At 45.1% G+C, this 288,358-nt stretch overlaps 1 long non-coding RNA gene across 1 annotated transcript; it reads left to right on the forward strand.

The window, feature by feature from the left end:
* The first annotated feature begins 12,961 nt into the window (after positions 1 to 12,961).
* LOC107969125 (uncharacterized) lies at positions 12,962 to 172,803 on the forward strand. Its single transcript, XR_001710727.3, has 4 exons — positions 12,962 to 13,815; positions 77,491 to 77,559; positions 129,260 to 129,333; positions 172,638 to 172,803. It is a non-coding gene; the product is annotated as an uncharacterized LOC107969125 (long non-coding RNA).
* The last annotated feature ends 115,555 nt before the right edge of the window (positions 172,804 to 288,358 follow it).

Here is a 288,358-nt window from a genome sequence, read left to right on the forward strand (position 1 = left end):
CTGTCCCTAGTAAAAATACAAAAATTAGCTGGCCGTGGTGGCGGGCGCCTGTAATCCCAGCTACTTGGGAGGCTGAGGCAGGAGAACCGCTTGAACCCGGGAGGCGGAGCTTGCAGTGAGCCGAGATCATGCCACTGCACTCTAGCCTGGGTGACAGAGTGAGACTCCATCTCCAAAAAGAAAAAAAAAAAAAAAAGAAGCCAAATTATGTCTCCAGAATTATTTTTTACCAAAGGAAGTAGGGCATTTCATCTCAGGATGATGTGTCTAGACCTGTAGTGAGGCTTATGGTGATGGGAGGGCAAGATAAGCTTTTCCTTTGAAGGTGAAACGGTGCCCCAAAGCGTTAGAGAAACGAATGACTAAATGTTTGGGCTTACAGGATAGCAGATGAAAAACCAGTTGCCTAACAGCTGAAACAGAACTGTGCCCCAAAGAGTAAGAAACCAGTGACTAACAGATATCCTTGAATTTGCAGGACTGCAGATAAGAAAAGAAACAACTTACAGCAATGCTGAAACTCCCTTCCCTTGCAGGATAACAGAACTGGCTGAAATCGGTGAAAACCAATACGGCTGACTGGAGTTTGCACAGAATGAGCTTGCTAACGTCACAGCCTCAAATTCCACTGCATGTTTCATACTTACTCCCCCTGAATGTGCACGTGCGATCCAGGAAGTAGTATGAAGAGATAACTGTGCATGCCAGAGGACTTTCCAGCCTCCCATTTCCTTCCACCAGTCACCCACCAATCCTAGAATCCATTCCCTAAACCTTTTCTAACAAAACTGCTGCCCTAAAACTAGCCCAGGGAGACAGATTTGAGCTGGACTCCTGTCTCCTTGTTGGTCCACTTGCAATAAAAAGGTTTTCTTTTCTCAAAAATCTGGTGTCATAGTATTGACTTCTAGTGCATCAGGCAGTGAGCCCCCTTTGCTTGGTAACAAAGGCACTGCCAATTAAATAGGGAAGTCAAGACGAATGAGACAAGTAAAGAACATACAAGCTCCAAAGTGATGATGAGAGATTGTGAATGGAGCTGGAAAAGCTGCTCAGGTGCCCTGTCCTGACTTCCAAATCCCCCTCCACCTGCTGTACCACCACCACCACCACCCTGATTTAGGCATCACTGCCTCTGACTTGAAATATCATGAATGGCTCTGACTGGTCTCTCTCCTTTCATCTGCCTCAAATCTGCCTCCAGAGATATCAAGCTGGTTTTTCTAAAATGCTAATCTGATTATACCACAGCATGCCTGGAAACTGTTTAAGGTTTATTGTGATGTTATCTGCAATCATGGAACATTGGAAACGATTGGGGAATGGTTAAATAAATGGTGGTACGTATCTGAAAATATTTCATAGCCATTACAAATAATGTTTTAAAAGAGTAATTAGAGACCTGGAAAAATACTTGTAATGTAATGAGAAACTGGATTCAAAACTATTTGGCATGATACAGGTTTAGTAAGTATGTCCAGAAGTATGTCCATGTATATAATTGCAAGATTGGAATTTTATATATATATGGAAAAAAGTAACAATGATTATTTCTAGTTGTAAGATACAGAGGATTTTTTATTTCTTCTAGGCTATAAACTTTATGAGGTCAGAGATTGTCTATCTTGCTTATTATTAATTTCTAATCCTTTACTAGGTATCCTGTACTGGTATTTAATCCTCTACTGGTATATAGTAGGCAAGCACTTGAAATGTTTTATGAGTGGAATTGAGTATGGATTTTTTTTTTTTGAGATGGAATCTTGCTCTGTTGCCCAGGCTGGAGTGCAGTGGCACGATCTTGGATCACTGCAACCTCCGCCTCCTGGGTTCAAGCAATTCTCTACCTCAGCCTCCTGAGTAGCTGGGATTACAGGCACCCACCACCACGCCTGGATAATTTTTTGTATTTTTAGTAGAGACAGAGTTTCACCTGTTGGCCAGGCTGGTCACGAACTCCTGACCTCGTGATCCACTCACCTCAGCCTCCCAAAGTCCTGGGATTACAGGTATGAGCCACTGCGCCCGACCGGAGTATGGATTTTATAATTTCCAAATTTTGTTCAAAAACATTGTCTTAGTTTGTGATTCCCTAGAAGCAGACACTGAGACAGGGTTTGGGTGCAAGCTGGTTATCCAAGAGGTGAGCTCAGATAGGGGACAGGGGAGGTGACACAGGGAAGGGAAGGGAGCCAAACTGTGTGTTACTCAGCAGGTTACCACATGGGCAGTGGCAGTTCATCCCACTGGGAAGCTCTAGAAGACTGCACAGAACATGTAAAATATCAGAGGGGCAAGGAAGCCGTGGTATTTATTCTCCAGTTCCCACCCGTGATGGCTGAGGGCAGCACCAGGGAGAGGTGAGCCCAGGTGCTTATAGCAGGACACAGTCATCAGAGACTGGAATGGCAAGAGCTGAGAAGATGTAGGTAGGAAGTTGACAGGCTCTGCTACAAGCATGATAATTTAGAAATAATAAGAAAAGACCTGGTGCGGTGGCTCATGCCTGTAATCCTAGCACTTTGGGAGGCCTCCTCACCTGAGGTCAGGAGTTTGAGACCAGCCTGGCCAACATGGCGAAACCCCGTCTCTACTAAAAATGCAAAAACCAGCTGGGCGTGGTGGTGCACGCCTGTAATCCCAGCTAGTTGGAGGCTGAGGCAGGAGAATTGCTTGAACCCAGGAGGTGGAGGTTGCAGTGAGCTGAGATCGTGCCACTGCACTCCAGCCTGGACATCAGAGCGAGACTCTGTCTCAAAAAAAAAAAAATTTAAAAAATATTAGCATGTAATTATTAATGGCCTTGGGGAAGTTCCTTAAGGTTCCTGAGCCTGTGACTTTATATTCAAAGTAGAGACAGTAATTCCTGCCTGGCCTTGCTCTTAGGATTTGAGGAGAGTCGTGTGTGTGTGTGTGAGTGTGTGTGTGTGTGTGTGTGTTTTGTGGACTGAATGTCTGTGACCTCCCAAAATCCATATGTTGAAGCTTAACCTCCAATGAACGTGATTGTATTTGTAGGAAGAAATGCCAGTGGTCTGTCTCCCCTGCCATCTGAGGACACAGTGAGAAGTCAGTCATCTGCAAGCCAGGAAAAGAGCCCTCACTAAATCCAAATCTGCTGACACCTTGATCTTGGACTTTCCAGCCTCCAGAACCGTGAGAAATAAATGTCTGTTGTTGCTTAAGCCTCCCTAGTCTGTGGTATTTTGCTATGGCAGTCTGAGATGACTAAGACAGCGTGTGTGTTTTAAAGCAAGAAAGCAATATAAATGTACCTCATATTTCCTGGGTCTTTTTCAGCAGAGTGTAAAAATTGGGTTCTTATTAAGCATCAGTTCCCACTCATGGAGCAGGGACTCCAGCAGCCCTGGGGTCAGCTCCTCCTAGTGAACTGCAAGTGCACAGAGGGTATCTTACAGGTGCTCTGCAGTGAGTCCTCTCAGAGACCCTGTGGAGCTAAATTTCTCTCCCTCCCACTCTCTCCTCATTGTGGTGATATCTCTGATCCTGTGGATTCAGAGGAGAAAGCAGTGATACAGATGTTTATGGTGTCTGGCTCCAGACCACCAGCATCTGGTGCTGAAACTGGTGAGCCTTGGTAGCAACAGAATGAAGGACAACACCTTCAGCACCAGCCTGTCCAAGGCTCCAGGGATAAGATGAGCCAATATTCCCGTGAATCTAGGGTGACCAACCATCCTAATTTCCCTGGGACTCTCCCAGTTTTAGCACTGAAAGTCTCTTGTCCCAGGAAACTCCCCAGTCCCATGCAAATAAGGACAATTGGTTACCCTACTGCTAGTGTAAGATGTGTGTGGCACCCCATTCAGTTCCAGGCTGGGCACCTCAAGGAAGACTCCACCAGAAAATGGGCATCAGGAGTGCTGAGCAAAGCATCAACTCCTTCCCTAGCATTTTGTCTGGCTTAAAGCACCAGGTCCTCCTTCCTGGAATGAATCCCTAGAACTGTCCTGAGAAGACCACTATGAGGATGGCATTGAAGAGTCCATCACTTAGGCTGAGCTGAACCATTGACATGATCAAAAGGCAGCTCTGTCGATCTCATCAGTGTCTTGACAAGGAGCATTGAGAGCCAAGAGCCCTGTTGGTAGCCTGTGCTCAGGGCTACAGGACTGGGGAAGGGAGTTCCCCGGTGGAAGCTATACAACCTACCCTTCTGACATTCCCTGGCATTGACTCCAAGGAGGGTCATGACATGCTTCAGGGATGCCATAGCTCTCAAGCAGTCTGAGCTTCTAACTCAAAGTGCCTTAAGCGGTCTCTTTACACAGTCAAAGGCTGGGAGGTCAGTGTCAAACTCCTCTTATGTCTGGAGTCAGAGGAAAGAAGCTACACCAAGAGATGAGAAACATATAGGAGAAGAGAGTCTGCTGCGGCATGAGAAGACAGGCAGGGAGGTACAGAAGATATGATGGGAGAGATAGACCGAGCCTGAGTCCCTCATCCCCCATCCTGTGCCCATGGGCACAGAAAAACTCCATCCCCCATCCTGGATGTAGACTCACCTCTCTCTGGCCACACACTGATCTCTAACCTTGACCAAACCCTGAGCTCTGACCTTTGACTCTTATCAAAGACTGAGACCCTGGCTACACACTGACTCTTGACCCCTGACCCCTAGGCAGCTACTGGGAGAGTCGTCTATGGACTTTGCAAATCTCTCTTTATGTAACAGCAGACACAGGCTCTGTGTTCATGCACGAGCTCGGCTGCTTTTCCCAGCGTCCATCAATGCCCCAATTACCTGCAAACTGCTAACACTCAAAGGAATTCTCTCTGTGTATTAATTGGGCTAAGCACACGTTAATCAGGTAACCCAGGCCCCCTCCATGCCTGCTGGTGTTATTTTCTCCGCAGAACCAGGTAATTTCATTGCTGGGCTTCGGTGAAAGTTGAAAAGCAGTGTCAGCTTCTTCTGCTCTTAATTAGCGCTGGGCTTTCTCCGGTAAGTCACTGGTCATTATCAATGAGCTTGTAATTTTATGTCCCAGAATTAGAGACTGATGATTAAAGAGAAAATCAAAAGGCTGTGTTGCAGGTCCAATCTCCAAAGACACAGGCATTCTTTCAATCTCCATAATTTATTCCACTGTGACCTTTTCTTATAGCTTCACCGAGACTTCCTGAATTGCAACAACTCCTTCTCTTTGGGAAGGGGAGGGCTGTTTCTTCTTGCCCATCAGCAATGTAGGTGGCAGTGGCCAGCCCTCTGGCTGGTGGAGAGTAAGCTGGTGGCTTGTATGGGTTCTGAGGTTTTTCTTCAAAGAGGAGGCACACAAGGGATCTGGGAGCTCTTTTGTCTCCCTCGCTCCCTTTTGGTTCTGAGCACGCCTAAAGCTTTATCTGATCTCACTTCTGGGGCTTTGTACTTAGGACAGGGATGGTTCATGGAACTCTATCAGAACCAAACCAGGAAGGCAGAGGCTCGAGTTCCACTGGGCTCCCGATGCTTGGTCAGGACCCTGAAACCCGTGCGCCTCTGTGGGGCATAACGGGTAGTTTTGCCTGCACCCACTCCCCTTTCTTCTGGCCACAGCACCTTACTTTGCCCCCTCTTCTCTCAGTACATTAGTTAGGGTGACATCTCCCCCCACTTTCAGGGATGGTCTTGAGGCTCAGCCCTCACTGATTCTTGTATGCTCCTTTCCTATGGCCACGAGCCACTCAGGAACAGGCAGGTACGTGATCCAAGGAGGCTCAATGAGATTCGGTTGTGTTGGAACTGTGGGAGAAGGGAAGCTCTCTTTGCTGCAGTTGCTAAGCCAGGAGGGGGTCTGCAGGGAGCTGCCAAAGTGTTCAGTTTGATGCTGATTTAAAGACCACACCGTGGGTGGCATTCGCGAAGGGGTATTGAATGGCTGCCATGCACTTGGTTTTGAGAGAATATGGGGACAGAAGATGCTTCAAATATTCTCGAGAGGGAAGGAAAGACAGAATTTATTGGTAAATCTCTAACAGATAAACCTCTAAATTGGTATACTGAATACATCATCCTTCCAGATGGAGGTTGCTGGCTTGTTCAAGCCTGAGATGGGGGTGCCCCCACCCACCTGACTCCCAGCCCCACTCTCCGGACTCCCTTCTAGTCACTAGAGTTCTGTGTTTTCTCTCTGCTCACATATATCCTCAGGAGGTGGCACAATGTGTCTCAGAGCAGGGGGTTGGAGTCAGGATTCCTGTTTCCATCTGTTTGGGTCACTAACTAAATGGCTCTGAATAAGCAACATATCCAATACAAGGTTCCATTTTCTATTTTATTTTATTTTATTATTTTATTTTTTTTGAGACAGAGTCTTCCTCTGTCACCCAGGCTGGAGTGCAATGGCACGATCTCTGCTCATTGCAGCCTCCGCTTGCCTGGTTCAAGCAATTCACCTGGCTCAACCTCCTGAGTAGCTGAGACTACAGGTGTGTGCCACCACACCCGGCTAATTTTTCATATTTTTAGTAGAGACAGGGTTTCACCATGTTGGCCAGGCTGGTCTTGATCTCTGGACCTCGTGCTCTGCCCACCTTGGCCCCCAAAGTGCTGGGATTACAGGCGTGAGCCACTGCGCTCCGCCCAAGTTTCCATTTTCTACACTGGCTCTGCTTCTCCCACAACCCCCCGCACCCTGCCAGACCCCCGGGCTGCACTCTGTCAAGTTGCCGTGAACTCAGACTAACCTGGAGTACACGGAGGAGCTTGGGGAGTCGCCCCTCTTCTGAGCATTGCATCACTTCTGGAAGGACATTTCCCTCTGGATACTGAGGTTAAGAACAGATTGAAATCAGGAAGGACCTACTTAGGGCCTCCTTGGTTTTTGACTTCTTCAATCGTAAGCAAATTGAGGCCAAGACTCCCAAGCTGGGCAAATAAGACCTTGGACATGACTTTCTGCTGGCCTTACCTCCACTGTTAGTAAGAAGGGCCCTCGCAAGCAGAGCATGTGAGTAGCTTCTGAACCCCGAGTTGCCCCTAGCCAGCATCATGATGCTGCAGAGGATGAAGCTCCAGCACTGACCACCATTAAGGTGGCAGCACTCCAAGTCTGGCACCCCTGAGCCTCAGTCCCTGCCTCTCTCTTGTCCCAAAGTCTGACCACATCTCAGCCGGGACTCCAGCCTTCATCCCACCTGCAGCTCAGCAACTGTGAAGGGTTGAGGATCAATGATGGGCCCAGCTAGGAGGGGTTTGAGAGCTTTCACCACCTGTTCTGGGATGCAATGTCAGGGAACTCTTTGCTGGTCCAGGTTTGACCTTGTGTGAGGACCTGCAGCCCCACCTCAGGAGCCAGAAATCTAACTCTCCTTCCTCTAAGACTCTGGGCTTCTTCTGTCTTTGTCTGATCTCAAAGTTTGTGCATCTTTTAGCTCCTCTGGGCACCTGGAAACTCCTTATCCCATGGTCCTAGACTATTTGTATTTTGATCTTCCAAGGTGTTCTCCTGCTAGGATAAGGCCCTGTTACCAGCACAGCGTGGGCATGTGGTAGATAGTAATGTGGATAGATGTGTGGAAATGACGTGGTAAAAGAATGGTTGAATGGCTGGAAGTGTCCATGAAATGATAAAGTAATGATGGGTGGATAATTGGTGGATGGATGATGGGTACATTGGTGGATTGATGGATAGATAGGGCTCACTTTAGCAATGATCAGCTTGCTTGCAGCCCCAGGACCCCCTCTGTCATGCTCCAGTGCCTTGCCCTGCTACCTCTGACCCCTAGCCAGTCTGTCCCAGGCCCCTGCCCACCTCCCCATCCTTTTTCCTGGTGCCCCCTGCAGCTGCCTGGTGTGTGGTGGCAGATCTACCTGGTTTCTGGTTCCTGCCACCCTCAGATTTGGCCTATGCCAGGAACCTCCAGTAGTTCCAGTCCTGATCAAAGCTGAGGATACACTTGGGTTAGGGCCAGTTTGTGGGAGGCTGGGAGTGGTGTCCTAAAATATCAGATGCGTCAGCCCAGGACCTACCCTGCATTCGCCTTTCGACTCTCCAGAGGGGCAGGCTCCTTGCTTCTAAAAACTTGCGTTGGTTTTTCTTTTATGAAAAAATAATCAAAGCCCTAATGTAGTTGGCAGAGTTTCTGAAAGTCAATAGGAAAGAAGCAAAGGAAAGGAGCAAGCTGAGGTGGAGATAATTCTCAATGCCTCTGACTGAGACAGATCTAATTAAAACAAATCTTTAAAGCACAGACCTGGAGGCCGGCCGCAGAGGGAGTGGAAATCTCTGAGATGGACACTTCTCCTGGAGTTAGCTGCTAATGTTGGGACACACACCCTGGCTGCTACTCCTCTTGGCTCTTCCCAGAGCAGCCTGGCTACTGAGGCAAAGGACTCAGGCTTCAGGTACCTGATCTCTTCTCCCCAGGAACCCGGAACCAGGGTTTTAGGGAGACACAATGAATAGCTTGCCAAGACCCCCCTAAGGCAGGGACCTTGCTTTCTTGAGGCTTCATGAAGGGCTTTTTTCTGGGTGCAAGCCTTCATTCCTATGGAATTGTCAGTGCACATTTGTCAAATGTGCCTGTAATTCACCCACCTCTGGGACTCTCCCTTTAAACGCTCCCATCTGGCATCAGCCTCCTGCTGGGTCTCACCGCCTCTACTGAACTGCTTCCAGTCCTTCCTGTTTGCAACCCTAGGAGATACTGATGCACATATCTGAGCTGACATCCCTCCTTTGGTTGGATGTTCGAAGAGCCCCTCATCACTAACAAGGCGAAAACAATGGCATTTAAAACCCTTGGCAATTTGGCTCTGCCCCATTTCCCACCTGTCTGCTAAACCTCAGCTGTGATTCCTTCACCATTTTTTTTTTTTTTTTTTTTGAGATAGAGTCTCACTCTGTCGCCAGGCTGGAGTGCAGTGCGCGATCTTGGCTCACTGCAATCTCTGACTCCCTGGTTCAAGTGATTTTCCTGCCTCAACCCCCCGAGTAGCTGGGATTACAGGCACGTGCCACCACGGCCAGCTAATTTTTGTATTTTCAGTAGAGACGGAGTTTCACCATGTTGGCCAGGATGGTCTTGATCTCCTGACCTCATGATCCACCCGCCTTGGCCTCCCAAAGTGCTGGGATTACAGGTGTGAGCCACTGAGCCTGGCCCCTTCACTTTTATTTTAATTTGATCTTATTATTTTTATTTAATGTTATTGGGATAAAAATCCCATAATGTGATATTAACTGTTGCCCATTTTGAAAGTGTACAATTCACTGACATCCAGCACATTTGTGATATTGTACAATCATCACCTCCATCCAGCCCCAGGACATTTCATCACCCCACAGGGATATCCCATATCCACTAGCAGGCATTCTCCATTCTTCTCCCACTCCCCAGGATGTGGCAACCACTAACACGCTTTCTGTCTCTATGGAATCACTTATTCTGAACATTTCATATAAATGAAAGCATACAATATGTGACCTATTGCATCTAGCTTCTTTCACTTAGCATGATGTTTCTGAGGCTCGTCCATATTGTAGCATGAATCAATACGTCCTTTTTGTGGCCAAATAATAGTCCATCAGGATCTAGAACCAGAAATACCATTTGACCCAGCAATCTCATTACTGGGTATATACCCAAAGGATTATAATTCATTCTACTATAAAGACACATGCACACGTATATATATTGCAGCACTGTTTACAATAGCAAAGACTTGGAACCAACCCAAATGCCCATCAATGATAGACTGGATAAGGAAATTGTGGCACATATACACCATGGAATACTATGCAGCCATAAAAAAGAATGAGTTCATGTCCTTTACAGGGACATGGATGCAGCTGGAAACCATCATTCTCAGCAAAGTAACACAGGAACAGGAAACCAAACACCGCATGTTCTCACTCATAAGTGGGAGTTGAACAATGAGAACACATGGACACAGGGAGGGGAACATCACACACCGGGGCCTGTCGGGGGTGGTGGGGAGCAAGGGGAGGGAGAGCATTAGGACAAATACCTAATGCATGCGGGGCTTAAATCCTAGATGACGGGTTGGTAGGTGCAGCAAACCACCTTGGCACATGTATACCTATGTAACAAACCTGCACGTTCTGCACATGTATCCCAGAACTTAAAGTAAAATAATAATAATATTCCATAGCACGGACACACCACATTTAGTTTATCCATTCATTCATCAACAGACACTTGTGTTGTTTCCACCTTTGCCATTGTGCATAGTGCTGGTAATAAACACTCATGGACAAGGACTTGAGTCTCTTATTTCAAATGCCTTGGGTATATACCAAGGAGTGGAACTGCTGGGGTCATATGGCAGCTCTGTATTGAAGCTTTAGAGGAAGCACCTGAACCCTGGTTTCTCGATGTCCTCTGGACACACTGTGCCCTTTTGCCCTCAGTGTCTCCACACATGCTGCTCCTCCTGCATTTTATGCTTGTCCTTCCTTCCCTACCCGACAAACTTCTATTCCTCTTCCCAGACTCTGCTGGAGTGTTAGCCCCTTTTTGAATCCTTCTCACCCTGTGTGCAAACTTAGTGCAGGTGCTCTAGGCTCTGCGGCGGCTCTGCTGCAGCTCTTGGAATAGATTGCAGCTGCCTGTCTGTGTGCTCTCCCCTCCAGGCTGAACTGGGCATTCTTTGAGCATGGAGACCCTGCCTGGATCATGTTTACCTCCTCAGTGCCAAGGCAGGTGCTTATGAGCTTATGAGATGCTTTTATGGGGACTGAGTAAATGGGGGGCCCATGTGTGTGGCATGGGACTGGGATCGCTGGGCTCTTCAACACAGAGTTTCTGGGAGCCTGTGGCTGTTGAGGACCCCAAGTGCCCCAGAATGGCCTCGCTTGGCTCCAGGGCAGTGCTCACATTTGTTCTCCTCCCTCTCAGTATGCGGTGGCCGGCTGTCGGCCCTGCGCAGGCATTGTCATGCTTCATTAAGATTGCTTTTGTTGCTGCGTGCTGAAGTTTTCACTGTTGCTAGGTTGTCTTTTGTTTCATATACATTTCCCCATTTTTTTTCCTTTGGCAAATAATCAGCACCCAATTAATTCTGAATTTCCCATTGTTTGCTCCAGCTGTCGAGCTCCTTGCACGAGCAAAGAATGATTGTTCAATGTTTTCCTTGTAACGAACTGTGAGAGTCGGCTGGGTCACTTCTGGTTTTGAGGAGAAGAGCGGGTGAGAGACAGAGGCACATGGAGAGCTTGAGAAACAGAGACAAAGAAAGAAAGAGAGGGACAGAGAGACACAGAGGGAGGAAAGAAAAGAAAAATAGAGATGGAGAGAAAGAGAGGGCTGGGCGAAGACACAGAAACAAGCATAAAGAGACAAGAATATTTGGAAATAGATACACACTCAGAAGTGGACAGTCCCACAGACGCACAGAGGGAAATGCACTTACAAAGACACATGGAGAGAGAGAGACAGAGATCCTTTAACACACACAGACCAACAGGGAAAACACAGTGGGATACACAGAGACACACAAAGAGATAAGGAGAGACACAGGACAGTGATAGAGGGGCCAAGGGAGACACAGAGAGGAAGAAACAGACCCCGGATGATTGAATGATGCCTGCGTGAGTCTGTGTAGCAGCAGACTCTGGTGTCAGCATAACAGTGATCAGATCGGACATTACTGAGTGCCCACCACATACCTGACGCTGTAACAGGATCCACTCACAATCTCTCTGGAATGCAGGCACTGGCATCCCTATTCTCCAGGTGAGGAAACTGAAGCTCAGAACTCAATAAACATACACACGGCCACACAGCTAGCAAAAGCCAAGAGGAAATTTGAAACAAGCGTCTCTGCCTCTAAAGCCCAAGTTCTTAACGCTCATACCCTGATGCTTCCCAGAAGACCTGCTCTTGGGTCTCAGTTCTGCTACTGAATAGCTAGCTGTGCAGCTGAGAGGTGACAGCGTGCTGGCAGTCCTCACAGCCCTCGCTCGCTCTCCGCGCCTCCTCTGCCTGGGCTCCCACTTTGGTGGCACTTGAGGAGCCCTTCATCCCGCCGCTGCACTGTGGGAGTTCCTTTCTGGGCTGGCCAAGGCCGGAGCCGGCTCCCTCAGCTTGTGGGGAGGTGTGGAGGGAGAGGCGCGGGCGGGAACTGGGGCTGCGCACGGTGCTTGCGGGCCAGCGCGAATTCCGGGTGGGCGTGGGCTCGGCGGACCCCGCACTCGGAGCGGCCGGCCCACGCCGCCAGCCCCCGGCAGTGAGGGGCTTAGCACCTGGGCCAGCAGCTGCCGTGCTCAATTTCTCGCCGGGCCTTAGCTGACTTCCCACGGGGCAGGGCTCGGGACCTGCAGCCTGCCGTGCCCGAGCTTCCCCCTCCCCCCGCCCGCCCCGACCTCCGTGGGCTCCTGCGCTGCCGGAGCCTCCCCGACGAGCACCGCCCCCTGCTCCAGGGCGCCCAGTCCCATCGACCGCCCCGGGGCTGAGGAGTGCGGGTGCACGACGCGGGACTGGCAGGCAGCTCCACGTGCGGCCCCGGTGTGGGATCCACTGGGTGAAGCCAGCTGGGCTCCTGAGTCTGGTGGGGACTTGGAGGACCTTTATGTCTAGCTAAGGGATGGTAAATACACCAATCGGCACTCTGTATCTAGCTCAAGGTTTGTAAACACACCAATCAGCACCCTGTGTCTAGCTCAGGGTTTGTGAATGCACCAATCCACACTCTGTATCTAGCTACTCTGGTGGGGACTTGGAGAACCTTTATGTCTAGCTAAGGGATGGTAAATACACCAATCGGCACTCTGTATCTAGCTCAAGGTTTGTAAACACACCAATCAGCACCCTGTGTCTAGCTCAGGGTTTGTGAATGCACCAATGGACACTCTGTATCTAGCTACTCTGGTGGGGACGTGGAGAACCTTTGAGTCTAGCTCAGGGATTGTAAACGCACCAATCAGCGCCCTGTCAAAACAGACCACTGGGCTCTCTGTAAAATGGACCAATCAGTAGGATGTGGGTGGGGCCAGATAAGAATAAAAGCAGGCTGCCCAAGCTAGCAGTAGCAACCCGTTGGGGTCCCTTTCCACTCTGTGGAAGGTTTGTTCTTTTGCTCTTTGCAATAAATCTTGCTGCTCACTGTTTGGGTCCACATTGCTTTTATGAGCTGTAACACTCGCCGTGAAGGTCTGCAGCTTCACTCCTGAAGCCAACAAGACCACCAACCCACCAGGAGGAACAAACAACTTCAGACGCGCTGCCTTAAGAGCTGTAACACTCACCGCGAAGGTATGCAGCTTCACTCCTGAAGCCAGCGAGACCACGAACCCATCAGGAGGAAGGAACAACTCCAGACGCGCCACCTTAAGAGCTGCAACACTCACCGCGAAGGTCTGCAGCTTCACTCCTGAGCCAGCGAGACCACGAACCCACCAAAAGGAAGAAACTCCGGACACATCTTAACATCAGAAGGAACAAACTCCGGACACGCCACCTTTAAGGCCACCTTTAAGAACTGTAACACTCACCGCGAAGGTCCACGGCTTCATTCTTTAAGTCAGTGAGACCGAGAACCCACCAATTCCGGACACACAGATACAGCCAAGCCTCTTTGCTTCTCTGGGCCAGCCTCTCTGGAGCTGAATCGTGGCTGGCTGGATTTGAGGAGCCTGCATGGGCGCACTCTCTCTCTCTGAATCCCAGCTAGGGCTCTCCTGGCTGTAATTACTAAGACTCAGCTGCTGGGAATTTCCACGCCTCCTACCTCTCTACAGGGCAGTCCCTCCATATTAGGAAACCCACTGGCGCGCTCCGCCATAATCTTCGCAAGACTTCCGTTGTTGCGTCAAGTTGCAGATTGCCTTTTAACAGAGAAAAAAGTGACAGGTTTGTTTCTGGGAAGGGGGGATGTGTTTGCGATCAGGGAGGACGGGACGGTTGTAGCTTGGGTTAAGATGCACAGACAAGCATCTTCGAACCCACATCAGGTGGGACACCCCGTTTGCTCCCAGGAGGGCTACTGCGGGGTAGGATTAAGTGCTTGTTAAAGAGGAGAGCTGTGGTCGGTGCGGTGGCTCACGCCTGTAACCCGGCACTTTGGGAGACTGAGGTTGGTGGATTATGAGGTCAGGAGATCGAGACCATCCTGGCCACCATGGTGAAACCCTGTCTCCACTAAGAATACAAAAATTAGTCGGGCGTGGTGGCGTGCGCCTGTAGTCCCAGCTACTCAGCTACTCAGGAGGCTGAGACAGGAGAATCACTTGAACCTGGGAAGCAGAGATTGCAGTGAGCCGAGATCGCACCACTGCACTCCAGCCTGGGTGACAAAGTGAGACTCCGCCTCAATAAAAAAAAAAAAAAAAAAAAAAAAAAAAATCCCATGAGGAAGGCCTTGGGGTGGGGTGTGTGCGTGGGGGGATTTGCTTCCATCATCCAGCTCATCCAGCACATAATGTTTGTTATATCACTATCTAATGTACAATATATCTTATTTATCTGATTTGTCTGTCTGTCTAGAATATAAACCCCATGAAGGCAGAGATTTTTGCCTGTTTTTTTTTCATATATAATATGCACTTAAATGTTTGTTGAATGAATGAATGCTAGTCTGTATCTATCATGAATTTCAGGCCGTCGATAGTACCCAAATTTTCTTCCCTCTGGCTGAGGTGGGTTGGGGGATTCCGGAGAAGCTGGAGAACTGTTGTGGTTTCTTTCAAGAATAACACCCCAGAAGCTGCAGCAAGGTTTTGAGCAGTAACATTCCATTTGTGTTTTAGAAAGATGTCTCTGCTGGCAGTGTGGGGCGGGGGCAGACCGGCTTGGGGATGCTGGAGGCTGCAGCTCTAAGTAGAGGATGGTGTTATCCAACACCCGGAGGCATCAGGACCTGCAAAAGTGCTGTCAAAACAGGAAAATGCTGTGAACTTTAACAAAATTGTCAAGTTCACCAACTTTTTTTTTTCTCTGTTAAAGATCTTGCTTGCTTGACTGGTTTTTCCAAATTCCCAGAGCTTCTCTGAAGTCAGTCAATATGGCATTATTGTCATTTGGGGAACAGTAAATCTTTGAAAAATGCCTTTTGCGTTCTGGATTTGTGGAAACCGTTTGAACCGTGGTGAGTCCTTCGAAACACAGTGTTTTGATTTTCTCAATAATTTCTTGAGGATCATTAGAAATGGGAATTCAAGAGTTAGAATGGATTTTTCCCATAGGCTGCATACATGTCACAAAGCATGATTTATTATGGCACTTCAATAAGAACTTATGGAACAGGCAAAGGTGTCCACTCAGCAGCCCTTAGGAAGCTCATTTTTGAGGCTTATGGGTCCACCGTTTTCCAGACGCCAGGAGGTGTGGGCAAGAGCCTGTCTCAGGGTAGGAAGATTGCTCTTGGTAACTCATGAGTCCTTCACACCTGGGGTTGAGCCACCTCCGCCCCCCAGCCTCCACCTCCGCCCCCCAGCCTCCACCTCCGCCCCCCAGCCTCCACCTCCGCCCCCCAGCCTCCACCCCCGCCCCCCAGCCTCCACCCCCGCCCCCCAGCCTCCACCCCCGCCCCCCAGCCTCCACCCCCGCCCCCCAGCCTCCACCCCCGCCCCCCAGCCTCCACCCCCGCCCCCCAGCCTCCACCCCCGCCCCCCAGCCTCCACCTCCCACTGCTGCATGGAGCCCTATCAGACCAGGTGACCCTCAAGCATCCTTCAAAGCCTGCAAGGTTTTGGGATTTGGAGTTCAAGTGCAAACTCATTTAGTTCATGCCTTACTAGTCAGTGCCCAGGGAGATAGGGAGTAGGTGGGGTTGGTCGTGCCAGGGTCTGGGATGGTACAGGCTGGTCTCGAGTAGGAGGGAGTAGAAAGAGAATAAACTTGTTTCCTCCTTTTTTTATCTCTTCCAAGGAAGGATTGAAAGGGTATGTCCAAGGGCATTATGGAAACTATGGCTTTGCCAGAAGGTGTTGATGAGAGAGACAGTCACGGGTGACTGAGGCCCTGGCTGTGGTCTTCACTGCCATCCCTAAGAATCTGTTTTGGTATTTTATGTGTGGCAGGAAAGAAATCCTATGTTCTCACCAGCCTCCTCACTAGACCCTGATGTCTAGTGTGGTTCTGCACACATGCCGCCAGTCCCTTCTCCGAGCTCCTGCCCATGCTGCGCCTTCTGCCTCAAATGTACTTCCTCGTGCACGTGGCTCGAATCTACTAGTATTTTAATATTCAGCATGGGAGAACCCCCTCTGTGCTTCCTAGGACTTGCCCCAGCAGAGTTAATGGCTCTGAGTGCCCTTTATACAGCCCATATCACATTGTAATGTTGCCTGTTTGCCCTCCCAAGAATGCCTGAGGGTGAAGAAAGGTCTCATACATTCTTGCAGCTCCGAAGGCCAGCACAGGGGCAGGCACATAGTAAATGGTGGTTGAATTTTACTAATCTGTCCGGGCTCAGAGTCCTGCAGACCTGAGTTTGAATCTTCTCTCCTGCCATTTGTCAGCTCTGTGACCTTGCGCGAATCAACTGGCAAGCTCATCAGCCTGTTTCCTCACCTCTGTACCTGACCAGGGGAAGGTTAAGTAGATGGAATGGGTTCTATAAACTGAAAAAACAAAACAAAAAAAAACACCCACACGTATAATACTTATTGAGCCACCTGTTATGTGCCAGAAACAGCTCTGAGCTCTTTACATGTATAAACTCTCTAAATTTTCACAACAACCCTACGAGCTAGGTACTGTTGTCATCTAATAATAATGTGAGGAAACTGAGGTGCAGGTGTTAAGTCACTGGCCTACGACCACAGAGCTAGAAAGTAGCATGATTGGGATTTGAACCTGGAGAAGGTAGCTCCAAAGTCCATGTGCCTAACCATAATCCCAGCTCCCCGAGGACATCGCTATTAATATTTATTGAGTACCTACTATGGGCTGAGCACTTTATTTCAACTCATCCTCACAGAAACCCAATCAGGTATTATTACTCTTACATGAGAGATGAGAAAATTGAGGCTCAGAGAGGTTAAGGAGCTTGTCCTAAGGTCACACCGGTAGTGACAGAGTTAAGATGCTAGCTGATGAGCCCTAAAGCCTGTGATTTTTTTTCTATTCCTTTCTCATTTCTTACTCCCTTAATTGTATTGCAGAAGAAACAGAAGACCAGGGAACAAAGGTGTTTTGCCTGGAGCCATGCAGTGGCTTCTTGGTGGAGCAGGAATTAAGACTCAGCCTTGGTTAACCACAGCTTTGCAACAACCACCTCCTGCCAAACCTTAGGACTCAGAACTATAGTAACATCTTATTTTCCTTGATTTGTGATTGGCTGGCTGTTCTGCTGCTGGTATTTCTGGGCTCACTGTGTTCCCTGGATGGTTGGGCGGGCTGGCCTCACTGTACATGTCTGGCTGTTGCCTGGGTTCCTCAGTTAACCTCCATGTGGCCCCTCAAGATCAGTTTTCTTACATAGTGGTCTCAGGGGAGAAAGAGGGAGAAAGCAGAAACAGCAGGACCCCTCAAGGTCTGGCCCAGAAGATCGTGGCATCACTTGGACTGAATTTTATTGGTCAGTGCAAGTCACAGGTGAGCTCAGATTTAAGGAGAGGGAAAATAGACTCTGCCTCCTGGAGGGAGGAGCTGCAAAGCCATCTTGTGGTAAATACATAGGAATGGTTGAGGCCATCCTGAAAATTCTTCCTAGAGGCCAGGCATGGTGGCTCACGCCTGTAATTCCAGCACTTTGGGAGGCAGAGGCGGGCAGATCACCTGAGGTCAGGAGTTTGAGACCAGCCCGGCCAACATGGTGAAACACCCCCTCTCCACTAAAAATACAAAAATTAGCCGGGCGCTGTGGTGCATGCCTGTAATCCCAGCTACTCGGGAGGTTGAGGCAGGAGAATTGCTTGAACTGGGGAGATGGAGGTTGCAGTGAGCCAAGATTGCGTCAGTGCACTCCAGCCTGGGTGACAGAGTGAGATTCTGTCAAAAAAAAAAAAAAAAAAAAAAAAATTCCTAGAGCTCCTGACTCCCAGCCTGGTGCTCTTTCCCCTCCCGTGTAGTTGGGACATTTTGCTCTTCTTCAGCCCATGCCTGGTATCGGTTTATTGTACTAAAAGACTCAGTTTAGCTTGGCCTAGACTTTTTTTCCTGAGTCAAGTAGTGCAGGGCTCAGGGAGGCCTCAGGCTCCTGCAACTTGCCTCTCCATTCCGAATCCCTTGGTGATGGCCACATTTGGCTTTGAGTGTCCTTGTGATTTGGGCCACCCCCTGATCTCTGCCCTCTCCACAGCTGGTCTGGGAGGGTACTGCTCATTCTAATGGCCTGGGTCAAGCCAGCTTCACCCCATGGGCTTCTGACCTCCTTTCTGGCCCTTGCTGTCCTGCCCTGCCAAAAGGGCACTTCATTAGTAAGTGAGATTTCCTGGAAAACCTCCAAGGGCCTGGAATGACTGAATATTTCAGGCTAAGTGGGAAAAACTACCTGAAAGCACAGAGGATGGGAATGAGTGTCCAGGGCAATTAAGAAAAAATGTGCAAATCTTGGTTCCCTTTTGCATTTCAGGCCAAGAGGGAACTCTGGCCTCAGAAGAATGGCCGGGAAAAAACATACACACCTTGAGCTGGGTTCAAATCAGCAAAACTTCAGCAACTGCTTACTTCTGGCCAACTCAGGTCACCTGCAGCCAGGTGCAAAGGTGTGTGCCAGAATCAGAGAGACTGTATTTCAGGAAAGATTTGTGCTACGTGAGGCGCTGCTGTTTTAGGGATGGAGGGTGATGACAGAAGATTTGTAACCCTTTAACTGTGATGCAAAACAGAATAGTGAAAGAAATCCCCCTTCTGGGTGTATATCCAAGAGGAGCAAAAGCAGGGGCTTGGACAGAGATTTGCACACCCATGTTCATAGTAGCGTTATTCACAAGAGCCAAAAGGTGGAAGCTTAAACATGATAAAGTTGCTAAATTATATATGTATGTTTTTACCTCAAATGCTTTAAAAAAAGGTGAAAACAATCCAAAGTGTCTATTAATGGGTAAACAAAAGGTGGTATTCAGGCTTCAAAAGAAGTGAGATCCTGACACATGCTACACCATGGATGAACCTTGAAGACATCATATGCTGAGTGAAATAAGCCAGATACCAAAAGACTATGATTCCACTCATACGTGGTTCCTAGAATGGCCAAAATCAGGGACAGAAAGTAGAATGGTGATGGCTGGGGTGGGGGAAGCGGGGCAAGGGCGAGTTGATTAATGGGTACAGAGTTTCAATTTTGCAAAATGAAGAGAGTTCTGGAGGTGGTGGTGATGGCTGCACAGTGTGAATGTGTGAATGCCACTGAGCCGTACACTTAAAAATGGTCAAGATGGTAAATTTGATGTTGTGTATATTTTACTGCCAAAAAAAAAAAAAATCCTTAGAAGTGCAATAGAAAAAAAATGTGGGAAGTGGCTGGTTACATTTCCAGGCCACATGCCATGTGCAGAGCGGGAGTGGGAAAGTTTCGGGGACATCAGGAGGGAGACCCTGGACAAAGGAGGGGAGTGCACAGAGCAGGTTCATTCTCCAAAGTCAAGGTCACACTCCTCTCCACAGACCCAACTGTGAGTCCTGAGATGCCCCAGACAATTAAATAAGGCTTGAATCAAAATGATATTTTACTTGGAAGAAAGAAAAAGCAAGAAGCACAGGTGTTTTCTTTCCACCCTTTGGATATATGGCATCTGACTGTGAACGGTATGTAACCACTTGTTAAGGGAAAAATAGGCATGTATGTTTACTAGTGAATCAAGCAAAATAAAAATCAACTGGCCACATTGGCCCTGACCTTTTACTTACCACCTTCTTCCCGTAGGAATTCTTGCTCTTGGAGTGTGTGCCGTCCGAGAGTCTCCACACTGAAATGTTCTTTAATCCAGGGCCTCTTTGACATTGTTCTGCACAGGTTCTACTATGGGAATGCAGGAGGTTCATCTTTAGGATCTGTTTGCCTTCATCAGCATGACTTATAACCCTCGTGCTTCCTCCACAGATGGCACGGCCACCTTTTGCTGTTTCTTAATCCAGAGCTTTCATTTAAAGATGATAAAAGAAAACATCTGCCGGGCACGGTGGCTCACACCTGTAATCTCAGCACTTTGGGAGGCCAAGGTGGGTGGATCACCTGAGGTCAGGAGTTCGAGGCCAGCCTGGCCAACATGGTGAAACCCCGGCTCTACTAAAAATACAAAAAATTAGCTGGGCGTGGTGGCAGGTGCCTGTAATCCCAGCTACTTGGGAGGCTGAGGCGGGGGAATTGCTTGAACCTGGGAGGCGGAGGTTATAGTGAGCCGAGTTCATGCCGTTGCACTCCAGCCTGGGTAACAAGGGTGAGACTCTGTCTCAAAAAAAAAAAAAAAAACCATCTTGGGCAGTAAAAGAGCTCATGAAGCACCATGACCAGCCCCCCAGAGAGGGGAACACTGCTATGGGAAACATTTTCTAGTGATGCTGCAAATAGCAGCGTGTGCCCTGTGACCGGCCTTCCTGTGGTGCTGTGAGTCTGTGCCAGCTCAGGCCTCCAACGTGGTGACAGGCAGTTGAAACCACCACTTTGTTTCCAAAAGCATGAAAGGATTATGCATAAACTGAGAGGTGGGTGGATAAGCAGAGACACAGAAACTCCAGAGTGTGAATGGTCTGGTTGGGGTTGAGGATGAACGTGGGGAGGTGAGGAGTAAAGAGGGACAGGGACCCACCTACTGTGTGCTGAAACCCCAGTAGGCACTTTGTAAAGTCTGTTCACCTCTCACCACAGTCTTGTGAGTTAGGAGTTATTGTCATAAAATAGTTGAGGAGGGGCAGTTGCAGTGGCTCATGCCTGTAATCCCAGCACTTTGGGAGGCCAAGGTGGGTGGATCACCTGAGGTCAGGAGTTCGAGAGCAGCCTGGCCAATATGGTGAAACCCAGTTTCTACTAAAAAAAAAAAAAAAAAAAAAAAGCCAGGCATGGTGGTGGGTGCCTGTAATCCCAGCCACTCTGGAGGCTGAGGTGGGAGAATTGCTTGAACCTGGGAGGCGGAGGTTGCAGTGAGCTGAGATTGCATCATGGCACTCCAGCCTGGGCGACAGAGTGAGACTGTGTCTGAACAAACACACAAAAAATAGTTGAGGAAAGTGAGGCCCAAAGTGTAAACAGCTAATTAGTTGGGGATGAGGATTTGAAATGTCTGGATGGCCCCATAGTCAACTGGTTCTCACTCCATCACATTGACACAGCTTCTGCTTTGAACTTTAACCTGTGAGCCACAGGCAACCACCAAAGGGTTCTAAATAGGGGAGTGATGGGTTCAGAACTCAATTTTAGCAAAAGCCCTCTGGCAGAAAGGTGGATGATGGATGGGAGGGAGTACTGGGGCTAGGGGGCAGAGACCGGTTCTGAGATTGTTATTGTAGACTCAGTAAAAGCATCGGAAGTAGGGCAGGAAATGGAGGTGGGGCGGGGAAGATGTGTTAACCATAATCGTATATTGTATAACTTGGTTTTTAAAAAACATACTGGGAGGTAAGAATTTTCCTTGCTGTTTTATAAATAAGGACACCAAAGTCATATGACCGGAAGGCTCCCAGCCCGGCTCTGAACTTGAGTGCCTATGACTCAAAGGCTCCTGTAATTTCCTCTAAGCCACCTCATGAGCGCTCCCGCGTGGGCGGTGTCAGATTGGATCCAGACGTGAGGAGAAAGGCAAGGTAGGGTGGCTTTAGAGATACAGAAGTAAGCCGCGGTGGTGGAGTTCTTACCTGGAGAAAGAGAAATCAGGAGGGTGTGGGTTTGGACGCAGCAGGGTATCCAGTGGAAACACTAAGCCAGCAGCTGGAAGTGGAAGTTAGAGGCCTGAAGTCTGGAGATCGCAGATGGGCTGTGGGTTTGAGAGTCCGAAGGGTAGACCTGCTGTCTGAAGGAATGGGAGTGAAGAGGAGAGAGGAGATGTGAGAGAGAGAAAGGAGAGACGGAGAGGAAAGAAGAAAGAGAAGAGAGATGCTGATAGGGCCTCAGGGATGCTAGTGCCCAGGGGGTGGTGAAAGGGAGGAGGGGAGAGAGATACAAAGGAGACTGAGGGTGGGGTGAGGCATAGGGAAGTCAAACCAGGGAAGAGTGTGAAGAGGGAGGTGACCGCCAGTCAAATGCTGCAGAGAGGGGAAGAGGATAAGGCAGAGTGGGTGCCTGGGAATTGAGCCTCGGTGGTTGGGGGTCAGGGGTGGGGTTGGAAAGCTAGTGAGGAAGGTGGACCACAGTACTGTGTAGATGCCTGGGCGGGGGCTGCCTGGGAACCTCCTCTGAGGGTCTTGCCTGGGGACTCAAACCAGGATTCTATAGACAACGTCTTCATGTGGCAAGTTATTTTTGCTGTGAACCCACATGGTCGCGCCTGGTAATTATAGGGTAAAAGGAATTAAGCAAGACATAATTTCTCCCCATCAAACCTGACTGTTTCACATCTCCACCTCGCACCGGCAGGCAGGCTTTCTCCCTTCACGGGTGCCACTTTGATTTCAGTCACGTTGGAAAGGAATTTGAAACATCTTCAAAGTGATTAAAGAGAGGAAGTGATTGCAAATGTGGGCTAAATGCAATAATCACATTAACTGTTTATGGCCATGGAGCTTTCAGGAGGGAAGGCCTTGTGGTAGCTGACAGTGGGGGTGGGGCTGGGGCTGGTGATAGTGGTGGCAGAGGTGGCGACGGCACTGCAGGTGCAGGTGGAGGATGGCTCAGGTGCAGATGCAGGTGCAGGTGGAGGATGGCTCAGGTGCAGGTGGAGGGTGGCTCAGGTGCAGGTGGAGGGTGGCTCAGGTGCAGTGCAGGTGCAGGCACAGATGCAAGTGGGGATGGATCTAATTGTAATATTAATTATTATTATTACAGCTACTGTTTTTTGAGCATTACTACTCCCTTAGTGCTGTCTCCTTTAACCTTCATTAGAGCCTCATGAAGTGGGCATGATGGTCCTCATAATAAGGGGAGCAAGGTCCAGAGAAGTTCAGTCATTTGTTGAAGACACACACCTAGGAAGGGGCAGGGTTTGGATATGGAGATAGTCCCATCCCAATTTAAAACCACTCAGCCTCAGCTTCACTGTGTGGGGTCCATGGTCCACGTCTGCTCCCTATGGCATCCCAAGGGGACTCTTTCATGTTCAGGGAATTTGACCTTTGAGTCTAGACCTGGGACTGAGTGGGTGAAACCCTGGCTGATTATTCACCAAAGACTCCAAGACATAAGGGTACTCCTGTGACTCCCTCCCTCCATGCAGGCAAGGTCTCGCTCTGTCGCCAGGCTGGAGTGCAGTGGTGCAATCTCGGCTCACTACAACCTCCACCTCCCGGGTTCAAGCAATCCTCCTGCCTCAGTCCCCCGAGTAGCTGGGATTACAGGCGTGCACCACCATGCCCAGCTAATTTTTGTATTTTTAGTAGAGATGGGGTTTCACCATGTTGACCAGGCTGGTCTTGAACTCCTGACCTCAGGTGATCTGCCTGCCTCAGCCTCCCAAAATGCTGAGATTACAGGTGTGAGCCACTGTGCCTGGCCTCAGATGCCTTTATAAAGCAACTTTAGTTTTGCCTCTTTAAACTCACTTTGTAGGACTTGTTTTCCCCTGATCCTAATGAGATCTCCAGAAGGCCCTGCACTTCTCTGACCACATTTAGATCATAAAATGTTCTCTGGTTGCCTCAGCCCCTTGGACAGTCTCAGTTCAGTAATTAGTATGTCTAATCTGGGGCAATACCCAAGGCTCCAAACTTCATTTAAAGCTTGCAATCAGGAAAGGGAGTTGGGGGAGATTTTTCTCTCTTTACTCCCTGCAATAGGTTCCTATTGAAGCTGCATCAAATTATCATGAACTTAGAGGCTTAAACAACACAGATTTACTGTCTTATAATTCTTGATTATTATCTTGTGGTTCAAAAGTCCAAAATGGGTTGTCAGGACAGTATTCCTGTGGAGGGTTCTAGGGGAGAATCTACTTCTTTGCCTTTTCCAGGTCTCAGTGGCTGCCTGCATTCCTTGGCTTGTGGTCCCGCATTGCTCTGACATCACTTCCAGTTTCATACCTCCTTTCCAGTGCATGCTTTCTTGACAACGAATCCCCTAATTTTGTATTATTTGCAAAATTGTGGATAGGCTGAGAATCTCCTAATTCCTTTTTCTTGACAGTTCTCTCCTCGATTTACCTCTTTCCTCTCATGTTTTACTATAAGCAGCATGAAGAAAACAGGCTGCACCTTCAACACTTTGCTTGGAAATCTCCTCAACTAAACATTCAAGTTCATCATGTATAAGTTTTGCTTTCCACATGACTGTAGGACACAGTTCAGCTAAGCTTTCTGCTTCTATGTAACAAAGGTCCACTTTCGTCCAGTTTCTGATAACACGCTCCTCATTTCCTTCTGAGCCCTCATTAGAAGCATCTTTAAACTTCTATTTCTGCCAATGGGCTGTTCACAATGATTTGGGTGTTTAGTAAAATGATACATGTTTTATTATTGTGCTCCTTATTTCCTTCTGGTCATTCATGGTGGAGGCTTTAACATCCATCTTCCTAGTGGCAGTATGTTCAAGACAATCTCTGCTTTCTCTATTGTGCCCCTCAATATTCTTTCATCCTCTGCCAACTGCCCAGTTCCAAAGCCATTTCAACATTTTTGTGTATTTGTTATAGCAGCACCTCACTTCTAGTTTCCAGAAATCTCTATCAGTCAGAGTTCAACCAGAGTAACAAGGCCAATGGGAGATAAATATTAAGAGATTTATTGCCTGAAGTTGGCTTATGTGATTGTAGGGGCTGCCTAGGCAAGCCTGAAACTTGTAGGGAAGGCTTCCAGGAAGGGCAGGATGGAACTTGCAGGCGCGAGCTGATTCTGCTATCTGCAGGTGGAATTTCTTCTTCTTTAGGGAAGTCTCAGTTCTGGTCTTAAGGCTTTCAGCTTATTGAATCAGGACCACTCGGATTATCTGGAATAACCTCCCTTCCTTAACATCAACTGATTATGGACTTTAATCACATCTACAAAATACCTTCACAGCAACACATGGATTCATGTTTGTTTGAATACGTGGGGATTGTAACCTAACCAAGTTGACACATAAAACTGACCATCACACTGCCATTCTCCTCTCCTCATCCCACTAGCTAATGAGGGATGAGTGAGGCTAGGAGGTGTGGACTAGGGTAAGGGAAGAAGAAAAGGGCAGGGATGGTTTTCATAACTGTGTGTATGGGGCGAGGGGAATCTGGCAATTATTTCCTCTGACATCAGCTGCTGTTTAGAGCCAAGCCTTTCTCTCATAGGTGCTGCTGAGAGTTTTTCAGACCCCTGGTACTATCAACCTCTGCTGGATAATGCTGCATAACAAACAGCTCCAGAACTCAGTGGCTTAAAACCAGCATTTATTCTCATGGTCATGGGTTTGCAGCTGTTTGGCTGATTCAGACTGTTTGGCTGGTGGGTCTGCTTCAAGCTATGGGTTCAGGTGGCTGTGGCTCCAGGTTGTGGGTTTGGTTCTTGGCCCCTCTGTGTTCCTTGTAGGGCTCAGGCCCAGGTTCATCTTCTCAAGATGGATCACTGGGACACCAGAGGGCTAGCCCAGCCACATGCAAGCATATTTGCAGCCCTGCCTTGCTCACCTTTTCGCTGCTTTCAGAATACCCCTTTGGCCATAGCAAGTCACCGGCCCAGCTCAAAGTAAAGGAGCAGGGCACCTGTGAGCAGTCACCTGTGCTCACCAGGAGTCCATAGCCAAACTGTGACTATTATAAAGGAGTGAATCATCGTGACTTATGATGACATATACTACCCTCATCCCTATTCTTGGGTCTCTTTTACTTGCCCACTCTCTGTGGGCAGTTTATGACATTCTCTGTTGACTTCTGATTCCTGGGGATGCTCTTCCTCACGCAGACTGTCTTCTGGGGTCCTGATGCCCCTCCAGGCAGCCCTCTGGGTAAATTTCTTTTAGGACCACTCTGAACCATCTCACCTCTGCTCTCTACAATGCTGCCACAGGCTACTTCAGCCAACCTTCTGTCCTTTAAAATGTTCAGACACAAGTCAGACACCCATCCACTCCATCCCCCAAGCTCCATGGGAATTTGCAGCAAAACCCCTTGAAGCCCCTTTCACTAGCAACCCTCAACCTCCCCCAAGAGATTCCTGGAGTCTCCATGCCTGGCCAGGTTCCATTTGTGCAAGAAGGATCAATTGCCAAATTTGAAGTAATTGGGATTTTTTTTCCCTCTAGTCACAGTCATTTTTCTCATTCCCAGTCAAGCATATCCCCTGTGCTGCCTGCTTTTTGCCGGACCCTGCATTTGTGTTTGGAGATGAGACATTTCCTGTCAGCCCCGTTGTGCTCCACTGAGCTGGGTGTTGTGTGAGCTGTTCATTAAGACTGCCTATTATCTCGGATTCCCTTCGGTTACTCAGAGCAATTTATTTTCTTCCTGAAGGAAAAGGACTTTGGCTCCCCCAGGCCTCAAACCCAGAGGCTTTGGACACATGGGCACCAAAAGTTTAGGGTGGAAAGTTCTGGCTGGTGGCTGGATGCACAGATGACACCCAGTCACACAGAGGATTACTTGGGACAATCACAGGGCAGATGTGAACACCGGTTACATCTGCAGGTACCAGCCAAATGAAATGAAGTGTAACTATACAGTGTTAGGCAAATTTAAAGGATTGCTATTTCTACTGGGCCAGATCGCTACTTCCTAGCATAGAAGAATAACCTCTGATGTCAAATTTAAATAGCCTGTTTTATGCTTCTGTGAATCTAAGTACGAAGCAAGAACATTTAGGCTGAGGAACCCAGTCCTGCCGGCCAGCCATCTGTGTTTCTTGACTGTTCCCCACCATCAGGCCCTCTCAGAGTGGTGGCCTGGCATGGTCCCGTTGGGTAACTGGTATCTTTTATCCATGACACGGGGAGAAGCTGGGCACTTCCTACAGGAAGGGAGGGAGCTCACTTGGCTTCCCACGCTGTTTCTGTGCTGGAAAGTTCCATGGTTCAGCAGTTCTGCTGGCCTCCATAGGGGACAGTCTACTGGTGGCCTCATCTTGCCCTAACCAGTCGACTCATCATTCAAGTCCCCAGGGAAAATCCTGGCTGAAGCCTCCTCAAGAAAGCAGGTGTTTCTTTCTTGGTGCTGACATGGTATGAGTTCCCCTATTTGCTGTGACACTTACCACATAGTGCTGTAGTGACTCGTGTGTTGATCTGTTTCTCCTTCCAAGCTGTGAGCAACCGCAGGCCTGGCTTTGATGTATCTCTGCATCCCCTGACACACAGCTGAAGCTCAGTAAACCCTGGCTGAAGAGCCGGAGACAAGAGGAGAGGAAAGGGAAACATTGTCTTTCTCCCTCAGCATCTAAGGGGCCTAACCTGGACTTCTAAGTGAGGCTGAAATGCAGCCTTGTCCAGGTTTCAGTGGAGTTGCCAGATGGCTGGGTGTTTGTCAGTGGCTTTGAGGTGATTAATTGGATGTTGTTCTTCTCTCCCTGTGGGTGCCTGAGCCTCAGCCATCTCATCACAGCTGCACTCACCTGGTGGTAAAGCCAAGGTCCAGAAGAAGCGAGCAGCAGCTGACTGCCTCAGGCAACCCAGGCTGCTGGGTGGAATAAACTGGAGAAAAAGAACGGTCAAGTTATCCGAATGATGAGCTGACTGTTTTCAAAAATTAATTGTTTCACCTCCCTCGAGAAGTTTATTTGGAGGGGCCACCTTCCTCCACTGGGGAGCTGGGTCTCGATGCATGAGAGGCAGGATCAAACACTACAGTGTGTTTTGGGGAAAAGTCAGAAAGTAGGAGTCTCTGTATTGCTTAGTTGTGTGACCTTGAGCAATTCTTTTCCCTTTCTGGGCCTCGGTTTCCCTCTCTGTAGAGTGGAGTGGTTAAGAGTACAGGCTCCTTAGATTCCATCTTGCTACTTTCTACTGGTGAGAACTTGGGAAAGTTACTTTTTCTGCAAAATGGGGCCACGATTAGAACTACTTCACTGGGTGATAGTGCATGTTAAATGAGTTAGTAGGTAGAAAGTGCTCAGGACAGTGCCTCCGATGTACTGATTGCAGTGTAAATGTTTACTGTTGCTATCATCATCATCACCATCATCATCATCATTCTCAGATTAGGTCATCAGTCCCTACCACTGTGGGTCTCTGGACTGGGGTGGTCTGTGAGGGGAGCTTTCACCAGCTAGTCAAAGTGAGACACGAATGTCCACGTCATGTACATGGAAGGTGGTCAACATTTCTTTTTGGGAAAAGTTGTTATTTTATTCTGAAACAATGTCCTTTCTATGCTTTAAGTGCTAAAATATCATTTTTAAATGAAATAATAATGATTATAATTTAAAAAATATCCTATCTGGCAAAACAAGAAGCTGGTGGTACCCACCTTGGGGGTTTGAGGCATCCCATGGTCCAATTTCCTCATTATTTATATGACGCTTCTTTGAGGGCAAGAGAGTTGGCCAAGGTCATGAGACAGTCTCAACCCACCAGATATCGGAGGAGTAGACCCTGGTCCTTGTTAGGTTTGTTTATGTATTTATTTGAGTCTTGGTCTGTCACCCCGGTTGGTGTGCAGTGGCATGATCATGGCTCACTGCAGCCTCCAACTCCTGAGCTCAAGGAATTTTCCCCCTTCAGCCTCTGGAGTAGCTGGGACTACAGGTGTGCACCACCATGTCCGGCTTATTACTATTATTATTACTATTATTGACTATTAGTTTATAGAGACAGGGTCTCATTATGTTGCCCAGGCTGGTCTCCAACTCCTGGGCTCAAATGATCCTCCCACCTCGGCCTCCCAAAGTGCTGAGATTACAAGTGTGAGCCACTGCACCTCGTCCCACTTGTTGGTTTAAAATGGCTGTTTCTGTGTCTGGTTTCCTTCCTCCAAAGGAAAGGAAGAAAGTGACTATGATATCCTAGTGAAATTCTCCTCAAATCAGTAGTATGATAGAAAATGTAACTAGGAGAAATTGTAGAAGTCAAGTTCAATTCCGTTGAAACTTCACTGAGCACCTACGAATGCCACGTTGCATGACAACCAACTCCTATTAATGCCATGTTGTATGACAACCAACTCCAGTCCTGCCACCACAGCCTCTCTCCAACATTTACTGTACACATAGGAAGCACCAGACATGGTGATAATGCCTCACGTGGATTATCTCACTCTCTTCTGAGGAGTATGAGGTATGTATGGTTGGCCCCATTTCACAGAGGAAGAAACTGAGACTTGGAATAGTGCAGGACCTTGCCCAGGGTTTCACAGTCAGAAGTGGGACCAAGAGAAGTCTGTGTTTGACACCAAGGTTGGGCTTTCAGCCCCCATATCATGCTGTCATTGTGGGCACCACGCATGGCTCTGGCTGTACCCAGAGTTGGTGACTAAGTGTGAGCTCACATGTGTGATTATGTGATTCGTGTCTCCTCAGCAGCTGCTCCAGGGAAAATAGAGTGAGAATGCCTTTTGCTCACCCCTTATCTTCAGCCCCTAGCATGGGGCCTGCCTGGCACAGATTAACTGATCACTGAACACTTGCTGATTGGATGAATGAGTGAATGAATGAATTTGTTGAGAATCACCCAGGAAAGAATTCTGCCCCCACCCTGCCTCCAAGATTCTCATTCAAGAACTTGGGAGGGAGCATATAAGTCTACCTTTTAGGCCAGGCACGGTGCCTCACACCTGTAATCCCAGCATGTTGGGAGGCCGAGGTGGGCGGATCACCTAAGGTCAGGAGTTCGAGACCAGCCTGACCAACATGGCGAAACTCTGTCTCTACTAAAAATACAAAAATTAGCCTGGTGTGGTGGTGGGTGCCTGCAATCCCAGCTACTCGGGAGGCTGAGGCAGGAGAATCGCTTGAACCTGGGAGGCAGAGGTTGCAGTGAGCCGAGATCATGCCACTGCACTCCAGCCTGGGTGACAGAGCAACACTCCCTCCATCTCAAAAACAACAAACAAAAAAACCCAAATCTACCTTTTAAGTTCTGCTCATGCCCCAGAAACTGCCCTCTAAGACACCTGGCTGTAGGGAAATGGGTTTTTCTAAAGATCAGGCAGGGAGACCTTGGTATTTTATTCTGCAGGCAATGGGGAATCACTAAAGAGGGATTTGAGGAGGGGATGGGAAGTCATCCAGAGCTGCGCTTTACAAAAATTGCCGAATGACTTTGCTTGTCCCCTTGCCTAGTGATGCCCCCTCCCTTTTTTTTTTTTTTTTTTCTGTCAAGACTGATTCTGAACAAGAGAGATTCAGGACAAACATCTCCGTGCTGCAGCTGTGGAGCAGTCGGTTCACTTTCAGCCTTTTGCTGCCTCTCTGACAGCAGGCGGCCCATTAGGGGCTCCCTGACCTTCCGCAATGGATTGTTAGCGCATTTAAGCCCTTTGTAGGAGGCTTTCCTCTGCCGTAATTGGACCTTCACTCTGTTGCGCTTCCTGACCACAGAGCTTGTTAGCTGTCAGGCAAGGCTGTGAATTTGCACAATGGCCAGCGAGGCTCATTTTTCATAGGCAACCCTGCCATGGGAGCACCCTACGGAAGGACGCCCATAATGCAGGAACATGCCATATTGTGGGGGAGGAGAGAAGAATTAGGGTTCAACTTGGGAATGGGGAGCATGACAAAATGAAATCTCCCCGCTGGGTTCCCATAGAACTCCGTTCAGTCAGGTGCATGTTTGCCGAGCGTCTGTGTTTAAGGCTATCGTGCTGGGTTTGCTGTCAACCCAGTTACTCCAAGGGAACAATGACAGCTTCTTCCAGTTCTCTGACTCCTTCCCAGGATTTCTTTTAGAAGGAGGTTCATTTGAGCAGTCTGTAAGCATGAGGGGAATCACTGGGCTGAATGGGAGCTAGTGACAGGGCCAGAAGTGGAACTCAGCTTGTTGCTGCCCAGCGGAGAAAACCTGTGCTGCTACAGTCCTGGCTCACTTGCAGAGGGGACATTGCGGAATCCTGCGTCTATCCTAGGCTCTTAGATCCTGAATTTTAGGAGAGGATCCTATGTGTTTTTCCCCCTGCTTCTTTGCCTGACATCACTGAAGTGACCCTAGGCTCTGCAGAGCTGCCTTGGACCAGGGACTTACGTAAAAACTGTATTTGAGGGAATGAGAGGAACCTTTGTGAAAAGAGAATAGAAAGGAAATACGGGGAAGACGGAGGGAAAACGGGAAGATTCTGCATCCTCAGGTTTGCCAGTGGCCTTGTAGACCTGAGCTATGAGAGATGAACAGAGATCGTGAAACCAGGACCATGAGTGGTGGGCGCTGGGTGGGCACCAGCTTCGGGGAGGGCGAGGCAGGGGCAGGAGAGTAGATGTTTATAACCAGACTTTGCTGGTGCTTGCTATTCTCTGTGTACCCCTGTCCTATACCCTCGAATCCTGTCTGCCCTTCCTGCCTCCCTGACCTGTGCGGTGCCCCAGGAGGACATCACCCAGGGTTTCCTTGCTGACTATCTGTTGGGTTTGGCCAGTGAGGCACTAATAGAAGATTGGAGAGGGGAGAGAGAGAGAGAGAGGATGAGGTGGGGCTTTCTCTGACCCTCCTTGCTCTGGGCCATGTTCTGGAAGTTGCTGGACCCATCCATGTCCTGTCTGGTGTCATCTTCAGTGGCTCTAGCTCTCACTTGGTTCCAGTCATATTTCTTCCCTCTTCTCCTTTAAGCCTATGGGTGGTGATGCCTCACCACTGTGGCTACACTTTGGGTGCCTCACAATTCCTGCCGCAACACTGAGAGGAGTTCCTTCATTTGAGTCTCTTCCTTTGCATCATCCCAGTTGGATTCTGTGTCCTCATGGGGTCTGATTGATGTAGGGCTTCTGTCTCCTGGGCCTCCTCATCTTGGGCATGGCTTTGTTCCCTAGATAGTGAGCTGAGTATGGCTTGCTCTAACTTTGAAGAAGTTCTTGGCACAATGAAGGGTAGGATAGAGGCTGTGAGGAGAAAGAGAGGCTTCTGGAGGAGGAGGTAAGAAAAGCCTTGGGGCCAGCCCTCAGGGCTAGGTCCAGTGGGCTATTCGGTCAGTGCACTTCTCAGGAGGAGTCTGTGTGGTACCCAGCTCTTGGGCTCTTGGCAGGCCTGGTGGTCATAATTGAAAGTCCTTTTGCTGGAGAGAGGCCAGATCAAAGCTACCTTATGGAGAAGACTCCGTTGGTATTTAAATGTCAGAATGACATTTCTGATAAGAAAATCAGAGGCCTGTTGAATAATGTTGACATGGGAAACATTTCCTTTGAGGTGAGAAGCACAATACAAGCAATTAAGGCTGAAGCTGAGAAATAGCAGGTATGTGAGGCCTGCGAAGTGAGATGCCTGTGGAAAGGTGTGGCTGGGACGACCACTGGAGAGCTGACTCTCCCGCCTGGATGAAAATTCTGGGGAGGGACTCAATGTGGAAGCCAAACAAATGAAAGATCCATACAGCTCTTGGGCGAGAAGGATGGAAGGTTTGTCACCCATGAGATGTGGCAGCATTTGCTTGGGGGGAGAAGAAGGAATCCAGGAATGGAAGAAAACTCCTTCTTTGTCTCTTCCCACCTGCCCTCATAATTAGTGTGGCCAGGTACTGGCACACATGCTCCAGTTTCAGCCACTGACTCTGGAGGTTCAGTTGGAAGATCTAGTCCAGAATCCGATGGATCTGATAAGCTTGGTCTTGACTTGGCCAACTTAGACTGGAGTTTCCAAAAGAAGGTGTTGCATCTTGAAGTACCTTTCTTCTGTCTCATGAACACAATATCAACCACATTCAAGAGTTAATCTTGTTGGTCTCCATGTGGATTCCAGTCTTAACTGTTAAAAAAATCTTCTGTGTTACCAAGTTTCCAAATATTTTCTCTTTAGCTATCTGAAATGATACAGAATAGACTGATTGGGACTGATGACAGCAAATTCAGATGACGGTTGCGTTATAGAATGAGCTCTATTTTAGCCAAGTTGATAGCAAAGCAAATTTTTGAAAAGCAAATCCTAGTTCTCCATTAACTTCTATTATTAAGTCAGAGATGTGTTTTCATGAGGATTTAATGACTTTCTTGTGTGAACACAAAGAACAATACAATAAATGTGTAACAATATAATAAATGTGGGGCACTGACAAATGCTCCACAGACTACCTCAGAATTCTCAGGGCCTGTGGACACTAACTTCTGAAGTCTTAGGTTGCACTTATGGCCTCTTTGCTGGGTTTTTTTTTTCCCATGAAAGAGCGCAAGACATACTCTGTCCACCACAGACATGGATCAGTCGTTTCCTGGGCTTCACCAGAATGTCTCTTCTGGTTTTCATTAGTGAAGCGTGTTCACCATTGAAGACCAGAAGGGGCATTTAGGGAAGGACAATGGCAGCACTCATTACCCTGATGAATCCCTGATTTCTGGACTGTGGGCCTCTTTTCTCACAGGGACCCTTGTCAATGCGCAGCTGAGAAAAGTCTTCACAGCACAGCTTACAACAAATCTATTAGAAGTGCAGAAATCTCCTAAAAGTGCTGTTATTAAGTCACATCACAGTCTTTTTCTCTCTAGTAATTCAACACATACTTTTTGAGTGACTATTATGTTCATATATTAGGTGCTAGGGATAAAATTGAGAACAATGAAGACATCTACTCTCAGGGAATTTATATTCAGGAGACAGAAAAAAATTGAATACATATATACAAGATAATGGCAGGTAATAAGTGCATTAAAGAAAAACAAAGTGCATTGAAGAAATGCAAGAATGACAGGAATTGTTACCATTTTAAATGCAGTGGTCAGAGAAGTCTCTTCTGAGGAGGTGACATTTGAGTAGGGACCACAAAGCAAGCCATGAGAATATATGAGAAGGTGTTTTTGGGCAGAGAAAACAGCAAGGCCAAAGGCCTGAGGCGGGAGACTCCTGGGTATACTTGGGTAGGAAGGCATTGTGGATGGAATGGAGTGAGCAAGCGGTAGAGTGGGAGACAATAAAGGCAGAGATGACATCTTTTTCCTTTTCTTTGCCATTTAACTAAATTCTGAACATTGGCATATATTCTTTTTCTTTCCCTGGAAACTCTTTGATTCTACACTGGCAGCTTCCAAAGATGTACTCACTTCTGGGCATGTATAGGGTCTCATAGAGCTGAATTGCAATACCACCTCTCACCAGCAGTTGCCACTAAGGCACCCAATTCCTACAGTTCTGTAATTCTATTTCAAATCTGCAACACATTGAGTGCATGCCAGGGGTCAGGTACTGCGCAGGCTGCTGGGTTACAACAATAAGTTAGATACAGTCTGGTAGGCATAAATTCAAGGCTTCAGTGAAACAACCCATGTGGAGACTGACTTCTGGCTTTGACGAAACAGAATAGGCTGATGCTCATTCTACTTTGGTTCTGTTGCTGGGGACAATGAAGGCTCTATCCCTCTGTCTTCCTCCCGCATCAGCCTGAACTTCAGGTCACCTCCTAACCCAAGACCTTTCTGAAACCTCAGCTACATGACATCATTTTCTGGTGTCGTCTGAAAGAAGGAGAGTCTCCAGTCTGGAAAAGCTCCCTTGGGATTTTTCTGACAGGTGGTGGAAAAGAACAATTCCAATTCCTCTCACCTTTAGATTGTACCCTCCAAACCCTGCAATAGGTCTCTGTCTTGCTGGATTTTCTCCACAACCCTGAGACTTGGGTATTATTATCTACATTTTACAGTTGAGAAAGCTAAAGGTCAAAAGGGCAAGGGGATGTTCCCAAGTTTTTCTTGGTTACTAAGCTACTGCCTCTCACCTTCAGACTTGCCTTTCCACACTCAGCTCTGCAACTTGCAGCTGAGAGTGGGAACAGCATTTTTACTTAGCCAGCGGGTTTCCTATTGGGTTTTGTCATTAGGGGGCACTAGAGAGATGCTGGAGGCAGGAGAAGGGAGAAGAGCTGTGGAGCTTCCTGTTTTGCTTGTTGCCCCTGTAAGTGGTCTGGCCTGAGATCCCAGTCTCTTGGGACCTTACAGTTTCTATGATGTGGTCACCTTTTGGTCCAGCTGCCCACACTTGCTAAACATCCCTTGGGCTGGTCCTCCAGGCCCTGGGATACCCTCCAAAGGATTAGGGGTGCCCTCTTCTCCCACAGCAGCTTGGAAAGTACCATAAATTCACTTCTTCTCTTAATTTGTGAAACCTGGACTTGTCTATGAAGAGTTCCTCAGAAACACCCTCTTCATTACAATGTTAAATTAAAATTTAGTAGACCAGGCACATAGCAGAATAAACTTTCAATTAAAATATACACACTGCGATGGTGAAGGGAGACTGGAGAGAACTTGCCGGCATCTTTGCCGTGAATGTGCTCGAGATTTAATTTTACTATGACATCTCCTTGGAATTACACAGCTAATTGATCACATTGTGTCTGTCTGTTATTTAAACTTTCAATAAAACTGAGATTAATGGAAGGTGTAATCCTCCCGGGCAGAACAAATATTCCCATTGCTCATGTCAGGTGCAGAAATGGAAATGCTCTGCTAACAGCTTTTTGCATTCAATCTGCGCACATGAAGTTAATCATGAAAAATGCAGTGATTCTTTAATGGCTTGAATGAAATTTTTTCTGCCTGCCCCATTTCTCACCGAAAATAGCTGCCCTTGTCAGAGACTCGAGTGAAGTGGCTGAGAGGCAGAGCCAGGTTCCAGGGGCTGGGGCTCAGGACGGGCTGGTGATATGGCTGGTGCCTATATCTGAGGACAGGGTCCACCACCCTTGAGAATCAGTGTGCCTGTCAGATGGCATAGAACCGGGAAGGAACGAAACCCAGCTACTACAGGGGCCAAGGGCACCCCCCATCAAATTGTAATTTTGGCAAGAGTTTCTGTGGTAAGCCATGGGGAAAAGGGCTTGTCTCTGAGACTCCTATGTGGGAAGTAACAGGTGCTGAATCTAGAAGCCACCAAAAAAGAGAAACCTCCTAGTTCTAGCTCAGGTGGGAGGCAGGGTAGTATAGCAGTTAAGAGCATCCCAGCTCTACTATTTATGAACCAGTGACCTTGGACAAGTTACTTAAATTTGCCTTGCTTGTTTCCCCTCCTGTAGATTAAAATGATGTCTTAAAGTGTTGTGATTTATGTTGCTGACATATGCAAAACACCCAGAATGGGGCCCAGCCCATGCCGTGCAAGCGTTGGCTATTATCATTACTATGCTCTCAGCTGAAGCTTTGTCTTCACCACCAGCATCTCCTGTTCAACAGTATTTAAGGACAGGCTTTGGAGTCAGTTCCTAGGGCCTTGATTACTAGATCTTCCCGGATTCCTATATCTCCAAGCTGCAGTTTTCTTTACTGTAACTTAGAGATGCTATTACTTGCCTCCTAGGGTTGTTGTAAAGATGAAATATGTGTGGAGTCCTCAGCATGCAGAAAACACTTAATAAGTAGCTATTACAATCCCGACCATTGTTTCCATCCAGGCCCTGCAGAACCGATCCAACTCCCAGTATGAGCATGGGAAAACCCTGCCTCAGGTTTAGTTGTGATTGATCTTCCAGTAGCTTCTATCCATTTGAGTTCCTTGAACTAGGTCTGGATAACTGGGCCACGCTGAAGTCAGTTCCCTCTAACCCATGACAGCCCTTCTGATTCTTGAAATTGGTCCTCCTATTTCCCCAAATCTTCCCTTTCGCAGGAGGAGCACTTGTAGCTCCAGTGAATGTCCTTCCAACACAGTGGATTCTGGTTGTTCATTTACCTGAGGCCACCCTTCTTTGATCAAGCCTGGTTAACCATATATGTCCCTTTGAGAGTGTGGGGGACTCAGTACCTCGGATGAGTCTGTAGCAGTGTAAAGGAGAGTGATGTGGCCACCACCCATATTCTGGACCCCATGCTTCTATTGATGTGGTCCAGATAGCATTTATTTCTTGGTAACCATATCACACTACTAATTCCATGAAATTAGAGTTCACTATTATTTTCTAAATTATTTTCTATGCCTGTTGATGCAGAATCATGTTCTTTGCATCCCGTGCCAACATAGCCACATTTCTGCACTCAAGGATAGGTCTTTACTTTGCTCTTCATAGACTTCCTTTTTTTTTTTTTTGAGACTGGGTCTTGCTCTGTCGCCCAAGCTGGAGTGCAGTGTTGCCATCTCAGCTCACTGCAACCTCTGTCTCCCGGGTTCAAGTGCATCAGCCTCCCAAATATCTGAGACTACAGGCGCCCACCACCATGCCCAGCTAATTTTTGTATTTTTAGTAGAGATGGAGTTTCACTATGTTGGCCAGGTTGGTCTTGAACTTCTGACTTCAGGTTATCCACCTGCCTTGGCCTCCCAAAGTGCTGAGATTATAGGCGTGAGCCACTGTGCCTGGCCAACTTCCTTACATTCTCACCTGGTGTTATTACTTGGGCTCTGGGTTCTGACGTCTGTCATGTGAACTTCATGTTTTTCAAATTTTCAACAAGCATGACATTAAACCTCTTTCTATACAGATGAGAAAAACAAGACCTAGATTTGAAGGCGGGGGCTTGCTTAGGGGTACACAGCAAGGTGGCCAGAGAATCAGGGTAGAAAATCCAGTTTTTCTGAATGTAAGTTCAGGAATCAGGGAAGTTCAGAGTCAGGTGGGGAGGGAGGAACTGTAGAGGGCACCCAAATAGCTCTCCCAAGTCCTCAAGCATGGGAGCACATCCTCTGCCATATTTCTTTTTCTTTTCTTTTCTTTTTTTTTGAGACAGAGTCTTGCTCTGTCACCCAGGCTGTCACCCAGTTATAGCTCACTGTAACCACAAACTGCTAGGCTCGAGTGATCCACCCACCTCAGCCTCCTGAGTAGCTGGGATTATAGGTGTGCATCACCATACCTGGCTAATTTTAAAATTTTGTGCTGAGACGGGGCCTCGCTATAATGCCCAGGCTGGTCTCGAATTCCTAGGCTCAAACAATCCTCCCGCCTTGGCCTCCCAAAGTGCTGGGATTACAGGTGTGAGCCACCATGCCTGACTGCTCTGCCATGTTTCTGACGGGAGGCTGGCTGTCCACTCCCTTTGGGAATGAGCCCAATGGGGGAGGGGAAGCGCATTGTCCCTTGTCCTGCACCTCCCCATGCCAAAAGAGAAGGTCTTTAATTGTTAAAATGTTATTCCTTAAATTGGGCTGAAATCAGCTTTGTATGAGCTCTGTGGGAAATTAGGGTGTTTCCAAAAGTTTCAGTGGTTCTGTTATTGTAAGCGATAGAGACCCACTTAAGCTAACTCAAGCACAGGGTTTTCCATGAGGGTTTAAGAGGGATCCCTGTTCCTTCCCACACTTGCTCCCACTCTCTCAGCGGGTCTGCTCTGTGCTTCTGTCCTGTTCTCTTTCTTGCAGACTTATTCCACCTTGTGCTCACTCCTGTCTCCTGTACCCCTCTATTCAGCCCCAGCACGATGGTTCCTTCCAGCTGCAGCCTCCACCACTGCGTGGCAACGTTCCTCTGGGTCTCTTAGTTCACATTCTTGCGATGAAATCTAATTAGCAAGTGTCTTAGCCCAGGTTCTCTAGAAAACAGAACTGGAGAAAAAGCTTACATTTTATTGGGAAGTGCAGTTTCAGGGAGGCAGGGGTGAGAGAAAGGGGGAGTGAGGCGGAAACAAGGGAGAGCAAATGCAGGAGTGTGTCGCTAAGCTGGCTGCAGCTGCCTAACAGCTGATTTCTCGGCATTGCAGGACATCTTCAGAGAGGCCACGTGAAACTGCAGCATCTCTGGTCTGTCCAGGCTAATGATTCTCAGTCAGGGGTGATTTTGCTCCCCAGGGAACACTGAACAACATCTAGAGACATTTTTTGATGGCCATGTCTAGGAGGATGACAATGGCATTTGGTGATACTGTGGGCAGAGGCCAGAGATGCTACTAAACATCCTCCAAGGCACAGCATCTCCTGCTCTGAACAAAGAATCATCTGGTTCACGATGTCAGCAGTGCTGAGACTGAGAAGCACTGATCTAGGCTGGACTCTTAGGGGAGGAAGGGTAAGAATTTATCTGTGGGCTCCCATATCCTTTTGGTTAGAATTTGCTTCAAGGGATGCTAATTCCTCACATTTCTGGGTTGTTTGTAATGTGAGCTTCAATTGGGTCCCCTGGTGTCTCTTGTCTCTGCAGCAACAAGGACGTCCTGAGGTGGGAGGCAAGAGGCTTGGAGCAGGCATGGGGTGAGGTGGCGATGAGGGTTTTGAGCAAGTCCCTCAGGCTGCTGCAGGGGTAGAGTCCACAGCAGCCTGACTGTGACTGTGACTTGACTGTAGGACCACAGGAATGGGACAAGCCACGGCTCCAGCCATTCCAGATAGAAATCAAATGTGCAGATCTGGGGTGGCTCACACACTGAACGCTATACAGCCTCATCTTTTTGAGCCAAGGCATGGTTTTCTGGCCCTCCTAGGGACTGTCTTGTATTGCGCCGGGTGCCCACCACAGGCCAGTCAGCCAGGGCTACATGTGGGCTGAGGTGGGGAGGGTTGTCGGGTAGAAAACATAGCTGCTTATTCAGCAGAAACTCTGAGTAGAAAAAATCGAATTAGAGTGAGAATGAGTGGGACTGGCAGTGATTAACATCTCAGACACACCGCACTTGGAAAATCTACCTGAAGTCCTTTGTGGAATGAGGTGGGTATGAGCAGTGGTGTGTTAGTAAATGTTAACAACTGGCTCTTTTGGAGGTAGGTCAGGAGATGCCTGGCTTTGTATGTTCATCACTTTTTGTGGTATAAATGCTCCTATTGTGGCCAATTTCAAGCTACCAATGGTTTAACCACCAGCTTGGAACTTTTCTGAAAATTCAACAATTGGCTCTTGAGAGCCAATATAAGCTGGCTGTATAGTAAGCCTGGTATAAGTAAATAAGTTAATTACAAATGAACAGCTTAGCATGATGGAAAAATAGTTGTGAAATATCGCAGACCTTTCTCTCCTCCAGCATGGCCTTCTCTCCAATTTTAAGCAGTCTGATCCTTCTGTACTCATTCCTTCAGAGAAGGGGTATGTCAGAAAGGAAAGGGTTGTGAATTCTTTTCCTGAATTTTATGTTCTAAAACAACAGTATTAGACAGAACAAAAAGCTCCTTTGAACAGTCAGACAAAAATATTTAAGACCGGGAGACTGAGAAGACTAACCACCATCTGGTCTCTGGAAGAGCAAAGATTCCAAACGCTAAGGGAAGAAAAGAACACAGGAGTGGAGGAGAAGCTGAGAGTATAGTTCCCTGTGTGTCCCGGGGGGAGCAATCTGGTCCCTACCTCCTGGGCAGAGCCCTGGGGAGGCAGCATGACCCAAGAGAAGTTTGTGGGATCTGGGAGCAGAGAGGACCTGTGCCTCACTCTCTGAGGGGGACCCCAGGGAAGCTTAGAGAAAGAAGTTATCGACAAGGTGGGACCATATGGTCTATCTGTAAAAATCCTGCTCCCTGTTGCGGCGCAGGAGCAGCTGAATGATTGCTGGGTTTTCAGACAAGCCGCAGAAATACAGGCCGGAGCTTGCAGACCTGAAGGAGCCAGATGAGAGACCTGCGAGGGGCAGAGAGGATGATGGGCATCTCAGAGGATGCTCGTGTGGATGGACGACATTGAACACCCAATTGACTTCGAGCTATATAGGAACGTGGCCACAACCCCAGGGAAAGGAGGGGGTCCCCTGAGATTGGTTTATGCACCGTAGCAGAAGCTTGAAATAAAGTTACAAAGAATTTTTTTGTTCACAGTGAAATTTGTGGACCATGATTGAAATTCAAGCCCTTTGCTTTAGACTAGGGATCAGTAAAGTTTTTCTGTAAAGAATCAGAATAAATATTTTAGGCTTTGAGGGTCATATATGACCTTCTTCCTCTTTTTTTCCCCCTCCCCTTCCTCCTTCTCCTCCACCTTCTTCCTTTTGTTGCAACCATTTAAAAATGTAAAAACCATTCTTAGCTGGAAAAAGTCCCCTCAAAGTTTGTCCTCCACCTGCTGCTCCCGGTCCACAGAGCTGCTGTCTGAATGAGGTTTTCCACCGGCAACACTACTAGATTTTAGAAAGCCAGGAAGATTCTCCTGCAACGAGACTCAGTTAGTACAAAATGTATTCGCTGACCAGGAGGATGACACTCTTCTCTGGCCACAGGCCACATGATGAAGCCTGCATCTGGCTGTGGAAGGAATCTTCAGCATGGCCGAAGTCTGCTGTTTCTTCCATCTTTGATCAAAACGGGGGCACATTTCCCTCACCCCCAGGGGACCAAATCCTCTCCCCAGGTGCACTTGCTCCACTCAATGCCTTCTCTCTCCCCGTCCCTGCCTTTGGAAGATCATCTTCCGGGACCCAGCAGCCCTGAGAATTCACGACAGGGCGTGGCTAGGGCTGGATGAAGGGTTACTTACAGTTTCTCATAAATGGACTTCTAGGCGGCTGGTTTCAGAAGCCCTCAGTGGGAAAAACCAGTCGGCCCAGTGATTTTTTTATTCATTTTCCTTAGTTTCTGATTTAATTTTGAAAGACAACCCATGGACCCAGATGGAGAGATAGACCACACAGTGGAGGAGCTGTCTGGGTTGCCACGTCATCGTCATGGTGATGTGAGCCACCGCTGTCTCCAGCACACCCTCAGAGCACTGCCTGGGAGAAGGTGCCAGAGCAGGATATAAAACCGACTTCTGAGAGGGAGGCGGGGCTGGCCAGGCTGCTCTGTAGTGCGGACTCAGGGGCAGCTCCAGTGACAGGCGGGTCTGTTCTGCACATGAACAACTGAGGAGCTGAGAACATCTGACCTGGACTGGGCCTCCTGAGTCTGTGGTAAGATTCTGGGGCTGAGGACTGGGCAGCTGCATCATGCTGCAGGCTGAGCCCTGACCCTGGCTTCAATGAGGACCTTGGTCCTGGCTATCTTTTAAAAAAATTTTTAAAATTAATTATTATTATTATTATTATTATTTGAGAGATGGAGTCTCGCTCTGTCGCCCAGGCTGGAGTGTAGCAGCGTGATCTTGGCTCACTGCAACCTCCACCTTCCAGGTTCAAGCCATTCTCCTGCCTCAGCCTCCTGAGTTAGCTGGGATTACAGGCACCTGCCACCATGCCTGGCTAATTTTTGTATTTTTAGTAGAGATGGGGGTTTCATCATTGCCCAGGGTAGTCTCGAACTCCCGACCTCAGGTGATCCACCTGCCTCAGCCTCCCAAAGTGCTGGGATTACAGGCTTGAGCCACTGCGCCTGGCCCGGTCCTGATTATCAGAGGAGCCCCAGTCTATCCAGACAGCCCCGAGATATCCTCTGACCCCTAGTGACCCCTGCAGGTTAGGTCACAAACGTGTGAGAGCTCAGATGACTGTATGGGGCCAAGTTATCTGCTTTGAACAGAACTCAGAGCTGGTTCCTTCATTTTGAGAAAAGGGACAGGTTGGGAGCATTGTCTTTATATGCAAAAGACAATGTATTGGAAGGAAGCTAAGAATTTTCTTCTCAAATTGGGAGGACGGCAGTCCTGGCATCTTAATTTTATTTTTAGGATATTTTCTGCAAAAGAGGGGAGCGGGGAGTGAGGGGGAAAGCCCAATTCGTGCCCTCTTCAATTTTGAAACCATTAAACCTCAGGCAACTTGAGTGATAATCAGTCAATCCACAAGCAGCCTGTCAACTCATCAGTGCTTATGTACTTAACACCAGTGGGTTGGAGCGCGATTCCAGCTCTTCAGGGGGAACTTGGATGGCCAAGTTGGGGCCCTGCTTTGGGGGAGTTTCAGTGAAGTTGGGCAGTGCAGTGCAGGATGTGGACATGCTTACGAAAGTCTGTAACCATAGGCTGGGCATTTCAGGGGGTGATCCAAGTGCTAGATTGGAATGGTCAGTGAAGGCTGCAGGGCGTGACTGCTGAGCTAACCTTGCCTCAGGTGGATAAACACATTGGACACTGGTAAGCCCTCTTCGTCCACAGCTGCTGTGGATGCTCTGGGCTCGTGGACTCTGGAGCTTGCTAGCAAAGGCCTTGGGGACACTTACACCGAGCTGCTTGTCCTCACCACACTCTAGTGACCCAGCTTTCTAGCCCTCCCACCACGAGCTGTTCATGTGCCTTTGTAAATGCATCCTTTTTTGGAGCAAACCCCCAGCCTCAGACTCCTGTGTTGATGATATCCTTCCCCCAAGGGATCTTTCTAAAATAGATTTGACCATGTCGTTTTACTGCTTAAAAGCCTTCAATGAATCCTAGTTGGGTTTAGTGTAAATCAGATCTCTTTATCTTTGTTCTTCCTGCCAAGCTGCCCTCCACCCCAGCATGGGCATGCGCGCATACACACACACACACACACACACACACACACACACACACACACACACTCTCCAAATACTTTAGCAGACAAATTCTCTTGCATTTCTCTTTAGCTTTATGTGTTCCCTCCACCTGGAGCACCCTGGCATATCTTTCCCTTGGCCTGTCTGGTCAACCCCTGTCCCTCTGATCAGCAGTGATGGTCTTCTCCAGGCCACACTCCTCCCACACTTACCTCTCATCATCTGGCAAACATCCACTCCTCTCTCAGGCTCCAAATCAAATGTCACTTTCCCTGTGACTCTGCCATGTTGACCTAGGTCTTCTTTTTTTGATGTCCCTCTAAATTCTGGATACAACTCCCAAATAGAAACTTTTAAACAATTAAACATTAAATTGACTGATTTTTCCCATTGTTACCAGAAAAGTTCACATACCCTTTGACCCAGCATCCCCTTTTGGGTACTCTATTCTGTAAAAGTAAAAATGCCAGTACTTAAGGACAGTAGAACAAGAACTTTTTTTTCCTCCAATGTTTGAAGTGGCACAGTATTGGAATGTACAAAATAAGAGTGCAGTTGACTAAATTATGACACATCCATGGTATGGAATACTACGCAGCTGTTAAAAAGAATGAGTTAGATTTCTATGAAAGGATTGTAGCATATTGTTAAGTATAACAGTTTGCTAACTAAGGTGAGTGGTATAATCATATATTTGTAAAAAGCAAAACAAAATACAGCCAAAACTCGAACCTGTCTTTGTGTGTTTGCCTATCAACAGAGAAAGGGAAGTGAGGATGCACATCAGACTTAGCATTGGCAACCTTGGGGGATGAGTTGTAAAATTGATAGACAGGAAAGAATGATTCTTTCTTTATATAACTGTATTCTTTGACTGTGCCCTATTTGGGGCTCATTCAGCTTCTCATACCTGGAGGTTTACATCTTTTGCCAAATTTGGCAAGTTTTCAGCCATTTTAAAAGTTATTTTTCAGCCTGTCCTTTTTCGCCTATTCTTCTGGGACTCTGATGACATGCATGTTGGTTCTTTAGTTCCACAGGCCCCTGAAGTTCTGTTAATTTTTTTTTTTCAGTCTATCTCTGTTATTTAGATTGGGTAATTTATACTGTTCTGTATTCACGTCCTGATGATTTCCTCTATCTCCTTCATTCTGTTATTGATTCCGTCCATTGAGTCTTTTATTTTGATTACTCTATTTTCAATTCTAAACTTTCCATTTGGTTCTTACTTATATCTTCTATATCTTTTTTGAGACTTTCTATTTCTTTGCTGAGACTTTCTGTGTTTTTCATTTGTTTCCATTGTGTATGTATTTTAAAAAGCTTTATTTTTGAGATATAGTTCATGTATCATACAATTTGCCCATTTAAAAGTGTATGAGTCAATCGTTCTTAGTAGGTTCACCGAGCTTTGCAACTGTCACAACAATTTTAGAATATTCTCATCACGCAAAAAAGAAACTCCCATAACCATCAGCAGTCACTCCCCATTTCTCTTCTCCCCATCTCACCTGTCCTCTTTGCAACTCCAGGCAATCCCTTACCTAATTTCTGTCTCTATGTATCTGCCTATTCTATTTCCAGTGTGTTTGTAATTGCTCATTGAAGTATTGTTATGATGACTGATTTGAAATATTGGTCAGCTAGTTCCAGCATATCTGTTATATCAGTGTTACCATCTGTATTTGTTTCCTAAGGCTGTTGTTGCAAAGTATCACAAACTGGGTAGCTAAACACGACAGGAATTCTCTCATGGTTCTGGAGGCTAGAAGTCTGAGATCAGGGTATTGACAAGGTTGGGTCCTTCTGAGGGCTCTGAGGGAGCCTCTGTTCTAGGCGTCTCTGCTAGCTTCTGGTGACAGCTGGCAACCCTTGGCATTCCTTGGTTTGTACATGCACCGTTCCAACCTCTGCCTTTGTCTCCACACGACATTCTGTGTATCTGTCTGGCTCTGTGTCTGTTTTTATAAAGAAAATGTCATATTGGATTAAGGACCCACGCTACTCCACTATGACCTCATGTTGACTAATTACTTCTTCAAAGGCTTTATTTCTAAATAAGGTCACATTCTGTGGTACTGGAGGTTAGGACTTCAACAGATTTTTTGGGAGGAACACAGTTCAATCCATAATGCTGATTATCATTTTGGGTTTTTTTTTTCATTCAGTTTGAGACCTTCCTATTTCTTAATAGATCGAGCAATTTTGATTGAAGCTTGGACTATTTGAGTGTTATGTTATGAGACTGTCTTGGTTTGTTCCATGCTGCTATAATAGAATACTACAGAATGGGTAATTTATAATGAATAGAAATTTATTTTCTCACATTTCAGGCTGAGAAGTCCAAGATTGAGGGGCTGGCATCTGCTGAGGGCCTTCTTGCTGTGTCATTCCATGGTGGAAGGCAGAAGGCAGAGAGAGAGAGAGAGAGAGGGAGAGAGACTCCTCTTTTTAAAAGGAACCTACTCCTGTAATGATGGCATTAATCCATTCACTCTACCCTCATGGCCTAACCACATCTCATGAGCCCCCACCTCCCATCATTGTCGAACTGGGGATTAAGTTCCCAACACATGCTTTTGGGAGGACATATTGAAACCATAGCTGAGACTCCAGATCTTATCTAAATCTTTGATTTTATCTGGATCTCTCCAATACCGTTCCAGCAGTGGAGGGAGACCCTGCCTTGTTACTGCTAGGTGGGGGTTGAATTTCAGGTTTCATACTTGGCTTCCATTGACACCAGAGTTGGTAGAACTCTTTATTACTGGGGGATAGGGTAGGATTTCTCGTTTCCCACTAGGACTCCACTGATATCTCCCTGGCTCTGTGGGTGTGTGTCGGGGGGTGGGAGGAGGTAGAAGTACCTCATTAGTGATCACCAGGTAGCTTCCAGTGACACCACGGGGGTGTTTGTCCTCGTTACTTTTGAGTGGTGGTGAAAGTCCTGATCTTCCACTCAGCCTCCTCTGACTCCAGCTTCTTGGGGAGGAAGTCTAGGCTTACCATTTGGCCTTTGCTAATGTACATGGGTGGAGGGCACAGTATTTTTATGTGGTGTTTTGCTGGAGTAAAGCACTTGTTATCTTTCTTGGTAGGTTGCCTCTTTCCTGGTCCTTTGGCTTGAGACAGTAGGCTTTGTTCAGGCTTTTATTTATTTATTTAGTCTTCACCATTGGTGTTTCCGTGGCTGGCTTCTTCAGCTCTAAGTCTGGGACACATGAGGCAGAACTGTAACTCAGGAAACTCACCATCATGTTGTTCCTTGGGTCTGAAACTCCCAAGTCAGTTAACCTTCTTCTCTCCACCTTTCAGAGTCTTCTTATATCTATTTATACCTGTATCCTCAGGGATTTTCGTTGTACCTCACAGGAGGAATAGGCAAAAGCATGTCTACCCTCATTGTCCTAGAAGCAGTCCATCAGTAGAATTTTTTTGTAACCTATGATTATAGTAAATTATGTTAATATTTTTGCTGGTGTTGGATAACCCTTGTATTGTTAGAATAAATCCTAGTTGTACATGCTGAAGGTTTCTTTTAATGCACTGCTAAATTTAATTTGCTAATATCTTATTTAGAATTGCTGCATCTGTATTCATAAGTGAACTGGTTTATAAATTCTTGGTGTGTGTGTGCCTGCAGGTATGCATGCTGTGTTTGCATGCTGTCATTTTCAGGATTTTGCTTATCTCCTAGAATAATTTGAGACTCTTTCCATGTTTCCCTGTCCTGTGGAACAGTTTAAATTACACTGGGTACATTCAGTCCTTGAATGTTTAATAGACATTCCCCATAAAGCCTTTGACTGTGCCACTATTTTTTTGTGGTGTTTTTTGGGCAATTCAATCAGTTTCTTCTGTGCTTCCCCAATCTTCTCAGACTCTTGCTTCATGCCAAGTCAAGTTTGAAATTTTTCTTTTCATTTTTTTTCTTTTCTTTTTTTTTTTTTTGTGAGCATGGCCCAACGATGACCAGCTGGTACAAGTGCACTGGCTGGTTCTTCTTCTTCTTCTTTTTTTTAATTATACTTTAAGTTTTAGGGTATCGCAAGCACGAAATTTTTATTTTCTAGGAAAATCATTATTTCAAATTTATTGGCAATATTGTATCTAGTATTCTCTGGTAAACTTAAATCTCCTTTATAATCTCTATTCACTTTTAAAAAATATGAGGTATTTGTGTTTCCTTTCTTTTATCCTTTACGTGCCAATTTTTGGTACATTTTACCAGAATTTCCAGATAACCAGGTTTTTAGTTTGTTGAGCTTCATAGATATTGTGTTTCTTTTTAATTCATTCTTTCTTGCTTTCAACTACAAAGATTAAATATTTCATCTACCTTAAAAAATCTCATGGTTTGTCATCTAACTTATTGAATTGAAAGCTCGGTTGATTTGTTTTCATTCTTTTTGTTTGAGAATAAAAGTATTTTGGGTGATCACTTTTTCTTTGAGCTGGGCTTTGGTCTTCATCCCCTGGGATTTTATATATAGTGATCTTTGTGTCTTTAATTTTTAAGTGACCTGTAATTTTAGTTACCTTTGAACAGTGCTTTTCAAATTTTTTTGTGGTTAGTTTTCTGATATTATTCTTTTGTTAAATGTTTCTAGTTTTATTCTATTCTAGCCAGAGAAGATTCCTTGTTAATGTCCTACATTTTTTGGCATGTACTGAAATTTTCTTTATGCATTTATCCTGGTCAGTCTTTGTAAACATTCAATGCTTTCATTATAGGTTATGAAGTCCTCTACATATCTACTGAATCATATTTGTTAATTATAATTATAACTGAGTTCTCTCTCTCTTTGGGGGGCAGAGGTATGTTAATGTCAATAGGCTAGTAATTTTATCTCTTCATTTTTCTGAAAAGCTGTTTTTCCCTATGTTTTGATTCTTTGCTGTTCAGTGATAAATATCTTTTTATCAATGGTATTCCTCCTTATTTTACAAGGCAGTTATGAGCTATTCTTATATTTATTCTTCTTCTGTCATTTTATTGTGGTTTGGCAGAAAGGGGAGGTATGTACAGGAGAGGACAGGAGAGGGGAGAAGAGAGGAGCACGTACTTCCCTTTCCTTCCAAATTATTTTACAAACTCAGTGCTGCAGTTCAATAATGAGCTATTTTTCCAAAAAAGTTCAGAGAGGTTTTCTGTCTGTGATCACATATCAGAAGAGTTTTTGGGGCCCTTTGTGGGGAAAAGTAGAAAATCTATGTCACAAAATATGTCATGACTATAAGAGACTAAAAAGATGCTCCCTGAGGTATTGCTGAGTTGCAGATTTTTTTTTTTTTTTTCTTTTTGAGACGGAGTCTTGCTCTGTCATGAGGCTGGAGTGCAGTGGCATGATCTCGGCTCACTGCAACCTCCGCCTTCTGGGTTCAAGCAATTCTTCTGCCTCAGCCTCCCAAGTAGCTGAGACTACAGGTGTGTACCACCACGCCCAGCTAATTTTTGTATTTTTAGCAGAGACAGGCTTTCATCATGTTGGCCAGGATGGTCTCTATCTCTTACCCTTGTGATCCACTAGATGTTTTTTACATCCACTCCTTGGATGTGGGGAGGAGGCACTGGCTGCCCGCAGGTTGCTGAGCAGGTTGGGACCATGTATAGCCAGGTTAGACAGCAACTCTGTTTGAGAACCTTGGCAAGGTCAAAGCCAAAGCTGTCTCAGAGAGCTGGTCATGGGACTGATTCTAACTCTTTATGAGGACAGCCAGGGACTGCCCTCATAAATACTGTAATAGATGTAAACAGCATGGCTGTTTAGGCACAAGTAGCCCAGGAGTCCTTTTAAATGATATTTCTTTTATATTTCAAGCAGAACATTTACTCCTACTTCAGACAGTTGCATTATAATCAAATTGAATCAGCCTGTTTTATACCTGTTTTATACTTTATATTTAAGGCTGATAAGTTTCATCTAATTTAGAGGTCTGGCGAGCAAAAGGAAAAGACCTGGTCACAAAGTGGTGAGTTTAGGGCACCTGGATCCCAGCAAACAACATTTTCTGGGGACTTCTATCAGTACATGGGTTCACACTTTGGTTCTACCACTTTCTACCTATGTGACCTTAAGCAACTTCACCTTCATAAGCTTATTTTCTCTTCTGTAAAATAAAGGTAATAATAATGTCTACTTCAAAGGCTTTTTGTGAAGATTAAGTGCAATAATGCTTTAAAGCGTTGAACACAATGCTTGACACATAGTAAGCACTCAATAAATATTAGCTATTACTGTTATTATCTTTCACAGTGATGAATAATGTTTCTGCGGTCCTGTGGTGGCAGCTGAGAGTCAGAATGGGTGCAGAAAGCCGCTAGTATTTGGAATTCCTTCAGCAGCCTGGTTTGTTGATGCAGTGTTAAATTAAAGCCCATTAATTCATTGTGAAAACAAGCCTTCAAAAGGGCCTGGAATTTGCAGCTTCTTCTCCTGAATTCATGCTGCATGGTACCACTTTATTTTAAGAATAATAAATGCTAGCTCGACAGTGGAGAAAACTCCTGCTGCTGGGTTTGCTGGGTGGCCTTGCTGGGTGGTTGCTGGTGCCACCTGCTCCCTGGCTGGAAGCTGCCAAGCACTTTCCTGGCAGTGACTTGGCCCAAGGCCGCAGTCCCCAGCACTCCCCGTGGATGTGAAGTGGCCACAAAAACTGGTGGTGAGCAGGTGGTGGAGACAAGACAGGTGCCTGATTAGATGGGTTCTAGGCCATCTTGAAGGAGAAGTTATACAAAGAAAAACAAATTTTCCTGTACTAGGCTGACTCACTCCAAGGCCCAGAGTTGGGCAGGGCTCTGTCAGGGCTCTGATAGCACTATCTGCAGAGCCAGGGCCCAGAAGGGATGGGCTCCAGAGCCTCTCCCTCCTGTCCTGGAGCAGGGATGAGAAAAACAAGTTTTTTCTCTTTCAGCTTCCCCGTTTCCCCTTACTATTCTCATAATTATTTTTGCAAGTTTTATAAGTTCATGTGTTTCCCTTCTGTGCAAGTTCACAAGGTATGTTTGAGTTGCAAAACTTGTCACTGTTTGACCAACTGCCTTTGTTCTGCTTCTGTAAGCTTGCTTGCCTGCCCTATGGGTTTTGTGCCATCAAACTGGCCAGTCCCCTTTTGGATGCATATATAAAAGTCAAGCCCTGTCTTTGTTCAGGGCTCAGCCTTTGGATGCTAATCCACTGGGCTGGTGCACACCTAATAAATCCTCCTATCTCACCCATTGGTCTCTCTTGTCCCTTGATTCCTGCAACAATCTCTGGGAACATTCATTGCAGCCTCAGGAATATGCATAGTGGGTGATGGAGGAGGGGGCTAGGAGAGCCCCCAGCAAGGGGCATGAGCTGCCCTTGATTTTCTGGAGTCCAAGGCCTGTCTAGGGAAGGAGTTGGGGGTGACTGAGGGGCAGCTGATGTGCACCAGGATCTCATTAGTCCTGTGCTTTACATCGATTCACAGGGCTCAGTGGCAGGGACGTGCCAAAACGCACCCAAACTCAATACACAGGGAATGTGACTCTGATCTATTTCTTCACTTAAGGGAGTCATTTCACAAACAGCAAGGGATGCCAGAAGACCTCAGAGTTCAAGAAAACTGCCTATTGTGTTTCCTAAAAATAAGAAATCACTTTGAGCCCTGCACTGTTATAGGTAAAGGCAATTTCAGAAAGCCTTTAGTTCCATTGCCCAAGTTAAAAAAGGGATAATTTTAGTTTTTATCCAATTTATACATATACCAAATTTGAAGACCCTGATAGGTCTATGAGGCTTGTTATTGGAAACCGTCCTCCCTCTTTCTCATCCCTGGAGGCAAGAACTTTCAAGATTTTAGCCCATTCTTGTGGTATTGATCTCTTTGCTTTATATAATAATCTTGCAGCTATTTCTATATTGTGTAGTGTTGGGCACTATCTCCTGGTTTCCTACTGTGAATAAGATGGATTTAGCTCTTTTGTCTTCTCACTGCTCTTCCCTCATTCTCTTTCCTCCCAAAACATGGTGAAGATTTTGGTGAGATCACCACCAGGTTTATGTTATAATCCCTATGTAAGCGCTTTTACAGCAGGAACGTGCAGTGTCCTACCATTACTTTTTCTTTCTTTTTTTTCCCCCTTGGGACAGGGTCTCACTCTGTCACCCAGGCTGGGTGCAATGGCATGATCTCAGCTCACTGCAACCTCCACTTCTCCACTTCAAGTGATTCTCCTGCCTCAGCCTCCTGAGTAGCTGGGATTACAGGCATGCACCACCATGCCCAGTTAATTTTTGTATTTTTAGTGGAAACGGGGTTTTACTGTATTGGCCAGGCTGGTCTCAAACTCCTGACCTCAAATGATCCACCCACCTCAGCCTCCCAAAGTGTTGGGATTGCAGGCATGAGCCACTGCACCTGGCCACGATTACTTTTCTACATACTATGATGGCTCAGCCTTTCATCTTCCATGCAATTCATAACTGTCCTGGGTCTTTCATTTCTCTCGTTTTCTGTGGATTTTCCAATAATCCAATGCCAAGCTCTCTGCCAATTGTCTAGATTTCCCCAGAAGGTGTTCAGACAGATATTCTATATGTTTCATTTTCCTGAAGAAACCTCTAACCAGCCTGTCAGAGGTGGGTGTTCTCCCAGCCTGCTGCTTGGTTGACATCTGGGACCTTCCATCACATCATTGTGGAGATTCTCTTTGCCTGTCTCCTGGGTTGGATCTCCTGTGTACTCTGTCCCCTGTATCTCTTTCTGTGTTTACCCTGCTTGTTGGGGACCAACCCATCTCTGCTGTTTTCATGAGAAACAGTGCCTGGAAGATAGACTTTTGACATCTTGCATGTCTGACAATATCTTCATTTGACCTTTACACATAATTGGTAGCTTTGCTGGGTAAAGACTTACAGGTTGGTAATTATTTTCCTTTCAATGTGGATCCTTCAGTTTTGGGATTTTTAGTCAATTGTTCCTTTCATCATTTTCTCAGGTCCCCTTTCTGAAATTCCTTTTGTTTAAATATTATACCTTCTGGACATGTCTGCTAACATATTTTTCTCCTTTCCACCTTTTTGTCTTTTGGGAGATATCTCTTCACTCTATCTTCTATCCTAATGAGTTTTTCATTTCTGCATAATTTTAGAAGCTATTTGATAATTTTAGAAGTTATTTGATGTTTATGTTATTTCACTCTTTTTTTTTTAATCAGTGCCATTTTCTTTTTTTTTTTTTTTGAGATAGAGTCTCACTTTATCACCAGGTTGGAGTGCAGTGGCATGATCTCGGCTCACTGCAACCTCTGCTTCCCGGGTTCAAGTGGTTCTCCTGCCTCAGCCTCCTGAGTAGCTGGACTACAGGCGTGTGCCACCATGCCTGGCTAATTTTTTATATTTTTAGTAGAGATGGGGTTTCACCATGTTGGCCAGGATGGTCTTGATCTCTTGACCTCATAATCTGCCTGCTTCAGCCTCCCAAAAGGCTGGGATTACAAGTGTGAGCCACTGCGCCTGGCCTCATTATTTTTTTACAGCAATCTTTCCTCTCTGTAAACCAAAAATAAAATTCTAAGACCCCCACAACCATCTAAAGGGACCCCTCCTCTTGGCCAAGGGCATTCCAAAGTTAAGCTGAAAAACAAGTTCAGGCCATGATGGGAAGAGGGAGCTGGACATGCCTCATTATCCCCTCTGCCCTTTTGGAATTATGGATGGAACAGACTCTGTACGTCTGAGAAGAAACATTTACAATCTATTCTCTCTGTATCCTGCTACCTGGAGTCTTTGTCTGGATGATAAAGCCTTGGTTTCCACAACCCCTTATGGTTACCCAGACATTCCTTTCTAGTGATTTTTTTTTTTTTTTTGAGACGGAGTCTCGCTCTATCACCCAGGCTGGAGTGCAGTGGTGTGATCTCAGCTCACTGCAAGCTCCACCTCCTGGGTTCATGCCATTCTTTTGCCTCTGCCTCCTAAGTAGCTGGGACTACAGGTGCCCACCACCACGCCCGGCTATTTTTTTTTATTTTGAGTAGAGATGGGGTTTCACCATGTTAGCCAGGATGGTCTCGATCTCCTGACCTCATGATCCGCCTGCCTGAGCCTCTCAAAGTGCTGGGATTACAGGCATGAGCCTCCGCACCCAGCCATTCCTCTCTATTGAGAATAACTCTTTTGACCAATTGCCAATCAGAAAGTCTTTCAATCAGTCTATGACTTGGAAGCCCCACCCTGGTTGTCCCACATTTCCAGATGGATCCAATGTACATATTATATGTAGTGATTAATGTCTCATGTCTCCCTAAATGAATAAAACCAAGCCGTTCCCTGCCCACTTTGGGCACATGTCCTCAGGATCTCCTGAGGCTGTGTCCTTAACCTTTGCAAAATAAGCTTCCTAAATTGATTGAGACCTGTCTCAGATACTTTTGGTTTACACTACTATGATGGATAGTTTTCTCTCTCTTTAAGTTTCTCTTTTCCTGCAAGGTCTCTGCCTCCTCCAAGCTGCTCTTTTTCCCATGCTTATTTAAGTTTCTGTCTTTCACATTAAAGTTCTCCTCAATCTTTCACATTAAAGTTCTCCTCAACTGTCTGGGGAGCCTTAGTTGCAGCTCATATTTGAAAGCTAACTGGAAGCTGCGCTTATGGATACAGCTTGTCAATTGTGAGCTTCACGTAGGTGGTCTCTGGGGCATCCCAATGTTGGTATCTCTAGGTTTTTCCTTTGGAGATTGTCAGATGACCTGGAGATCATTTCCATGTCCTGCCTAGCAATCTGGGAGCTGAGGGCGAGAAGAAGTCTGGGAGGTGGGGTTCCGCACTGAGTCTGCAAACTTTTACTAATTCTCCCTGCTCTCTGCTGTATCTGGGGTGCTTCAGTGCCTCTATTTTTTTTCCTTTCCCTAGAGAATAGACCTTCCAGAGACTAAAGCTTCAGTTCTCTGCAGGGGTGAGGAAAAGGGACTTGCGATCTTCCTACACAGACTCTCAACTAATGGCTTTGTTTCTGTCACATGTTAATCTACATTTCCAGCAGACTATGGTAGTGGGGGCAGGTGGTCTGAGATGTAATCCAGGTTGCCTGTTGGCTTTTCTTACTCTTGATTGAGAAGCAGATTTCTTAGTTACAGCCCTTCCAGCTGCTCCTCCAGCTGCTTTCCTGCTTCCAAAATTTTGTTGTAGTTATATCCTTTCACTTATCTTTTAAAACCTAATGGGCTTATGACTTAAAAGAAATCATTTGATTGTTATTTTAGTGAGGCTTGAGATAGAGCAGTGCTAAATGCATGTGTTTAACCTGCGCCAACTTTAACTTTTTAAAATTACAAATCATACATGTTTACTGTAGAAAAATTAGAAAATATAATTAAGAAAATAACACATAATCCCAGCACTTTGAGAAGCTGAAGCGGGTGGATCACCTGAGGTCAGGAGTTTGAGACCAGCCTGGCCAATATGGTGAAACCCTGTCTCTACTAAAAATACAAAAATTAGCCAGGTGTGGTGGTGTGCACCTGTAGTCCCAGATACTTGGGAGGCTGAGGCAGGAGAATCACTTGAACTCGGGAGGCGGAGGTTGCAGTGAGCCAAGATCATGCCATTGCACTCCAGCTTGGGTGACAGAGGGAGACTCTGTCTCAAAAAAAAAAAAAAAAAGAAAGAAAGAAAGAAAATAAATGTAACCAGAGTAATAATGCTCTTACTTAGGAAAAATGATTGTTAATATTACAGAGGTAGGTCCTTCCATTACTTCATATATATGAATTCTTTCTCACTATATTATATATGTGTGCAATGATTGGAAATCAATAAACACACTATTTTTAATCTTAATATATTGTGAACACTTTTCCAAGTCTCTAAACATATTTCTAAAATGATTTTAATGGGGCTGGGCATGGTGGCTCATGCCCGTAATCACAGCACTTTGGGAGGCTGAGGCAGGTGGATCACCTGAGGTTGGGAGTTTGAGACCAGCCTGGCCAACGTGGAGAAACTCCGTCTGTACTAAAAATACAAAATTAGCCGGGCGTGGTGGTGCATGCCTGTAATCCCAGCTACTGGGGAGGCTGAGGCAGGAGAATTGCTTGAACCCGGGAGGTGGAGGTTGCGGTGAGCTGAGATTGCGCCACTGCACTCTAGCCTGGGCAACAAGAGCGAAACTCCGTCTCAAAAAAAAAAACAAAATTATTGTAATGGTTCATATTATTTCTTGAAATATTTTACGGTGTAGTGTATTTTTGTCCAGCCCTAAGTCATTGGCTATTTGGGTTTTGTCCACTAAATTTTCAGGATCATGGTAGAAACTCTAATGGACAACCCTCTAGCAGCACCCCAGAATTCAGAATTCCTGACGGCGGGTTCCAGGCATCTGTATATTTTTAAAGCTCCCAAAGTTTTCTGTGATTCTTGATTATTTCCTCAGGATCAAGTCCTAGAATTGCTGCACCAAAAGCATACTTAGAATTCTTTTAATTCTTATTACCCACTTGTCCCTCAGAAAGATAACGTGCATTTCACCATCAATTTGTCAGAGCCTGGCTTCTTTACCTTTGCTGATACAGGTATTAGATTTTAAAATGCCTCCCAGCCGAGAGGCCCAAATGGTGCATTGCCAGTGTTTTGATTTGTGTTTCTTGGATTACTGCTGAGGCTGAGCATCTCTTCCTATTCATTGGCCGTGTATATTTCTTCATTTCTGAATAGACCTCACAGTGGATTTAAGATTTATAGTTACACTCAGATGTGCAGCAGAAATGTAACTTTCTTCATTTCTTTTTTTTTATAACCAAGCTTAGCTTGGTCCTGAATTTCTACCATTTCCACTCAGCAGAAACAAGCCAATTTTTTATTCAAAGTAACTTCTTGCTCAGTCACTTCCAGGTGACACGGTCTCACCTCCTGCACCCACTCCCATTCCTTTGGTCTCGATACTACTCTTTGGCACCTTGGTCCTTGGGGGCAGCCTCTGCACCGGCTGTGTCTGCTGCTGCTGCTGCTAGTAGTGTTCCCTCCTATTCCACACTGGCTGGAATAGGAGCTGCAGAGGCCCGGGAGGTTGGACTGCAATAACAGTCTTTAGAGTCCAGCCCGGCTGGGTCTCTGAACCACACAGGAGGTGAGAACAACTCAGGAAGAGGGCTCTTCCACACTCCCTTCTCAGCTACCACTCGTACTGTCTTGATGTCACCCCTCATTCCTCTCAGTGGCTGCCAGGGTTCTGGGTGGGAAGCAGACAAAAGACACTCTGCTCCCAGCCTTTTCTGGGGGCCAAGGAAAAATCTATGGCCACCTTGCTTGATCTTTCAAATTTCTCTCTTCCTTTTTTTTTTTGAGATGGAGTCTCACTCTGTTGCCCAGGCTGGAGTAGTGGCATGATCTCGGCTCACTGCAAACTCTGCCTCCTGGGTTCAAGTGATCCTCCTTTCTCAGCCTCCTGAGTAGCTGGGACTACAGGTGCACGCCACCACGTCCAGCTAATTTTTGTATTTTTAGGAGAGATGGGGTTTCACCATGTTGGCCAGGCTGGTCTTGAACTCCTGACCTCAAGCAATCCACCCACCTCGGCCTCCCAAAGTGCTGGGATTACAGGCGTGAGCCACTGTGCTCGGCCAAATTTCTCTCTTCTTCTAAGAGAATTTGATTTGTTTTTGAGTGGAAAAACTGCTCTCGCCTCCTGTTTAGCATCCTCTCAACTCTGTGATCTTGGCTCTAGAGGCTTTGTCTTTGTTTTGTTTTTTTGTTTTGATGGCATTTGCAAAGAAAACTCTTTCTCTTGCAAATAAAAAATACTTTGACTATTGTTACAGGGAGGTCTTTAAAAGCTCCATTTTGAAAGTTAAATCTGAGCAATACACTTATTCCTGGGTTTGCACCGTAGGGTGCTCATTAGAATCACTTGGAGAGCTTTTAAAAACCCTGATGCTCAGGCAGCACCCCAGAATTCAGAATTCCTGACAGTGGGTTCCAGGCATCCATATATTTTTAAGGCTCCCGAAGGGATTCAAATGGGTAACCAGGGTAGAGAAGTACTTGTTCCAAGCTGCAACTGCCCTACCCATTTCTGGGGCAATGGACCTAACTAACCTCATGGCTCTTGAAGGCAGGGCTCCAAGGCACCCAGGGAACAAACTGGGCTGTGCCACTGAGGGCTGGTGAATGCTGGTGCATGGGCTTCGCACCTGCATCTCAGGGCCTTGGAGGCAGAAGGGGCTCTCAGCTGGGTGTGGATTCATCTCCAGCCGGCTTGACAGGCCTGAGATGGAGGCTCACAGATGGAACCCTGCTAGGGGGAGAGGGGAGGAGCACTCTGCCCCTAGGTCCTCATTAGCCAGTGTAGGCGGGAAAGGACTTCCTCTGTTGCTGGAGTTTGTCAAAGATCAATATGCTGCAACATATGTTTTACAGCTTCCTGTGGTCTCTGATAAATCTCTGGAGACTCCTTTATTTGTCTTTTTTCCCCCTCAAGGTTATGAAGCCAACTGTTTTCCTCAGTGTACAGATGCGCGGAGGCAGGGAGCTCATTTCCATGAGAAACTGGCTTCTGAGGATGGAGGCTTTGGGGGAAGCTGGCACTCGGCCTACAGGACAAAGTGGTTGGGGTGTGGCAGACGGTGGGCAGCGTCTCTCCTGGGTCATGCACAGAACACAGGACAGACCCCTTTGCAAAGACTGATAGAAGCGACTTTGCTGTTTCCTTCACAGCAGCGTGGTTTTTAGCTTTCTATGCGCAAGGCATTTTGATGGAGGAATTAGGCACGTTTCCTGCCCTCCGGACACTTGCCAGGTAGCAGGGGAGATAACTAGCTACCATTATTTCCAGCACCGGCTGCATGTCAGGCACAGGTGATGGAGATGATAATAGTATTAATAAAGCCTCCCACTTATTTAGCTGCTAATATGAGCTTGGCCCTTTAAAGCACTCTCTGTGTTCCTCACAGGAACTGGATGTAAGATGTCTTGCTACTGGAAGTGTGGCCCTGGACCAGTAGCTGCAGCTTTGCCTGAGACCTTCTTAGAAAGACAATCAGGCTCATCCCAGGCCCCTGAATCTGAATGCCTAGCCAAACAAGATCCCCAGGTGGTCCTGTATGACTTGTCATCCCCATTTTACAGACAAGAAAACAGAGGCTCAGTGGGAATTGAGCAACTTGCTCAAGGCCACAGGGCACCTAGAAGTTAAGTGGAGATTTGAACCCACATTCTGGTTCCAAGACCTGCTGGTTTCCCACTCTGCAATGCTGCCTCACGGGACTCAGCAGATGTTGGTAAAGGCTAGACTGCAGTGCTATTGGAGAACTGAGGACTGGAGGAGGAACAGTCCCCAGATTTCAGATTTCAGATGGGGAAACAGCCAGGAGGGCTTCCTGGAGGAGGAGGTGTTTGCATCAGTCCTACAAGAGTGGGCAGGACCTGAAGAGAAGGGGCAGGCTTATTTGAGGTGGAGGAAGCAGCCTGAGCAAAGACAGGGAAGAGTGAGTATCGTTCATTCAGAACCTTCTCTTGGTGGCTGCGGACTCCTATGGCCAGACGCAATACAGGATTTGAGATAGGATGGTGGCGATTCAGGAAAGCTTTGATTTCCCATTTGTCTGTGACTGCCAGAGGAAGCAGCCACACAGCCTCTGCCCTGGCTGCAGGGTGCTTAGAAATGGACCTGCCTAGAGGAGGTCTGAACCCTTGGCCCCTGCTTCTCTGGGTCTGCGGGACCCTTTCCTCCCATGATCCCCTGCTGTGCCATGCCTTCCCCAACCTGCCCCATCATCCCTTCACTGCTGAACTCAGAGAAAGGCTCACATAGCCCTTGACCCCTAGACACAGAAACCCCCATCTCTAGGCAATAACCAGTGGTCCAATTGGAGGTCATCATGGGACCTTGTCCCTGTTCCCTGTTCTGATTTTGGCAGTCAGCCATCTTCTCAAAATATAGATACCAACTGTGGTGGTGCCTGTCAAAGACAAAACCAAACACATAGGGAAATGGATCTTATTTATGTAATATGGAGTGCACCCGAGATCCGAAGATGAGAGTGTGTCTTCAGGGTGGTTTTAGACGTTTAGAGGGAGGAATAGCCAAGTTATAGGTAGGGCGATATTACAGTTAGGATTGTTTTTGTATTCAGAGAGTCTTCATCAATCAGCTGAACAGAAAATGTTTCTCTCTGTCTAGCTGGCTTCAGGAGGACAAACAATTCAGCCAACCATTTATGAGAAAAAGAATGGGAATTTAGAAAGTCCGTGTGTGGCCTTGTCCCGGGTTAACAAGGTGGTCATTCGCCGGTCTTATCTAAGTCATATGGGGGAGGGTGGTTCTTTGCAGTGAGCTGTTTTCCCGAACACAGAAGGGGTGTGGGTACTTCTTAACCATCACTGTTTTTGCAAAACACAGGGCTTAGGGAAATTTCAACATCATCATGTCAGAATTTCTATACACAGAGGTGGAAGGAGAACCATCTGATTAGGAGGTGAGGGCCAGAGTAGTCCTTTGAAGTTGTAATTCCAGAGAAAGGATGTTGATTTTATTTGGATTCTGTGTTAATACCGATCAATAAAAATAGCAGAGTTTTCTAAGGATGCTCTTATTAATATTTTACATAAGTCTACAAAAGCATGAGTTTCTCACATCTAAAAGTATTTTTACAATCAACATCATATCATGTTAATGATTGACATGTATGTCAAATGGAACGGAGAATATGGAGAGTGGAGGGTGCAGCTGAGGCTCCATGGCTGCCCTCTGAGCTACGCAGTGGCTGAGGTTTCCTGCCGGGAAGTGTCCTTATGGCTGGAGAGAAGCTGGCCAGGAAGGGAAGGCGCAGTGTAAGCCTACAGGGAGAGCCCTGGGCCAGGTCCAGTGGGGCCCGGAGAGCCCTCCTGAGCATTCTGGACTTCTTCCTGAGAGATGTGGGTAGTCATCAAGGGTTTTAGTTGAGGATGAGTGGGTGGGAGAGGTGGGAATGTGAGTTGATCACTGGCTCATCACACCCAAAGTGTCCAAAACTAAACCTCCAGCCCTCAACCTACTCTCCTTCTCAGTGAGGACCATCGCCCACCCAGACACCTCAGAAGGAAGCCTGGCCATCACCTGGATTCTGCTGACTTGTCCCAAACATCTCTCGAATCCATCTACTTCTCCCCCCTCACCCCCTCTCCTGCCATTACCTGAGATTGGGCAGTACCTTCTCTCACCTGGACAATGTCAGCAACCTGGGCTTCCTTCCCCCGGCTCGCTCTCCCCGTGCCCACCCATTCTCCCTACGATGTAGACTGGCCTTTCTATTAGGCAGTGGTGAGAGATGAGACTGGAGAGATACTCAAACAGCTCGGTGATCCCCACTGCCTCTGGAAACTGTCCTCAACACCATGTGCTCCGTGCCCCCACCCTGCTTCCCTCTCTATCTCTCACCACTGCCTACTCGACAGCCCTCCTCCCACTCCTACCCAGCACCTCCTCACCTCCAGGCTGCTCCACTCTGCCTGACACTTAGATCACTGACTCCAGCACACAGTCCCAGCTCCAGGCCGCCTCGTCGGGAGGCCTTCCTTGACCCTCCCGGGCTGGGAACTCCCGCTATGCAGTCTCCTCCCGCCTGCCTGCTCTTCTTGGGGTCTCTCCCGGAGGACCCTGGCCCCTTCTCCGGGGAGGATCTGGGTATTTCTTCCACTACTCCTGGCATCTGGCAGAGCAACTGATCTAGGAAGTGCTTTGTGGGTAAATGTTAGCTAAGCAAGGGTAGGTTTCTTGGCTTCCCCTGGATTGCCCAGCGTGGGGCCCTGATGGCAGTAGCAATCTGGTGGCCTCGGCCTGGGGCTGTTGCTTTCTGGAATATTCTCCTCCCAGCTCCTCGCCTCCCTGCCTCTTCATCTTCTCCACTTTGGCTTTAATGCTCGTGAGACCATCCAGGATAATTAAGAGAGAGGAGTTTTATGCTGTTTATGGGACTTTGATCAAAGATTTTCATTAACCTACCTTGCTTTAAGCCTTTAAAAGTTCATTCCCCAGGGCTGACCATTTGATAATGGAATTAATGCTTCTAGGCAGAGTGGGGGAGTGGGGGAAGCAGGAATCAGGAGGGCTGACAAGGAGGGCCTAGCGATTGTCTCATTAACCCTTCCCCAGATGGATAGATTTCGGCTCAACATGAAAGATTTGTCTCAGTCTGAGCTATTCACCTATGGAATGATGGGGTTGGAGTGGTGGTGAGACCCCCATCGCTGGAGGTATGCTAGCAGATACTAGACAGTCTCCTAGGAGGGAGGTTAAAGTCAGTCATCGCCTCATTGATCAGACGAGGTCACTTTTAGGGACCTGCCAGACCTACGAGTCATTCTCTGTCTCCCTATGCCATGCTGGGGAGGGGCAGGGTACACAGTCTGACTCATACCTGGAGCTTTGGGTTGAGGTCAAACCAGTAGTTCTAATAAGAAGACAAAGACTAAAGGCAGCAACTCCATGAAGCTAACATACCCCTTGCAAAAAAATCACTCTTCCAACCAGCCTTCATGGAAGCTGCGCAGAGGGAATACTTATCTGTGCAGACACCACCTCATGGGTTCAGACCTGTGCGTCTGCTTTAGAAGCCCTGAACTGATTGTCACTGGGGAGGCAGTCCTGCAGGTAGGGGTTCCTGAGCAGACATGCACCAGACACCCCTGGAAAGAGACTTCCTGGAGCACAGGCCCTGCCTGTTCTCAGATGCCAGTGCCTTCCGGTAACAAGCACCTCCTTTAGCTCAGGTGAGGATCTTGGTGAGACAGTCTGCTGTTTTGAACTTGGGGGGAAAAGGGACTGCAGTCAGGAATGTCTGTGGCAGGTGGGGTGGGGGACGAAGGAAGGAATTAGGGTTCTTAGCTAAGATCTATTGAGTTGATTATTTTCCAGACACTGTGGCAAGTACTCTATGTGTGTTAACTCATGTAATCTGGCTGGTATTATTTTTCCCATCTAATAGTTGAGGAAATCTAGGCCCTTTGAAATATGGCTCCCCAGGGGATGGAGGATGAAGGTCACAGAGTTTCTGGCCCTCTCTGGTCTGGACTCCAGCATGCTTTCCCCCAGCATTCCAGAAATTTTCCACCTACAAGAACTGGCTCATGTCTTCCCTACCATTCTTCAAGGTTTGGCTGAAATGTTGGTGCCCAGCGGCCCATGCCCCACCCAACTCCTCCCATCCTAAGCCCCTGGGAGCTTTCACTGGATTCCCAAAATACTCACTGGTACTTGTATTTTGCCAGTTATGTCCTTCTTTCTGGCGTTATAAATATCCGTTTTAATGCCCAATGCCCAACCCTCCGGCCGCTAGACAAAGATGATTTCAAGGTGGGAAGACCATGTTTAATTCATCTTTGTGTTATTCCTCCACCCAGCATAAACCCCACATTTCACAAGTGATGTGGAATAAAATGAAAGAGGAAAAGCTCCACTTCTACATCATTAGGTTCTGAGCTGATAAATAGAAATATTAAGGTATCAATCAACAAGCATTTCCTGAGTCCTGGTCAAACGGGCAAGGTTCCCCTGTCCCCGTCGCAGGGTGTGCATTGGGGGTGTGGCTCACCTCTTCAGTGCCTCACTGCTGAAATTCTAGGGGAGCATGCAGACAGGCAGACTGTGGGGGCTCTGACCCCACGGTAGTGTCTAGGGGTGAGTGTTCACAGCTGAAGCCCCAGTGGGCGTGTGTTACAGGGTGCTCTTTTAGCTTGCCGTCTATAGGCGGCTTGTGTTAACCAACTCAATTAGAGCCCCTGCTTTATCACAAGGACAGAGAGATTTCTGTATCCCACAGTTTCTTGCCTTGGTATACCACAAGCATCGGATCACACGTGGGCTTGGAGAATGAGTGCAAGGTTTTATTGAGAAGAAGTAGCTCTCAGCAGATGAAGGAGCCAGAAGGGAGATGGTTTTCCCCTGGAGTCGGGCCACGTGGAGGCCCCGCTCTTCTCGGACTGCTCCATCCCAGCTCCGCATTGTTTTGCTGGTCAATGGCCGGCCAGGGTGCTGGTGCCTGACCGTGTGTTCTTCCACTGGTGTTGCTCCTCTCCATGTCCTCTCGAGAACATCCAGCTGCTTGTGTCTTCCACCCATGTGCTCCTCTCAACGTCTGCCTGTCTGCCCGATAGGGTCTTAGATTTTTTTTTTTGAGGTGGAGTTTTGCTCTTGTTGCCCAAGCTGGAGTGCAATGGTGCGATCTCGGTTCACCTCAACCTCCATCTCCATCTCCCAGGTTCAAGCAATTCTCCTGCCTCAGCCTGGTCAGGCTGGTCTTGAACTCCTCACTTCAGGTGATCTTCCCGCCTCGACCTCCCAAAGTGCTGGGATTACAGGCATGAGCCACCGCGTGCCCACCTGGGTCTCAGGTTTTTAGAGGCCCAGGATGGGGGCGTGGTAGGCCAGGGTGGTCTTGGGAAATGCAGCATTTGGGCAGGAAATGCCTGTCCTTACCTAGGTCTGTGGGGGTGGAGCCCTAGCCAGGGACCACGCCCTCCTCTACGCAGCACTTCCCTTCCCCACTTCCGTATTATTTAAAGGGACCATGCTCTTCCCTTCCCAGCACTTCCCTTCCCAGCACTTCCCTGTCACTGGAAACCATGTATCACCTGGGGATGGGGAGGAGATGGGGTTGCTTGTCATCATAAGCCCTTCTACAGCCTTTGACTTTTTTTTTTTTTTGAGACAAGGTCTCTCTCTGTCACCCAGGCTGGAGTGAGGTGGCATGATCATAGCTCACTGCAGCCTCAAACTCCTGGGTTCAAGCGATCTTCCCACCTCAGCCTCCTGTGTGGATGGGACCACAGGCATGCATCACCACACCTGGCTAATTTTTTTTTTTTTTTTTTTTTTTTGGGTAGACACAGGGTCTCACTATATTTCCCAGGCTGGTCTCAAACTCCTAGCCTCAAGTGATCCTTCTACCTCAGCCTCCAAAAGCACTGGGATTACAGGCATTAGTTACTGTGCCCAGCCTGAATTTTTAAATCATGTGTATATATTACTTTGCTTTAAAATGCATATTTAACAATGAAATAAATGGCATTTTCTTTCGTGTCTTAAAATCACCAACCAGAGGGCAAAAAGCCAAATTCCAAGTGGCTAAGCGTGACCCTTATAAGGGAACTGTCAGTTTCCCATTGGGTGGCCTAGGTTCAGAGGGAAGCCCCTGTTTACCCCAATTATGTCCAATGTCTCCAATGATACAGAGGAAAAGGAGCAATGTTTCTTTTTCTTTTCTTTTTTTTTGAGATGGAGTCTCACTCTGTCACCCAGGCTGGAGTGCAGTGGTGTGGTCTCGGCTCACTGCAAGCTCCACCTCCTGGGTTCACACCATTCTCCTGCCTCAGCCTCCCGAGTAGCTGGGACTACAGGCGCCTGCCACCACACCTGGCTAATTTTTTGTATTTTTAGTAGAGGCAGGGTTTCATTATGTTGGCCAGGCTGGACTCGAACTCGGAGCAATGTTACTTTGGGAAACCGTTTCTGCAGAGGCTTGTCATGGTCGTAAGATGCCAGCTCTGACAAGGAGCCCCTTTCATGCCTGTGCTGTAGGAGAGGCTTGAGGGCCAGGCCTGGGGAGCATGGATTCTGTCTTGAATTCCTCTCCTGGTCCTGCTGTTGGAAAAGGCTATGCAGGGAGCGGGTTCTTGAGGCAGGTATCAGAGATGCAGGAGAAGAGGCAAGAGGGAGAGCAAGCATCTCTGTCTACATCCAGAAATTAGATGCAAGGCCTGAAGTTTTCCCATACCTCTGAGAAATTCAGGTGAGGAAAAGGCACGGTTTCCCTTTTACAAAGATAAGATACATTTAGAGTTTGATTAAGCATTGAGAGAGAACAGCTGGAGTTAGTGGGGACGGTACTTATTATAATGCCTGTTTTAAGAAATAGTCACATTTTGGGGGAACAATACCATGGATTATTTGCTATGGCCTAGAGCATCATGGATAAGAGGGGATGCTCTGGGATCAGTCTGGGCTCTGCCTCTCTTTAGCCTTGTGGCCCTAGTCAGGTTTCTTCACCTCTCTGGGCCTCAGTTTCCTCATCTGTGAAAAGGGAACAATGATAGTGCCTACCTCAGAGGTTGTTGTGGGGATTAATTGAGCTAATACATGTAGCTTATGTATTACTGTATGCTCATGTATTACTGGCATAGTAAGTGTCACATAAATGTGAGTTGCTATTATTTATGATTGCTATTACTATCATGTAGGATCTGCTGTCTGTGATGGGGAGAAGCCAGCCAGGGGTGTACATAGTCAAATCCTAAGGTGCCACCGTCACTATCACCAAAGGAGGACATAGCTGACTTCTGAGGCATATCTACATTGCTCAGCCTTGTGCTGGCAGGTGGCAGGGAGGGAACCGCTGCATCTGCCACAGCCCCAAATCTAAAGTGGAAAAGGGGCTTGGGATTGCACATAGATGCCCTGAGGCTGTAAGGAATGCCGCTTTGGAGAGCTCCTTGGAAGGAAAGCTTTGGGGGAGCTGAAGCAGAGGGTCTCAAATTTAGAGTGCATCAGAATCGCTGGGAAACTCATTGAATTTCAGCTTCCCAGGTTCATGGTTATTGGGCGGGGCTGCAGCATCTGCCTTTGAAACAAACATCTCTAAGTAATTATGATGCAGTTTTCCTTAGTCTGCAGTTACCTGGGAGACACAGCACATGTAGCTTCTGAGAAATGAGCACCTGAGCTCCCTCACATGAACTGACTTCCTTCTTGGCTGAGAGAACTTCAGAGGTGCTGGGTTTTTAATCAGGGTTCCTGGCACCCTGACTCTGACCCTCAGCTAAGCCCTTGCCATGAATATAAGCTTAGTTTTTATTCTGATCACAGACAGAGCCACAGGCGGACTGGCCATAGACTGCTCTGGTCCTTGCTATATACTCATCCCTAATCCTTACCACATACTGACCTCTACCCGTGACCTCAGCATAAATCCTGACTGTGGTCACCAGTGAAGCCCTCATCATAAACATAGACTAGCCTTTGCCTTTGACCCTTCCCCAGGCAGAGTGCCAAGCACAAGCTCAGCCAGCTGACTCTCACGTGAGGGGATGTGGATGGTTCTGCGGAGCCTCCTCCTCCCCCAGGGCTGGAGACACAGCTGAGAGCCCACACCCTGCTTGGTGGCCTCTGGTGGGGTTGAGGAGAGGGCTCTGGGACACAGGGACTGTGCGTGAAAGGTGACCCTAGTTCCACACGCAAGACTGATTAACGTGTGTCATGCTTCCCTCATTCCCCAGGCGCCTTCTCCGGATTATTTCTCCTCTGATTAATTCCTCAGAACAAAGCTTGCAGCACTTATGTGGAGATTGACTGGAGGACCCCGAGGCTGTTCCCCAGTCGGCTCCTAGGCCTTTCCTGGGTGCTTGCACTGGTGAAGTGTCTGAGGGGCATGGGGGCCTGATGCCCAGAGTCTGGCCGGAATGCAGACAGTGTTCTGCCTCCAGGATGATGGGTTTGCTGGTTTTTTGGAGACAGTTTCCCACTGGAGCCAAATCAAGTGAGTGACATTCTGACTTAGGAGTCACTGACATACTGGGTTGAAATCTGTCAGGAGGTGAAATGGGTTCTCCTTTACAAAGATAAGATAAAAGTAGAGTTTATCTTACTGCTACCAACACCACCATTGTTATCTTTGCTATCTGCACTATGAAAAATTCTTTACTTGAGTAATTTCATTTAACACTTAAATCCCAGGATTAAAACAAATAATGAGTAACTCAGTAAATACGAGTATCACTACTGACAGGAGATGACACATCGCTCCATTGAGTTCAGGACCAGGGAAGTGAATTCCTCAGTGGACGTGCAGATTTCCCATTACTATACTCTGAAACACATGAAATCCATATAATTTCCTTTGTTTTCTTGGCTACAAGGAAATTCCAGAATTTCTCAAATTGCTGTAGCTTTCCGCTGTTGAAAGTTCTCAATGTAACTCTTTTCTACCCATCTGTCATTATTTCTTGGTTCCCAATTAGTAAACAAAAAATACATAAAAATTATAGTTTTGATGGTATTTGAGTCTGCACTACAAACAAATATGTGTATAAATGAACTGAAAATGCTGAACATTATTCTAAAGCCAATGTATTGATTGTGTGTTGGTTCTTCTCCAGTATGGTGGAGTGCACTCCTAATAGACTGACCCTCCTTCAGGTAATAACCATAAACCCTAGATAAAATATAGAAATCTGAAAGGCTCTGAGTAGTGAACAAAGACAGGCAGATTGTGTAGCGTATTTGAAACTTGGAAGAAGGGACTAGCGTGAAGTGGGTTTCCCCTTTTGATGACTTTTGATTTGAAGGAAGCTACGGTCATGACACAGCACAGAGCATCGAATATTCTGATAGAAAGCCCACTCTCTTTCTGGCCTGAAGAACCAGAGGACAGAGACAGAGGACAGCTGCTAGAAAATGAGGGAATGAATTCCAGAAAGGAAATAAGCAGAGAAAAGAGCCCCAAGTTCTGTGAATAAATTCTACCCAAGTCTCTGGCTGATCTCTGAGTTGTGCATGCATGGTGCAGACCCAAAGAAGCTTGCAGCTAAGGCCAAAACACCTGAAATGAAATTAGATCTGCTGCCCACTTCAGATGAGATAGTTTGTAGTTTGAAACTCAACAAGTTCGATGCCTGTTAAATAAAAACATTAACACTCTTTAGAGTAATATGACAGAATCCAGAGTCTCGACAATGTAACAATCCACAAAATTAAGATATAATCCAAAAGTATTTGACGTATGAAAAAACACAAAAATGGGACCAATTCTCAAAGGAAAAGACAATCAATAGAGGTCATGACCTAGAGACTGAAATTATCACACAAAGGAGTTAAAGCAACTACAACTGTAGTTGTATTACAGTTATGGGAAACGTGGTTATAATGGATTTAAAAAAGGGAAATCTTAACAGAAATATAGAGCCTATAGAAAAAGAACAAAATACAAATTCTAGAACTAAAAAACAATTATATAAAATAAATAATTCACTAGGTGGACTTATTAGCAGAAAGGAAGTGACGGAAGAGTCAGTGAACTTGAAGACAGATTAATACAAATGACTAAATCTGAGGAAAAAAGAAAAATGATGAAAAAAAAAGAAGAGCTTCAGGGACTTATAGGGGAAATATAAAACTCTCTAACTTATAAATAATTGGAGTCCCAAGGAGAAAACCAGATAAAAACCATGATAGGAAATAACCACACAAATCTTCCAAAGTTTGGAGATGAGGACATACATTTACAAATTCATGAATCTTAGCAAGCCTGAAAGAGAATAAAAAAATCATGCCTAGACATGTCAGAATTTAACTGCTAAAATCAGTGTCAACCAGAAGGGTTTTGGCGACGAGTGTATTCATCTATTCAATGAATATTTCTTGAGCTGCGTATCAGACACTGTTGGTGTGCTATGAGCACAACCTAATGCTGGAAACTTTCGGAGAGGAATGGGGGCAATTACTGGAATTGGTTTAAGATTATGTTTTGTTCAGTAAGATCAAATTTACATGAAGAATACAAGCAGAATAAACCTGGAGTTCGGGACATGAAGACAGTTCAGGAACACCGTTCAGGAGCATCTCAGAAGAAGAGCATTGAAGACTTTGGGGGGAAGGGAGTGAGGTCTGATGGGCGAGGAGACTTTAAAAACTCAGGTGGAGCATTTATGGGCAAGGACAATGAAGTATACTCTGACTCTGGGCTGTTCTGCAGTGACTTCAGTCTAGACAAAAGTCTGGATGAAAGAGGAGGGGTCATTGGATAGCTTTGTGACGGTCCCATAGGCTGCAGGAGGAGTTGTTTTGAGGCAAGTGCTAGAAAGTTACCCTTGTAGTGTTGGTGTCTTGGTGAAACAGGGTCACTCATCAATTCATCATGAAACTGAGTGAGCAAGGGTGTCTCTGCTTAGAATTAAGGATGGGCATATTACCATGGGGAGCCAGAATGGAAGATCATGAGATGAAGGCTAATCAACCAAGAAGGAGGCAGGAGGGGAGAGAAGCAGGCAGACGCAGTCTTTCCCTCTGAGAACATTCTCCAAAAGAGACCTCTTCGTCACAAAATATTTAAAGTTAATATGTCCATGTGACAGTAGTTAAGATAATAAAAAAATACTTCCGTTGGAGAAATATGAAAGCAAGGGACATGGGTTCAACACTTGACTGAAACATCAGTGGCCAGATGATGATCTGTGTAGGGAGAAGAGATGAATGATGGTATCTTTTTCAGTATTCACCTTCCGTGGGGGGGCAGAGCTCCTTTCTCAGGTTGCCTCTTGTATTAGGGTTCTCCAAAGAAACAGAACTGATAGGATGTGGGCGTAGATATAGCTATAGGGTTAGATATAGATATATCTTAGTTGACAGGATTAATGGTATGTGGATACAGATTAGATATGGATGTTGGTAACCTACAGGTCACATTTGGCAGGCTTCCAAATCAATCTCCTGGGGTAGGTCTCATGATGATTCATGGCTTACATCCTGTCCCTGAGTAAAGAATCTAAAGAATCTTTTTTTTTTTGAGATGGAGTCTCGCTTTGTCCGCCAGGCTGGAGTGCAGTGGCATGATCTCGGCTCACTGCAACCTCCGCCTCCCGGGTTCAAGTGATTCTCCTGCCTCAGACTCCTGAGTAGCTGCGACTACAGGTGCCCGCCACCACGCCTGGCTAATTTTTGTATTTTTTTTTTAGTAAAGACAGTTTCATCACATTGGTCAGGCTGGTCTCGAACTCCTGACCTTAGGTAATCCGCCCCCCTCAGCCTCCCAAAGTGCTGGGATTACAGGTGTGAGCCACCGTGCCAGGCCCCTGAGTCCCTCAAATCTTATCATGAGTCCCTCAAATCCTATTGTGAGTTCCTCAAACTGTTAATACATTTATTAATACATAGCTTACTGCTACTGAAAAGGACACTGATTTCTTTCTGAATCATGAAATTTTACTGATTGTCTTGTGTGCAGGACATTTTAGCATGTATATTGTAAACCGTAGCCAAGGATTGTAACCTCTGTCTTGTACCCTCCAATAAAAAAATGACAATTCTGATATGTGGAGCTGCCTTCCTTTCTCCTAAACTTTCTTGTAAAGGCATTACAACTTGAAACAGACCTTGGAACATGCTTGAAACAGACCTTGGAACACCGACTTTGTTGGTGTGTCTTCCCAGGTTGCTCCCCACATTTGGCTTCCAGTAAGCCTTTGTCAAGCCTTCCAAAGCCTCAACAACCTTAATTTTGGTTGACAAAATGGCATAGTTGGCAGGATTTCAGAGTGACCTCCCTGGACCACCTGGAGCAGCTTCCAACCTTCGGGCAGGAACTGGCAATGAACCCATTGCATTTTTGAACTTGGATGCACCTGCTAGGTCTACAAATGAGTTCCTCCTGAAATCAATTAACTTCTTGTCTTAGTAAAAGTTCCGGTTTATTGAATCTGATTTCCTCCTTGGCTAGGTCATAGGAGGACACTCTCAGAATAAGAGTTACTGCTACAAATACGAGGTAAAGGTTTTTGTTGAGTACTACGGCAAGGGAGAATAGGAGCTCTGTGAATTGTTTCCTGGGAGTTTGGGGTGAGACCACCTTTCCTTAGCGTTCTCCTTTTTTGATTGCGTGAGGGCACTCTTGCTCCACTACATAGCTTGTCTCACTCAAAACAACCAAGATGGGAAGTGGGTCCTCTAGTTGCACCAGCTGGTTTTATGTGTAATCCTTATGGTCCTCGTCCTTGCCAGTACTTAGGTAAGTGGATCAACCTAACTCGGGATGGTCATAAGCAGCAACAGCCAAAATGGGAATTTGTTTGAAATGTCTAAAATGATTTATTTAAACACAAAATTGGAAAAAGCTGGCTTTAGAACCAAACAAATTGAATGGGTGACTTACTTCCAATAGCACCTAAAAGCTTTGTAACCTTCACCTGCTCCCCCTTCTTCTGCCCCTCTGATCTGAACTCATTCCTTTCTGCTTGTTCCCTTGGCTTTCTACATCTCTTAGGCAGAGATTTTTGGAATTTCACAATGCTCACATTTTCTTCTCTTAAAAGGGGGAAATATATTTAAATTCGAAACAAAAGAAGCAAATGAAACAACTACAGAATGAGAATAAAACTGCTGAGATTAAAAAATACAGATTTTTTTAAAACAATTTTTTATCCCTAAACTTTGTTAATGAGAAACACTCTGGGATTCTCAACCGTTGAGGCAATGCCAGGTTTTCTAGGCCTCCAGCTGGCTACATATTATGGCCCATTCTTGTGCACATTTGTAAATTGATGGGCAAGTTACTTCAAGGAAAATTCAGAACTCAAATAGTCGTTATTCCAAAACCCTGCAACTCTAACGTTAGTATGTAGAATCTTCTAAGTTCTTTATTTCTCTATTTTTTTCTGCTGCCTACTATGACTCTGCTGAGTTTTCTACTGGTTTTGAGATAAAACTCACTGCTACTGGTATTACTAATTCAAGGTTGCTTGGAGGTTTTGTTTTTCTTCTAGAATTCAGCCAGTTCTAGATAATGGCTAAACATTAAAAATGTAACCCTAAATTCATCTGAAACCAAAGGAAAAAAAAAAAGAAGTGAAAGAGATTCTTAAAAATATAAAACTGCCATGGAAACTGCTATTTCCAAAATTTTAGTTCAGAGTCTTCACTGTATTATCTATTGGGGCAAACAAAGTTTATTTATGTAAACAGGTCCCAATTTTGTCAGAGATATAATTTGGATCCACTTGTCTTTTCACTCATAAATTAGCCCCAATATTCCCCAAGTTCATGTGACTTAAGTAAATCTTTAATAAACAAGATAGCTTTAAAGTTATTGGTAAAATAGAAATATCTTCATAAGCTGTGAAAATGATTAACATAGAAATAAGTTGAAATAATGCCTAGGTTTGTCAAATATCTCATTTCTCATAATCTGGGTAAACTTAATTAAATGTAAATGGGATAAAGTGCTTATACATAAAATTTTCATGTACTTTGAAATATTAAAATTGTGTTAAATTAAATAATAACTACTTATTAAACGTCCGAGTTATTTCCAATTAAGAAAAAATTATGTTAGAAGGAAACATGTTTCTAAAAATTATCAAATGGTTTTCATCTATAAACTACTGATATGTGACAGATGATTCAAGATTTCTTGCCTCCTAGGTTTTCACCAAAATGTAAGGTTGCTAAGAATAAAAATTCTAAATAATATGTATAATTCTGTATATAAAGGGTACCTAAAAAGCAAGATGTGTTTTTTAAGAGAAAAAACATAAAAAGGGATAAAATGTTTTCTTTACTGAGAAAAAATAATTTTGTCTAATGTGGAGGTTATTTAAAAGTTGATTCAAAATGTAGATTTAGGAGAAAGATATAAGAAGATAGAAAGGAACCATTAAGTAAGACAGAGAGAGAGAGAGATGTGAAGAAAGTTGTGGACATAAATATATATTTTTATTAAGTAAGGTTAAAGAAAAAATAATTTTGTGTGAGAAAAAATCTTGAATAATAATTTTTTGTCCTAAAGTAAAATGACTTGGTATTTAAGAAAAAGGAAGTGTAGGATAAAGTAAGCATGTCATAAATGGTCTGTATCAGGTTCACGAAAAGAGAATTTAAGAAAGAAATTTTGTGTGTGTTTAAGTTGGCTATAATTAAAAGGAAGTTATTTATAAGTCTTTCTAAAGATTGGTCCCCTATGTTGGAACAAGGTTTTCTTAAAGTATTGATTCGCTCTTAATGACATTGTAAGAGGTTTTGATTTTTAATTATGTTATCTTTTTCTTTTTGAAACTTCTGAGATTTATATTTTGCAAGTTCAACTTTTGCTGTGCTCGGCTACATGTAATTTGCAGGTCATGTATCATTGCTTTCTGTTTTTCCTCCTCTTGGAAAGATATATCTTTTTGCTTGGCTGGGGTGATAACTCTTTCCACCTTTTCATCCATTCCTATAACTTTTTTCTCTAGTTCTAATTCTGATGTTGTGGCCTGCTGCTGAAATGTTTATCTTGAAGTTCTAGAAAAGCAATGTTTTCCTCCAGTGTAACTTGATTCCATTCTCTTGGCTTTTCTTGATGTGTCTGAATTGGTCAATGTAATTTGGAGACTTCCCATACAAAGAACCATGTATTCCCCTGGTCAAGGTAATGGTTTTCTTGTTTACATTCCTCTGTGATGCAGTGTTCACTCATCACCCTGGAAACACTTTTCCTGTGTCTGTGTCTGTTTAAATTTAAATATCCTTTTCTTCAGGCTTGGCTTCCAGGTTATCTAAATTGGCTTCTCATAAGGAGAAGCAATCACACCACAGGAGGTTTTTCTTTACCTTTTTGGTAGCTGACTGAAAAACCAAAGATTTTACATTTTATCAAGATAATTCCTGTGTTGCCTTTATTAGGTTTCTTGATTACTTAGGAAAACTGAGCTGTAAATGGGTTAAGGGTTTTACATTCATGTAACTTTCTGTATGGCCCCTGAGGTCTTTTGATTGTCACACTGGTTAAATAAATAACTATTATTTTACAAAGACAATGACCTGTAATTTTGTTTTGTTCCAATGTTTTGAAAGTTCTGACATATCTGACATATTTTCCAAGGGTGAAAATCCTAAATTAAGTCTTTTTGGATTAAATATTAGGTTGGTGCAAAAGTAATTGCAGTTTTTGACCTAATATATGTATTTGGTAAATTATATGGAAAACAATGACAAATAATAAATGATACTAGATCTTCCTTCAGTTACATCTATGGGTATGTTGTTGATATAAATGTTCCAAAAAGTATGTAAATTATAAAAACCCAATATGTTATCAGTCATAATTTCGATTGTTAATTTTTTCTAAAATTATATGGACATGTTATTAATATGAGTATTCTAAAGATTATATAAAATTTATAAAAGTCTAATGGTCCTGATATGACACTGTCAGTCATAGTTGTGGTTGTTATCTTAAAATGTTACATGCAATGGAAATAACTAAATTTCTTTGTCAATTGGGAATTTTCATCAGATTTAACCTATGGTTATTCAAAGTTTTTGTGATCATAGCTTTTTTTTTTTTTTTAAATTGAGACAGAGTCTCACCCTGTCACCCAGGGTGGAGTGCAGTGGTGCAATCTCAGCTCTCAGCAACCTCCATCTGCCAGGTTTATGCGATTCTCCTGTTTCAGCCTCCCGAGTAGCTAGGATTATAGGCGTGCACCACCTCGCCTGGCTAATTTTTTGTATTTTTAGTAGACACAGGATTTTGCCACGTTGCCCAGGCAGGTCACGAACTCCTGAGCTCAAGTGATCCACCCGCCTCGGCCTCCCAAAGTGCTGGGATTACAGGCCAGAGCTATTGTTTTGAAATCTTCTCTAGAAACATTTGCAATCAGCTATACTCCAAAACTGCTTTCCATGGAAGAGACTCTAACAAGAACTCTAGAATACAGATTTCCGATAACTTTAAGAATAATAGACTAAATAAAAACTTCCATAAAAAGTTGTACATCAAGATCACTAACCCAACATCAAACAAAATAAGAATTACATAGCACTCATAGAGGACTAAAATGATTTTTATGACTTTTAAAAAAATTGCTAATTCTTTTTATATTCTGTTTTCCAACGTCAAAAAGTTTTCCTTCTTTTGAGCCACCTTACAACAATTGGGTAAAGTATGCTTTTGTGAACAAAATTAAGACACTTACTTTCTCTTTACCCAAATTCTCCAGAATATGGAAACTATTCCTCAACAGCTAAGGCCAAAATAATATCACCCAGCAACTGTATGTGATTCATTATTCAGGAAAACAGCACATAGCCTTGTGTCATGTTCTGCCCCATGTTGCTAACAACCTGCCTGCAATAACAAGGTTCTTTCTTTGCATTGAGAGATGAGACTTCCTGGGAATGAGCCTTCTCAGTGCCTAGGGATAAAGAATGTCTATCACTCTAACCTAAGTGGAGATTTATCATCAGTGCTTCCACGGGAAGATTTTTGATCAAAAAGGGGAAATGATAGCTTACAGGTCACCTTTGGCAGGCTTCCAAATTAACCACCTGGGAAAGGTCTTATGATTCATGGCTTACATCCTGTCTCTGAGTAACAAATCTTTTTTTTTTTTTTCGAGACGGAGTCCTGCTCTGTCGCCCAGGCTGGGGTGCAGTGGCGCGATCTCGGCTCACTGCAAGCTCCATCTCCCAGGTTCACGCCATTCTCCTGCCTCAGCCTCCTGAGTAGCTGGGACTACAGGTGCCCGCCACCACGCCCGGCTAAGTTTTTGTATTTTTAGTAGAGACGGGGTTTCACCTTGTTAGCCAAGATGGTCTCGATCTCCTGACCTCGTGATCCGCCCGCCTCGGCCTCCCAAAGTGCTGGGATTACAGGCGTGAGCCACCGCGCCTGGCCCCTCTGAGTAACAAATCTTATTGTGAGTCCCTCAAATCTTATTGTGAGTTCCTCAAATTTTTGATGTACTGATTAATATGTAACCTATTAACACTGAAACGGACACTGATTTGTTTCTGATGCATGAAGTTTTGCTGATTGTCTTGCTGTAGGACATTTTGGCCAGTATGCTGTAAACTGTAGCCGATGATTGCAACCTCTGAATTGAACCCACCAATAAAAAAGAGCAACTCTGATATGAGAAGACCCCCTCCCTTCTCCTAAACGTTCTTATAATGGCATTCCAACTTGTAACAGACTTTGGAACACACCTAAATTCGTTGGTGTGTCTTTCCAGGTTGCTGCTCACATTTGACTTCCGCTAAAGCTTTTTCAATTTATTTCAGCCTCAACAGCCTTAATTTTGATCAACAGTATATAGATTTATTTTAAGGAATAGGTGCATGAATAGTGGAAGTTGGCAAGCCTGAAATTCACAGGATAGGCCATCCTGCTGGAGACCCAGGAAAGAGCCACAGTTGCAGTTCTTGTCTGAAACCATCTGCTGGCAGAATTCCCTCTTGCTTGGGGGAGAGCAATCTTTTGTTCTATTCAGGCTGTCAGCTGATTGGATGAGGCCCACCGACTCATGGAGGGCACTCTACTCAAAGTCCACCAATTTAAATGTCAAACTCATCCAAAAACACCCACACAGAAACATCCAGAATAATGTTTGACCAAATACCTGGGCACCATGGCCCAGCCAAGTGGACACACAAAATTAACCGTCATAGCTCCGTTGATGGGGGACTGAGGTAGGCTTTTGGATCAAGGAGGGGATGTTTTACATCTCAGTGAGGCTTTGCCCTCCACTTGGGACCCTGGATTCTGTTTGTGAAAGGTCCTGATTGAAGACAGGAGAAGGAGTGGTAACCACAGACTGAGGGTGGGGGATCGCAGACTACACGGCTGCGTCCACAATATCAGGTTCCAAAGGTGGGAAATAAGAGATAACACTAGGATGGCCCGGACACGGTGCCTCATGCCCATAATCCCAGCACTTTGGGAGGCCGAGGGGAGCAGATCACGAGGTCAAGAGATTGAGACCATCCTGGCCAACATGGTGAAACCCCATCTCTACAAAAAATACAAAAATTAGCTGGGCGTGGTGGCTCACGCCTGTAGTCCCGGCTACTCGGGAGGCTGAGGCAGGAGAATTGCCTGAACCTGGGAGGTGGAGGTTGCAGTGAGCCGAGATCCTGCCACTGCACTCCAGCCTGGCAACAGAGTGAGACTCTGTCTCAAAAAAAAAAGGAAAAAAGACATTAATACTAGAACTAATGACAAATACCTGAATAGTGCCTACCATGTGCCAACAGTGTCCTAAGGACTTTGTATATTTTAATGCAATGAGTCCCCCAGTAACCTTGTGATATCGTACTCTTATTATCCCCATCATACAAATGGTAAAAAAAAAAAAAAAAAAAAAAACCTGAGGCTAAGCTGGGGTTTGAACCCAGGGAGTCTAACTCTAGAGATTTCACTCTGAATTACTGATCTATACTGAAGGGCAAGTTGGGAATGACTTGACTAAGAAAGATAAGAGATAAAGACCAGGAGATAGAAGCATGTTCTAGTGTTAATCTCAAGTAACTATTTTTTTTTTTTCCTCTGAAAGGCTTAAGTTAACTAGTGGGTAACATTGCCTTTGGAGAAGGAGGCCTCAGGGAAACTGTTAACTCTTAGATGAGAACGAAGAATGAGTGTCTCAGGTTTTGGTGTCAGTGCTTGCTTAGACAGAGAATGTTCAATCTTTGATTCTTCAAAACTTTGTGTACATGTGGGTGTGCTTGTGTGCATTCAGCAGTTTTGGCTTGTTCATTCATTGACTCACTTTTTTTTTTTTTTTGATCTCCAGGAATGTGCTGGCACTGATGACACAGTAATGACCAAGATAAACAAGGACCTGCTCTAGCCTGACAGGCTGGTAAGGAGAGACAGAAAACAAGGATCTTAGATTGTCAAAGTGCATCCTAGTTTGGCTCTATGAGAGGGACTTGGGCGCTGGTAGTTTACCTGGGAAGTGATTTCAAGAAGCACAAATTGGGCCGGGCGCGGTGACTCATGCCTCTAATCACAGCACTTTGGGAGGCTAAGATGGGTGGATCCCCTGAGGTCAGGAGTTCAAGACCAGCCTGGCCAACATGGTGAAACCCTATTTCTACTAAAAATACAAAAATTAGCCGGGCGTGGTGGCATGCACCTATAATCCCAGCTACTCAGGAGGCTGAGGTGGGAGAATTGCTTGATCACTTAAACCTGGGAGGCCGAGGTTGCGGTGAGCCGAGATGGCGCCACTGCACTCCAGGCTGGGCGACAGAGCAAAACTCTGTCTGAAAAAAAAAAAAAACAACAACAAAGCACAAATTGGGAGGTGGGAAACAGACAGGGAAGGGGAAAAAAGCCCATAACACGTGCATTCGTGAAGGGGTATCACTGTGAGCAGGAACTCAGTCCAGTGGGGGTCCTCTGAGGAATGGTGACGCTTGCTCAGGATCATCCCAGTGAGAGGTGGGAACTGGGAGTGCATCTATTTACTCCCATCTCCCACTGGCTGAGGGTTGTCTCCAGGGCTGGTCACTTCTCCATGCTCATGGGTTGTGCATTTGGGAAGCTGGACACGTTCTGTGGGGGAGAGGACACCCTTAGGCTGAGAAGCAGAGAGACCCAGGCTCTTGTCTAGGGAGGCAGCCAGCGAGCTGGAACAGTCTGCCTCAGCTCCAGATAAACTCAGAAGCTGGCCACAGGGCTGTGGACAGCGTGTCCACTATGAGGGCCCTGTAGTGAGGGACAGTTTTACTTGTTCAAGGAGCCAAAAGGACTGAACAGATGATGGAGGACAGGAGGAGCTGGGCTGGAGAGGTGGGTAGAGGCCAGGCCCCCCACTGCCCAGCCACCAGCATAGGGGTTGTGGATTTTCTAAGTACAGAAGAAGTCACAGAGGCTTTCAAGCAGAAGTGCAAAATGAGCTGAGGGTAATTTTTAAAATATGAGAGAGGAGTAAATGCCTGGAGAAGGTAAGGAAGGTTGGGCTCCAGGGCACATGGGCCTCTGAGAGGAGCAGGGATGCATCTTCTATTAAGACAGGAGCAAGAGTGGGCACCCGCCTCACACAGGGTTGGCCTAGGAACAGGAGGGAGCTTCTGTTGTTATTTCCTTTTCTTTCTGCCCTGGAGAATGAGGTGCCCCCACTGGCCAAAATGGCAGTTGGGAGGGGATTAAAGGAGAGAGAAGTGACAGTTTTCTTTCTTTCTTTTTTTTAATTTTTTTTTTTTTTTTTGAGGTGGAGTTTCACTGTTTTTGCCCAGGCTGGAGTACAGTGGCGCTACCTCGGCGCACTGCAACCTCCGCTTCCCAGATTCAAGTGATTCTCCTGCCTCGGCCTCCTGAGTAGCTGGGATTACAGGCGTCCTACATCACACTTGGGTAATTTTGTGTATTTTTAGTAGAGACAGGGTTTCACCATGTTGGCCAGGCTGGCCTCGAATTCCTGACCTCAGGCAATCTGCCTGCCTCGGCCTCCCAAAGTGCTGGGAATGCAGGCGTGAGCCTACATGCATAGCCGACAGAACAGTTTTCTAAGACAGCCACAGAGTGAACCCAAGAGATTAATACGGGAGGGCGGTCCAGAGGGCTTAGTCTCTGAGTGAATTCTGTGGTCATGAATTGAAAGTGTAACAAATCAGAATCAGGTCATTGGAAGTGATTTTCTTGGGTGACATTTAGCTGCTCTGGTGTGGGTGAGCAGAAGTGAGACAGTTGGATTGGAGCAGGCTGGGGTTTGGCCAGGAGAGTGCAGCAGAGGCAGCGAGAAAAGGGTGCTGGGGGCCTCTCAAGAGAGCAGGGGGAATGGGGTTGGTGGCTGGAACCCAGGGCCCCCTGTCTGTATGTGCAGGGCTCTTGAAAGATGTGCACCACAGGGAGTCAATTTGGCTATGGTTTTTGAGTTTGTGCTCCACGACTGAAAATTCATTTATTTCCACACCACCCTCTCTCCACTTCATTCCCTTTCATTCATTAGAGTAATTGTGAAAAGTATATGAAGTATCTCAATATTTTTTTGAGTATAAAAATCTATTTTAAGCATCAAATTGTTTTCTAGGCTTCCAAATGAGTTGTTTAATATCCACCGAGATAGAAAATATCCAATCAAAAGCTATACTAGGGGGACATTTATTTATGGAGCTATATATTTCACAGGTATTACCTCAATACAGTCTTACTTTATAAAATTTAAATACAGAGCAAACCATGGTCAGTTAAAATTTCCAAATGCGAGTCAAGGTTTATTGCTTATTAATGAAGGGTTCTAACACAGGTAGCAAAGGGAGTGAGCTGTTCAAAGATCCTGGGAGAGAGATTTGCCTCTCTTAGCTGGACATGGACCTTTCTTTCTTGCCTCGTTGTCACCTAGCTAGACACAGCTTGTTGTCTGGCATCACGTGGTCATAAAAAAATCGGGTTCCTCTCAGTGGTGGGGCATGGATAATTTGGAACCACCATCAGACATGACTCGCTAATCAAAAACACCAAGTCACAGATCTGAGAAGTAAAGGATAGCGAATTGATCTGGGCCTATTAATTGAATGTTTCAAGCAACAGGGTTTATATCCCATTCACCCTCAGGTATCACTCACAGGCCCAGGGCCTGGCCTTTCACTGAAGCTCTCAAAACATATCTCCAGCCTGCTCTCAAAGACGATGAACACACAATTTGCTTCCACCTCAGTTTTGGGCAAAACATCACTTTCTTTTTCTTTTTCTTTTTTTTTGTTTTGAGATGGAGTCTCTGTCTGTCGCCCAGGCTGGAGTGCAGTGGTGCGACTTCGGCTCACTGCAAGCTCCGCCTCCCAGGTTCACGCCATTCTCCTGCCTCAGCCTCCTGAGTAGCTGGGACTCCAGGTGCCCGCCACCGCGCCCAGCTATTTTTTTGTATTTTTTAGTAGAGACAGGGTTTCACCGTGTTAGCCAGGATGGTCTCAATCTCCTGACCTTGTGATCCACCTGCCTCGGCCTCCCAAAGTGCTGGGATTACAGGCGTGAGCCACCGCGCCTGGCCAAAACATCACTTTCATACATGAAAGTCGCCATTTCTTTACTTATTACTCATACTCCCTTCCCTGTGGGCAACTGTATTAGCCAAATTTTGCATGGCTACCTGAGACTAGGTAATTTATAAAGGAAAGAGGCTGAATTGGTTAATGGTTCTGCAGACTGTACAGGAAGCATGACGGCATATGCTTCCGGGTGAAATGGGAAAGGTTCCCTTGTCCCCCTCAGAGGGCACGTGATGGGGGCGTGGCTCCCTTCTTCAGTGCCCCACTGCTCAAACCTCTAGGGGAGCATACAGATGGGCAGGCTGTGGGGCTCCGACCCCAAGGCAGTGTCTAGGGGTGAATGTTGGCAGCTCCTGAAGCCCCAGTGCGTGTGTGTTACAGGGTGCTCTTTTAGTGTGTGGTCTGTAGGCGGCTTGTGTTAACCAGCTCAAGTAGAGCCCCTTCCTTATCAGAAGGACAGAGGGATTTCTGTATCCCGCGGTTTCTTGCCTTGGTGTACCAGAATAATCGGATCACACGCGGGCTTGGAGAATGAGTGCAAGGTTTTATATTGAGTAGAAGTAGCTCTCAGCAGATGGGGGAGTCAGAAGGCAGATGGTTTTCCCTTGGAGTCAGGCTGCTTGGCTGCCAGGCTCAACTCTGACCACTCAGGCCAAACTCCACATCCTTCCTCTGCTCGATGGCCTGCCGGCCTGCCAGTGCCTGGCGGCCTGCTCTTCTGCCAGCATGCTCTCCACGAGCAGGGGTTGTGTCTTCTTCCGCCGATGTATTCCTTACGACGTCCAGCAGCTTTATGTCTGCCTGCAAGAGTCTTGTTTTTTTTGTTGTTTTGGTACAGAGTCTCTCTCAGATTAAATATTAATAAATATTATTAATATATCATTAGTATATCACATTGTATTAATATGATAAAATATCACATTAATATAACATTAATATAATATAAATATATAACAATATTAATAAATATAATATTCATAAATATAATAACATTATATTATACAAATTATATATTATATATGCATAATATATTTTATATAATATAAATATATAATATATTTATATAATATATTATATATTTATATAATATATAATATATTTTATATGATATAAATATATAATATATTTTATATAATATAAATATATAATATATACTATAATATATAATGTAATATATAAATATTAATATGATATAATATATGTTATATATAGTATATAATAATTACATATGTAATATATGTAATTATATATTATAATTACATGATATATGATATATGTAATTATATATAATATAATGTATGTAATTATATATAACATTTTATGTTATAATATATCATATGTAATTACAATATATAATGTATTATATATGTAATCATAATATATAATATATGTAATTATATAATATATACGTAATTATATATAATATATCATATATTTAATTATAATTAAAATTATATATGTAATTATATTATACTTAGAATTATATATAATATAATATATTATAATTACATATATTATATATGTAATTATAACTATAATTAGAATATATGGACACCCCCTACCAGATGGGGAGTAATATCCCCCTCTCCTCCACTTGGAAATTATGATCCACCTCGCTGGGGGGTGGAAAACCCCTGCGAGATAGGGAGTAATATCATCCTCTTCTCCCCCCTGGATATTACCACCCACCTCGCAGTGGGGTGGGCACACCCTGCGAGATGGGGAGTGATATCATCCTCCTCTCCCCCACCGAATATTACGACCTGCGGTGCACCCACAGCGTGTTTACGATATTGTGAGTAGTATCATCTCTCCCTCTGGAAATTACGAACTATTTCACAGACGGGTGTACACTGTCTGCAGTATTGGGGGTAATATGATCCTCTCCCCTGCTGGATATGAAGAGGAATATCCCAGGAGTGTTTATACCCCCTGCGATATTTGGTGTCATATCATCCTCTCCCACATTGAAGTTAGGAACAATATCACTGGGGGCGTGTACACCCCATGCGATATTGAATGTAATATCATCCTCTTCTCTCCTGGATGATGGGAACAATATCATGGGGGGAGGGTGCACACTTTCTGCAATATGGGGATTAATAACATCTTCTCGCCTTCCGGATATTAGGAACAATGTCACACGAGGGTTTACACTTTCTTCGATATTGGGAGTAATGTCATCCTCTCCTCTTTTGAATGTTAAGTACAATATCACGGGGGGATGTACACCACCTGAGATATTGGGAGTAATGTCAGGCTCTCCCTTTCCTGGATATTACGAACAATATCACAGCGTGGGTGTACACCTCCTGCTATATGGGGTGATTATCATCCTCTACCTTCCTGGATATTAGGAACAATATCACTGGGTACACAGCCTGCGATATTGTGCTAAATATCCTCTCCCCCTCCGGATATCAGGAACAATATCACAGAAGGGTTGTACACTCTCTGCGATATTGGGAGTAATATCATTTTCTCCTTCCCTGAATATTAGGAGCAGTATCCTTGGGTGGTTGTATACCCACTGTTATACTGGGAGTAATGTCATACACTTCCCCCTGGATTTTAGAAGCAATATCACAGGGTGCAGTGACGCGACCTCGGCTCACTGCAACCTCCATCTCCCGGGTTCAAGCGATTCTCCTGCCTCAGCCTCCCGAGTAGCTGGGATTACAGGCACCTGCTGCCATGCCCAGCCAATTTTTTGTATTTTTAGTAGAGACAGGGTTTCATCATGTTGGCCAGGCTGGTCTGGAACTCCTGACCTCAAGTGATCTGCCTGCCTCGGCCTCCCAAAATGCTGGGACTACAGGTGTGAGCCACCATGCCCAGCCAGGGTCTTGTTTTTTATTTTATTTATTTATTTATTTATTTTTTTTTTGAGAGGGAGTCTGGCACTGTTGCCAGGGTTCGAGTGCAGTGGCACAATCTCGGCTTACTGCAACCTCTACTTCCTGGGTTCAAGTGATTCTCCTCCCTCAGCCTCCCAGGTAGCTGGGATTACAGGTGTCCACCACCACGCCCAGCTAGGTGTTTTTTTTTTTTTTTTTAATGTGTTTTTAGTAGAGACGGGATTTCACTATGTTGGCCAGGCTGGTCTCAAACTCCTGACCTCTCGATCTGCCCGCCTAGGCCTCCCAAAATGTTGGGATTACAGGCGGCCCAGCTGGGTCTTGTGTTTTTATAGGCACAGGATGGGCCCCTGGCGGTCCAGGGTGGTCTTGGGAAATGCAACATTTGGGCGGGAAGGCAGGAGCGCCTGTCCTCAGCTACATCCATGGGGGTGGAGCCCTAGCCAGGGACCAAGCCCTCCTTTACCCAGCAGTTTCCTTCCCTGCTCCCAAATCATGGGTAGGACTCAGGCAGCTTCCAGTCATGGCAAAAGGCAAAGGAGGAGGGAGGTGTCACACATGACAGAGCAGGAACAAGAGACAATGGTGCAGGCGGTACTATACACTTTGTAAGTATATAGTGATCCCGTGAATGAGATATCGCGAGATCTCACTATTACGAGAACAGCACCAAGTAGACAGTGCTAACCATTCATGAGAAATCCACCCTCAAGATCCAATCACCTCCCACCAGGCCCCACCTCCAACATTGGGGATTACAGTTCAGGATGATATTAGGTGGGGACACAGATCCAAACCATATCAGTAACCAACATCAACACCTTGGGTTCCATTCTTCCAATGTCTTTGTGTGTGTTTGTGTGTATGTGTGTGTGTGTAAGAAAAATATAAACATAAATGGTGCCATACCATGCAAATTATTTTTCAATTTTATTTTACTTTTTGATAAGTGTTGGGCATCTTTCTATGTCAGTTCATGAAGGTCTACTACATTATTTTAATGTATGCAGAGAATTCCATGGTCCCACAGTATGTCAATCTTTAGCCACTCTCCTATTGATACACATCTACAAATTTCCCAACCCCCAGCGTTTTGTGCTAGCAAACCAGGGTACAAAAACTGCTTTTGTATGTATATCTTTGTGCGCAGGTGGGTTTCCAGGAATGAAATTGCTAGGGTAAAGGGAATGCCCATTTAAACATTGGTTGATGACGCCTAATGGGTTCCAAATGACCTCACAAGTTCTCAAATGCTTCCAGCAAGTATCTGAAAGCAGTTTTCACACATCCTTGCTAATATTTGTTACTATCAATCTTTTTAATTTTTTGGCAATATAATGAGTATAAAATCATATCTCATTATTGTTTTAATTTTCATTTCCCTGATTACTAGCGGAAGGTGTGCATTTTCTCATGATTATCGGCATTTCTATTTTTCTTCTGTGAATTGCCTATTTATATCATTTGTCTGATTTTTATTGTGTGTCTTATTGATTTGTATATAGTCTTGATATAGTTTGGCTATAAATTCTATGTGAGGTAAGTGTGTTGCATATAATGTCTTCTATTTGCTGTTTGTATTTTAACTCTGTATTTGAGGTGCCATTTTTCAACAAAAATGTTTTAAAATTTTATGAGATTAAAAATGTTAATCCTCTATTATATGGCTTCTGGGTTATATGTCTTGTTTTAGGAAAATCTTTCCAATACCAAGATTATAATAATTATGTCATAGTTTTATTCCAACTCTTTTATAGTTTTTTTTTTTACATTTAGCATTTTTATCTAACAGGAATTTATTTTTTGTATGGTACAAGTTATGTATCTAAGTTATTTTTTTCAAATGGATATGGAGTTTTCTTTAAACTGTTTATTGAATAGTTCTTTCTTTCCTAGGAATTCGAAATGCTTTTATAGCAAATAATATTTTGCCACTAATAATAAATGCACTTAGAACAGCTTCTAATTCCTTATTATATCATTACTGTAGTCATTGTAGATGAAATTGCCATATATACACAAAACTGTAGATTTGATTCCATTCCTGTGATCCGTGTATCTATTTATCTCAGTCAGTTCAGGCTGCCATCATAGAATACCATAGGCTAGGTGACTTAAACAACAGAAATTTCTTGCTCACAGTTTTGAAGACTGGGAAGTCTAAGATTAGGGTGTCTGCACAATAAGATTTTGTTGAGGAAAAGGTACTTTCTTGGTCCACAGATGGTTGTCTTCTTTCTGTGTCCTCACATGGCACAGAGCAGAGAAAGGAATCAGGCTGTTTGCTGTTTCTTCTTATAAGGGCACCAATCTTGTCATGACGGCTCTAGTCACACGACCTAATGACCTCCCAAAGTCCCCGCTCCAGATACTGTCATTCGGGGGGCCATGGTTTCAACACAGGAAGTTTTGGGGGGACATAAAAATAAACATAATCCACTCCGCTATTTGTATGCCTACACCACATCATTTAAATAAATATGTGCGTAATCTTTGTTCTAACATCTATCTGGGCAAATCCTCCCTCATTTTCTATTATTTGGCATTTTCTTTTTCCTTTTTCTTTTTTTTTGAGATGGAGTCTCACTCTGTTACCCAGGCTGGAATGCAGTGGCACCATCACTACAACCTCTGTCTCCAGGTTCAAGCGATTCTCCTGCCTCCTGCCTCTGAGACTACAGGTGCGCGCCACCACACCTGGCTAATTTTTGTATTTTTAATAGAGGTGGGTTTTCCCCATGTTGGCCAGGCTGGTCTTGAACTCCTGACCTCATGTGATCCACCCACCGTAGCCTCCCAAAAGGCTGGGATTACAGGCATGAGCCACTGCACCTGACCTATCTTTTGGCATTTTCTTGAGGATAGTCATACATACATGATTCAACCTCTACTCCTCTGTTGGTTGGAAGTCATATACTCTTCTACAGTTTTTTTTTGTTTGTTTTGTTTTGTTTTTTGTTTTTTTTTTTGGCAGAGTCTCTCTCTGTCACCCAGGCTGGAGTGCAGTTGCGCAATCTCACTGCCACCGCAGCGGCACCATCACTGCGAGCTCTGCCTCCCAGGTTCATACCATTCTCCTGCCATGATCTCTCTAGATAACAATATGCTTTATTGACTTATCGAAGTCTAGTATCAGTTGGTACATTTACTTTCCTCTTGAACAGGGTAAGGATCTCAGAATACTTTTATTCCATGTTCTGCTCTCTTGGCTCATGTGCTGTTGTTCTGCATTTTAATTCTATATGCATTTAAGCCTTCACAGGGAATATTATTAGTTTTTAAAATAAACTCTGTTCATTTTGGTTTATCCATATATTTACCATTTTTTTTTATTCCTTGTTCTTAATTTGCACTGTTGCATCTGGGATCATTTCCTTTTGTATTTTCTTTAGTTCAAATTGGTTAGTGGTGAAGCCCCTTGGTCGTTTGCTGCTCTAAAAATGTCTTTATTTCAAATTGTTCTTGAAAAGTATTTTCACTGGGTATAGAATTCTAGATTGGCAGTATTTTCTTTTAGTCCATTGGAAATACCACCCTTCTGTCTTCTGTCTTCCACTGTTGCTGTTGAGAAGTCAGCTGTAGGTCTAACTGTTTCTTCTTAGAAGTGATACCTTTCGATTTTCTCTCTGTCTTTGGTTTTATGCAGTTTCACTGTGATGTATCTGGGAATACATTTATTTTTATTTATTTTGCCAAGGAGCCATTGGGGTCTTGAATCCATGGATTAATTTATTTTACTAGTTTTGGAGATTTTAAAGCCATTTTACTTGTTTAAATATTGCTTCCAACCTATTCTCTTTACTCTCCTTCCGGGACTTCAGTTAAACCCATGTCAGTCTTTCTCAACACATCCCCTATGTCTCTTACTCTTTTTTCTGTAATTTCCATCTCTTTGTCTTTTGGCACTTCATTCTAAATATTTTACCTAACATATATTTCAGTTCATTAATTGTCTCTTCATTTGTGTCTCAAGTTCTTAATTTTAATCATTGTATTTTTAGCTTATAATATCTATTTGGTGCTTTTGCTTTTTTTTTTTTTTTTTTTTTTTTTGAGATCGAGTCTTGTTATGTTGCCCAGGCCGGAGTGCAGTGGCACAATCTTGGCTTACTGCAACCTCTGCCTCTGGAGTTCAAATGATTCTCCTGCCTCAGCCTCCCGAGTAGCTGGGACTACAGGCACCTGCACCCTGCCCAACTAATTTTTTGTATTTTTAGTAGAGACAGGGTTTTACCATGTTAGTCAGGATGGTCTCGATCTCCTGACCTCGTGATCCGCCTGTCTCAGCCTCCTAAAATGTTAGGATTACGGGCGTGAGCCACCGCACCCGGCCTATTTGGTGCTTTTTCAAATCTGCTTTGACACATTTTACGTTGCTAGTTCTTTTACATTTGGTTCTGCCAGGTGCTAGCAATCTCAGATCACCTTAATCCCATTTCAGGTTTGAAATATTCTAGAACACCTGGTAACTTGAGACTGAGAGGCAGCCTGTGTAATGGTTAGTTTACTTCTGGTTCCTCCTTAGGCTTAGAACTTTGGCATCTCAGCTCTTAGTGTGAGTGTGTCATTAAGGTTCCTACCCCTGTCCCTCTTGTCTTGTGAATATTTCAAAATGGGTCTTAGCTTATAAATTACTTCTTTTGGATTTGTAATTGCTTGGGGAACAAAGGTGGCCTTCAATGGCAGGCTCACCTCTTTCAATTTCTATCTTATTTTAGATCTTGGTGTGATAATTTCTCACTATCTTGTTAGCTCTTGGATGCATTTAGGAAGGTATTTATTTATTTATTTATTTTTAATTTTAAAAATTCCAATAGCTTTAAGAGTACAAATGGTTTTTGGTTCCATGGATGAATCATATCGTGGTGAAGCCTAGGATTTTAGTGCGTCCATCACCTGAGTAGTGTACATTTCACCCAATAGGTAGTTTTTCATCCCTCACCCCACTCCCACCCTCCTCCTTTCTGAGTCTTCAGTGTTCATTACAACACTCTGTATGCCTTTGAGTACCTATTGTTTAGCTCTCACTTGGTCTTTGATTCCTGAGTTACTTCATTTAGAATAATGACCTCCAGGCCAGGTGCGGTGGCTCACGCCTATAATCCCAGCACTTTGGGAGGCCAAGGCAGGCGGATCACAAAGTCAGGAGATGGAGACCATCCTGGCTAACACGGTGAAACCCCGTCTCTACTAAAAATACAAAAAAAAACACAAACCCAAAAATTAGCTGGGCGTGGTGGTGGGCACCTGTAGTCCCAGCTACTCGGGAGACTGAGGCAGGAGAATGGCGTGAACCCGGGAGGCGGAGCTTGCAGTAAGCCCACATGGCGCCACTGCACTGCAGCCTGGGCCACAGAGTGAAACTCTGTCTCAAAAAAAAAAAAAAAAAAAAAAATAATGACCTCCAGTTTCATCCAAGTTGCTGCAAAAGACATTATTTTGTTGTTTTCTTTAAATGTCTGAGTAGTATTACACACACACACACACACACACACGTATATATATAAACATTATCTGCTCATTAGTTGATGGGCACTTAGGTTGATTCCATATCTTTGCAATTATGAATTCTGCTGCTATAAATACAAGCATGCAAGTGTCTTTTTGATATAGTGATTTCTTTTTCTTTGGGTAGATATCCAGTAGTGGGATTGCTAGATCGAGGTGTAGATCTACCTTTAGTTCCAAAAAGTTGCTTTTAAATATTGTGTCCATCTTTGTTTGTCTCTGAGGTGCGCGTGTAGGTCGGTTTAAAGCAAAATGGTTTGCCATTATTTGAAGTGGAAGTCCTACATTTTCTTTTTCATTTAAATTTTGGAATTAGCGTTGTCAAGTTTAACAATCTCTCTTTGGAATTTCAAATGTGATTACTTTGTATTTATAGATACATTTGGAGGAGAATAGACATTTTTACAGTATTGAGTCTTTCCATTCAAGCTTATTTAAAATTTATCTTATGCCTTAGTAAAGTTTTATACTTTTATTAATCGATAAATTGTCCACTCATTTATAAATTTATTTCTGAGTATTTTTATAAATTTCATTGATAATGAGAATGAGATCCTCTATTCCATGAGCTGGCAATCTTTGTTTGTGAAGGGCCAGATAGTAAATATTTTAAGCTTTGCGGACCATATGATCTCTCTTTCAAATAACCAACTCTACCATTGTAGTCTCAAAGCAGCCCCAGACAATATATGAACAAATTGGTATAGCTATACTGAAATAAAACTTTATTTACAAAAACAGGTTGTGGAACGGGCTTGGCCCATGGGCCATAATGTGCCAAGTCCTACTCTATCCTATTACGTTTTTCCAACTGTGAATTTCTTTGTGTTTTAAAGCTATTGATTTAAAAACTTTAATCTTTTGTTTTTCCTGAAATTTTCTTTTTTTTTAAATTTATTTTATTATTATTATACTTTAAGTTTTAGGGTACATGTGCACAATGTGCAGGTTAGTTACATATGTATACATGTGCCATGCTGGTGTGCTGCACCCATTAACTCGTCATTTAGCATTAGGTATATCTCCTAATGCTATCCCTCCCCCCTACCCCACCCCACAACAGTCCCCAGAGTGTGATGTTCCCCTTCCTGTGTCCATGTGTTCTCATTGTTCAATTCCCACCTATGAGTGAGAACATGTGGTGTTTGGTTTTTTGTCCTTGCGATAGTTTACTGAGAATGATGATTTCCAATTTCATCCATGTCCCTACAAAGGACATGAACTCATCATTTTTTATGGCTGCATAGTATTCCATGGTGTATATGTGCCACATTTTCTTAATCCAGTCTATCATTGTTGGACATTTGGGTTGGTTCCAAGTCTTTGCTATTGTAAATAGTGCCGCAATAAACATACGTGTGCATGTGTCTTTATAGCAGCATGATTTATAGTCCTTTGGGTATATACCCAGTAATGGGATGGCTGGGTCAAATGGTATTTCTAGTTCTAGATCCCTGAGGAATCGCCACACTGGCTTCCACAATGGTTGAACTAGTTTACAGTCCCACCAACAGTGTAAAAGTGTTCCTATTTCTCCACATCCTCTCCAGCACCTGTTGTTTCCTGACTTTTTAATGATTGCCATTCTAACTGGTGTGAGATGGTATCTCATTGTGGTTTTGATTTGCATTTCTTTGATGGCCAGTGATGATGAGCATTTTTTCATGTGTTTTTTGGCTGCTAAATGTCTTCTTTTGAGAAGTGTCTGTTCATGTCCTTCGCCCACTTTTTGATGGGGTTGTTTGCTTTTTTCTTGTAAATTTCTTTGAGTTCATTGTAGATTCTGGATATTAGCCCTTTGTCAGATGAGTAGGTTGCAAAAATTTTCTCCCATTTTGTAGGTTGCCTGTTCACTCTGATGGTAGTTTCTTTTGCTGTGCAGAAGCTCTTTAATTAGATCCCATTTGTCAATTTTGTCTTTTGTTGCCATTGCTTTTGGTGTTTTAGACATGAAGTCCTTGCCCATGCCTATGTCCTGAATGGTAATGCCTAGGTTTTCTTCTAGGGTTTTTATGGTTTTAGGTCTAATGTTTAAGTCTTTAATCCATCTTGAATTAATTTTTGTATAAGGTGTAAGGAAGGGATCCAGTTTCAGCTTTCTACATATGGCTAGCCAGTTTTCCCAGCACCATTAGAGTCCAGGACCAGGTGGATTCACAGCCGAATTCTACCAGAGGTACAAGGAGGAACTGGTACCATTCCTTCTGAAACTATTCCAATCAATAGAAAAAGAGGGAATCCTCCCTAACTCATTTTATGAGGCCAGCGTCATCCTGATACCAAAGCCGGGCAGAGACACAACCAAAAAAGAGAATTTTAGACCAATATCCTTGATGAACATTGATGCAAAAATCCTCGATAAAATACCGGCAAACCGAATCCAGCAGCACATCAAAAAGCTTATCCACCATGATCAAGTGGGCTTCATCCCTGGGATGCAAGGCTGGTTCAATATACACAAATTAATAAATGTAATCCAGCATATAAACAGAACCAAAGACAAAAACCACATGATTATCTCAATAGATGCAGAAAAGGCCTTTGACAAAATTCAACAACGCTTCATGCTAAAAACTCTCAATAAATTAGGTATTAATGGGACATATCTCAAAATAATAAGAGCTATCTATGACAAACCCACAGCCAATATCATACTGAATGGGCAAAAACTGGAAGCATTCCCTTTGAAAACTGGCACAAGACAGGGATGCCCTCTCTCACCACTCCTATTCAACATAGTGTTGGAAGTTCTGGCCAGGACAATTAGGCAGGAGAAGGAAACAAAGGGTATTCAATTAGGAAAAGAGGAAATCAAATTGTCCCTGTTTGCAGATGACATGATTGTATATCTAGAAAACCCCATTGTCTCAGCCCAAAATCTCCTTAAGCTGATAAGCAACTTCAGCAAAGTCTCAGGATACAAAATCAATGTACAAAAATCACAAGCATTCTTATACACCAATAACAGACAAACAGAGAGCCAAATCATGAGTGAACTCCCATTCACAATTGCTTCAAAGAGAATAAAATACCTAGGAATCCAACTTACAAGGGACGTGAAGGACCTCTTCAAGGAGAACTACAAACCACTGCTCAAGGAAATAAAAGAGGATACAAAGAAATGGAAGAACATTCCATGCTCATGGGTAGGAAGAATCAATATCATGAAAATGGCCATACTGCCCAAGGTATTTTATAGATTTAATGCCATCCCCATCAAGCTACCAATGACTTTCTTCACAGAATTGGAAAAAACTACTTTAAAGTTCATATGGAACCAAAAAAGAGCCCGCATTGCCAAATCAATCCTAAGCCAAAAGAACAAAGCCGGAGGCACCACGCTACCTGACTTCAAACTATACTACAAGGCTACAGTAACCAAAACAGCATGGTACTGGTACCAAAACAGAGAGATAGATCAATGGAACAGAACAGAGCCCTCAGAAATAACGCTGCATATCTACAACTATCAGATCTTTGACAAACCTGAGAAAAACAAGCAATGGGGAAAGGATTCCCTATTTAATAAATGGTGGTGGGACAAACTTTAATCTTAAAGTTAGCAAATTTAATAAACTCTGATTAGTTCTACTGCTTTTTCTTCTGATTCTCCTGGATTTTCCAGAGAGGTGAATATATGGACTGTAATGCTGACAAATCTTCCTCTTTTTACCTGATAATCACACATTCTATTTAATTTTTGTGTCTTGTTGCATTGACTAGAGCCTCCAGTACAATGCTGTGTAATTAGAGTGATAACAATCATCTTAATATTTTATATTTTCTGTTATGAAAATATTTCAGGTGTTTTTACCATTATCTGTGATGTCTGCTGTGAGTGATTGACAGATTAGCTTTGTAAGATTAAAAAAGTTTTCTTCTATTTCTAGCCTACTGGGGGCTTAAGAATGTTGAATTTGATCAAATACTTTTCCACCATCAATTGAGATAATCTCATGTTTTTATTCATTTACTTTATTAATGTGATGATTTACAACGACTAATTTCCTGACATTCAATTGCTCATATGTTTCTGGGGAAAATTTTTTCTTTGTGATAATATATTAGTAGTTTAGTACATTGCTGCATTTGATATGCAAATATATTATTTAACATTTTCACATTCAAGAGCTTGAATGAGATTGCCTTGCAGGATATTTTTTGGTGTTGCACTTACTCAGTTTTGGTATCATGGTTATGGATAACTTATAGAATGAATTGAGATAAATTCTGTGGAAACTTAATCTGAAATATTTCATATAATTAGGTATTTTCTGTTTATTCAGGATTCGGTATAACTGGTCCTCAAATCTTCATAATGTAGTGCCTATTTGGAGTGTAATTATTGACCATTATTTCAATTTCTTCCAAAATTAATTCATTCAGAATTTCTGTCCGTACTTGAGTACATCAAGGTAATTTTCCAAGAAAATAATTTATTTTTATCTAACTTTAAAAATCTATTTGATAAAATTATCAATTTTTTCCTATACTAAAAAAATCTTTTCCATATCTATAATTTAGGCATGTTTCTGATTCTGAATGTTATTTATTTTGCTGTTTCTCTTATTTCTTCACTGTAATTACTGGAGATCTGTACATTTTATTGGTATTTTTAAAAAGCTTTCATTTTACTGATCAAGTCTACTCTTTGTTCTATTTTGTTTTTGCTTTCATATACTATGCTATTACTACCTATGTCCAGAGGGAAAATATTTTCATATATTATTAGTGAGATTTTGATGGTTAACATTTTAATTTTTCAGGTATTTGATTAATTTGAAAGAGATACTTTATTCCTCTTTGAAAGCCTGTTCTGAGTGCTACTGAACTCTTAGTTCATCTGTGCATTGAGCGTGATTCCTCTCTGACATAGCGTTGGTTTTCTGTAAGTGCTTGATGGGTTTTTATGTGTCCTCACTTCCAGGACACCTGAGCACTGTGTTTCCCGTGGCCCATCTGTGGCTATTATGAAGGAGGGGTGGGGCACACTCAGGAGTGACAGCTTGATCGGGAGCTCGTTTTCCTGGGCGTGCCATCCTTCCTCGTGGTCAGTGTGGTCCAATGGCCTCACTGGCCACGTTGGACACAGCTTCACACTCTTGGCCTCAACACTATCTGTCCGGGGAGAGGGGCGGGGCTGAGCTGCAAGGAGTCGTGATAACACCTGTGCAATGTGTCTATCAGGGAAGCTTGTTAGAGATTCAGCTACCCTGAGTGCTGCTTCCCACTCATGCCCTCTCTGAATGACCAGAGTCTACTCTCTCTTCTATTGAAGGCCTTTGAGTTTGGAATTCCCTGGAATGACTTCTCCCTTCAAAGGGGTCTTCTCCTTCAGCAGTTTCCTGTGGTTTTGTTTCATTTCAGATAAAATCCAGTTTATATTTTTCAAAAACGTTCACCATTTCTGAAATACAAGTATCACTTTTTATTGTTTTCCTGGCCTATTATATATTTTTAAAGTCATTTTATTTTGTTTCATAGAATTATAAATAGCCATGCTCACTACCACACATGCAATTGCACTTTTAAATAGGTCCATGTTTTATTAACTTCAAGCCCTTATCCACATTTGAAAAATAGTTGTATATCTCTACAAGAGATGAGAGTTAGACAAATATAAACTATGTAAGAGTTTTTCTGTACCGAGAGTATTTAGTACTCCTGTGAATTCAAGGCTCTGCCGTGATCTACTGCAGTATACAGGAGGAGAATAATGAGCTAAACATCCAGACCAAATGGGGTGGCCACAGATTAGTACAGTAAGGCAAGTAAAAAGGAAAATGAATATAATCTATTTGTCCCTGTAATTTTCTTTTCTTTTTTCTGAGACAGAGTCTTGTTCCATCACCCAGGCTGGAGTGCAATGGCGCGATCTTGGCTCACTGCAACCTCCATCTCCCGGGTTCCAGCGATTCTCCTGCCTCAGTCTCCCTAGTAGCTGGGGTTACAGGCGCCTGCCACCATGCCTGGCTAATTTTTGTATTTTTGATAGAGACAGGGTTTCATCATGTTGACCAGGCTGGTCTCGAACTCCTGACCTCAGGTGATCCATCTGTCTTGGCCTCCCAAAGTGCTGGGATTACAAACATGAGCCACCGTGCCCGGCCTTTCACTCTAATTTTCTCTTTTGAGATTTATCAATTTAAAAAATATTTTTTTTAATGTTAATGTGGCTTATATAAATTTCTGTATATGTGGGGATGAAAGTGATGATGTATATAAATTAGGATAAGGAAAAATATGTTTGCTGAATACGGGTTTGATGGCTTTCGGTCTGTTTGCTAGTGATTGTTAAACGCGATACGTGTGTTGGAGGTCCCCGAGATCCTCCCCATGGTGGATTTGCTAGGGAGACTCGCAGGACTCAACATGTAGTTGTTGTCACAGCTGTGGTTCATTACAGCAAAAGGATACAAAGAAAAATGAGCCCAGGGAAAAGGCACGTGAGGTAAAGTCTGGAGAAAGCCAGGTGCAAGTTTTCCAAAGTTGTCTCTAGTGAAGCCACACAGGACACACGTAAGTCCTCCAACAATGAGTTGTGATAACACCTTTGAAATGTGTCTATCAGTGAAGCTCATTAGAGATTCATTGCCAAGGGTTTTTATTGGGAGCAGGTCACTAGGTACTCTGTGTCTAGCATGGACCAAATTTGGTTCTGGCTTTCCAGAAGAAAAGCAGGGGTCAGCATAAACCATATTGTGCATGCAAATGGTTTAAGCACAGGGAGCCATTCTTACCCTTTAGGCAAAATTTTGCATCAGGATAAAAAACTGTCTACCATTCAAGTTCCCAGATGCCAGCCAAGGACCGGCTTTGTAAGCAGCCCTTTCTAAGGACAGCAGTCCTGGCCCTACTATGTGAACTCTTTTCTGCACCATCCCTAACCTTTGCTTTTGAGTAGAGTGATGGAGCAAATAACACGTTACTGACTAAATCTGCAACACAGCTTTTTTCCCCTTCTTTTTTCCTACTCAAAAGCCAGGAGCACGTGGGGCTGCTTCAACTTTCTTACAAAATTGGTGTGTGAGAGTTCTTATTGATTGCCATAATCTGACCAATCCATTCAATGACTGATTACTTCTTTCATGAAATACTTGTGGCGTGTCTACTATATACTAGAGGCTGATATGGAGACGGATGGAGGGGTGCATTTGTTTAATAGTCAAATGCTTGCACCTGACCCATAAATGTAGGCCTTCCTTCAAGGCCTTCCTTATGTAGGCCTACATAAATGTAGACCTCATCCTTGGTCAACTTTTTCCTGCCATTTTTCTTCTTCTTCTTCTTCTTCTTCTTTTTTTTTTTTTTTGAGATGGAGTCTCGCTGTGTCACCCAGGCTGGAGTGTAGTGGCGCAATCTCCGCTCACTGCAAGCTCCGCCTCCCGGGTTCACGCCATTCTCCTGCCTCGGCCTCCCGAGTAGCTGGGACTACAGGCGCCTGCCACCACGCCTGGCTAATTTTTTGTATTTTTAGTAGAGATAGGATTTCACTGTGTTAGCCAGGATGGTCTCAATCTCCTGACCTCGTGATCTGCCCGCCTCGGCCTCCCAAAGTGCTGGGATTGCAGACGTGAGCCATCGCGCCCAGCCCCTGCCATTCTTCTTACAATTCCGATGACCTCAATTTCTCCCTATAAACTTATGCTTCTTGAAACTATATCTCTAGCCTAAATCCCTCTCCCATTTTCCTAAAACCCCCGTATCTGACTGTGGACTATCTCCTTAGGGCTCTTCCACAGCTGTCTCAAATTCAGCTTATTCAAGACTGAACTTGTCATTTTCCCCCAAGTCTGTTCCTCCTCTTTATGTTTCATATTCTGGTTAATGGCATCTCCATTTATCCCACTAATAAAATTACCTGGAAGTGATTGTTGACTCGTTCCTCTCCTCCCATCCCTAAAGCCTTGGTCACTTAGCAGTTAACTATTGCTGGGTAACACACCACTCCAGAAGTCAATGGCTTAAAACAATTGTTGTTATCACTGGCGGCTGAGTGATCTGTGCCGGGCTTAGCTGGCGTGTCTCTCCTCTTCTTCCCAGGTCCATAAAAACACACGAAAACTCTCAAGGCACCAGCTTGGAATGGCACAGTGTTACCTCTGCCTTACTCTATTACCCAAGTAAGTCACAGGGCTGAACCCATACTCTGCCCGTTCAGTGGGAGGAGCTTCAAAGTCAAAAGGGAAAGCGTGTGGATAGGAGAAGAGGTGAAGAATTGGAACCAATAGTGCAATTGCCCATGTTCACAAAGCCCTGGAGCATTTCCCTCTTAAGTACCACCTCTTGCCTTCCATCGCCTTTGCTATGGCCCTTGTTCAGACCTTCTCAGTGCTCTCCTGGCCTACTGCAACATCCCTCTCTTGGATGTTCTTGCTTTTAGACTCTCCATAGGGCATCAGGTCTAGCTAGATGCAAATCTGAACTGAAGTGAAGAGTCCTCTAGGGCTCCCTGTACCCTCGGAGAAAGTCTGAGTTCATGCATGGCTTTCCATGATGCAGACCCTTCCTGGTGCCTGAAGCTTAGTTTCCGCTACTCTCCTTTTTCATCTTTTTATTCTGCCTTGCTAAGTTCTCTGGAGTTCCCACACACACTACGCAGTTTCACACCATCATGCTTTTGCACAGGTTACCTCATGGGCCTGGAAAGTCCTTTCCCTCTTGCCTGCCCAGGGAGGCCCTCCACACCCTTCATTACTCTGTGGCATATTTTTCCCTGAAGTTTTCCAGAACTCTCCCCAGCCAAGGTGACTGTGCCTCCCTTAGTGTCCCCACCACCCTGGAACCCTGTGGGTTATACATGTATATAACATCTAATCATGTGGCCATGACCTTCTCTAGGCCTCATGTGTTGTATGCACCATTGTATGGCACAAAATGGCTAATATCAAGCTACAACAGCAAAGCTGAGTAGATGTGTCCAAGGCCATATGGCCTGCAAAGCCTGAAATATTTACTACCTGACCCTTTACAGAAAAAGTTGATTCAGAGGTTTGCACTTGGACCAGAAAGGCGACTTCCTAGGGTGAGTTGGTGGCTAACAACTCAGTGGGGCTTGGGCTGGATTTCCCCAACATGCTCATCAGGAAGGCAAAACCGGAAGTGCTGATAGCACTCAGGGCAGTGTTCCCCTACTCCTGGCCATTCTGTGTTGATTGGCATGACAAGTGTGGAAGTGTAGGGGCTCTTTTGTGATCTTGGGACAGGCTGGGAGCTTCTGTTCTCATTGTGCATTTCTGCTCTCTGGGCTTGGTGCTGCTGGTGGGGACAACCCAGGTCTGGCCTCCACAGGGACAATTACAGGGCATGCAGGTCTAAAGTCAAGGCCCCTTCAGAGGACTCTCCCTGTGGTCTGTAGACCTTCTTGCTAATTTTAGCAAGAATTCAATATATTTTTCACCAAATGATGGATGAATAGAGGGATGGTTGGTTGATTTCAGGTTCACAGGAAGAGGGTATTAAAGACTGCCTTTATACCTTGTGGGTGACATTAAATTAGAGCAATCATAAAATGAAACAGGGTTATATTTCTTCTAGTATTAATATACAGTAATTCTAATTGGACTCCTATGGTAATTCTTACTGGACTTATTTTTCACTTTGAGACTCAATTAATTTAGCAATTTTAATTGGGTGTGTGGAAATTCTTATAGGCCAATGCAGATATTGTTGTACATGTAAAACTTTTAGAGGTTAATCTAAATATTAGATCTTATTCTCTGGGGAGAGTTTGGGAGCAGCCACCATGGAACTGAATGCTACTAACAATTTAGAGCAGGGGTCAGCAAAATGTGGTGGACGGGCCAAATTTAGCTTGCAGCTAATTTTGTAAATAAAGGTTTCCAGGAACACAGCCACACTTATTCATTTATATATTGTCTATGGCTAATTTCAAGCTACAACAGCAAAGCTGAGTAGATGTGTCCAAGGCCATATGGCTTGCAGAGCCTGAAATATTTACTATCTGACCCTTTACAGAAAAAGCTGATTTAGAGGCTTACACTTCAGGGCTTCCTAGGGTGAGTTGATGGCTATCAACTCTGTAAATGTCCTGTGACCCCTCTTTTTATTTCATTTGGAAAAGATGCTGAGATTTCGCCAGTGCTTAGAATTATATTTAATACATATGAGATTCCTGGGAGATACTTTGACAGGCATTATAAAGCATCTACTATGTCCTAAGTGCTAGAGATGCAAAGACCATCGGGCTTGCAAAGTCTAACCTTTTGCTGAGATGTGTCGGGCCCAACACTGCTGTCCAGCCATGGGGCTGTCTGTGAACCTGAGAATCATTATTCTGGGAGGGGTGAGATTTCCAATTGAGGCTTTTATTGACCTTTATGATCTGAGACTCAGAACCAAGCGATATTGGGAAGGACACACAAGCTTATGGAAGTTGTCCAACTTGAACAGTTTGGGTGAGATTTATCTGCAGGAGTGGCAGGCTTATTTCCCCTGACAATTTTTTTATGTTTCATTGGTCTTATTTCACTGCTTGGGAAAGATTTTCCCCTAATATTTTTTTGTTTATTTTTTTATCTGGTGGTAATGTTTTTGAAAATACTAAGTGGTAGAAAAGACCACTCGGACACAGGGGATTTGAGCAAAACTAGGGCTTGGAAGAGACCTTTTGTCTTGATGAGTCCCTAGCACCATCATTAGGGCCAATGGCAGAGCTGCCCTGGGGTTCCTGGACCTCCTCCTGACCAGTGAACTGGAGTCTTGCATCCCATGACCATGAGAGACGCATTCTCTCCGAGTGTTCTTGGATCTTGGCATCCTTATTAGGGGAATCAGAGTTGAGGGCGATGGAGTGTCCCAAGATCTGGGAGAGAAGAGGCTGCCCCAGGAGGTGCCAATGCTGCTACCGAAGCCTGGGTTTTCAATGGAGGATATTTGAGCAACTCAGTGACTGGAAAAGGGGTTAAGCTGCAACCAAGTGGGAGGCGGAAGGGCAGTGGGGCCAGGGCTGGAAAACCGGAAAGAAGAGCAAGCAGTGGGGCTTTGGCTGGATTTCCCCAACACGCTCATCAGGAAGGCAAAACCAGAAGTGCTGATAGCACTCAGGGCAACGTTCCCCTCCTCCTGGCCATTCTGTGTTGATAGCCATGACAAGTGCGGAAGTGTGGGGGCTCTTTTGTCATTTTGGGACAGGCTGGAAGCTTCAATTCCCAGTGTGCATTTCTGCTCTGCGGGCTTGGTACTGCTGGTGGGAACAGCCCAGTTCTGGCCTTCCCAGGGAGAATCACAGGGCGTGCAAACCTAAAGTCAAGGCCCCTTCAGAGGACTTTCCCTGTGGCCTGTAGACCTTGTAGGTTTCAATTATGCATTTGGTTTATTTCTGACTTGCTTCAACCCCTTTAGATCCTAATAGTGGCCATGGAAAATGACGGCTGTACAGTGTGTGTGTATGTATATATATATGTATAATTTGAGATGGAATCTCACTCTCTGTTGCCCAGGCTGGAGTGCAATGGCACGATCTCAGTTCACTGCAACCTCCGTCTCCCGGGTTTAAGCGATTCTCGTGCCTCTTTTGAGCCTCTTTTGAGCCTCTTTTTCTTTAGCTGTAAATGAGGGATAACAATTGCCTCTACTTTCCACAATTGCTATGAGGATTGAATAAAAGATGCATGGCAAGTCATTGGCCTAGAGTATAGAGTAATTATATTTTCCTACAGGTTTCCATTTTTCCTATTATTATTATTATTACCCCCGCATGATTTTTTTTTTTTTCGGGACAGAGTCTCGCTCTGTCTCCCAGGCTGGAGTGCAGTGGCGTGATCTTGGCTCACTGCAACTTCTACCTCCCTGGTTCAAGCAATTCCCCTGCCTCAGCCTTCCGAGTAGCTGGGATTACAGGTGCATGCCACTATGTCCGGCTAATTTTTTTGTATTTTTAGTAGAGATGGGGTTTCACCACGTTGGCCAGACTGGTCTCGAACTCCTGATCTCAGGCAATCTGTCTGCCTCGGCCTCCCAAAGTGCTGGGATTACAGGCATGAGCCACAGTGCCTGGTCACCCCTGCATGATATTAACAAGGCTGAGGCTGAGGCTGGTTGGAAAGACCTTGATGCGTTGAGTCGGGGCCTGAAGTCATCACTGGGAGGTGAGGGTCTTATAACTCTATGGTGGAGATGGACGTGGGTTATGCTTAGGCAGCTGGGGAAGGAGTGAGCCAAGGAGAGAGAAATATAACATCCATGCATTTCCATCTGAGGAGTCTAAATTCCTTCTTTGTCCTTTTAATCTGGATTTTTTTAGACCTATTAACTGTAAGAATGACTGTGTTGATTAAGCTCTCCTAATACATTTTTGAATTCATCACCAAAGCAGTAGGAGTCTGTCCTACATGTCTCCTCACCTCCCCACCCCACAAAACACCCCAGCCTACAACACAGAAGTTGCCCTTTGTTTTTGCTGACCCCAATCACCGTCATAGCACTGGGTTGAGGGCCAGCCCAGCATTTCTGAGGATCGTATCTTTGGTAGCCAATCCCTTGTCCCTCTGGACCTTCCTCTTCTTCCAGTATCTCAAGGTCTTGTTGAAATCTTGAGAACACTGTTGACCTCCCTTCCAATGGTATGACCTAATTCATTTGCAAAGGGCTTATCTTCCAAAGGGAGAGAGGTCCATGATAGAAACTCAGCAATGTGATTATTGCATAATGTACTTGTTAAATTCAATGAACAGTAAAAAGTTCCTTGGCATAGCTTAAGCAAAAGACAGGGCTTGATTGGCTGGATGTGTCACAGAACCCCAGGGCTGAAGGGCAGTGGACCTTAAGGCCTGGTACTCAGCAGGAAAGCCATCAGGATACAAGGCTGCCATCTGCCTCATTGCCTGATGGCCTCTTATTTCTTTTTTTTTTTTCTGTATGTGAGCACCTTTTCATTCTTTTTTTTTTTCTTAATTTTTTTTTGTGACGGAATCTCGCTCTGTTGCCAGGCTGGAATGCAGTGGCGCAATCTTGGCTCACCGCAACTTCTGACTCCCTGGTTCAAGCTATTCTGCTGCCTCAGCCTCCCGAGTACCTGGGATAACAGGCACACGCCACCATGCCCAGCTAAATTTTGTATTTCACCATGTATTAATTTTTGGGTTTCACCATGCTGGCCAGGCTGGTCTCAGTCTCCTGACCTCGTGATCTGCCTGCCTCGGCCTCCCAAAGTGCTGGAACTTTTCATTCTTCTATCTTCAGCCTGATCTTTTCTATTCTGCTTATGGATGGCTCAGATGTGGTTACCTGGGCCCTGGCTTTCCATGACCTCCCAATTCATAATTCTTCAGAGACTGATTACAGTGTATATTAATTTAAAACTTGTAGGAGGAAGACTCTGGATAGCCCAGCCAAGCCAGTGGATTGGCTCCCCCTGTGTCAGCTGTGACTCACCAGTCACCAGGTGCCAGGGGATGCAGTGTGCTCCTATATTTCCTGAACATCTTCATGCAAATAGGTTCTGGATAACACACCCCCTTGAAAGAGACTTTCCCCATGTTGGAATGGCATTCTGCACCCTTATGTACAGACACAACCTCCTGCAGGCCGAGCAGCAGTGGCCTGTTCGGAGCAATTTTGTACCGTCGGCAGCATGACTCCTCAGTGGTCTGTGGATCTCTAGGTCAGAGCCCTCTGCCTGCAGGTTACATACAGGCTGAAATTTCACCAGCAGCAGCTAAAGTCAGGTCACAGCCCAGTCATTATAAATGCCAAATGTGTTTGGTCAAAAGATGACCTTTGTTATAAACTACAGGTCCCAAGAACATTGCCAGCTGGGAAGTACAAGATTCTTTTAAATCAAAGAATTGAGAGAAAATGCATAACTGTGCAAAATCACCAGCAAGGGTGCCTGGAAGCTACTGCTTCTTCTAGTCAAATGGAAATCTTTCAGTGATGCCAGGTGGTGCTGTTAAGAAGCAGAATTCTTCCCCTAAGCCCACATGTTCATCAGGTTCCTTAAAGCAACAGCTTGAGAAATTTAGGTTTCCTTCGGCATTCTTTCAAACTCTGGGCCCAGTGATTTCTTCTGTAATTTTAGAAGAGCTTATTATGCCATTTCTTTGGGGGGCCTGGGAGAATCAACCCTTTCAGGTTTCAGTTTTCTCAGGGTGGAAATGGGAAGCTGAACAAGATGATCCCTATGGCCCCCTCAGTCCAGATTTTCTGTGATTCTGTGGCAAGAGTCCAGGCTTGGGTGAAGCAGGACTGACATGATAAACTTTGCATGGCTTAAAATATGAGGGCTCCCAAGCTCCTGGGTCTGTGCTCCTCTTTCATCTGTTTCATGGTCATGCCGTTTGGCTGGTCTTTATTTCTTTTGTTTCTCTCTTTCTTTCTTTCTTTTTCTTTCTTTCTTGTCTTTCTGTCTTTCTTTCTGTCTTTCTTTCTGTCTTTCTGTCTTTCTTCTCTCTCTTTCTTTCCTTTCTCTCTCCCCTGCTCTCCCTCTCTCCCCCTTCCCCCTTCCCCCTTCCTTCCTTCCTTCCTTCCTTCCTTCCTTCCTTCCTTCCTTCCTTCCTTCCTCCCTCCCTCCCTCCCTCCCTCCCTTCCTCCTTCCTTTTTCCCTTCCCTTCCCTTCCAAGACAGAACTCACTCTGTTGCCCAGGCTGGAGTGCAATGGCATGACCATAGCTCACTACAGCCTCAACCTCCCAGGCTCAAGCAATCCTCCTACCTTAGGCTCCTGAGTAACTGGGACCACAGGCATGCACCAGCACGGCTGGCTAATTTTTATTTTTTTAAATGTTTTGTAGAGACAGGGTCTTGCTATGTTGCCCAGGCTGGTCTCAAATTCCTGGGCTCAAGCAATCCTCCCACCTCAGTCTCCCAAAGTGCTGGGATTACAGGCGTGAGCCACTGTACCTGGCCACCCTTTGGCTTTTCAAACCATCCTTGAGCAAGCCTTGAGACCTCTGTTGGAGAGTCTTCTTTGTACCAGTCCATCAACATCTTTTGTTCATTTGGATTCTCTGCTTTGAAGTTTGACTTGATAGTTGATTAGCACAGAAGCTAACCAGGGAGGGCTGAGAGAAGAGGTGTTCGAGAGAGAAAAAGTCCTCTCGCTGCTGCTGCTCCTGCCCCTGTTGCGGCAGGAACACTTCCGTCTTGTCAGTGTCTTGGAGCACCAAACATATTTTGACATATCCTGAGACATCTAGAATGATCCAAAAATTATCAGAAGGCTTGGAAATAAAAGTAGGGTTCTATGACTAAAAGGGTCCTTAGAGTAAGTTAGTTTAATGTCCTCATCCAGCCAGGGATTTCTGCTCCATCGTCACCAAGAGGTAGTCAATGAACCTTTCTTTGTATAGCCCAAGTGATGGGGAGCTCACTACCCCCAAAAAAGCTCATTCAATTTCTGAACGTCTCCAATCGTATCAGTTTGTTCCACCTGCCCAGTTCTGATGGGTGCCCCTTAGGAGCTACTCACCTGAAGATGAATCTTGGGTCGCCAGTTTAATCCTGCAGATATTTGTAAATTGTGAGCTCTTTCATTGGAATCTTCCCCTTTCCAGGCTAGGCAGCCTGAGAACCAGCAATTGCTTTTCTAAGCATTCCAATTCCCGCCTCATTTTGGAGGGCACTTTAGAACTCTGTTCTTCAGGTGTGACCTGACTCACACAAAATAAGCAGTTGTGAGCTTCTCCCCAATTCTCTAATGCCTTTGGGAAAGCTGTTTGCTCACAGGTATTTGCCAAGGAGGGAGAGGGTGTGTTTCAGCTTCTTGGGTTCTGTGTAGGGGCATTTAGATCAAGTAGTATGTCAAGAACAGATTGGCCTGGCTCTGAACGTCTGGGAAAATCCTAATGCCCCGTTTGCTGTCAGCTCTTTCCAGGCCTTCCTTATAGAATGTAAAAGCAAAAATAGTTCTCATAGATAATCTGCCTTAGCCTCTCTTCCCATTTTACAGGTGGGGAAGACTGAGTCCCAGAGGGAGGAATTGAATGTCACTCAGTGCTAGAAAAATTGGAGTCAAGGTCTTCTGGTTCTCAAGTTCAGTGAGATCACCTTTCATCTGAAAGAGAAATGCGGATGACCCCTGAATGTCTTTGGTGCCTGGGATCCATAGGAGCTTTGGCCCCGTGGAACTTGGATACCCATCTTCTTCCCGTGGTCTGTGATTTCTCCCATGCTGATCCTGTATCTGCACTCTGAGCTTGGGAGTCACTGCCTCCAGCCTTGATCTTTCTTCTGCTGCCCCCACCATCTCTGGAACTCAGCCTCTTTCCAAGTCATCGACTTATTCTCACAAAGGCAAGAATAAAAGAAAATCTGTTAATAGTCAACCAACTTTGCTAAACAAGCAACTCTTTCAGGGTGACTATTTATTGCTACTTATGATGACAGATTATCTTTCTGATTTCCCCCAGCACATGTCTCCAGAGGAAATTAGATACAGTATTTTCCTTAAGCGGGGCCAGGAGAGAAAATGTTTCTATAAATACTTAACAACTTGTCAGGGGAGATTACAAATATTGGCACGTCCTTCACAATGTCATGTTGGTTATTGAAGCTGTTATAAGAAATCAGGATGGTTTATTTTCTTCCTGCTCCAAGGTACATTTTCTGAGGCTGGAAGAGGTGCTCCCAAAGGAGACCAGACTCAAGTCCAGGATTCTGGCCTCTCCCGCCTCTGTCGCCCCACCAGGGTCAGAGAGCTCTGGGTCCATTCGCTCCACTATTTTCCTGCAAAGGGACCTTGAGTAAACTCCTTCGCTCCTTAGCATCTCAGTTTTCTCTTCTGAATGATAAGGATACTATGACTCATCTCAAGGTATTGCAAAGATTAAATGAGGTGTTGCATGAAAATCCCCTTATACATGGTGGGTGAGCCACACATACAGATCCTATTGTGTCCCCCTCCTGGTCCAGGAAGACTGCCCTTATCAACAGACAGGGACTGCACAAAGCCTCATTGTCTTCCTACTTCCAGTGTTGTTTAGGAGGAATTTGACCATAACGAGAATAATACGTGCAGTTAATAAAAACTAACATTTCTCAATCTCTTACTCTGTGGCAGGATTGTTCTAAGGCCTTCACATGGATTAAGTCATTTAATCCTTCCAACAACCTTATGAGAGAGGAACTATGGGTTTAGTATCCCTTATCTGAAAACCTGAAATCCTGAAAACTGCTCCAAAATCTGAAACTTTTTTAGTGTCGACATGAGGCTCAAAAGTGACGACGCTCATTAGAACATTCCAAATTTTGGGTTTTTGGATGAGGAGTGCTCAACCAGTATGTATAATGCAGATATTCCAAAATCTGGGAAAAATCTGAAAAACACTTCTGGTCCCAAGCATTTTGGATAAGGGAAACAGTTTGTGGTAGCATCTCTCTTTTACAGAGGAGGAAACGGAGGCAAAACGACCTGCTCACAGCCACAGAGGCGGAAGTGACGGGGCTGAGATTGGTCTCAGGCTGTGATATTCACTGCACTAAATTAACAAGCTATGTGGTCCCTGAAGGAGGGCTGGTTCTAATTCCTTTCTAGTAATCTCTCTCCTTGGTACCTGTAAGGATTTCCTCTTGATCCTTTATGTTCTGGAGTTTTACCATTATGGATTTATTTTTAATTTTATTATTATTATTATTTTTTGAGACAGAGTTTCACTCTTCTTGCCCAGGCTAGAGTGCAATGGCTCAATCTCGGCTCACCACAACCTCCGCCTCCCGGGTTCAAGTGATTCTCCTGCCTCAGCCTCCCAAGTAGCTTGGATTACAGGCATGTGTCACCACACCCAGCTAATTTTGTATTTTTAGTAGAGATGGGGTTTCTCCATGTTGGTCAGGCTGGTCTTGAATTCCCAATCTCAGGTGATCCGCCCACCTCGGCCTCCCAAAGTGCTGGGATTACAGGCGTGAGCCACCGCGTCTGGCCTGGATCTTTTATTTATCCTGCTCAGCACCTGGTAGAATTTTTAGATCCATTGTCTCACGTCTTACCTAAGTTCTGTGAAATTCCCAGCTGTTATCTCTTCAAGCACTGATTCTGTATTATCTCTGTTTCTCCTGGAACATCCTAGCAGACCTATATTGAAGCTTTTGGAGTTGATTTTCATGTCCCTCAACTTTTCTTTTGTATTTTTCAGTCTTTTAATCTTTTTTGCTATGGTCCGTTTGCTCTTTATGTCTCCCATTTTGTTCTTTGGCTATGTTCAGCCTTCTGGTCAGTGTCTCTGTTGAGTTTTACAATCTCATTAACTCTCTTTTTTCTTTTCTAAGGTTTCTAATTGGTTCCCTGTCATAGCCATTTCCTTTTTATTCCATCATTTTATTTCTTGTGTCATGCTTGCAGTCCCCTTCTTGACCTCTTTAAGTCGATGACAATGCTTGTCCTGTAGCTTCTCAGAATGTTCTGTTTGATCTCTTTTCCCTCACGCGTGGTTTCATTCATAGAGTTTGTTGTGAGCCCTCCACGGTGGCCACTTCCTCAGCAGCTTTGTGCCCCCTCACTGTGAGTTCACCTGGTGGATCCTGAGCTGGGCTGGCCTCCAGCGGGGTGGTGCCTCAGCAGCCTCCACCTCATTTCCAGGTCCTGTCCCCGTTGGCACTCAGGTCCAAAAGGTCTTGGTGCTATCTTGGGTGGACAGGAAGTGATTTTTCCAGTTCTTGGCCTCCTCTGGGAGGCATCCCTCTTGGCCGCAGCCTGGGGAGGGCTATGTGGTTTTAGCCTCCACATATGCTACTGTGTTGCTTTGCATTTCATTTCTTTTAGAAGCCTTGCTTTAAAACCTGCAGAGATATCCCTTCCTTATTTTTGAATATGCATGCATTCCGCCTCAACACTAGAAAAGTTTGGAGTGGAAAGTAGAGGTGTTGTTGTTTTTTTGTTGTTGTTGTTTGTTTTTTTGAGACAGAGTCTTGCTCTGTTGCCTAGGTTGGAAGGCAATGCGGCACGATCTTGGCTCACTGTAACCTCCGCTTCCTGGGTTCAAGCCATGCTCCTGCCTCAGCCTCCTGAGTAGCTGGGATTACAGGCACGTGCCACCACACCCGGCTAAGTTTTATATTTTCAGTAGAGACAGGGTTTTGCCATGTTGGCCAAGCTGGTCTTGAACTCCTGACCTCAGGTGATCCACCTGCCTCAGCCTCTCAAAGTGCTGGGATTACAGGCGTGAGCCACTGCGCCTGGCTGAAAGTAGGGTTTTTGCTTTGTCTTTGTCCACCATCTTGCATCAGAAACTCTTTCTCATTATTATTCTGTGTTAAAATGAAATAATCAGTGTATACAAAAGAATATATATAATATTTATTATAACTCATAATAATACATAATAATAAGACATAGACCTGTGAGTTGGCTCCTAACTTATCACCAAGACAAGACCAATACTGTTGAGGTCACGGCATGTTCCTTCCGGATCCCATCTCTTTGCCTCCCCTCATGCCCAGGAAACAGCTCCTCTTGGGTATTTTCTGTTTATCTTTCTCTTGATTCTCCCCTCCATTATTTTTTCACCAAATTTTTCTTTTTCTTTCTTTCTTTTTTTTAAAATTGTTTATTTTTTTTTTTTATTTTGAGACAGAATCTCATTCTGTTGCCCAGGCTCGAGTGCAGTAGCACAATCTTGGCTCACTGCAACCTCTGCCCTCCGGGTTCAAGCAATTCTCCTGCCTCAACCTCTCTAGTAGCTGGGATTACAACAGGTGCGCGCCACCACGCCTGGCTAATTATTGCATTTTTTTTTTTTTTTTTTTTTTAGTAGAGACAGGTTTTCGCCATGATGGCCAGGCTGGTCTTGAACTCCCGACCTCAGGTGATCTGCCCCCCTCGGCCTCCCAAAGTGCTGGGATTACAGGCGTGAGCCACCTTGCCCGGCCTCACCTTGCCCGGCCTCACCAAATTTTTTTAATGCATGGAAGTGCCATAACATTGGCTCTTTATCATTGTACTATAAATTTACAAAAATAATTATGAAGCTGCAAAAATAATGAAAATACATTGTCACATAAATGGACCAACGAGTCCATGGAACAGAACACAGAAATGAGGAACAGACTCAAGTCTGTAAGGAAATTTTCTCTATAATAAAACAGGTAATCTAAATCAAGGCATTCAAAAAAGATGTAGGGCCATTTGTTACCTATTGAGAATGAAATACATTCTAGATTCTTATCTCATGCCTTACATAAAAAGGAATCTGGAATGTCCAGAAAGACAGTGGTCGAGGCAGAGCTGGCTGTGTTTCTCTGCAGACGTGTGCTGTTTCCCCCTCACTGGATCTGTGCTGCACTTGAGTTATTGTGGGGAGAATGGGATCAAGGCACAGGAGAGACCTTGGCAAGTGGGAAAATGGCTATCCACGTTCCCTGAGTCTCACCTGCTTCCAGATCCTGCTGTGTCACAGAAACCCCGCCTGCCGGCAGCCAGTGCCTGGGGAAGGCCCTGGGCTTCTGAGCACCCCTTCTCTAAAGAAGCCTGTCCTGCTGGAGGTCCTGGTTAAACACAGGACAAGCCAGCGTCTGCAGCGACGCCTTTGACAGGGGAGATAGCCGGTGCATGGCAAACCCGGCCATTTATCAAACGTACACACTTGCATTGCTCAGTGGGTTTGGGGGCCACATTAATAAACCACTTTTTTATTTGAAAGCACCTCCCAACACACAGCAGAGCCACTTGAGTCATCTCTCTGTCCAGGGCTTGGCTTCCACAGGGCCCTTCCAGCCAGCCTGGTTATTTTTAGCTGTAATTAAAATCACAACATATGGTGTCATGGACCCCATTTCTGCTAACTGATGTGCAAGCAGTTTTTTTTTTTATTATTAAACTGACTGTAAAAACTTTTTAATTTGGGGGTGTTTAGAGTGTTCAAGGAGAAAGCCACCCTAACATTCGTGCCAGATGACAGCTAGTCAATGAGAGGAAAAAACACCCCACGCTAGCTCCGTCGATCGCTCTGCTCTAGCCGCACTAAATTACAGAATTAATAGGCTCTTAGAAAAGACTGACACACAGTTACTGTGAGAAAGACAATTAAATGTGGAAACCCACTTTTCTCACCGCATTTAATTTTAACAGGAGGCTTTGAGACTCAATAAATCTCTTTTCTATTTCTTCTCTGCTTTCCCATAAGTTCTTCAGAGAAGCACCGAGAACATTAAAGAGGCTTCTCCCTCTTGATCATCTCTAACTACTTGTTAAGGTAATGTTTCCTTCTGGAAACTTTCTTTGGAGATCAAGGAGCATTAGAAATACCAATATATTTCAGAAGCTTTTTAGATGGCCTTCCTGTTCCTGCCTTGACCTTTTTGGTCTAGGTCAGATTTATTCATTTGTTCATTCATCATTCATTTCTTTTTTTTTTTTTTTGAGATGGAATCTTGCTCTGTCGCCAGGCTGGAGTGCAATGATGCGATCTTGGCTCACCGCTACCTCCGCCTCCCTGGTTCAAGAGATTCTCCTGCCTCAGCCTCCCGAGTAGCTGGGATTACAGGCATGCACCACCATACCTGGCTAATTTTGTATTTTTAGTAGAGACGGGGTTTCCCCATGTTGGTCAGGCTGGTCTCGAACTCTCGACCTCAGGTGATCCACCCGTCTCGGCCTCCCAAAGTGCTGGGATTACAGGTGTGAGCCACTGCGTCCAGCCTATTCATTCATTTCTTTATTCCCTTGGTCAACACTCCAGCTGTCTTGCTTTCTCTAGGGGCTAAGCTAAAGGGATTGGTGGGGCTGCTCTTGCTGTGGTTAAGTTCAGTCTAAAAGAGATATAAGCAGGTGATTAGGTACCTGGAGTGAGACAGAGGGAGCTGGAGGCACCCAGAGGAAGAGTCAGTTGACACACACAGGTGCCCTCCGCCCTCCCTGCGCCCACACCATCCAGCACTGCGGCTTCTGCCCGCAGGTGTCCGGCGCTCACCTGGCATGAAATAGGCACTTGCTAAATGGGTCCCTAATTGACTCAACTTGTTAACCTTTTAGTCAAGTCCTCCCAAGGTTATGCTTCCAACTCAAATCAGGCTGCTCTCTGTCCCACATGCTCTCGTGATTAATTGCAAAGAAAAATCCTTTCTGAAGAGAAGGGGAAGATTTTTTTTTTTTTTTTTTGGTTAAGATCCTGCTCTTCTCCCAGCCTCAGCTGTTCAGCAGTCAAGTATTTGTCATATTTGAGTCCTTTAACCACTAGTCATTTCTGACTAATACCCAGTAGGCAGACATGGGGTAAGATTTCCAAGATGATAAATGCTTCCCTTCTTATCTTTTGATATCTGGAAGTAGAAAATTTCAAGGAAAAAGGGTTTTACACCAAGACGACCATAAATCTCATTGTGTTCACAACAGAAGGCTGACCAGAGGAGTTTATTAAATCCGTAAAGGATTTGATGTATATCAAACTGTTACATAAAGTCAATACTTTGGCGAGAAATGGACAATAAATACTCAGCAAGAGGCAATATTTCTATCAGGGAGAAGGCAATCGCATAAAGATTAGGGGAGCAATTTCAATATTGCGTGTCTCTCCGCAGTGAGACAGGTCTTGTTTTCCAGAATGATCACGGGGGAAAGAGTAACGGTGGGGCAGGCAGCCTTCTGGGCTCAGCTAATCCCACCATCAAGCTCAGACGAGGAGTTATGGACTGAACCTATTGGTCCCCTCCCCAAATTCATACATTGAAGCTCTAACTCCCAGTGTGGCTGTTTATGGAGATGGGACCTCTAAAGAAGTAATTAAGGCTAAAGGAGATATAAGGGAGGGGTCCTGATCTGGTAGGATTAGTGTCCTTATAAGAAGAGACACTGGAGGTCAGGTGTGGTGGCTCACGTCTGTAATCCCAGCACTTTGGGAGGCTGAGGGGGGTGGATCAAGAGGTCAGGAGATCGAGACCATTCTGGCCAACACGGTGAAACCCCATCTCTACTAAAAATACAAAAATTAGCTGGGCGTGGTGGCAGGCACCTGTAGTCCCAGCTACTTGGGAGGCTGAGGCAGGAGAATGGCATGAACCCCGGAGGCAGAGCTTGCAGTGAGCCCAGATCGCACCACTGCACTCCAGACTCCAGCCTGGGTGACAGAGACTCCGTCTCTTAAAAAAAAAAAAAAAAAGAGAGAGAGACTCTGATGAACTCTCCCCATCACTCACCTGCACAAAGGGGCCATGGAAGCACACAGTGATTCGGCAGTGATCTGCAAGCCAGGAAGAGAGGCCTTATTAGACACCCACCGGCCGGGCACGGTGGCCTGTAATCCCAACACTTTGGGAGGCCGAAGTGGGTCGATCACCTGAGGTCAGGAGTTCAAGACCAGCCTGGGCAACATAGTGAAAGCCCAGCTCTACTAAAAATGCAAAAATTAGCTGGGCACGGTGGCGTGTGCCTATAATCCTGGCTACTCAGAAGGCTGAGGCAGGAGAATCGCTTGAACCCTGGGAGGCAGAGGTTGCAGTGAGCCGAGATTATACTGTTGCACTCCAGCCTGGGCAACAGAGCAAGACTCCGTCACAAACAAACAAACAAACAACCACCATGCTGGCAGCCTGATCTTAGAGCTTCAGCCTACAGAACTGTGAGTAGACCAATGCAATGGCCCGTCTCCTCTTGGGAAGGCTGATCTCACTTTGAAATTGCAAGATGGCCACCTTCCTCAGCATCTAAAGGCCACAGTGCAGACAGGAAACCCAAATCATATTGCTGTCTAAATAATCGCAGCGTCTACACTTAATCTATGTGCTTTTCAGATATCGTCTCATTTAAGTAGCTTCTTGAGGGAATCCTCACATCAATCTTTAAAATAAATAGTGATGATGCCCCAATTTTCCATCTGGAAACTGCAAAGCTCAGAGATATTAACTTACTCAGGACCACATGGATGATTATTGGGAGGGTTCAAGATGGAATCCAGTTTCGGTGGTTTCCAGGATGGTCAAAGGACCATTCTGCTATTCTACATCTTGAAGTCATCCTCCTTCCAGTGAGACGGCTAAGGCTTGGAGTTATGTCTACAAAGACCAATCATCTGGAAGAGGTAGGGAAAGTTTAGTTAATGCTCTAGATAAGTTATCTAAACAACACTAAGCATCTGAATACTTTGATTCATCCAAATATTCCACTGTCTGACCCAGATGTTCCCCAGCAGGGCTGAATGCTCTTTGAAAGGATAGACCATTTCTCTTCCTTTCCTTCCCCCTTTTAATGAGCACAGCCCCTTCCTTCCACCATATGTGTGGAAAATAAATGAAGGAAGTGGTGTCTGAGTGAGCACAGCGATGGTGTGAATATTGAGAGGCCACTGCGGAGAGAGTGAGCACTTGTCCTCTGGGAGTGGCCACTTCTCATCGCTTTTGTGTGTCATGCTTTGTCTTTCCAACAGATCTATGGGCAGTTGAGAGTGGGGCCGTGGCTTTGCATCCCGCGGCCCCTTCCCCTGTGCTGAAGATGCTCTGTGCGGGGTGTGCTCTTGGTGAGGGAGTCCCCTTTTCCCCGTACCCCCTCCTAGGCATGGCTCGGGGGGACCCACAATTGGAATGCAGGGTCCTTTCAGTCTTAGGAATTCTTTGATGCTTCCAGGTCTCATTTGGGGAGCAGATATTGTTGTCAAAGTTGGGGGGCCAGGCTGAGGGCCCCACACACACCCACAGCTATTTTTCCCTGGAATCTTGGTACCCCCACCCAGGTCAGTGTCAGGTAGCTGAGCCCAGGAATCCACTGTTCTAGGACCACAGACCTCTCTTTTTCCTTCACCTCTGGTGGAGCTTTCTCTCTAACTGGTGTGAGAAACCCCATAGTCCCCATTTTTCCTAAACACTCATTACCAGCAAATCCCACCTTCTTCCTTCTTCTGCTCCATCTGTGAGTCCTCAAAGTCCTCCACTGGGCTTAGGAAAAACCCAAACCAGAGAGGCACATAGGTCTTTCTGCTTTTTGCTGTGACATAAACCTCCCTGAAGGTTCTGTGCCCTGAGCTGGTTTCCTACTAGAATAGGAAGGAAATTAGAAAATACAGGAAGGAAAAAAAAAATCAAAGCATGTATTCACAGGCACATGACTGCAGAATATTGTAAGGCTGATTTTTTTCCTCTGTATTTTCTAATTGTGAGTGTGAAGAGTGTGGGGAGTATGCACATGGGTCTGTATGTGTGTGTGTGTGTGTGTGTATGGTCACTTCTTGTTTGTCCTTGAATTCCTCCATCTTCTACCCCTCTGCACCAGCTCAGCCTCAGGAGCCCCAGGACCAGCCCCCTAGTCTGCTGATGGGACCAGTGAGTGGAAGCCACTAGAAGTGGAGGGGGGAAGTAGGCTCCTGCTTGGCACCTGCTCTCTGCACTGCTGTTCATGGGGGTGCCCCGACTTGACGCCATCATCTGACCTTTTGGGATACTTCCTCATGCCCCTGCCTTAATGCAATTTCTGTTTCCAGGAGCAATAATTCAAAATGAAAGTGGGGACTTTGGGCTGACCGCAGGGCAGCCTCAAGGCCAGAGTGGGTAGTGAGGACTCTGACTGCAAGGTGTCAGAGGTTCTAAGCCATCTGTATGGTGACAGCCACATGCCTCTCTGGAGGCCAGGATGGAGGCTGCAGCAGATCCTCCAGCCACAGGAGCTCTTAAGACACACATTCCCGGGATCCTCCAGATCTGTCAGGACGCTGGAATCAGACGAACAGTTTTCCAGGTGACTTGATAAGTCCTCTGATTTAGAGCTACTGTATGGGGGCAGTTGTCAGCCTTACCCATGGTCTGCAGCCCTGAGGCTTGCCTCGGCCACCCTAGTCACCACCTTGACCCATTGGTTAAGGCGATCACTTGTCACTTTGACCAGCCACTTGCTGCTGCAGTGGGCCTGACCTGGCCAGCTCCTCTCCTGCCTGCAATCCTGTGGGGCCAGGCCTGGAACATACTTCTTTTCGGCCTTGTCCTTCCTGCTACCTAAAGGTGGAAGTTCTTGGGCTCTCTCCCCTCTAACATGAAATACTCATTCCTGGAAGCCCACCCAGAGTGACTAGGAGCCCAGGGAAGACTTCCTGTGATGGATTGGGACAGGAAACCCCAGCTGTCTCTATGGAGGACCAGCAGGAGCAGCAGCTGCGTCAGCCCCAGGCCTGGCTCCAGAACCCTGTCAGTGACAAGATCCATCACCCAGATGATCTCTCTAATGGAGGGAGGAAATGAATGGGCCACTTACCACCCTGAGTTTGGAATACAGTAGAGTGAACGCCGTTAACTCTGGGGGTACGTGTCTTGAAAATCCAGGGTGGTGCGATTCCTCTTGCCAGAGACCTCCCCAGACCCCCGAGGCCAGGGTCAGCCCTGAGTGACAGCCAGCTGGCCCCCACCTTCCCTTCCTCTCCTGTTAACCTTGACTCCCCTCATCCAGAAGGATCTGAGAGAGAGGGAGGGCCCTGTCCAGAGTCATCTTCTAGCAGCGGGGGTGCTGATCCTCAGGCCCTGGTTCTTTCTCTCTCTTCCCTGCTCATGTGAATCAAGGATTTGGCCCAGTCTCTCTGTGAGCCCCCAGTGGGTCTGGCCAGGCTCTTCCAAAAGTTGTCTTTTTTTTTCCCAGGAGCAGGAGTTGACTGTCCACAGGGGCACCAGCTGGAGGCAGGAATGGACTGGCCTCCGCCTCGGTTATCCCACCTCCTGATTCGCCTCTGATTGTTGAGTTTGGATTCTGTTGTCAGTTAGCGCCCTCTCTCCTGAAACCCCTGAAATCCTGGAGGGCCTTCTACCACCTGGCTGTGTAAAAAGCACAAGGGGGTTAATGGAGAATGACCAAAAGCACCACACCACGAGAGGGGGCCGAGCCTGGGCATGACTGAGCAGGGAGCACAGAGGACTTCTCTCATGTGACGCCCAACCCCAGATAAGCCATGTGCCCATTGCGTGTACTGGTAAACTAAGGTTCATTAATGCCACCAGCAGGTACAGGTTGAGTATTCCCAATCCAAAAATCCAAAATCTGAAATGTTCCAGATGTGCCCAGGCGGAGGTCTGTGTGATCTTCCCTGGCTGCCCTTCCCTTTTCCCCACCCTGCCTCGCCGGTTCCCTCTGGGGTCCTGTACCATCTCCCTCCACACCATCACTGTTAGAATGTTAACCTCAAAAGCAAAACCTTGTACAAATGCTACCATATTCTACAAATCATATAAAAATATTTTAGCCTATGTTTTCAAATAGGTACTTGTACATGCAAATTCTAAAACTATACGAAGGGTCAGAGTGGAAAGTACCATTCCCAGCACAGTCTCCCTGCTACCTTAAGGCACACCCTGTCCACAGCTTCACGTGTTGACTTCCAAAGGGGTTTCTATAGATTCATAATATCAAGCCCTGTATAATTTCCACTATTGGAGAGGTTTTGACCTAAAAAAAAAATAACCAGTAAGCTCATGTGGATTGACCTAATTTAAGCATATTCTTATAAACTTGAATCATAATTATGTGAATAACAGATTTTAGTACCAATTGCAGAAATAAGTATTCATCTCTCTCATTAGGGATCTGGCTAGGGAAACTGTTTGCTTTCCAGTTTATTCCCATCCCTCCTCTGTTTTATTTTTCCTCCCTCACAGGTGGGGTGGGGTTGGATGGTCCCTGCAAACCAGGTTTTCCATGCTCCCTTGACAACTGGCTTCCATTTGGATGTGGCCGTTAGTCACCCCTCACCAATGACAGGTGGGACACTGGGGATGGGGAGGAGGGGGAAGGCAGGGTATCCCCTGCATCCTTCCCATCCCTGGAGCATCTTGGGCCATGGCTGCACCTCCTCTGAGGCTCAGCTCCCACCAGGCAGCTTGAGCAGCTGTTCTAGCCCCCAGGGGCTCCCCACTTGCAAGGCTCCTTCAAGATTTTGGCTCCTGCTGGGGATCCTGGCTCCCAAGATTTGGAAATGACATCTTCCTTCCATGACCCTCCAACCTGGGGTGGTAGACGTTCCCTAGTTGCCCATCTTTGGGCTTCCTCACCTACGTTTGCCTTTTCAGCTTTTCTAACACCTCTGTTACTGGTTCCTTGTTTTAAATTCCTCTTAGTAGGAATTCTGTTTTCTTTTACTGGCCCTTAACTGACACACTCTATTACTGCTCAGAATCTATACTTCACTTCTCAAAAGAATGGCATCTGGTCTTTAAGTCTGAAATCCTTGGCTTCCTTGCTCACTCTCACTCATCCAAGAAATCACCAAGTCCTGTAATTCTATCTCTGAGTATCTTTTGAACCTGCACCCTTCTCTCCTCCCCAAATCCCCTACCTTAGTTCAAGCCTCACGTCCTCCCTCCAGCCCAGCCTCACGGCTTCCAGTCTTGGCTCCTCATAATTCACTTTCTACTCGATGGCCAGAGGGAGCATTCTAATATGAAATCTTTTCATGCCACTCTCTGGCTTCAAACATATCCACAGCTTCCATGTCCTTCTGATGACATCCAAAGTCCTCTCCATGCTGTGGTCCTGCTTGCCCCTCAGATCTAATCTCATGCCTCTCTTCTTTTGCCACCCTCTGCCTGATGAGAGCCAGACATAAAAAAAAAAAGTTTCCTTTTTGCATCTGCTGTCTTTTGCTCCCCCTCTGCCTTTTTTTTTTTTTTTTTTTTTGAGATGGAGTCTCGCTCTATCACCCAGGCTGGAGTGCAGTGGCGCGATCTCAGCGCACTGCAACTTCTGCCTCCCAGTTCAAGCGATTCTCCTGCCTAAGCCTCCAGAGTAGCTGGGATTATAGGTGCCCACCACCACACCGAGCTAACATTTGCATTTTTAGTACAGATGGGGTTTCACCATGTTGATCAGGCTGGTCTCAAACTCCTGACCTCAAGTGATCTGTCTGCCTCAGCCTCCCAAAGTACTGGGATTACAGGTGTGAGCCTCCACACCCAGCCTCTTTGGGCCTTTTAATGGAGCACTTTTATCCCCCTCTCCTTCTGCCTTATCATCTGCCTAATCTCACTCATCCTTTATGTTTCATCTTGGGTGCCACTTCCTCCAGGAAGCCTTCCAGGATCTGCCAAGATTGAGTTGGGGGCCTTTCCTTTATATGCTACAGCATCCTGCACTCCCCTGATGATCTCATTGCTTCTATTCTTATCACTCTTCCTTCTAGACTATAAGCTTCATGAGAGTGGGGGCTATGTTGGTATCATTTACAGTCAAGTCCTCCCTTCTTCACCCTGACACATGACAGGAGATCAAAGGGCTTGACTGTGGGGTCCAATTATTTGTGAGCCTGCAGATGCAGGAAATGCCAACTCCCTTCATTGTGTTTGGCTGCAATGAACCCCCGGCCTGGGTATGGAGAGACATCTCATTCCACTTGATTAAAAAATGTGACCTGTGTGTGAGGCTTGGGAGGGACCCAGAGATGAATCGCCCTCAGCCCCTGTCAAAGGAAGCAATGGCCTGGTTTCTGAGGGAAACCCTCTGTTTGGAAGTGTAATCGGGCCATGCACAGATTCGGGATGTACTGAAACGACCTTAGCAGTGAGCTCCCAGTTAGTTCAGAAGTTGGAACATGATGCTTACGAGGGCAGAGTCACAGGGTCAGTCCCACCCGGACGAGGGCCATGTCAGCCAGCAAAGCTAACAAAACAGCATTCTCTTCCAGACCAAGCCTGGCCATGGTCCTAGACTGGGTTCCAGCTGCTGACATGGCCTGAATTCTCCGAGACTCAGATTGCTTATTCCTCCTGCAGCACCACCGGCTGTCAGGGCAAGACGTCTGCATGGCCTCTGCCACCAACTGAGCAGACGGGGGGTTGGCGGGACCAGAAATGCACAGAGAGGTTCAGGGATTCCCCCAGAGTTACCAAACCAGCACTGGAACCAGGCGTGGGCATCAGTAGAGGTAAGTCATGTGCCCGTTGCATGGACCAGCAAGCTGAGGTTAATCACTCAACAAGCAAGCCCAGGTTGAGTATCCCTAATCTGAAAATACGAAATCAGAAATGCTCCAAAATCTGAAACTTTTTGAGGCCCCCACACTTAAAAGAATTGCTCATTGGAGTGTTTTGGAGTTCGGACTTCCAGATAAGGAAGATAAGTGTAACGCAAATATTCCACTTCTGGCCCCAAGCATTTCAGATAGGGGACACTCAAACAACTGGGCCCTCGCTGTGATTCAGGCTTTGTGCCACGTGCCACCTGCAGATAGGATGGTTCCGATGGCCCAGGAGCTCAGCATCCGACTGGAGAGTGGGACAGGGAAATAAATGATGGTTTTAAAAGGGTCATGAGAGGAAAGACATGACTCAGTATCTTGGTGGTGGTGTTGTATACATGAAGCTACACAGGCGATAACATTGTACAGAACTGAATCCATGCAGACAAAATGAGAAGCAAAACTAGGGAAATCTGAATAAGTTAGGGGGACTACACCAATGTCGATAGGCTAATTGTGGTATTATTGTTTAGTTTTGCGAAATGTTATAATGAGGGGAACTGGACAAAGTGTGCAGGCATCTCTCTGTATTATTTCTTACAACTATATGTGGATCTACAATTATCTCAAAACATTTTTTTTTTGAGATGGGTCTCGCTCTGTCACCCAGGCTGGAGTGCAACAGCACGATCTCGGCTCCCTGCAACCTCTGCCTCCCAGGTTCAAGCGATTCTCCTGCCTCAGCCTCCTGAGTAGCTGGGATTACAGGAGCATGCCACCATGCCTGGCTAATTTTGTATTTTTAGTAGAGACAGGGTTTCACCATGATGGTCAGGCTGGTCTTGAACTCCTGACCTCGTGATCCACCTGCCTCGGTCTCCCAAAATGTTGGGATTACAGGTGTGAGCCACCGAGTCTGGCCTCAAAACATTTTTTTAAAGAACAGGTGTCTCTGCTGAGGCTACTCTCACCCTTCAGTGCGTTAGGAATGGGCCACCTTCCTCCACTCCTCAATAGAGTTAGGAAATCAGCTCTCGGCCATGACTTTCAGAAAGGCTAGAGTAACCTCCTTTGCAATTTTTTCCTATACTTCCTGCAGCCAGAAGCTGGGGGTTCCACTAACGATGAGCCACTGCAGTCATAAGACACCTGTTGCTGATGAGAAACTTGTCCTGAACGGCCCCTTGGCTGCCTGGGAGGCTGAAATAAACAGCAAACACGCATTTGAAGAAAGCAAAGCCTTTCATGAGAGAGAATTGGGTGGAAAGTTGCTTTGCTTTCCCAGAGTCCTTGGGAAAAAGATCCTGACATAATTACTCCCAAGTCCGGGATAAATGAATACAGAAAGTGCTTTACAGAACGCAGTGAGTCTGATGGATTTTATTGATCGGCTTTTCCCCGTGTTTCCTGGGGAAATACTGCACCTTCCTCACTGCGGCTTCCTCACTCCGGCCCAGTGACATAGACACGATTGTTTTCATTACAGGATGGCATTTCCTTCGAATGAAATATGAAATGGGGTGCATTCCGCTCTCACCTCAGGCAGTGTGGTGCCCGGGCTTGGACAGACATTTCATTATTTCCAAACAAATATCACCTTCAATCAAATATTAATTTTGTATGAAACCAGAATGATCACTAGTGGTTTTTGTCACCAAGTAAAAGAGCAATGAACGGCCCAGGGGTCATTAATTTCTTCCCAGAAAAGCAAGTGTGTGTGTGTGTGTGTGTGCACGCGCATGTGTGTGTGTGATACAGGGAACCAAGTGAGAAAGTCAGACTGGAATCGCTTTCATCTTTATATTCTGACCCCTGATGCTTCTGTTCTTGTTTCCCAGGTGGGATCACAGCCTTTGTGAGTTTCTCCTTGTTTCTGGAGGTAAACAGACATGTACTGTGGGGCAGGGCCGGAGTGGGAGTCTGGCCACCCTGGCAGGCTCTTTAGCAAAGGGCAGAGTGGCCTGGGAGGTAGCACACCTTTGCCCCGCTCTAAACAGCTCTAAACAGACCTGCTGTGCATCCCCAGCCTGTCTGGGGCCTGTCTGAATCTCTGTGTCTTCAGAGGTGATGGGGATGCAGCCTACATGATCTCTAGAGTCTTCTGGCTCCTGTGTTCTATGACATTCGCTACACCTTGGGGAATTTCCCCATATACAGTCTCCTTTATGAAACCCATCAGGGATGAGGAGTGGCCCCAGCTATAGAAAACTGCAGGAAAGGCCTCGGCCCCATGAGGGCTTCTGACCCGTTCCCAATCATCCCTTTCATGCTGTTTCTGCTTCCTTTTGGGTTTCTTCCGCCTTCTTCCAACCTCCTTGTTATCAGAGAACTGCAGCTCTGACCTCGGCTTGAATACCTCCAGTGAAGGGGCGCTCCCCACCTTCCAGGCAGCCCAGGCTATTAGGTATTGGAAAGTATTACTCTTGTAGTCTTTTCTTATGCTGAACAAAGAGAGAGACATTTTCCTATCCGTCTTCTTTCTGCTCCCTGGTAGTACACGGAGTAAGGCTAATTTTTCCTGCAAATGACAGTCAAGTGCTGAAGAATGGTAATCAAGACCCCCTTAGTCTGCTCCTCTCCAGAATTAGTACTCCCAGATCCTGAATCATTTATGGCATGTAGTCATGAGTCTTTATCATTCTGATTTAGTTCTTCTTTTTTTTTTTTTTTTTTTTTTTTTGAGATGTAATCTCGCTCTTGTTGCCCAGGTTGGAGTGCAATGGTGTGATCTCAGCTCACCACAGCCTCCGCCTCCCGGGTTCAAGCAATTCTCCTGCCTCAGCCTCCCAAGTAGCTGGGATTACAGGCATGCACCACCATGCCTAGCTAATTTTGTATTTTTAGTAGAGACAGGGTTTCTCCATGTTGGTCAGGCTGGTCTCGAACTCTCGACCTCAAGTGATCTGCCCGCCTCGACCTCCCAAAGTGCTGGGATTACAGGCGTGAGCCACTGTGCCCGGCCTGGTTTGGTTCTTATAAAGAAGTTATAGAGCTAAAAGTGTCCCTTCTTATATACATAAAAATCAATCATAAAGCTAATATAATTATAGAAAAATTACTCGGGGAAAAAGTTGTCAAAATTTCCATTTTTAACCCACTTACTATGCATATTTTGGTACATTCTTTTCTGTCTTTTTCTCCATATGTTTTTTACAGTTTTGAACTGTAAATTTGAATACTTTTTACCCCTTTCTGCAGTAAATGTCGTGTCAAAATTGTTTTCCGTGTTCCCTCATAGTGTTTACTTTTACTCTTCAATCTATCAATGCATTTATGATAATTTGTTTAAGCTTATAGTGTTCAGCACTGAGATTGTTTCTACTTTTATGCTATTATAGCCGATGTTGTGATGACATTTTTGGGTGTGGCTTCTTTGAGAAAGAGGTCAATGAGATGCATCCTGGGGTCAGAAGGTGTGAATATTTACAGTTGCTACATATTGCCCGTTGCTTTCTAGGAGGGCTACTAGACGTCCACGGTGGGAAAGGACCTTTCTCACAGCTCAGTGGCCAGCAGCCAGTGCCTGGGCTGAGCTACAGCAGGATGCTCCCAGGGTGGGCTGGGCAGTGCTGGATGAACAGGGAGGGTCAGCTCACTGATGCTGGGTCCTGGGTGTCTACTGATGGAGACAGCAAAAGGTAATGGGTAAGAGTGGGCTTACTCATAGAACCTGGAAGGTCTAGGTGGAACCCCCATCCTTCCGCTTACCTGCTTTGTGACCTTGGGGAATTTACTGAGACTTGCTTTCCTCTTCTGTAAAATGTGGAGAGAACTTACTTAATACCTGCTCTTATCATGTTCACCAATGGCCTTTGTGTTAGTTTCTTAGGGCTGCTGAAACAAATTACCATGAATTTGGTGATTTAACAGAAATTTATTCTCTCATAGTTCCGGAGGCCAGAAGTCTGAAACAGTATCACTGGGCCAAAATCAAAGTGTTGGCAGGCTGCCCTCCCACCAGAAGCTCTAGTGGAGAATCCATTCCTTGCCTCTTCTAGCTTTTGGTGGCTGCCGGCACTCCCTGGCTTGTGGCTGTATCCTTCCAACCTTCCTCCGTGGCCACACAGCCTTCTCCTCGGTGTTCATTGAATCTCCCTCTGCCCCCGTCTTATAAGGACACTTGTCATTGGATTTAGGACCCAACCAGATAACCCAGGATCCTTCTCGAAGTCATTAATCGAATCACGTTTGCAAAACCCCCTTTTCCAAATCAGGTAACATTGACAGGTTCCAAAAAGTAGAATGTATATCTTTGGGGGCCATTTTAGCCTGCTGTATCGTCTGTATTGTTATGTCTCTAAACATTTCCTGCCTCAGGACTCGGTCCTTGGGCCTCTTATCTTTGTTACTTCCTCCCTTAGGGACCTCACTGGGTGGCAAGGACCTTTCCCTTTCTGGTAGTGATCCTCACTCAATCACATGACTTTAAATCCTCTCGCATGCTGGCGACTCCAGCCCAGTTCTCTGAACTCCACGTGTCCCCCCGACATCTCCACTGACCGTCTAATAGGCAACTTGAATGTGGGACATCCAAGCCCGAGCCCCAGATGCTCTCCCCTATCCTGTTCTTCCTGCTGCCTTCCCTGCCTCGAAGGATGGAAGTCTGTCCTTGCAGTGGCTCACAGGAAAGCCTGAGCACCAGCTTCCACCCCTGTTTCTCGCCCTACACCCCAACTCATCAGCAAGTCCTGTGGCTGATAGATCCAGATTCTGACCAATTTCCATCACCCCACTGCCACCACCCCACTCTGAACCAGGATGGCCTCTTTCCTGGATGAGTGAAGAGTCTCTAAATGGACTTTCTGCATCCGTCCAGGTCATTCTTTGGTTTCTTCCCAACACAGCAGATGGAGTGAGCCTCAGGTTAAAATCTAAGTCAAATCCCATCACTCCTCACTGGTCCTCGCCTCCCCTCCCCTCCCCTCCCCTCCCCTGCCTTCCCTTTCCCTTCCCTTCCCTTCCCTTCCCTCCCCTCCCCTCCCCTTCCCGTCCTCCCCTCCTCTCCCGTCCCCTCCCCGCCTTCCCTTCCCTTTTTTTGAGATGGAGTTTTGCTCTTGTTGCCCAGGCTGGAGTGTAATGGTGCGATCTCAGCTCACTGCAACCTCCACCTCCCGAGTTCAAGGGATTCTCCTGCCTCAGCCTCCCGAGTAGCTGGGATTACAGGCACGCGCCACCATGCCTGGCTAATTTTTTGTATTTTTAGTAGAGATGGGGTTTCACCATGTTGGCCAGGCTGGTCTCGAACTCCTGACCTCAGGTGATCCACCCGCCTCAGCCTTCCAAAGTGCTGGGATTACAGAGGTGAGCCACCACGCCCGGCCCCTCCTCCTTGGTTTCTTACCTTATTCAGAATAGAAGCCAAAGTTCTTGTGATAACTTCAAAGAACCCCGCCTCCCCCAACCCGCCTCCATCTCCTCCTGCTTCTGCCTCCGGCACTCCTCTCCAGGCATCCTGCCTCCTCGCTCCTCTGTCATCATGCCTGACACAAGCCTGCCTCAGGGCTTTTGCCCTTGCTGTTCCTTCTGCCTAGAACTCTCTGCCCTCACCCCCTCACTCTTCTTTAGGCATTGCTCAAATGTCACCCTCGCAGAGAGGTCTTTCCTCTCTATCATATTTCAGAGGGCTATGCCCGCCCCTGTATCCTGCAACCCACACTTAACACCACTTTACATGTTACTCATTCATTTTGTTTTTCGTCTGCCTGCTGTGACTAGAATATAAGCTCCAGTAGGGAAGAGCCTTTGTCTCCTTTGTTTACTGCTCACCCCTCCCCATGTGTTTTGCAGTGTTCAGTTGTGACTTTGAATATTGCTTTCCTTCTCCATTTAACGTCATGTCCAAATGTTCATGTTTCTTCATAGTCTTTATAACCATGCTTCGTAAAGGATGTGGGCTCTTAATATTTATTGAATGAGCGAGTGAATGAATGAATCAGGGTTCTGAGATGATGAAACAAGATGTGCATGTGAAGTTCTTGGCTCAGCATCTAGCACAGAGCAAGCATTCAAGAGGGGTTAGTTATCACCATCACCATCAATGTTATTAAGATTCCATTAAGTCTTTGGGCAAACATAATCTGAAAATTCTTTGCACGCACCTGCAACCCCACCCCACCCCGCCCAAGGCTTCTTCTTAGCCTTGTTCTGCTAGTTGCCTTTTTTTTTTTTTTTTTTTTTTTGAGATGGAGTCTCGCTCTGTCACCCAGGCTGGAGTGCAGTGGCGTGATCTTGGCTTACTGCAACTTCCGCTTCCCAGGTTCAAGTGATTCTCCTGCCTCAGCCTCCTGAGTAGCTGGGAACACAGGTGCCCACCACCACACCCGGCTAATTTTTATATTTTTATTAGAGACGGGGTTTCACCATGTTGGCCAGGCTGGTCTTGAACTCCTGACCTCATAATCCATCCCCTTTGGCCTCCCAAAGCGCTGGGATTACAGGTGTAATCCCATGCCTGGCCTGGTAGCTGCCTATACTTGTGCGGCTGAGTTTCAGGCCCCAGCATGGGAATTTGCATTTCCCATGTGTGTTTCTCCTTGCTGGGAGCAGCCTTTCATCTCACCTCTTGAAGCCCTTTGGAATCTGGATTCTGTTTCATTTCTTTGTGTTTCAGAACACACAAAGCTCTGCAAAAATCTTTCCTAGATTCCTAGCCGGCTTCCTCATTTGATCTCTATAACACTCTTCATTTTGCAAAAGAAGAAACTGAAGCTGAAGGAAGTTAACTTAATCTCCTCATTCATCCTTTTATTTAAGAAGTAACTATTGAGTGCTGTGCTAGGTGGTAAGGACGCCAGGGAATGGGTCCAGCAGCACTGCGGGACAGTATGTCCTGCAAGGATTGACCTCAGGCGGGTGGGTGTTTCTCCAGCATGAGCTTTTGCTCTCTTATCCCAGGCACTGGCCCGTCCATCCTGGGAGGTCCTTCAGGGAGACATGGGACTGTGCCCTCAGAGTCATGGGCCCGCTTGGTGCCAAAGGGTTCCCTCTGCATCTTCACTTGCTGGACAGTGCCAGAGAAAAGATGCTTGTCCTGTATCCTTTGGGTGGGCTCCATGAGGGACCAATACTCCACTGGACTGTAAGCTCCACAGAGGCAGGGACCTTTCTGTCTTGTGCAAACTGCCTGATCCCTCCCTGCATGGTCCAGTGTATGCTCTGGAGTGGGTGCTCAGTGAGTATTTCTTGATTCAATCATGAGATGCCTATCATAGAAGAGAAAGCTCCTGAACAATGTTGAGAACCGGGGAACATTATGATGGGGGGCCCACGGCTTGAACAGAGACACTGCATACCTCCAGCTCCTTAGCCTCTGGGTGCTGTTTCCTCTGCAATGTGAACTGCAAGGCCCACACTGCTTTGCCCTTCCTGCCCGGCTTCCAAGCTTTGGGCATTCTCAAGGCAATGTTAAAGTAAGCTGCATACATACTAAGGCTAAGGCACCTAGATCTCCAGGAAAGAGGCCTCTTGACAGAGGGGGTTCAGATGGCATAAGATGGTTGTTCTAGTTACAAAGCCCAGGCTAGGAAAATTTTAAGATGAGACTCTAGACTCAGCATGGCCTCCAACTCGCTCTGTAACTGTGGGTCTAGTCTCCCATCTATAGAATAAATGGAGACAGATGTGATGGCTCACACTTGTAATCTCAGTACTTTGGGAAGCCAAGGCAGAAGGATCCCTTGAGTCCAGGAGTTTGAAGCTGCAGTGAGCTATGATCACGCCACTGCACTCCAGCCTGGGTGACAGAGCAAGATCTTGTTTCTCTTAAAAAAAAAAAATTAATTAATTAAAAAATACAATAAAGGGATTATTTAGGGCTTAGGCTTACTAAAGCTCTGATCCCTATAGCTATATGGATCAGCCAGTCTCTTGAAACAACTGATTTCTGTCACTCCCAGATGGCTGGAGAACAGGTCTTCTCTATGGCAAGCTACAGACATATCAGACCAGTTTTGCTGTGGGCCAGGAAACTCCAGCCTCCCTAGAAGCTATTTTTTCCTGCCGCTAGAAAGCCAGGATGGTGATGGCCCCCCAGACTGGACCCCAGGGAAGGTTGTCCTTCCATAACCATTGCATAATTCCATAATTCCACAGTTGTTCAAGGTGGCTTTTTTTTTTTTTTTTTTTTTTGATAGCGTTTTGCTCTTATTGCCCAGGCTGGAGTGTAATGGTGCAATCTCAGCTCACTGCAACCTCCGCCTCCCGGGTTCAAGCGACTCTTCTGCTTCAGCCTCCCAAGTAGCTGGGATTACAGGCATGTGCTACCACGTCTGGCTAATTTTGTATTTTAGTAGAGATGGGATTTCTCCACGTTGGTCAGGTTGGTCTCGAACTCCTGACCTCAGGTGATCTGCTTGCCTCGGCCTCCCAAAATGCTGGGATTGCAGGCATGAGCCACCATGTCCGGCTAATTTTGTATTTTTAGTAGAGACGAGATTTCTCCATGTTGGTCAGGCTGGTCTCAAACTCCCCACCTCAGGTGATCTGCCTGCCTTGGCCTCCCAAAGTGCTGGGATTATAGGCGTGAGCCACCACGTCTGGCTAATTTTGTATTTTAGTAGAGACGGGATTTCTCCATGTTGGTCAGGCTGGTCTCGAACTCCCGACCTCAGGTGATCTGCCTGTCTCAGCCTTCCAAAGTGCTGGGATTACAGGCGTGAGCCACCATACCTGGCAAGGTGGCTCTTGTTAAAATAGTTTTCCCTTCTTTATGTCAATTCCTTGAACTTAAAAAAAGTTTTGTTTTGAAATAATTATAGATTCACAGGAAGTTGCAAAGGAATGCACCATGCACCCTTCACTTCTTCTTCCCCAATGTTAGCATCTTGCATAATGTTCGCATGATATCAACACCATGAAGATATGTGTGATGATTTTCTCATCTTTTAGAGCAGAAGTAGGCAAATGATGGCTCATGGGCCAGATTTGACTTGCCACCTGTTCTTTTTTAAAACCACCTGTTTTTGTAAATAAATTTCTATTGGAGCACAGGCCTCCTCATTCATTTACGTGTTTTCTATGACTGTTTTCATACTACCATAGCACAAGTGAGCAGTTGTGACAGAGACCATATGGCCTCCAAAGCCTAAAATTGTTACTATCTAGCCCCTTATAGAAAAAGTTTGGAGACCTCTGTTTTACAGTAAGACACCGAGACAGCTAAGATACCAGGATTAAATATCACTCATAAAATTATAAAGACGGCTGGGCACAGTGGCTCATGCATGCAATCCCAGCACTTTGGGAGGTGGAGGCAGGCGGATCACGAGGTCAGGAGTTCGAGACCAGCCTGGCCAACACAGTGAAACCTCATCTCTACTAAAAATACAAAAATTAGCAGGGTGTGGTGGCGGGTGCCTGTAATCCCAGCTACTTGGGAGGCTGAGGCAGGAGAATCGCTTGAATCCAGGAGGCGGATGTTGCAGTGAGCCGAGATCACACCACTGTACTCCAGCCTGGGCGAGAGAGCGAAACTCCATCTTAAAAAAAAAAATTGTAAAGACAACTATTAGGAGACTAGAATAGACTTAATGCACTTTCTAATCCATAAGAAGGAAACCATACAGTCAAATAAGATAATCCATGTAGGGAATGAGCACCAAGAAAGATTTAAAGCAACACAAATGAGGATACAATAAAACCAAATATATCTATTACTCATATAAAACAAATGAGACAAATTCAGTTGTTAAAATAAGCCTCAGATTTGGTTAAGCAAACAAATTAACTATAAATTGTATACAAGAGATGAGTTAAAAATAAAGTGATGCAGGCCAGGCGTGGTGGCTCATGCCTTGTAATCACAGCACTTTAGGAGACTGAGACAGGCAGATCACTGGAGGTCAGGAGTTCGAGACCAGCCTGGCCAACATGGTGGAACCCTGTCTCTACTAAAAATACAAAAATTAGCCAGGCATGGTGGTGCATGCCTGTAATCCTAGCTACTCACGAGGCTGTGGCAGGAGAATTGCTTGAACCTGGGAGGCAGAGATTGCAATAAGCCAAGATAGCACCACTGCACTCTAGCCTGGGTGACAGAGTGAGACTCCGATGCAAAGATTAGGAGTTAAAGGGAGGGACTTGTGGTTAAATTACTAGACATTATCTTATCTTCCTGCAGGGATCCAATAAAATGGTAGGTAAAAAAAAAAAAGTATAGCTGATGATGTCAAAGACGGTGGGTGAAAGTCTAACAGCCGAGAGGAGGCTTCAATACATTTCTTGCAATTAGAAGGGTGTATTGGCAGTGCAGTGGTCATTGGCAATGCAGGGAAGGGTAGAGCTAGAGTGGAGGGGATACAGGTGAAGGAGATGCCCATCTGCCTTCTAGAACCAAGAGAGACTTTAGACCCTGAAGCCCTTGCTGAACTGAATGAGAGATCTCCTCTTTCTACCCTTTGTAGGTCTTCAGTGTTTTGGCCATCTCCCTACCTGATCACCCTGAAGCAACACCCACAAGCGGACAATCTCTGCCCAGGTATTCACAGCTTCTCACAACTTTCCTTTTTCTCCTTCTATGAAAACAGCTAAACAGGGCCTTATCGAATATTTGAGGGAAGCCTCTGTATGAGTTATGCTGAGCAATACATTAGCCCCCACACTTAGCAGCTTAAAACAACAAGCATTTATGATCTCACAGTTTCTGTGGGTCAGACATTGAGAACGGCTTAGCCAGGTGGTTCTGGTTCAGGATCTCTTATGAGGTGCACGTCTGAAGACAGGAGGATCCACTTCCAAGATGACTCACTCACATGACTGTAGGCAAAGAGGTCTTAGATCCTTGCTGGCTGTTGGCAGGAGGCTTCAGTTTCTTACTACATGGACCTCTCCACAGGGCTGCTTGAGTGTCCTCATGATATGGCGGCTGGATTCTCCCAGACTGAGTGATCTAAGACAGAGAGAGCAAGGAGGAAACTTTTTACAACCCGGTCTTGGATGCTGCATACCATCATTTCCAGTTTCTTCCATTCATTAGAAACAAATCACTAAGTCCAGCCCATGCTCTGTGGAGGAGAATTGGGCTTCACCTCTTGAGAGGAAGAGAATCGAAGGATTTGTGAACATATTTGAAAACTACCCAACCTGTAACAGGAAAAAAGAAGATAAAAATAAATAAATATCTAAAAATAATTCTAGAATGAAGTAGTACAAGCAGCAAAAGAGAATAAAAAAGTTTAATGGGTGTCTTCAGGGGTATTTGAGAGGATACTATATTCATTAAAGAAACCACAAAATCAATGCCATGGAAAATAAAATTAAGAGAATGAGAAAGAGACCTTGGACATTAAAGCATGATTACTGATTTCTTTTTTTCTCCTTCACTTGCTTTTATGAAACATTTATTTTACTTTCTTATTAAAGTGAAATTTTTATTAAAAAAAGTTAACCATTTAAGGCATTTAGTTGTGCAACCATCACTTCTCTCTTGTTCCAAAACAAAACTCCAGAAGAGACCCTGCATCCACTAAGCAGCTACTCCCCATTTCTCCCCAACCCATGACAACCCCTGGTCTACTTTCTATCTCTATGAATTTGCCTATTCTGGACATCTCATATAGATGGAATCATATAAGGTATGACTTTTTGTGTCTGGCTTCTTTTATTTGGCAAAAAGTTTTTAATTGTGGGTTTCTGTTTTTCAAATTAAGAGAAGGATTGGAGGGTAAATCAGAAGAAATCTCCAAGAAAGGAGAACATAAAGGAAGAATGAGGAAAATATGAGTGAATAGCAATGCTAGGAGATCACTCCAGGGGGTCCAATATCTGATAGAAGTTCTAGAATGAGCAGAGAAAAATGGAAAAGAGAAACTTATGAAGGAGATAATACAGGAGAAGTCCCCATTAATAAGGGATACATATACACAAAGAACCAGCATACTGAATGGCAAAAGACTCACATTAACACAAACTATTGTGACATTTCATGTCATGAGGAGTTGAGAGGTGATATTAAAGATTTCTAGATGGGAGGGGAAAATAAAGAACAACAAAGAAAAATGTAAGAGGATCAGAATGTGTAATTCTTTTTCTCACACACTATCCTTAGAACCTAACCCCTTTGTAAGTTATGACTCCAATGTCTAATTTATGTCATCTGACTTCAATACAATAAAACCTAAAAGCAAAATCAAGACAATAGCAACCCTTGCAAATCAATGACCTAGAAACTAAAGAAAAACTTTCTTATATTAACTTCTGGGTTAAAGAATAAATGAACCTGAAAATATAGAATCTCTGAAAGATAAGAATATATGAGAATGAAAATGCTATGTATTGATGCTTGGAAATATAGCTTGGAGAGAAATTTTACTCTTAAAATGCTTAAGACATCAATCACGTGTAGCCAGTAACCAGCATGTTAAAAACTAGGACCTATTTAATTAGAAAACGTCTTTATATTTGACTGTCCTTTTAATTAGCTTGGTTGGGTTGTTCTTCCCTTGACACCCAATGAATGTATGAGCATACTCATTACTTTTCTGATAACTCTCAGGTAGTTAAAAAATTTGATATCATCACTTTGGAGCACAAACATACTTTTAAGTGAGTAAGAGTGTTTCTGACATCTCCCTTCCCACCCCCACTTCCTACTCATTTTGGTTTCAAGCTGAGGGAAAGGAGGAGAAAGAACGTGGTACAGAAAACTCTTTCTGGACTAGAACTCCCCTAAGGTGGCTTCCCAAGTTTTGTACCTGAAATGTGGTTAAAGTTCACTCTTTCTTAGAGCACCTGCCTGGTTTCTTTGGCAGTTTCTCTACTGGGCCCCTGCCAGTCTTGTTTCTGGGGCACAGCCTTGTCTTTGCCTGGCCTCCTGAGGACCCCTCAGCTTCAGTGCCCATGGGATGGGAGTGCTGTGGCTTCCTAGTGGCAGACTTCTACCTCGTTGCCACAGGCTGTGTTAGCTTTCTCAGGGGTGGGTCAGGCACCAGTTCTCTGTGCTCCCAACTGTACAGAACCCACACACTTTCTTCTAACCATCTCCGTAGCTTGGGGTCAGGAGATTGCATTGTTCATGCCACCCTTCAGAGTAGGGTCTGACTTAAAGCATAGCTCTCTACAAATAAATGGTCCTCCAAAATGTATTCTAAGGCTCATCATTCAATCCTGTTGTATCCTTATCGTGGTCATTCACCTAACTAGTTCTAGGCTACCTCCGTTAAATATTCAGCATGGTCTCCATCTCTCATCTTACTTTGGTGTCTGAGAACTAGAATATTTTGTATCTTATTTTATTTTATATTTTATTTTATTTTTAACGTTTTGTAGAGATGGAGTCTCACTGTGTTGCGCAGGCTGGTCTCAAACTCCTGTCCTTAAGCTGTCCTCCTGAAAGTGTTAGGATTACAGGCATGAGCCACCATGCCTGGCCTTAGAATCTCTTGTTTATTCAATCAAATCTTGCAATATTACAGAGCACATTACACAAGAAAAAAATAAAACAAATGAATTAAACATCCAATATGAAAAGTTAGAAGAGATCAACTGAATCAATGCAAAAAAATTAGAAAAAAGTATTGATGAATTTATAAAATAAAAATGGTAGAGCTAATTAATAAATAAATCCAAGAATGAATTTATTTGAGATAAATAAATTCAATAAGTTTATGAGGGAAAATACAATAAAATTGAGAAATAGGAGACGGTTCAAATCCACTACATTAGAAACAAACAAGAGAAAACACCACAGATCCAAAAGAAATTGAATAGGACAGAAAAACTTAACAAAACATTTAGTCAAAGTAAATTTGAAAAAATGCGCGAGATAGATATTTTCTAGGAACTATAAATGACTAAAATCAGCCCCATAAGAGGTAGAAAGCCTAAATAGAGCAAAAACAATGGAAGAAATTGAGAACGTTATAAAAAAGCTACCTCTCCACAAAAGTGCCAGATCCAGATGGTCTCAAAGGTAAATTCTTACAAAAGTTCAAGTAACAGATGATTCTGATACTATTTAAACCCTTCCAGAACCTAGAGAAGTAAGGATGTCTTCCAAATCTTTTTATAAAACCAGCATGCCAAAATTTGACAAAGTTAGCACAAAAACACAAAACTTCAGACCAATGTCACAACCACCATAAAGAACAATTTAAATAAAACGATGGTAGAAATTTCCATAGCATATTAAAGGAATAAAACACCACATTCAAGGGGATTCTTCTTCCAAATTTAAGGCCTTTCAAAATTATGTAATCTATTAATATAATACATTTTATTAATGTATCACAGGGGGAAAACACCAGAGGATCAACTCAATGGATGCCAAAAAGGAATTTTAATTGAATTCAATATTCACCACTAATTTAACACAAACCAATGAACCAACCTACGTAATGGGAATAGATAGTGTGCTTCCCACTGTCATCCTTCCCTCCCCCATTGCAAGTATATAAAGGTTTGGGTTGAAACGACCTCCACCCCTTCTCTAAGCCCCAAGTTGGTTAGTGGAGTTCCACTGCCACAGTGAGTAGTTAAGGATGGACGATAGCTCAGCAAGATATTTTCTTGCTTAGTGATTGGTATAAACAATCACTAGGATTGTTATAAACAAAGAGTCCTAGGATGTTCTAATCAGAGTAAATACCAGGACTTTTGTTTTGTTGTGTTTTGCCTTCAAAGCTTTGAAGAAGAGAAGCCTTATTTTTCTCTGGGTTATATGGTGTGCAAATGTTAGGTCTGGAACAGGGCAGCCATTATTGTTTTCTAAGAGGAAAGCCAGCTAGACAACAGAGCCAGCATGCAGAAGAGGCTGGAGCTCGGAGAATCACAGGGACATGAAACTGGAGCCCCAATCAAGCTGCACCTGAAACTTAACTACCACTGGGCTATTTTTATGCAATCTAATAAATCATCTTTATTTTGTAAGCCAGTTTGAGTTGGTTTTCTATTACGTGCAACTAAAAACAGTCTAACTGATTCAGACTGATATTTTCTTAGCACCATTTAAAAAGTTTAGCTGAAATCAAAACCATGGTAGAAGATGAGAAGCATCCTCATTAAATTCAGGGCATGCAAGATGAGAACAGCATCTGCAAAGGATGGCTGGGGAAAATCCTAGATTTCTTGAGTCTGAGGTCAAAGAGGGGTGGAATAAAGGTGAAGATAAAAGGGCTGATAGCCCTGGGGACTCTGAAATGAAGAGAACAGAGAAGACAGATGCCCTGTGGTGATTTGCTCAAAATCAGCTCAAGGGGAGGGGAGCCAGCTGCTTTCCCTTAGAACAGTGGTTTTTCAACTCCAAGTGATTTTCCCTCCCAAGAGACATTTGGGAATGTCTAGAGACATTTATGGTTTCACAACTTGGGGTCAGTGTTATTGGCATCTAGTGGGTAGCAGCCAAGGATGCTTCTAAATATCCCTCAATGTACAGGACAGCCCCCGACAATAAGAAATTACCTGGCCCAAGATGTCAGTCATGTTGAGCTTGAGAAGCCTCGCCTTTATCCTCTCAGTTTTGCTGGTTTATGTTCACAGTTCCTTCCGTGGCCTTGTGGGTAACCTCACTGTGGAGTTTACATTGTTCTCACAGCACGAGTCAATGAGATTAGACAAGAGACAAAAATATTGAAAAGGAGGAGGTTCAGTGTTGTGATTCACAAATAACATGGCCATATACTTGCTGATTCTAAGAGCTGGCTGAGAAACTGTCAGTAGAAACAATGGAAGAATTCAGTGAGGTGGTGGATTTCAACATTAATAGTCAAGACCAACAGTTTTGCTGTATGCTAAAAATAGCTAGTTATAAAATATTATGGAAAATATAAAAAAGCGTACAAAATGTAGGTACACGTTTAGCCTGAGCTGATCATTACCCTTATGAAGATCATTACCCCTTTTACTCTCTTTTGAGAGGCATACAGAAAAGACTGCTTCAAACTCTCTGGACCTGGCTCTAGAGAGGAATATTCAGCCTAACAGAGATGAGTGTGCTTCTCAAAATTAACTGAGAAACGAAATTCTGATTAAAATTTCACAGGATTTTTCTTCTTTTGGAATCTGATGAAATAAAACCTAAGTTCATCTGGACAAAAAACTATAAAAAATAACTGAGCCAATTCTGAGAAGAAAACTACTGACATGGGACCAGCCTGATAAGATACCAAAACATCTGAAACTCAGCAATAAAGCAGTTTAATACTGGAGAAGAAACACACAGGTGGATGAAAGCAATAGAGATTCCAGAAATAGACCCAAGTACATGGAAGAATTTCATTTACAGTAAAGGTATAATTTTCTGAAACAATTCTCTAGCCATCTGGTAAAATGAAAGCCTTCTCAGCCCTCATGTCTGAAACTTATATGTCCAACAAAGGATTCATTTTCAGAATATATAAATAACTCATACAAATCAATCAGAAAAAAGATAATGAAAAAATGACTGTAACACTGGAACAGCCACCTCACAAATAAGGCAATCCAGATGGCCAATAAGCATTGGAAAAGGAGCTCGCCCTGATTAGTCAAGGAGCTACAAATCAAAACCACAGCTGAGATCCTTTACTCATCCACCAGAATGGCTAAAAGTTAAGGACTGATGATATAAATTGTTGTTGAAGATGTGGAGCAGCAACTGGAACTTTTTTTTTTTTTTTTTTTTTTGAGACGGAGTCTCGCTCTGTCGCCCAGGCTGGAGTGCAGTGGCGCGATCTCGGCTCACTGCAGGCTCCACCCCCTGGGGTTCATGCCATTCTCCTGCCTCAGCCTCCCGAGTAGTTAGGACTACAGGTTCCCGCCACCTCACACGGCTAATTTTTTGTATTTTTAGTAGAGACGGGTTTTCACTGTGCTAGCCAGGATGGTCTCGATCTCCTGACCTCATGATCTGCCCGCCTTGGCCTACCAAAGTGCTGGGATTACAGGCGTGAGCCACTGCACTGGGCCCAGAGACATTTCTGGTCTAGCAGAAAAGCCCTGGCTCTTAGACCTGGGCCAGCAACCTTTAATATGCAAATACCAGACATTAGAAACTGGGTCCACCCAAACATGGGGATTCTGCCATCTTCTTCCTTGCCACCACATATGCCTGGCAGCGTGGCCACCCCCACATATCCCCACGTGTGTAGAACATCATGGAGCCCTGCATTTGCATATTAAAAGGCTAAAGTGGGAGGGCCAGTTTTTTCATGGGCTATGAGAATGACATGCCTGCTCAAACCAATCCCCCGAGCCCTGTGCAAATCAGACACAACCTCCTCCAGCCTCCTCATAAAACTGGCTAGTATCCGCGGCACATGGGGTCTCCTCCCTCGGCTTTGGAGCCCCCTCCCTCTGTCTCTGCACAGGGGAGCTTCTTCCTTCTTTCTTCTCCCTTCTTTCTTGCCTGTTAAACTCTCTGCTCCTTAAAACCATTCCACATGTGTGGGTGTCGTTTTTTCCAATTCAACTCAAAACGAAGAACCTTGGTGTTGCTCCACTCATCAGAGCTGTATCACTGCTTTCCAAACCATTTGAAACACAAAATTTAAACAAAATGCACACACATGATGACACAGAAAGTCCACTGCTAGATGTATATAACCAACTTACTCAAATGATACATTAATTTTGTTATATTTGGACAATGGAATATACAGCCATGGAATGAATGAACATGTCTGTATGAACATGAATGAATGATCCAGCTATGAAAACAACTATGGATGAATGAACATGGCTGTATGAACATGAGTGAATGATCCAGCTATGAAAACAACTATGGATGAATGAACATGGTCGTATGAACATGAATGAACCAGCTATGAAAACTACTATGGATGAATGGACATGGCTGTATGAACATGAATGAAAGATCCAGCTATGATCCAGCTATGAAAACAACTATGGATGAATAAACATGGCTGTATGAACATGAATGAATGATCCCACTATGACAACAACTATGGATGAATGAACATGGCTGTATGAACATGAATGAACGAGCTATGAAAACTACTATGGATGAATGGACATGGCTGTATGAACATGAATGAAAGATCCAGCTATGAAAACAGCTATGGATAAATGGACATGGCTATATGAACATGAATGAATGATCCAGCTATGAAAACAGCTATGAATGAATGGACATGGCCGTATGAACATGAATGAATGATCCAGCTATGAAAACGGCTATGAATGAATGGACCTGGCTGTATGAACATGAATGAATGATCCAGCTATGAAAATAGCTATGAATGAATGAACTCCAGCTACGGACAACATACACAACCACATATGACAACACACATGGCAAGTGTGATGAGCAAAAGAATACATCTGGAATGATTGTGTTTACAGAATGTTAAAGCACAGACAGAGCTAATCGATGGGGACAGAGGTCAGGTGACCTTTGGGGAGAAGGAGGTCTGTGCCTGGGAAGAAGCATGGCTGGGGAGGAGGGGGGCTTCTGGGTTGCTGACAGTGTTCTTTTATTTTCCGATGTGGGTATGTTCCCCTAGTGAAAATCCATTTTATATTTGGGTGCTTTTCTGTATGGATGCTATTCATCAATAGAAAGTTTAAAAAGAAATACAGAGGCTGGGCACAGTGGCTCACGCCTATAATTCCAGCATTTTGGGAGGCCGAGGTAGGCAGATCACCTGAGATCAGGAGTTCAAGACCAGCCTGGCCAACATGGTGAAACCTCATCTTTACTAAAAAATAAAAAAATTAGCTGGGCGTGGTGGTGGTGTGCGCCTGTAGTCCCAGCTACTAGGAAGGCTGAGGTGGGAGAATCTCTTGAACTCGGGAGGTGGCAGTGAGCTGAGATGGAGCTACTGCACTCCAGCCTGGGTGACAGAGTGAGATTCCGTCTCAAAAAAAAAAAAAAGAAGAAAAAAAAAGAAATACAGAAATATATAGTATAGTAAACATGCTTATAGTAAACAGGCGAATGGAAGATTCTGTACCACGTTGAAGGCCATTTAAGCGGCGTCGGTGATTCCCAGTCTTCCCACCTAATACATAGAGTGAATAATGCCAAACCCGAGTGGGTTTTAGGAAAATTAAATGAGACAATGGATATGGAAGTGTTTTGTAATCTGTAAAGGCTGGCGTCGTTACGAGTTTTACCATTACCCCACGTTCCCACTGCTGAGAAGGGCACACGTGGAATTATGATGACAAGTGGTGTCCGGGGCCCCTGTGCTCTCTTGTTCAGTTGCTCTTTATCATTTAAATCTGTCCAGGCTTTACTCTATTCACCACCTCCACTGCCCCACTCCCAAGATGAATTCTTTCCTTAAACAATGGAAGATAGATGGGCTTTGTGTTTCTTGAGCTGATTAAAATCATTTCCTCTCTGTGAGAGTCCATTCATGTGGAAATGGTGCTTCTGAACACTAGCCTCAGAATCTAGCCTCGTGCACTGGAATTGCAGCCTGCGATGTCTAACCATTCCTGTTCCTTCCTGGCAGCATTTCACAGACTCCGCAGATGCCCCTGCAGAGCCTTGAATGCTTTATATCCGGGCGCCAGCTGAACCCCTCTGAATGCTGCCTGAGTGCCGTGGGTGCAATTGCAGTCGTGTGTCGTGCCGAGTGTGGTGGGCATTCATCAGCTACCATCACGGCAACAGCAGCTTCTGCTTATCACGTGCGTTGTCTCAGTGGGTCCTCACAGCAGACCGGTGGCAGTAGGTAACACAATCCCCATTCCACAGGTGGGAAAGCTGAACTGCAGATCAGAGGCAGGAAGTGCCTGGGCCACAGTCACAGAGTCACACGTTGCAGAGACAGGATGTGAATGTGAGTTTGTTTGACTCTAGAGCACATGCTGGTTCATTTATTCAATAAACGTTTATTAAACATCTGCTATGTGCCAGGCACTTGGATAGGTCGGTGAAAAGGCTTCCTGCCTCATGAGCTTACATTCTATTGGAGGAGATGGACAACAATGGCTAAACATAATACATAAATAAATCATGTAATATACTAGAATGCTAGGAGCTTTGGGAAAAAAAGAGTTGGACAGTGCAAAGGGGTATCAGGAGTGGTGAGAGGTTGGGGGCGGGAGTGTCTTGACTTGCTAGTGAAGTTGGCCAAGGGAGACGTCCTTGAGAAGGTGACATTTGACCCGCCCGCCTCAGCCTCCCAAAGTGGTGGGATTACAGGCGTCAGTCACTGCTCCCAGAGTTCAAGACCAGCCTGGCCAGCATGGTGAAACCCCATCTCTGCTAAAAGTATAAAAATTAGCCAGGCGTGGTGGTGGGTGCCTGTAATCCCAGCTACTCAGGAGGCTGAGGCAGGAGAATCGCTTGAACCTGGGAGGTGGAGGTTGTAGTGAGCTGAGATCTCACCACTGCACTCCAGCCTGGGCAACAGAATGAGACTCTGTCTCAAAAAAAAAAAGGGACATTTGAACAAAGTCTTGAGGAAGGCAAGAGGGGTTAGCCGTGTGGATACCTGGGAGAGGAGTGAGCCAGATTGAAGGAAAACTTCACATCCAGTCCCTGCGTAGGAGAGGCTGGCGTGGCCGGCGCAGGGTAAGGGAGGGGGCAGTGGCAGTAGCAAGGGTCAGAGAGGTGGCTGAGCGCCAGGTGCCATAGAGTCTCAAAGTCCATTGTAAAGGCCTTGGCTTTCTCGCTGAGTGAAGTGGGGGTCCTAGGAGGGACAGAGCAAAGGAGCACACTGCCTGATTTGTGTTCCAAATGCTGTGTGGAGGCTGGACTATGGTGCAGGAAAGGCGCATGCATGGAGGCCAGTAGGAGGCAAGAGGTGATGGCTGGGACTGCAGAAATTGAAATGTAACAGCAAGACATGCCCGGGTCACGGATGTATTTTTATTTATTTATTTGTTTATTTATTTATTTATTTATTTATTTTGAGATGGAGTCTCACTCTGTCGCCCAGGCTGGAGTGCAGTGGTGCGATCTCAGCCCACTGCAACCTCCACTTCTCGGGTTCAAGTAATTCTCTGGTCTCAGCTTCCCGAGTAGCTGGGATTAGAGGTGCCCACCACCACACCTGGCTAATTTTTGTATTTTTAGTAGAGACGGGGTTTCACCATGTTGGCCAGGCTGGTCTCGAACTCCTGACCTCAGGTGATCTGCCCACCTTGGCCTCCCAAAGTGCTGGGATTACAGGTGTGAGCCACTGCATCCAGCATTCTGGATGTACTTTGAAGATAGAGTTGATGAGATTTGCTGAGGGAGTCTGGGGTCTAAGAGAAAGAAGGAGAGAGAAGATGACTCTAGGTTTTTGGCTGGGGCATCTGGAAGGCTGGAGATGAAGAAGGGTGTGAGAGGAATGCGTTTGGGGAGTGGGATGTCAGCGCAGTTTTGGATCTGCTGGGTGTGAGAAGAATGCGTTTGGGGAGTGGGATGTCAGCGCAGTTTTGGATCTGCTGGGTGTGAGATGATTCTCAGACCTCTGAGTAGAGATGTTAGGTAGGCAGTTGGATGCAGGAATGTGGAATTTGGGAGAAGTCTAGTGTGAAACCTTATTTGGATTCAGGTTTTCTCTGTAAATAAAAGGGAGAGCTGTAAAGTCAGGTGCTTCCTGGGGATCTGGAGGGAGCCTGAAGCTGTGGCCCTCGGGGAGAGCCTGATAGTCCTGACAACCTGTGAGCTGGGCCTGAAACAGTCCCTCCCAAGCACACACGCTGTGGCCCAGGAATCGTCGGCAGGTGCCAGGCCTATGCCGGGGCTCCTGCACCCCTGATGGTCATGGCAAGTGTCTCACTCTTCTTATCACCAGCCCGCTCTCACTCTTATCCTATTTCTGTCAGCTCCTGGTCCTGACTTTGGGACCCAACTGTGGTTCTAGCCCCTCCTTGAGTCCCCACACTGGGTCCCTTGGTCACCTCTTGTGTCTTTGGGAGAGGCACGCTTGACATCCAACTCATTTGTCTCTTGACCCAACTGCAGTTGGACTAAGGACAGAGGTACTTCCTCCCATCCTCACATTCCAGGAGGGCTTGCGCCAGCTTGGCCGGCTCAGACACAGATGCTGATTGGAGAGTCCAGTCCGTGAAGGCCTAGGTCACCAGCCTGGCCCTGCCAGAGATGGCTGGGATACTGAACATGGCCAGTGGAACTGGAGAAATCAATAGGCATCTAGTGTCTGACTCTCCCCGGCAGGGAGAAAGGCATGGAGTTACCTCCTTTTTCAGAGTGGCTTGCTGGTAAGGGTTGGGTGGAGGCTGGAGGGGATAGAGGGGGATTACAAATGGTGACCAAGTCAGAAGAGAAGCACATCCACAATGGAGTGTCCGTGAAGGTGGCCTGAAGTGTCCTCTGTGTCCAGGGGATCTCTAGTGACATTGGTGGGTGGGTGGGGGGTCTTTGTCTAGAAGGATGGGACAGAGCTGTGCACTGAAGCCTGTGGATTCTAATCTCAAGGCCACAGCTGGGGTCTGCCATCCTCTTTCAGATGGGCTGTTTTTCTTACTTTAATTGTGAATATAAACAAATATCTATGGAAGCTATGAGATGGAAGATAATAAGGGAACAGAGTGGGGTTGTCACTGACACTTCCGCCCTCTGGCATGTGGGATTGTGAAATGCTGGGGGACAAGGACTTCTGGGTTTACACCTGTCTCCTCCACAACAAGAAATGGGCTTCACAGAATTGTCCACATTCTCATCCAGGCCCTTTGGGGTCAGAAGTAGATTTGGGGAGTCAAATGGGCAGATACATGACTGGGATTAGGGTTCAGTTGTGCCCAGGGTAAGATGTCAGCCGAAGGTCAGAAGCGGGAATAGGGGCAAAGCTCAGTCAATGGGTGGCTCAGGTTGCATCTTGGCCTGGGGACAGGCTAGGGCTTCATGGGGTCAGGATCAGGATGAATCTACTTCCAGGGGACATTCTTGTCCTATGTGTAGCTAAGAGGCCTGCTCCTGGATTCAGCCAGTCTCCTGCCTCCTTTGGTCTGTCTCCTGATTAACATTTTTTTTTTTTTTTTTTTTTTTTTCTGAGAAGGAGTCTCCCTCTGTTACCCAGGCTGGAGTGCAGTGGCACCATGTTGGCTCACTGCAAGCTCTGCCTCCTGGGTTCATGCCATTCTCCCGCCTCAGCCTCCCAAGTAGCTGGGACTATAGGCGCCTGCCACTATACCCAGCTAATTTTGTTTTTGTATTTTTAGTAGAGACGGGGTTTCACCGTGTTATCCAGGATGGTATCTATCTCCTGACCTCGTGATCCACCCGCCTCGGCCTCCCAAAGTGCCGGGATTACAGGCGTGAGCCACCGCGCCCATCTTGTCTCCTGATTCACTTCTGAGCAAACCAATCCTGTCATGACTTGAGAACAAGTGATCCTTCCTACTAGATAGAGCCTTATCCAACAGGCTCCAGCCTCCTGGAGGAAAGCTGGGCTCTGGCTTGAAATTAACGTGCTCTGGGGTCCTTTCCAGTCCCATGTGGTTCTGCCTGCCCTCTTTGTGGCCAGCACTGTGCTGGGCACTTTCATATGTGAGCTCTCTAGATCTTGAGAACAATTGCATGGGGGAAAGGATTAGCATCCCCATTTTATGTGCAAGGAAAACTGAGGCTCAGTTGCTATTTGTACCCAGGGACCTATGTATCCTTCTGGCTGTGGAGTCATTTTACCCCTTTTGCTTCTGGATGATGCTCAATCCCACCAGGATTCCCCAAAGGACAGAGAAGCAAACCTGGGTGATCAAGGCGCCATTTCATCTTTTACCTGAGTGCTCAGAGTCAGGGGTGATCAGGCCTGATCTTGTCTCTGCTCAGCCTGGGCCAGCCTTAAAGCCCTTTCCTCAAAGGGGATTCCGTATTGAGAAAAGACATGGCAGAGCAGGTTTTCTGCTCCTGCAGAAAGACCTCAGGCAGATCCCTCCAGGGAAGTTTGGAAAGGGGCCAGGGAGCAGGCTTTCTTGGTCTCTGGAGGGCAGGGAGCAACCCTTCATCAAAGCAGCCAAATCGTTGTCTCTTGGGGCAGTGGCGCCCAGCACCCTCCCAAGGCTGGCCATGACAGTGGGCTCCTGGGGATGTTGGCTGAAGGCAGGGGGCAGTTTGGGTTCATGTGCTGAGTCCAGTGTGTCCACCTCTGCAGAACAAACGGGAGGACTGACTGCCTGTGCTTCCTTCTCCTTCTGAGCATCGCCTTGCCTCAGTGGCTAGGGGAGGGGTTGTGGGCTGCCTGACCCATGACCAGGGGTTGGGTGTGAGAAGGCAATTAGACACTTTTGCAGCACAAGTCAGGCTGCAGGAGGGTCTTGCTCTCAGGGAATTCTCCTTGCCGTCTCCTCCCTGAGCGTGGCCTCCTCTGTCTCTCAAGTTTCCAGGCCCCTCCCCTTTTTGAAACCCATGCCTCATCTTCTTTCACCCAAAGACCCACACCTTGCTTGGCTGAACCTACTATACTTCCCTGTGGGCAGGAGGCAGGCAGGGAGCTGGGTCTTGCACACTGGGTCTTGTACAGAACCAAGAAGCCATTCATTGTTGCTGGCTTTGCCACTGACTAGCAGCTCCTGTCAGGGACTGACGAATGAACGTGGGCACCCTGGGTGACAGAGATGGATGGAGATCCCTGCACACGGCCCTGCACACACGGCCGGTCTGTGTATTCCTCCCCTTGGGATCAGGCGAATCAGATGGCTGCTGATGGAGCCATTACTCAGTCATTTAGTTGTGCTGGGAGGGGGAATGTGAGTTTCACCACTAGGACAATTAGGACCCCTCCCTAGGGGCTGCAGTATTAGGTGGAGGAGTGTGGGGTGGACAGATGAGTCCCACTAGGGGGTGATGAGGATAACAGCCCGTTGGCTCCAATCAGATCGGAGGCACACCTGTTCCTCCCCAGGGCTGGGCTTGGGCAGACACCACTCACAGCCAGCCCTACTGTGGTTAGGCGTGAAGCCAGACCTCACGTGAGGTCCATTTGGGCTTTCTGAGCTCTGGTGCACCAGCCACAGAGAAAGAGAGCCTGGATGCTCTCTTGGCAGCCTGCTGCCTTTGTTTTAAACTAAAAAATCTGCGTCAAGCGCAGCGCTTGGTATGCAGACAATTCCCTGGGAAGAGATTCTTTTACGTTTGTGCAGTAATATATTCTCCATCCCGGGGCCTGTTATTGTACAATAAAACAAGAAGGCTGGGAATCAATGCAGAAATGTGAAAAAAATGCTCTGAATCATTTTCATAACCAGCAAATGTGGTTTTCAGCTGAGAAACATTTTCTTTCCTATTCTGAAATGGTGGGAGCAATTTTCAGGCCTGGGCACTGGGATTGAAACTCTTTTCTGCTTAAAGGTAAATATCACCCAGAGGAGAGACCACACCATACTGGGCCGTGATGAGCTGAACTTGGCTATAATAATCACAGTACGCACTTTAAAAGCATCTATCATGTGCCAGCTCTGTGCTGGGCACTTTCATATTTGAAAGGTGATATGTTTGGACAAGTCAAAACAGGGTTCATCTGCTCCAGCCCCCCATCATGGAGGAATTCTCTCCACAGCACCCCCCACAATGGACCTAGAGGCTTTCCTTAAGTGCTTGCAGTGAGAGTAACTCCCTAACTCTAAAAAGCTCATGCTGTTTTCTGTTAATAGCTCCAAGTATTAAAAAATGCTTCTGACTTCTTGTCTCAGTGGAGTGGGCACGTGCTGAAGTCTCCCTGCTCAGCTTCACTCACATGCAAATAATACAAACATAGATGTCATGCAAGTACAAATATCATTTTGTCTTGTTTCTGATAGGACTGGCCATATTAAAAAAACAGAATAACTTCTATAGGCCAGAAATGAAACAGAGATAGTGATGTGTGGGAGTTGAAACTCTGAGATCCACAGTGTACCAAGACTGGAAACAGCCTGTGAGCCAGGAATTCACTCACACATCAATGGGAAAATGTGACTTCTAGTCAAGGAAAAAACCCACCAATAGAAACTTACCCTGAGATGACCCATGTCTTAGATTTAGCCAGGCAAAGGCTTTAAAGCAGCTTTATAAATATGTTCAAAGGCTTAAAGGAAAATAGTCTTAATGACTCAATAGGGAATCTCAGCAGAGAATGGAACAAAATGGAAACTCTAGAATTGAACACTGTAATAATTTAAATTTTTAAAAAATGCACTGGATGGGCTTCGTAGTAGATTAGAGGGGACAGAGAATGAATAAGTAAATTTGAAGATGGGTCACTAGAAATGATCCAATCACAGGAGAGCAGACAGAGAAAAGATTGAAGAAAATGAACAAAGCTTCAGAAATTCATGAGATAAGGTCAAATAGTCTGACATACATGCAATAGAAGTTGCAGAAGGAGAATATGGGTCTGAAATAATAGATTATATAGGTCAGAATATTATATATATAATATAGGTCAGAATAATGAGTGAAAATGAGTCAGAAATAATATTTAAAGAAATAAAGAGATGAAAATTGGATAAAATATAGACTTACAGTTACAAAAAGTTCAGAGAATTTCAAGAAAGATAAATTCATACCCACCCATATCATACTCAACCTGCTGAAAATAAAGACAAAATCTTGAAGGGAGCCAGAGGAAAAAAAAGACACATTTTATATAGGATAACAATGATAAGAACTACCACGGACTTTTCAGAAACAGTGGAGGCTGAAAAACAAAGGAATAACATATTTGAAGTGATTAAAGAGGAAAAAAAAATCCTGTTAGCCTTGAGAGTTTTACTGTTTGTATTCAGTAAAAACATACTTCAAAAATGAAGGTGAAATAGAGTCATTTTCAGACAAATGGAAGCTAAGAGAATGTGTTGGCAGCAGATCTGCACAGCAAGAACTGCCAAAGGATGTTCTCCAGGTTGAAGAGAAATGCAACCTGATGGAAACCTGCGTCCCCAGGAAGGAAAGAGCAAAACTGCTTTTCTATTGTATTTTTTAAAAAAGGCAATTGACAGTTTAAATGAATAATAATAATAATACAAACCATGATTTAAAACATCTGTGGAAAGCAAAAGATAGGCAACAATAGCAGAAAGAATGGAGGGTGTTCATATAATGATATAATTATACCATTATAAGATTATTTTATTTGTAAACTGGGAAATAGTAAAGGGGAAGTATGAAGGATCCTGTAGGAAGTGGGAAGTGAAACAGAGTTGACTGAGGATGTGTATGATGAGCCCGAGTGTATGGTAAATAACTAATAAAAGGAGCTGGAGCTAACAAGCCAATAGAGATGAGAAAATGAAATATTAAGAAATACTTGATTAACCTAAAGGAAGCTGGTGAAGGGGTAAATGAAGAGCAAAGAACAACAGGAAAAAATGAAAAACAAATGGACAACTTAAATCCAGCCATATCGATAACTACATTAAGTGTGAACAGAAGAAACAGCAAGGTTGCAGGATAGCAAATCAAATTTTAAAAATCCATTGTAGGCTGGGTGCGTTGGCTCCCTCCTGTAATCCCAGCACTTTGGGAGATGGATGTGGGTGGATCACAAGGTCAGGAGTTCAAGACCAGCCTGACCAACATGGTGAAATCCTGTCTCTACTAAAAAGACAAAAATTGGCCGGGTGTGGTGGTGCGTGTCTGTAATCCCAGCTACTCAGGAGGCTGAGGCAGGAGAATCACTTGAACCTGGGAGGCGGAGGTTGCAGTGAGCCACGATCATGCCACTGCACTCCAGTCTGGGCCACAGAGTGAGACTCCATCTCAAAAAAAAAAAAAAAAAAAAAAAATCCATTGTATTCCTCCATACTGGCATCAAGGATTGGAAAAACGGAAATTTTAAAATACCATTTCAATAGAGTCAATAAAGATAAAATACTTAGGAAGAAACTTATTAAAAGATGTACAAGACCTATACAATGCTGATTTCAAAGCTTTAAATAAATGGAGAAATACATATGTTTGTGGATAGGAAGCCCCATTTTATTAAGGTGTTCATTCTCCATATTTATCTATAGATTCAGTGCAATCTTAAGCATCATCCCAGTAGGAGATGAAAAAGCCAGTTTAAAAATCTATGTGGAAATGTAAAGAATCCAGAAGAGGTAAGACAGTTTTGAAAAAATAAGTACAGTATGAATTGCTTAACAATGGGGAGGCATTCTGCAGAATGTGTCGTGAGGTGATTTCGTTGTTGTGTGAGCATGGTTGAGTGAACTTACACAAACCTGGATGGTGTTGCTTACTACACATTTGGGCTATAGGGGACAGCCCACTGCTCCCAGACTACAGACCTGTACAGCATGTTACTCTAACTGAACACTGTGGGCAATTGTAACACAATGGTAAGTATCTGTGCATCTAAACATAGAAATGGTATAGTGAAAATATGGAATCAAAGATGAGAAATGGTGCACCTGTGCGGGGCACTCATCATGAATGGAACGTGCAGGACTGGAAGTTGCTCTGGGTGAGTCACTGAGTGAAGGCCCGGGACATTACTCTACACTACTGTAGACTTTCTTTTTTTTTCTTTAGATTCTTTTTATTTTTGAGACGGAGTCTCGCTCTGTTGCCAGGCTGGAGTGCAGTGGCTCGATCTTGGGTTACTGCAACCTCCACCTCCCCGGTTCAAGCGATTCTTCTGCCTCAGCCTCCCAAGTAGCTGGGACTACAGGCATGCGCCACCACACCTGGCTAATTTTTGTATTTTCGGTAGAGACGGGGTTTCACCATGTTGGCCAGGATGGTCTTGAACTCCTGACCTTGTGATCCTCCCGCCTCAGCCTCCCAAAGTGCTGGGGTTACAGGCATGAGTCACTGCACCTGGCTGACTACTGTAGACTTTCTAAGCACTGTACACTTAGCCTACACTACTTATGACAAATATTTTCCTTTTCTTAGTAATAAATTAACCTTAGCTTACTGTAACATTTCTCTTTGTAAACTTAAAAAAATTTTAAACTGTTTGATTCTTTTGCAATAACAGACTAAAACACGAATACCTTGTACAGCTGTGTAAGAATATTTTTTCCTTATATTCTTATTTTAAAAGTGTTTTTCTGTTCAAACATTTATGTATGTATGTATGTATGTCTGCATTTTTGCTTTTTAAACTTTTTTGTTAAGAACTAAGGCACGAACACACACATTACCCTAGGCCTACACAGGGTCAGGGTCTTCAATATCACTGCCCCCCACATCCATGTCTTGTCTCACTGGGAGGTCTTCAGGGCCAGTAACACACACGGAGCCGCCATCTTTCATGATAATAATACCTTCTCTGGAATACCTCTTGTAGGGCCTGCCTGAGACAGTTTTACAGTTAAAATTTTTTTAAGAAGCAAAGGAGTACACTCCAAAATAACTATAAAAAGTATAGTATAGGCTGAGTGTGGTGGCTCATGCCTGTAATCCCAGCACTTTGGGAGGCCAAGGCAGGTGGATCACCTGAGGTCAGGAGTTTGAGACCAGCCTGGCCAACATGGCAAAACTCCATCTCTACTAAACATACAAGAAAAAAAAAAATTAGCCAGGTATTGTGGCAGGCACCTATAATCCCAGCTACTTGGGAGGTTGAGGCAGGAGAATTGCTTGAAACTGGGAGGCAGAGGTTGCAGTGAGACAAGATCATGCCACTGCACTCCAGCCTGGGTGACAAGATTGAGACTCTGTCTAAAACAAAAAAAAAAAAACCAGAAAAAAAAAGAAGTATAGTATAGTAAATACATAAATAGTCACTTACTATCATCAATATTATATACTGTACATAACTGTATGTACTATACTTTTATACAACCGGCAGAGCATAGATGCAGTCTGGTGGATGTTGCCTGAAATGTCATTACGCAGTTCATGACTGTACAAAGTGGAACATATGCTCTCTAATGTCTTAATCTACCAGCTGCAATCATCAAGACAGTGTAGTATTGGTGTAAAGACAGACATAAAAGATCAATGGGATAGAATAGAGGCTTCAGTTCATATATATGGTCACATATATATGGTCAATTTATTTCTAACAAGGGCTCTGGGATAATCCAGTAGGGAAAGGTAACTCTTCAACAAATGGTTCTAGAACAACGAGATATTTGTATGGAAAAAAATAAATCTCAACCCCCTACCTCAAACCACAAACAAAATTAATTCAAAATGGATTATAGACCTAAACATAAAAGCTGAAACTATAAAACTTGTAAAGAAAAACAGAAAATCTTCACGGCATTAGATTTCTTAGAAAAGACACAATAAGTGCGAACCACCAAAGGAAAAAAATGAATAAATGAACTGGACTGCATATCAAGGAAAACCCTCCACTTTTTAAATACATCATTAATATATGTGACAAAGGGCTTTTATCCAAAATATATAAAGAACACTTACAACTCAACAAGATAAACAATGCATTTCTTTTAATGGCTGAATGACTTGAATAGAGTGCATATCCAAACTAGCCTTAACCTTTTTTTTTTTTTTTTTTTTTTTTGAGACAGAGTCTTGCTCTGTCGCCCAGGCTGGAGTGCAGTGCTGGAGTGCAGTGGCGCGATCTCGGCTCACTGCAAGCTCTGCCTCCCGGATTCACGCCATTCTCCTGCCTCAGCCTCCCAAGTAGCGGGGACTACAGGCGCCCACCACCAAGCCTGGCTAATTTTTTTGTATTTTTAGTAGAGATGGGGTTTCACCATGTTAGCCAGGATGGTCTTGATCTCCTGATCTCTTGATCTGCTTGTCTTGGCCTCCCAAAGTGCTGGGATCAGGCATGAGACACCGTGCCTGGCCTTTTTTTTTTTTTTTTTTTTAAGACAGAGTCTTGCTGTGTTGCCCAGGAGTGGCACAATGTCAGCTCACTGCAACCTCTGCCTGCTAGGTTCAAGCGATTCTCCTGCCTCAGCCTCCCTAGTAGCTGGGATTACAGGTGCATGCCACCACACTCAGCTAATTTTTGTATAGCCTTAACCTTCTAATCATACCTAGGGAGCAAAAGCAGGAGGCATATTAAAAGGCACTGGGCTGGGCATCAGAAGCCCCAGCTTCCGTTTCCAGCTCAGTGACTGACTTGCTATGTGACCCTGGGAAATCCCCTTTCACACTCTGAGCCCCAGAAACCACATCCATAAAAATGGGGAGAACATTATTATTGCCTTGTATGCATTTTATGTGGCCCAGGTTACACAGGCTATGGAAAGGAGTTCTGGAGTGCACCAGGATTTCTCTAGATGGAAGGCATATTGGTGTTGTTTTTGACCTTTTAGAGATTACAGCTGATTGTTACAATAGGGGCACCCAATCTGAATGATCAGATGTAGTGACCTGGTTATCTGAATACCTGACAGTTTATCAGCGACACTCATGTATACATATAGACACAAACATAAAACAGGAAACACATGGATGTTATAAGTCACAAGAGTCATCCATACAAACACAAAGATATGTGTATCCACAACTGGCCCACACGGGCACATGGAGGCCCACAGGCATACATGTATGCACACACAGGAAAACACAGGTGCATGTGTACACACATGTTCACATGGACACACATGTTCATAGACCCTCACGCTCCCAGAGCCCACATTCAGTGAGCACATGGATGCACACAGATGGGCCCAGTTGTCACACACACACTCATGAACAGGCAAAGGCACACCCTTGAACATGAAGAACTGGAATACAAAGAGATTTTACCTGGAGAAGCTGTGAGCCCAAGGCAGAGGGAGGAAGGGTATATCCTGCCGAAGGTGAGCAGGTCCAGGACTCCCTGGAAGAGGGGCTTAAGGAAGGGTTAGAGCATCGGAGGCAGAGGGGCTAGGGGCTGGCAGAGCCGGGGAAGCCACCCACAGATGATACCCTCTTCAGGGAGTAGGATCTGAAGGATTCCTAGGGCAGGCGGGCCTTGGTTATAGGCCCTGGAGGTAGAACTGAAGACTTCCGTGCAGTTGTGCTCATGGAGTCACCAGCCAGCCACTCCCAGAAAGTAGAGGGGAGGGGCAAGAGATGACTGTAGCCTGGGGCTGGTGGCCCGGGCTAGGCCTCACCGGCTGCCGCTGGAATGAAAAACTCAGTTTTAGCTTCTGTGTCAGGATTTGCCAGTGGGTTCATTTCCTGGGTGCAGATTGGTTGAGGGAGACCTTCCTTTATCGATTCCCCTTTACGGTAAAAATGACCTGCAAACGAAGTCAATCTTCCAATCATACGCCAGGACAGAAAGAAGCTGTGAGTATAGACAAGAGCACTGGACTGGGTGTCAAGAGCCAGCACGTGGGGGTGTAAGGGATGGCTACAGGCTGAGATGAGAAAGCATCTTAAGAGCCAGAAGGTCCAATTCAGACTCTTGGCAGTACGGGAAAGTGGGGCCCAAAGCTGGGATGGTGACCAGCAATTTGGTCATAGCAGCTCTGTCCACCTAAGATAATCTCAGAGGAAGGCCAGGATATCTCAAGGTCTCATCGTCGGTTGGGCGCCGTGGCTCACGCCTGTAATCCCAGCACTTTGGGAGGCTGAGCAGGCGGATCACGAGGTCAGGAGATCGAGACCATCCTGGCTAATACAATGAAACCCCGTCTGTACTAAAAATACAAAAAATTAGCCAGGCGTGGTGGTGGGCGCCTGTAGTCCCAGCTACTCAGGAGGCTGAGGCAGGAGAATGGCGTGAACCCGGGAGGTGGAGCTTGCAGCAAGCCGAGATCGCACCACTGCACTCCAGCCTGGGCGACAGAGCGAGACTCCGTCTCCAAAAAAAAAAAAAAAAAAAAAAAAAGGTCTCATTGTCAAGGCTAGTTCCAGACCTCCTCATCAACTCCTGCAGAATCACCCTCCTGGTCCTCTCCCCCAAGTGAACCCCATGGAGTTGGACCCGTCATTCCCTGAAAAGGCTCCACGGCTGAGACTGAGCCTGGGCCCATTAGCATTCAGCTCAGCAGCTGGGCAGGAAGGAGAACAGTATCAGGGTGGCAGGAAGAAAAGCAGGGCTGGAAGAAAAGGGGTAAGGATGAGGAGGAGGAAGAGGGGGTGCAGGTGCTCTTCCCAGCTGTTTGCCCATGGGCTCAGAGGGGCTAAATAACTCACTCATTTTTATCCAGTTAGTGAGAAGCAGGGCCAGGGATTTGAACCCAGGTGTATGTAAGACTCTCAGGAGAGCAGAGGTCATTCTACATGGGAAGAGCTGGAAATCTTCCAGGGGAAAAGACTTGAGGAGTTAGTCTGACTGGATTCCATCAGCCCAGTCCTGGCAAGGTGTGCTACAGAGGGGATCTCCGCTCAGAGACTTCTCTGAGCCTGAGTTAGGTGAGGGGAAATGAGGCCCAGAGTTCCAAGAAGGGGACTGGCCTTGAGCTGGGCACACAGACCTGCATGGGACAAGCTCCTTACATGGTGGGTCAGAAGCTGGGGACTCAGGAAAGTGAGAACGTCACAGTGCACAGAGTGTGGAGCAGGGGCGGGCTAATGCAGAGTTCTTCAACTCCACACTGCAGAAGAAGCTTCCCTGAGAACGCACCGTTGCTGGGCTCCTTATATGCCTCACCTCTGACCTTCTCTCTGGAATCTCGCACCATCGCCCTTAAGGCAGCTGTCTTCATCCTCATTCTGCAGATGAGGAAACAGGTTTAGAGAAGTTAAATTCACTTGTCCTTAGTAAACCAGAGTCCAGATTCTCATGGTCCAGTCCAGGGTGCCTTCTCCTGCTGATCATGGCAGGCTTTTATTCCCTGGAGCCTTTGTTAATGGGCTTCCCTGGGCCTGTGACTGCCAAGGCCTGGCAACTTTGACATGTTTTCGTGGGGTTTCCTCTGTGCTGGTCTCTGGATTTTCCAAGTTTCTCATGTGCAGGTCCAGGGGAAGGAGGGTTGCTCCATCTCAGGCCCTAGGAGGTGGTGCTTTGGCAAAGGGGCAAGAGACCCGTGATCTGGCCCCAGCTCTCCCTCAGTCAAGCTATATGACCTTGGAAGAGTCATTTCTCATCTCTGCTCAAGATAATGTCATGCTGTAGATTGAAGGTTTGCCCTGGGAGACCTCTCAGCCATCTCTTCTCTCATCCTGGACCATCCATCCATCCATTCACCTTCCATCCAACCATTCATCCATCCTCCAATGATCCATCCATCCATCCATCCATCCATTCATTCATCCATCCATCCATCGATTTTCCATCCATCCATCCATTCATCCATCCATCCATCCATCCATCCATCTTCCATTCATCCATCCATTCATCCATCCATCCATCTTCCATCCATTCATCCATCCACCCACTCAGCCAGTCATCTATTCAACTTTTCATCCACCCATCATGCATCCATCTGTCTCTCCATTAATCCTATCAAACCCTGGGTTGAAAAAATAGCATAAATCTGGCCCTTTATAGGACAAAAGGGCCAGAGAGCAATTACTTTATGTTTTCCAGGACACATGGTCTCTGTTGGAACTATTCAACTATGCCTTTGTAGCACAAAAACAGCCAGATAAGAGGTAAACAAATGGGTGTGGCAGCATCCCAATGAAACTTTATCTGCAAAAGCAGGGGACAGGCTGGATTTTGCCCCTGGACTATAGTTTGTGGCCCTTTGCCCTGGATAATTGCTGGGTGCTAGAGACACAGATACAGACACAGTCTAATAGGGGAGGCTTGCATGTGGACCAAAAATGACAGTGCAGTGTGAAAAGTAGAGATGGCTTAAAGGGTGCACAAGGCACAGAAGGAACCCAGAAGGGGACCTGGGGGCCTTAAGTGATTAGGCCGGTGTCAGTGGTTGAAACCTGATCAGGGTTTCGGTGGATGAGGGAAGAGCTCTCCAGGCAGATGGAACAGCATGAGCGAAAACACAGAGGCATGGTAGTACCTGTTGTGTTGGCAAAGACTGTGAGATTTGATGGCTGGAGAATGCAGCAGAAATGAGATCAAGGAGGATTTTAATTACTGTGCTAAGAAGCACGAACTTTTAAGCAAATAATTCTCAGTTATTTAACTCCTCTTCAATGACTAACATTTTTCTTGGAAAGAGTCCACTCCATAACTGCTAATCTCAGTGAGGGGTATTGGATATGCAATTTTTTCTAATTATGTGGAAATACTGGTTGTTTCTTCTCTGTGGGTGCTGAGGCCCTGGGGGCAGTGATGGATGCCCAGGCGGTAGGCAGAGGGGCCTAGGAACTGAGCATGGCTGATTTGCACCACAGTAGAGCCCTGGGCTCTGATTTCACACTCTGCCCCAGGCCAGAGCGATTCTGCCTGTGTCATCATTATGCTCATCAAGAGATGCTTTGTCTTCCCCTGATCAGCCTAATTGCTCTCCTCATTTGGACAGCCCTGGAGTCATTTAGTAATGAAAATCACCGAGTGCTAATATGGCATCAGGAGCTCACCTGCTTGTTGGCATTTGGAGCAGTGTGGAGAGGGGAAGAGGCTCTGCTTGTCATTACAGGTGCAGAGCCTCGCTGAGCTGCTCATGTGCAATTACCGTCCAACAGCCTGGAAATTACAGTCCAGTTACAGTGCCTGCTAACAAGGACTAATTGTACCACAACAGAGCTTCCCTGGACACTTAAAACAAATGGCCACTGTGGGAACTTGGCGATGAATAGAGAAAAATCCCATCTATTCTTGGAACACAGGACAAATATGCCAGGAGTTGGGCAGGGCTCAGCTGGGGGCTCTTGGGCATTAAAACTTGGTTTCCCAATCAATGTAACCAAGCTAGAATTTCATGCAGACATCCATTCATCCATCCATCTTTTATCCACCCATCCATCCTCCAGTGATCCATCTATCTGTTCATCCACTCATCCATCCTCCATCCATCCACCCATCCATGTATCCATTCATTCATCAATCCATCCATATTCCATCTACCCATCTATCCATCCTCCAATGATCCGTCCATTCATCTTCCACCCAACCATTCATCCAACCTCCAGTCATCCATCCATTCATCCATCTGTCCATCCATCCATCTTCCATCCATCCATTCATCTTCCATCCAACCATTCATCCACCTCCAATGATCCATCCATCCATCCTCCAATTATCCATCCATCTATCCTCCAATGATCCATCCATCCATCCATCTATCCATCCATCCACCCACTCAGCCAGTCATCTATTCAGCTTTTCTTTCTTTCTTTTTTTTTTTCTTGAGATGGAGTTTCACTCTTGTTGCCCAGGCTGGAGTGCAATGGCACGATCTCCACTCACCGCAAGCTCTGCCTCCCCGGTTCAAGTGATTCTCCTACCTCAGCCTCCCAAGTAGCTGGGACTACAGGCATGCACCACCACACCCATCATGCATTCATCTGTCTCTCTATTCATCCCACAAACTTCCCCCAAACTCTTGCTTAGAAAAAGGTCTATCCTTGATGCTGCAAGTCAGAAATGTATTAGGAGAAATCCTGCATACAAGAAGATGTAATAGGTACTTAAATGTTTTTGAACAAGTGAACAAAAGCAGTCAACATTTTCTCAATGGAAGGGAAAAATAGATTTAGTTAAGTGAGAGGGTGAAGAGAGGGGCATAGATGGTGTGAGAATAGAGAAGATATAAAGAGTTGTGCATCACCGTCATACACATAGCTTAAGTGAAAGGACAGGAAAGTAAAAGGGAAGGGGATGTGTGTGTGCTCTGTGTTTGAGTGTGGCAAGTTACTTCATTTCTCTTAGTCTCAATTTCCTTTCCCAGACAATGGGGATGAAAATGGTTCCTACCTCATGGGGTTATTATATGGACTACAAAAAATACTGCACATAAAGTTCCTAGAGCAATGCCTGGTATGTAGTAAGCAGGCTCTGCCATTCTGCTGCCTACTCCTGGGGACTTGAAGGTTGAGTTAGAGTCCACCCTACCTAGACAGTAAGAAAGACCATCCTAGGAATTGGCAATGTGTAGATGCTTGTAACACAGGGGAGGCTTTGGGGGGAGTGTTAATTTTTGCATCTTGTGATTAGAGCCCAGGGAGTGAGGGGCAGTGATGGGGGGAAAAAGCAGGTCAGAGGCCCCATCAGTCCAGAAAGAGCTGAGGACTGGGATTTGCAATGGGGGAGATGGGGAGCCATCAACACATTTTAAGCAAGCAATTTGTTTTTTAAAATTATTACTGTAGGGTGGGAAATTGATTATTGTTCATTAATTATTGTTTTAAGAGGAGATGATTGTGCAAGGAAGACAAATGAGTCCTGGTCATTCAAGGGCAGAGTCTAGATGAGAACTGCTCTGGCGCTCATTCCTGGTTCCAGCTGCCTTGAACTCTGGCCTCTAGGCTCCCTGTTCATTGTTTTCTGGTAGCTAAGGGGGTATGGAAAGAATGTTAGAGTTATGAGTTCCCCTGCCCTGACAGGATCTGTGTAGGGTCCGTACATCTCCATGTTCTTCCCCTCAACGCATCCCTACTCACGGAACCCTGCTAAGTGGTCATTTCAACTCTCAACTCTCCTCTATACAACTCTCCTCTATACTACTTCCTGAGCCAGCCTGCTTCTTCTTTGGCCACCTCTGACCCAAAGTCCTTTATCCTATGAAATGTCAACCCATCTCCCCATGGATTCTAATTATTCACTCTTGTTCTGCTCCTGAGTCACTGGGCGGGATAGGTCTCAATGGCAGCCCATGCACCTGACTCATTCTGGGGCTGAGACCCAGGCTCAGTTTGTGGTCAGTGCTCATTGTGGCCACACGGGTGCTTTGGCTGCAGTGGGGCTCATGGTGGAGCATTTCCCAGGAGGGGTGATGATGGACTGACCCCTCCAGGGTGCCCTGCCTCCTGGGGATCATGCTTTGGTGTAGTCCCTTCCACATGGGCTCTGGGTTTGGCCATGTGATTTGCTTTTTTTTTTGAGATGGAGTCTCACTCTGTCACCCAGGCTGGAGTGCAATGGCACGGTCTCGGCTCACTGCAACCTCTTCCTCCCAGGTTCAAGTGATTCTTCTGCCTCAGCCTCCCGAGTAACTGGAATTACAGGGCCCCCCACCACGCCTGGCAATTATTTGTATTTTTAGTAGAGATGGGGTTTCACTATGTTGGCCAGGCTGGTCTCGAACTCCTGACCTCATGATCTGCCTGCCTCGGCCTCCCAAAAGTGCTGGGATTACAGGCGTGAGCCACAGCACCCAGCCATGACTTGCTTTAACCAACAGAATGTGTTGGAAGCGATGCTATGTCGGCTCAAGACTTAACTTCAGAAGGCACCTTCCACTTTCACACTCCTTGAAGCCAGCCTCTGTGTGGAGAAGCTTGAGTTGGACTATTGGCAGGAGAGCCATGGGGAGAAAAGCCACCGAGATGGAGGCTGAGAAATCATCTGGGATACCGAAACCTCAATGGAGCTCTGCTGAGTGCAGCCACTCGAGTGACCTCTGCGAAATCATGTGGAGCAGAACTGCCCAGTGGAGCCCACATGCCCTTAGAATCCTGAGAAATAATACATCATGGTCGCTTTCCACCATCGCGTGTTGGGATGGTTTGAAGGTAGTAATAGAGAACTTCTACTTGGACCCTGAGCAAGTACTTCCTGTCCACTCCTAGCACAAAGAAAGGTGCCAGCTATAGCCATTGAGTCTGAGTTTCAAGCCAGACTTGTGGCATTCACTCCTACATGGTCCTAGGCATGTCCTACTTGGGACTCAGTTTCTCCATCTGTAAAGTGGAGAGATTGTAAATTCCATGATCTTATCTCTTTTAGCTGTTCTTTGATGAAGCTGAAGGACTCTAGATGAAGCATGACCCCCTACTCTGAGCAGGGGCTCCTTCTGCAGGTGTGTGTCAGCTTAGGTGATGTTTCTCACGCCCATAGCCTCACTGACAGCAGAATAACCTAGGGCCAGTCTTTCTGGCTGATCCACTTGGAATCACACACTTCCATTCCAGGTTGTGTCAAACTCAACCTGATGTTCCTTGTGGTCCCTGGAACGGGGCTGCCTGCTGGGGTGTTGACTAACTGGGCATGTCAAACTTGGGACCCTCTTCCTCTGTTTCCTTGTTCCTCATTGGCTGCAAATGATTCACTTAGAAGGCAATGGGAACTGGCAGTGATGTTTGGAGCATTTCTTCCTTGATCAATTAACGGCCTTCTCCCTATTTTATTTTATTTATGTATTATTATTATTTTTAGATGGAGTCTCATTCTGTTGCCCAGGCTGGAGTGCAGTGGTGCGATCTCGGCTCACTGTAACCTCCGCCTCCCGGATTCAAATAATTCTCCTGCCTCAGCCTCCTGAGTAGCTGGGACTACAGGCACATGTCACCACGTCCGGCTAATTTTTTTGTATTTTAGTAGAGATGGGGTTTCACCCTGTTGCCCAGTCTGGTCGTGAACTCCTGAGATCAGGCAATCCGCCTGCCTTGGCCATCCAAAGTGCTGGGATTACAGGTGTAAGCCACTGAGCCTGGCCCTCCCTATATTATTATGATATCAGCAAAAATAAAATTATGAGGTTTATGCAAATCATATTTGTATGATCATGTCTGAGAGCCTTTGGATCAAATTTTCTAGCCAATTTCTCTAAATGCGAGCTTTTAAACTTTTCCTTTATTGTTGACAGAAGATGCTTTTAGAGATTGCACTGTGTCAACTTCAGAGACAACCAGAAGGTTGGGAGGGAAGGAAAAGGCGCCCTGTAAGGGATGACGGAGGGGCTGAGACTCAAACTGGGGAAGAGAGGTGAGGCCCAGGCTCCATGTGCGGAATTCATCCGGGCTGTCTCTGGGTCAAGGAAGCAGGTGTCACTGGTTGACACAAACAACTGGCAAACAGAGGCCAACACGGTCAGGCAGAACTTTCTAGAAGTCTGAAGTGTCCAGAGAGGGAGCAGGCTGCCTTTGGAGGGTGTGTGACCCCAAGAGAAGAGGACTCTGAGATTCAGGGAGGGGCAGCATCTTCCCAAGATCACCCAGCTGGTCAGTTGAAGTTCTGGGACCAATGGCTAGAACTGGAAGCTGACACAGTCCCAGAGCCCGAGAAAGGGACAGAGATGTGTCTGTTCCAGCCAGCAGGTGCCCTTCCCACTCGAAGCCTTCAGTGTTGGGGAAGGTGGTGGTCAAGACTCCCTTTCCCTCAATGGTGAGAGGACATGGCCAGGGTTTCAGTGGAAGACTTTCTTGACTGCTGAGAATTTGATGAACCTCTTCAATATTTATTTTTCCAATAGAACTGAACAATTCTGAAGAGACACAATATTACATTTCTTAGAAGCTTCCCCAAATGCATAGTTATCAGGGAAACCTGAATAAACTAACAAGAGCTTAGACCTATTTATTTTTGTATTCAGTCATCTCTGGGGTGTGGGTTATGCCGGTGTGAACAAGAAGAGACAGTAATTAGATTGTGCTTAGACTGATTCTCCTGCTCCAGGAATGGGATTAGGGCCGGGCTGCCCCAGCTCTGTGGTCTTCCATGCTCATGGTGCTGGTCCTTTAAGTTTATACCTCTGGGATCATTGGTTTCCAAACCTGGCTGCATATGGAATCATCTGGGGAGTTTTTTTTTTTTTTTAAACTGATGCCTGTATTCCACCTGCCGAGGTTCTGATTTAATTTATCTGGGAACAGCCTTGGCATTGGGACTTTTACAAGCTCCCTGGGTGATCCACTGTGCAGCAGAGATTGAGAATTCCTAATTTAGACTTTGAACCTGTTGGGGCAAGCTACGTTCATGGGTCATCCTTCCTCCCTCCCTAGGTTTTTTTTTTTTTTTTTTTTTTGAGATGGAGTCTCACACTGTCACCCAGGCTGGAGTGCAGTGGCACAGTCTCGGCCCACGGCAACCTCTGCCTCCCAGGTTCAAGCGATTCTCCTCCCTCAGCCTCCCGAGTGGCTGGGCTTACAGGTACCTGCCACCACGCCCGGCTAATTTTTGTATTTTTAGTAGAGACAGGATTTCACTATGTTGGCCAGGCTGGTCCCTAACTCCTGACCTCGTGATCCGCCCACCTCAGCCTCCCAAAGTGCTGGAACTGTAGGCGCACGCCCCCACGCCCAGGAGAATCGCTTGAACCCGGGAAGCAGAGGTTGCAGTGAGCCAAGATCGTGCCACTGCACTCCAGCCTGGTGACAGAGTGAGACTCCGTCTCAAAAAAAAAAAAAAAAAAGAAATAGTTGGGTTGTCTTCAGTCAAATACATTGATAAGCCATAATGACTGGTTGTTTCTTAAATCACATGTTGTTTGAATTTAACTGGGCTAACTTGCCCCCCTCAAATAGGTTTGCATGCTTAGAACTGGGCCCGCTCTGACATAGGACAAAAATTGCTGGTGTGTGAACATTCCCATTCTCATTCCCTTCCACCTCTAAATGAAAAGAATTTATTCTTTGCCTGTTCAGTTCCCCAGCAACCCTTTCCAGCCTTCTAGACAGGGTTCCACCTTTGCCAGCTCAGACCCTCAGCTTTTATAATGCAGAGCTGGATAGAAAGGCTGGGGACTGAGGAAGGGCGGTCAGGAGATTTGCATCGGAAAGAAGAGAGCTGTTCCAAGAGAAAAGAATAAAAGGGAAGAGAAAGAGGGTGGGGAGGAAAGAAAATAGGGAAAATTTTAAATTGGGACTGAGGGTGGAGAAAAGGAAAAGATATTTGACGAATGTCTGCAAGATGTGTGTATATTGAGAGTGGCAAAAGGAGAAGAAATATTTATATTTTGCTATGCATTGAGAATGTACCCTGTCCTCCCTACATACACGGGCACAATTTCCCTGTAGAGGCTTCCCCAGAGGTATACATAAATTACAATTGCTTTCAGCTATATTTTGCTGTCAGACTACAGATTCCTTGAATTGATCCTGCACAGAGACTGGTCCATTTGGGCCTCTAGTTATATTTGGAATATGCTGATAAGCCAGGGTTGTGTGGAAATGGCAGCAGGTGTGAGCTGGGAAACCCTTCACCACCTGGTAGAGGCATTTCACAGACTCATGAGCTCTCAGAGTGGGAAGAGATCTTAAAAATGGGGGCCTTCAAAATGGTCTAATTTGGCCGGGCGTGGTGGCTCACGCCTGTAATACCAGCATTTTGGGAGGCCAAGGCAGGTGGATCACCTGATGTCAGGAGTTTGAGACCAGCCTGGCCGACATAGTGAAACCCTGTCTCTACTGAAAAATACGAAAATTAGCTGGGTGTGGTGGTACGTGCCTGTAGTCCCAGCTACTCAGGAGGCTGAGGCAGGAGAATCGCTTGAACCCGGGAGGCAGAGGTTGCAGTGAGCTGAGATGTCACCACTGCACTCCAGACTGGGCAACAGAGTGAGACTCTGTCTCAAAAATTTAAAAAAGTCTAATTCCCCCTCCCATTTTGAAATTGATTTTCTAGAGCCCCCCGACCAAGTTCATTCTCTGCTTAAAGACTTCCTATGAAAGGGAATGCATTACTTTCAGAGAAAACTCACTACAACCGTGTATAGACCTAGCAGTTAGAAGTCTGTCTGTGTTCTCAAATGCTATTATCGGTGATGTGAATTATCACAGCCTCATTGAACTTCGCTCTGGCGAGTCCTGGCACAGTTTAAGTTATTCTTCTTCGAATCAGCAATTCTGCTTCTAGGAAGTCTGCGTCACTCACATGCATACACGAAGATGCATGTCCACGGATGTTTAGATTGAAGCATTACTTGAGAGAGTGAAAATGTGAAGCCAGTTCAATGTATATCTACAGAGGATTGCCAGTAAAACCACAGTAGATATCAGTTGTGGAATAATGGATATGCCTGTCCTAATATGGAAAGATTTCCAAGATATAGTAAGGGAAGAAGTAAGTAGCAGATGATAAGTTAGGAAAGAGTGTGTTAAGACCCCACAGACTTCATACCTATACCTGCATATGAATTAAAGATATGAAGACATATAGAAAAACAATGTAATAAAATTGATAATAATTAGTCAAATAAAAACCGCAAGATACCACTGTGCATCGATCAGAATGGCTATTACTTCAAACACGGCAAATCACAAGTGTGGGTGAGGATGTGGAGAAATCATGCACCGCTGGTAGAAATGCTACATGGTGCTTTGGAAAAGCCACTTTGGAAAATTGGCAGTCCCTCAAAATGTTAAACATGGAGTCACTGCGTGACCCAGCAATTCCACTCCTAGGTATGTTCTCAGGCAACATAAAAACTACATCTAGCAACATGTTTGACAATAGCCAAAAAGTGGAAGCAACTCAAATGTCCATCGGTTGATGGGTCTGTGAATAAAACAGTTCCATCTATAAAGGGGAATATTATTCGGCGATGAAAAGGATTAAAATACTGATGCATGCTACCGCATGGATGAACTTTGAAAACATTATCCTAAGTCAAAGAAGCCAGTCACAAAGGATCACATATTGTATAATTCCGTTTATTTATTTATTTATTTTTGAGACGGAATCTCGCTCTGTTGCCCAGGCTTGGGAGTGCAGTGGCGCAATCTCGGCTCACTGCAAGCTCCGCCTCCTGGGTTCACGCCATTCTCCTGCCTCAGCCTCCCGAGTAGCTGGGACTACAGGCGCCCACCACCATGCCCGGCTAATTTTTTCTATTTTTAGTAGAGATGCGGTTTCACCGTGTTAGCCAGGATGGTCTCGATCTCCTGACCTCGTGATCCACCCGCCTCGGCCTCCCAAAGTGCTGGGATTACAGGCTGAGCCACCTCGCCCGGCCTGTATAATTCGTTTATATGAAATGTCCGGGATGTGCACTTCTGTAGAGACAGGAATTAGATTAGGGTTGCTTAGGGCTAGAGGAGAGAGGGGTGTGAGAGTGAGGCTGATGGGCATGGGTTTTTTCTCTAGGGTGATGAAAACATTCGATAGCCTATAATGATGGTTGCATAATTCTGTGAATATACTGAAAACCACTGACCTGTGTGCGCATTAAATGGATGGACCGTATGGCTGTCTGTGAAATATATCTCCATAAACTGTTTTTTAAAAACTGCTAATTGTGTTTGCATTTTGTGTGTGGGGGGTGGAGTGTTGCATTAGGAGGGAGGAGTGAAGGACTTGCCTTGTCCTGGTGATTTGTTTCAGGTGACAAAGCATGATGACGATTCATAGGCATTCCAGGGAGGCATTTGAGGCAGAGGGCTGCTGGCTACCCAGCCACACAGCTTTGACAAAGCCACACATCGAGTCTCTACCTTCTTTGCCTCTGGGGCCAGTGGCTGTCCCTCCATGGGCAATCAGTGGCCCAGGCTTATGCAGGGTGACTCATACCACTTTTCCTGGGCGCCTTTCCTGACTGGTGATTTCTCCTGGGCTCTCATAAGCCCTCCGGTGACTCAGGGCAGAGAATGAGCTCTTTGGCCTGCCCACTTCTGGGGATCCCTCGTGCCAGGGAGGACTGTGAGAAGGGGAGGCTGCCGGGCTCAGCAGGGATTCAGCTGACAGAAAGAAGACTGTCAGAGAAGATGCTAAGTCTGCCTGGATGACAGAGCCGACCCCAGAGAGGCTGGATTGACCCCCCCCACCACCACCCACCTTACTGCAAACAGAGGCAGAGACTGGAGCCAAGGTTGAGTGAGGCAGGGCCAATGGCCAAAAGGGCTCAGCACACCTGGGGCCTTCAGTTGGCAGGAGCCCTGTGCAAATCTCCACAGCCCTCCACCCACAGGAACCCAGGCCCACCCAGGCTCATCGGCCTGACACAGAACGGCAGAACGCATATCACAGCACCCTAGCACGTGGCACCCAGAAAACACACTTGACGTGCACTCGATACAAGCAAAGCACAAAGATACCCCAGGGCACACCCAAAGCCACAATACGTGTCACCCAGGCACTTGCATCACACAACAAATGCACATAGACTGCAGAGACACAGAAGCACATGTACAAATAGAACGATGCCCTCCCCCTTGCCAAGACATCACATGGCACAAGAAACAAATGGACCAACACAAGGGAAGGTCCCTGACAGTTTGTCCATTGGCCCTCAGAGGCCGATCTGGAGCAGCTGAGACACCCTTTTCAATCCCCCAGTCTGGCTTGGGTGCCTTCCTCTCTGTCACCTCTCTCTGTCCCTCCTCTTCTTGCAACAAGTCCACTAGGCCTCTCTAGCACATGATAGAGAATGTGCTACCACCACACCAGGACTGTTGGCTAACTTGTTTGCTTTCCTCTCTTTCCTATCCATTGGATATAAGGTTCTTTTTTTTGTTTGTTTGTTTTTTGAGACAGAGTCTCGGAGTGCAGTGGAGCCATCTTGGGTTACTGCACCCTCCGCCTCCCAGGTTCAACCAATTCTCCTGTCTCAGCCTCCCAAGTAGCTGGGACTACAGGCACAAGCCACCATGCCTGGCGAATTTTTGTATTTTTGGTAGAGATGGGGTTTCACTATATTGGTCAGGCTGGCTCAGACTCCTTTACCTCAGGTGATCGATCCACCTCGGCCTCCCAAAATGCTGGGATTACAGGCGTGAGTCACCGCGCCCAGCCACATATAAAGTTCTTGAAGGTAGAGTCTGTGTTCTATGTATCTCTGAGTCTCTGGCACTTTGCAGTGTCTGGGGTATAGGACAGGGTTAATGTATAACGAATGAATAAATGGATCAAGCTATCCAAATGTGTGTATATTTACAAAAGAAAATGTTCAACCTTCATCACTACCAAAGAAATGCAAATTAAAATGAGATGCAATTTTACACCTATTAAATTAACACAAATTAAGAAATATAATTATCACACCCAGGACTAACACAGTCATGGTCTAGGCATGGCACCCATACATTGCCGGTGGCAGTGTGTAAATTGGGTGCAACCCCTTTGGAAAACAGTTTGATTGTATGTATCAAGAGTCATTAAAAGGCTGACAGCCTTTGGTGCAGTGATCGCACCCCTAGGAATTTATCCAAAGGTAATTACCAAAAACAAGAAGCACATTTGCTGATGGTCGTTGGAAGTGTCATTTGCCATCACACAAGGCCTTGATTTCAGAACCCCAAATTGGGATACACATTCTGACGCATTGAACTTGAGGATAGCTGGGAAGAATACCTGCAGAGAACTGGGAACAGGGGCTGACCATGACTGAATTGGGAACGTCAAAGATAGGGAAGTACATTTCCTGAGGTCAGGGATCTGGCAGGCATTGTTCACTCCTGTATCCTCGGCTCCTAGTGGAGTATCTGGTACACAGTAGGGTTAAGTGATATATACCTTAATATATTTAATCATGATATATGTTTTTATTTATTTAGCTAGCACAGATATACATACACTCTGAATAGGATGCTCTGTGGCCATTAAAGTTCATTAATATGCAAACGTGTTTAAGATACAATGTTGTAAAGAATTGATTTCTTATTCTGCATAAAAAGGATTTATGTGAAGGGAAACGGAGGTGAAGAGAGGTCAAGCGACTTGCTCATGCCACACAGCCCTGAGTGGGGCAACCCTGGCCCAAACCCCAGTCTGTTGGACTTAACCACTGGTCTTTGCTGTCTTCAGAACACCCTCAGTTATTCTACTCTGAGGGCCTGAGCTCTAAGGGTCCTGGGTCCTGAAGTCCTGAGGTCCTGAGGTCCTGAGTTCTGAGATCCTGAGGTCTTGAGGTCTTGAGATCCTGAGGTCTTGCGGTCCTGGATCCTGAGGTCTTGAGATCCTGAGGTCTTGCAGTCCTGGATCCTGAGATCTTGAGGTCCTGAGGTACTGGGTCCTGAGGTCCTGAGATCCTGAAGTCCTGGGTCCTGAGGTCCTGAGATCCTGAGGTCCTGAGGTACTGGGTCCTGAGGTCCTGAGATCCTGAAGTCCTGGGTCCTGAGATCCTGAGGTCTTGAGGTCCTGGGTCCTCAGGCCCTGAGATCTTGAAGTCCTGAGGTCCTGAGGTCTTGAGGTCCCAAAGTCCTGAGATCTTGAGGTCCTGGGTCCTGGGTCCTGAGGTTCTGAAGTCCTGCGTCCTGAGGTCCTGAGATCCTGAGGTCCTGAGGTACTGGGTCCTGAGGTCCTGAGATCCTGAAGTCCTGGGTCCTGAGATCCTGAGGTCTTGAGGTCCTGGGTCCTCAGGCCCTGAGATCTTGAAGTCCTGAGGTCCTGAGGTCTTGAGGTCCCAAAGTCCTGAGATCTTGAGGTCCTGGGTCCTGGGTCCTGAGGTTCTGAAGTCCTGCGTTCTGAGGGTCCCATGGCCTGAGGTCCTGAGATCCTGAGATCCTTAGATCCTGTGGTCATGGGTCCTGAGTCCTGAGGTGAAAAGCGCTGTTGGGGTGTCTGCTGGAGAAGAGATATTTTCCCATGAGAGTTCCCTTCCTTTGCGAATCCTTAATAATCCGAGCTCCTTTGTAGACATAAACACACTAGCCTTTCTTAATGATGTATGCATTTCATTGTGATGGGTAAGGTACAGATTTGCTTTTGAAAGGTGAATAAATTTGCTTTTTGTTTTTTCAAGTATGCATTTTCTCAGAGAAAAGATACTAAAAGGTTGACTGTAATTTTGCAAGTGTCCAAGGGATTTTTTGTTGGTACAGTAAAATCCTCACAGTGAAAATGTAGAGAATGCAGATTGAGTGCACTGAATCCAAGGGTGCAGGGGCTGGGGTTACAAGGAAGGAGCAGGAAGGTCCCAAGGGGACCCTTCCATGCAGGGTGAGACATTGGGGTCCCGGTCCTGGGACCAGAGAGCTTCTCCTGGCTGACTGTCCCTCTAGCCTGGAGTCCCGCAGGTGCTGGTGGGGAGAGTTGGAAAGGCACTCCTATTAGACCTGATTTTCGGTTTTCTGCTTCTGTCAGTGTCTCTGAGGGAGACTTACCTAGGGCTAGTGGGGCTTTGGACTTAAGAGAGTTTTGCTTCTGATTTGGGAAGAAAGCAGGACTCTCCCTTCTCCCTAAGCCCACCCCATGACCGCAGAGTCTCACAGAGTTGTGGAGGAGAGGGTCCTAGGCACGTTGACTCCTGATACTGGGAGATGTGAGTCATGCCCCACCTTGCTTGAATCAATGTCTTTTTTTAGAATTTAAAATATTAAAAAAATTTGGAAATAATTTTAGATTTACAACAAGGTTTCAAAAATAGTACTGAGTCCCTTTGTACCTTTACCCAGCTTCTCCAAGTGTTACCGTCTTCCATACTCACAGTATCATGATCACGAGCAGGAATTTAGCATCGATATGATAATCTAACTAATCTGTTCATATTTTGCCAATCGTCTACATTGTGTTTCGTTGTCAAAGTTTCTTGTTTGCTTCAATCTGAGACAGTCTATCTTTTATGGTTTGGAAACTTTTGAAGAATACTGGCCGTCTGTTTGGCAGGCCGTCTCCTCACTGTGGTTTGCCTGATGTTTGCTCACGATTACATTGAGGATTGCCTTTTTGCAAGAATCCTGCAGAAGTGATGCTGTGTCCTCAGTATAGCCTATCGGGAGACACGCAAAGTCAGTTCATCTTGGTTAAAGTGGTGTCCGCCTGGTTTTTACACTCGTCTCTACTCTCTCTTTTTTTCCTTTGAGACAGGGTTTTGCTCTGTTGCCCAGGCTGGGGTGCAGTGGCACAATTACCATCACCACGTGCTTTAGCCTTGACCTTTCAGACTCAAGTGATCCTCCCACCTCAGCCTCCCAAGTAGCTGAGATTACAGGAACATGCCACCATGCCTGGCTAATTTTTTATTTTTTGTAGAGACGGGGTAACCCTAGGTTGCTTGAGCTTGTCTTGAACTCCTGGGCTCAAGTGATTCTCCCAGCTCGGTCTCACAAAATGCTGGGATTACAGGTGTGAGCCACCTCACCCGGCCTCTTCCTTTCTTTACCTGTGTAATCCCTCTTCACTGGCTGGGCGTGCAGTGGCTCACACCTGTAATCTCAGTACTTTGGGAGGCTGAGGCAGGTGGATCACCAGGTCAGGAGTTCAAGACCAGCCTGGCCAAGATAGTGAAACCCCGTCTCTACTAAAAATACAAAAATTAGCTGGGCATGGTGGTGGGCACCTGTAATCCCAGCTACTAGGGAGGCTGAGGCAGAGAATTACTTGAACCCGGGAGGCGGAGGTTGCAGTGAGCCGAGACCGTGTCACTGCACTCCAGCCTGGGCAACAAAGCGAGACTCTATCTCAAAACAAAAACAAAAACAAAAAAGACTTTCAGCTCCCCTTGTTTATCCTCACTTTATAGTGGGTGGCACAGAGTCTCAGAAAGGTGAGGAAAGCTGCCCAAGGTCACACAGCCACGACATGGTCTGCTCCCAAGTCCATGTTTTTCCCTCATTCTCCAAGATCAAGTCTTGCTCAAAGTCACTGAGAATTTCACTCTGCTGGGACACAAGCCCAAACTCCTGTGCCACCTCCCTGGAGAGTTGGGAACCAAGGAAATAATGAACATAAAATGTATATAGCGCTTTATAATTGACAAGACTGTCCATCTTTATGGCAGACCCCTGAGTCAGGTGTCGCTATCTTCATTTCGTAGAAGATGAAGCTGAGGGTGAGGGAGTTTGTGTGTCCTGCTCAAAGTCTCAGCCTGTTTGTGGCAGACCTGCAATTTTAACCCATGTTGTGCCACTCCAACCCAAACCCTTGACTATGTAGATGCCTCCTTTTTCTCCACCTGGATAGGAGAGTGCTGGTTCCTGGGCAGGGTGAGGGGTGCTGAGCCCATGAGGGAGAGGATGCTTATCTCTTTTAGAATAACCAAGATCTCTCTGAGTATTACCTATATCCACAGGCGGTGTCTTACAGGTGATTTGCATGCTTCATAAAAACATAATTTATAGGAATGATACAATTTTATGTGATTTATAAGACCCGTTAAATGTATGAGGGAACCAGCAGGGCTCATGGATCCCTCTGCTGTCTCTGATTTGGCCAATCAGCAGTTGGCCCTTTAGGAAAGGCCGGCCTGAGTGTTGTCCTGGGCTTGGTGTGGTGGTCCCAGCCTCATGTTGATGAACCAGACAAAGTTCCAGGGATCTGGGGGAGGAGGGGAGACAAGAGGAGGACCCACAGAATCACAAGGCCAGGGTGTGTCTTAGTTGCAAACCCTGGAGCGTTGTAGAAGGCCTCCTGGAGGCAGTGGCACTGCTGAGAACTTGTGACATTGGACAGGATTTAAGCAGAGGAAGGTTGGAGTTGCGTGGCCGTCCCAGTGTTTGCAGGGGTGGGAATGGAGTGTGGGTCTCTGGATTGGGGAAAGGAAGGAAGGAAGGCTGGCGTTCTGACAGTTCTTCCTTCTGAGGGAATTGAAGCCTTAGGCAGGGCTGGTCAGAAGCTCAGTGCCTGCCTAGGACACAGAATTTGAAGACAGGAATGAATCCGGAAATCCTTGTTATCTGTGGCTGGCATGTGCCATAAGACTTCCCCTCATCAGCACCGGAGCCCCCCATATCTGGTAGCAGGAGGAAGGGGATTCTGGTTGAGGAAGAGGGAAGCAGATTAGGCCTTGCGACTGCCTCCCGTGGCCCTGAGCATTGTGTTATGAGGAATACTCCATTTGTAAAGGGAAGGGGGGTGCAGGTCTACACCCACAGAAGGTGGACTGGGGTCATATACCAGAATCTTTCTACAGGCAGATAATGGGACTAGCCCTCTCTCAGCCTTGCAGATAAAAGGTTATGGAATCTTTTGACAATAAAAGAGAGAGAGACAGAAGGTCAAGCACCCTGTGACTCTCCGGCGGAAGCAGGAAGAGACAAGGTCGTTGCCTTTCCAGCATGTTCTCTTGGTTTTCAGGCAAAATCTTTTAGGTCCACCCTACCTGTTCAGAAGCCTGAGCAGCAGGCTGGAGCCCTTTCTTCCTGTGTCCCCATATAGACACTCATTTGCGACACTGCTCCCCAGTATATGCCACAGACCCTCAAACCTACACGTCCATAATGAGCTCATCACCTTCACCTGAGCCTGCTCCTGTCCTGGGCTCTCAGCTCAGAGGTGACCTCGCTGGCCCCTAAGCCAGAAACAGAGGCATTTTTCTCTGTCTCCCTTGTCCCTCACCCCCATATTCAATCACCAAGCCCTGCCCTTTTGCCCCTCAAAAATCTCTGGAATTTCCCCACCCACTTTTCTATCCACCGTCACTAGCAAAGCCATCATGTCTTACCTTGGCCCTTGCATGGCCTAACAGCCTCCCTGTGAGGCCATGGTCGCTCTACTAGACAATCCTTCACACTGCCCAGCAGCAATCTTTCCCACTCACATCTGGCCCCATGTCTCTCGCTTGCATAAAACTCTTCACTTGCTCCCTGGTCACCTATGGCATCAAGTCCTAGGCCTTGGGCCTGGCATTCAAGGCCTTTCAGACATGGCTCTGCTGCTTTTTGCAGTATATTCTCCAGCAGTCATCCCCAGTTGCCTGTTGTATGCCAATGTCACATGTATTTGCCTGATAACCCCATGTTGTTTCGCTCCCTTTGGCTTTTCCAAATGTAATTGACTCTCCCTAGACATGACATCCCAATATGTCTCTCTGGAAAACTCCTATTCATCCTTCAAAACCAACTCTTGTGACACTGCCTCTCTGAAGTACGCCCTGACTTGCTTCACACCATTCTGCCCTCTCTACTGTCTGTGCATTAGCACGTGTTGTACCCCACTGTGATTATTTGTTTGCACATCCATTCCCATGGTAGTCTGTGACGTCCTTAAGGGCAGAGGCCAAATCTCTCTCTTTTCCTCTTTCCTCCCTTCCCTCCTTTCTGTCCTTCCTCTCCTCCTTCCTTCTCTCTTCTCCCCCTCTTCTCTTTTTCTTCCTCCCCCTCCACCAGTCTTAACCTTCCAGCCGTCAGCTCTTTCCTGAGTGCCAACCAACATGCCAGCTCTGCTCTAAAGTTTGTGCATTCTCACAGAGGTGCTGTCCTTGACAAGGCCCCACATCAATAAATTCCATGGTCCCCTTGGGATGTGAACTGTAACTAGGAGTCATAGCCAGACAATCTCACAGAAGACGTGCCCTGAAGAAAGCAGAGTAGCATATTGCACCTAGAGCAAGCGTCAGGTGGAGAGGGGTGGGGTGGAGGAGGTCTCTGCTGAAGAGGAGCCATTTGGGCCTGAACAACAAGAGGGATTTGGCTGTGCAAGGAGAGCAAGAGAGAGAACTGCTTGTTCAAAGGCCTTGCAGTGGGGATGAGCTTGGTGCATGGAAAGAGTAGGCTGGCGAGGCCCAAGAGAAGTGAGCAGGGGAGGTAGGCACAGCCTTGGGAGGTGAGGGCACAGGTCATTCCTAAATCCCTGCCTGTGTCTTGTAATCCCCCAGCTACATTGAGATCCCAGAACCAGAGCCACTAGCAATCTCACCCTAAGGGGAAGAGAAGGAGAGCCAGGCATGGCTGTCTGCAGTGTGCCTCTCACGGATACTTCTTTTACCTGGCGGACAGCCCAGCGCCTAATTGTCTGACTCGTGATCAAGATGTCCTTCACACGGAAAACTTGTTTATTCTGACAAATGCCTTGGTGGTTGCTGTGTCCAGTGAATGCCTGCCTGACCATCGCTCGGAGCTGGGAGCTTGTGTTATCCACTGCGTCCCGGGGAAAACCTGCTGGGGCAGCCCCCGGTTCTTCCTTTCTTCTCTGCAGCTGGGGTTCTCTGTGTTCAGGGATTACCCAAACCACGGCTTTCTTTGGAGACCAGTGATGGCAAAGCGTTCTCTTCTGCTCCTGCCAAGTCGCCCTCACTCAGCTCAAGACCTCTGGCATTCCTTGGAGACTTCTGCTCACTGCTGTTGGAGGAAGATGCTGATTCAGGCCAGATTCCATCTTGGGGTGCGTGCCCTTGGTCTTCCTCTGCCCCACACGCTCCTTCCACAGCTTTGTGCATGGTTGCTCCTGCCTGTCATTCAGGCTTTGGCTCAGACAGCACTTACTCAAGAGAACTTTTTTGATAGACACATAGCTTTTAAATTTTTTTTAAATTTTTTTAATTTTTTAAACGTAGTATTTTGATTCAGGGGATACATGTGCATGTTCGTCACAGGGTATATTGTGTGATGCTGAGGTTTTGGCTTCTATTGATCCTGTCACCCAAAGAGTGAACATAGTCCCCAGCAGGAAATTTTTTAACCCTTGCCCCCATCCCTCCCTCTCCACTTTTGGAGTCTCCTGTATCTGTTGTTCCCATCTTTATGTCATGTGTACTCAATGATAAGTGGCTCCCAATTATAAGTGAGAATTTGTGGGATTTGGTTTTCTGTTTCTGTGTTAATTTGCTTAGGATAATGGCCTCCAGCTGCATCCATGTTGTTGCAAAGGACATGATTTCGTTCTTTTTCGTGGCTGCATAGTATTCCATGGTGTATATGTACCACATTTTCTTTATCCAGTCCACTGTCAATGGGCACCTGGGCTGATTCCACATCTTTGCTATTGTAATGAGTGCTGCAATGAATATCAGCATGCAGGTGAGGAGACCTTCTTGATTGCCTTTTCTTTTTCCTTCTTTTTTTTTTTTTTGAGATGGAATCTCACTCTGTAGCCCAGGCTGAAGTGCAGTGGTACAATCTTGGCTCACTGCAACCTCCACCTCCTGAGTTCAAGTGATTCTCCTGCCTTAGCCGCCCGAGTAGCTGGGATTACAGGCACACACCACCACGCCTGGCTAATTTTTGTATTTAATAGAGATGGGGTTTCACTGTGTTGTCCAGGCTGGTCTTGAACTCCTGGCCTCAAGTGATCTGCCTGCCTCGGCCTCCCAAAGTGCTGGGATTACAGGCACCTGCCACCATGCCCAGCTAATTTTTGTATTTTTGGTAGAGATAGGATTTCACCATGTTGGCTAGGCTGGTCTTGAACTCCTGACCTCAAATGATCCTCCCACCTCGGCCATCCAAAGTGCTGGGATTACAGGTGTGGGCCTTTTCTGATCGGCGCTCTCGATACTCTTTATCCCCTTGCCTTGTGTTATTTTCCTCCCTGACTCTTCCATCCATGCTTGGGGGATCCACCATTAAAATGCAGACTCCTTGAGGGCAGAGACGTGTCTCTTCCGTTTACCCCTGTCACTTATCTCCAGCGCCCAGAACAGCGTCCAGCACACAGCAGTGATCAGTAAACATTTTCTGAGTGAATCTGATGTTTTCCTTTTTTTCCCCCTTTTTAGTGATTAATATACGTGGAATCCTCATCAAAGAGCAGATTGTGTCAAACCCACAGAGTGTGTGACTCTTGCATGGCTCAGAACTCATTATCTTCCAGCAGCAAGTTGAGAGATTCTTGGACAGAGATTTAAACAAACGCTCACGTTGCCGCTTTGACCCAGCTAACCTTCCGGTGAGTTCAGAGTCATCAACCATTATTGTCTCTGCAGGCGGGGAGTACTGCGGGCGCCTCTTGGCACCTGGTGCTTCCGTCTGAATTAGTAGCTCATTCTCTCTATCTGATGCTGGGCCAGGAATGAGAGAGTTTACACTTCCCTGTGTGAGCCTGCTCTTGGCATCTTTAATGGTGTTCTGTGACCAAAGAGACACACTCAGGGTCAGATAATCTGAAGGCATTTGTTGATTTGGTTTTAGAGCCCAGAAAAACCAGTGAATGAAAAAGACAGGCCCAGGATGGTGTGTGGGCCAGCTGGCAGGGCCCGGACCATTGCCCAGGACCCGACTCCTCACCTGGTGTTTTCCCATTGCTCTGGGCTCCTCTGGCTATCCAAAGATGATTCCCCATTCTCACGGTTTCTGTGCTCATCCCTGCCACTTGGCAGCTGTGGCTTTTCATGAAATTTATGCAGCAAATGTTTTTTTAGTTGTGGTCAAATACACAAAACATAAAATTGACCATATTAACCATTTTTTTTTTTTTTGAGATGGAGTCTCGCTCTTGTTGCCCAGGCTAAAGTGTAATGGTGCAGTCTTGGCTCACTGCAACCTCCGCCTCCCGGGTTCAAGCAACTCTCCTGCCTCAGCCTCCTGGGTAGCTCGGATTACAGGGATGTACCACCACACTCGGAAATTTTTAAAAAATTTTTGGTAGAGATGGAGTTTCATTATGTTGGCCAGGCTGGTTTCGAACTCCTGACCTCAAGTGATCTGCCCACCTTGGCCTCGCAAAGTGCTAGGATTACAGGTGTGAGCCACCGCGCCCGACCTCAAGATATATTTTCAATGGGATGTCAAACCTCTAGATTTCCCCAGATGATGAAGACCTTAGTGGGTTTAGGCACTCAGAAACTTCAGAGAAAATTCCTTCAGTTTCTTTTTGTGTGCTAGGGAGAACTTTCACACTTCCTGTGGGGCATGAGGTAACCAGGAGCTGTCTGGTGCTCCTTGGTTGCCACTGGGCACGGAGCCCTGGCCTTCAGAGAAGACGGCATGAGGACTAGAGGAGTCAGGAGGGAAGGCAAGGTTCTTTTGGGTGGGGTTACCTGCAGGTGAGGGCTTTGAGCCCGGGAAAGCTCCTCTTGTGCCTCTGATTGCCTCTTACACCATCCAACTAGCCCACCTAAGGGAGGGGCAGTGAAAATAGGGAAAAGATAACGCTGTCCCTGTTACAGGAATATTGGGGAGGCACAAACTGAGTTTTGTGGGGCCAGGGTCATGTCTCAGCCTAAAGCTGGGGCCAATCCACATATCAGGATTTATCCACTGTAGAATTAGCCCTTGACATTGCAGACCTGCCTCAAGCAAAGAAGATGAATGCCAGAGGACAGAGAGGGCCTTTTTCCCCCTGCATGTCTCAGTGGATAGAAAGGGCAGAGAAGAAAACCCTGGCCTGCTGACAGATCAGCGAGATGGCAGGCAAGGAGGCTGGTCCTGCCCGGGGTTCAGTACTTTATTTGCTGTCAAGCTTCTTCAGGTGCATTAGTGACTCCTTGATGTTAAATACCTGCTAATTAACAACAGCTGCAATTTGCCTCGCCTGGGATTGTCGGGGGAGGGGGGGTGGGGGGAGTTGACACCTGGGCTGGGAGCTCTCTGTCCCGGGAGACAGGAGGGCATTAGAGAAAGCCACAGGCTGGTGGGGAACTGTGCAAAGAAATAGTGCCCTGGTGGCTGAGGTGTCCTGTACCATCAGGACTAGCATGGTGATGGTTCAAATTCCAGCGCTGACGTTTGCAAGTGGTGTGCACTTGGGGAAGTCCCTTCTCTCTGAAACTGGTTATCATCTCCGACATGGGCCTAGTACCGCATAGGGTTACTACAGCCTTAGATGAGATGATGCCTGCAGAGCTTAGCAAAGAGCAGGCTTATTGAAACCCTCAACAGCTGGCTGAGCGGTGTGTTTGAGGAAGTTGTAATAAAGTAGAAAATCTGGTGTTTCTCCTTCATGTCTATCCTGCCTCAGTTTCTCTTGGTGACCTCCTTTGAATGTACTGATGGCTGCCTCGGTGGCCAATCTTATCTTGGGGCCTTACCCCACTCTGTATCTTGGTTCCACCAGTTTGAAGAATACTTGGCTGGGAAAAATAGTTTTCTGATAATTAGACTAAAGGTCCAGGGCACTAGGGAAGTCTGCTGTGTGGCTCTTTTGGGGGTTGGGGGCTGAGGGTGGAGAGGGTGCTGGCAGAGGAGAGGAAAGGAGACATCTGAGTCTGGGGGAGCTTCTTGGAAAATGTGAGCTCTGAGCCTCCGTTAGAATTCCCAAGGTCTATCCACAAGGATACCCCCATGTCAACTTTTTTTTTCTTTTTAATTTTACTTTAAGTTCTGGGATACACATGCAGAATGTGCAGGTTTGTTACGTAGGTATACATGTGCCATAGTGGTTTGCTGCACCTGTCAACCCATCATCTAGGTTTTAAGCCCCGCATGCATTAGGTATTTGTCCTAATGCTCTCCCTCCCCTTGCCCCCCACCCCCTGGCAGGCCCTGGTGTGTGTTGTTCCCCTCCCTGTGTCCATGTGTTCTCATTGTTCACCTCTCACTTATGAGTGAGAACATGCGGTGTTTGGTTTTCTGTTCCTGTGTTAGTTTGCTGAGAATGATGGCTTCCAGCTTCATCCATGTCCCTGCAAAGGACATAAACCAATTATTTTTTATGGCTGCATAGTATTCCATGGTGTATATGTGCCACATTTTCTTCATCCAGTCTATCATTGATGGGCATTTGGTTTGGTTCCAAGTCTTTGCTATTGTAAATAGTGCTGCAATAAACATACATGTGCATGTGTCTTTATAGTAGAATCATTTATAATCCCTTGTGTATATACCCAGTAATGGGATTGCTGAGTCAAATGGTATTTCTGGCTCTAAATCCTTGAGGAATCGCCATACTGTCTTCCACAATAATTGAACTAACTGTTAATGAAAGGTCTGAATGAAGGTGGTAGCAAGAAAAACCTTGGTGCACAGGGTTTCACCATTTCTCTGACACCCTTCTCTCCACTCCAGGCTCTGATTTGATCCTCATAATAGGCCTGTGAGGTGAGTGTGAAGGAAAGTGGAGGAATTTGTTGTTCAAATAAGTGGAAGTAGCTTCTGTCCCTACGGATGTCTTATGGTTCAACCCTGCATCTGTCTATCAGCCACACAGCATCTTTCCAATAGATTCCTTTTTGGCTTAAGTTAGAGTAGCTTCTATGGCTTGACACACACACACACACACACACACACACACACACACACACACACACACACACGCACGTTAACTGACAACCAGTAATGGAAAATCATGTGACTATAGTAAAAGAATCTTACTCCACTTGTAGCCACAGGGTTGAAATTGCAAAAACCAAACTCAGGGATGGATGTTGCTGTGTCTCACCAGCCTTCACGTGAAGGAAAGGATTTCAGATGGTATCCACTAACAGGAGGAGCAAATCTTGGAGCATCTGGAGACATCATCACACCCACATTGACTGCCCTGTCTTGACCTGTTCATTGGTGTTTACTACCAGCTTTGAATAGACCCCAGAGCATGAAGAAGTTCTTGCTTTAGTTTTCTGTAGTTGCTGTATCGGATTACCATAAACTCATTGGCTTAAAGCAAGACATATTTGTTATCACACAGTTCTGTAGGTCAGAAGTCTGATCTAAGCCTCAAGGGGCTGAAATAAAGGTCTTGGCAGAGCCCTGTTCCTTTCTGAAGGCTCTAGGTGAGAATCTGTTTGCTCGCCCTTTTTCCAGTCCTGGAAACCTCATATTCCTTGGCTTGTAGCTCTCTTCCATCTTCAAAGCCAGCAATAACCAGTTCAATCTTGATCACATCACATCACATCACATCCCATCACCCTGTCTCTTCTCTTTTGCCTTCCTTTTCCCTATGTAAGGACCCTTGTGATTATATTGGGCTCAATTGGATGATCTTTCTATTTTAAGGTCGGCTGATTAGCAACCTTAATTCCGTCTGCTTCCTTAATTCCCCTTTGGCATGTAACTAACTTATTCACAGGTTCTGGGGATTAGAATGTGGCCATCTTAGGGATGGGGTCGGGAGGGAGAGGCGTTAATCTCCCTAACAGTTTTCCAGCTGTTCCAGGCTGCAGTTAAATTATTAAATACTTTGTCATTTGGCCTTTTGGGATACTCTGTGGTGCCTTGGATAAGCCCTGATTGGAAAAATCACAGTGGAGCTTCTTAAATGTTGGAGCATTAGCAAGTAATTAAACTTCTTTTGTGAAATGCATGCTGAATGTCTAGTCAGGGAAGATAGACAACCATGCAATCTGAGCTGTTCAGGGGTTATTGATTGATTTAGCCATGAAGTTAGGTTTTCCCAACAACACTCCATCAAAGAGAAGTGCTGTATATGGAAACAAAACTTCTCAAATACGTCTTGGATAAGGTATCCATGAAGGCCTGCATAGAGCCTGTGAATGGGTTCAACAATGTGGGTCAAGTTTGTTCTGGAAATCGTTGCTATTGATTCTGATTTGCCAGCAGTAGCAGCTAACTTGATGCTTCTGGTTCTAAAGAACTCTGAAAGGTCTGGGATCTTTGCAAGCTAATTATTTAGTTTGTTACAGTTTCATGAATGCTGGCAGAAGACACGAGACTCCTGGATCAGAGAAAAAAGACTATTACTCACAGCAGGCACAGCACACAGCATGAGCTTCATGTTTGCATCAGCTGTCCTTATCCCCAAGTTCCATGGGGTGATGCAAAATGGCCCAGGTGGATGCTGCATAGGCAGTAGGTTTGTGTCTCAGCGAAGGAACCCAAGCTTAGGAAGCTCCAACGTTTTATAGTGAGCTGCAAGCAAACCTTCTTCATCCTTTGCCTCAGAGGGAAACATTCTTTTTATTAGTCTGGACAGCGATCAAATCTTCCCTCTTCCCTGGAGGGAGATGGTATATCTTCTAAGGCTGTTTGCTACACAAGCATCCTTGAAAAGATAGTGTGGTACAAAAGCTGTCAATGTCTCTGCTCAGAAGGCCTGCAGAATTGTGGGAGACCCATGGAAAATGTCTGGTATGGTAATAATAATGGTATATAATGCCTTCAAAGTCCACTAGTGCCTGGCCCTATTCATTCAACTCATTTAATCCTTAGTTGATTCTATTATCCCATTTAAAAGATGAAAGAAAATGGAAGGCACAGATAAGTGGATCTACAGATGGCAGATCTGGGAGTAGAGTAGAGATCTGGGTATACAGCCCAAAGTCTGGGCTCTATACCATATTCTGAGGGGACCAGCCAGCCATGTGGTGGCAGCCTGATTACCTAGTGGGCAGTTTTCATTATGGAAGTGGCTACAATGGGAACTCCCCGGAATACACACCAATTTGCAATTTGGGCTTGTTTTTCTCTGCCTGCATGCCTTGGCCATAACCACCACTTCTGAATTTAGCGAATGGCTTTTTTTTTTTTTTTTTCGCTCTTGTTGCCTAGGATGGAGTGCAGTGGCACGATCTCAGCTCATCACAACCTCTGCCTCCCGGATTGAAGCGATTCTCCTGCCTCAGCCTCCCGAGTAGCTGGGATTACAGGCATGCACCACCACGCCCAGCTAGTTTTGTATTTTTAGTAGAGATGGGGTTTCTCCACGTTGGTTAGGCTGGTCTCAAACTCCTGACCTCAGGTGATCTGCCCGCCTCAGTCTCTCAAAGTGCTGGGATTACAGGTGTGAGCCACCGCACCTGGCTTGTGAATGGCTTTTGTAGCACATAGCATCTTGTAAAGATCACCTTCCATTTAAGGAGTTATATTACAACAAAAGACGGGGGTCCATGGACTGAGGCCTGTGAATCTCACTGGTACCCCATTTTCAACAAGAAGCTGCCTCTAAAAAGATTTGAATGGTCTATTGAAAAATCAGCTAGAATAACAGTCGCAGCTGGAGATGATAGCTCATAACTTTGGGATGCTGTCTTGCAGGGTGTGAAATATATTCTGAACCCACACCCAATATACAGTGGAGAAGGGGTGTCCCCACCAAGGGTCCTCTTTCATCATATGCCTTCACTTCCATCATGTATTGATAGGTTTTCGTTCCTGAGGGAGAAATGCTTCCACCAAGAATCACAATCAAATTCCATCACATTGGAACCCAAGATTGTCCCTTGGTTATCATTAGAGGGGAATTTGGTGTCTCCTATGTTGATTGTTCTGTGGAAGGAGGGATTTAGGGATTTTGCTCCGCAAATGAAGCTCGAATGGAAACCCCCCTCTTTCTGCCACTATACCCAGGGATAAAAGTTAACGGGTGCTACAGGCAGATCAGCAAAGGAGAAGACATTGAAGGATGCAATATTTGTATTGATTTACCCGGTGAGGATCCCTGGTCAACTAAAGCACATAAGCGAGGGGAATTAGGAAGGATTAGCATAGGCGAGAAAGTCATAAATATGAGCTTTGTCATGTGACTGAAGGCAGAAATGAAGGCTATGGCCTTTACTTGTATTTTTTATTTGTTTTCTGCTAAAATGTTAAGATGTATCTTTTCTTATTAATATCTGTAAGGTATATAAATGGTTGTTAAACTTCCTATTGTGTTCAGAGGTGGCAGAGTATCAAAACAGAAGGATTATGATAAAACCTGAAGAAGAAGGGACATTTTCCAGAGATCCTAGACTTTATTTTATTTTTTATTTTTTTTGAGACAGAGTCTTGCTCTGTCACCCAGGCTGGAGTGCTGTGGCACCATCTCAGTTCACTGCAACATCTGCTTCTTGGGTTCAAGTGATTCTCCTGCCTCAGCCTCCCGAATAGCTTGGACTACACATGCCTGCCACTATGCCTGGCTACTTTTTGTATTTTTAGTAGAGACAGGGTTTCGCCACGTTGGCCAGGCTGGTCTTGAACTCCTGACTTCAAGTGATCTGCCCAGCTCTGCCTGCCAAAGTGCTGGGATTATAGCTGTGAGCCTCTGCGCCCGGCCAGATCCTACGCTTTGAAGCTGGACACAGCATTGGGTTTTCATCTTTTAAAGGAGGGAGGGAGGTATTGTGTTTTTGGCCAACCACGAAGTGGTTATTTAAATGCAGCTCCTCCAAGATCTTTTTTTTTTTTTTTTTAAATTTTGAGACGGAGTTTTACTCTTCTTGCCCAGGCTGGAGTGCAATGGTGTGATCTCAGTTCACTGCAACCTCCGCCTCCTGGGTTCAAGCGATTCTCCTGCCTCAGCTTCCTGAGTAACTGGGACTACAGGCATGTGCCACCACACCCGGCTAATTTTTTGTATTTTTGGTAGATACCAGGTTTCACCATGTTGACCAGGCTGGTCTCGAACTCCTGACCTCAGGTGAACCACCTGCCTCGGCCTCCCAAAGTGCTGGGATTACAGGAGTGAGCCACCGCGCCCGGCTCCAAGTTCTCAATGTTAGTAAAAATTGCTGTGTGTGTGTAAAAATTGCTGTGTGTGTGTGTGTGTGCCTCCTCCCTTCTTCTTTCAACAGCATTTGGGGGAAATTGCCGATCCCCAACTCTACATTGTCCTGAGGGAGCTGCCAATCACAGCCCAGGACAGTAACTAACCCTCTTCACCTTCAGGCTCAGTGATCTGAAGACTAAGTCACCATTGTCCAGGGCCCGGAGTGGCTGAGAGGTGTGGCTGTGTCCCAGAGGACTGGCTCTCCACTAAGATTAGACTGAATGACCCACTCTGAGGCCAGGGATGCAGTGGGAACCCGGTGTCTCATTCAGAGGCAGCCAGCTTGGACAAAGCATAATTTATAATGTTCTGCATAAATATTTTACGCAGTTTCTGGTTACCTTCTAGAAATTAAGAAATCAAACCCTTTCTGAATGAAATAGAAGTCAGCTTTATTCTAAAGATTCATTTTAAATATTGGAAAATTCCCCAAGAAATGCACTTTTGGCCACTAAGGAAAACAGTATAATGGTTCATTAAAAAAATTAAAAATAGAATTACCAGGTGATCCACCAATTCCACTTCTGGGTATATGTCCAAGAGCACTGATAGTGGGGTCTTGAGGAGATATTTGCAAACTCATGTTCATTGTGACATTATTTACAACAGCCAGAAGGTGGAAACAACCCAAGTGTCCACTGACAGATGAAAGGCTAAACAAAATAAGATATATGCATAAACTGGAATATTATTCAGACATAAAGAGGAAAGAAATTTTGGCTGGGCCTGGTGGCTCACGCTTGTAATCCCAGCACTTTGGGAGGCCGAGGCGGGTGGATCACCTGAGGTCAGGAGTTCAAGACCAGCCTGGCTAACAAGGTAAAACCCCATTTCTACTAAAAATACAAAAAATTAGACGGGAGTGGTGGCGGGTGCCTGTAATCCCAGCTACTCGGGAGGCTGAGGCAGGAGAGTCGCTTGAACCTGGGAGATGGAGGTTGCAGTGAGCCAAGATCAAGCCACTGCACTCCAACTTGGGCAACAAGAGTGAAACTCCCTCTCAAAAAAAAAAAAAAAAAAAAAAAAGGAAAGAAATTTTGACACGTGCTACACAACATGGATGAAACTGTTATGATGCTAAGTGAAATAAGCTATTCACAAAAGGACACATACTGTATGATTCCACTTACATGCGGTCCTTAAAGTAAATTCAGAGACAAAAAGTAGAAAGGTGGTTGTCAAAGGGGAGAGAGGATGGGGAGTGAGTGTTTAATGGGTACAGAGTTTCAATTTTGCAAGATGAAAAGTGTTCTGGAGACAGATGGTGGTCAAGGTGGCACAGCAGCGTGAATGTACTTAATACCGGAGAACTGTATATTTAAAAATTGTCACAATGGTAAATTTTATGTTAGGTATATTTCACCACTTTAAATAAATAAAAGAAATGGGCCAGGCGTGGTGGCTCACGCCTGTAATCCCAGCACTTTGGGAGGCCAAGGCGGTCAGATCACTTGAGGTCAGAAGTTTGAGACCAGCCTGGCCAACATGGTGAAACCCCGTCTCTACTAAAAATAGAAAAAATTATTCAGGTGTGGTGGCACATGTTTGTCATCCCAGCTACTCGGGAGGCTGAGGCCGATGAATCACTTGAACCCGGGAGGCGGAGGTTGCAGTGACCTGAGGGTGTACCATTGCACTCCAGCCTGGGCGACAAGAGCGGAACTCCAGCTCAAAAAAACAAAACAGAGCAAAAGGAAAAAAAAAATGCAGTTTTGTAATTTTCAAAGATCTATGGTACTATGGTCAGAAAGTTTGTAAAGGGAAGAGGGACTTAAACTAAGGGACAGATTTTCTAGGAAATTGGGATTGGCATGAAGGTTTAAAGTTGATGATGCGGAGTTGGTTTTAAACACCTTATGAAATCTGTGTATTGGGCTTAAGCTCTGATCCTGCTCAGTGAGGCTGATGTTTGCAGAGAACACTGGGCCGTCTCCTGCTCTGTTTCTGTTCCGAATCACACATGCTGAACCTTTTGCCTGCCCACAGCAATGCCGGGATTCTTGGACCCACAGGGCTTTCTGCTTTGGGGGAGGCCTCTAGGGAGTGGGCAACACCATTCTATGTAACAGGGCTGCGTGTTCTAAGCTCCTCCCCTCTAGGGCAGGGTGAGGGTGGACTGTAGGCAATTGGGCCTTTGACTTGGCTGTGCCTGTGTGGGCACTGTGGGAAGTGCCTGGGGAGCCACTTTGAGCAGCAGCAACCTGTTTTTCTCCCTTTACAGCATTTCTGGCTTTGTCTCTCACTTCCAGTGTGGGCTATTATGGAAGCTGGACTTGAAGGACCAACTTGGCTATCAGCTTGCAGGGTGACCATACCAAGTCCTTTATCCCAGTGGGCCTTGCCTTCTTGTTTATACAATGGGTGAGAGCAGTGAATCTAGTCTCGTATAAACCAGAGCAGGGGCAGTGCAGATGGTGGGGAGAGGGTGAAGAGCGGGAACCAGTGGAAGTAGAATTAAATACCATGGATGTGACTCTCATTTCACAAATACAGGAACAAAACGAATATTACAATTCTTAATTTTATTCTACATCGACCTAAGTCTGAGTCCGTATCTCACCAGGAGGGTGGGAGAGTCAGCTTCATTCATCGACAGGCTCCTCATCCTCCCCATTTCTTGGGCTCCATGAAGATTTCAGGAGTTTAAGGGGTACCTGGAAAGTAGTCTAGGTGTTTAATTTCTATGCCATTACGGGCATTGTTACGGAATCCTCATTTCCCAGTGTGGTCCCTGGAAGTCCAGCAGCTTTCTGATTCCCTTGGGGGCTGAGAATTTTTTGCCACAGCTGGGAAATTTTAGCATCCAACTTTGCAAGGACAGCATGCAGGAGGAGGAGCAGGGGAGGAGGAGCCCTCCCCAGGACACGCCTAGCACATGGGACACAGCTCCCAGCTACTCTAGAATCGCCAAGGTCTTTCCTATTTCCAGTCTGGTAGAAACCAGCCCCAAACCTCTTGTCACTTCCCAAAGCCATTCTTTCCTTCCCTCTCAGAAATATCAAGCATAACCTCATCAAACAGTTGAGGATTTCACAAAAGTCTGGAAAACCTTTGAGTTCAGGCAGTTTCTGTATTCTGCCAGGCCAAAAAAAAAAAAAAAAAAAAAAAAAATTGTCTCTAAGACAGGGAATTGCAGAAGAAAAAAAAAAAGAAAGAAAAGAAAAGGATTATGGGCCTGAAACTGGGATAGAGAGAAATACAGAGAGAATAACACGAATTCATATCTCAGATAAGTTTTTTCCAATCTGCGTGAGCTCTTCGCAGATCATGATCAGCCTAACAAAAAGAGAGAAAGAGTAGTGTAGAAAATATCAGAGCATCTCCCACATGGCAAGGGTGTGGGTTGTTTCATACATTTAGAGGAGTGTTCTGAGCTGGTCATAGCTGAAGAAGTTTATCCTGCCGGAGATGAAAGGGGTGGGGCAGGCATCTGTATGAAAAACAAAACTCTCAGGTGAATCTAATGTGCCGCTAAGGCTGCGAACCCCTGGTTTAGACACTGATCAGACGAGAGTGTGTGGGGAACCGAAATGTTGGTATTTTTAGCCTGCCTAAAGCCATTCAGCAAAAAACAGAGACTATAATGGAGGTGGAGGCAGGTGGTGAGGGCAGATAATGAGTTCGAAGGGGGAAATGTGTTTATCAGAGCACAATGGAAATACGTGGAAAGCATTGCTGTCCCTCTAAAGATCTGCAAAGCGCAGCTGTGCTGGATGCTGGGTGGGGAAGGAGCCATCAGGGGAAGCTTTGACCTCTAAAGGGACAGGAAGAGCAGCCAAGAGAAGCCCCGGGACAGGTCTCTCTCGTGTTTCAGACGCAGGCGAAACAGCTGAATTCAGGGCTTGAATTTCTCTCCTTGGCTTTGACAGCCTAAATTTCGGACATTTGAAACAGCACTGCCAGCCGTCATCCGCTCCCACCGTTCACCTGGAAGCTTATCTTTGCTCCTGCATTGATTTCTCTCTGTCAGCTCATCATGAAGACAGATGCTTTGGGGCACTCAACATTGGGTGTTCTTTGCGGAAGATGTTCTGCCTTGCGAGGCCGGACGGCTCCCTGAAGGGGCTGTATCTGGTTCAGATAAGATAAGAAGCTTCCTGATTCAGCGGAGGAACAGCTGAAATCAACAGCACGTCTTGACTGTGATTAGTGAGAAGGAGTTGGGGATGGGGGTGGAAGTGATTCACTTGGAAAAGGAACGATTATTTCTGAAGATGAGTTTGAACTTGCTGATGTGTCCACAGCTGGTGGCGTTGAGATACCAGGGATAGATGGACTCTTTGCTCTTTGCAGAAGCTGAGTTCTTAAGGAGTAGGAAAAGTTCACTTTCTGAAAATAGACGAGCTGTGCTAACAGTGATTACTTTATCCATTAGGGTTCTTTCCATTTCCAGTGACAGAAAATCCAGACCAAACATATTCAACAAACAAGCACAAATGTATTGTCATATAATCGCAGTGTCAGAGTTAGGCATGGCCATGGGCTGAGCGTGTTGTGGGTGGGTTACGGCTCAGGGCCTCCCCGGCAGTCTTTCGTGACTGAGCTCAAGAAGGCTGCATGGAGGCTGCGACTGTGAAAAGCACAGACTGAGGATCCCAGTTTCAAATCCTGCCTTTGCCACTCATGAGCTGGCTAACACGGGGGCAGGTCCTTTAGTTGCATTGACCCTCGATTGTGTTATCTATAAAATAGGGACAGTGCTGTTGGCAGGATAAATGAGAGGTGGCATGGAAAGCCGTCTGCACACAGCTGGAGCTCATGAAATGTTAGTAATTGTAGAGGATAATGGTTGTTTTCCTCTTCAGCACCCACACACCTCCTTCTGCCTGGTCTCCTGGCAACAGTTTCAATTCTGTTTATGGGTTGCCCCTCCCTCGGTCTCAGTCACATACCAGGATGGAGCATACAACCCAGCCTAATGCCAGTTAGTACACCGCATTTTCTGGGCCTTCGTGATTGGCTTATGGATGTCTCCTGACCGAAGCTTGTCCTATCAGAGAGAACATCATGATTTTGCTGTGACTGTCAGGACAAAGATGTGGAAGCATTTCCTCCTGCCCACTGGATTTGAGCCTGGAAGTGTAAGGCCCCAGGAGCTTCTAGTGGTCATTTTTCAGTCACAAGGGAAGTGCTCAAGTGAGAAAGAAATCCACACAGAGAGAAAAATGAAGACATGAAGAGAGAGACAGAGAAGTTGCTGGTGACGTAATTCAAACCCTTGATCAGCCCGTGCCTGATGCTTGCATCAGACTCTTTGGTTACATGGCAATCAATATTCTTTTTTGTCTTAATGAGTTTACTCTGGATTGTCTGTCACTTGCAACTGAAAACAATAAACTTGATTTGAGATATATTTACTGGAAGCATAAAAGAGATTCTTCAAAAAGCCCAAGGCTCTTTTCCTCATTCCTGTTTGGCAGCTAAGAAATTAGGTCCCAATTGTTGCATGTGACTAATTCTTCCCTTCTGTGCATGAGGCTTCTTGTACCTTGTGTGGGTTTGCTGAAAGTAAAAGAAACTGTTCCAACCACCTGTCACTTCAAAAGAGATTAACTACCTTTGCCTAAAAGAACCTCTGCTACCACGGGAAAATTATACTTATGAGCCATACGGAGGGTCCCAGCTGCTCGGCTGCCATCCCAGGTCACCCTTTCATCACATCCCTGGAATGAACAAGGTTCTCTTTGTGGCCATCGCTGCCCAGGCATCCTGGATCCCTCCAAAGTGCAGGCAGGAAAGAGGCTCAGAGGCTGCGAGGTACTGGCCTTGGTCCTTAGTGTTGCGCCTGACCCGGTCTCATTGTGGCTTGGTTTGATGGTTTCTGGGTACAGGAGGCTGACATTCAAGATGATCCCTTGCTACTCGGCCATTGTTCATTCTAAAGAAGATACCCCTTTGCTCCTCCAAAATGGAGATGGAGGCTGTGCCCCCAGCCACCTGCTGGACTGCAAACATACAAGAAAGATTGGGCTTGATTGCCGCCCAAGTTGCACGTCTGACTGGCATCACAAATGGAATGGAAATGAGGGCACTACTCGGGAGTGGACATAAGCAAGGACAGTCCATGGGCGTTTGGGGTAACAGCAGTCTCTTCCCTCTTGTCTCTGAGAAACTGCCCTTTATGTTGTTAGGGCTGAGAAGCAGAGCTGTTGTTCTGTCTGCAGAAACCCACTGCTTAAGGCCAAAGGAAGGATGGAAGTGCTCTGCTGGCCATTCTGAAGGCTAGGGCCAGGTGTGTGTGTGAGCAGGTATGTGGGATGTTCACGGTGTGCACTGGGAAAGGCTTTTGGGATTGCTACTCTATCTTATTAGAAATCACTATGTGGGCCAGGCGAGGTGGCTCACACCTGTAATCCCAGCACTTTGGGAGGCCGAGGCGGGTGGATCACAAGGTCAAGAGATCGAGACCATCCTGGCTAACATGGTGAAACGCCATCTCTCCTAAAAATACAAAAAATTAGCCAAGCCCGGTGGCACATGCCTGTAGTCCCAGCTACTCAGGAGGCTGAGGCAGGAGAATGGCTTGAACGCGGGAGGGGGAGGTTGCAGTGAGCCGAGATCGCACCACTGCACTCCAGCTTGGGTGACAAAGTGAGACTCCATCTTGAAAAAAAACAAAAAGAGATCACTATTTGAAACTTCACTCCCTTATATCAAAACATGTGGGTTCATGTCCTTATTTTGGGGGTGCTAAAAACAAAGATAACTTAGGCATGTGAGAGTTATGTACTGGCTTTCTACACATTTTCCCCTCACTGCTATTCAAACTATTGTGGGTCTCAGTGGGTCCATATTTCCATAGCACAGCCAGGTCTCTGCAGGTCAGGAAACATGCAGGCCTTAGCCTCCCAAATAGATGATTTATTCCATAATTTGCATAACAGGGATAATATTCTTTATTATTAAGTATTGTATTTTTGTCCTTAGTAATTGATATGGTTTGGCTGTGTCCCCACCCAAATCTCATTTTGAATTCCCACATGTTATGAGAGGGACCCAGTGGGAGGTAATTGAATCATGGGGGCAAGCATGGAAATGCTGTTCCCATGATAGTGAATAAGTCTCACAAGATCTGATGGTTTTAAAAAGAGGAGTTCCCCTGCACGAGCTGTCTCTCTTTGTCTGCTGCCATCCGTGTAAGACATGACTTGCTCCTCCTTGCCTTCCACCATGATTGTGAGGCTACCCCAGCCACATGAAACTGTAAGTCCAGTTAAACCTCTTTCTTTGGTAAATTACTCAGTCTCGGGTAAGTCTTTATCAGCAGCATGAAAACGAACTAATACAGTAATTCCTAGTTTGAGTTGTCTCAGAGTTTGTGTATTAAGAGAGCCAGGCCTGGTGGGTCAGCTCATAGAGTTTCTTTGGTAGTATGGAAGGGATTCCTCTTCTTCAATCAGGCTACTGCCTAGGAAGAAGAGGATTTGATGGAGGGGAAGCCTTTGCCCATGAGAAAAGAAGCTGAAACTCATCCCTTCCATCCTGGAGAAGGGTGGAGAGGAGAAGGATGGAGGGGGAGCAAGGAGATCAAATGCCAGAGTCTTTGTGCCCTTTCAGGCACATGCACCTAACCTGGCAATGCTGAAGAAAGATTCATAGAGATCAGAGAGCTTAAAAAGATGAAGTGGGGGGACTATTCCCCTGGGCACAGTCAGAGGGGTGATCTAGTTCTGAAGGCATAGCCCAGTCTCTGGCTCAGAGACAGGCCACTGTAGACTAGGAAGGAGGGTACAGCTTTGGCTGTGAGTGAGCCCTGATAGAAGAGCCTGGGGAGGTGCCCTGGGCCCCCATGGCCTGTGAGTGCTGTGTGTGCTGTGCAGGCAGCCAGAAGCTCAGGAGATACAGAGGACACTTCAATGCATGGCATGAGGATGAAGCCCCAGAGTGTGCATGGCTTGAACCCTGGACTCCAAGGAAGTGTCAACATGACCCCCTGTCCCTCCAGTGGATGAGACAGTGTGGCTGGCCACTCTGTGACAGAGATCAAGACCAGAAGCCCCCTTATTTTCTCAGCCACAAGGGCACAAGAGCCCCCAGACACTCAGGCACCATCTCAGAGAGAAACAGAGGTAGAGGGAAGAAATCTGAGAGACAAAGATTGTATCTGAAAGGGACTGAGTTATTCAGAAGAGACCATCAAGCTGTCAGAAACCAAGATACTATTGATTGGAAAGTTGAAGGTTTGTCCATTCCATTCCCCCTACACCTTCTGCCCTTTGTTAGCTGGAGGGATGGAGGATGGTGAGGAAGATTAGATCAGTTGTAGAGAAAGAAATAAAGCTGCATTTTTCATGGCAATTCCCTTTGAATATTCCCCTTTAAAAGCATACTCCATGGTGCAAATGCCAGATGCTAAGTTATGTCAATCCAGAGATCATATTATTAGGATTTAAGTAATGTTAGTGTTTCTCAGTCATTCAGAAGGGCTGGAGCCAAGACATCAGGTGTGTCCACATTCCTGTCCTAGCACTCAGAGGTATGCTCCCAAGAGGTCACAAGAAGATAAAACCACTAGATAAAACCCCAAATAGATGCTCTTCATATCTACTTATGGGATATTGGTTGTTACGGTGGTTGCCAAGAGATTAAACTGGAATGAAACTGTAAGAGAACTTACCTACAAAACTCTTTCAAAATTTATTCCTTTTGAAATGCTGGTCTTGAATCATCATGTTACTTCCTTCCATGATAGCAGTGGTCACTCTGAAGTCAACACAGGCACGGAGACCTCTGTTTTTACAACATTTTCTCAGAATTCCAGGCAACCATAGTCAGCCTGGAGGCCAATGGGGGACCCTGGTAATGATGACACCTTTTTTTTTTTGAGAAGGAGTTTCGCTCTTGTTGCCCAAGCTGGAGTACAATGGCGTGATCTTGGCTCACTGCAACTTCTGCCTCGTAGGTTCAAGCGATTCTCCTGCCTCAGCCTCCTGAGTAGCTGGGATTACAGGTGCCCATCATCACGCCTGGGTATTTTTTTTGTATTTTTGGTGGAGATGGGGTTTCACCATGTTGGCCAGCTGGTCTCAAACTCTACACCTCAGGTGATCCACCTGCCTCAGCCTCCCAAAGTACTGGGATTACAGGTGTGAGCCACCGCGCCTGGCCACGATGACACTTTTGATTTCCAGTTCATACTTCCAAAGCTGCATTCGTTCTTTTTGCATCAAACTAGGTGCCAGTGGTTAGCTGCACTTGACAATTATTTACTGTGATTATAAATGGACAGGTGTTTTGACCATCAGCAATACCTGGCAGGTCAGGGGGATACTTTATTAGTATTTTGTCTCACATAATCCTTACATCAACTCTGGGATATGCGTTCCACTATCCTTATTTCACAGTTTAGAAAACTGAAGCTTAAACTTATTTAATTTATGTGTGATGGAGGCTGGATTTGAACCCAGGTGTATTAGTTATCTGTTGCCCAAAACTTAGCAGCTTAAGACAACAAACATGTTATCCTGTAGTTTCTGTGGGCCAGGAACTCAGGAATGGTGTAGGTTGGTTGTGGCTGAGGGTCTTTCATGAGGTTTCAATCAAGAGGTTGGTTGGGGCTGCAGTTATCCGAAGACTTGACCGGATGGCTTCCCAGATGGCTCACTCACATGGCTATTGACTGTAAGCCTCAGTTCCCCACTGGCTGTTGGAAGGAGGGCTTCAGTTCCTTATCATAGGGTTGCTTGAGTGTCCTTGCGACATGGGAGCTGGCTTCCTTTAGAGTGAGTAATATAAGAGAGATAGCAAAGAAGAAGCTATTATGTCACTTATGACTTTGTTTGGAAAGTTATACACCAGCAGTTCTGCCATATTGTATTCATTCATTCATTCATTCATAGGTATCCAGCCGACATTCAAGGGGAAGGGATTTAGGCTGCTTTTTGAAGGGAGAAGTGTTGAAAAAATTGATGGACCTATTTTAAAAACAGCACACAAATTGTCTGACTCCAGAATCTGCATTCTTTTCAAAGATGCTATGCTTTTACTCACAGGTAGATATGCAAACTGTCCACTGCCTTTTCCTACACACATCCTACTCTATACCCCACCCCTCAAGAAGTCTTTCTTCCCCTCCTGGGGTTGATGAGTCTCTGTGAAGACTGAGTCCCATTGCCTTATCCTCATTAGCATCACCCTTTACTGCTCTGGGTGCTAATGCCATGCCTTCGATTTTACCAAAGATCACAGAAGTGTGAAATATACTTCTGCATGTATTGTCAAACTGTCATAAAACCCTTAGCTTTATTTGTACTACAGTGATCTAGTGAGCTGATCATAGTGAGCTGATCCTACTTCTTACATCTATAGCAGAAACGGCACAGGAGCTCACTCTGATCTCTCTGACCTTATGATGTTCCAAATAAAGGTACAGAGTCTACAAGAAACCCCTGAAATATTTCCTGAATCCTTCTGCCCACACTTCCATCCTTCATTCTGCCCACTGCTTCCAGAGTTCTTTCTAAAATCCAGATATAATCAAGTCACATTTTGCCCCAAAGCTTTTAATAACTCCCAATTTCTGTAAGATGATTTCAACTCTGGCTTTGAGATCCTTCACCACCAGGCCCCTGCCTGCCTCTCCCTTCTCATCTCCTCATCACTCTCCAGGCAAACTGGACTATTTGCTATTCTGGGAATGTGTCTTGTTCTTTTAAGCCTCAGCCCCTTTGCATGTTCTGTTCATTCTTTCTGGAATGAGCTTCTCCCCTTTGAACTGTTGTCAAATTCCTTCAAAGTCCAGTTCAAACACTGCCTTCTCATGAAGTTCTTACATACCACTCACGCCTTTCTCTGCATGTTAGCCAAGAAAATATATGCAGATGAAGGTGTCTGCTTGAATCATGGCAGCTACCTGCTGGCTTAACTGGGTTAACACTAATGAAAATCACGGGACAGCTAAATTTAATTTTTGACACTTGATAAATGCCAAACATCAATGGATTTTTCATTAACATACTGAAGAGCAGTGTCTTCAAGTCACTGTTATGAAGACACTTTCCTAATTTCTTCGAGGTGGTTAATCTGTGCAGACATCAGAAAGGATTGCATTTCCTGACTCTTTTGGCTCTTGTCATGTCAGTTGTGTAAAATGATTTGAAAAGAGGTGATTACTATGGACCACGACATCCATTTCACCTTTATCAGGAAATACATAAATGAGATAGTGCAGGTGTTGTGGGCAGGGGTAGGTCACTCTCCACCCCTGCACCCTTCTCTTCTGAGCAGATCCAGAAGGAAGTGTTTGTTTTGGATGTTGGACCCTGTTCCAGTTCCATGATCATATTTATGTTGCTTCTGAGTTTCCAAAACGATGTATGTTGAATTTGTCAGGTCATATTTTTGCAGCAATAAAGGGTGGTCTTGTTGAAGTCAACTCAATCCCAATGGGCCTTATATTTGTGACATTCCAGAGTGAGGATAACATATGGAAAGAAGCCCACAAAGTAATAAGGAACAAAGAATCCTGAATATGAAAAACCACCCTGATGCTGATTCTGGTTGCCTCTCCTTGCCACGGTCCTTCCTGGACTGGAGTTCAGCCAGCAGATGCATATTATATTGGATGCTTCCTCTAAAGAGACAGGAGGAGTAAGTGGGAATACGGGAGGCACTCAGAAAGTGAGTATTCACACACCGAAAGAAAAGCAATCAAGGCATCGGCAGCCCTGTTCAGAACAAGCCAAGCGGGGACAGCGCAAACCCGAGGGTGGCTTGGGGTTATGTTAACAGATGGTGGAGAGAAGGCAGAATGCTTCACCTCCCATTTGGCTCCTGTCACCCGACTGAGAAGACTAATCTTCCCCTGTAAAAGGATAGCGCAATCACTTTATTCAGAGGAAATTGCAGAATGTGATGTGAGAGGCATTTGGACAAGAGCCTAATCTCTGGGTGTTTTGCTGAAGGATAGGTAATTTAAAGTTCTGCAGGCAGCAAAGGGTTAATCCAGTTTTTGTCCAAGAGCAAGGAGTTAGAGTACAGAGTGTTTATTGCTGTTACCATGTTCATTCATTTGTTCATTCGTTCTACAAACTTTTTTTTTTTTTTTTTTTTTTTTTTTTTTTTGTCTATACGATCCCAGGGTGGTGTACCGGGGAGGCTGACCTGGGTTCAAATATCTGCTGCAATGTATTAATATCTGTAGACAAGTCACAACTCCTCTCTGTTATTGTCAAAGACCTTTGGATTTCAAGGAAGTGAGACTCAGTCAAGCTGACTCAGGAAGAGGAGTGAGTTGGTCAAGAAAACAGAATCCACAATAGGTATTTCATTCTTATTTTTTTTTTCTGTCTTTGCTACTTGAATCAGAACAGTAGGTATTTCAAACAGAGGAGATTTAATGTAGGAAGTTGGTTACATGCATATGGAAAGTTTGAAAAAAGCAAAAAGGGAGGTAGCCTGGAGATCAGTAACTGTAGGAAGCAGTGACCTCCCTACTGCTGGAGAAACAAATGGGAGGAAGTGGCATTGCCAGAATCTAGAAGCTTGGAGAAGGGTTGCTGAGAGGGTAGATTAACATCCACTAGCTCCACTGCTTCCCATCAATAGTCTTGGTCTTTCAGTTACATTTGTGAGCAGAGGTAATTTCAGATAATATAACAAATAGAGTGATGGGATATAGGGTTATGAGGGTTGGGGTAAGGCCAGGGGTCGGGAGGTTTTTGTGGCAGAGCTTGGAGAGGACTGCTGAATTTGGATCATTTATGAGTTGACAATAAACTCAAGAAGGGCAAGAACAGAGCAGGATGAGAATTAGATGACCTTTACAATAATCCAAGTGTACAGTTTTTATATTGCCACATAATAAATCACCACACATTTAGCAGCATAAAACAACCTATGTTTATGATCTCACGGTGTCCATGGCTCAGGAGTCTGGATGTGGCCCAGCTGGGACCTATGCTTCAGGTCTCACAATGCTTTGGTCAAGTTGTCAGCTTGACCAAGGTGGTCAAGGTGTCAGACTCTCATCTGAGTCTGGGGATCTCTATCAGCCACAGATCCCACCCACACTCACATGGAGGGGGAGTATGCACACTGGGGGCAGGAATCTGAGAAGCCATATTAGAATTCTGCCTACCACACCAGGCAAGAGATGATGCTGGCTTGAACTCAAAGTGTAGGCATGGAGATGGGAGAAGTGGTTGCATTCAAAATATAATTTTAAAGTCCTGGCTCAGAGGACTGCCTTTGGAGAGGGAGGGGACTCCAACTCTAATAATCTATGTGGGGTGGAGGGTACTTTCAATGAAGTGGGGTACTCCTGGCATGGGAGCAACCTGCCCAACGGATGCATCGTATCGCTTGGGGGCATGAGTGCTTCAGATAAGAGGACGCTAGATGGGGATGGGGCTCCAAATAATGCATAAACGCACCTGCAGGTGAAAGTTAGCTCTAATTAACTACCAGGCTCAGATGGCGGCAAGCCACCCAGCTCATGAAAAGCTGTTTTACTCCTTACTCCTCCCGCCACCACAATTTTCACTCTAGCAGGGTTTGAAACAGCGGCTAGCAAGTAGGGGGAGGAAGAGAGGAGAGCAGAGAGAGAGTTGGAGATGACCATGTCCCGTCCTCAAAGACAGGGGCTCCAGACACAAGTCTAGGTATGAAGGAAAGGGAGAAGTCTTTGAGTAGAGATTGAAGCACTAATTAATAGATTGGGCTGGACACATTCATATGATTGAATCTAATAGTGTTTTATGATGGAAAATGACCATAGGACTGTCCCTTGCCTGAGAGTACACAGAGAAGTTTAGTATGAGTTTCTATCCAGGGATGGGTGAGGATGACCACTACTGAATACATGTTTTTTTTTTTTTTTTGAGATAAAGTTTCACTCTTGTTGCCCAGGCTGGAGTACAACAGTGTGATCTTGGCTCACTGCAACCTCCACCTCCTGGGTTCAAGTGATTCTCCTGCCTCAGCCTCCCAAGTAGCTGGGATTACAGGCATGCGCCTCCACGCTTGGCTAATTTTTGTATTTTTAAGTAAAGACGGGGTTTCACTATGTTGGCCAGGTTGGTCTCGAACTCCTGACCTCAGGTGATCTGCCTGCCTTGACCTCTCAAAGGGCTGGGATTACAGGCATGAGTTACCTCGCCCAATCTGAATATATTTTAAAGGTGCATGGTTATCAAAAAATTAAGTTGCATCTTGATCACATCTTACATACTGTGCTTGTTCAATGGATTGGTTATGCAAAAGTCTGGGTGAAGATTTTTCTTGGCAGAGTGACCATCAAATGCAAGGGCATTGGGTGGGCATGATGTTGATATCTCTGAGAAACCACACTAGAGTAAGAGGAGGGTAAAAGGGGTGAAGCTGGCTGGGCGCAGTGGCTCCTGCCTGTAATCCCAGCACTTTGGGAGGCCAAGGTGGGTGGATCACCTGAGGTCAGGAGTTCGAGACCAGCCTGACCAATAAGAGGAAACCGCCCTGTCTCTACTAAAAATACAAAAAATTAGCTGGGTGTGGTGGCATGTGCCTCTAATCTCAGCTGCTTGGGAGGCCGAGACAGGAGAATTTCTTGAACCCTGGAGGCAGAGGTTGCAGTGAGCTGAGATTGTGCCACTGCACTCCAGCCTGGGGAACAAAGAGCGAAATTTCGTCTCAAAAAAAAAGGGGGGGTGAAGCCAAAGGGGTGACAGGGGCTGGCAGATCATGGTGAAGAGTGTGGATTTTCTTCTAATTGTACTGAGATGTCATTGGAAGGTTTTAAGCAGGGGAGTGACAAGGTCTAATTTATATACCGGGTGCTGTGCTGCCAGCTGGAATTCTTTCCCCACTTTTATGGTTGTCCTTCAACCTGCTGGGATTGTCCATGGAGTTTTATAGCCCCAACTACCCCACCACCTCACAAACCCCTTCTAGTTACCCAAGCTCAATAATAGACCAGTTAATGAGAGTAAGCCTGATCTCCCCAGCTGGTGGGAATCATATGAGGATAGGTGCATAAGTTAGAAGCAGCTGCACAAGGGTGAGACAGGAGGAATCTAGGTCTCCTTGATGTGATGTGACATCAATTTTTCTCCATGCTGAGTGATGCCTAGCAGATCCAATCAAATCCTCTCTTTGGGGAGGCTTAATGTGGGCTGAACAATGACTAGGCAGCTTGCTTGACCAGAGATCCTGAGGTCACCAGATACACATCCCTGGCTTGGGACAACTGGGACCTGATGCACCCTGGGCTACTTTCCTGCAGAAGCACAGTGTTTCTTGAGTGACCCACATCATACCTGAGGGCTCTCTTCTCTGAGGCTGGGGGTGGATTGCAGAAGGATTGGGCCCAACTTCTCCATTGTTATGCATTTCTCTTTGTGGGTGTGGTGGAGTATCTTATTTTCTCAAGGTCCCATTGGGATCCAAATTCCCATTCCAATTGGAAACCCAGTCTCATTGCCATCTCACCTCCTGTTCCTGTCCTCTTTCTTCTGCTTAACACTGATAAAACATGAAGTTCAGTGCCTTTTCCAGAATTTCTTCACTCCTCAAAAAGCACCTCCACATGCAAGGTATGGTGAATGTAGCGTATTTTGTTGAGAGCATGGGATTGGCAGATGAAGCCTACAGTATCATCACTTGGCTTCATGCATATCTCAGCTTCTGCTTTCTCAAGTCTCCTTGCCTGGGCACTACCCCTTCTCTAAATCCAGTTCTCCTCTCCCACTTTATCATGCACAAAATGTAACTCTCTACCTTCTACTTAGCTTCCCTTTATTATCTAAGGCTCATTAGTGTCTCTACTATCACAGACTCTAGTGGAAGAGAACAGCATGGAGCTTTATTATTCCATTATCTTTTAGAAGTTACAAGTGGCTGAATTTAGTCTGGTTTTAAACTATATTACCTCCTTTCATTATAATAACTTCCTATTTCTTTCCTTTTTTTTTTTTTTTTGAGACAGAGTCTCACTCTGTTGCCCAGGCTGGAGTGCAGTGGTGTGATCTTGGCTCACTGAAACCTCCGCCTCTTGGGTTCAGGTGATTCTCCTGCCTCAGCCTCCTGAGTAGCTGGGATTATAGGCATGCACCACCATGCCTGGCTAACTTTTTGTATTTTTAGTAGAGACAGGGTCTCACCATGTTGGCCAGCCTGGTCTCGAACTCCTGACCTCAGGTGATCTGCCCACCTCGGCCTCCCAAAGTGCTGGGATTACAGGCGTGAGCCACCATGACTGGCCCTCTATTTCTAAAAGTAATAGCTCTTCCTGGCCAACTTAAGAATGAACACAACGTGTAAGGATACTGAGGTTCAGATAATGTGACAGGTTGTATTTTCTGAAGATGGCCGCAAAGATATCTCCCATTTCACATGCTCTTCTAGACCTTGCCACTCCCCCAGCAAGAGGCAGGATCTATGTCTCCTCCCATTGAAGCTGGGTGGCCCTTGGTGACAGCTTCAACCAACAGAGGATGGCAGAGTGGTGCTAAGTGATTTTAGAGGCTAGGTCATAAAGATGCATGCACTCCCTGCTTGTTCTCTTGGTATGTTCATTCGTGGAACTTGCTTACCATGAGGAACCCCAAGCAGGGCATGCAAAGACCTGCAGGACAAGCAACTGAGGCTCCTGGCCCAAAGCCCTGCTGAACTCCCAGCCATCCATCAGCCAGCAACCACTTGCCAGCCATGCCTGTGAACCATTTGAAATAAATTGCCATCCTTCATCTATAAGGGGCAGAGATGAGCCATCCCTGCTGAGCCCTGTCCCGATTGCAGATTCATGAACTAAACTGTTACTGTTTTAAGCCCTTTCAAGTAGTTTGAAAAACAGCAATGGATAACTGATACAAATAAGTAAGGTAACTTGTGCAAGATCATAAAGTGTAATTTCCAGATCTGGGACTCAAACCAATGTCTTTCTGGCCCCAAGTCTGTGCTCTTACCACTGTGCCTAATAATAAAATGTTCAGCCCAGTGCCTGGAACAAAGTAAATTATCAATAAAATGTTTCCTTCCATCTCCTTTTTCTCCTAGGGTCTCATAGTAGAACATGTTTCTCTGACCCAGTCAGTCTTGCCAGAGGTGGCCACATTCCAGCAGAGATGCTTCCTCTTGCAAAACCCACCTAGTCTTAGGTGAGGCTGCATCTTCTTGAGGGTAGGGAGAAGATTAGCCCAAGTCAAACAGTGCTGCTTCTTTACCTCAGCATTATTGAACTAGAAAAGCATTTGCCAACATGCACTTTGTCTCTGGCTGCCCCTGAGGCTCGAGAAGGAAGCCTTGCCCTCTGAAGGTGTATCCAGGCACTCACATCAGCAGTCAGAGGAAAGCTGAATTCTAGGCCCTGCTGGTGGGGTTGGGCAATGAGGATCCCCCCAAGAGGGCTCAAGTTGCTTTTTAGCCTACGTGGGAGTTTCAAACAAAGGATTTTCTTCTTCCTCTTCCTATAGGGTTCACTGAGATAGAATGACATTTAATAACAGTGGAATAGGAGTTAGGATCTGAAACTATGCTCATGGCAGGCGTGACCTACTGGGGCTGTTCAGAGCATCTTTCTTCTGAGCGCTTACTCTCCGGACCTTGCTCTGTTGATCTGAATTTTGCTTTCAGGGGCTTGGTGAGGACAATGTGCCAAGTAGATGAATTGGATGGACCCAGGAGGCGGGCACTCTCTCCCACTCCAACTGGCCACCTCATCCCCAGCAGTCACAAACCAGCCCTTAGCAGGTCACCTCCCTAAACTTCTGCATATGCCTTTAGCCTGGGCACCATGCATGTGAGGCATTAACGAATTCATTTATTCATTTGCTTATCTATCTGCCTGTCCACCCATCTATTTATCCATCTATTTGCTGAGGACAATATAGCATCGTGGTTTAGGTTATGGGCTTGGGATCTGTATTGTCTGGGTTCTGATCCTGCGTTTGCCACCTTTGAGCTAGTTATTTTCACCTTTCTATGCCTCAGATTCTCCTCTATGAAGTGGGGGAATACAGTAATAACACCTGCCTTGTAGAGTTTTTATGAGAATTAAATACATTATTATGTAAAGCACTTGCCCTGGCACCTGGTTAAGTACTCCGCACACGTTACAGTGTAGTTATTGTCACTGCTGTTGGAGTGTGTTCAGGTCTGTGTGAGTGTTGGGGGAAGCAGAGCAGATGGTCTTCGTAAGTTTTAAGCAAAGGTGCTAAGAAAACACAAAGTTTACTTTTCTACTTCCAGGTGGCTTAAATTCCCAAGGAAAACAAGATACTGCCTTCTTGGCTGTTTTTGTTTTTGTTTTTGTTTTTTTGTTTGTTTGTTTTTTGGGATAGGGTCTTACTCTGTCACCCAGGCTGTGGTGCAGTGGTGTGATCTCAGCTCACTGCAGCCTCCACCTCCTGGGTTCAAGCGATTCTCCTGCCTCAGCCTCCCAAGTAGCTGGGATTACAGGTGCACACCACCACACTCAGCTAATTTTTGTATTATTATTATTATTTTTTAGCAGAGATGAGGCTTTGCCATGTTGGCCAGATTGGTCTCAAACTCCCGACTTCAGGTGGTCCACCTGCCTCAGCCTCCCAAAATGCTGAGATTACAGGTGTAAGCCACCGCACCTGGCCGAGGCTGTTCTAAGATGGGTTAATGATGTGTCACATGCCAGAGCCATGTGCTCATAAACATTATATCATTCCTTTAATCCCCCAAATTTCTTTGAGGTAAGCTAGGAATATTCTCATTTCAGAGAGGAAGAGAGAGGTGTTACTTTTCCAAAGTTTCCTGGCTGAAAGTGAGAATCACACCCGGATCTGTCTGGTTTGCAGGAAGGGCCGCATCCACCCCACCCTGAACTCCTCCACAGTGCGATCCTGGGACTGCCTGAGAGGCAGCAAAGCCAGCTCACATTCCGGGACACCTCACAGGTGCCGAACTCCACCAGTTTGAAAATGGTTCCGAAGCCACTGTGAAGCCACTTGGTCTCCAGGGTACCAGGGCACTTTCCAACCAGCACCTTCCTCCTGTGAATCCAAGCGTCAGGGCTAAGGAAAACTGCGGGTTTGATTAGCTTTCAAGAACACACTTTATGTCATTTCCTCTCCTCATTTGAACTATAAAAAGGAGCTTTCTAGTTTGAATAGCAACTTCAACTTTCTGCCTTATTCTGTAAGAAAGGAAAGCATTCAGTCAGAAATGGGGGTGATTTCATCAGCACTTTTCAATTTCAAATGAGTTTGCGAAAGCTGGTGGCTTCCTTTGGTGGTCAGGCTATGTTTGGTGTCCAGGAGCTGTAAAAGTTGGGTCAGACTGGCTCACAGGGGACAAACACGTGTGGGGGGTGGGGAATGGCACAAGGAGAGTTTTCTGCTTCTGGAGGGGAGAGATTGATGGGCAGAAATGAGCAGAGCCTCTGGGCTATGGGCCAGTTTCTCTTTTTTTTTTTTGAGACGGAGTCTCGCTCTGTCACGCAGGCTGGAGTGCACTGGCGTGATCTTGGCTCACTCCAGCCTCCACCTCCCACGTTCAAGCGATTCTCCTGCCTCAGCCTCCTGAGTAGCTGGGGTTACAGGCACCTGCCACCATGCCTGGCTAATTTTTGTATTTTTAGTAGAGACAGGGTTTCACCATATTGACCAGGCTGGTCTTGAACTCCTGACCTCAGGTGATTCACCTGCCTCGGCCTCCCAAAGTGCTAGGATTACAGGCATGAGCCACTGCACCTGGCCTAGGCCAGTTTCTGAATCTTCTGCCCTTCATGGGTGAGTCGTGTTGAAGTGGCCTCTTAACCTGGCACTAGGTTGGGCAGATGCACCTCATCAAAGATCAGTTTGGGAAGCTGAATATCAGCTTTAGAATGCAGGTCTTTTCTGTTTCTTCTGCCACAGTGAAGTTGTCCCAGTTGAGGTCAGAGAGAGAGAGAAAGGTCACTGATGTGGTCAGATTTCTTAGAGCAGAGCCAAGTTTTTTTTTTTTTTTTTTCAGACAGAGTTTCGCTCTTGTTGCCCAGGCTAGAGTGCAATGCTGTGATCTTGGCTCGCTGCAACCTCTGCCTCCTGAGTTCAAGCAATTCTCCTGCCTCAGCCTCCCGAGTAGCTGGGATTACAGGCATGCACCACCACACCTGGCTAATTTTGTATTTTTAGTAGAGACGGGGTTTCTCCATGTTGGCCAGGCTGGTTTTGAACTCCTGACCTCAGGTGATCCACCCACCTTGGCATCCCAAAGTGTTGGGATTACAGGCGTGAGCCACCACGCCCGGCCCGAGCAGAGCCAAGTTTAAAGATCCAAACCAGGGCTTAGCAAATTCTGTAGCAGGTCAGAGAGTAAATATTTTTGGCTTTGCAGGTCAGACCACATCTGTGGCAACTGCTCAGCTCTGCCATTGTAGCATGAAAGCGGCTGTAGATAATATGTAAATGAATGAGCATGGCTGTGTTACAGTAAATTTTTATTGGATACTTTATAGATGCTGAAATTTGAATTTCATGTAATTTTCACATCATGAAATATCACTCATCTTTTAATTGTTTTCCTCCAACCATTTAAAAATGTACAAACCATCTTAATGGGTCATACGAACGTAGGTGGTGGGTTGGATTTTATTCACAGGTGGCAGTTTTCAAGATTCCTGCTCTAAATGTCAAAGGGGCTGCTGGTACCCTGGGGTGGGAGGTGGCAACAGAGGGTACCAGAGCAGCTTTCACAGGGGATGGGGCAGGAGGGGCTCAGGGTAGCAGTGGAGGGTGGCTTCTATACAGCCTAGCTGTGGGCATTTTCTTCTTAGAGAGTGGTGGGAGAGAGAAAGAGAGAGAGACTTTTCTGAAATCAGACAGACGGTTCTTCTCAAAAACCATTTGCCGATGTCCCCTTGGGTGTCAGGAAATCTCTACATACTGGGAATGGGGGAATTTTTTTTTAAAAGTGCAATTTCTTTTCTTGCCAAAAGGCAACTCAATTGTCAGGTGTCGGTTGCCCCTCCTGTTACATGATCCTCTAAAAGATGTGAAGGACTTTATCCAGTCTATCATTGATGGGCATTTGGGTTGGTTCCAAGTCTTTGCTATGGTAAATAGTGCTGCAATAAACATACATGTACATGTGTATGTGTCTTTATAGTAGAATGATTTATAATCCTTTGGGTATATACGCAGTAATGGGATTGCTGTATCAAGTAGTATTTCTGGCTCTAGATCCTTGGCACATATACACCATGAAATACTATGCAGCCATAAAAATAATGAGTTGATGTACTTTGCAGGGACATGGATGAAGCTGGAAGCCATCATTCTCAGCAAACTAACCCAGGAACAGAAAACCAAACACCGCATGTTCTCACTCATAAGTGGGAGTTGAACAATGAGAACTGAGAACACATGGGCACAGGGAAGGAACATTATACACCGGGAGCTGTCAGGTGGTGGGGAGCTAGAGGAGGGAGAGCGTTAGGACAAATACCTAATGCATGCGGGGCTTAAAACCTAGATAATGTGTTGATAGGTGCAGCACACCACCATGGCACATGTATACCTTTGTACCAAACCTGCATGTTCTGCACATGTATCCCAGAACTTAAAGTTAAAAAAAAAAAATCGTGAAGGACTAATTGGCTGGAACTCCCACCACATGCCGGGAGAAACCCCAGTGCCCATCTCCAAATCTCTGGGGACTCTTGAAGGGATTACATGTCTCCTACGTGCTTTTGGTTCTGCTTTCTGCCTTGACTCACTTACGTCCTATGCCACATCAGTTCGCAGTGGCAACGGAGATTCCTTCCCCCATTTCTCCAGAATGCAGATCACCAGGAAGGGTTCAGTGTGGTAGGATTTGCTGAAAATTTGTGGTTAAAAATCCTTTGGCCCTTCTACCCACCAGGATTTCCTTCTGATCATCATCCTCCGCAGTACCCTTCCTCACCCGAATCCTTCTTTCTGGAAGTTATTATGTTCTACAGGGTAGCAGACAGGAACACCACACCCTATAATACAAAGTCAGGGTGGTCATTCCGAGAGAGGTGGCCAGCTCTGGTGGGGGCCATGGGAGAGCACCACGGATTCTGCAAAGTGGTGAGAGGACTGGGAAGGTTTCCCAAAGGAGGGGAAGCGAGAAGAAGGCTGTTGACTTGTGAGCAGGAAGCGGGAGAGGCATTGGAGGCAGAGGGGAAAATGAGCAAACGCTGGTAGGACCCGGAGGGAGGAGTCGATCCTTATGAATAGATTTTCACAGGTCTATTCATTAAACTCATCTTTTCTTTTCTTTTTTTTTTTTTTTTTTTTTTTTTTGAGACGGAGTCTCGCTCTGTCGCCCAGGCTGGAGTGCAGTGGCGCGATCTCGGCTCACTGCAAGCTCCGCCTCCCGGGTTCACGCCATTCTCCTGCCTCAGCCTCCCGAGTAGCTGGGACTACAGGCGCCCGCTACCACGCCCGGCTAATTTTTTGTATTTTTAGTAGAGACGGGGTTTCACCGTGTTAGCCAGGATGGTCTCGATCTCCTGACCTCGTGATCCGCCCGCCTCGGCCTCCCAAAGTGCTGGGATTACAGGCGTGAGCCACCGCGCCCGGCCTCATCTTTTCTTTTCTTTCCCAAAAGAAAAGCTGCAATAGGTTTCTAATCCTTGCTTCCTTGGGCCATTGAAGTATTTTGAATCAATATCCTTTAGATATTAATTGTCTTGAAATGCCAGAAACAATGAAATACAATATTTTTATCACAATATTAAATTATACATATTAAAATATTTTACTTCTGTAGATTTGTAAATGAATGGTAAACATTTTCTGAATGAAGCACTAGAGTCGAACATCCATATGTGTTTCTGTAGTTAACACTTGCAAAAATAACTCTTTAGATAGACTCCCAAAAAGCAATGTCAAAAAACAGTATTCCTGTGGTGGACGTTTGTAGTAACCTTCCCAACATCCACTTTTTTCTTTCCCCAACATCCACTTTTTTCTTTCTAGAAGCTGGATTTCTGTTTGGGGGTCCATGTGGTTCAGGGGAAGTTGACTGCTCTGCCAGCTATGATGGGGGCCCATGACTGGTCTACGCTTATCAATGGATTCCATGCTGCTGGTCACAGTTCAGGGGTGAGTGCCTGACCGGAGCCAGCCCAATCAGAGCAAATAGTACTCCTCTTGGGGATGTTGGGACAATGACATCCTCTCTTCTTCTGAATGGGCCACTGTGTGGACGAGAGACCCACCAGATTGCTGCAGCCCCAAGGGAAGCCAGCTTGAGGATGAAACTCAGCCCAGAACATGGCAGAGAAAACAGGACCAGAGTCCTGAGCCACCATGAACTACTGGATCAAACTGTGCCTGAAACCTGCATACCTCTGGGATTTTCATTTTGATAGGATGATAAATTCTCTTTAGTGTTTAACCAAGATGGAATTAGATTCCCATTCTGAACTTAGATGACTCTCAAGACTGGACTAGATTTATATCCATCGTTTTGTGGAGACTTGTGAGTTCCTGAACTCAGTTTGGGAACTCAGCTGATGGTGCCTACAGTATCCTAATCTTGGATTAATTACATCAGTAACAATCTAGATCCATTAAAATATATTTAGTGTTTGCATAAAAAGAGAGATTGGCAGTGCAGAAGAGAATCAAAGGCGTGGGGAAGGTTTTGCATCTGCTGTGTTGAGAATTCAGAAGAAAAGCTCCAACCAGCAGCAGCTGTGGTGTTTTTAGTGGAATTTGGAATTAGAACCAGGCAATTTTCCTGCTGGGCTGTGCCAGGCAAGGGTTGACAGGGAGGGTGTTGGAGCTGGCTTCGTAAACCTCAACTGGGTTAACGAGGGACATGGGTTTCAGGAAACCGACTCTTCAAGGGCCTGAAGAAAGTAGCAAATCCTTGTTTTGTTTGTTTGTTTCATGATTCTAAAAGTAGTATGTGAGCATTTTGGAAATTTCAGAAAACAGAAAAGTATAACAAAGAAAGTAGCAAACATTAAAATTCCTCAATTCAGGTATTCTTTAATTTTTATCTATACACATTCAATCATTCTGGATATACAATTTTATATCAAAGGTATTTTGCCCTCCAAAATAACGTCTTTGTAATCACATTCATTGGCCGCATAGCATTTTACCATAGGGATTTTCTATACATAACCATTTTTCTTTTGTTGAATCTTTAAGTAATGTGTCAGCCCCTCCCTCCCTCCCTCCCTCCCTTCCTTCTTCCTTCCTTCCTTTGTTTCATTCACAGATTTCAGTTTTTAGAGCAGCTTTAGGTTCACAGCAAAACTGAGAGGAAGGTATAGATATTTCCCATATATGTGCTATCCCCATGTATGCATAATGCTTCCCTATTATCAACATTGGTCACCAGAGTGCTAGATTTGTTACAACTGATGAACCTATATTGACACATCGTTATCATCTAAAGTCCATAGTTAGCATTCGGGTCCACTCTTGGTGTACATTGTATGGGTTTGGACAAATTTATTTTGACACATATCCACCATTATAGTATCACACAGAGTAAGTAGTCTTACTGCCCTAAAAATCCTCTATGTTCAGCCTATTCATTCCTCCATCCTCCCTAAAACCTGGCAACTGCTAATCTTTTTACTATTTCCATAGTTTTGCTTTTTTCAGCATGTCATATAGTCAGAATCATACAGTGTGAAGCCTTTTTCAGATTGGCTTCTTTCACTTAGTTATATATATTTAAGTTTCCTCCTATCTTTTCATGGCTTGATAGCTAATCGCTTTTTAGTGCTGAATATTTCTTTGTCTAAATATACTACCACGGTTTAGTCAGTCACCTACTAAAGGGCATCTTGGTTGCTTCCAAGTTTTGGCAATTACGAATAAAGCTACTACAAACATTCATGTGCAGGGTTTTTTGTGGACATACGTTTTCAATTCCTTTGAGCAAATACCAAGGAGTATGATTGCTAGATCATATGGTAGAGTATATTCAGTTTTTAAAGAAACCACCAAGCTCTTTTCCAAAGTAGCTGTGCCATTTTGCATTGAATGAGAGTTCCTGTTGTTCCACATCCTCATCAGCATTTGGTGTTGTCAGTGTTCTGGGATTTGTGTAATGGCATCTAATGGGTGTGTAATGGTATCTAATAGGCATGTAATGGTATCTAATTGTTGTTTCAATTTGCATTTCCCTTACGACACATGATGTGGAGCATCTTTTCATATGCTTATTTTTCATCTGTATATCTTCTTTTGTGATGTATCTGTTAAGATCTTTGACCCGTTTTTAAATCAGATTGTTTTCTTATAGTTGAATTTTAAGAGTTCTTACGTATTTTCGATAACAGTCCTTTATCAGATATATCTTTGGTAAATATTTTATCTCAGTCTGTGGCTTTTCCTTCTCTTAGAGTTTCTTTCACACAGCAAAAATGTTCAAGTTTAATGAAATCCAGCTTATTAATTCTTCCTTTCATGGTTTCTGCCTTGGATATATCTAAAAATGTCATCACCAAACCCAAGATCATCTAGATTTTTCCTATGGTATTTTCTAAGAATGTTTTAGTTTTGTGTTTTATGTTTAGATCTATGATTTATTTTGAGATAATTTTCATAGAAGATGTAAGGTCTGTAGCTAGATTCATTTTTTTTTTTTTTTTTGCATGTGGATGTTCAGTTGTTTCTGCACCATTTGTTGGAAAGACTCTTTCCTCCATTGTACTGCCTTTGCCCCTTTGTCAAAGATGAGTTGGCTATATTTACATGGGTCTATTTCTGGGCTCTCTATTCTGTTCCATTGATCTATTTGTCTATTATTTCACTAATACCATACTGTTTTGCTACTGTAGCTTTATAGTATATCCTGAAGTCAGTTGTGTTAGGCCCCTAACCTTATTCTTATTCAATCTTGTATGGGCTATTCTGTTCCTTTTGCCTCTCCATATTAACCTTAGAATTAGTTTGTTGTTATCCACAAAATACTTGTCAGGATTTTGATTGGGTTGGAATTGAATCTATAGATCAAGTTAGGAAGAATGCTCATCTTGACAATATTGAGTCTTTCTATCCATGAACGTGAGACATCTCTCCATTTACTCAGTTCTTTGACTTCTTTCATCAGTTTTGCAGTTTTCCTTATTTAGATCTTGTTCCTATCTTGTTAGATGTATAAATAAGTATTTCTCTTGGGGGATGCTAATGTAAATGGTGCTGTTTTTAATTTTATGTTCCACTTATTTATAGCTGGTATGTAGGAAGATGATTGACTTTTATATATTAGCCTTGTATCCTGCAACTTTGCTATAATCTCTTATTAGTTCCAGGGGCTTTTTTTTTTTTGTCCATTCTTTTGGATTTTCTACATAGATAATCACATCATCTGCGTTAAAATACAGTTTTATTTCTTCTTTCACAATCTGTATACCTTTTATTGTATTTTCTTGTTTTATTGCATTAGCTAGGCCTTCCAGGATGATGTTAAAAAGAAGTGGTGAGAGGGGACGTTCTTGAGTTGTTCCTGGTCTTTTTTTTTTTTTTGAGATGGAGTCTTGCTCTGTCACCCAGGCTGGAGTGCAGTGGCTGATCTCAGCTCACTGCAAGCTCCACCTCCCAGGTTCACGCCATTCTCCTGCCTCAGCCTCCCGAGTAGCTGGGACTACAGGCGCCCACCACCCCACCCGGATAATTTTTTTTTTCTATTTTTAGTAGAGACGGGGTTTCACTGTGTAAGCTAGGATGGTCTCAATCTCCTGACCTCATGATCCACCCTCCTCCGCCTCCCAAAGTGCTGGGATTACAGGTGTGAGCCACCGCGCCCGGCCTGTTCCTGATCTTAATGGCAAGACTTTGAGTTTTTCACCATTAAGTATGATGTTACCTGTAGTTTTTTTTTTTAAATAAATATTTCCTGTTAAGTTGAGGAAGTTCCCCTCTATTCCTAACTTACTGAGATTTTTTTTTTTTATTATGAATGTGTGTTGTGTTTTGTCAAGGGGTTGTTATGCATCTATTGATATGATCACGTGACATTTCATTAGCTCATTGATGTTATGGATTGTATCTGTTGCTTTTTCAAATGTCATACCAGCCTTGTGTAAATCTCACTTGGTTGTGGTGTATGCTTATTTTTATTTTATTTTATTTTTTGAGACAGAGTCTCGCTGTCGCCCAGGCTGGAGTGCAGTGGCACGATCTCGGCTCACTGCAAGCTCCACCCCCCGGGGGTTCACACCATTCTCCTGCCTCAGCCTCCTGAGTAGCTGGAACTACAGGTGCCCGCCACCTCGCCCGGCTAATTTTTTGTATTTTTAGTAGAGACGAGGTTTCACCATGTTAGCCAGGATGGTCTCGATCTCCTGACCTCGTGATCTGCCCGCCTCAGCCTCCCAAAGTGCTGCGATTACAGGCGTGAGCCACGGTGCCCGGCTGGTGTATGCTTATTTTTATATGTTGTTGGATTTGACTTGCTAATATTTGTTGACGATTTTGGCATCTATGTCCATGAGATGCTGGTACATAGTTTTCTTTCCTTGTAATGACTGTTTAGTTTTGATATTAGGGTAATGCTGGTCTCATAGAATGCCTTAGGAAGTAGTCTCTTTGCTTCTGTCTTGTGAAAGAGATTATGGGGAATTGGTGTAATTTCCTCCTCAAATGTTTGGTAGAGTTTGCCGGTGAATCAGTTGGGGCCTGATGCTTTCTGTTTTGGAACGTTATTAATTATTGATTTAACTTATTTAATAGACATAGGCCTGTTCAGATTGTCTATTTCTTTTTGTGTGAGTTTTGGCAGATTATGTCTTTCAAGAAATCATTCCATTTCATCTTGATTATCAAATTTGTAGGCATAGAGTTGTTGTTAGTACTCCTTTATTATCTTTTTAATGTCCATAGGCTCTGTAGTGATTCTCTTCATTCAATTCTGATATTAGTTATTTGTGCCCTTTCTCATTTTTTTCTTAGCCTGGCTAGAGGCTTGTTGATTTTATTGAACTTTTAAAGAACAAGCTTTTGGTTTCATTGATTTTCTTTATTAATTTCCTGCTTTTTTTTTACCCTTTCACTTAAATTTTACTAATACTCATAGAATGTTCAAAGAAAGCAAAATGAAAAGAGCATTGAGAATTAGAAGTAACAGATGGTAAAGATACAAAAATATACAAAGAATCAGGACAGTGGTCAAGTATGAGGCAAGACAAAGATAAGTCTTAGAGGGGACGATCAGAAAATTCTTAATGCCTGTCCAAGGCCTAGTTATGAATCTTGATGATAATTCCTATTTTTTTCAATTATTGCTATTAAAACTTATGACAAATGTTTTATAAAGACTCCATGAAAAGCCTTCTAGAGCTGATAAATGACTTCAGTAAAGTTTCAGGATATAAAATCAATGTACACAAATTAATAGCATTTATATATATCTCAGTAACATTCAAGCAGAGAGACAATTCAAGAATACCCATTCTCTTTCCAAAGCCATAAAAATAAAATGCCTAGGAACACATCTAACCAAGGAGGTGAAAGATCTCTATAAGGAGAACTACAAAATACTGCTGAAAGAAATAACAGATAATATAAACATATGTAAAAACATCCCATGTTTATTGACTGGAAGAATCAATATGATTAAAATGTCCATACTGCCCAAAGCAATACACAGATTCAATATCATTCCTATCAAACTACCAATATTACTTTTCACAGAATTAGAAAAAAATTCTAAAATGTATATGAAACAAAAAACGAGTCCCAATAGTCAAAGCAATTCTAAGTAAAAAGAGCAAAGCCAGAGGCATAATTGTACCTGACCTCAAACTATATTTCAAGGCTATCGTTACCAAAACAGCATGGTACTGGTACAAAAACAGACTTCCTGCTTTCAATTTCATCTCTAATTTTATTATTTTTCTTCTTTTTCTTTTTTAAATTAAAAAATTTTTTAAATTCTATAGGTTATTGGGGAACAGGTGGTGTTTGATTACATAAGTTAAGTTCTTTAGTGGTGATTTGTGAGATTTTGGTGCACCCATCACCCAAGCAGTATACACTGCATGCTGTTTGTAGTCTTTTATCCCTCATCCCCTTCCCACCCTTTCCCCAAGTCCCCAAAGTCCATTGTGTTATTCTTATGCCTTTGCATCCCCATAGCTTAGCTCCCACTTATGAGTGAGAACATATGATGTATATTTTTCCATTCCTGAGTTAGTTCACTAAGAATAATAGTCTCCAATCTCATCCAGGTCACTGCGAATGCCATTAATTCATTTCTTTTTATAGCTGAGTAGTATTCCATCATATATATATACCACAGTTTCTTTATCCACTCGTTGATTGATGGGCATTTGGGTTGGTTCCATGTCTTTGCAACTGCGAATTGTGCTGCTATAAACATGCATGTGCAAGTATCTTTGGTATAATGACTTCTTTTCCTCTGGGTAGATATCCAGTAGTGGGATTGCTTGATCAAATGGTAGTTCTACTTTTAGTTCTTTAAGGAATCCCCACACTGTTTTCCATAGTGGTTGTACTAGTTTACATTCCCACCAGCAGTGTAGAAATGTTCCCTGTTCGTTGCTGGTGCCCCTCCTCCACCTCAAGGCCAGCACTGGCAGGCCGAGTGCCTTCCTTCTCCTGCAGCCTCATCTCTGCCTTTCTCTTCTGATTCCCTCTTCCACCTTTAAGGACCCTTGAGATCAGGCCTACCTAGCTAATCCAGGGTAATCACCCCATTTTAAGGTCAGCTAGAACTGTGGATATCTTTAGAGAGCTATTATTCTGCCTATGATGGGGAGTAACTATTACGTAGTGATATGGTTTGGGTCTGTGTCCCTGACTGAATCGCAGAGCAAACGGTAATCCCCAGTGTTGGGGGTGGGGCCTGGTAGGAAGTGATTGGATATTGGGGGCAGATTTCCCCTTTGGTGCTGTTCTCACAATAAGGGGTGAGTTATCCTGAGATCTGATTGTTTAAAAGTGTGTAGCACTGGCCGGGCATGGTGGCTCACACCTATAATACCAGCACTTTGGGAGGCCAAGGCAGGCAGATCACCTGAGGTCAGGAGTTCAAGACCAGCCTGGCCAACATGGTGAAACCCTGTCTCTACTGAAATACAAAAAAATTAGTGGGGCATGGTGGCAGGTGCCTGTAATTCCAGCTACTTGGGAGGCTGAGGCAGGAGAATCACTTGAACCTGGGAGGTGGAGGTTGCAGTGAGCCAAGATCACGCCACTGCACTTCAGCCCTGGTGACAGAGTGAGATTCCATCCCCCCGCCAAAAAAAAATTCCCTCTAAACACTGCTTTAGCTGTGTCCCAGATATTCTGGTATGTTGTATCTTTGTTCTCACTGGTTTCAAAGAACTTATTTATTTCTGCCTTAATTTTGTTATTTACCCAGTAGTCATTCAGGAGCAGGTTGTTCAGTTTCCACGTAGTTGTGCAGTTTTGAGTGAGTTTCTTAATCCCAAGTTCCAATTTGGTTGTACTGTGATCTGATAGACTGTTTGTTATGATTTCCATTCTTTTGCATTTGCTGAGGAGTGTTTTACTTCCAATTATGTGGTCAATTTTAGAATAAGTGTGATGCAATGCTGAAAAGAATGTATATTCTGTTGATTTGGGGTGGAGAGTTCTGTATATACCCAAAGGATTATAAATCATTCTACTATAAAGACACATGCACACGTATGTTTATTGCGGCACTGTTCACAATAGCAAAGGCTTGGAACCAACCCAAATGTCCATCAATGATAGACTGGATAAAGAAAATGTGGCATATATACAACATGGAATACTATGCAGCCATAAAAAAGGATGAGTTCATGTACTTTGCAGGGACATGGATGAAGCTGGAAACCATCATTCTCAGCAAACTAACACAAAAACAGAAAACCAAACTCTGCATGTTCTCACTCATAAGTGGGAATTGAACAATGGGAACACATGGACACAGGGAGGGGAATATCACACACCAGGGCCTGCCAGGGGGTGGGGGGCTGGGGGAGGGATAGCATTAGGAGAAATACCTAACGTAGATGATGGGTTGATGGGTGCAGCAAAACACCATGGCACGTGTATACCTATGTAACAAACCTGCACGTTCTGCACATGTATCCCAGAACTTAAAGTATAATAATAAAAAAAAAATTTTAAAGTGTGTAGCACCTGCTCGCTCTCTCTTTTCCTCCTGAGCCAGCCATGTAGGACATATCTACTTCCCCTGTACCTTCTGCCATGATTGAAAGTTTCCTGGGACCTCCCCAGCCGTGATTCCTGTACAGCCTGTGAAACCATGAGCCAATTAAACCTCTTTTCTTTATAAAGTACGGAGTCTCAGGCATGTCTTTATAGCAATGTGAGAATGGACTAATAGACATAGGAAAGAGAAAAAGACAAATATACACTTAGAAGAAATAAGACAAGGTATTTGATAGATCAGTAAGGTGACTATAGTCAACGTCCATCAATTGTACATTTCAAAATAGCTAGAAGAGGATAGTTCAAATGTTCTTAGCCTAAAGATAACTAAGTTGATGGATATTCCAATTACCCTAATTTGATTATATGAATGAATTAAATTATCATATGTACCCTGAAAATATGTACATCTAATATGTACCAATAAAAATAAAATAAAGTAAGAAGTCACAATAAAATAAAGAAAAAAGGGCCGGGCGTGCTGTAATCCCAGCACTTTGGGAGGCCGAGGCGGGTGGATCACCTGAGGTCAGGAGTTCAAGACCATCCTGGCCAAGACAGTAAATCCTATCTCTAATAAAAACACAAAATTATCTAGGCGTGGTGGCGCACTCTGGTAATCCCAGCTACTCGGGAGGCTGAGGCAGGAGAATTGCTTGAACCCAGGATGTGGAGGTTGTGGTGAGTGGAGATTGTGCCATTGCATTCCAGCCTGGGCAATAAGAGTGAAACTCTATCTCAAAAAAATAAAATAAAATAAAAATCAAATGAAAACCATTTCCACCGCAGTTGAACCCAGACAGTGAGATGTGATGGAGTTTGGGAGGGAGGGTGCCACAAATAATGATGTCATTAGGAGAAGAGTGCACCTATCGGGGGTAACTTTAGCTGACACCCCTAGGGTTCTAGGGACCTGGTGCTTCTTCCACCAACCCTAGTCAAGTCACTGGAAGTAATAAACCGTGCAGGGGCTTACCTACTCTGTCTCTTCTGTAATCCTTCCTGACATTGCTGCTTAGAAGGAAATCCCAAGAATCAGGACCACAGACAGAATAGGGGAGTATCAGCAGCAGTAGCTATGCTCCTGGCGACCTCAGAAAGAATTCTAAGCAGTCCAGAACCCCTGGGACTTAGCCCCTTCTTCCTTTCCCTACAGTTACTGGAGTAGAAGTCACAAGAGGGTCTTAGTACAGAATGCTCCAGCTCAGAAAGAAGGTTCTCAAATCCTCAGTTGTTAATTTACCAATTCATTACAGGGCAACTCTCCTGTGCCCCAGTATAAGGCGTTTGATAGTGAGTGAGATGGTTTCCTGGCCTCACACAGCTCACAACTGAGTGGGGGGTTATAGGCAGTAAGTTAAATTACATGTCGGTGTGGCAGGTGCTGCACAACCAGTCACTGTAGAGTCTGTGGGAAGCGTGTTTACTAATCAGCCCAAGTTGTATCATTTGGAGCTGAATAAACAATGCCCATGTTTGTGTCCAAGAGAAGGCATACTTCAGCCAGGCACAGTGGCTCATGCCTATAATCCCAGCACTTTGGGAGGCCAAGGCGGGCAGATCACTTGAGGTCAGGAGTTCAAGACCAGCCTAGCCAATGTGGTGAAACCCCATCTCTACTAAAAATACAAAAAATTAGCTGGATGTGGTAGTGTGTGCCTGTAGTCCCAGCTACTTGGGAGGCTGAGGTGGGAGAATCACTTGAACCTGGCAGGCAGAGATTGCAGTGAGTTGAGATCGTGCCATTGCACTCCAGCCTGGGTAACAGAGCAAGACTTCGTCTAAAAAAAAAAAAAAAAAGTAAAAGATAAAGAAAAAAGAAAAGGCATACTCCAAGTCCTCCATCAGGGCTCATTGCCTCTAATTACCTTTGTTCCCACCTGAGTGATATACCAGAGGCCACCCACATTATTTTGATGCACAGCCCATTTCCAGGAACAAAACCCACTGAAGTTCAAGGTGGGGCAGGGTGTTCCTCACCATGGCACCTGTTTGTCCAGGGTCCCTGGGTTGTAGGGCAGCATCAGAGACCAAGGGCAGGAACCAGAATTTCCAAGCAGCAGCAGTGGCAGGTTCCCTGCTGGGATTTAGCTGGAGAACAAAGTAAGTTTGCATAATGAGTGTGAGAGCTGTAAAGAATAAACTGTGAAGTGCTGTGCAAATATTAGCTCTCCTGTCTCTTCCAGCTCTGGCCTTCCCTTAACAGTGTGGCTGAAAGCCCTTTGTCTGAGGACAAGGACAGATAAGCTGGTTAGAGATGGCTGGAGTCCACAGAGGGGCACCAGGAGTCTCTGAACTTGAACTTGGTCTGTCCTCCCTGGGGCCTCTTCTGACACACTCACTTGGGGGCAGAGAATCCAGGCCCAGTGAGAAGGCAGCAGAAAGACGATGCAGAAAAATCAGCTGTCTTTGTCCTCGGGGTAACCAATTCACAGGGGTCTCCTTACTCGGCAGACAAGTCTTATTCCTTCAACAGCCCTGAAACCTTCAGAGGAGCTGAAAGTCAGAGGGAAATTAGAAATTAGGCCTCATCCCCACAGTGGGAACAGTCCGCTCGCAGTACGGCCTCCATATGGTTTAATAATTTGAGATTTCTCACACGTCTCAAGGGAAGGCTGGAGGGGTTTTGATGCTCTTCCTATGGGTTCCCAACGTGCATCTCTTCTCATCAATAAAAGATTGGGTTTACTCACTGTGGTAAGCCAAAAGTGAAAAACAGGTGCAGCTATATAATATTTCTCTTTAATTACTGCTTATGGAAAAAAAAAGCCAAGTATGGAAATTAATTATTCCATATTGTTAGAACAGGATAAACTACTTACTAATTTTAACTGTGGCTTTTGTGTAGAAGCTGTTGCTCAATATCTTATTAATTTGGGTAAATATTAACAAACAGTTTCTGCACCTCCTCCTCCACTACCCTCTACCCTCCCAACCCCATCCCATACAGTACATACTCCTGGGGGGTATGGTTTGCCTGGGGTTCCTTTTTTCCTTCGTTGTATAGTGTTGGGCCCAGTTGCTACAAAGCTTCCTTTCAAGAAGAAAACCTTTTTGATATCAGGGCTGTTTTTCTGCCTCCCTCTGCTGTCTGTCAGGGTACCCTGAGACTCATGTAGAAATGCAAGAAAATGCTTTTCTATTATTTATGCCCACTTTCACACCTAGCACATTTGCCCTCTCAGTTGGCAGACACCTGCTGTCTGAAAGGCACCCATGCTTCAGGCTAGTGACCCATGGGGCAGATTAACATGTACAAGATGGGTTGGGGAAGACTCCAAAGGCCTCACTGAGTGCGTCTTATTGACTCATAAAGAATCTTTACTTGAAGCCTCAGCAACAGAGAAGAGGAAGGAAGGTGGTGGGGAGTGGCCTTAACACATTTTCACTGGGATTCATATGGTGGGGTTGAGGCTTCACCCAATCTACCTTAAGTTGCAGACAGAAAAGCACAAGCTCCCAAAAGCCTTTCTGCTGGAAGCTGATGGTAGTCTGGAGCTCTTGAAGCTCATGTTCAGGCAATCTATTGCTGTAAGCAAAATATCCAAAACTTAGTGGCTTGAGACAAGTAACTAATTTACTATGTCTCATAATTGCGTGGGTAAGGAATTAGGGCAGGGCTCAGCTGGGTGATTCTTCTGCTTCACCTGGGTTAGTTTGGCTTGGCCAAGACGACTTTGCTTATATGTCTGGCCTCTTGCTGGGGACATCTGGATGACTGAACTGAGCTGGGACTGTTGACCAGAGGATATACACATTGTCTCTTCAGAATAGTGGTTTCAGGGTAGCTGAACTTCTCACACGATGGCCCAAGGCACCTCGAGAGAAGGCCCAGAGACCCAGGGAGATGATGCAAGGCTTCTTCTGATGTACCCTCAGTAGCCTTAGTACATCCATTCCATGTCGTCAGTTGGTTAAGCAGATCACTAAGGCCAGCCCAGATTTAAGAGGAGGGAGATTAGACCCCACCTGTCATGGGAGGAGTATCAAAGACCTTGTAGTCGTCTTTAATCTACCCGGCATATGATTCTGCTCAGGGGCTTACCAAGTCTTGGAGAGCCAGGCGGTGATAGTAAGAGGTTCATAGTCTGATGGGTTTCAGTGTTGCCCCTTAACAGTTTAACATTTGATTTTAATAACTGATCCTCAGATTCCTTATCCATGCAATAAAAAAAATAACTCCTACCTTATAGGAGTACTAGGAGCATTAAGTGAGATCACATATAAAAAGCCCAGACTAGGGTCTGGCATCCAGAAGGTACATTCTTCCTGGAGCTCTTGCTGTAAAGATGACTGCTCAATGAGGATAATCGTGTGGGAAGAATTAAATGAGGTTGTACATGTTTATCAAAATGTAGGTTTAGTCATGAAAAAAGTTGACATTGTAAAAATAGAATAGAAAAGAAAGACCATAATTTAAAAACATCAAGGCTTATCAGTCTCATAAGGGTAGGTACGATTTTTTTGAAACTTCTTTTAGTTTTGTAAAAATATTTGTGTACTGGATCATGATGTAAAATGTATTGTTTTGTTCTTAAGATGTAGTTTTTACTGAGGTTCATGGTTGAAAACATTTGAAAGCTGCTGAGAAAATGAATATGAAGTGCTTTTGCCAACTGTGTTAGTGAACTGTCATTCAAAAGTACAATTCTTATTCTGTTGGGTGTATCTGAGCACCCAGGGCTAGTGGAGATTAGGAGCAGCTTAGTAAATATGCTAAGTCCACCAGGATCCTGGCCTCAGGGATATTTGACTGTCAAAATCAACAAAGTAAAACTACCTGGCAAGCCCAGCATTTGTCCTGGTGCCACTTTTGAATGTCACACATAGCCCCGAAAATTGGATTGGTAGAAGGCAGCATTATAAAATCTCACTTATTTTGCCTGATCTTACTCTCTGCAGTGTCTTCAGGAAAAGGAGTGGTTTTCTCTCTCTGGACCTGAAGGTAGTTACAGAGAAGAAGGAGTTGAGTTGGATATGGATTTGGGGGAAGTGAGGACAAAGACCATCAAAGTAGGCATGTCTGCTGAGGACTCCCACCTTTTCCCAATAATTGTTCCTCTCTGATTCCAGCCATGTGGTTCACATGGGAGCTGCCCTAGGTGACTCTACCTCTCATGCCATATATGACTGTGTTGGCAGTTGCCCCGAAATGGCAAATCAGAGTTCAGAGCTCTTTCCTGGGAGTGTTTTTTCCCCTCTCTCTCTCTCTTCAGTTTGGGGCCAAAGAAAGCGTCTATCAACGTTTCCAGTGGTGGGAGCCCTGAGAGGTAAAATTTGAGAGCTGTCAATGTCAAAATTTCCCTGTGATGGAGGAAGCTTGTCTACAGGGAGAGAGAACAAAGCTGGCATGCCAAGAGAAGCATGGAGAGACAGCAGAGGTGCCAGGTCATGTGTGAGTTCCTGGATACACTTGTTCATGAGCCCAGCTGCACCCCTACCTTGGTTGCAGCATAGCTGTCCAACCTCAGAGTCTATGAGTCAATCCATCCCCTTTGGCCTGAGCTCACTGGAGATGGGTTTCTGTCCTTTGCATCCAAGAGTCTTTCATAAACACTTAAATGGGAGCAACTTGGTGGGACCAGAAGAGACGACTCTGAACACAGTCATTTTTCTAGAGCCTGCATCAGGCTGGGAACAGAGGCTGCCACCTCCTGTCTCTCTCTTCCTGCCCAGGTATCTGCAGGGTGCACATCCCCAGAGCCAAGAGAAGCATCCAGGAGAGAAGCACCAGCCAATGCATTAGGCAGCTCACACACTGGCTCCTGATAGGAAGAGTTGAGGGCAACCAGCCCTCCCCCCACTTGAGTCCTCCAGGCCCCTCTGTAGTTAAATGCTATGATCTCCTTCATGCCAGGGGCTGCCACATCAGGAGGCTTGGATTAAGTGATTTGTCTCCCTCCAACACAGCTGCTCTCTGGTTCCTGTCTGACAAATGTGGTTCATTAGGGCTGACAAAGATGAATGTCCTTGTTTGTGGGAGTCTGCTAAGTGCTGTTCTCAGGGAGCCAGTGGACCTGGATCTGAAGAAAGGTATACATCACATTGGCGACCCAGCAGAGCCTCTCAGTCACAGGCTACAGTGGTGACATGAAGGCCAAGTACGAGCTACCTGCCATGAGTAGGTCCCACGAGAGCTTCATGGTTGGGGTACAGTGAAATTTGGCAGCTGAAGACAGCTTCTATCATCGCCGTCTGAGAGTCAACCTGTTTTTGAAAGTAGTTGCCCTGTGATGTACTTGCAACATACTCACCAGCCAACAGACACACATCTGGGCCACTAACATCTACTAAGCAAATTCTATAGGCTGGATATGTAGGGGGAGGACTGAGAACCTGGGGGTGGTTGTTGTCAAGGGAGGCTGAAGCCTCAGAAACACAAAACGTGGGCATAGCCAGAGCACTTCAGCGGCAGCTACCATTTGGAACCAGAAACAGTGCGAGCAGCTGCTTCCTTCCTGTCCTGATCATTTACTTCAGTCAACAATTCCATGACTCTAGGAGCCCTGAAAAACTAAAGCAATCATTCTCAGCCTGGGCTGGGCAGCGAGACGCCTGCAGCTGTGGCTTCCAAAGATTTGGACCATTATCCACAGTGAGAAACATTGTATATCACAACCCAGGGCACACGTGTGTACACATAGGCACTTTCAACAGTTTTACCAAATACGGTGAAATTCACACTGGTATTCTTTATTCTATTTTCTTCTACTCAATTTCATCTTTTAAAGAATGCTGGTTGTAACCAATAAATGAAATTCCCTGATTGCTTATGGCTCATAACCCTTGGTTAAACAACAACTCTGACTAAATGGTGCTTTTTAAAAAATCCACATTAACCTTGTTAGGACAAGACCTCCTGAGAAGGGGTCCTATAATCTGAGACATACAGGATGGACAATAGTTGGCCAAGCAAAGGGATGTGGAGGAGAAAGCATTTCAGGTAGAGGAGGCAGCATATGCAAATGTGCGACTGAGAGAGCCACATCTGCCATATGGAGAAGTGGAAAGTTCAGCTCAGCTGGGGCAAAAGTGTTGTGGGAGAGGGTGAGGGAGGGGTTGAGAGTCAGTGGTCCATCATAGAGGGCTTCACAAGACCAGGCGAAGAGTTTGGAATTGATGCTGAGGGCAATGAGGGGTTCTTAAAGGATTTTAAGCAGATGAGCGATATGGTCAGATGAGTGCTTTCTGAAAGACCACTCTGCTGCGTGGAGGATGGATTTGGGGTGTGGAAGACGGGATGGGGAGAGCAGTGAAGGCAAGGCTGGATGCGGGGAGATCAGTTGGCTGAGCCGTTGTGCACATGCGTGATGTGAATTAGAACTAGGTACCCCCTGTGGGGAGACCGAGGCATGAAAAGAGCCTTTCTCGACAGATGCAGGGCTTGTCCAGGCCAGACTTGTGTGGCTGGATTTCGGCCCCATTCACCCTCAGGCCTGGTGTCTCCAACAAGACATGACCCAAATGACTGTGGGTGGCAGCTCTGCCGGTTTGGAGGTAACAGCAAAGGCTCAGGAAAGAGACAATGATGGTGGGGATGATGGTAGGAAAGAACATGGGACATGCAAGAAATAATTATGATGGGAAGGCGAGCTGAGTGCCCTTGAGGGTTTCTTCTGGCCACAAGACTCTGGGATCCTCATCCACCTCTGCCCACCATCCTCAGTGTCCTGGCCTCTTGCTTCATCCTTGTTTGAGTAGCAGAGATACCTACAGCTGTGGCTTGTCCAGGGCTGAACTAACGTGCAGAGGCTGTGTAGTGAAGGGTGCTTAGGGAAAGATGTCTGCAGCCTGGGCCACAGAGGGGAGGCAATGTCTTAGAGGCAGAACCTACCTCTTCTTGCTCCAAAGAAGGGAGTGGGAGGAGCAAAGGAGCAAAAGGAGCCCTCTTCCTACTTCATGGTGAGAACTTGGAATCAGATCTGAATTGTGTGTTTTAAACCCGGCTGACTTTCAGATGCAGAAAGTGGCCAGCAAGTCAGGGGCTCTGCTGCTCAGCAAAGAGGAAGAGTCAAGGCACACAGCTGGACGGTGGCTGGAGAATGACACCTGTGTCTCAGGTTTGTCTCCCACCGAGGTGGGGCTGTGCAATAAACCCAAGTGGTCCCAGCTGTGGGTTTTTGCTCCCTCTGGCTTAACCTGAGCCCCACTCACCCTGCACTGGGCTTTTATCTCCCATGGGTTGAGGTCATCGGGCAGAAATCCGTCCCCATTTTGGTCCCTGCCAGCCCTAAACAGGGAGGACTAATGTTGCCCAGCAACTCTACCTAGACCAGGGTCAACTAAATTCAAGGAAAAGGAGTAGAAAGTCCTCTTTCTGCCTCTGGTCAGAGGCATGTTCTCCAATCCAACTTTACAAGGCAGCCCTGAACTTTGGGCAATAGAGCAGAGGCTGTTTGAATAGTGCTTATTTCAATTTCTCAAATTGTTTAGAAGCCACAGGGACTATGGGTGTGGGTGTAGGTAAAGAACTAGGCTTCCTCAGCTTCAAACACATGCCATTAAACCTCTCTAAACTCCCCTATCCCCATTTTCTAGAATAGGATTCAAGACTGCCCCGAGGCTTAGCTATAATGCCTATCATACATCGAGTGCAGTGCCTGGCTTGTGTGAATGGTATTTTGATGAATGGACTTCCTTTTTCAGATTGCTCAGGCTGGCCTGTAGGTCCATGCCAATATTGGGCGCTTAAGCAGCTGAACAGGGAGGTCTGAGATGGGGAGAGCCAGGGGCTACATCTCAGCCAGAGTCCATGGGGACAACAGGGGTGGAAAGCCACAGAAAGTACACAGCAAGACCAACGACAGGGCAGCAATAGTAGTAACAGCTGGTATGCTCCTGGAACTCGGCTAAGTACTCCATGTGTACCTAATCCTTGCAATGAAGATTATTGCCCTCATTAGGAAACTGACATCCAAAGAGAGAAACTTACCTACGTTTAGGCAACCAGTAAAAAGAGCCTGAAAGCAAAGCCATGGTTACCTGGCTCCTAAGCCCAGTGGAAGCATGGATAAGAAACTACTCAGGGCCAAGAGAACACCAGGCTGGGGTGGACAGGTGGAGACTGAGCAGGACAGGGGTCCTGGACACTCTTGTGGACCCCTGAGGGGTTCACACTTTACCTTTAGCGCTGGGGTGTGTACAAATCAAGCTGGCCCCAGCCTGGGGGAGTTACCTGAGGCTCCACCATGTTTGAGAAAGCAACTGATCATTCAAGGGCCCTGGTGTGGTTTCTGGAGGAGGCTCAGTGAGTGCTCCCCATCCGTGGCTTCCTGCACACACACCTCCCTCCCCCCTTATCCTGCACTAAAGATTTTTTCTTCTCGCTCCAATTTTTTTTTTGCTTCTGTTTAAAATAAATTCCACAACACTGAATAACCTTCCCCCACAAGGTTGGAGTTAATCAGGCTGAATTTATTAAGATCTTTACAATTAAATGAGCTCATACCAGGAGGAGGAAAGTTACCTTATTATCCCATTTTAAGAGCTCAAATAATTTCAGTCTCCAACTTTACTGTCGACCCCCAACTACTTCCATCGCGGTCGCCAATGACTTCAGAGGGCGCTGGACCACGGTCTTCTCCGTGCTTCCCATCCCTGATGTGGGGAGATACGTGCTCAGACCAGTGAGTCATTGCAGAGGGAAACCAAGATGAGAAAGGGCGTGCAGTTCAGCATGGATGGAACCTGTTCTAGTTTTACAGGCAAAACTTGGGCGTGGGAGTCTACATCATGAAGAGACGATTTCCTCCCAGGGGCTCATCCTCTGGGGTCAGTGTTGGCCTTGACTGGGTCCCTTCCTGCTCCAGTCCCCAGCCCCCAGCTCTTCTCTCCTCATAGCAGGGCCCTCTTGCCTGACACCTGCAAGATTAGACAGACCCAGACAAGTGGGGGTTTCAGTAGCCTGGAAGAAGGGACTCAGCCCAGAAGGAGCCCCGATGCTGGTCCCATCCTGACCTAGACCCCCTGCCTTGTTCCTGAGTGCCCGATCTTGATTTACTGCATACTCTGGCACTCTGAGGTCTAGGATTCCTCTGTTTTGGTCTTGCCAGCTTTGCTCAACAGAACCCACAACCCACAGGGTTGTCCTTCTCACCCCCAAAGATATGTTGAAGCCCTCATACTCTATGTGTGAATGTGACCTTATTTAGAAATAGGATCTTTGCAGATACAATTAAATTGATATAGGGTCATTACAGAGGGCCCTAAACCAACAGGACTGGTGCCCTTACAAGAAGAGGAGAAGAGACACACCCAGAGAGTTCACCATGTGATGATGGAGACAAAGATTAGAGAGATGCATCTACAGGTTAAGGTGCACCAAGAATTGCAGGCAACATGGCCAACATGGTGAAACCCTGTCACTACTAAAAATACAAAAAAATTAGCTGGGCGTGGTGGTGGGCACCGGTAATCCCAGCTACTCGGGAGGCTGAGGAAGGAAAATCGCTTGAATCCGGGAGGCAAAAGTTGCAGTGAGCCGAGATCGTGCCATTGCACTCCAGCCTGAGCAACAAGAGGGAAACTTCATCTTAAAAAAAAAAAAAACAAAAAAAGAATTGCAGGCAACACCAGAAACTAGGAGACAGGCATGGAACGGACTCTTCCTCAGAGCCTCCCAGCAGGAACAAACCTTGCTGAACCTTGCTTCTGGACTTCTAACCTCCAGACCTGTCAATGAATAAATTTCTGTTGTTTTAAGCCACCTAGGAGGCTAATGCAGGACGCATATGCCCACCACTGCTCCTAATAAGCTTCTGAGTTCTATCACCCATGTTCCTGGGTCACCATGTTCTGTCATATTTAAATTCCTTCCCATTGCCTCATCCTGGCTCTGCCTCTTCCTTACCAATTCCAATGACCAGTCCAGCCTCAGGGTTTTTTTTTTTTTTTCCTGTTCTAGGTGCTGAGCCCCCACAGTGAACTCCAGATTATACTGCCCTGACCTATACTGATATATTCAGGAGGTCCGCCCTCAGAGGCTTGTTCTATGTCAACGAGGGGCCCCGCATTGCCCCTGTGCACAGATATTTGTCTGCTAATCAGTGTTCAAAGCAACTGTCTAAAACCCTCAAGCCCTCCCTCAATTGTTGGCTCACAGTTCTACTCTCATGAACCCCCTTGGGCCTTAGGAAGCACTAAGAACATGATGGAGGCAGCTGGCTCAGTTAAATGCTTGAATCCCTTCGAGGTTTCATCCAGGCAGCACTGCTCATGAGTAGAAGGGCACAGCAATACAGTTGTGCGACCAGGTGGTGTCCAACTTACACTGACTTTAACGAATGTCAGGGACAGACATCATGGGCATACCCAGAAACCCTTTGTTAATGACTTCGGCTCAATTAACCTTTCTGTGGAACTCACACTCTTTTCCTTCATAACTGTGTTATTTATCTTTTCTTTATTTCTTTATTTTTTATTGTTTTTTTTTTTGAGACAGAATCTTGCTCTGTTGCTCAGGCTGGAGTGCAGTGGTGCAATCTCGGCTCGCTGCAACCTCCGCCTCCTGGGTTCAAGCAACTCTCCTGCCTCAGCCTCCGAGTAGCTGGGGCTACAGGCACGTGCCATCATGCCTGGCTATTTTTTTTTTTTTTTTTTTGTATTTTAGTAGAGACGGGGTTTCACCATGTTGGCCAGGCTGGTCTTGAACTCCTGACCTCAAGTGATCTACCCACCTCGGCCTCCCAAAGTGCTGGGATGACAGGCGTGAGCCACCACGCCTGGACTGTTATTTATCTATGCATAGTTCCACTCTCCATTGCAATTATTCCCTGACTTTCCCCAAGATGGAATCAACTAGACAACATTTATTGTTAGCTTCATATGTATGTGTGTTTTCCTTATTATAATGTTATTTTCCCTAGAGAGGGGTTCCACTGACAGGGCCATTAGGAAGTGGTAGAGAAATAATGGCAGGCTTTGTGAAATCTCTGCCAAACCCTGGACTCTTGGCTCAGCTCATGTTTTTGGTCCAAAGAATATAGATATTCTGCACTTTTTACCTCCTGGCTCTATGTTTCTCCACAATGTTTTAGAGATCTGCCCATGTTCTCTAGAGTTCATGATTGTGTAGACTGTCTTTCCACTAACTACTCCTTACAACTTCTCTTCTGGTCGGTTCCACTCACTTGATCCCCACCATTTTGCCCTGACCTTTGGCTCTGTCTTCTGGTTGCAGTCTCGCTCCCGTCCCCTTTGAACTTTACTTTTCCAAATCTAAGTTTTCTGCTTTCAGGTTATGGGCCCCAGAAACACATACTTAAGTACCTGTGCCTCTGCACAAACCCTCATGAGGACTCCATCTGAGCCATTTCCACCTGCTTCCTCCTCACTGTACACAGCTTCCTGAACAGCTCTTTGCTGTCAACTCCAGCCCTGGCCCAGGAGGGAGGAAGGGTGTGAAACGTGGATGATAGGTATGGTGTAGTTCAAACAGGATCAGAGAGAAGGGTTTGATTTTCATTGGAAGAGAAGTTCAGATGGGTATTTCAGGCAGAAAATAAGCCAAGTTTCAGATTTCAAACTTCAGAAGAGCAAATTTCAGTGTGGTCTGGAGTTTTGGGGAGTCTCTGAGACATTTCAGGGGATCCATAAGGTCAAAATGATTTTCATAATGATAATGATATGTTATTTGCCTTTTCCACCGTGAGATGTTTGCACCCACATTGCCAAAACGATGGTGGGTAAAATTGTTTAGCATACATAAATCAAGGCAATGGCAACAAATTACTAGTAGCCACTGTATTCTTCACTGCCAGACACAGGCAGTAACAAAGCACCAATGCCACTTAAGAATGTTTTTCACAGAGCAGTAAATGTTATTAATTTTATTAGCTCTCAAGTCTTGAGTACACATTTTTTTTATTTTTATTTTTATTTTATTTTATTTTTTGAGACAGAATTGCACTCTGTCGCCCAGGCTGGAGTGCAGTGGTGTGATCTCAGCTCACCGCAAGCTCCGCCTCCCGGGTTCACGCCATTCTCCTGCCTCAGCCTCCCGAGTAGCTGGGACTACAGGCGCCCGCCACCACGCCTGGCTAATTTTTTGTATTTTTAGTAGAGACGGGGTTTCACTGTGTTAGCCAGGATGGTCTCAATCTCCTGACCTTGTGATCCACCTGCCTCGGCCTATTGTTTTAAAAATAAAAAAAGATGTGTACTCAAGACTTGAGAGCTAATAAAATTAATAACATTTACTGCTCTGTGAAAAACGTTCTTAAGTGGCATTGGTGCTTTGTTACTGCCTGTGTCTGGCAGTGAAGAATACAGTGGCTACTAGCAATTTGTTGCCATTGCCTTGATTTATGCTAAACAATTTTACCCACCATCGTTTTGGCAATGTGGGTGCAAACATCTCACGGTGGAAAAGGCAAATAACATATCATTATCATTATGAAAATCATTTTGACCTTATGGATCCCCTGAAATGTCTCAGAGACTCCCCAAAACTCCAGACCACACTGAAATTTGCTCTTCTGAAGTTTGAAATCTAAAACTTGGCTTATTTTCTGCCTGAAATACCCATCTGAACTTCTCTTCCAATGAAAATCAAACCCTTCTCTCTGATCCTGTTTGAACTACACCATACCTATCATCCACGTTTCACACCCTTCCTCCCTCCTGGGCCAGGGCTGGAGTTGACAGCAAAGAGCTGTTCAGGAAGCTGTGTACAGTGAGGAGGAAGCAGGTGGAAATGGCTCAGATGGAGTCCTCATGAGGGTTTGTGCAGAGGCACAGGTAGTTAGGTATGTGTTTCTGGGGCCCATAACCTGAAAGCAGAAAACTTAGATTTGGAAAAGTAAAGTTCAAAGGGGACGGGGAGCAAGATTGCAACCAGAAGACAGAGCCAAGGGTCCGGCCGAGTACACATCTTTTTAATATTCAGTATGACGAATAAAGCACTGGTGCTGCTTAGTACAATGGTTGTCTCAAGGTAAACTTCTCATGTGCTTGTTTCAGTTGTGAGCTCAATTAGCCTCTTTCTCATGAAATGAATGCCGTTTTTACTTGAAAGAATGACTGAGAGCCAGGCTATGGATATTCAAACAGGTATTTTTCAGACACTTCTTGAAAATACGTGAAGCAAACCTGTTAATTACAAGAGAAGCAACGACAATATTTGTTGCCAATGATAAAAATCAAGTTTTCAATTCAAATTAGAATTTTGAAGATCTTGTAACAGCCACAATTGAGCCTAGCGGCTCTCCATATTTGAAGACTTACATGATGAGGCCTGTGGTGATATTAAAAAATGTGAATTTTTGGTACTGGATAATGAAATGTGTCAACATTTGAAATATCTGTGTGGCTCAGTGGACCAATATTTTCCAAATGACCAATGCATGATGTTACAAAGTAATGCATGGTGTAAGGTTCATTCAAAGTTCAAGATAGATGGATGATTTTAATACAATGAAGTACAAAAATGTTTGTTGATATAATTTCAGGTTCCTCATTTAATAAAGATGATTGTATCAAAGGAGAATACCTATAATTATCTTTTTAAAATATTACTAAAACATTCTTCCTTTTCTAACTTCATATCTGTGTGAGGCTCAATTTTCTTCATGTTTTTAACCAAAATGACATATTACAACAGAACAGAATAAATGCTGAAGCAGATAGAAGGATCTAGCCATCTCCTATTAAGCTAGACATTAAAGAGATTTGCAAAGGTGGTTTAAAATGTCACTCTTCTAACTAGTTTCTTTTTAGAACATAGTTATCTTTTATTTAAAAACATGTTATGTTAGCATGAGATGACCTTATTATGATTTTTAAATGAATGCTTTTATGATTTCTGCTTTAATTTCTAATATAGTGAATATTAATAAATATAACCTATATAATGAAAATATCCTTAAATGTATAAAGTCATCCTGAGAACAACAAGTTTGAGAATCACTAGCCTGGGAGATAGCCCAAGTCTCTGGAATATAAGGCTAAAGAAAGTTTTAGAGGAGACGAGGTTGGAAGGGAAATTTGTTGTTGTTTCTTTGGTCTTATTTTGTTTCTTTACTTTCTCTTTTTTCTTACATCCCTGGATACTGAAATGAAAAGATATAATGAGACAGTATCCCTATAGCAGTTTGCTGGAAGTCAACACCCGAGACAGGGATTCAGCGACTGTCCCCGATCCCGTTCAAACCTCTGGTGGGGAACCCGATGGTCAGGTCACTGCAATGGCCTTCTGTTTGGCCTGTGGCTTCAACCCATAGTAATATCTCCTCCTTGCTTTAGTACAACCCAAAAGACATCTACATTCTTTTAACTCTGATATAGACTAAATTGTATTCCCCCAAAATTCACATGTTAAAGTATAACCTCCACAGGCTGTATTTGGAGACAGAAACTTTGAAGAGGTGCTTAAGTTAAAAAGAGACCATTAGGGTAGGTCCCAATCCAATCTGACTGGTGTCCTTATAAGAAGAGGAAATTTGGGCCGGACATGGTGGCTTACACCTGTAATCCCAGCACTTTGGGACGCCAAGGTGGGCGGATCATGAGGTCAGGAGATCAAGACCATCCTGGCTAACACAGTGAAACCCCGTCTCTATTAAAAATACAACAAATTAGCTGGGCACAGTGGCAGGTGCCTGTAGTCCCAGCTACTCGGGGGGGCTGAGGCAGGAGAATGGTGTGAACCCAGGAGGCAGAGCTTGCAGTGAGCCGAGATCGCGCCACTGCACTCCGGCCTGGGTGAAAGAGGGAGACTCCGTCTCAAAAAAAAAAAAAAAAAAGAAGAGGAAATTCGGACACAGGAGGCACTAGGAAATAACTCAGAGGGATGGTTACGTGAAGAGGCCACAAGCGGGTGGCCATCTGCAAGCCAAGGAGAGAGGCCTCCAGAGAAGCCGACCCTGCCAGCGTCTTGATTTTGGACTTCCAGCCTCTAGAACTGTGAGAAAATAAATTCCTGTTATTTAAACCACCCCATCTGTGGCATTTTGTTATGACAGCCCTAGCATACGGATACACTCACATTCTCCTGACAGCAACTTTGTTTAGAGCAGGTACCCCCACTACTCATTATACTCAAGGATCAAAGAAGGTAAGTGCCAGGCTTGTGATTTCACAACTAGTCCATGGAAAACCCAGGTCTCAAACGTACAGCCTGTCACTCTGAGTATTTTTTTTCCCCACTGGACCACATATGGTCTTTGACTCTGTTCTCAGACTGGGCACTCCTGGGTTCTCCTCACTGCAGCTGACATTCAGGATGAAACTGAGTGTTGAGCCCCACTCAAGCTTGTCTCATGCAGTTCCCAGTCAAAATCTGCTAGATTCCATGAATTATCTTTTGATGCCTTTCTACGTTCCTTAATAGGGTAGCCAGTAGCTACACGTGGTTACTGAGTACTTGAAAATGGCTAATTAGAATTGAGATGTACTGAAAATATAACATACTCATTATATTTTAAAGATTTAGTTAGAAAATGGAATGCAAAACATCTCATTGATATTTATATTGATTCCATGTTGAAAAGATGATATTTTGGGTATATTGGGGTAAATAAACTATATTATTAAAATTAATTTCATCTGTTTCTTTCTGATTTTTTAGATGTAGCAATGACAATTGCAAAAAAAAAAAAAAACATTGATAAGTGAGACCTAATTAAACCAAAGAACTTCTGCACAGCAAAAGAAACTATTAACGGAGTAAACAGACAACCTACAGAGTGGGAGAAAATATTCACAACTATGTACCTGAGAAAGGACTAATACCAGAATCTATAAGGAACTTAAACAAATCAACAAGAAAAAACAAATAACCTCATTAAAAAGTGGGCACAGGACAAGAACAGACACTTCTGAAAGACAAACGAGTGACTAACAAACATATGAAACAATGCCTAACATCACTAATCATTCGAGAAATGCAAATCAAAACCACAATGAGATACCATCACACCAGGCAGAATGGCTATTATAAAAAGTCAAAAAATAACAGATGTTGGGGAGGTTGCAGAGAAAAGGGAACACTTATACACTGTTGGTGGGAATATAAATTAGTTCAGCCACTGTGGAGAGCAGTTTGGAAATTTCTCAAAGAATTTTTAAAAAAGCTACCATTGGACCCAGCATTCCCATTACTAGGTACACTCAAAGGAAAATAAATTGTTCTACTAAAGGGACACACGTACTGGCATGTTCACCACAGTGCTATTCACAATAGCAAAGACATGGAATCAACTTAAGTCTCCATCAATGGTGAATTATACACCATTGAATACTATGCAGCCATAAAAAGAATGAGTTCATGTCCTTTGCAGGGACATGGATGAAGCTGGAAACCATCATCTTCAGCAAACTAACACAAGAATAGACAACCAAACACCACATGTTCTCACTCATAAGTGGGAGTTGAACAATGGGAACACTTGGACACAGCGAGGGGAACATCACACACTGGGGCCTGTTGGGGTTTGCGGGGGCAAGGGGAGGGAAAGCATTAGGACAAATACCTAATGCATGTGGGGCTTAAAACCTAGATGATGCGTTGATAGGTGCAGCAAACCACCGTAGCACATGTATACCTATGTAACAAACCTGCACGTTCTGCACATGTACCCCAGAACTTAAAGTAAAATAAAATAGAATAAAATGTGGTACATATACACCATGGAATAATACTACACATCCATAAAAAAGAACAAAATCATATCCTTTGCAGCAACATGGATGCAGCTGGAGGCCATTATCCTAAGTGAATTAAAGCAGAAACAGAAAATCAAATACCGTGTGTTCTCACTTATCAGTGGGAGCTAAACACTGGGTACACGTGGCCATAAAGATGGGAACGATAGACACTGGGGGGTCCAGAAGGCAGGAGGGAGGGATGAGGGGCAAGTGTTGTGATACGGTTTGGATGTTTTGTTCCCTCAAAATCTCATGTTGAAATGTGACCTCCAGTGTTGGAGGTGGGGCCTAGTGGGAGATGTTTGGGTCATGGGGATGGATCCTTCATGAATGGCTTGGTGCCATCCTCCAATAATGGGCTCATGTGAGATCTGGTTGTTTTAAAAGAGTCTGGGAAGTCTCTCCTCTCTCTTTTACTCCCTCTCGGACATGTAGCGTGCCAGCTCCCCCTTTGCCTTCTGTCACGATTGGAAATTTCTGGAGGCCTCAACCAGAAGTAGATGCTTGGACTTTACTCTTTGTACAGCCTACAGAACTGTGCGCTACATAATCTCTTTTCTTTATAAACTACGCAATCTCAGGTATTCCTTTATATCAGTGCAACACAGACTAACACAAGTTGAAAAGCTACCCTTTGGATATTATGTTCACTATTTTGGTGTTGGAATCAGTAGAAGCCCAGACCTCAGAATCATGTAGTATATCCATGAAACTAACCTGCACATGTACCCCCAAATCTAAAAAAAAGTGCTTACTGAAACATAAACGTACGATAAAATAAACATGGCTATGAGTAAATTTACAATTACATATGTCGTATGTAATTGTACATTTACGTATGTTGTACGTAATGGTAAATTTACTCATAGCTATGTTTCTTTTATTGTATATCGGACAATAAAATATTCCATCGGGCAGCACTGATGTACATTTTGCTTCTCTTACAGGTCTGTAAGGTTAACAGTGGTAGAAATCTTGCCTTTTCTTTATCTTAAATCCACTACCACACTGGAACACACTAGAACACAGAGCAGGTTTGCAGAAGTTCCTTTTTAGTTCACAACTGTAAATGTGCTTGAAATGATAAAATATTAGTACAAACAGCAGGTCATCAAGGGCCTGCTTACTCCTACCATGACCCAATTTTGCTAAAGGGAACTGTCAGCAAGGACTAAAGTGTTCAAACATCCTGGTGAAGCTAGAGTTAAATCTTTTTTTTTTTTTTTTTAAGACAGAGTCTTGCTCTGTTGCCCAGGCTGGAATGCAGTGGCAGGATCTCGGCTCACTGCAAGCTCCACCTCCTGGGTTCACGCCATTCTCCTCCCTCAGCCTCCCAAGTAGCTGGGACTACAGGCACCTGCCACTACAACCGGCTAATTTTTTTTGTTTGTTTTGTTTTTTCAGTAGAGATGGGGTTTCACCGTGTTAGCCGGGATGGTCTCGATCTCCTGACCTCGTGATCCGCCCACCTCGGCCTCCCAAAGTGCTGGGATTACAGGCGTGAGCCACCGTGCCTGGCAGAGTTAAATCTTGAAATATAACGTTGTATGAGTAGAGAATTATTGTCCAGTGGGAATTAAAGATTAAACACAGGCTTGGAGGTAGGAATGGCCAGGGAAGGTCTAAGGGACTGAGTTTTGTCCAAGACAGTGGTCCTCAAAATATGATTTCTGCACTAACAGCCAATATTTTGTGGGAATTTGTTTGAAATGCACATTCTTGGACCCTACCACAGACCTACTGAATCAGGAACTCTGGAGGTACAGCCCAGCGACTCCCATATTAACAGGGTCTCCAGGAGATTCTAAAGCACACTGATGTTTGAGAGCTTCTAGGGTACAGAGTTTGGATCATCCATAAGGCAGTGAGGAGCTAATGATGGGCTTTTAATAAAACTGTGATATAATGAGATCATAGGTGGGGAAGATGACTCCTGAGAACCAGATGGGAGCCTGGCCTCCACATCTGGTCTGATGTCTCCACCCATCTGAGTCCCAAAGACATCAGTCAACGATTGGTCGAGTACCTGGAGACATACAGCACCTTTTCTAATAAATTCCAACTGTGGAAGAAGTATGGCTTTCCTAAAGTATCTAAAAGGCCTTCTTTAAAACCCAGCACAGGTGTGTGATGTTCCCCTGTGCTGGTAAATGACGAGTTAATGGGTGCAGCACACCAACGTGGCACATGTATACATATTTAACAAACCTGCCCGTTGTGCACATGTACCCTAGAACTTAAAGTATCAAAAAAAAAAAAAAATCCCAGCACAGATCCTCTGCTTGGTTCTGCACCAGAAATAGGAATCAGGCTGTGTTTCTTTGCAGTGAGACAGCACAGAAAAGCCTCCCCGGGATGTCTGGCAGCTCCTACTTGGTTCCACTGGAAAGAAAATAAGAGGTCGTTATTCACAAACAAGGTAGGTGAACGTGTGTCTTTGAAAGATGTGGGGCATTCTGGAGACTGGCCTTGCCTACAAATGACGTTCTGGTGGAAAGGCTGATTTTCGTGTCATTAATTCAAGGGAAAATCTTCCCAAATTGGTAGGTGGTTTGTAAAGACATTACCCTGCCTTCCTTATGTTTTCCTTCTTCATTTCTTCCTCCCTCTTTCCATCTCTACTTCCTTCCTCTTTTCCTCCCTCCTCCCTTCCTCTTTTCCTCCCTCCTCCCTTCCTCCCCTCTTTCTTTCCTTTCTTCTTTCTCTCTATCCTCAATCCCTTCAATTGCTGGATCAACTTTTTCTGAAACACATAGCACTTAACATATGCCAGGCATTTTTTTCAAGGACTCTGTACGTATTACCTCACTTAATCTCCCTAACAACTCTACAGATAGGAAGATCACATATTTATCATCCCAACCAAGACAGCTTTGTGAGTATAAAGGGAAGAGAGGACATTAGGGCCAGCCAGGATGTATCGTCACTATAATTATAGAGACAGTTTGACATCCCTATTTTAGAGATAAGGAAACAGGCACAGAAAAGTCAAGTAACATAAAGTTAAATAGTGCATAGGTGCTAGAGCCTGGATTCAAACCCAAGCAATCTGGCTCCAGACTGTGATCTCTTTACAGTAGGTTGTCCTTCCCCTCCATCAACCACAGTCTATATAAACAAGTAGTAGGGCATTCTGGGAAAAGGGAACAGCACTGACCAAGGTATGGAGAGTCATGGAATGAGGCCAATCACCACTCCTGGAACATGGGGCATGTAGGCAGAATGGCATGAGAAGGGGCTTTTCTTTTGTCTTTTTTTTTTTTTTTTTTTTAAAAAAATAGAAACAACACTTATTGTTTCAATTAATAAATGGCCATGTTTTGTAGTCATTAATCTTTTTAAAAAATCTTTTCCTTTTGAAGATAGTAACATGACATACTAGAGAAATACTATCTTGCTCTTTTTGGGATATCAATGGGCACTCTATTAATAAATTTTCATTGAAAACAGTAGTCAAGCACAAGAGATTCTAATGTCCATTAATACTGAAATAGGATTAAAGACTTAAATGTAAAGCCTAAAACAACAAAAACCCTAGAAGAAAATCTGGGAAATGCCATTCTGAACATAGGCCCTGGGAAAGATGTCATGACAAAGACTCCGAAAGCAACTGCAGCAAAACCAAAAATTGACAAATGAGATGAAATTAAATGAAGGAGCTTCTTTCTGCATAGCATAAGAAGCTATTAATAAACAGACAACCTAGAGAATGGGAGAAAATATTTGCAAACTATGCATCTGACAAAGGCCTAATACCCAGAATCTGTAAGGACCTTAAACAAGTTAATAAGCAAAAACCAAACAACACCATTAAAAAATAGGCAAAGGACATGAACAGAAAAGGCTTTTCTGGTCATCAGGTACCAGATTACAAAGGGTTTCCCTCTTTGCTAAGATGTTTGGAATGGTACCTGGCGGTGGGCGGGTAATGAGGAGCCAGGGAAGGGTATGAAGTGGGGCAGTGATATGATCAGGGAGAAGTCCACTTGGGCACCAGGTGTGGGTGAACCGGCAGCAGACAGACCAATGGGACAGGATGAGAGGGTAGAAATGGGGGAAGAGAGCGAGAAAAGAGAAAGAGAAATATGTTGGTGGTAGAATTTGGTGGGTTTTAACGTCTGGAAATGGGAAGTAAGTAAAGGGAACTTGTGGCTAATTCTCAGGCTTGGGGGACTGGGTACCATCATGAAGAGGGGGCTTGTGGAGGGGGAACATGATGAATTTGGCCTGCACATTAACAGTTTGTTTTAAATCCAGGCTTATTGAAAGCAAAAATATATACAATAGTATTTATATTTTTGGGGTGATCTTTGGCAAAAATATATACAAAAGTATTTATACTTTTGGGGTGATCTTTGGCAATGGATAAAGTTGTATAACCACTACTGTAATCAAGATACAGAACACTTTCATTACTCCAAAACGTTCTATTCTGCCCCTTTGTCATCAGTATTCCATACCTCCCACAGCCCTGGCAAACACTGACCTGATTTCTGTCTCTATAGCTTTGACTTTCACAGAATGTAACGTGAAATAAATAATACAGTAGTCATTGTCACATGTTTATTCTTTCACTTAGAATACAGTTTGTGATGTATTCATATCGTTTGTGTGTTGGTATTTCATTTATTTGCTGGATAGTATTTCATTACATGAATGCACTACCGTTTGCTTATTGATTCATCTGTTGAAGGACACCTTGGTTGATTCTAGTTTGAGGCCATTATGAACAAAACTGCTCTAAACACTGATATGTACATCTTTGGGTAGATGTAGTTTTCATTTCTCTTTGGTAAATACCGAGGAGTAGCCTTGCCAGGTCATATGATACATGTATATTTCGCATCATAAGGAACCACCAAACTGTATCCAAAAGTGATTGCATCGCTTTGCATTGCACCTTGCAATATACAAGAGTTCTAGTTGCTCTGCATCCTCTCTAGCACTTGCTGTTGTCAGTTGTTTTTTTTTAATTTTGGCAATTTTAGTGGATACAGAGTGACATTTTATTTTGGTTTTAACTTGCATTTCCTTATGGTAATAACTAATGATGTTGAACATCTTTTCATGTGCTCATTTGCCATCTGTGTATCTTATTTGGTGAAATGTGTGTTTGAAACTTTTGCCCACATTTGTTTTATTTTCTTCTTACTGAGTTGTTAGAATTATTTACACATTCTGAACACAAGTCCTTTATTACATAGCTGTTCTGCAAATATCTGCTAGCACTCTGTGGCTTGTCTTTAAATTTTGGGGGAAGAGTGGGAGGGGGCAAGGGATAAAAGACAATAAATAGGTGCAGTGTATACTGCTCGGGTGATGGGTGCACCAGGTTCTCACAAATCTCCACTAAAGAACTTACTCATGTAACCAAATACCACCTGTTCCCCAATACTTAAGAAAAATAAAATAAATAAATTTTTAAAATTCTAAACAATGTCCTTCAAAGGAAGGACAGTTTTTAATTTTTATAAATCATATTTATCAGGTTTTTTCACTTTTGGTTTGCACTTTTTTGTGTCCTAAGAAATCCTTGACTAACTCAAAGTCATTAAAATTTTTTTCTATATTTTCTTCTAGAAGTTTTTAAAAGTTAGGTTTTAACTTTAAGTCTACAACCCATTTGAAATTAATTTCATATATGGTATAAGTGGAGGGTTGAGGTTAATAATTTTCCGTAAAGATATCCAATACTTCCAGAATTATTTGTTGGAAAAGGCATTCTTTCCCCTTTGAATTTCCTTGGCACCTTTATTAGAAATCAATGGACTGCACATGTGTATATCTCTGATTTTCTAAACTCTGTTACATTGGTATGTACGCCCCTCCTTGTGCCAATGTGCACTGTCTTAATTACTACAATTGCATGGTAAGCCTTGAAGTCAGCTAGTGTGCATCCTCCAATGTTGCTCTTTTTAAAAATTGCTTTGGTTCTTCTAGGTCCTTTTCCACATAAATTTTTTTCACATACGTCTTGTAGTCAACTTGTTAATTTTTACAGAAGAAGCCTCCTGAAATTTTGACTGTAATTGTGATCAGTCTGGGGAAAATAAATTTCTTAAAAATATGCTGTCTTTTGATCCATGAACTTGGTATATTTCTCCATTTATTTAGGTTCTCTTTATTTTCTCTCAGAAAGGTTTTGAAAGCTTCAGATTATTCTGCAACCAAACTTGATGAATTCACTTATTAATTCAGTTAACCTTTTTGGTACATTTTTGAGATTTTCTATATAGTCAATCATGCCATCTGCTAATATAGAGTTATAGTTCTTCATTTCCAAAGGATATGCCTTTTATTTCCTTTTCTTGCCTTTCATAATGATAGAACTTCCAGTATTATATTGAATGGGAGTGGTGAAAAAAGACATCCTTGTCTTATTCTCTGTCTTTGAGGAAAAGCATTTAATCTGTCAGCATTGGCTATGAAAGTTCAGTTGTCAGTTTCTTCATAGATGTCTTTTTTTATACTGTGAAAATTTCTTCTATTCCTAGATTGTGGATGGTTTAAAAATATCATATATGAATACTGAATAGTACCATCTTCTTTTTCAGCATTTATTAAGATAATCATATGCTTTTCGTTTTTCAGTCTGTTGTTATCATGTATTGCATTGGTTGAGTCTTGAATCAATCTTGAATTCCTGGAAAAATTTTCACTAGATTGTATCATATTATTATTTTCATATATTTTTGATTCAATTTGCTAATATTTAGCTAAAGATTTTTCAATGACATGCATGAAAAACATTGCCCTGTAGTTTTCTTTTCTTGTGATTTCTTTGACTGACGTAATTGTTAGGGTAATGCTGGTCTCATAAAACAGATTGGAAACTCTTCCCTCCCTTTCTATTTTCTGGAAGAGACTTTAGGTTCATCTTCTCTGATTTTGTTGTTCAGGTCACTTATATCCTTTGTGGTTTTCAGTCCACATGGTCTTTGATTACCGAGAGAGTGGGGAATCTCCAAGTGTAATTGTGAGTTTGCCTATTTCTCCTTACAGTTTCATCAATTTTTGCTTTATTTGTTCTGAAGCTCTGTTGTTAAGTGCATACACGTTAAGATTTTTGTTTTTTGATTATGTAATGTCTCTATCTCTGATGATATTCTTTGCTCTGGAGTCTACTTGGTTTGATATTGACATAGCCACTCCAGCTTTCTTTTAATGAGTTTTTATATTTTTTCATTCTTTTCTGTTTAACCTATCTATGATTTTACATTGGAAGTGTGTTTTTTATATAGATAGCATACTGCTGGGTCTTGATTTTTGTTAATCAAATCTGATATTTCTGTTTTTAAATTGGGCTGCTTAGGCCATTTATATTTAGTTCAGTTATTAAGCTTGCTGGATTTAATATACACATTTAAATATGTGATTTTGCTCGATTTTTTCTTTTCTCTTCTTTCACTTTTAAAAAACATCTGATTTTATTCTGAAACCATCTTATATTTAAAATTCCATTTCAGCCTGAAAACAAATATGTGGTTCCTCTTTGATGAGGAGTCGGAGCCCAGCGTGGGGGAGGAGTGAGGACACGGAGGTTTTGTTTCTCAGGTGATGTTTCACTGACAAGGGAGCGCTGCACACGCTTATCTTCAGATAACAGGCTTCACTCTGATCCGCCTTTGATACAATCAATAACCTTTTGTAAAGATTCTTTAGGGCTTGAAATGTTCTGTGGCTGTGAATTAATGGATCAAGGCAGAAGGTGCTTTGGCACTTTCAGAAATAGTACACAGAATGGCTGGATGCTGATGAAGGAGGCACAGGCTCACTAAGAATGATGCGTTCTAACTTAAATATTATAGCAGGCTCAGGAGGAAAGAAGGCTGAAGGGTAAACCAGGGCTCTTCATATTAATCTCACTGGTTGTTTGCTATTTGTTACATCTGCTTTTTTTTTTTTAAAAAAAGCTTGTTCTAGTTTTCTGCTTTCATTTGAATCAGTGGGACATTTTTCATAACTCATTTTTATCTCCACTGTTGGTTTGCTTGTTGTACCTCTTTTTCAACTTTTTAGTGATTGCTGTAGGGTTTAAAATATATACCTTTAACTTATCACAGTCTTTCTTCATATAATATTACACTACTTCAGGTATAGTGTACAGCCTTATAGCCATATATTTCCATTTCCTTACTCTCGTTTTTGGTGCCATAGCTGACTTTACTTCTACTTAGACTATAAACTTCAGATACATTGTTACTATTTTTACTTCAGGGAGACGTGTGTGTGTATATATATATATATATATATATATATATATATATTTTTTTTTTTTTTTTTTGGAGACAGAGTCTCGCTCTCTCACCAGGCTGGAGTGCAGTGGCATGATCTTGGCTCACTGCAATCTCCACCTCCCAGGTTCAGGAGATTCCCCTGCCTCAGCCTCCCGAGTAGCTGGGACTACAGGCACGTGCCACCACACTTGGCTAATTTTTTGTATTTTAGTAGAGATGGAGTTTCACCATGTTGGCCAGGATGGTCTCGATCTCCTGACCTGGTGATCCACCTGCCTCGGCCTCCCAAAGTGCTGGACAATTATTTTTTAAAACAATTTAAAAATTAGTCTTAAAGTGTCTTTTATATTTACCAACATTTTTACGCTTTTTGTATTTCATTTCTTTGTATAGATCCAAATTTCCTTCTGGTATTACATTCCCAAAGAATTTCCCTTAACAGTTCTTGGAGTGCAGGTCTGCTAGCAGTACTTCCTTTTGGCTTTTGTTTGAAGAATCTCTATCTTACCTTCATTTCTAAAAGATATTTTTGCTTTATATAAAATTCTAGACTGACAGCTTTTTATTTTAGTACTTTGAAAGGGTCAGTCCATTTTCTTCTAGCTTGCAACATTTCTTTCCGTAAGTCTGCTCAGTTTTTATATTTGCTTTTTGTATGTAATGTTTATTTCCTCTGACTACATTCAAGACTGTCTTTTTCTTTTTAATTTAAGTTTTTAGCAGTTTAACTATGATGCGTCTAGGTGTGTCTGTGAGAGAGAGAGAGAGTGTAGGTGTGTGTGCTGTAACTTATTCTGCTTGAGGTTCTCTGAAGTTGGATCTATGGTTTGCTGTATTTCATTAATTTTAGAAAATTCTTAGACACTATTTCTTCAAATATTTGCTCCCATTTTCTCTTTCTCTTTTCCTTCTTGGTTCCAATTACGTATATGCTAGACTGTTTTATATTGTCTCACAGCTCTTGAACGTTCTCTTTGTTTTTCACTTTGAGTTTTAATTTGGATAATTTTCACTGACATATTCGGGTTCAACAATTCTCCTTCATTTGAGTCTACTCTACTAATAAGCATGTCAGAGAAATTCTTTATCCCTGACATCATATTTGTACATTTATAGCAATTGACTTTTCCCATTTATAAAATAGTTTTCATTTCTTTGCCAAAATTCTCCATCAGTTCCTGTATCTTTTCCACCTATCCCCCACTAGATACTTTATCATATGAATCACAGTCATTTGAAAGTCTTAGTCTGATGTTTCTGACATCAGTATCATCTCTGAGTCTGGTTCTGTTAATTGCTTTATCTACCGATAATGCGTTGTGCGTTCCTTCTTTTGTTGCATGTCTCACAGCTTGATACTGAATGTCTGACCTTGTGTGTAGAAGAACAGTAGGGGCTGAGGTCAGTGATTTTTACCCCAGGAGTGGGCATACTTCTTCTTTGGTCAGATTCTTAGGGTAGAGGCTGTGTTAATCTAATGAAGGGTTGAGCTGGGTTAAGGTTTTCTGTTGCTATCCCTTCTTTCCGTGTACCACATGCTTTACATTCCTCCAGAGGAGATCTGCTGTTATTTTGTGCTTAGTATTGGGCCTGCCATACCAGGGAATTTTTCTTGGTTGTCCTGCTTCACCCTCAGATTTTAGCAGCCCCTGCACACCTGCAACACTGAGGGAGTCTTTCTCCATCCTCCATCAGAAGATTGCTGTTGCTGTGCTCAGGGTGAGGCTCATGATGGCATGAGGGCTCTTCTCACTTTTTGTTGATCTTCAGTCTTGGGAAGACCTTGTGCCTCTGGGCCTCAGGGATGGGACTTTATTGACAGTCTTGGTTCTCTGTCTGTGGCAGTCTAACACTCCTTGTGTCTATGGTTGGCACGGGACCCTTTCTTCTCCCAGAATGAGTAAACCTATGCTTTGTATAAGTGCAAGATCATGGACCTGATACTGTTTCCTCCCCTTCCCCAAGGGCAACAGGCTTTTGTTTCTGCTCCTCCCCCAGAATCAGATGGTTTGGCTCTTACCTCTTCCCAAAAAAGTAGAGTGTCTTTGCTTAGGCCCTGGGAGGAAGGGGGTTTTCTCTCTGTCATCCCAGTAGCTCAAGGCTTTTGCTTTGGGAAAGAAAGTTCTGAGAAAATGAGAAAGGCTTCGTTCCTGTGACCCAGCTGCAGCTGACCAGCACCTGCATGCTTGTGCCCCCGACTTGAGCCTTCTTCAGTCTCCTGCCCTGTGTCTAGTCTTTCCCATGATCACACAGCTGAGACTTCTGGAAAAGAGCTTGCAAGTGAGTGCAAACTTCCCTTGCTTCTGGGGCTCTCAATTTTCTGTACGTTCATGCTAGCCTACACTCATTCTTCAAGGATTCATTCGTGTTTTAGGTGATTTCTTCTTACCTACTTTTATGGTGGCCACATCTTCTTCCAATGTTTTGCCAAAGGTGAAACATTTCATATGACCCATTGCTCCTTAAAAGGATTTGCCACTCTTCAGAATTCAGTTCACTTGGCTGCCTTCTGAGCTCAGCTCTCTAATGGGCTCAAAAAACGTATAATTTTGTAGATTACCTGGATTTCTTTCTCATAGTGAGGATGGGAATGACATTTCTCGGGGGATTTCCGTGTCCAAAGTGGAAGTGGAAGTGGAAATCCCTAAACACGTGAAGTCTGAAGTGATTTGAGGACATTCAAGCGAACACATGCAGGGACAGTTCAATGTATCTGTCAGGAAAGCAAAACAGTGGTTGAAACTTGTTCCAGTTTATCTATCACTACATAACAAACTACCCCAAAACATAGTAGCCCACAACAATGTTTATTTCACTCATAAATCTGCAGTTTAGACACAGTTTGGTGAGAAAGCCTGGTCTGTGCTCTATGTAGCATCAGCTGGTTAGGCTCAACTGAGGGCTACAAGATCCACTTCCAATACGGTGGACTCACTCACAGAGGCAGCTGGGATTGACACGTTGGCCTTGGCAATTGGCTGGGATCTCAGCTAGGTCTGAGTGCTGGTGGGAGGGGTCTCAGTTCCTTTCCATGTTAGCCTTTTCTCATGGGTCTCATCACAGAATATCTGTGCCTGCTCACAACATGGTGATGAGCTCTGAGATTGAGCATCCCAGGAGACTCACATGGATGCTGAAGTGTCTCCTATGACCTACCCTTGGAAGCCACATAGCAACAAACCCTCCCAGATTTAAGGGAAGGGAACATGGACCCCCATCTCTGAGTGGAAAGACTGTCAAAATCAGATTATAAGAAGAGCATCCTTTGAGAGGCCAATGTGGGCAGATTGCTTGAGCTCAGGAGTTCAAGAACAGCCTGGGCAACATGAAGAAACCCCCTCTCTACAAAAAAAAAAAAAAAAAAAAATTCAGCTGGGCATGGTGGCTTATGCCTGTAATCCCAGCACTTTGGGAGGCCGAGGTGAGTGGATCACCTGAGGTCAGCAGTTCGAGACCAGCCTGGCTAACATGGTGAAAACCCTTCTCTACTAAAAATACAAAAATTAGCTGGGCATGATGGCGGTCACCTGTAATCCCAGCTACTCGAGAGGCTGAGGGGGAAGAACCTGGGAGGTGGAGGGTGTGGTGAGCTGAGATCGCACCATTGCACTTTAGTCTGGGCAACAAGAGCAAAACTCCGTCTCAAAAAAAAAACAAAACTAACTATCTATCTGTCTGTCTATCTATCTATCTATCTATCTATCTATCTATCTATCTATCTATCTATCATCTATCTACCTATCTATCTATCTATAAATTAGCTGAGTGTGGTGGTAGGCATGCCTGTGGTCCCAGCTGCTTGGGAGACTAAGATGGGAGGATCATCTGAGCCCAGGGAGGTCAAGGCTGCAGTGAGCTGTGTTTGTGCCACTGCACTCCAGCCTGGATGATGAAGTGGGACCCAGTCTCAAAAAAGAAAAAAAAAAAAAGAAGAAAGAAAAAAGAAGAGGAGAAGAGCATGTGGGATTGGAGATATTGATAGACTATTTTTGGAAAATGTAATCTGCTTCACAACTCAGATTTAGAAGTAGGCTAGTGAGGACATTGGCTGGATATTAGGAAATTGACTGGGAAATCTTAGAATCTTCTTTGGTTCACATGGGAGGAGGCTGGAGATAAAATGAAGCAGATTCCAAGCCATCAGTCCTCTGCTTTCATAAAGGTGAGTTTGAACCCCAAAATGTAGAAAGAAATGCGAGAAGGTGATAGAGGACGCTGGTGCCAGAGGTTGAGTGCATGAGTTGGAATTCCAACCTCACTGCTTCTTGCCTGAGTGACTTTGGACAATTAAATAACCTCTTTGGCCTCATTTTTTCCATCAGTAAAACGTGGACAGTAGTTCCCTCTTCTTAAAAGTGTCATAAACACCAAATGAGATGATTCATATGAAAGGTCATAGCATCGTGCCTGGCATCTAGTAAAAGCATAATATATATTAATCTTTTTTTTTTTTTTTGAGACAGGGTCTCACTCTGTTGTCTAGGCTGGAGTGCAGTGGCACGACTTTGGCTCACCGCAACCTCCGCCTCCTGGGTTCAAGTGATTCTCCTGCCTCAGCCTCCTGAGTAGCTGGGATTACAGGCATGCACCACTACCATCTGGCTAGTTTTTGTATTTTTAGTAGAGACGGGGTTTATCCATGTTGGTCAGGCTGGTCTCGAACTCCTGACCTCAAGTGATCCACCCGCTTCTACCTCCCAAAGTGCTGGGATTACAGGCGTGAGCCTAGTATGCCAGAACAGAGAGGAATCTTGATTCCAAGGGGCTGTGATGAACTAATCCTGGCTACTTTAGGAACTTCCAACTAAAATTTCACAATTTTGAGCTTTAGATAAAAATATATGAGAACATGTTTCTTGGCTAATGATAATAGAACTTGGCATTTTCTGAGCATCTTCTATGTTGCAGCTTTGAAGTTTATCCTCTCACTGATAGTTACAACAACTCAGATGGAAAAAACTTAAAGTATAATAAAAAAAAAGAAAGAAAAAAACGGATGCTCAGGGAACTTAAGAAATGTGTCCACAGACCCACAGCCAGGAAACAGTGGAGCAGGAACCCAAGATGATCTGACTTTGTTTGGCAAACTTTTTCCTTGACCTAGAGAGGGACTGCTGGGAAGAACAAAGGCAAGACAACCCTGGTGCTTTCCCCGAGAGATTTCCCCCGTCATTAATTATCTATTAAAATGCTTCAGGTTTGCAGCTTCCACTAAGAAATGCAAGAGTATTCCAAGTTATCACGTTTATTAAAAATGATCAAAAGTATCCAGCAATGTTTAATGAGATTCTTTGGAGACAATTACCAAGGCACTGAAAGCTGGGAATAATTTATTACATGCTAATGATAAAAGTTGAAACTGCCTTAATAAAAAGTTTATCACTTCCAGACTTAAAATGTTGGACTCTGACCCTTTTCTTTTCTTGCTATGAGCTTCTTTTTTTTCAGACGGAGTCTCGCTCTGTCACCCAGCAGGCTGGAGTGCAATGGTGCAATCTTGGCTCACTGCAACCTCTTCCTCCCAGGTTCAAGTGATTCTCCTGCCTCAGCCTCCCAAGTAGCTGGGATTACAGGCACGTGCCACCACGCCCAACAAATTTTTGTATTTTTAGTAGAGACAGGCCTCAGCCTGCCTCAGCCTCCCAAAGTGTTGGGATTACAGGCATGAGCCACCGCACCCGACCGCTGTGAGCTTCTTTTAAAAGCAGAAAAGATTGTGGCCTCACATTTTAGGATGGAGTACAGTGGAGAAAATAGTAACTGAGGGGTATTTATGATTTCCTGAAAGGTCTCAGTTTTTTCTACAGAGCATGAAGATGGCCTGGTAATTCTCTCATGGCTCTTGGGATCTCAGTCACTCACTTGTCACGTGGTTTTGTCCTGTCCTCTCTGATTGTCCCATGGGTGCAGGGAGCAGCAGAGGGCTGTGGGTGGAGCATGGGGCTCGAGATCAGGAGACTCGGGTTAGAATCCCAGCTGGGCCAGAGAACCCTTAGGAGCCACGGGTTCCTGTTCCCATCCACCTTCTCCCATAGTGGCCGTGAGGACCAATCCTGTGAACAAATGGGCACCAGCATGCTCCCGTAACCTGGGATATGCTATTAAGAAGCATCCCAAGGCTGGGCACGGTGGCTCACGCCTGTAATCCCAGCACTTTGGGAGGCTGAGGCGGGCGGATCACCTGAGGTCGGGAGTTTGAGACCAGCTTGACCAACATAGAGAAACCCTGTCTCTACTAAAAATACACAAAATTAGCTGGGCGTGGTGGTGCATGCCTGTAATCCCAGCTACTCGGGAGGCTGAGGCAGGAGAATCGCTTGAACCTGGGAGGCGGAGGTTGCAGTGAGCCGAGATTGCGCCATTGCACTCCAGCCTGGGCAACAAGAGTGAAACTCCGTCTCAAACAAAACAAAACAAAAAAAGAGAAGCATCCCAGAGTGCCGGGCGTTTTTTTAGGGTGGGGAGGGGCAGACAGTCAGGAAGAGGCTGGTGCTCATAGACCCTGACCCTGGGCCTGCTTGCTCTTTGCCATTCCACATACACTTGGGTTTTTCATTTTCATGGTACTGGGCATTCAGGCCCCGTGTCCAGCCAAAGGCCTGAAGGGTGGTTGTCCTCGAAGTGGTAATTGCTTTAATGGCAAAGGGGTTTGCAGTGTACTTTGTAAAAGCCTCGGCCACAGGAGTGTGGAGGCTGCATGTGACACACACCATTCAGGCCTCTGGCTCTGCCATAAACCACTCCAGCTCCAGGAGTGTAGTAGCGGGGAGTAGGCAGGGGTGCCCAGTCCCAAGTGCCATATCAAGATGCACACCTGGAGCTGAGCCCCGGCTGGGCTGCACTCACTGCGTGATCCTGAGCAGGTCACTTGTCTTCCAGGAACCCATCTTCTCATCTGTAAGTTAGCCCTCACATCAAAATCCCAAGAAGATACAAAGGCGGAAAAGTAATCATGAGTGTGAAAGTGCCTCATAAGGTAGAAAACACTGTCCAGACTTAAGGAGTGGCTGTCAAGTCATTGCCTGACCACGTAGGCCATTGCCAGGTCGTAGAGAGCACCTGTTGGATCGTCTTGGCCACAGTGGATGAGCCCCTGATTCAACCTGTACCGGTCATGGGGCTTCCCATGGTGTCCACTGCCCTGGTCAGTGTGCTTAGCTCAAGGTTGGGCACTAAAGGTAGGCTGTTTCCCTAGGAATTTGGAAGACATCCTACCCTTGCTCTGGTCATCTCTTTAAAAAAGCAGAATTCAACCCAGCAGTGAGAGAGACCTGTGTTCTGTCTTGGGATCTGGGGACCAGAGAAACCAGGCATCTGTGAGAGAGAAAAATTAGGACGGACAGAGAGGAGCACAGAGGAGGGGTGCAGGGAGAGTCCAGGGGGCTGCATTCCTCCTCCAGCTCTTTATGTCTTCAGGCCCAGGTGCTTCCTACCTATGGGTTCTCCAGGTTATCCTTGTGTCCTCTCCTTGTATAAACTCCCTCTTTACCCAGGCTGCAGAGGGTCTTCATTTATTTCAAGGAAAAGTCCTTCTAACTTCTACAGGGCCAAAGCATGCATGTATCATATTAATGTCAACCCTGTGCCAGGCCCTTTGTAAAATTAAGTACTTCAAACTTAAAATAATTCAAACTTAAGGCTGTTGGAACATTCCGTTATTCTGAGCCTTGAGAGGAATGTGGCTATGCAGTCTGAGTCACGCAGCAGGCAGCTACAATTTCTGCCTTTTTGTTTGTTTGTTTTTGAGATGGAGTTTCACTCTTGTTGCCCAGGCTGGAGTGCAATGGCACAATCTCGGCTCACCGCAACCTCTGCCTCCTGGGTTCAAGTGATTCTCTTGCCTCCCAAGTAGCTGGGATTGCAGGCATATGCCACCACGCCCAGCTAATTTTGTATTTTTAGTAGAGATGGGGTTTCTCCATGTTGGTCAGGCTGGTCTCGAATTCCCAACCTCAGGTGATCCACCCGCCTTGGCCTCCCGAAGTGCTGGGATTACAGGTGTGAGCCACCATGTCCGACTTTTTTTTTTTTTTCCTGTAAATAATTAAGACCAAATGGTGCCAGAGATGAAACCATCTCAGATAACTGCCCTTCCTCACGGAGTAATAGTCTTCCTTGGAATGTATTAATAGCAATCCGTAGCGAAACAAATTGCTGTAATGTGTGTACTGCTCTTGTACGGAAATTGTAGTAATTCTGCTAACATCTCTCTGACTCTGCCTATATCAGTAAAACCTTAACTTTTCCGCTTTGGAACTCTGACTTCATTCGTTTGAAGTCAGTGTCTTCTAGGCAGCCATCTTCCAGCTTTGTGCTGAAATAAACTCCATACTTAATCATATTTTCTGAATCTCTTTGTTTAATGTTGACAGCTTTTAAGCGTCTTTAAACTTTTCCATGGATGTTTAATATACATGCATTAAAGTATGTAAAGTGTATTTATCTCAGGTACACAGCTGGTTAGATTTCGTGTACGCCCATGCAACCACTGGCCAGATCAAGACACAAACATTTTTAGCCTCCAGAAGGTACTTTTCTACCACTTTCTGACCAGCTACAAAATCTCTTCCTTGTTCAATTCCCACCTATGAGTGAGAACAGGCAGAACACATGGACACAGGAAGGGGAGCATCACACACCAGGGCCTGTTGTGGGGTGGGGGGATTGGGGAGAGAGAGCATTTGGAGATACACCTAATGCTAAATGACGAGTTAGTGGGTGCAGCACACCAACATGGCACATGTATACATATGTAACTAACCTGCACGTTGTGCACATGTACCCTAAAACTTAAAGTATAATAAAAAAAAAAAAGAAAATGAAATCAATTAAGTTTTAAAAACACAGTAGGCTTTCAATAAATGGTAGCTGTATTTCTTTGGTAGGAAAAAAAAATCTCTTTCTTGAGGTAACCACTATTCTGACTTATCTAAACAGACATTTTAGGTATGGTTATACATTATCTCACTGGTTCTTTTATATTAAAAAAGCTGATTATAAAATGTTTCAAACATTCAGAAAAGCGCAGAAGATAATATGATACCTATGAATCGAATTTCCAGATTTAATAGAATTAAATATTGTTCATATTTGTCTTTCTTTCTTGTCTTGCATATCATATGTCTAGGTGTGGATTTACTTTTTTTAAAAAGAAGTTTTGTTAGTTTCAGATTGAAGAAGTCTGAGGATTCATGTCTTTCATCCGTTATGGAACATTCCAACACATTCTCTCTTCTGTGTTTGTTTATTTTCCCTAACGTTTGTTGAGAACTATAGCACACATATAGAAAGGTCCACAAAAGAAAGAAGTATAGCTCCATATTTTATTGATAATGTATCACAAATTTATCACCCATGAAACTGCTCCCAGGTCGAGAAATAGAGCATTGCCAGCATTCCCAGAAACTGCCCCAAGCTCCTATCCCATCAAAATTAATCATCATTTTTTTATGGCAGTTATTCCCTGGATTTTCTTTATAATTTTTCCACTGAAGGATGCATTGCTAATGCCAAGGTTTATTTTTTTCTGCTTGCACATGTCTTTGTTTTTGGTTTCCTGAGCAACTTTTTATCCAACGATCTGTCATTCTTTAAGATCAATTAACCCAGGATCATTAATATCTTTTTTTTTTAGTAAAACTTTCTTTCTGCACTGTTAATATTGTAGTTAATTTATTTAGGGATATGCAGTTTTTAAAAGTAAGATTTTTAACACTGCCACCAACAGTGTAAAAGCATTCTTATTTCTCCACAGCCTCACCAGCATCTGTTGTTTCCTGACTTTTCAATAATTGCCATTCTAAGTGGCTTGAGATGGTATCTCACTGTGGTTTTGATTTGCATTTCTGTAATGACCAGTGATGATGAGCTTTTTTTCATATGTTTTTTGGCCACATAAATGTCTTCTTTTGAGAAGTGTCTGTTCTTATCCTTCACCCACTTTTTGTTGGGGTTTTTTTTTTTTTCTTGTGAATTTATTTAAGTTCCTTATAGATTCTGGATATTAGACCTTTGTCAGATAGGTAGATTGCAAAAATTTTCTCCCATTCTGTAGGTTGCCACATACCAGGGCCTGTCAGGGAGTAGGGGGCCAAGAGGAGGGAGAGCATTAGGACAAATATCTAATGCATGTGGGGCTTAAAACCCAGATGACAGATTGATAGGTGCAGCAAACCACCACGGCACGTGTATACCTATGTAACAAATCTGCACATTCTGCACATGTATCCCAGAACTTAAAGTAAAATAAGAAAAAATAAAGTAAGCTTTTTATTCTAGAATAGTTTTGTTATTTACAGAGCAATTGCAAAGATAGTACAGAGAGTTCCTGTAGATCCCCACACTCCATTTCTGTTACTGTTAACACCTTACATGATGGTACATTTGTCACAATGCATAAATCAATATTGATTGACACATGATTATTCACTACATTTCAAGTATCATTCTCATTGAATCACGTCAAGGATGCAGACTCTCAACACAACATATCACTGTTGATGTCAACCTTGATCACTGGCTTCAGGCAGTGTTTGTCAGGTTTTTCTGCCGTAAAGTTACCCTTTATCCCCCGTCTCTTCCAGTGTTGTACTCTTTGGAATGCAGTCACCATATGATGGAGTGGGGAGTTGTGTTCCGCTTCCTTGAGGGTGGAGTACCTACATAAATTATTTAAAATTTTTCTCCGCAAGACATTTATCTCTTCTCTACCATTTATTTACTTATTTAATACTTTCTTTATGTCAGGATGAACTCGTGAATATTTATTGTATGCTTTGGGTTTTAATCCAATGCTACTTTCTTTATTTTGTGGCTCAAATTGTTCTAGCCTTGGCCATTGGGGGTTCTTGCAGGTGACTCCTCTGTCCTTTCAACACCCTCCTCTGTGTGTGTGTCTGTGTGTGTGTGTGTGTGTGTGTTTTGAACACCCCTTTACTTTCTGGCACTATAACATGCTCCAGGCTCATTTTGTATATTTCCTGCCCTAGTCCTAGAGTCAGCCATTTCTCCAAGGGGTCCTGTTTCTATTATCTGAGAATAGTCACAGAATCCAAGGTCTGGGTACTAGGTGTGTTTGTTGCTATTGGAATACAGTTGCTATTGGGACCTCTCAAACCAACAGAGCAATGCAATATATTTATATATATTAACCCATGTCCATACACATGCCTATAACTATTTCTATTTGTAAACTTCTGTGTCTATTTCAGCTAAACATGCATTCATACTGATGTGTGCAATGCCAATTCTTACAGACCTCGCTCAAGCAATCCTCCACCCCAGGAGTCCGAGGCTGCAGTGAGCTACGATAACACCTTTGCACTCCAGCCTGGGTGACAGAGCACTGTCTCTATAAAAACAAAACAAAACAAAAACAAAAACAAAAAACTTTGTATACCTGAAGATTCACTCTTTGTGCTGTAATATTCTATGGGGTTTTTTTCATGCATCTTTCTGGCTCCTCCCTTCGCTTGTCTGTGAGCTCGCACTCACAGTGAGAAACCTGCCCTCGCCGTCCATTTACTTAATTGTTTAAGTTCCATATACATGTGTCGTGGTTCAGAACTGATAACCCACACCTCTACGGGAAACAGCTTTATCAAATACAGTGCTCATGCAGAGTGCTTTCTTTTGCCTTTGGTCTGACAGATGCCATTCATTTCCGAGGTTACTTCCGTCAGCACCATTTCCTTCCATCTCCTTCAATTAGGCCCCTTCATATATTCTTAATATAATTAGTTTTTTTGGTCACCTTCTATGTTCCTTCCTGAGATCTCCTAGTGTATTTTTAATTAATTAATTTATTTTTTCAGATGGAGTCTCAATCTGTTGCCGAGGCTGGAGTGCAGTGATGCGATCTCAGCTCACTGCAACCTCTGCCTCCTGGGTTCAAGCAATTCTCCTGCCTCGGCCTCCCAAGTAGCTGGGACTACAGGTGCACACCACCACGCCCAGCTAATTTTTCATATTTTTAGTAAAGACGGGGTTTCATCATGTTGGCCAGGTTGGTCTCGAACTCCTGACCTCAGGTGATCCACCCTCCTCAGCCTCCCAGAGTGCTGGGATCGCAGGCGTGAGCCACCGTGCCTGGCCTCCTAGTGTGTTTTTTAAAACTTTGTATATGGACTGGGCGAAATGGTTTACGTCTACAATCCCAACACTTTAGAAGGCTGAGGCAGGAGGACTGCTTGAGGCCAGGAGTTCAAGACCAACTTGGGCAACGTAATGAAACCCCATCTCTAAAAACAATTAGGCTGCCATGGTGGCTCATGCGTGTGGTTCTAGCTTCTCAGGAGGCTGAGGCAGAAGGATCCATTGAACTCAGGAGTTTAAGGCTGCAGTGAGCTCTGATCATTGTACCACTGCACTCCAGTCTGGGCGACAGAGCAAGACCCTGTGGACTAAAGTGTCATATGGAATAATGATGCCGCCTTTAAAAAAATCCCTTGTATTTCAACCATTCAACTCTCCCTTGACTCATCCATCCACTGGCAACCACTGATCTTGGTTTACTGTCTCTAGCTTTGCCTTTCCCAGAATGTCATATATTTGGAATCATAAATCATACAGCCTTTTCCGACTGGCTTCTTCAGCTTAGCAATATCCGTTTAAGATTCATCCATATCTTTTCATGGCTTAGTAACTGATTCCTTTTTTCAATGAAAAAGAATTCCATTGTATGTATATATAGTAAGCCCTCTTATCTTTGAGAGATATGTTCCAAGACTTCCAGTGGGTGCCGGAAATAGCAGATAGTACCGAACCCTACATATACTATGTATTTTCCTATACATACATGTATACATAAATGACACATTTATACATAAATAACATTTATCTTATAAATTAGCCACAGGAGATTAGCAATGATATCTAATTAGAAAAATATAAAAATTATTATAATATGCCAGCATCATTACTTTTTTTTTTTGAGATGGAGTCTCACTCTGTCACCCAGGCTGGAGTGCAGTGGCACGATCTGGGCTCACTGCAAGCTCTGCCTTCCGGTTCAAGCGATTCTTCTGCTTCAGCCTCCCAAGTAGCTGGGACTACAGGCGCCCACTACCATGCCGGGCTAATTTTTTGTATTTTTTTTTTTTTTTTTAGTAGAGACAGCGTTTCACCGTGTTAGCCAGGCTGGTCTTGATCTCCTGACCTCGTGATCCGCCCGCCTCGGCCTCCCAAAGTGCTGGGATTACAGGCATGAACCACCGCGCCTGGCCACCAGCATCGTTACTCTTGCACTTTGGGGTCATGATGAAATAAAGTCAGGGGTACTTGAACACAAGGCTGCAATACTGCAACAGTCAATGACGAGGCTGGCTACTGAATGACTCACAGGCAGGGAGAGTCTATGGTGTGGATCCTCTGGACAAAGGGATGCTTCACGTAATTTCTCCATCCCAGGTGGGATGGAGCAGAGCAACTCGTGATTTCATCACACTATTCAGGACAGCATGCAATTTAAAACTTATGAAATGTTTATTTCTGGGATTTTTCATTTAATATTTGTGGACTATGGTCGACTTCATGTAACTGAAACAACAGAAAGCAAAATCTCAGGTAAGTGGGGAATACAGTACCACAGTTTGTTTATCTAGTCACCCACCTGTTAAAGGATATCTTGGTCGCTTCCAGTTTTTCACAATTATGCATAAAGCTGCTATTCACATTTCTGTGCAGGTTTTTATGTTTACATAAGTGTTTAGAATCAGTGGGGGAAAATACCTAGGCAGGAATTTGCTACATGTATTAATAATAAACTTCAAGGGTGTGGTAACTCATGCCTGTAGTCCCAGCACTTTGGGAGGCTGAGGCGGGTGGATCACCTGAGGTCAGGAGTTCGAGACTAGCCTGGCCAACATGGTGAAACCCCATCTGTACTAAAACTACAAAAAAATTAGCAGGGTGTGATGGCAGGCACCTGTAATCCCAGCTACTCGGGAGGCTGAGGAAGGAGAATTGCTCGAACCCGGGAGGCGGAGGTTGCAGTGAGCCGAGGTGGTGCCACTGCACTCCAGTCTGGGCAACGAGAGTGACACTCCGTCTCAAAAAAATAAATAAATAAAATAAATAAAAATAAAATAATAATAATAAACTTCATTTAGGAATAATTTTCGATTTACAAAAAAGTTCCAAAGACAGCACGGAGAGTTCCAAAGACACCCCTTTCCCAGTTTCTCCTAATTGTTACATCTTTCATAACCTCGGTGTATTTGTCAAAACGGAGAAATTAACACTGGCCCATTATTCCTAAATAAACTCTCGACTGCATTTGGATTTGACCAGTTTTCCCCTGATGTCCCTCTTCTGCTCCAGGGTCCCATCCAGGACAGCACATTGCATCCAGCCATTGTGTCTCCTCACTCATCTCTTGTCTTGGACAGGTCCTTAGACTTTCCTTGCTTTCAGTAACCTTGAGAGTTTTGAACAGTGCTGGTCATGTATTTTGCAGAATGTCCCTCAGTTTGGATTTGTCTGACATGTTTGTCATGATTAAGACTGGGGTGAGGGGTTTGCGGAAGAACATCATAGAGCTAACCTGCCCTTTGCCTCACATCAGGGATGGATGATGTCCACATGACTTACTCCTGGCAGTGTGAATTTTGATCACTTGGCTAAGGTACTGTTTGCCACATTTCGCCCCTGTTAAGTTGCTATTTTTGCGTTTTCTTTCATTTTTTGGAGATGGAGTCTCACTCTGTCACCCACGCTGGAGTGCGTTGGCACAATCTTGGCTCACTGCAACCTCCACTTCCCGGGTTCAAGCGATTCTGCTGTCTCAGCCTCCCAAGTAGCTGGGATTACAGTCACCCACCACCATGGCTGGCTAATTTTTGTATTTTTAGTAGAGACGAGGTTTCGCCATGTTGGCCAGCCTGGTCTTGAACTCCTGACCTCAGGTGATTCACCGGCCTTGGCTTCCCAAAGTGTTGGGATTACAGGCGTGAGCCATCGTGCCCGTCCCCCTTTTCATGCTCTGTGTTTTGGAAGCAAGTCATCAAATCCAGCCTTCATTCGGTAGGGAGTGTGTTGGGGGATCCTGGAGGAGGAGAACGTATTTATATTATTTGTAATTCTCCTGTAAACAGAAATTTATCTTTTCTACCTCTTTGTTTATTTGTTAACTCATTTGTTTATATCAATATGGACTTGTGTGTATTTATTTTATACTGAGGGTTTTAAACAAATACTAGGCAATTTTGTTTGTTGCTGAAATTGTTCCAGCTTTGGCCATTGGAAGTGCTTTCAGGTTTTTAGATTGGCTTCTGTGTCCCTTTGTCATCCCCTATCCATTTATTTATTATTTATTTATCCTTTTATTTCTTTTAGCATTCTTACTTTCTAGCACTATAAGGTACTCTAGTTTCGTCTTGTGTATTTCCTGCCCAAGGTCAGCCATTTCTCCAAGGAGCCCTGGTTTCTTTTATTGGAGAATGATTATTTGCCACCGAGATCTGGACTCTCTGTGTGCGTATTGCTAATCGGGGGTCACTGCTTCTAGGCCCTCTCAGTGCACAGAGCTGGGAAATGTGTGAGCACTCATTCATCCATGCATACATACATATTTGTAATTATTTCTGTATCCATCCGTGTGTGTATGTGTGTGTGTATAGTTTAATATAAACTAAACATGAGTTCCTACTGTCTGACTGTAATCCAATATCCTATCCCTTTTAGCCTCAGTGCCTTACTTATTTGTAACATTGTTACTTTCTCTGGCAAGGAGAAACCTAGCTTCCATGATCTGTCATTTATTAACTTATTTGATAGACCCTGGGATACATGCAATGTAATTTCAGAATTGTTAGCTTGTGCTCTTGTGAGAAACAAACTTACCAACTAGAGTACAATCCTCAGAGTCAGTTTGTTTTTTTCTTTAGCTTTACAGTTTTCCATCAAAGCATAGTTTTCCAAAATTTTTAAGTTCCCCACCCCTACCCCTTCAGTCTGTTTAAGCTGTACATTTATAATGCTGTTAGATTTGTGTATCGGACTTCATTCAATTCTGGGATCCCCTGGTATCCTGGTTGGGTTTCAAAACATTTGTATACATTAAAGATCAACCTGTGTGATGTAAAGTTCTAGGGTTTTGATAAATGCATAGAATTATGTAAACACCACTCCATTTTCAGACAGATTTTTGAAAAAAAATCTGTACTTGAGTTTTGCATAAAGAGATGCAGATTGTGTGTGTTCCTTTGTGCCTCGTATTTCTTTCATTTACCATTGATCGTAAACATCAGGCCGGTGTGTGTAACTAGAGTTCCTTTCTTGTAATCATTTGCATGGTCCATTATTTAAACGTATCACTATTTATCCATTCTACTTATATTGAACATTTGGGCTGTTTCCAATTTGGGGCTATTAAAAACCATGCTGGTATGAACATTCTTCGTGTTTCTGGTGAGCATATGCAACCGGGACTGTTGTGTTGTTGATTTCACACATTTACTGCTTTTGTTTCTGGGGATTTTCCTTTTTTGTGAGTTTTTTATTTAAAAAATATTTTGTATTTATCTAACTTTCTAAGTATTTGTAGATGGAGGGATTCTGTATAAATTTAGTTCATCATCTTTCAGAGCATAACAATCTCATTAATCTTTACAGTCATTTTCTAATATGGATGTTCTATTGTTTCCGTTCAATCAATTAAGAAATTGAGAGTCAGCAAGATGAATCACTTTGCCTGACTATGTCCTTCCTAGTCAGTGGTGCAGCTGAGAGTTGAGTTCAGTCAGCTCTGTCTCCCAAACTCAGGTTTTCTCCTCTCTTTCCCAGCTGTAAAACCCTCCTGACCTCTGACCCAAAGCCGTGACCTAGATTTTAAAATGTCTTCTTCCTCCCTCTCCTGCTGATCACCTTTTAACAGTGTATCCATGGCCTGGACTTACAAGCCACGCCAATTCTCTCTGCCATAAGCTCAGCACTCAAAGACTTCCACCTGATTCCATGTGATTTTCATGCCTTTGACATTTCACACAGGGGGTGGGGGCTGGAAAGGGGGACAAAGGAGAGGAAGAAAGAGGAGAGAAAGCAGGGGAAATAGGAAGAAAGAGAAGACACTGGATGTGTATACCTTCCTTTCTCCAGTCCAGGGGATAAGGTCAAACCAAGACCCTAACCGAGCTGCTATTTCACAAAAGGGTTGTGAGTGCCACTCTCTCCCCATACCAAGGGGTCTAAAAATCTAAATTCCTTTAGTCACCTCATCGGTGGGATCCCTTAACGTGCCACTACACATTACGCTGAAAAGTCTTTGTTGGCAAAGAAGGCAGCTCTAAGAATGTCTCCTGCGTGGGTGCCCTCGTATGCTGTGAAGACAGACTATGCTCAGGAGTGGAGGCCTTCGTTCTCTGTGGTCACGACACAGGGTGGGGTATGCTGGCCACAGCCTCTACCCTTCCAGAATCAGAGAACCATGCCTTCCTCCTGGTCCAAGACTGTGAGTGGTTGGGACATTTGACTAAAGCCAGAAAAAAATGTATCTCTGCCCCCTTTTCCTTGAAAGCAAAAAGTGAGTTTTATCGGTGATGAAACTCAGAAATGCTCATAACCCTGAATTACCATGTATGGGAGTTGACTGCAACTGTGGTGAAAATCAGACCAGAGGAGGAAGGAGATGCGAGATTCCTGCTTCTACAAACCTTAGAGTCTGACAAAGCAGGACCTTAGAGATTAAAGTTCACGACCCCTGGCCAGGAAGGACAGTGGCCAGGCTGGGAGAGCTTCCTAAGTCCTGGCTTACACTCTAAGGTTACCTCAGCGGCAGAGCCCAACAAGGGAAGGGAGAAACATCACCCTTCCAATAAGCAAGTTTCAGAATAGCAGGGAGGCTGCGGGTGGTCAGCAGCCCAGAAGAGCTGCAGAGGAGTAAAAGATGAACCAATAGATGCCCAAACATGTGGCCTGCTGGTGTGACACAGGGTGAGGGCGTGGCTTTACTGGGAGCCAGGGAGACTCCTCTCAGCCCAGAACAGCCATAACCCAGTGGAGAGAATTAGTGAGAGCGTGGACCAGTGACCAAAATCCAGTTTGCCTGACACTTAGCTTCCTCCCAGTCCCTGAAGTGTCCCATCCACTTACAGTCTTGGACCAGGAGGAAGGCATGGTTCTCTGATTCTGGAAGGGCAGAGGCTGTGGCCAGCATGCCCCACCCTGTGCCGTGACCACAGAGAATGAAGGCACCCACTCCTGAGCATAGTCTGTCTTCACTGCATGCGAGGGCACCGACGCAGGAGAGATTCTTAGAGCCGCCTTCTTTGCCAACAGTCAGCTGAGGAACTACGCACCCTGAGCTGAAAGAAGAATATAACCCAGAAGAAAGCAACATCTGTGCAAAGGAACTTTAGGGATAAAAGGAGCAAGGAGGATGATGATCAGCATGTTGATGGAGGCCCCAGAAAAACTATGCCCAAAGCGGGTCAAAATGATGAGTTCGGAGCTCTTCATACCAGTGCTCAAGGCAAGAGGGGAGGAGAACATGAGTGGGAACACAGTGTGCTTCAGGACTGTCTGTGCAAGGGGAGGAAGCAGGCAGAATTGATCCATAAACTCCCACCTCCTGCTGGGTAGTGGTTCATCGGGTATAAATGCCCAGCACTTCCGTGTCACACATGTGTGGATGCCGCACAAGTTTTCCTGATGTTCCATGCCTCGGCCTCAATAGCAAAGCCTGAGGAGGGAGGTGAGGGGTGCAAGGCTCATGCCTGAGGCAAGGCCCTGTCCGGTTGAGCCTGCAGGAAGCCAAGCCGATGACCACAGATATGGTGGCTGCAGTGATGCCTAGAGCAAGAGACACATTGGCTAACATGTGCATAGTACATAAAGTTAAGGAGGTAACCATGAAGAGAAATTAAAATAAGTTTATAAGCTTCTCAAATTATCAGAAGGAAAACATTTGAAAGGAGATAAAGAAAATAGGCCATATAATGACACATTTTTAAAACAACAATAAAGATGCATTAAAAATTTTAAAAAGAGCGTAAACAAGATAATGAACCAACTAAGAACAAACATGAATGTCTTCTGCGTACATAATTTGCAGATGAGATAAACTCTTATTAAAGGAAAGTGCTCTCAGATTGTATCAAAAAGCAAAATTATATGCTGTAGGCAAGAGCATCTAAACCAGGTGACAGACTGGGCATGGTGGCTCACGCCTGTAATCCCAGCACTTTGGGAGGCTGAGGTGGGAGGTTCACCTGAGGTCAGGAGTTCGAGACCAGCCTGGCCAACATGGCGAAATCCCGTCTCCACTAAAAATACAAAAGTTAGCCTAGCATGGTGGCGCATGCCTGTAATCCCAGCTACTAGGGAGGCTGAGGCAGGAGAATCGCTTGAACCCAGGAGGCAGAGGTTTCAATGAGCCAAGATCACGCCACTGCACTCCAGCCTGGGCAACAAAGTGAGACTGTCTAAAAAAAAAAAAAAAAAAAACAACCACCAAGTGACAAACAGAAAGGGAAGAGGGAAAAATAAAAGGATGGCTGAGCTCATACCTGGCAAGTGCAGTGAAAGGCAAACAGAAGTCAAAGCATCAATATCCACCAAGGTTGAATTTAAGGCGAAAAGCACAAAGCAAGAGGCCAAAAAGAGCCTTTCACAAATGGATACAATCTTAATGATCTGTCATGAATATTTTTGCATCCATATGTGGCAATGAATTTATTTAAAAAAAACAGAAAAATCAAAGGAAAGAAGAGATAAATACAATAGTAATGGGTAACTTCGTTTCTCAGCCCATGATAGATTAAATAGATAAAAATCAGTGAACCTAAAAGTAACAAAGTAATTAATAAAGTAAAATTAATAAATTATGACTAATAAAGTAAAACAATGTAACTGCAGCTCAGCAATGGATAAGACACTCTTGCTATGCCTGAAACATCTGTTGGAATGTTTATCAAAGTGGCCATATAGGATATTAGGACATAAAATAACACTTAATACATTCCAAAGAGTAGAAATAATAAGGAAGACACTCTCTGATTGTAATTTGATAACATCAGATAATAATAACAATAAAATATAACCACCACAAAGGCCTGTCACCTAAACAATCAAACACCCCCAACTCCCAAAAAACACACCGTTATGTTAGGAAATCTAAAGCAAAATTGCAGAATATTTTTAAAATAAGATCAATTAGGCCGGGCATGGTGGCTCACGCCTGTAACCCCAGCACTTTGGGAGGCCAAGGCAGGCGGATAGCGAGGTCAGGAGATCAAGACCATCCTGGCTAACACGGTGAAACCCCATCTCTACTAAAAATACAAAAACAAAATTAGCCGGGTGTGGTGGCGGGCGCCTGTAGTCCCAGCTACTCAGGAGGCTGAGGCGGGAGAATGGCATGAACCCGGGAGGTGGAGCTTGCAGTGAGCCAAGATCACACCACTGCACTCCAGCCTTGGCGACTCTGTCTCAAAATAAATAAATAAGTAAATAAAATAAGACCAATTAAAATGCTATGTGGCCAGGTGCGGTGGGTCACTCCTGTAATCCCAGCACTTTGGGAGGCGGAGGCAGGCAGATCGCCTGAGGTCAGGGGTTCAAGACCAGCCTGGCCAACATGGTGAAACCCTGTCTCTACTAAAACTACAAAAATTAGCTAGGCATGGTGGTGTGCACCTGTAGTCCTAGCTACTTGGGAGGCTGAGGCAGTAGAATTGCTTGAATCTGGGAGGTGGAGGTTACAGTAAGCAGAGATCACGCCACTGCACTCCAGCCTGGGTGACAGAGTGAGACTCTGCTTCAAAAAGAAAAAATGCTATGTACCTAAGCTGATGGACTACAACCAGAGCAGTGCTCAGAAAAAAGTCATGATCTTAAGTATTTATGTTATTAATTTTAAAAATGAATATAAATGAATAAATGAATTAGGGGCTTAGCTCCAAAAATTAGGATAACAAGAAGACCAATATAAGCTTAAGAAAAACAAAGAAGGAACTGCCAAAGATAAGGACAGAAATCCATGAATTAAAAATAGCAGAACTAACAAATACAAAAGCTAGTACTTTGTTGGGGCAGGTGGGGACAACACAATAAGTAAGCACTAGTTAACATAATTAAGAAAATAGAAAAGAGGAAAGCTACAAATACATTAAATTAGAAATGTGAGCAAGAGAAATGGCCAAAGATAAAGTGACACCAAAGGAATAACAATGGATACAGGGAAACTTAAAATAATCAATTTCCTTGACCAACTCTCCTGCAGTTATATTTGCCACCCCAGCCCTGCCGCAATCATCCCCATATTCATACTCTAGTATCGCCATCTCCAGCGCTAAGAACCGGTTCAAGCATTCCAGTTCTAAAGCCCCATGGAGACCTCCAGTTGGAGATGACTTACTGTTAACTATTTATCCCCTCCTTTTTTTTTTTCTTTTTGAGACAGAGTCTCACTCTGTCGCCCAGGCTGGAGTGCAGTGGTGCTATCTCGGCTCACTGCAAGCTCAGCCTCCCGGGTTCACTCCATTCTCCTGCCTCAGCCTCCTGAGTAGCTGGGATTACAGTCACCCGCCACCATGCCCAGCCAATTTTTTTGTGTTTGTAGTAGAGACAGGGTTTCACTGTGTTAGCCAGGATGGTCTCGATCTCCTGACCTCGTGATCCACCCACCTTGGCCTCCCACAGTGCTGGGATTAAAGGTGTGAGCCACTGCCCCAGCCTATCCCCTCCTTTTGACTTCACTTCCCTCCTCATCCTGCAATAGATCATCATAACAACCATCTCCTCCTTGCCTTTCTTCCCTGTCCTCTTTTCTAAGGAAATCTAAACCCTGACTGATCCAGCATCCATCTTCTAGGTGTCTCCACTCAGGCAACTGACCATTGCTCAAATGCATCACACAACGAGGATGGCCCAGGAAGGCAGGATCTTTCCTCTGTTTTAGGATTGTGTGTGTGTGTGTTGAGGGGCGGGTGTATGCACACACTCATGTATTTTTGGAACTCCCAGAGCCTCCCAACCTCACCCTAGCAGATTTCAGAAGTTACATGTGGTTTAGGGGAAAAAAAAAAGCTTCTTCAGGGATGTGGTGGCCAGTTTCCAAGATGGCGCCCTTGATCCCTGCCTCCTGTTATTCATGTTCTTGTGTAGCCACCCCCCACATTGTACCACGGTGGGTCTGTATGACCAATAGAATATTGCAGAAGTGATAATATAGCATTTCTGAAATCAGGTTATAAAATTCACTGAAGCTTTGAGCTTGGTCTCTCTCTGTGTCTGTGTCCCTCTCTTTTATCACTCACCTGGGGGAAGTAGGTTGCCATCCCTATGGAGAATCCCATGTGGTGAGGAAATGAATGAAGCTCTCTTCCAACAGCCACATATGTACATTTAGGAGAGATTCCTTCAGCCTCAGTCGAGCTCCAGCTGATACCATCATTGCAGTCTTGCAAGAGACTGAGGCAAAGCAACCCAGCTAAGCTGCCGCCAGATTCCTGACCCACAGAAATGGAGGAAATAAATATCCGTTGTTTTAAGCCACTAGGTTTGGGATAATTTGTTGTGTTACAATGGGTAAGTAATGCAAAGGAATACCACACCAGCCCACGTTTGGGGATCATTGCTGTTCACTGTGCTGCAATGTGGCTCATAGGCTGAAGCCCACAGGAATGCTCAGAAGATGGGATCAGAAGCACATGGCTGTCAGCCATGGTGTCACACGCCCCACCTGGACAGTCATGGGGAAATGAGGTATTCTTTGTGAGTGCTTTGAGGCTGACACCTGCCCCTCAGGTGTTACCGGTATCGTCTGTGTTTCAAATGATTATTCTGTGTGTTAATTTCAAATTTTCATTCTGTGTGTGTGTGTGTGTGTGTACATGCACCCACACAAACACACTTTTTCTTGCAAAGTAAATTGCAGACGTGATGACACTTCACCTCCTGAGTACTTCAACACGTGCCTTTCAAGTGTAAGAATCTTCTCTTACACAGCACAGTTATCAAACAAATGCATTTGGCATTCAAGCATTAACATCGTCTACTATGCAGTCCGTATTCAAACTGTATTCAAACAGTTCTTGAATCTACCAAAACTGTCTCTTCCAGCCTAGGTTCCCCTGAAAAATGAGCTTGAGGCTTGTCCCCTGGCTCCTGTCTCTCCTGGTCAGTGATGACCTCAGGGGCATTAACAGCCTTGCACATCCAGCCTGGACATGGGCATTCCATGCTAGGGGGCTCAGAGAAACACCCAGGCTGAAATCAAGGGGCCCATAGCAGCTCAAGCCTGAAGAGAGACCTTGTCAGCCCGCATCTGCATAAAGCTGATTAAAGCCAGCATGGAATGTTGCTAAAGCAATGGCTAGAGAGAGGGGGAGCTAAGAGAATTTGGAAAGACATAGAAAAGTTGTCTGATGCAATGTCTCTTATACCCCTTCCTCAATTTTGTGAATCCAAGACTAATCAGAGATTTGATTGTCAATCATTTTGTATTAAAAAAATAGAGATGGGGTTTTGTCATGTTGCCCAGGCTGGCCTCAAACTCCTGGGCTCCAGTGATCCTCCTGCCTCAGTCACCCAAAGTGTTGGGATGATAGGCGTGTGCCACTGTACGCAGCCCACTTTGCATTTGATTGTCAATTCTCATTAGACTCTTTAATTTCAAAATATCTTCCTACCTTTAAATCTTTAAATCTTTATATAAATATATGAAATGCTTTAAATCATTATATATGTATCTATATATTCATATATATGATGACATTGTCATTTTTGAAGAGTCCAAGTCATCAGAATATGCTAATTATGTCTTCATGATTAGACTAAAGTTTTGAGTAGAGTATCATATATATGTTTTGTACTTCCCATTACGTTATCTCAAGAGATACATAATGTCAGTTTGTCCCAATTTTGGTGATGTTAAATTTGATCACCTGGTTAAGTTGTTATCCACCAGCTCTCCCTGTTGCATGAGTACATTTTTTTTTTTTTTTTTGTAATTAACAAGTAACTGTGGGGTGATACTTGGAGACTGCATGAATATCCTATTCTCCCACATCATCTCATCCAGTGGTTTTGATGTCCATTGATGATTCTTGCCTATATCTATTATTACATTGTTGGATGCAAAATGGTGATTTGGGCATGCAGATTTGGAGAGATTTGAGATGACAAGGCTAAGGTTCAGAGAGGTTAGGCTAGGACCCAAACATGGGGCTTTCTGACTCAATGTCTAGACTGTTTCCATTTCTCCATGCTGTAAGATGGCCTGCTCCTTACCCTTTACCTTTGCATGACGGGGCATGGCAGTCTCGCTGCAGGACCGGATGCCATGACACCTGGATCCTCAACATCCTGCCTGTCTGGTAGAGGGCTATGAAGATTTAAGACTCCTCAAGGCCTCAGGTTCCTGCAAAGAGACAGCAAGAGAAAGAGGCATGAAGGATGGTGGGGGTGGTGATTGATGTCCATGACTCACTACAGCTGTTGGCCATGGATACCATCACGAGGAGGAATCTGGAGACCACAGTGTTTGAATCTCCATCTGGGCTGGCGGATCAGGACTTGTCATAGCAGTACCTCTGGTCATGTCTAACATCTCAGCCACCACCTGTCCACACACAGGCGTCCTTTTGCCCCAAGAGACTTATTTCAAGCCTGGTGCTCCTCAAGGAAGTACCTCAACATGCCGGTGTGCATATGTGCCACGTTGCTAGTAATTTGTTACTAATAATAAATGACTGGCATTTGCAAATGCTTTCATCTTTTTTAAAAAAATAAAAATTAGAGAGAATTCAAGGTGATCTCTATAACAGTCTCCAAGGTTTGCCTTCTTGCATGGAAAGTGATGACGTTTTATCTGTGAGATGGAAATTACACATGAGAATTTGTCTTGAGTGTTAAGGGGAAATGTGACTAAGAACTGACATTTCAATAGAAAGTATGTGGGTATGTCATATTTTCCTACTCCCTGGATGCTGATAGTCAGTGGTCAATAATCTGCAAGGTACTGACTATTAAGAGATTCAGGGAAAACTCTGGTGACAAAGACCTCTGTTCTGCCCATTATCCAGAAAAGACAGCCCAAATAAGTAGGCCATTTGGCTGGCTGAGCTGCAGGCTCGTAGGTTTGAAAGCCTGAAGGAGCGTGACTAGAAACAACAGCTGTGGAACATTCACAGTTTTCACAACCCATCCTCACAAGTGTCTGGGGTCAGGCAATATTCTTATGATGGTCTTTGGATTTTTTTGGATCACGAGGCTGCTCAGCTCCATGAAGCTCAAGTGGGAAATTCGGGTAACCAACCTTTCTGGTTTGTCTGGGACTGTTCCAGTTTAGTACTGAGAGTTCTGCATCCCAGGATACCCCCTATTCCCAGACAAAACAGGATGGTTGGTCACCATAACTGGCATAGAATCCTGTCCAGATCTGAGAAAGCCACTTTCACTTATCTGGAAAATATATTGCATCAGTCAATCTGGGATAACTTCTGACTTTGATCCCTAGAGGAAGAATGACACTCATAGCGAGTCAAAAGAGGAAATTTTGCCTTGTCTGCAATTCAGTTCACACTTCACACACATGGTATCTTCTGGAAGGCTCTCTGTGCCTCTAGGTTCACATATGCACACCCATGCGGTGCATGGCAAAATTCCTTGCAGTTTAACTTGGCACCAATTTTGTTTGTTTGTTTGTTTTACAAAATAGCTCTTATTAAGCTCACAATGTTCTACTGATTTCTAAACCTAGGGGCTCCTCTCCGTCATCATCCTATGTCATTCAACAGTCACATAGGAAATCCAAAGGAATGACTCTGTGGACAATTAATTAGAATTAATAAGTGAATTTTGCAAGGGCGCTGGATTAAAGCTCAATATAAATCAATCATATTCATATATACTAGCAATAAACTACTAGAAAAGTAAGTTTTAAAATAGTGTTTATTATAGCATCTAACCCCATCAAACGCCCAGAAAATACCTAGACATAAATCTAATCAAAGATGTGTAAGAAGGCACTCTCTAACACCAGAGATTCTTAAGCTTCAGCGTTCGTCAGAATCACCCAGGGGGTTTATTAAAACACAAACTGCTGGGCCACAAACCCAGAGTTTCTGATTCAGGCGGTCTGGGGTGGGGCTGGAGAATTTGCATACCTTGTTGTCAGGGGGAGCTGGTGCCATCGGCTGTGGACCACATTTTGAGAACTTCTGCTCAACTCTGAAAACTAGAAAACATGCACCTGTCACTTTCTGAGGGTTCACTCCCTGGAGGTCTTTTCATCCTTCGTTCCCGAGGCACCACATACTCCTGGTTTCAGTCCTGCTCCTTCTCCTTCAGTTGGCTGGTTTTCTCATTCTCCACCCACTGCTCAGACTTTCAGCTCCTGCGGGCCCTGTCCTCAGTGCCCATCTCACTTTGCACACCCTCCATGGGCATATACCCACACTTGTGTTCTCTGATGGTTCATAAGTTCCCAGCCCACGGCTCTCCTGGGAGCTCCAGGTTGTCACGTCTCCACCCACCCCCTGGACAGTTCCAGTTGGATGTTCTGCAGCTTCTTTAGCCTGCATGGCCCAAACTGAACTCCTTTTCTTCTCCATAAACCTTCTCTTTCCCATCTTGTTCATGTTTGAAAAGAGATCAACTTCCCCGTTCAACTAGTCACCCAAACAAGAAACTAGGGCATCATCCCACACACTTCTTTCCCAATTCCTACCTCACTTCTAGGAGATTTGCAGGACAGAGGGGAGAGGGGCCTGGCTATCCCATAGCACTTCCACTGGTCCCCGTGTTGAGGGTGAGGGTGAAAATTAATCACAACTGTGCGAACAGACAAAGAAGCCATATAATGATCAAGATACAGTAACAACTTTATTACAACAGGGGTGCATTGGTGGACTCATGTTGCACTGAGCCCGAAATATGTCATATAAGTCTTTTTCTCCTGAATTTTATTTACCACCCAGTGAGGGCTGGAATGCCTGAAGAATCTGGGCTCCCCCTGGGTGTGTATGTCTGCTGGTGGATTCGGGAATCCTGCCCCGGAACCTACTGCATAGCAGAAGCAGCTGGAAGGAGACTGCTGTGGTTCATGAGAAAAGCTGGGCAGTCCTTGGTTGGTGGTTTTTCTTTACACCAACTTCTCCATCAGATAAGAGTTTCCTCTTCTTGAGGGAAGGAGTTAAGAGAAAGACGAAAAAATATTCCCCCAATCCTGTCCCATTCTGGGAAGTGGAATGGAAGCTTCCTCTCCACAGAAACACAAGGAGAGGGTGATGAGCATTCCACCCCTAAAAGGCCCTGTATACTCTTGAATGAGTCACTGAACCTCTTTGAGCCTCAGTTTCCCCATCTGTAAATAAAGGCCCTTAGAACAAAAGCCGTGAAGGTCCTTCCAAGCTTTCAGATTTCATTAAATCCTATGAATATGGAAAGGCTGTGCTTCTACAGGTTTTCCAGCTGAGAGCCTGCAGGTAATTTGTCATTTAATTACTCCACGAGAAGCTGGCCACTCAGCCCTCTCTGGGGGCCCAGAGAATGCTCCTGCAAAGATCAGTGTGGCTTGCATCCTACATGGCTGAGAAATGAAAGGAGTCAGAACACAATCCAACACAGTGTCTGGCAGACACAAAAAGGAAGATTCGCATCTCATTTATTCTTTTATTCCTCATGTAGATATCCAGCATCTACTGGGGACCCTTTGTTAAGAGTTGGGGTGGCTGAAATCCACATGGCCTAGGCTGTCAGTCAGGTCAGAATACAGCCAGGGAGTTAAGAGATAGGCACAACCAACTGTTTAAAAAACACACACACACACAAAGAGTAATCAGGGCTCTAAGAAAAATAGAAAAGAAAAACCCTGTAAGGTCAGTGCTGGAAGGGCAGGGCAGCTCCTGCTAAGAGGGAGCAGAGAGGGAAGCCTTCTTGGAGAAGGTGATAATAGCTCCTGGGTTAGAAAGCTCTGGGCCTGCAGAGACTGGCTGTGAAGGGGCTTTCCAGGGGGAAGAATGACATGAGCTGAAACAGAAGCCTGGTAGCATGGGGACAGGAAAGGATTCTGTTTCACCTGAACGGAAGGCATGGAGGGGAAGAGACGTGATGGATCCAAGACAGGACGTTGACCTCACCCTGGAGATCTCCCTCATGCCCATTCCCTGTCCATCCCCCAGCCCCAAAGCAACCTCCAATCTGATTTCTCTCTCCATAGGCGAGTCTTCCTATTCTAGAGTTTCATAGGAACAGGAATCCTACTGCATGTTCTCTTATATTCGGCTTCTTTCATTCGACACCCTACTTTTACCGGGCATGGTGACTCACGCCTGTAATCCCCACACTTCAGGAGGCCAAGGTGGGCAGATCGTCTGAGGTCAGGAGTTCGAGACCAGCCTGGCCCAAACGGTGAAACCCGTCTCTACTAAAAAAAAAAAAAAAAAAAAAAAAAAAAAAGAAATTAGCTGGGCGTGGTTGTGGGCACTTGTAACTCCAGCTACTCGGGAGGCTGAGGCAGGAGAATTGCTTGAACCCGGGAGGCGGAGGTTGCAGTGAGCCGAGATTGTAACACTGCACTCCAGCCTGGGCAACAAGAGTGAGACTCTGTCTCCAAAACAAACAAACAAAACCCTATTTTTGATATTCATCCACGTTGTATAACATGTATCGATAGACTTTGTTTCTTTCCATTTTTGCTGAGTAGTATTTCACTGTATGGCTGTGCCCCAGTTTATCCACTCTCCTGAGAATGGACATCTGGATTACTTCTGTTTTCTGACTATCATGAAAAAGCTATGAACAATCTCATACAAGGCTTTCTGCGGACATATGCTTTTATTTCTCTTGGATAAATACCTAGTAGAGAAACATCAAGTCCATAGGGTAGATGCATGTTTAACTCTTAAAGAAATTAGCAGAGGGTTTCCCAATGTGGCCCCTGTCCCTTTCTAGTTAGGAATTTCTCTTTGCTTCAGAAATAAAGCTAGGAATTTCTCTTTGCTTCAGAAATAACAGGACAGACACACATTTTAAAAAGCAGCATTCTCTGCTTCTGGGCTTCTCTTGTCCCAGACACCAGTGACTAAGCCCTGGAAAAATATCAAAACAATTCTAAAATTAGGTTCTCTTTGCAACCTGCACATCCAGCTGTTATGCTTAGCACCCTACCTCCCCTCTCCCGAATGAAGCTCATTCCATGAATATTCAAAATAATCGGTGTTGCATCTTTGAAGACTGCCTCAGTCCCAGCTTCAATCCCTCCAAAAAGACCTGTCATGTGTGTGAGTGAGAGACGGGGTGGTTCAAGTACAGCCAGTCTGCTCTGAGCAGACACTTTCTGTTAAAGCCTGAAGACTCTGAAGCTCTGGTGAATTGGCCAGGGAGTGGAGAAAGCCTCTTCTGCCAGTCTGCATTTTCTACAGACTTGTTTTTATACCTTATGTTTATTGGGTTCTTACCCAGCCATCTCATAGGAAGAAATCCCGTAGAGGCCATCTGTATTTTACAAGTGAAAGTTTGGAGAGAAAAATGCCACTGTCTGCGGTTGCCCAGGGAGTGCGTGGCCAAGCTGAAGCTGTCTCTCTTCAGTTCTTTCTCTGCTGTAGACCTCAACTCCTCCCAATTTTAGTGGGTATTCATTGTTCCTCTTCCCCTTATTAAAGCTCATCCCTGCATATTAGTGCTTCTGTCCTTACCTAAAAGCAAGGTCAGGAGGTTGAAGGAGGTCATATTCCAGGTCCAGGTCTGTTCTGCCCAGGCACCCAGAATCAATCACTGTGGCATGAGTTTTGCAAAAGAGAAAGGATTTATTTGCAAGGGCACCAAGTGAGGATGCAGGAGAACACCTCTCACATCCGTCTCCCCACAGGTAAGCCTTGTGGATATTTATGGGCTAGAGAAGTGGGGTGGTCTAGGTGTGGGGAATGGTGATTAGCAGTGGAGAAAAATGAAGTAATAAGTTCATTCTGTGCAAGCGTAGTCAGGGTTCATGGCATTTCATGGGACATAGGTACAGAAAATGATGGTGTTAGCATGATCTGAGGGTGGAGGGTGGAGTTTCTGGCCCTCCGATATAAAAAGACCACCGCTTGGTCACTTGCGCAGGCCCAGTTGAATGGTTGGTGATGTCCACTGGTTCAGGAGCTAGCCCTAGTTCCTGAAAAACAACTAAAGCAATCATTACCATGTGGCCTGCGAATGTTAGCTATAAAGTAGCCAGTGAAGGTTAAGTTGCAGCATTCAGCCACAAGGCCTTCAGCTACCTTAAGCTTCATGGAAAAAGAGGAAAAAATAATAAGAAGCAAGCAACCAAAAGCAAGCAGGCAGGCAGACCTGGTGAAATTAGCCCCTCAGTTTCAATGGCAGCATGGCAAGAGAGCCCTTCAGGGAGTGTCTATGGGCGAAGGTGCTAAATGCATCTCTGTTGACCACCGTCTCTCTCAGGTTCAGTCCTTCAGTGAGGGCCAACTCTTGAGACACCGAGAACCTTCTTACTCCCAGCCTAGAGGAGATTCCAGAAATCTGAGCTCCTCCCAGAGCCAGAAATGGAGGCGAGTTCTGGTGCCTGGAACCCAGCCCTTTTGCATTCTTCTGGGAATAACAAAAGCCTTCTGCCTATGGCCTGGAGCACAGTGGGTTCTTGAAGGGCCATCTCTAAGGCATATGCAGTGCCTGGCCCAGGCTGAGGGATGGAGAGACCGAGCTCCCTCATTCCCTGATGCAGCGTGTCTGTGCATGTGTGGCTGGGGCAGGCTCTGCTGAGCTCCTTCTGAGGGCAGAGCCAGAGAACATCCAATTTTCCCGGCATCTTCTTGGACTTCTCTGGGCGTGAGCTCCGCTCTAACCACCCTGTCAAGAAAGAGGGCAGGGGAGGTGGCCGAGCTGCTCCCCACCTTCCTGGAGGGAGGTTTTTATCAAAGTTCTGCAGGTCCAGCCAAAGAATACTCTTCCCTGAGCTGTGCCTCTAGGAGGGCCGGGGTCTATGTGGGGACGCTTCTAGGCAGGAGCTGCCCTTATGGGTCTCACCACTCCTCGCACCCTTGTCCCCTTTCCTTCCTTTACCCACCAGGATGGTGTCAGTGGTGGTCAGGGTGGAAAGGGGAATCCCTTCTTCACCACGGCTGTTATGCCCTTGACTCCTGACTGACAGGACCTTCTCCAGGTCAGTGACTCACCTGATAACCTTGGGTCAGTCCCAGCCCCCTCCTCGTTCCTGGCTCCACATAGTTCTGTGTTACTCCAGGGGTGGTGCCAAGGCTTCCATAAGGCCACAGGTATGACTGGAGAAGCTTCTGCCTCTGTGAGGACCCTCGTTGGAGGAATAGGTGGCCTGAGGGTCCATGGGTTGGAGCCCAGAGTGGATGTATCTGAGGTCATAGATTCCAGTCATTTAAAAAAGCCCATTAGATTTAAGACAGTCAACTCCGTGGCCACACAGAGAGTCCTGACTCCAGCAGAAGGACACCTCTCACGTCCGTCTCCCCACAGGTAAGGCTTGGGGATATTTTTGGGCTAGAGAAGCGGAGTGGTCTAAAGTGTGGGGAAAGGGGATTAGCAGTGGGGAGAAATGAAGTAATAGGTTCATTCTGTGCAGAGCTCCAGCCCTGGCCCCACTGCATCCCAACCCTGGCCATGGAACTAGGAACTGGGAGCCACAGGGTGGCTGTGTTATCAGGAACACCAGGGACTCACCTGTGCTCTCTCCAATCTGCCTGGCCCTGAATATCCCTGCGGACTAAGTGATACCTATGACTTCCTAGTGTCTGCCTCCCAAGGTGATTTTATTTTATCCTTTAAGCGAAACCTTGTCATGCATTAGAGCCAGGAAATTACACCCTTCGCTGAGCAGCCTCTGAGCTGAAAGGAAGCCAGGTCATGTGATGAAGTGAGGCCAAGAGCAGCATTAATGCAGCTGGTCATGAAAGTCACAGGAACGCTGGCAGCTGCCACCCAGACCAATCCCTGGGGGTGCCACGGGTACCCTGGGCCTTAAGGGGACTCTGCGTCAGTCAGAGAGCTGGTCCAGAGAGGGTACGCTCCTCTCATGCCAGTTTCTCAGGTTCCTTGGAGGGGAGACATAGGAGCCCCTGGCAGCAGCAAAGGTGGCTCCTTAAGCTGCACTACCATGGGTGCTGGACACGTCAGCGACTGCAGCAGCCAGGCAAGCCCTTCCTGATCCACAGGGCACTCACATTTGAGGCTGCATCTCAGGAGAGCCATGCGGTCCCTGGCTAAGGACATCAGCAAAGAAAGTGCAAATTTCAGTGGTCCCTGGTGAGGCATTAATGTGCTAAGGCAGGGGCTTGTATCGGATGACTTTGCAGTGGGGAGGTCTCTTCAAGATCCAGGACTTGTCAGTGTGCTGTGGAATATAGGAGTTACTAAATGATGACTGAGCGAGGGGATATGTGAATGGAGCAGGCATTCTAGAGGCAGGAAGGCTATCCTGGGGGCTGCCCGGGCAGTGTGATGGAGATGACTGGCCCATTCCACAGCCCCTTCTGTCTGATGGCTTTGCGTATAGAATTAAGCTGAAACCATGGAGCCACAGCCACATCAAGACATAAGATGATTCTTTTAGATCCTGCTGAATTCTTTGCAGGATCAAAGGGCTTTCAGCATTGCCTGTGTTCGTCCTGTGCCTACCTATTGCTTCCAAAAGAGGCAGGGAGAGCCAGAGAACCAAAGTCTGGGGGCTGAGTAAGATGAGATCAGGGAGGTCATTTATCCAGCCCCTTCACTGTTCAACTGGGGAACCAAGGCCAAGAACATGGCAGGAATTTTTCACCCAGCCAAGGAATGTCCAGAGAGGAAGCAGGAAGTAATAAGAGAGTCAGGAAACGTGCGTGCCTGAGTGTGCACGCGCATGTATGTTTTGGCGTTCTGTTGAGAAAGATCCAGCATTTCAAATCACAGTCAGCGTGGGTCAAAGGAGGGGTAGCGAAGCAAAGATATTACAAAATCTTTCTGCGCTCTGCAATTTGCTTCATTTTCTGGATTCCAATTTTAGACATTATTTCATCACAGAAAGCCAGAAGATAAACCCAATAAACTCAAGTCCTCTATTGATTTTTCCTCCTCTTCAGCAGTCGCTGTATTTTGACTACAGCGTGGTGAAACGTTTAGCTAAGGAAACAGAAAAACAAGGAACAACCCCCTCCACTCCCGAGGCAATAAAATCATCATCAATTCACTGAGACGAATAAATTTATTCTAACCAAAGAACAAGTTATTAAGGATCCGCTGCAAGTATCAGTCGGGTAAGAGCCTGGCTGACAATTTCATCTCCTAGAATTTAGTGGAAAAGGTTGGAGAAACTAAAACCTTTTCTCCCCCATCTTTCCTTTTCCAGCCTACCCAGAGGTACAAGCACACCTTGGAGATACTGCAGGTTCGGTTCTAGACCACTGCAATTAAGCAACTATTGCAATAAAGAGAGTCAGGCAATTTTTGTTGATTTTATATGGAACCACAAGTATATGCTATGCTGTGTCTGGCTTTTGGTTCAACATTATTTGTGAGACTCATCCATGTTATTGTAAATGTCAGTTGCTTATTTTCATCGTTTTTTAATGTTTCACTGTACAAATAGATTGAAATTGATTAACCATTCTTTGTAATGGAAATTTGAGTTGTTTCCAGTTTTTTGCGCATCACACATCATATTACTGTGAATGTTCTCATAGTGTATGCTACAGATGTAACTGGATGTTTCTGTCAGTCATGTGCCCAGGACTAGAATTGCTGGTTATGGGGTACGTATCTTCTCAATCTGGGGGGAGAAACTCTTTTCCAAAGTGATTGTTCAAACTTACATTCCCTCAAGTGGTTCAAGAGAGCTCCAGTTTTCACATCTTTGTCAGCATTTAAAGTCTTTTATTTTAGACAGTCTAGTGGCTCTTATTGTGATTTTATGTGCGTTTCCCTGATTAGCAATACTTTTGAACATATTTTCATAGTTTATTGGCCGTTTAAATATGCTCTTACATAAAGGGCTGTTCAAATATTTTGCCTAGTTTTCTATTATTTTTCTCTTATGTATCTGTAGCTGTTCTAAGCATATTTTATATTAGTCATTTGTCAGTTGTATGTGTGGAGAATATCTTTTTGCACATTGGTTTGCCTTTTTACCCTCTTAATGATGTCATTTGACAAATAATGTTCTTAATGTTAATGTAGTCCAATTTATCAATCATTTCTTTTAAGTTAAGTGTCTTTGTGTCCTGGTTGAGAACCCTTTGTTTACCCCAAGGTTATAAAGACAGTTTCCTTTGTTGTTCCCTAGAAGCTTTTCTGTTTTACCTTTCATATTTAAATCTATAATCCAGCTTGAATTAATTCTGTGTATTGTGTGAGGTAAGGTACAGATCAACATTCATTTTTACCATATGGATATTCAGTCATTGCCCTATCAGTAGTTAATGAGAAGACTGTCCTTTTCCCACTGTTGGGCAGTGCCATCTTTGCCATTAACCAATCATGTGTGTACACACATACACACATATATGTGAGTCATTTTGTGAGTTCTTTATTTGTGCCCTGTGCAAATACAATACTATCTTAATTACTGTAGCTTTCTAAAAAATTAATTAATTAATTAATTTGACATCAGACAGTGATTGTCTTGGATGTTTTCAGCCATTTTCATTTTATATAAATTTTAGAATGATCAGTTTCTACATACAGCACCTTCGGGAATTTTAACTAATATTACATCAAATCTATAGATTAATTTGGGGAGAATTGATGTTTTTGTAATATGGAGTCTTCTAGTCCATAAACAGAGCTCATTTATTTAGGGATTCTTTAATTTAACTCCACGTCTTACAGTTTTCTAGGTAGAGGTCTCACAAATATTCTATTAGGTTTATTTCTAAGTATTTGAATTTTTTGCTATTTTAAGTGTTATACTTCAAAAAAATTTTTTGTTTGTTGCTACTTTGTAGAAACATAATTTATTTTTATATATTGATCTTGTATTAAGTGACCTGACTAAATTCACAATTTACTCTTAGTTTATCTGTAGACTCTTTTAAATTTTCTATATATGCAATCATGTCACTGGTGAAAAATGAAAAATCATGTCATTGGTGACAAATGACAGTTCAGTATTTTTCTCTCTAATCCTATACATTAAAAAAATGTATTTTCTTGTTGCACTAACTAGGATCTCTCTAATATAATGCTGGATAGAATTTGTGATAGCAAAGTATCTCCAAACTCTAGGGGACACTTAATATTTTGCTATTAAGTATAATAATATTCCTGTAGGTTTGTTAAACTAACAAAATTCCTGAATATTCTTAATTTTCTATAAGTTTTTCATCATAAATGAATATTAAATTTTTAGGGCTGGGTGTGCTGACTCATGCCTGTAATTCCAGCACTTTGGAAGGATGAAGCAGGTGGTTCACTTGAGGCTAGTTTGAGACCAGCCTGGCCAACATGGTGAAACCTCGTCTCTACTAAAAATACAAAAATTAGCCAGGTGTGGTGGCGCTTGCCTGTAATCGCAGCTACTCCGGACGCTGAGGCACGAGAATCACTTGAACCCAGGAGGCAGAGTTTGCAGTGAGCCGAGATTGCGCCACTGCACTCCAGCCTGGGTGACAGAGCGAGACTCTGTCTCAAAATAAATAAATAAATAAATAAATAAATAAATAAATAAATAAATAAATTTATATATGCATTTTTGCATTTATTGAGACGATTACATAACTTTTCTCCTGTATTTCATTAACATGGCATTTCGAATCCAGGCTTTAATTGTTTAAAGCTTGTTCTATTTCTGGCTAGCCATTACTCTTTCAAGGTGACCCTTCAGGTGTCCTCACCAAAAGCCTGGGATATGATGAAGGCTCCTCCTCTTTAGTGGAACCTGAATTCCAAATTTTGTCCCTCCAAGTGTATGAGACCATTCGCTATTCTAGAAAATGCAACTGCCTTTATGTTTTTGTACCTGTAATTTACCTCCTTAGGATAAACTCCCAGATGTGAGATTTGCTGACTCCACGTATGACTTGGGAAAGTTTACATTTCTCTCACCTGCCCTTTAGGAGAGCCCTTTCTGATGAGCCACATGCGAGATTCCTGCACATTTCACCACAAGGACTCCAGAGAACCCGGCATCCATGGCTAAAGGGCAAGGTTTTCAGCTTTAGGGAAATACTAAGGGACTAGGCGCAGGGTCACAGGATGAGCAAGACACAGCAAGGGTCGGGCTAGTACAAGGTTATACACCAACAGAATACAGACTGTCCCCTTTTTCCTTCCATGACCAGCTCATGAAATTCTAGCTGAAATACTGAAAACAGAATAAATTCATTCACAAAGCCATCAGTTGTTAAGTTCAGTTTTGCTGTTTCCAACAGGGCAATTTTTTTCTAACTGCGTCAGCTTATTTAGTTTTCAGATGGCTACTTGGACACAGACATTTAAACTTGTGTTGATGAATAATTTAAAAGGAAAATCCAGCACAGCTAGCAGTAATCAGCTCCTCATCAGCTTTCCTAATCATGGGTCCTCCCTTCTCGTGCCCTTCCCAAATTCAAGAGAGGTCACCTATGTTTGGAGTCAGTAAATGATGGAAATCTGAAAGTCTCAGGGATTTGCCTGTTAAGGCCAAAGGGAGACTTAGGTAATAATTTAGCCTTATGACCTTTCATTAGAATCCCTGAGGCCGGGCGCGGTGGCTCACACCTGTAATCCCAACAGTTTGGGAGGTTGAGGCAGGCTAATCACAAGGTCAGGAGTTCAAGACCAGCCTAGCCAATATGGTGAAACCCCATCTCTACTAAAGATATAAAAAAAATTAGCCAGATGTGGTGGTGCACGCCTGTAATCCCAGCTACTCAGGAGGCTGAGGCAGGAGAATTGCTTGAACCCGGGAGGTGGAGGTTGCAGTGAGCCGAGATAGCACCACTGCACTCCAGTCTGGGCAACAAAGGGAGACTCCTCTCAAAAATAATTAATTAATTAATTAATTAAACATAAATAAATAAAAATAAAAAAATAAAATTCCTGAGAGCACAGGAAAAAGCGCTGGGATCTCATTCCAGGTTAGGCATCGTTTTTGTGACAGGGTTAAGAGCTGGGGAAATGCCTAACTGTCAGTGAAGCGGGGATTTCAAGCCTGGCCAGCTTGATATTGACTCTGAAGAAGATGGTGATCTCCCTGGCTGCCAAAAGGTGTCAAGTTAGTCCAGCTGGGCGTGACGGGGTGTTTTGATAGAGCTCAGGTAATAGCCATCTAGGAGATTGGGTGGGTGATGGAAACAGGACTCTAGTTGTAGACTCCAGCCCCAGGGGAAACAGATGACAGAGAACAGACCTGAAGCCCAGAGTGGACTCTTCAAGCCGCGTACAGGCACTGGGGACCAGGCAGTCACTGGGCTGTGGGGCAGGATGGTACTGACTCTCGGGAGGCACCCGGACCCAGGAGATATCAGCTCTGGGAATCTAAGTCAGAGCAAGGTGAGCCTCTCTTGACCTCCTGCCTCAGGACTCATACAAGGGCCAGAGCAGAACTGAACCTGCAGGTGGGGGATGGGATGGGGGTGGCCTAAGTGGAGAGGAAGAGCCAGGTGGCTCCTGGGTGGGGCTGCCAACCTTGATGGGGGTCTGGAAATCAGATTCCAGAGGCTATTCGGATGTTCAGATACTCGTGTGAAGGCAGCCCTTGCTCAGGTGGCCTTCTTGAGTTCCACTTGAAAGACGGGGAGATGTGGTTTAATGAAACCACACTGGTTGGAGTCATACAGACTAGGTTTGATTATTGAGTTCAGGACTATTCAACAAAAATGTTCTGAATACCTACATGAACCAGTGGCGGGGAAAGACATAGAATATGTAATTACAAAAGAGGCAAATGCTACAAAGTGGGAGCATGTTGGGAAGTAGGGGGATAAGAAAGGCTCCCACAAGCAAAGAGACTGTGGCGTGTGTGTGTGTATGTGTGTGTGTGTGTGTGTGTGTGTGTGTATGGTGGTGGTGGTTGTGGTGGTGGTGGTGGTAGTGGAGGGAATTGGGATATCCCAAGCAGCAAGTACAACATGAAGGAGGTTCTGAAGGCCAGACAGCAGCCCACAAGTGAAGAAAATGGTCCTGTACATCTGGAGAGAAGAGAGACTGGGATGTGAGTGGTCTAGGAAGAGGCCAGAGAGGTGGGCAAGAGCAGGATCCCTGCAGGCCTCAGAAGCCTTGTGAAGCATTTTGGTCCTGATGGACTGGGCCGTGGGGTACCACTAAAGTGTTGTATGCAGGACAGTCTCATGATCAGACCTGGGTTTTAGAATCTTGCTATGCAAAGTGTGGACTAGCAGGGTGGCCATCACTTGCGAGTTTGTTGGAAATGCTGACTTTCCATCCTGTATTAGTCTGTTTTCACACTGCTGATAAAGACACACCCGAGACTGGGAAGAAAAAGAGGTTTAATTGGACCTACAGTTCCACATGGCTGGGGAGGCCTCAGAATCATGGCGGGAGGTGAAAGGCACCACTTACGTGGCGGTGACAAGAGAAAAAATGAGGAAGAAGCAAAAGCAGAAACCCTGATAAACCCATCAGATCTCGTGAGACTTATTAACTATCACGAGAATAGCATGGGAAAGACCAGTCTCCATGATTCAAAGACCTCCCCCTTGGTCCCTCCCACAACACGTGGGAATTCTGGGAGATAGAATTCAAGTTGGATGAGGCCACAGCTAAACCATTTCACATCCTCACCCTGGACCTGCATTTTAAGAGGATCTGCATGACTCGGATGCACCTCCAAGTTTGAAGAGCCCTGCTCTCCCAAGTTCTCATCAGTTGTTCTTAGAGGTTGGATGGGAGGGAGCCACAGGTGAGCATGGTGGTGTAGTCAGGAAGCTGCTCTCATGGTTCAGGAGAGAAATATGGAGACTTATACCAAGCCTGTGGCAGGAGGGATGATGTCCCCCTAGGGCAGATCAGAACACATCACACCCCTGCTCATATCCCTCCACTTCTGCCTCTCAAACATCCCATTTCTTGAAATGGAACTCCCATCTCAAATGGAACATTTGCCCAGCAGAGTTCTGCACTGCCTCTCATGTCTGTCTCCTTCTCCAGCCCCCTGCCACTGTGGCTCAGAGTCCCTCTCCAATCTCCCCCAGGCAGTGACAGCCATCTTCCAATTGGCCACTGCGGCCAGAGCGGCCCATCAAAGCACAGCATTGACTCAGGAGCTCCCCAGCTCAGGGCCCCTGGTGGCTCCTACCTCTCCTTCATGATCAAGTCCATGCCTCTCACCTGGCCCTCAGCGCCTTTCACAGGTGGGGCCATCCTTCGGTTACATCTGCATCTCCCACTGCACCTGAGTGGATGCTGGCCCTCAAGTCAATGTGACCATCCTCTACTCCAGGAATATGGGTGCTTTCCCCCACTCCCACCTCACGTGAGCCTTCTGGAATGCCCCTGTGCCACCTCGGCCCTACTCTCCATCTCTTTACATGAATAGATGACATTTGTTATTGCATTTTCTGGTTACTAAAATATTGTGAGCATATTGCCACTGTTAGGAAGACATTGAAAAGTATAGGAAGACAGTGAAGCTCTGCTGAAAGCCCATCTTGCAGAGACAGTCCCTGTGTAGAATTTGCTGTGGCTATTTCTCAGCCACATGCTCTGAAAATCCACTGCTGACAGCAGCCTCCAGCAGAGCTGGGAAAAATCAGGCCCCAGACAGGACACCAGAGTCGCTGTTTTGTGCCTCCTATAGATGTACGGGGCACCACATTACCTGCTCACAAAAGGTGTCTAACACACTGTAAGGAAGTGTATGCACCTCAGGGCTCTGACAAAGGCAGCTCTATCTCAGTAGAGCAGTGTTGGGATTGTTAATGGCTGGAGAGGTGGCGGGTGGTGCAGAAGGCTGGGCTCAGGGCGCTTGTGGTGTGTGTGTCAGCCCCTGACTTCTCCCACCCTGCAGCTCCAGGCCCCACCATCCCCACTCTGTAGGTTCTCTTCTCTCTGCCCCAACTCTAGCAGCAAGCCAGGCAGCATGCCTTTAGTTCTGTCCAACAAACACTCTTCATGCTTAGCTCTGCGTTAGGAGACGCTGGGGACACAGAGCAAGCCAATTATCCCTGCCCTGGAGGAGCTCACAGCCTGGTGGGTGAGGAGCAGCTGTCTCCCCAGGCTCTGATCCTCCACCGGGAGCTTCTGTAAGCTCTGAAGGTAAGCTCTGGACCACTGCATTTCCAAGCAGCCTCTGCCGCCTCCCGGCTCTCACCAGGTGCTTCCACCTTCCAGGCCCCTCACCGGGACAGCATCTTGCTCTGAAGTCGGTTTGCGTGGCTGGCACTGCCAACCCTTCTTAGCACTAGTGGTACCTCCAAGCCAGAGAGTTGCAGCAGACCCTGTGAGTGGCAGACAAGCCTTCATGGGGAACTGTGGTCACAATCAAGAGGCAGAAGAGACAGGCTCCCCTCCATCCTCCCATCTTTGTGGCTCCAGGAACACAGAGAATTCCTCAACATCTCTGCCCAGTTGTTTAAGGGCTCATGGCAGGGAGGTTAGACGTGTCGAAACAAGCCTACACAAAGTAACAAGCATTACAAAGAGAAACACAGGTGTCAAAGGAGTAGCTTTAACTATGGAAAGGCAAAGAAAGTTCTTACAGATAGGGTAACATTCAAGCTGGGTTTTGAAGGAAGAGAAAGAATTTTACAAGTGACGAAGGAGAGAAGGGCATGTTCAGATGTTTATTCCAGAAAGATTCCCCCATGCTAGTTAGCTCGAAGGAGGGACTGGACGAGGGTTCTGGGGAAGCAGGGAAACCAGCAAGGTGGCTGATATGACCCTCCAGCTGGAGATACACTGAAGCCAGCAGAGGATGGGCTTTGAAGGTGAGGGAGGCAGCAGACACTGGCTGGGTGGCTGGTAGCTCCTGGGCAAACGCTGACCTGGAGATCCTGCAGGCGGCCAGGACTCGACGCAGAGCCAGGAGGCCCGGGACTCCTGCTCTGAGCCCCACTGTGGTGGGTGGGGATGTCTAGGCATTTGAAGGAATCTCAGCTGGTGGGAGGGCACCTTGTAAGTGATCTTAAGCAATGCAGTGCATCCTTTATTAAGAGAAACGGTGACACCTCTGCTGCTTGCTTTGGATTTGTTTATCTGCATCCTGTCACCTCCCCCAAATGGGATATAACACAGAACTGCAATTATTTTGAAAACCCTAAATTGGCTTTTTTTTTTTGGCTAGGAAAATCTCACTTGATTCAATTAATTCCTATCCTAGAGGAGCGGTTAGATATCTGATAGGAAGAGGAGTTGAGAGTGAGGTGGCTGCTCCCCTCAGTTCCTCTACTGTAATCCAGTTACTCCAACATTGATCAGGTGCTGCCATGCTTCGAGCAGGCGGCTGCAGAGCCCCGCCCCTGGTGAGGACCCCCTCTGAGCCCTATTTGAGCTCACAGTCTAACTGGGAAACAGAAATAAGCTAATAAACCAATAACTAGTTCTGGTACGAAGTCGATTGAGCAGAGAGCCAGGGAATTTGAGGGAGAGCTTTGAAGGATGGCTTCCTGGGGAAGGTAAGAGTAGATAGGGCTGGCCCTTGGGACAGGCCAGGCCCACGCAGAGTGGCTGGGGAAAGGGACGGCCTGATCAAGGTTCAGGGGTGTGAAAGGAGGGAGTCTGTTCAGGAAACATGGGAAGATGGGTGTTGCATGGTGTAACTCAGGGTTCCCCAACCCCGAGGCCACAGACTGGTAGTTGGCTGTGGCCTGTTAGGAATCAGGCTGCACCACTGGAGGTGAGTGGTGGGTGAGTGAGCAAAGCTTCCTCTGTCTTTTTTGTTTGTTTGTTTGCTTTTGTTGTTTTTGGAGGCAGAGTCTCGCTCTATCCCCCAGGCTGGAGTGCAGTGGCACGATCTCAGCTCACTGCAACCCCCGCCTCCTGAGTTCAAGCGATTCTCCAGCCTCAGCCTCCCAAGTAGCTGGGATTACAGGCACACGCCACCACGCCTGGCTAATTTTTGCATTTTTTTTTCATAGAGACGGGGTTTCGCCATGTTGGCCAGGCTGGTCTCGAACTCCTGACCTCTGGTGATCCACCTGCCTTGGCCTCCCAGAGTGCTGAGGTTACACGCAGGAGCCACTGCACCTGGCCTGAAGGTTCAGATTTTAAAGAGCATGGCTAGAGAAGGCCTCGGTGAGAAAGTGACCAAGTGCACACCTACCTGAAGGAAGTGAGAAGGTGAGTTGCGTGGGTACCAGGCAAGGGGAACAATAGATGCAGGGACTTAAGAGGGCACATGCCAGAATGTCCAGGAAGAGCTGGCGGGCCAGTGTGGCCAGAGCGGGGAGGGCAAAGGGACAAGAAAGACAGCTCAGGGGCTCAAGGTGGGGCAGATTCCACCAGCCACTGCAGATCACTGTCAGGATCTGCCTTTTGCTCTGACTTACTCCGATGGGAGGGTTTTCTGCAGAAGAGTGACACAATCCGACTTACTTTTAAAAAGAGTCACTCTGGGCCGGGCGTGGTGGCTCATGCCTGTAATCCTAGCACTCTGGGAGGCTGAGGCGGGTGGATCACTTGAGGGCAGGAGTTCGAGACCAGCCTGGCCAACATGGTGAAACTCTGTGTCTACTAAAAATACAAAAATTAGCCGGGCATGGTGGTGGGTGCCTATAATCTTAGCTACTCAGGAGGCTGAGGCAGAATTGAACCCGGGAGGTGGAGGTTCCAGTGAGCCAAGGTCACACCACTGCACTCTAGCCTGGGCAACAGAGCAAGACCCTGTCTCAAAAAAAAAAAAAAAAAAGAGTCACTCTGGTCACTATGAAAAACAGACTGCAGAGGTAAAAACAAGTTCAGAGGTGACTGCAATCATCCAGGGGCAAAGTCATGGTGGCTCCACTTGGACCAGGTGTGGGGGCAGAGGGGGTGGTGAGAAGCGATCAGATCCTGGATAGGGTTTGAAAGTAGAGGTGAATAAATTTGCTGATGGCCCAGATATGAGATGAAAGACAAAGAGGAGTGAAGGATGACACCAAGCTCTTTGGTCTGAGCATCTGGAAAATGGAATGGCCATGCAGGGAGATAAGAATATCCGTGGCAAGGAGCTGGCTTAGAGGCAAAGTGTAATGGGGACAGATGATGTGTAAGATGCTTGTTAGTCATACCGCTTGTCCCTATTTCATTGCTGTTACTTCTTCTGCTACCAGGTCATAACTCTCAGTTTTACCCTGTTTACCAAAACCCCCAATATGCTGTTCCCTTTGCACAAAATGTCCTTCTCATCCCATGCCTCCTCCAGCAAAGTCCTCAGTGAGGTGGCAGGTCCCCCTCCAGCGACCCCAGCCAGGTGAATGTATCATCTCTGACAGCCCCTTATTCCTTTTGAACAGGCTCTGTCTCATTGCTTTATAAGTTCTCTCTGGGCCTATTTGTCTCTTGAGACACTGAGCTCTTTAAGGGAGCCGTGCCTAATTTACATCTGGCATTAGGGCTGTTCCGTAGGGTGTGGAGGTTAAGAATAAGGACCACAGAGTCAAACAGAGCTATGTTGGAACCCCAGGTCTGCTACTTATTAATAAGCCACGGTCCTTAAGCAATTTGGTCAACTACTCCGAGCCTCAGTTTCACTAGCTGTAGAATGTCTTAGTCTATTTTGTGCTGCCATAACAGAAATACTTGAGACTGGGTAAGTTATGAAGAATGGAAATATTAATATATTCTCCTACAGTTCTGGGGGCTGAGAAGTCCAAGATCAAGGCCCTAGCGTCTGGTGTGGGCCTTCTAACTGCGCCCTCACATGGTGGAAGGTGGAGGAGCAGGAGGGAATGAGCTCACTCCTGCAGGCCCTTTTTATAGCAGCATTAATCCATTCATGAGGGTGGAGCCCTCATGAACTAAACACCTCCCCAAACACTCCACCTCCTAACACCATTGCACTGGGGATTAAGTTTCCAACACATAGATTCTGGGGGACACATTCAGATGATAGCATGGATGATAATAGTAGCTTTGTCCTAGGATTATTTTGAGAAGTGTATAAAGTGCTTGGTGCTGGGCTTGGCATGTATTAATCCCTCATTAAATGCTCACATAACTTAATAATAAAAATAATAACGCGTTTTTTTTTTTTTTTTTTTTTTTTGAGACTGAGTCTTGCTTTATTGCCCAGGCTGGAGTGCAGTGGTAGAATCTCGGCTCACTGCAACCTCCATCTCCCCGGTTCAAGCAATTCTCATGTCTCAGCCTCCTGAGTAGCTGGGATTACAGGTGCCCACCCCTACACCAGGCTAATTTTTTTCTTTTTAGTAGAGATGGGGTTTCATCATATTGGCCAGACTGGTCTCGAACTCCTGACCTCAAGTGATCTGCCTATCTCAGCCTCCCAAAGTGCTGGGATTACAGGTGTGAGCCACCACACCCAGCCAATAATAAGTGTTCTTTATGAAGATTTGTGAGGGGCCAGTTTGGAGGGTTGGATGGAGGGCCAGGCAGGCCAGTGAGAAGGGAAGCTGAGCAATTGTCCAGGTGAAAATGGTGTGGCCAGGGCTAAGATAGGGGCGGGCAGATGACGTAAGGACTGTTCTTGGGGTTGAATAAGCAGGACTTGGTGACATTGGTCATAGGTGGTCGAGGAAGGAGAAATTTTAGACAACCCAGCCTTGAGCTCTTTCTGAGCCAGCTTTGAAATTTTAAACAGCTGTGTTTTCTCACTTGGTCGAAGTCACTCAGCGCTGAGACTTCCCCCCACTGCGGGCTCCAGGAGGCCTGACCTTTCAGCAGTATTTACAGTATCGACCAGCTAATTTTAGACACTAACACCAGCAGGATGATAGGGTAAAAGACGACCTCACTGGAGCTGTTCTAGCCGGTGCGCTTCCCAAGATAGTGTCATTCATGGATGAAGCCAGGGTTCATTGGATGCCGACTTCGGGCCCAGCCTGGGCATCGGAGGTGTGTGTATAAATAACTTATCCTTGTTAAGTAAGTAAAGAGAAGGCGCCTTTTCCAAGGGGGTGGCCCCCAGCTTTCTGGTTCAGGCTGTTTTCTGGCTGGACAGTGTGCCTTCCCCACACCCCTTCAGCACCTTCCCGTTTCCCAGTGTGCTCTGACCTTCACCTCAGCAGCCCTTCCTCCAAGGCTCTTCTAAGGCTGGGCTCCCACCTTGGCAGGGTCTTCCTGGAGCAGAAGAGAGCCAGAGGTGGGACCACAGCATCCCTGGGGTGGCATTCCAGCAGTCACCAGGCCAGTTATTAGCTGTGGCCCTTAAGCAATTTGCTCAACTACTCCGAGCCTCCATTTCCCTGGCTGTAAAATGGCAACTGTCTTAGTGGAGCAAGAGGGAGAGACACTGGTGTAAGGGCAAGAGCTGGCTCCTTCCTTTTCCGAGAAGGGTTAACCCTCTAAGTAGCTCCTTGGAGCGCAGCAACACATGCTGTCCCCTTGACACCACCTCCAGGTCGAATGCCTCTGTCTCTGTGTTTGCTGGAAACCGTCCAGCACCGTCTGGCCCCGCTGTGAGCAGCCTGTCGAGCTGCGTATGGCGGCTCCCCCATGGCGCTGCCACCGGCTTCTGTGTCGGGAACAGGCTGGAGCCTCCCGTCTGGGCTCGGACACCTTGTTCCTCTCCTCTACTATGCAAGGACTCATTCACCTTAAAGCAGTTGGGAAAAGAATGTCCTCCATGCAGGCTCTAAACCTCAAGGGGTGAAGGGCTGGCATGGCCATTTTTTTCTGGGGACAGGTTAATTCATGGAGAAACCCCCGGGGTTTTATTTCTCCCTGGACAACAACAAGATGAAGTCAGATAAACCACCTGTTCGTTTTGCATTGCTGTAAAGGAATACCTAAGGCTGGGTAATTTGCAAAAAAAAAAAAAAAAAAAAAAAAAAAAGAAAAAGAAAAGAAAAAAAGGCTTATTTTTAGCTCATGGTTCTACAGACTGAGCAAGAGGCATAGTGCTGGCATCTGCTTCTGGTGAGGCCTCAGGAAGCTTAAGATCATCGTGGAAGGTAGAGCGGAGGAGGTGTGTCACATGGCCAGGGAAGGAGCAAGAGAGGGGGTAGGGAGGTCCCAGACTTTTTTCTTCTTTTGAGATGGAGTCTCACTCTGTCGCCCAGGCTGGAGTGCAATGGCACAATCTCAGCTCACTGCAACCTCCACCTCCCAGGTTCAAGCGACTCTCCTGCCTCAGCCTCCCAAGTAATCAGGATTACAGGTGCCTGCCACCATGCCAAGCTAATTTTTGTATTTTTAGTAGAGATGGGGTTTCACCATGTTGGCCAGGCTGGTCTTGAACTCCTGGCCTCTGTTGATCCACCTGCCTTGACCTCCCAAAGTGCTGGGATTACAGGCGTGAGCCACTGCGCCCGGCCTCCCAGACTCTTTTTAACCATCAGGTCTCTCGGTAAGTGATGAGCTTGGGAAGGGCACCAAACCGTTCATGAGGGATCTGCCCCCATAACCCAAATGGCTCCTGTAAGGCCCCCCCTCCAACACTGGGGATCACATTTCAACCTGAGATTTACAGGGAACAAATATCCAAACCATATCCCCACCATTCCCAGATCTTGGCTTTGCCATTTATGTTCTCTCCTTCACCCTTCCCTGTAGGTGGTGGCTTTTAGTGTGAACCCTGAGAAGCCAGAGGGTGGAAGGACACCAGGAAGAAAGACAGGGTGGAAGAGCGCGGAGTGTTATCTGTCAAGGCTGGGCTCATGGGCTCTCCTCTGTGAGGAGCACAGATGATCAAGGCAGGCATGGAAAAGCTGAGCACAGCGGAGCAGGGTTAGCAGGAGGCACTTCTGGGCCAGCTGCTGGTGGCATTCTCATTATTAGCCACAACGACCCTAAACAACGCTCACATGCACTTAGGAGCACTTTGCAGCTTATAATGAATTTCTGTAGTCATTTCTTCATTGGAAACTTGCAAGAGGCACAGCAAGGAATTAATTAGTTAAAGCATTCATTTATTCAGTTATAGAGCCCTTATTGGATGCATAACGATGTGTTAGACTGTTAGCTTACATCATTAGCCCCTTTAGAAAGAGGAAACTGGAGCCCAAGGAGGTTAAAAAATCTCACCCTCAGTCTGGAAAGCTGGGATGGGCTTGAACTAACTACTCACCATTTATCTGTGCTTGGTGCCCAGGAGGCTCAGCTGCAGAGTTGAATCTGGCAGGTCCCTGCTCTGAAGAGTCCACAGTTTCTGCTTCCCCTGGGTTCTGTGGGTGGAGCAGCTTAGAGAAGACCCAGGAGACGAAACTGGTCATCCATAGCAAGAAGACATGGACTTCCCAGATGATATTCACTAGGGGCAAAAGTAGGCAGTGGTGGTGGGCAACTTGGGGGAATATAAGTTGTCTTTGCTTTGGGAGAGATTTCTAGACTCTTTCTTGGAGGCTTTCATTACCGATTGGGGAACAGTTTCTAGCACAAAAAGATTTAGCTCCAAGATATAATAAAACCACACTTAAAAATTCAGTGAACTTTGGAGCATCTAAAAGCTGAAGGAAAAGAGAACTTTCTGATAAAGTAACAATAATCCTGCTCAGAAAGCAGTTGCCATGGTTACGCACAAGTCTCTGGGGGTGTTTTTTATTTGGCAAGAGATGGTAAATGTTTTCCCAGGGTAAGTCCAACTGGCCACACTGGCCTGAGCTATGTGAGGGAGCCCTGGGGTCCAAGCCAAATACTCCTGTGGCAGCTGGAACTGCTGCCCAAAGGATGGGCACAGCCAGGCAGAACCTGACACTCAGGAAGCCTTTCCTCTGCTCATTGCTCAAGGGAGCAGGGCAAATTGAGCCCCACATTCCAACAATAATCATTCAGTGACTATGAGGATGGCAGTCACAACCAGCTCCACTGACTGGGTGCTGGGCAGGTGCTAAGCTAAATGCTGTATGTGTCTTAGTTCAGGTGACCTTGACAATAGCCTCGTGAAGGAGGTATTATTCCCATGTTACAAATGAGTCAACCGAGGCTCGGAGAAGCTAAGACACTCACTAGATATCACAGGAAATGGTGAAGCTGAAATTCCAATGCAGGTTACCTGGACACCAAAGTCCAGGGGATGGGGTATAAACCCTGTTTTTCTTTTTTCTTTCTTTTTTTTTCTTTTTCTTTTTTTAAGATGGAGTCTCATTCTGTCCCCAGGCTGGAGTGCAGTGGCACAATCTGGGCCCACTGCAACCTCTGCCTCTCGGGTTCAAGTGATTCTCCTGTCTCAGCCTCCCGAGTAGCTGGGATTACAGGCACCTGTCACCACCCCTGGCTAATTTTTATATTTTTAGTAGAGACAGGGTTTCACCATGTTGGTCAGGATGGTCTCAATCTCCTGACCTCGTGATCTGCCCATCTTGGCCTCCTGTTTTTAACTAAAAGTACAGAACTTTGAGGCAGCCCTTCCTCTGCCTCATCTCTTCCCAGTGGCATCTTACTAGTGTCCTTCTCCTAAGGTGAGGCTAAGCATTATTCGCCAGCCAGTGATATCTCTGTCCCTCTCCTGGTTCACCTGGGCACTTCAAGATGCCTCGCCAAATGCCCGGCTTGGATCTCAGTACTCCATTCCAAGTATTTTCCGCCAATGAGCCACCTGGAAAAATACGATCTCAGTTGGCAGCAGAGTGAGGATGTGAGCTCAGGCTCCTTTTGACTCTCCTGTTTGCGGGACCACCAGATCTGCCTCTTGGGTGGTGGCCCTGGGAGCACCAACACAGAATGCCAGTCCCTGCCTTCAAGGTGCTTACAGTCTGCAGCGGGAAATACACAGGCAGTTACAAGGCCCTCATGGTTTCTCTTGTGATACAGGGAGTCATGGGATGCTATGGGACCTAGAGGCCACGAATCAGCTTTACCTTGCAGGCAAGAAAAGTGTTACAAAGAGTGTAGTAGCCTTCGGTTTGGGAAAAGAAAAGTGCAGAAAAGAATTAATACAGTAATACAGCAAGCTTGAAGCTTCTATCTTTAGAAGAGCTTGCTTGCAAGGTAGGCCCTTGGCTGGAGTCATAGAACTTGGCTTTTGAAACATCCTTTAACTGCTAAAGTTGCTTTGCTTTGGCCTGGACTCTTTGCACAATGTGTTTTATGTATTTTCCTTATGGGAGTATGAAATGTTGGTAGTTGCTAGGCAAAGAGTGCCTATGTGATCAACTCCCAATTACAAACAAAACAAAACAAAAAACCCACCCTAAACTCCGAGTCTCAAACAGGCTTTCCCAGGCTGAAACTTTACATACATGTTGCTGCAATTTTTGCTGCTGGAGAAGAAAGCATGCTCAGCATGTCCCTTCCTCAGTGTGTCATTGGAGGGAGAGGAAGCCTGTGCTTGGGTTTCTCCAGAGTCCATCTGATGTCTTTTCCCCGTATAGATCTTGTTGTGTTTTCTTTTACTGCAATAAACTATAGCCGTGAAGTCAATTATGCTGAGACCCATGATTTCTTCTAGTGACCCAGTGATCATGTGGGTGGTCTTAGGCCCCCCTAAAATAGAAAAGATGAATGAGATTTTAATGGGAAGAACAGGAAGAGAGGGGATTCCAGGTATAGGAAACAGCATATGCAAACTCACAGAAGCATGAAAGCATGTGGTTTGGGCAAGGAATGATGTGGCCTGCGGCTAACTAAAGGGAGGTGCTGACGAACTTGAAAAAGTTCACAGGAACTGGGCTGTGAGGTGCCTGAGTGCTAGGCCAAGGGATCTAGATTTTATCTTATGAGCAATGGGAAACATTGGGCATACTTAAAGAGAGAAATAACAGTCAGGGGGATATTACTGTTACAACAATTACTCTAGTAGCCAGTGTGTGGGGCTAATCGTGAGTGAGGAAACAGGAGGCTGGAAGGCAGGCCTTGGAGGAGGCATGGCAGGGATGCAGATGTAACCTGTCTGAGCCAAGTGCTCCTTAGAGCCTCCTTGCCAACCCTCCTCCTGTTCCATCCTTCCCATTGTCCAAGAACCCTGGACCCTTGCTTGGCTCATTCTGATAGGGCTGGCTGGACTGTGCAGACTGTTGCTACTATCCCAGGGCCTTGAAGAAAACTAGCCAAGCCCAGTTGCATTTATGGCCGCTCCTGAGCAATGCTCATGACGGTCTGTAGGATCTAACCCAGTGATTCTCAACGGGGGGCAATTTCCCCTCTTCTCCTAAGGACATTCGGCCATGCCTGGAGATATTTTGGTTGTCACAACTGGGGGTGAGGTGCTACTGGCATCTAGTGGGTAAAGGCCAGAGATGCTGCTTAACATTCTACGTTCACGGGACAGCCTCCCAGAACAAAAATGTATCAGGCCCAAAATGTCAGCAGTGCCAGTGTTGAGAAACTCTTTTCTAGGTTAGCACCGTCCAGTGGAATTTATTGCAGTGATTGAAATGTCCTATCATTCTGCACCATCTAAGGTAACCACATGCGGCAGTTGAGCCCTTGAAAGATGGCTAGTTGGGATTGAAGAACTCAAGTTTCAAGTGTATTTCATTTTAATTAATTTGATTTTTGTCTTAAGTAGGCACACGTGGCTGGCTAATGGCTACTGTATCAGGAGCATAATGCTGCATCAGATCTGCATGCTCAGCAGGCTGCCAGCAGTTCCTGAGGATAACGTCTTTAGTTTACACTCTCTGGCTCCCGCATTTTCCCCAGAGCACATCCTCTGGGAAGAGGGGCTACCAGCCAGAGCCACCTCTGGGCCGGACCAAAACCACAACCCAGACTTGGGGGTTGAGCACAGCTCAAGGTATGTTCTCCTGGGGCTTCCAGCAGACCTGAGTCAGGCCCATCTCAGACTGCATCGCTGAACCTCAGATGTGAGAAAGAAGCTTGGCTCTCGAGGCTTTTTTTTTCCGCCAACAGGCCCCTACTTTGCCACATTTTCTCCCAGTCACCAGCTCTGGAATACTGGGAGGTGCAGCCATGATCAAACCTCAGAAAAGGTCCCTTGGTTCCTTTCTTCTGGGAGAGTGAGCTCCTTGGTGTCCCTTATTCCATTACTAAGGGGGCTCCTTTCAGAGACTTTTTCCAGGAAAGAAAAAAAAATCGGCTTCAAGATGACTTAATGTCCCTACATAGGCAGAGAAGACACTGACAAATTCAAACAGCCATGTCTCTGGCTTAAAAAAATTTAAATTATGCCTAACAAGGCACAAACCTTAGACAGAGAAGAATATCAGATAAGGCTTGAATGCAAACTGTGGCAGTGGCATGGAGCAGATGTGCATACTGGATAT

The sequence above is a fragment of the Pan troglodytes genome, chromosome 19 (genome assembly GCF_028858775.2).
Source record: "Pan troglodytes isolate AG18354 chromosome 19, NHGRI_mPanTro3-v2.0_pri, whole genome shotgun sequence".
Taxonomy (NCBI): domain Eukaryota; kingdom Metazoa; phylum Chordata; class Mammalia; order Primates; family Hominidae; genus Pan; species Pan troglodytes.